Source organism: Anas platyrhynchos, chromosome 1 (genome assembly GCF_047663525.1).
Source record: "Anas platyrhynchos isolate ZD024472 breed Pekin duck chromosome 1, IASCAAS_PekinDuck_T2T, whole genome shotgun sequence".
Taxonomy (NCBI): domain Eukaryota; kingdom Metazoa; phylum Chordata; class Aves; order Anseriformes; family Anatidae; genus Anas; species Anas platyrhynchos.
In genome coordinates, this window is record NC_092587.1 from 191,829,966 (window position 1) to 192,118,323 (window position 288,358).

A 288,358-nucleotide genomic window follows, 5' to 3' on the forward strand; every position below is an offset into this window, starting at 1 on the left:
AAAAATACTTTATAGTTCTACTTTTCTATCATTCTAAAAGTACCACTCTCTTCCCATTTCCATTACTGTAATGTTCCAGGAAAAAAAAAAAAATCCATTATGTTATCCTATAGTATTTTGTATTGACCATGATTACCACTTCTGTGTGATGAGCAAAAATTATCTTATTTTATCTGTACCAAGGTTGTTAACAGCACAGTTATTAACAGGATCAGTTTAACAGGATCAGTTGCAAGACCAAGTACTCCCTGTCATCCAGAGACAAATAACTATGAGTAGAACTGAAAGAACAATATCCTGATGACTTATGAATTGTATCTGAATGGATATATTTATTTTCCATTTATAACCTAGGTCAGTGCCAACGAGCATGCCAATAGAAGTTGTTTGGGTAAGAATCAATGCCAAATAAAGATACAGGAACTGAGGTAGTGTGAACTAAAAATGTCATCTCACATTATAATCGACAGGGATGTATGGCACAACCCAGACACCACTTCTGGATATTACAGAGGAAGAAACCATACAAGAATAAGGGTGATACAAGAAATGCAAAATGCTTCTGATTTTTAGTGTTCTCCTCATTATAAAATCACAGAAACACAGAATGGCTTGGGATGGAAGTGACCTTATAGATCATCTAATTCCAATCCCTGCCATGAGCACGGACACCTCCCACTAGATCAGGTTGCTCAAAATCCCATCTAACCAGGTCTTGTATCATCATCCCTTCTCAGTGTTTTCCTCCTCTCCATCCTTTCTTTTGTCTAGATATTGATTAGACTATTTTTTCACATGCTGTAGAAAAGTTTTATGATATTAGCTAAATCCCATTAAATCATCTCTTAGGATGGGTTATCAATAATAGCATCAGCTTCTGCAAAGTTAATAAAATGCCCATTTTCCTTCAGAGACGTTATTACAGCTTTGCAGTTAGCTATCCTATTTTTGAGCACTGGTGAGCTATTTGCCATTAAATCTTTAGGATATGATAGGTTTTTATTTGATAGGTGGTGATTTATTCTTTCAGCATCTCAGTGTTATTCATTTAAGTGTAATAATGCTACAGATGTGAATTAAAACATCAATGTCTTACACTGTTGCATGGATGAACTAATACTTTCTAGCAAAGCACATTTTGATGTAAATAATACATATATATATATTAATATTAATTTCTGTTCTCCTAATCATCTAAAGAATATATTCTCTTTTGTGGTTTATAGGGTGTAATTCTTACAAGTTTTCGGAATCTTATAACCACTTAAAAGCAGAAAATAAACTGCTAAATGCAGTTCATATTGTGTGATAGAAATGCCAAGATGGAAAAATCCCTGTATTAAACAACAGCTTTAAAACCAGGTCTCCCATTTGTGCAAAAGTTTGTGATCCGGAATAATTACAGGTGCAGTTTTGCTCCTTGTACAGATCACTCCTTTCAATATCAGCTTTCTATTCAATTGGTACAATCACACATCAATGAAGAAAGGCAATGATGCCATCAGCTAATTATGCCTATAAACACATGGCTGTAATGGCTTTATAAAGGGCTTAATAATTGTTCTCTCAGGCAAACTGCAGAGTATGTAGCTCAGAACATGGAATGCAGGCATGAGCAGCATTTAGATATCTTATTTCAAGAAAAAGTACCCAAAAACCCTACACGTTGGTGGTTGCATCACTCATCACACACATTGAATTCCTTTCTGAAGGATCTCTTGGAGTGGAAAGACCATGCATATGCGGCATTACTTTTTGCTCTTTAGTCCCTGGAAGGGGGTTGCCACAGTCAAGCTGTTTATTGCAAGTGGTGTTTGCCAGACCTCCAAGAACATTTCTGGACTCTGGAAGATTTCTAGTAGGCCCTAGCTGAGATTGTAACAGGGTCCATGTGAAGTTGCACTGATTGACAGCCTTGGGATAGTGCTTGCACAAAGGCCTTGCCACTGGCATGGCCACCACCTGTCTATTGCAGACTTTACATGGTCTCCTGTGGCACTAGTGAGGACCAGACTTGGCTTCTGATTCCTTATCTTTGGATTGCATCTAGTATAAACTAGACATTCACTGAAAAACAGAAAATGGACAGGGATGCCTTAGGTATAGCCATATGCTCTCACATGCACCCCAGAACACTGAAGGAGTCTACACACTACTGTACTGCCATAATTTCCTTTCACTTATCTGAAGAAAACCCCCAGTTCAGCATGGGGCTCCTATGGAAGCCCAAACATCCACCAGTGATTGCAAAGGAAGGTTAAGGTCCTGTTTCTGATGCTCTGTATCATCTTGCTATGCAGTGCCTGAGTTGGTGGTGCTTATGAAAGTACTCCAGGTCTTGCCTTAGATAAATTGCAGGAAAATAGTTATTTAACAGTTCTGAAGCAGCAGGGGAGAATTTGCTAGCAGGATTACTCTCTGGAGTCACGAAGCCACGACAATGTTGTTTACTGCAGCTAAAACATTATAGTGAAACATTACCAAACTGTTACTTACAAGCCAAATCATGTAGTCCTTCCTCACTGTTTTCTGAAGCCTCAGTTCAATAAGCACACGCTTAATTGTTTGGTAGATAAAGATAAGCTTAAACACTTCTTAAACAGGGATATTGTCTTAAATAGAGATCAAACTTCAGAGCTCTGATGTTAAACGTAGTTTCCTAATGCACATGTACACCTACACAGAAGCATGTAACTTTCAGATGGTTATAGGGAACCATCTAATTAATGTATTAATTGATTAATGTAACCCATTAAATTATTAATGTAATCTATCTGTATAAAAGTCAGGCACATCAACAAAGGTACTGATCAACAGGCTGTTGGCAATCAAGATGGATGTAGGCTGCACCCAGTCTGAATTACTGAGCGGTCCAGTAGCCCACTGCCTGCTCCCAGCATCCTGATAAACTCGATCAAAGGCTTGAGATGACAGATTCTGCCCAGGTGGCGTGATTGGCTCTTTCCTCATGGATCTGGGACAGGGAGCAAAACCTGAGTATGATTCTCACCTCATATGGTGCCAGTGCACAGACAGAGCAAGGACTGGGCCAGAGAAACTGGGGAGACTCTGAGTATGTAGCCACAGGCACAGGAACACACCCATTTGGGCAGAAGACAGATACTGAAAAAAATGTCCACTGGGTCTTCTTCTCTGTCTATAACAGCTACAGAAGAAGACTAGAAAACTTTAGACCACACTGCTTTTAAATGTGGGGTGAAATCTATCCAGTTATAATGAAAAATAATAATAATAAAAATAAAGTTTTATCACTACACTAAGGCCATGTTCTCCCTATTGTCTTGGTACAAGCCCTGTCTGACATCCCTGGCAGATTTGTTATGGACTAAAAGGAATATGAAGAACAGTGAGATAACCTGTTCTTCTCAATCAGTGTGAAAAATTAATGCCATGGCTCCAATTTTCCTCTGGGAAAGCTCTGATTTTGCTCAGTTGATTAGAGCAAAGTTATGCCTGACTTATGCCTGATTTACTTCAGCACTTAAGAGATGAAGCCCAGCCCCTTTTCTGAGCACTTCATAATACAGGTTCAGGATTGCAATCCCCACATTTTCCAATCCAGGCTTATTTCACATACTGCTGAATATCAGTTTTTATCACCCAACTACTAACAATGCACAAAGAATCTCCATCTATCATTTTGTTTTAAAAACAGAAAATAACTGCTTTTAAATCTGGCCTTTCTTTGTATGCTTCTCCTTTAGTCAAAGCTCATATACAGTTGATATTAAGGCTTTCCAATGCTATCCTTCTAGACTACACCACCTGTGAGTAAGTACAAAGTAAAAAGACTTCAGTATGAAAAATGAATTTAATATACAGCAGGAATAATCTCAGAAACTCAATTAACTTGGCTTCACAAGGATTACATAGCAAAAATCAATTTTTATTTACCTATTTATTGCCTAAAGTTACCATGTGCTATTCCAAGATGTCCTGGAATTTCTGTCAATAAGAAATAAAAAATATATTTTTATTTCCATGAGGCTTACTTAGGCAAAAGTGTGCATGTTGGAGCAGATTTTTTTTTTTTTTTTGTCAATAAATGTTCTCACTGGAAAATTAATCTTTTAACTTTCCAAATCATCTGATATATCAGTCAACACATAAAATATTTAGGAGACACCAATAACCTGATTATATCCATTTACATTCACTCCCTCCCTGACACTGCTTTCAGCCCAGTTGCCACTTCAGACACACCATTAATCAGAGTGACTCATGATCATATTTGTAAAAATCACACAATTACTTAGGTGTAGATTTATTCAAGGATTGAACCCCTCATTAAAAATGCATAAGGCTCTAAAAATACAACAGACATTGCTAACAATTTTATGCACAATGTCAATTTGATATGGCATGGAACAGCCGTGTAAAGAAGATTCACTGCTGATTGGTTTTAGACACCTTTTTACCACCAGGTTTGCACATAGGCCTGGATACAGTACCAGCACACATGACACTGTGCCAGCAGCTTTTCATTTTCATTCTTTGCTTGATCAAGTTTAAAGATGACAGCAATAACTCAAAAATTCAAAGTGCTAACAGCTACATGGAAACAATCTAAATTGCATGTACAATGTGCTAAACAAATCTGAACTTACTTGAATACCAAAGTTTAGAAATACTGCTGCAAGTGAGAACAACACATGATAAACAGTGCATGTTCTGCTGTTGCCTGGTTAATCTATTCCAGTTCTCACTATTAAGTCTTTCAGTTCTTCAGCTGTCTTTCTCAATCCCTGTATGACTTTGTATGAAGTTAAATGTAGGAATTTTTTAGGCTCAATTTATCATGCAGAGGAATGTGAGGCATCAGATCTTTCCTACAAATTTATAGCTGGATGATTAATAGTTTTTTGTGTTTCTATGACTAGCTAAAACTCAGGCAAGATAGGAACACCAGTAAGTTACGACCACTTGAAACCTGGATACAAGCTTCAAAAATGAGTTGATGGGTTCAGCCCAGTTCTCTGTAGACCACTGTTCTCAGCAAACTCTATCAAAATAGACACTAGTAACTCAAAGATTAGACTGGACTAGCAAAAATATTTCATGCATCAAACAAACCAAAGTAGTTCTACAGGTTTGACAAAATAAATGGTTCAGGTTTCATGGAAGTCCTATGAAGATGTGGCCTTTCATCATCTTATAAACACTGGGGCTTTTCAGAATCAGTGTTCTTCAAAGTGAAGAATCTAAAGTAAATGTTTTCTTAATTTTTTATTATTATGTTTTTTAATACTGATGTTCTTTTAACTTTATCTTTGAAAACAGAATTATGAATAGAAATCCATGGGTATGCCAATATTGTACTACGATTCTGTAGTAGTCAGATATTTCCTTGACCAACAAAGTATATGATGCTCTGAATGTATATATTGTGCCTGTGCCTAATATCTTTAGTATTGCATACATCCCTCAGGGTGGCTTGACGTTTGTTGTAAAATATTCAGTGCTTGTACAGTGCTTTACAGAATTCTGCCAAAAACACCTTATGTTAACTATGTTATATTTAAAACTGCAAACTATGTTGTAATTAAACATATAATAACACTGCTGGGGCTTTTTTTAATTATATGTATCATTCTGAATTTTGGCTTACACATCATTTAGTAAATAACGTTAGATCTAGGAGACCTGGCTTGTACTTCTGACTCTGCTCTCAAATCTGTGATTTTGGGCAATATTTCTGAACATTAATTTTTCATGATTACAGATAACTAACTGCATATGTAGGCCTTAACTTTAAGGGGACAGTGAGCTCAGCTGGCTGTAAGTAAGTGCCTCTAATTGTAGATGCTTAGCAAACCAAAAAATAAGGTCTAAGTAGTCCTGCACTGAAAATGTGCATGTATTCATCCTACTGCCTTGTTTTGTTCCATTTATACATACCAGCATTTAAGTTACACAGTGACGTCCATTCTATGTTAAATATATGGCGACATAGATGTTATTATGAGCTAGAAATAAGAAACCTAAATTACCACATAGTAAACTGCAGAAAAACATTTTCAGATGGCTTAAGTCAAGACAAGTTTGGTCACTATATTCAATGGGTGCAATAGCAAGCTTCACTTGTCTCCTGCCTTGTGGACTATTCTACTCATCACTAGAGAAAATTGCATATACTTTCATGTAGAGCATCTTGTAAAGGCATCTTCATACAGTCTGTGCCTATTCATATTACTGTAATATTCTGAAATGCTTTACATGAGAAACCTGGCATATATTAAGTGGAACACAAAGCATATACCATAACAGAAAATGAATTTGTTTCCTTCTTCAACCTGAGTTAGTTCATAAACCAACCCAAAAGTTGGTTTAAAGAAGCCTAATCTCACCGTGCATAGATGGAGCATGGTGGATGGAGGAAACAATGGATAAATAACTCATTAATAAGAGAACTCTTAACTGAAACATGGATTTAAAAAAAAAAAAAAAAAAAAAGTGAACTTTACAGAAATAAATAAGGAAAATAGTTCCAAACCTAACTTCAAGAAAGATTACCTTTAGGACTTATGAAGCAGCTTCTCTCTTCCTTCTCCTCATCTTTAAAGACAAGTTGTCAAACTTGGCTTACAACTAAGGGTGTAAAGTGTTTTCACCTTTCTCTGACCAGAAATATGTTGCTGATCTTGCCTCTGTGGACTTCCTGAGATACGTTCCCAGAACCTTCTGGCTGAGTTTCTAACTCCTGACTGCTCTGAGAGAAGGCTGGCTGAGACATTACAGATTTCAAAATCTCTTCCTTTCTCCCCAAGTGATGTGGCTGGGCTCACTTTCTTTGCTTTTTTGGACAGAGAATATTCTGTCCTGTCAGTACAACTTCCATTCATGCAGACTGTGCTGTCTGTGCAGTTCTTGTCCAGAACTAGCTCTGATTAGATGCTTAAGATCCTGGGAGGCATTTTGGGTAATAAGCAGTTTCCTCACATCTCCTGCTTCCAAAATAAGGAGAGGGTATGGACAGGGACATTCCTTTATTCTTTTTTTTTTTTTTTTTTTTTTTTTTTTTTTGAGAGAGAGAGAGAAAGACTAATAGGGATGGAAAATGCCATAGAGCATAGAGGGAACAAGCCAATGGTGAATGAGCAGCAAACTTCAGTAATGAGTTGGAGCTTGATACATCTTCATATACCAAAACGGACAGAAAACTACTAATGTTACATTACTGCTTCTTTTCACTGGAACTATGTTGCCCCAGAAACTCTTCTGCTATATCCCACTAGAGCTAAAATAGTCAGCATGAAAAATAAAATGGCCTGGGACATTGTGGAGGAATGGTTAAGTGAAGTAGGACATGTGGATGTTGAGCAGTTAGGAGGCAATGGGCTAGTGAAACACCGTACTCAACTCATATGAGCCTGGGCACGTACGCAGCTGGCTGAGAGCCAATCAGGCTCAAGGACACGATGCCCTTGGGCGATCGGGAAAGTCCCTAAGGTGGGACAGGTAGCTAAAAGAAGGAGGAACTGACTGAAAAGCCCGGGAAGTGTTAGCCAATCCTGAGCTTAGTTTCTGCAATATGTATGAGTTGATTATGTTCGAACTAGATAAAAGGCGACTGAGCTATCCATTAAAGTTGAAGTTCACTGTTCACTCATATTGAGCGTCTTTGTCTTCCTTCCGTCGACAACAGGACATTTCTCTTCCAAGACCATATGCATGCAGGGGCTTTTGAAGTGATGCCTATTTGCTCCTACACAGTAACACAAAGAGGTTCATTTTGTCTCTGCATAAATCAGGTTAACCCATAAAGTTATGGATAGTTTTGAGAAGCTGTTCAACATCCAGTTACTTCTGATGAGTGCTTGGAATGAGTTGCACTCAGGCAGTCGGGGAACTGATGCAGAAGGTGTACTCACCATCTGGTCAAAACTGCTCCTGTCTTGAATACTCTTAATTTGCTCTTCAGAATGGACTGCCAGGTGTGATTCAACACAGAACTTTGAATAATGAATGGGCCACTGCAAAAAATATGATCTGCTCAGTGATAATGTGTTAGATGAAAGTTTGTCAGACAAAATTGTATATAATGTCTTAATATCCATAACTTCCACGGTCGATTTTCCTATTCATTGTGTGGTTTGTTACTTTCCTGCAGTGGTACAGCCAAACTAGGTCAGCAGTAGCAGAAACAAAACAAGCTGCTTCTGTACTGTGTAGGTTTCCAGAGCACACCAAATCGTATGTCAGCTACAGGCAGCAGATGATTACTACAGTATTTCTCAGTGTTTTTCCTGTTGCTCTTGCTTACTGCAGAGGAGCAGTGCTGACACATTACTGTAGAGAGCAGGGAGTAGCTGGTAAATTCATTTGGGTTTCAGTTTTCCTGAATAAGCTACTACACGGCTTTTGTATACTGTGAGTAATTCCGGTGACTGTCACAAATGGCCTGAAATTTACATCCAGATCGAAGGACAAAATGTAGACTAAGCAGCAATGATTGCATATGAGAAAGCTTTCAGTGCATATAACTTGATGTGGGACCTGGAGGCTGGCTTGTCACAGGCTGTTAATAAATATGCCTGCAGAGGTCATCAAGGGCACAAACAGGTATTCAAGGAGAGGGCAGGAGACCAAAACCCCTTTTCCTCTGCTGAAAACAAGGGCACATTACACCTTTATCTCTGAAGAGGATTCAATTTTCTCACTGTACTCTGCTGTAATTGCTGAACACGTGTGTGTTCCCCTTGATACTGCTTGTTCCCCCACGAATTGCATAGCCTCTCTGAGCAGTGTGTTGCTCTGCACTACTGAGATTTTTCTCCCTGGTAGCTGAGACTCACTTCATAGAGTCTGAGCACCAGCTTAACCGCCCAAGTCTTCCAGGCATCACTCGATGACCTTGTCTTTCCTGATTCTGCCTACGTGGGTCATCCCCTGTCTATGCCCATTGCCTGGCAGATACACAGCAGATACCTCTAACAGAGTGCTGTTATGTTGGGTCACAGGCATTAACATTTGCTTCTGTGCCCCATCTTTGACCTTACGATGTTGTGCATTTTTTAGACTGCAATCATGTCAAAAGACTGATGTCATTTCAGAGCAAAACAGTGGAAAAAATGGGGTCAGAGTGAAAGCTTTTATTCCAGTATAAATAGCTGAAATAACAACACAGGCACTCCCAAGCCTTGACAAAGCACTTCTCTTTGTATGCATGTTTACTTTTCTTTTTAATAAAATGTGCTCTGTTCCCAAATTCCCTCTTCTGTCAAGGAAGTGTTAGAATTGGATGAGATACGTATTAACCTCTTGAAAGATTAGTGATCCTCTAACACAGATTTTAGTAGCTCATTAGTGTAAAAGGAAGTATTGCTGTACTGATGGGACATAAACATGATTCATATTCAAAAATAATATAGTGCTTTGAGTTCTATTGCTAACTCCCTCTGGCTACAAGGGCAAAGTGCAGCCATTAAAAAGCAGAAACCAAGAAAATACAGACAAGTGAATCTGACCTGAGCAATACGCAGGCAAACTCATCGCTGGAGGAGGTCAGATTGTTTTACAGGTGTAAATGGCTGCACTTCTGTGGGCTTAACTACAGCAATTCTTGTTTACAGCAGCCAAGAATCTAAACCCAAATGTTTGAATAGTTTGGTACACAGTGGGAAGAAGAGAAATCTGCTGTCCACTATTTAGTTGTACTGAGCACTTGAACTATTCATATTTTTGATGTCTCCAGCTCACATTTTGGCCCCAAAGAAGAAAATGGGAAAGTAACCAAAACAATGAAATCTAGTCTACAAATGAAACACTGGGAGTAAATTTTAATTTAATTTAAGCTCTGGCTGTTTCCTCTGTGGCCAGATCATTCCCTGAGTATATCTGACTCCAAAGTCCCTTTGGCAGACTTATGGAGGTAGCTGCTTTGAAGACTACATCGCCTGTAAGCACTGATGAGCTAATCACCACTATCCAGCAAGAGTTGGTGTAAAACAGTTTGTTTGGCATTGCCCTTTGCTAAGTAACCTACCTTGTCTAATGCATTTGTCTTTTTGATATATTCTGTAATGGACTCCAGTACCTGCCTAGTAGCATTTGCTCTGGCACTTTGGAGAAGGTGTTCATACATTCAACACTTCCCTTGGTGTTTTAAAGTAACTTGGGAGAAAAAAGGATGCTCTGCACAGCTCACCTCCATCCATATATGTTCCAGCAAAGTATCCTGTTCTTGGAAGAACTTAACAATCTGATTCCTTTCCTTCTCTCCTTTTTACTATACTCCCCTTTACTGTACTCCCCTTCTTCCCTGCGCTTGCTATTTATTTATTTATTTATTTATTTATTTATTTATTTTTGAATGTATATGTTTTAAAGTCTACTGATTGGTGTTGGGAGACATAACAGCGATTGTTTCCAAATGGAATTTCCAAGTGTGGTTTCATAACGATAGTGTTGTGACTACATTTATTTCTCAAATAAAAAAAGTTGTGTTCCCTTCAAAAAGCAAATTGTGTAGATAAATAGAGCTTATAGTAAATAGCTGAAATTATTTTTTTCTCTAAGAAGTTTAGACTCAGCTAAAAAAATGTAGTTCTAAACAGAATGTTGGAGACACTTGCAATTGATTGGTATGCTGTTAACCTGGGAGATCAAGCTGACTGTCATGTGTAATTAATATATTGCAATGAATGCACTGGATGGTGTCACTTGCTAGGAAGAACTTGTGCTATTGATACTGTGTGTTTTTTCAATTGCAGCTTGTGGTTAACTGATTCGACATTAAATTCCCCTTTACTTTTGCTCTGTATTGCAGAGATGAATTTTTTTGTGGGCAGAGAGCAAGAGTATTGATCTACAAGCCAAATCTTTCTACCCACCTTTTACATGCCTTTTTGCTTACTATATGGCAGAGTAAATTAAACCTATCTACTACTGTAAGCTTCTATTTCAATATAAATCTCTCCTTTTATCTTAAGCTCTTTATCAAGATTTTAACAGTGAATTCTGCTCATTCAGTTATTCCTGTCTGTTCAGATTCACCAGTTCTAGGATTCTTCATGTCAGACAGTATCTGCTTCAGTAGGATCAGAATTATTTAGCAGCTTTGAAAATGCTACTGTCATTTATTTTAGGAGTCAGCTGTCTTAGAAGGACCAGGAAAGGCCAAAGTAGTTTGCATTTATTGGCAAACTATCGCTTGTGTTAGTACTGACTTTTAATTTCACTGCAAAGATGAGAAAGTAAACATTATTTTGGAAAGTTTAGTCAATAGATGTGGTTGACAGATTTTTTTTTTCTTCTGTATTTAGAAAAGAATAAGCCAAATGTTAAAAGTGAAATCCATATTCCACCATCCTCCTCCCCCCTCCAAAAAAAAAAAAAAAAAAAAAAAAAAAAAAGACAATACAACAATACTTTCAATACTTTTAAAGACTTAAATACACAAGCTGAAACAATGAAACAATGGAAGGTTGTAAATAATATCCTCAAAAATGCCAAGGTAACAAGGTTGGTCACCATGTGCAGATATTTACGTAATTAAAGTCCTTGAAATATACTGTTTCACTAACATTAGAGCTAGGTGATGGCTTAAAACACTGTCCAACAGTAACTATCTCAGGAAAACAAACAAAGTGTTTCTGTAAGTCAGAGAAGTGAAAGACCTAGGTATGAATTCAGTAAGATTCAGTGTGCATGGGTTGTGCTTGGCAATGGAAGTTTGGAAAAATAGACCTGCCTCTGCTCACACAAGGAGAACATGTAATTGCCAATGATGAACACCAGGTTGAATCAATATGACTTTCAGGTCTGTGCACCCATCTTCCTTTGCTGTTACTGCAAGGACTAGGAAAACAAAAGCAAATGCTATTGAGAAGTCTAAAGCTTTTCAACAGAAATGATTCGAAATTCCACATTTGGTGGTTAAATAAACACACCCTTCATCTAGAAAGAGAAAAGGAATCAAAATGAAAACAGCTTCTTCTGTATTTTGTAGATTATATATAGTGTAGAGTGGAAGGGAATGAAACACCGATACCTGCTGATTTTAATGGACTTGCATCTGATTTGCACTTCCATAAATACAGATCATAGAATCATAGAATCATAGAATGGTTTAGGTTGGAAGATAAAGATCATCTAACTCCAACCCCCTTGCCGTAGGCAGGGACATCACCCACCAGATCAGGTTGGCCAAGGTCCTATCCAACTTAGCCTTGATTTTCAGACCTACTTGTTCATAAAACATAAACTGAATGTTAAAAGGAGGGCTTTTCTGTTTAAGAGGTATGTCTGTTAATGCTCTCAGAAACGTAAAACTTTTCTAAACATTAGTTTAAAAGCTCATGCTTCAGAGTTTAACTAATCCTGGTATATTTAATTGAGCAGTGGTATGATGTAGATAATTCACACTATTGCTACAAATTTTTGCTCAACATTCCCTTAGACTCTACACTGCTGCATGGCAATTTTTATACAAAAGTGTAATAGACTATATTATTTTTGCTTATTAACACTCAAGATGGGTATAAATCACCTCAAGTCTTTGAAGTATGGTACAGAATAGATTTACTGTCGTTTTTGACCGCAAAACTGATTATTAGATTTTAAATATTTTAGCTATAAAGATTACAGGTGAAAACTTTCAGAAGTCATTTGTGTTGTCTACATGATTTCGGAGATGTTGGACAAAATGATCAAAAATTCCATTGGTGCTGAAGTACTCTGAAGCTAATAAAGAAGACAACAGAAAAAAAAAAAAGATTTGACTGTGGTTTGAAAACAGTACCATGTTGGTTAAAGGTTAAATCTTGGCCAATGATGATTTTCATTTCCTTTCTAGGAGTGATTTTTTTTTCCTTTACAAGAAGGGACATTGAAGAATTGCTCTGCCTCATTTAAATTTCTCAAGCAATGGTAGCTGTCTTTCCCCTCACCGAGGTTGTCTTGTATGTGGAAGAGAAGTTTTCCTCTTTGCTAAAAGAAGGAAAGCTTTCAAGCTTTTCAGCGTACTCCTCTACTGGACAACAGTTTTAAAAATTGCAATATTTTCTTATGATTTATTTGTTTATTTATTGCATCACAAGTTTTATTACTCTCTTTGAAGCCTGATCTCTGGGTGTAAGGAACTTATATGAAAATCCAGCTTTTACAGGGGGAGGTTTTGGGGGACTGTTCCTTGGAGTGTAATCACTAACAGCTTCATGGAGTTCAGAAAGCAAACTGAAGTAACTTCTAGTAACTGTTATTTCCTGATGTTCTCTCATGAGAGAGGAGGAATGGAAATCAAAGTCCAGAGTTATTATTTAAGAATAAAATCTGACTTTCAACATACTCATTTGGAAAATAAGTAACTTCTGTCCACTCTCTCAGCCTTCTCTGTGAGATTTGACTGGTAGACAGCAAAAATATCTACTCAAAGGAAGCAAAAATAACCCTTTAGTAAAGTTCGGTCTTGAGGTCTGAGATTCCCACATACACCAGGGAAGGACACGCATGAAGGAAACAGGTAATGAGACTCTCCAGCACCAGATAGTCCATATCCCACTTTCTGGAGGATGAGGAAAGAGGACACTTCCCAGAACAAATTAATTTATGCTGACTAAAACTAGTAGCACTTCAGTATAGTGTCTTTTGTAAAATGTCAATTTATGCATATAAAATGGTTTCAGTAATATTGCACTTCACCAGGATGAACAAGTGCTACTTTCAGTAACTTTGTTTTTCTGCAAAACTGTAGGCAGCAGAAAGGGGCACTATGTCATCTCAGTGACATTTTTATAATCATTAACGTTTCAACTTGAAATTCTCAATAGCTGCAGAGAGGCTCAGTCTCTGAAATAAATGTGTCCACAATACTGATTAGAAACTGAAGGGATTAAGTTGATGTCTCTGATGTTATTGCTTGCTGAAATGAAAAGGAAAAAATGTTTAAAGTCCCAGACATAATTTACCTCACTTCCCCAGACCTATCAAAGGGTTAGCATCAATAACTAAGTAATGGCTGCTTTATAGTTTGGATTTTCTGACCTGATGTTTTCAAAAGGCTAATAAAAAGCTACACTGCTGAGAGGAAATTTTAGGTTGAAATGACTGTAAAAATAAAATAGTAATGATAAAGCAATTTGTGTCAGTCTGAGAGTGGAAGTTAAACCTGTAACTATTCCATTCTTGAACAGCAAGTGAGAGGATAAGAAACACCTACATGTTTGCATGTGCATAACTAACTGTGCTTTAAGGTGAGGTTTGTGTATGAATGGAATTTTAAGAATGTTTTGTTAAACATCTAATCTTCATGGAAAATATTCCCTCTCACTCTACAAGAGGGCTCTGTCCAAGTCTAGGTTGTTAGAAATAGGCATTTTACAGATGCTGACCCACAATGTTATGTTGGGTGCAAACTAGAGCTTGCATATCAACATTATGTTAAAATTTTTGTAGGCTACATCTTAGGCATTACTCCTACAATTAATAATTAGCTGGTTCAACTATTTATTTTTAATGTATACTTCAGCCTCTATGGAATTGGAGCTAGAATTTTTTGAATATCCTTTTTACAAAAAGGAGTGTTTAGGCTGATAAGAATGTGATCTCTCACTCGCTAGAGTGACTGAAATTAGTCATACCCTTTTTCCCTGTATCTGGGATAACTACATCCAGAAGACTGATTTTCCCTTCATAAATGTGGTGTATGGGATGTCTAAGTGCACTTATTCAGCTAATAGCACTACAGGACAAATATTATGGAGAAGAGTAATGGAAAGAGAAATGCTTTAACCCTTCCTTTTTCAAAGTGGATTTTTTCCTCTCCTGTTGAATAATTTCCTCATATATATATATATATGTGACAAGAATTGTATTGTGTGTGCTTGTGCCTATTAAGTGGAACAGAGAAGTGAAGTGCGTCTCTGCAGTGCCAGCAGTGGTAGTGCAGCCAACTGTCTTCTGCTAGCCCAAGTCTGCAGAATCTTTGGAGATGTTTTCTCTCAAATACTGCCAAGTTACACTCTATTTTCCTTGTAGGCCTAAGTTTTACTTTTCCATTATGTTAGTTGTCTGCTTTTTTTTTTTTTTTTTTTTTTTTTTTTCCCCTGGCTTGTAATCCCACTGCTTCAGGGAAACTTCATTTAGATTTATACAGATTTATACACTTCAAAGAGACAGAGGCTTTATATGCCAGCTTTCCTGACCCCATAGAAGAAATAAAACCCCTCAGTCATAATGAAAGATTACAATCACCAAGTGTTTGTTCTTCTAGTTGTGTCATGTGTAGTTTAGTCACAGTTAATGTATATTATACATATTACAGTGCCTTTTGTCAGCTATATTAAGTAGACAAGGTCCCCTGTTATCTGGTAGCCAAGGTCATACTGTATCGAGTGACAAATGCAGGCATCAAATCTGCCAAAAACAATGAATAGTTCACCATGAGAATAACAAGATCAGTTACGATGTGTTAAATTTCTGGCTTGATTTTCACTGAATTCATCTAATCATAGTGGCACAGCACATAAACAAACCAAACCAAACAAACAAACCAACAAAACTGTAAGGTGGTCATTGTATTAATAAATACTTTCTCCCTGGCATTTATTGTTCAGCTTAAAACTCTATCTGCAGCCATCTTATTTGGAAATATGTGCCACACACACACAAAGATGAAAAGAAATCATCATTCAGTAGGGAATCATAATTCAGTTGGAAAGCTACCTCTTTGCTCTCTAATCAAGGACTGTGTCAGCTTGGTTACTGTCAGCTGTTGTTGGTCTTCAGCAGTTGAAGCATCTTCAAAAAGCTGAGTTTCCTGATAAGCCATATACAAATAAGTGGTATATGTAGGAGACATGGGAAAAGTTGTCAAGCTCTTTTGAACACAGGCACTCTATGCCTGCTCTTTGCACAATTCTTCTCTTTGTTAGATTTCATGCTAGTTTTCTGCAAAACATTTTATCTGGAGAAAAATGTGACTATTCTTAGTCTCTTTGGTAAAAAAAAAAAAAAAAAAAAAAAAAAAAAGCATCAAGAGGAAGCTCTCGTGTCAGAAAAGGAAATAGCCTAATTCATCTGCAAAACAGCAGATTCAAAAAGAAACATTGGCAACAGATTTTATATTTTTCACTTTACTAAAATGATAAAAAAATTAGCTGAAATTGATCATCTTTTAAAGGTACAAATGCTGATAAATATCTAAACTTTGTAAGTTACAGGCTGCTTCTATGAGAAAAAAAAAAAAAAAAGCAACAGTTAATGGTTCAAATGCTTCAGAAACTCATAAAGAAGAAAGGAAAGGATGAGAAGTCTTCTCTCAGAAAGAGAGAAACTAGCTGGGGTTGCCATAGAGTCTAGGAAATCAAAGTGAAATAAAAGAGGGTGAATAGCGTCATCAAATCTATGGAGAGCACATCTTACCCACCATGCAGCTAGCACATTTCAGAGAATAGACTGGGGCTTCAGAGGCCCCTTTCAGTGAAGGTCCAGCAAATGGCAACAGTACACTGTTCTTTGCCCCCACATCCAAGTCAAACCACAAGTCGTTATTATGGAAATATCCTTACAGAGAGACAGTAAGTGAATATATGTGAATATTGGGAACCAGTCCTCTGCAGTATTTGCCCAGTTGCTGTGGCTACATTATGTTGCTGCTAAACAGCTCAAGTGAGTCTTTGCCAGGTGCTCAAAATAATGAAATTAATTTAAAAAAAATAAAAATAAATATAAAAATAAACCCTCAACACTTAGCAACTGCCAAAGCATTTTTTTTCCTCTTTTATAAGACGCAAACAAGACTATTTTACAAGCAGAACCACCTTCTGTTTCTTGGATTTTGCAGAAATGTTCTCCAAAAAGCACAAAGGAATTTCAGCCATTTCTTATCAGTAATGGAGCTGACTAAATCATTCAAACATCTGTTTTAAAAACATCCTATACCATACTGTGTATTTCAATGAAAGTATTAAGAAATCAGTTACAGCTGAATATCTAAGACACTGTAAAGCTAAGGAGAAGCTTACGAGGAGACAGAACTGGCTGCAGCTTAATGCCATAGCTAACTTTGCCAAACCAGCTGGACATTTTTTTTGTCACGCTTTCTACTAGATACAGAGGTACAGCATTCCCAGTATTTAGAAACTGAATATAGGTCTGATAAGTATCAAAGGATTCTTAAGTGTATTTCACTCTAATAGGCATTACTGTTGAAAGACTTTACATTCTACGTGACTGCAGCTACAATAAAATACTTGACTGTTTTCTCTTCACTATGCAAGGGTTCAAATATTATTCTCATGCCTAGACATTACCAACAGTTTTCACTGAATGTTTCAAGTTGGAAGGGACTTCTGGAGTTCACCTGGTCAAACTCCCCAGCTCAAGAAGGGCCACCTAGAGCCCTTGAAAAAAACTTCAAAAATGCGATATAGAGAGTGAAAGCATAAAAACCCTAGGTGTAATGTACATAGAACAAAGGCAAAGGCAACTAGCTAGTAACAGCTTACAGTGCAACTCCATAAACAGATGACATAAAGACAGATGGAGTCATTTGCTTTCATGGAATAGTTCAGTTGGAAGGGAACTTCAAAGGTCAAGTCCAAATGGCTGACCACTTCAGGGCTAAACAGAAGTTAAAGCATATTATTGAAGGTATTGTCCAAATTGTCTTGAACACTGACAGGCACACGACATCAGCCACCTCAATATGAAGCCTGATGCAATGTCTGACCACCCTCATGGTACAGAACTTTTTCTTTATGTCCAGTCTGAACCTCCCCTGATGCAGATCTGTGCCATTAATACCCCTCCTACGATTGGTTCTCTTGGAGTAGGAATTGGTGCCTCTTTCTATGCACCCCCTGCTCAGGAGGTTGTAGGGAGCAATGACAGTGCCTCTCAGCCTTATTTCTATTTAAAAAAATTAAGATTAACTACTAAAAATATAATGGCAAGAGTGGCTTTTACTGAAATATAAGCAGAAAAAAAAAATCTTCTTTCCCCCTCCATGAATTAGGCAATCCCAATCCTCATATTATATTTGAGACGGTTTTAAATACCTAAAACACGATTTTGTAATTCCAGCAAATAGAGTAGAGAGGAGACTTGTGGCTGCTTAAAGCCCAGACAATTCCACTCACTCACTTCACCTATTGGGACAGTTAGAGTAGAGACTGGATCTTTTTTTGATATATGGGCTCAATACAGAAAATACTCCAATTTACAATAAGAAATGAAAAATAAAAAATAAAAAATCATTAGATGTTTGTCAGAAGCATATGACAAGCAGAGTTGAGGAGTGTATGATAAACAAGGAGTAACTACAGAAGTTAAAGCCAGAACAAACTATACTATCACCGAATCCAGCCTCTTCTCTAATGCTCGGTATAGTATTTCTCCCATTTATTTACATGAAACAACACATCTACCAAGAAAGCATCCAACCCACCACTCCTCACAGCATGTTGTCCCATCCACTCACCACGTTTCTGATCAAAAACAAAAACTTTTGAACAAAGCTGGCTTTCACTGACATTCTCTGATTCTTGTCTTCTCCCTGCAGCACTGACACTGTTCCTCCTCTGGAGGTGTCTCCTAGTCATAGTTTGTTTTTAAACCATGATTATCATCTTGATTTAACTGCTTAACTCCTGCTATATGTTTGAAATTGGATTATAACAGTGAGCATAGATGTTCAGTTTTACTCAAAAGCGGGCCACAGAGAAGCGGATATACAGACCTCTGGCCATGTGGACTACTGGAGCTCCTTAGGTGAAGGAGCTCCAAAACCCTCATGCTGTGATCACCAGTGCAATGAGCAGTTCCCTCAGCAACCAACAGTTTTCACCCTCGGGTTTCCATCCTGCAGGCACCCCTGGAATTTGTTGAAGTACCGGCACTCAAGTTTCAAAAAAGTATCACTCAGTTGCTGTTATCACTCAGGATGTATGAGACAAATGTGAATTTGGGCATGACTGCTAACTGGAAGTTTGTAATTTTGTCAATTTTTACTGCTTTTTGTAGAAAATATACTGACAAGGAACCTAAAGAGATAATAAAAAATGTACTGGACTGCAGACAAGTATTACAAATAAAAGACAGATTCTGAAACAATCATTGTGTTTATGACTTCTTTAATTATAATTCTCCAAAACCCTTGCCAAAACACTGTTGGGTAACAGTTGTGTTATGTCTAGATTCCATCCTGACATTATTCCTACTTCTTACACTTTTTCTGGTAATGCAGATAGAGCAGTTGTTTCTAGTTTTTAAAATTCAGTGAGTGACTGCATTTTCTGGGGAAAAAAATAATACTTAAAAAAAAAAAAAAAAAAAAGAGGGGAGAAATAAGAGAAAGACCCACAATACCAAGGAGGTAGGGAAAGAAGGCAATCGATATTCATTTGTTTAGCAATCTTAAAATATATATTTATATATAAAAATAAACCACTTAGGTCTTTGCAAACTCCTCATCCTGACATCTTATGGTTTCAGTGTAACAGGTATTAATAGGTTTTCAATGCTTTTCTGTGGTTAATAGTATTTTGATAACATAGCTTGTCTTTTCATAAGATGTATCATTATCTCTTAACAGGCATAAACATAATCAGCCTATTGCAGTTGTGATGATGAACAGATCTGACTCAACAGAAATATAACAGCTTTTCTAAATAAAATCCAAGAAAATGGTGTTGGACAGAGAATGATCACAGATGTTATATACATACATATATATATATATATATATATATATATATGTATATATATATATATAAAAATATCAAGTCCAACCTTTCCTGAAACATCCCCAGGGATGGTGAGTCCATCACTGATCATTGAGACCAGCTCCTGAGTCTGCACAGGACCACCCAAAAATCAGACCATGTGTCTGACATTATTGTCCAAATATTTCTTCTACTCCAGCAAGCTCAGTGACATGACCACTTCCCTGGAGAACCTGTTCCAGTGCCTGATCACCCTCTCAGTGAGGAACTGTTTTCCTAACATCCAATGGGAACCTTCCCAGATGCAGCTCCATGCCCTTCCTTCAGGTTCTGCAGCTGTCCCCAGAGAGCAAAGCTCAGTGCCTGCCCCTCCACTCCCCTCCTGAGGGAGCTGCAGTCCGCCATGAGGCCTCCCCTCAGCCTGCTCTGCTCTGGACTCAGCAAACCAAACACCCTCAGCCACTCCTCATATGTCTTCCTCTCTAGACCCTTTGCCATCCTTGTAGAAATCCTTTGGACACTCTCTAGTAGTTTTATATCTTTATTCTGTGGCACCCAAAACTGCACACAGTCCACAAGGTGAGGCCACACTAGCACAGAGCAGAGCAGGACAATCCCTTCCCTCACCCAGCTGGCAGTGCCATGCCTGATGCACCCAGGGTACGGTTGGCCCTCCTGGCTGCCAGGGCTCACTGCTGGCACATATTCAACTTGCTGTCAACCAGAACTCCCAGACCGCTCGCTGTGGGGCTGCTCTCCAGCCTCTCATCCCCCAGACTGTACATATATCCAGGATTACCCCTTCCCAGGTACAGAATTTGGCACTTGCTGTTGTTAAACTTCATATTGTTAGTGATTGCCCAGCTCTCTACTTTGTCAAGATCTCTCGGCAAAGCCTCTCTGCAAACCCCTTGACAGAGTCAACAGCTCTTCCCAATTTAATACCATCTGCAAACTTACTCAGTACACCTTCATGTCCTACATCCAAGTTATTTATGGAAACCTTAAAGAGAACTGGCCATAAAATGAAGCCCCATGGAACCCCACTAATCACTGGCCACCAGCCTGATGTAGCCCCATTCACTATAACCCTTTGAGCTAGGAATTTACCTAGCTGAGTCCTGGGAACCATCATTCCTCATACATTTGATTCCAGGACTCCTGCAAGGCCCTCAATAGGAGGCATATAATGGGACAACTCCCAAACAGAAGTCATGTAGTCCATCCTCCTGTCCCTGGGTAAAATCAATTCTGCCTAAATCATTCCTGACAAAAGTTTATCAATCCTATTTTTAAAAACTTCAATGACAGAGATTTCATAGCTTCCCCAAGCAATCTGTTTCAGTGTTCAACCTTCCTTACCGTTAGAAACATTTTTTGTTTCCTATACTAAACCTCTCACATTGCTGTTTCTGCCCATTTATTTTCTTCCATCCAAGTCCACTCTGAACCATTTATTTCCAACCTTTTTGCTGCAATATTTTCCATCATTAAGAGTATCACATCTCCTTTTTTTTTTCCCTCTCTAGACTAAAAGGGTAAAACTAATGGTTATTTCTTGGTGTTTTGGGGTTTTATTATGGTTATTGTTTGTTTGTTTGTTTGTTTGTTTTTTAATGTCCAATTAACATGTGATTCATGCTAATGTGTGTCCTTTTAACAATTTTACCTAGGATCCAAAAATATTTTAAGAGAATCATTTACATGTTTGAATGGGTATTAATATATGTATATATATATTTAAAGATTCATTTGATCTTCTAATGCTAACATAAAACGGTCCCAATGACTTGTATCACAAAAGCTGCCAGCATTATAGAAATGAAAACATAGTTTATTGATGCTAATGGCATCAAACGTCCTATTTTGAATTCTTCATTTTTCCTGAAGAAGAATTATGAGTCATTGTTTCATAGTAGGAGACAGACCGGGATGCAATATCACCAAAGACACATAACCAATTTGTCACTAAAACAGCTAAGCATTGAATGAAGCTATAATAAATTGGTGTTTATATATATATATATAGAGAGAGAGAGACACATATGGGGGTTCTAAAGCATGAAATAGGTCACAGAGAAAATCTGATCCTATAATTCAGTTCAGTTGTAGCATAAAGCTCAAGCAATGAGATCTTAATAAACACCTTAAATGTCCATTAGACAACCTGAACTTAACTATCTGCAGCCTAGAGGATCCAGACCACTATGTTGTAGACATACCTGATCTACCAAGTAAGATCTACCAAGTAGAATCACTGAGTTATGGTGTCTCAATTATCTTGAAGGTTTATAATTCTTTTAGTGAAAACTGCATTATATTCCTACTTCAAATTGCTTTCAGTTTCATTATCAAAAATCCCCAGGTATAACAGCACTGTATCTTATTTAAAATATGTCTTTCTATGGTGTTGCATCTTTGAATGTCTATTAAATGTCCTATTCCACCTGAAAGAAGAAAGCTGGTAAATAAACCTAGCCTGAATGTACATGAATGCTATATTCGTGTGCATGCAGATGTGTATGTGCCATGCTTGCATATGAGCTGTGTTAAATCTACATGGATAAGAACAGATCATCTGTAAGTCAAGTAAACACAAATTTTGGAGCTTACTTCCCGACTCAAAGTTGTTTCGCTCTACTTTATCAAACCCAAGTGGAAAGAATGCTCTCTCATTACAGAATTATATTTAAAGAAGGAAAAATCAGCCTGGATGTTGCTGCCCTACAATACCCTTCACCTTGAAAGCCTGGAGGTTTGTGTGGCCCCCTAAGACTGGGCAACTGCTATGCTACAAGTTGGTTGACTGAACTAGGGATGTTTTGTGGGACTCATCATCTGACAAGTACTTGAGATTGTGTGTGTCTACTGAAATCAAATGTCAGAAGGCTTCAGACATGCACCATACTGAAAACTAAAAAGTTTTCTTCTTTGCCAATATCACCTCAAAGCTACTTGACAGCATCTAGATTCAGTTTGATTCTCCCCAAAGACAAAAGATTAGAGCTAAGCAAGGGCCAGACTAGCGAGAGAAGGATGAGAAGGAAGGGATGAAGCTGGTTTATTTTCTCTTGAGGAGCAGATGGATTCATTAATGCAAAAACCTTCTCCTTTCACTAGGAGAACACTATAACTTCAATGCCTTTCCAACAGTGGGAAAAGGATGGTTATTAACCTGATTTTCAAATCTCTGGCACAAATTAAGTAAACAGCTGTGCCATGGCTGTTATCTTACTCAGAATGGCAAGTGTTGTAAGCTATTACCTACTTTACCTGTGGTCAGAGCTACTCTTGGCAGTTGAAGTGCATATGGTGTTGCTGTTCATTTCAGTGAATAACTAACTGATACAGGGCTCTTAGCTATGTTCCACTTCAAATAAAAGAAAATTACCTGCCCTACGACAGCTTCAAAGTCTAAGAACAAAAACAGATGAGTTACTTACCGAGGTCATAAGGTTTCAAGCCTGAAAAGAAACTCAGAAGTCATCAGATACATCCTTTCCTATTACAAGTATTATAAAACCTTGTTCATATTTGAACCATTAGAACACCATTAGTACACCATTAGAACAAAAGCTGTTTGATTCCATCTCCCCTAGTCCACTTATATACAGCACTCCTAAGCCCTCTTAGGTCTTGTACTGGGTTAGAAGACACGTTGGTATAGTCTTTTAAGTATTTTGCTGTCTTTGCTGAAGTACTTCCCTCTGTGAATCCTATTTGTCATATGTACAGCTTCTGCTGTGATCACTTTATGTATGCTTGTCTACCTCCTTCTCCATTGCCGGAACTTGTGTTTCTTTGTAAAGAAAACACCCATAATATATTATTCCCTACAGTTAAAAAAACAAGGACAGACTGCCCTTGAGCACCATTCAAGGACATAATACAAGCAAATGGGAAGCTACCTTCTCCAATATATAAATATACGTATGTCTTTATCATAGAATCATAGAATCATTAGAATTGGAAAAGGCCTCCAAGATCATCTGATCCAACCATCCCCCTATCACCAATAGCACTCACTAAACCATGTCCCTAAGTACCACATTCAACCTTTTCTTAAACACACCCAGGAACGCTGACTCCACCACCTCCCTGGGCAACACATTCCAATGCCTAAACACTCTTTCTGAGAAGAAATTTCTCCTAATTTCCAAACTGAAATAAATAAATAAAATAAACCTGTAATGAAGTTTCATTTATATCAACACTAGCATACCCACCCTTTCCAGTTTTGACTTTGTAATCTAAACTTCATAGTGACTCTTTATATGCTGGTGTACTACAAAGACTAAAGCCACACTCATTTAATAGGTGTGCACACAGATAAGACACATGGAGGCACTGTAGCCATGGTGAGAAATATTAATAGCAGTATGCATTCATAACAAGAACAAAAAGCATTGCAGGTCTCTAGCTTAATTTCTAAAGGCTTCACCTGGTAGCAAAAACATCTAGAGCAGAAAATATTCCAGTAGCTCTCCCAGAAATGACATCCTTCTGTCTCTTCTGGAAAGAGGGGAATTGAAAGCAGTCCACGTCAGCAAAGATTTTGAAGAGGCCAAAAGTTGCCTAGACAAATTTTCCTAAAGAAACTGAGATACTTAAATCTTACAGAATTTGAATTCAAACTACCTTTCTATTATCTTTTGGAAAATCATACCTATTATCAGTCTACCCAAAGCTGTAGAGCAAGGAAATCCCTGAACTTACTTCTTAAGTTATGCCTCAATTGTAAACTATTTTTAGTATGGCAAAAAGAGGTACTGCTGTTAAATTCACCTACTATCTTTCCAGTGAATTCTCTCACTTTTGTAAGGGAACAGGTCTGAGTCCCACTGACACAGTAAAGATGTGCCACTTTAAGATGTCCCACAAGTCACATCTTTCCCACTCCCTTTAGATGCCGTTGTCTCCAGTCTCACATGGTCTATACACTATTTCAGGAACCAGTATTTGTAAGCATGCAGATATTTTTAAGATTATGCAAGACAAATGGCTGCAAGACAGCAGTGAAAACTCACTGGTTCTCTGTTTCAATGACTCATGGTTCTGTCTAATCTACCACCAAAAGACAAGGTCCTTAGACTAAAGCCCAAGGGACCGCCTAGAAGCTGCTGACAGTCTACACTAACTGCAGACTGAACATGTGCTTCAGCCACCCTTTAAAGTTAAGTAGTCAAAGGACAGGGTTTCCTGGAAACAACACACCTTCTCAGCACTGCTCAAGCTCCTTTCTCTTGCTAGACATAAACAGAGGCTCCCTAAAGAGCTGTAGCACACTGTGACTAAGGAAAATTTATTCACTTCAAATGGAAGAAATGATTTCCTGGGGTGGACGCCAAGTGCTCTCATTTGTGCCATGCCCTGGACCAAAACACTAACTGTGCCTAGATTTGAACAGTTTTATAGGAGTAACAGACTTTCAAAATAGCTCCTTTATTAAGATAAACTAAACCCTGAGAAGGAGTTATTTTAAACTCTTCGTCCAGAGAGGCAAAATCATTTGACAGTAGATCATGCTTTTGAGAAGATGCCTGCTAAAGTTGATTAAGCCTCATTCATTTATTCAGCAAGATCTAGTTTAGGGTAGAGGGGGAAATTTCACCTTTGTGCCACAAGTGAGGAGAGGAAGGAAACCATGACCTCATCCTTGGCTGAAGCCATCTTGCTCTCTCAACCTGGGAGAAAGCTAGCTGGAAACCTGGTCTCTCCTGGCTGCAGACCACTTACTGCATACCAAGCATCACACAGAGAGGATCCTTCAGAGTGCAGGAACTTTGGTTGTGTCACATTAACGTAAGGGACATTTGACACCAGTGCTTGTCTAGCACAGCAGATCGTAAAATCAATCATATACTTCCAGACACACAGAGTGACTGATATCTAATTTCCATTGAGATGCTGACTCTTTGCTTTCTCTTCAAAAGCTAAATTAGTTCAGGAGAGACACTTCAAACATACCAAAGAGCTCCCTAATTTTCCTCCAGGCTTTTCTTAGATCAGCAGCTTAAGATTTGCAAGAATAAACAGTCATTCATCTTCCAGACCCACAGAGAATGTCTTTTCTTCTGTCCCTTCTTAAGTCTGGCCGTCTTAACACCTGGCCCCTCTTCATGCTCTTAGCCACCACTACATCACAGAAAGAATGACAACTCCTTACCAGGGCTCCCCCAGATCACACTGGCCAAACAAGACCTTCTGATCATGTTCAATCACTCCAAGGGAAGAACCTCTGACACTTGGGACCTTTCCTGATTCAGAGATCAGCAGCCAATACCGTGTAGAGTTGATTTCCTCTCTTTCCCTGGCTACATCCTGAAACAAAGTGGAAAATAAAATAAAATAAAATAAAATAAAATAAAATAAAATAAAATAAAATAAAATAAAATAAAATAAAATAAAATAAAATAAAATAAAATAAAATAAAATAAAATAAAATAAAATAAAATAAAATAAAATAAGAAGGAGATTGGGTTTACATGCCAAGGCACTGGCAGTGAAGGGCTGCTCTCTGCAAAGAGAGACTGGACCTGCCCTTGCTGGACACAGCTGGTTTCAGTTAGCTCCAAGAGACACAGATGAGCCCAGCAGTGATGCTGGTGGCACCTCTACGAAAATATATTTATGAAAGAGAAAAATATGAGAGACAAAAAAAAAAAAAAAAGACATGAGAGACATCCCTGCAGACACCAGAGAAGAAGCAGGAGGACAGGATGATGCACTACAGGCTCTGGAGCAGAGATTTCCCTGCAGCTTGTGGAGAGCCCACATTGGAGCAGGTATTCTGCATCATGTTTCAGACTGTATATGCATATGATATATGTATATATCATAGCAAATTCTGAGCAGCCACTTCTTTTAATAGAGTTCAGTGTTTTGCATTGGCCAATGGCATTCATTAAGATCAGCTGTAGTTCAACATAAAGCAGTCAAAGTGTCAATCTGAATAAAAACAAACATGGATAATCTAAAAATGGCTTAAGCCTGTGTGACATAGAGCCCCCTGAACAGCTCATAGTCTGCAAGGATGGAATTAATTTAACTGAACTTCACCCTTCTGTGTTTATATCCATTACTTGAAAGATTATATCATCAGTGACAAAAATAAATAATTATTAAAAGTAATCATTATAAGATATGATTTATTTTGTCTTAAATGAATGTCTGAAGCAGGTCAAGTGAATGATCCCTAAAAGTTCCTGCTCCTCTCCACTTACTTAAAATAAAGTCTGTTTCAGATGGTGTGAAATTTGCATCATACATATCTAAATGAGATGAGGTCAGTCTTATCTCTAATGACTATTTGGTCTGTTCTGTGTTGGTTTATCAATACATTTAATGCATACATAATTCAATACATTCAGGATCGCTAGCATAACCCACAAAAATAAGCATTTGTAGTACTCCGGGTCCACTAAAAAGTTTTGCACAATGATAGCATATATTCTTTTAACACACAAACAAGCAGTGGCCTGTGATGAAGCCCTGCACATCTATTAAGGCACTTAGTATAAGTAGGATAGTAAAATACGAAAGTTTTCATCAACAATAAGGGAAAACACATTCATAACTTGTAAAAGGATTGCAAAACCCCAGAAATATAAGACATCAGCTTCACAGACCATACCAGAATTGAAATTAAGTAATTAGGCAGTCAGCAAGGTAATTAAAGGACTTGACTTCACAGTTCTTGAAAAATGATTGAGCTGAGTCAAAATATGATGTTAGTGGTTTTGGTATGTTATGTATCATAGCTCAGTAAATACTCACTCAGTGAATACTCACATGCACTGCCTGTGGCCAACAAGCACAGGGAGCAGCCACCCTCAGTCACCATGGGCAGCCCCTGCCCCTGTGTGGGGCTCTCCTCACCTCAGGCCAGGGCTGTCAGTCCCACGTCTCCCTGGTGGCTGTCAGACACCCATCCTGGGGTGGCCATGTCACACACCCACAATGACGTGGTCTGGTCATGTGCCTGTGTGAGCCTCCAGCTCTAGAAGATGAAGAAGGAACAGCCACCACCTGTCCCACCAGGGACAACTCCTGCGTCCCTGCCTGGGCTCAGCCCTCCCCATCCCTGCCCCACTCCGCACCTCAGCCCTTGATCACCTGCTCCTCACCTCCTTCCTGGGTGACTGTGTCATCTGTGACATGGGTCACAGCCAAAATTCTGCCACTGTGACACAGCCACCACATCACCAGGGCAGGTGGCAGGAGTACTAAACACGTTTTAATCCCAATTTAAGTGCCAAAAAGTTCACAATACTAAAATGAGACTCTGAAAAATATGCTGGTTTTCTTTTGTACTTCAATACTAGAGATGAACCTTTATACTGCTCAAAACACTGTTTGGTCTCATGTTAAAATTATATGAATGGATGTTGAATAGCTCATAACAGAATTCCTTTCTTTTAGTAAACCCTGAAAACATGACTGCCATACTTGCAGTCACTGCACAGAATGAATACCATTCAGTTAAATGTCAAAATTTTGTTGTTCAGTATGCAGCCTGACCAGTTGGTTTTTGGATGGCACTATTGTCTTGATCCAAAAGTAGTGTACATATTTACCTCTCTAGCATTCCTGTGATGATTGTCAAAATAATAGAACTTCATAGACAGACTTTTTAACACCCTTCCAATGAAGACAGTACTGTTTTTAGTCCCAGGGACAGATGGAGAATGGTGTCTCATGAGACCCCACCTGGAGTACTGCAGTCAGCTCTGGGGCACCCAGCACAAGAAGGACACAGAAGTACAAGAATGAATCCAGAGGAGGGCCACAAGGATGATCAAGGGCCGGAGCACCTGTACAATAAAGAAAGGCTGAAGGAGTTGGGGTTGTTCAGCCTAGAGAAGGCCCCAGGGAGACCATATAACAATCTTCCAATACCAAAAGAGGGCCTACAGGAAAGCTGGGGAGGGACTCTGTCAGGGAGCATAGTGATAGAAAAAGAAGTAATGGCTTTAAACTAAAAAAGGGTAGAATTAGATTAGAGGAGGGATGAAATTCTTTACTATGAGGGTGGTGAGGCCCTGGCACAGGTTGCCCAGAGAAGCTGTGGATGCCCCATCCCCAGAAGTGTTCAAGCCCAGGCTGGATGAGGCTTTGAGCAACCTGGTCTGGTAGGAGATGTCCCTGCCCATGGCAGGGGAGTTGGAACTACATGGTCTTGAAGATCCCTACCAGCCAAAACCATTCTGTGATTCTATGGTTCTACAGCATCTTTAGTCACAGAAATTTAGAAGTGTCTTCAAATTTGCGGTGTCCCACCTGAGAATCGGAAGTTTTGATTTTGCAGATCTAGCATTATACAGTATTTATCATTTGTACTGACTGTTTTTTTTAATATTGTATATCAACAAAATCCTTAAGGGTGATATTTGTTTTCTTTTGTCATGGGCAATTACATTACTGATACATTTATAGAGATGCTTGTCTCTATAGATACATAGACAAGTAAGTGGAGAGTGATCAGTACTTCTACAGTGGATGACCTCTTCGGTTAAGATGTATAGCACCATTCAATGTTCCTGTTTCTCTCCATTGCCTGTAAAAAGAATGTAACGTAATCTGTGCCAAAAGAGAAGGGATACCTCTTTAGCATCACAGCATCACAGCCTGCTGGCTGGGGCAGATTCTCAGGAAGCTGATGAAGTTCTGTTCCCTCACTGCATGAACTTTTCCACTTTCCAAAGACTTAATCCTGCACATTAATGTTTTACACAGTTGCACAAGAGGAGGAAGTTGTGGGGGTCGCCAGGGCTATTTATGAAGTCTGCATGAGACATTTATTGGGTAATGCATACAAACAGTAGACTCATTTTTTATTTTTATTTTTATTTAGTTTATTATTTTGTATCCTACTCCAACATGACTCTGACTCCTAAACAGTAAAAATACATCATTACCATCTTTATAGTTCCCCTGGGTTCTTGTATCATGATGTAACACCCTTTTTTAGGATAAAATCTGAGCAGGAAGGGAACATGTCAGGACTTTAATATTAACAGATTTCCTCTATGCTTTATTCTGAAATTCTGTGCTTTCTCTGCTTTAATCTGTGCTTTCACACAGCAGCAAGGTGAATGCAAAGGTCAACAAAAATAAGCAATAAATTACTTTTCAGGCTTTCCAAACCTACTGTTTTCCCCTTATCAAGCCCTTGCCTTAAGAGAACTTTCCAGGAACCTGTTCCAGGTTTTTGAAGCCAGATTCTACACACACATTTAACAGTAAATCTGAGATGCATGTCAGTGTTTGCTAACTAGTGTCTTCAGTTGAAGAAAATTTCAAACTATTTCACTATTATGACTTTTCTAACCATATACAAACCATTTTCAAACACCATTTAGATTATCCGAATCCAAGTTTCTTAGATTCTCTTATATACCAAGCAAGCATTCCCCTCCACGCCCCCTACAGTATTTATAATATGTTATTGCCCAGACACCAATTAATTTCATGAGTCCTTCTTCCCTTTACATGGCATAAAGCATGCCATTGTGCATGGTATAGGTCTTATCTGTTGCCACCTTTCCCATGTATGTTGGCAGAGAGGTTCCTGCAGAGCTTGCTTCCCTGCTGCCTGGCATCTGTTTCTTTGCACAGCAACATTGGGTTAATAGTTGTTGTGTGTAGCCTCTACAGTATATAGTCTTATCCCAAACAGCTTTTAAGCTAAATACAAAAGACATTACAAGATGGTGTATGGCAATTAATACCGCTCCCACTTTATAGATGTTCACTTTTTTATGGCAGACTAATTGGGTGCATTTTGGCATCGGTCACAAAAATTTCTTGCACTTCCCCATCCTTTTCTCCCCTTTTCTAACAGCACACACACCTCCCACACCCACCCCACCCCAAACTTTCTGCAGATACCAGGCTGAAACAAGTACCAAACCCCTCAGGAAAAACACCACGTGGTAGGAAGTTGAAAAGATGTGTGAAACCCACGTGGTGCTAAAGCCTTCTATCTGGGGTAAGCCATTTCCTAACATTTCCAATTAAGATCTTACAGTTTAATTAATATACAATATTAGGAGCACAAAATAGCTCTTCTCTTCACCACCACTACAAACACCTTGTGATCACTTACTTGCAATTCATCTCAGGCAAGGCACCAAAAATGCTGAGAAAGAACAGAGGTAAAGGGAATAGATAGATGAGCATCAAGTGAGTAAAAAAAGGAATGTAGTTAATGTGTAAACCAAAGGAGATATAAGGGCCATTCCTTTTTCATATTTTTGCTCCCTTTAGATGCATTTCCTTCTTTGTAGGACAATAAAACATTCCATTAAAAGCTTCTAGCAATGGATATAATTAATAATTTGTATTTCCCCACTATCTTGCTACCTATTATTCACTATTCCACACTATTCTCTAGTGTGTTGGTACATCACTGCAGGCCAGATGTATACAGGCAATCAAAAAGACTGCATTCTCCTTCTATTCATTAAATTCTTCTGGGATACTTACATTTTCTTTCATTCAATTTCTTATTTTTTCCTGCCAGCTTCTGATTTATTAAGGGGAATAACAAGACAGCACAATGCTAATTCATTGCATTAGTAAGTGTCATCCAAATATCATTTCTTTTTGTCTAGCAATTAATCTGTGCTACTGAATTACTTCTCCTGCAAGTTTTTCTCCTGTCTTTAATCTAATTAGTGTCCAGAAAGGGAAATACTAAATACCAAAATAAATATCTGATTGACACCAAGTGGTACATTCCAGTGTCCAAGTTTCCAGCAGAGAATAAATCCTGATGTTGTTGCTTCTTCTGTGTTACCTGACACTGTGGATAGCTGTGCTTCTGTAAAGTGATCGTAAAGTTCTATCAGAATTCTCCAGTCCATTTTTTTTTTTTTGGTTATATAAGTGTCTCTATAGTTGTCATTAAATCTTTTTCATGTTTACTAATTTCAACTATATTTCCATATACATATGTTGTGTAGAAATCAGCTTAATGGTTACAAAGATTGGAAGAGGAAGGAAGACTTTTCTGTGATGTTTATTTCCAGTTATCTATAGCAAACTCCTTGCTCAGTAGCACTGTGAAGAATGTAAGTGAGGAGGATTAGGTGGGAAAGAGAGCCAAGAAGTCCGCTGAATAGTTCTGGCATCATATCTTACAATGGAAAACTTTAAAAAAAAAAAAAAAAAGTAATCAGTTCTGTTTTGCTGTGGAGATAAAATGGTTTTGCTTTTTGATCTGTATTATTGCCCAAGCATGCATAACTGACCACAGAGCCGTACTTATTCTGTTTTACTCTAATATTTCATATGAAAGCAATCTCTTAGTTTTTCCATGTTATGAAAAATCTCCCCAGAAAGTTTGAAATGGATGTTAGTTTTATTTAGTTAGTTTGTTGTTTAGAATTTGACTATTTCATTAGTCATACATCATGATAAACATTATCACTGATTTTTCATGTAAGCAGTTCCACCTGACACAATACCAAAGCTAAGAAAATCATGCCACTCCAGAAATCATTTACTAAAATCAAAGTGATTTCAGTTTGGGAGATACATTCCTTCTAATTAAGTAATAACATCTCTGTACAGATGCTCTGAAAGGCAACTTCCCAGAAAACAAAGCAAAACAGAAGTCAGGTTTCTTAGCAATACAAAAAGCTAAGCTTACAGTGGGTGTTGTGGTTTAACCTGGCAGGCTGCTAAGCACCACACTCACTCCCCAGTGGGACTGGGGAGAGAATTAAAAATGTTAGAAGTCTGAGAATATGTGGGTTGAGATAAAGACACTTCAACAAGAAAGAAAAAGAAAAAAAAAAGAAACTAAACTAAACTGCACAAATAAACAACAACAAAAAAGTTATGCACAACGCAACTGCTGGCCGACAGCCAGTGAATGCCCAATGAAAGTCTCCAAGGAATGGTAGCCCACCCCATCCAACCCCTCCTGGTTTTATTGCTGAGCAGGGGGGAAGGAGGGGGGATGTGAGAGGGTGGAATCAGATATCTTTAAGGTCTTCCCAACCCAAACCTTTCTATGATTTGATGGTAGGAAATATCTCTTTGTTCAGCTTTCCTGGCTGTGTCCTGTCTCAGCCCCCTGTGCACCCCCAGGTACCTCACTGTCAGAGTAGCACCAGGAGCTGAGCAGTCCTTGGCTCTATGTGAATGCTGCTCTGCAACAACTAAAATATTAGTGTTTAATCAATATTATTTTCATCAAAACTCCACAACACAGTACCATACCAACTACTAGGAAGACAAATAACTATCCCAGTGAAAACAAGGACACTGGGACTCAAATCAGCTGATGAAAACAACCGCCATACACAAACCTTACTCAGCAGTAATATCGCTCTGCCATCTCACAGTTGGATCTGGTGCCCATCACAGCACTAATTGGTTTTATGTTTTCGTTGTACTTACTACAAGCACTCTTTCATTCATTAGCAGTTCTAACCGTCACATAGTTTTTGGTCATATATACAAGAGGAAAGTATCATATATTTTACAAATCTTGCCACTATTTCAGGACATGAAATCTAAAGCTCAACTGCATTTTTTCTGGATTCAGTTGTGCAATGCAAAGTATGGTGAGTCAGTGCTAACTCTGCCTGTCTATCTGGAGACCCATTTAGAAATTTTAGTACATAATTGCACATAATGTATTCTAGTTTCCTCTCAAAAGATATAAATGTCACCACTGCCGTGTCTGGAAAGGATTTAGTCTTGACAGTCCTAAAGTTTCTAGAGGAAGCCTATGCTTTCTCAACTTACTTAAGCTAGGAGTCTCTCTGTTCATCTCAGCTCGAATGTTGACCTGGCAGATGTGGGAGGTTTTGAGGGCATACAATCAATGGCAAAACAATGGCTGAGGTCCACACTTCGGACATGTTTTGTGAGAGAATTTGAGTGAGGCATTCAAGAGGAGACGTTTCAAGATTCTAAGCCCCTTCCTTCAATGTGGAGAAGGTTTCCTAAATCTGTGGGGAAAAGTATAGTTTAAAGAGTGTTCCGTGTTCCTCTTCAGGTACTACCACATTCTGATCAAGTTCCTGATTAGACATGAGCTTTTGTGGATCCCTTTCATTTCTACTAATCATATTTGAGTATTGATCTTCAATGGAGATCAAAAAAAATACATGGACATATGAACCTGGGAACTAAAATTCATAACTACTGGAGCAACAGTAGTTATGACTGAATAGACATTGGTTCATAGTTACCAACCTTTTCTTTCATACAGTCTATTTTTCTCACCAGTATATAAATTACACCCATATCAATGGTTTCCACCTGGAGTTTAGCTTGATACTTACTGTACTTCTTCTAGAGAAGGGCTTTATCCTCAGAAAGGTTGTCTATTCTTATATATATATTACATATTGACATACATATATCTATATATATATTGACTTACATATATCTTTACATGTTGAGTTTTAACACTGACATAAAATTGTTTTCTGTTTTTCTCTTGAATCATTTCCTAGTAAGCCCCAGGATTTGATCTGTTGGTTAACTTTTGTTTGTTTGTTTGTTTGTTTGTTTTGCCAACTGTGAAGTATTAAGCACATTTTTTTCATGGGTCTATCTATCATAACTTTATGTCTCACTCCTTTATCATTAACGGTCACCTCAGAGTCCGTCATTCTATACAGAAAGCTGAGAGTCTTTCTCCTTACACAAATCACTTGACTTTTATCTACCCTGAATTTCATCTTTCATTTTATTGTCCAGTCACTCAATCACGTAATATCTCTACGTAGTTCTTCATACTCAGCTCCTGTCTTTTTTTAGTTTGAATAACTTCATATCATCAGCAGACTTTATCACCTCAGAGCTCACTCTCTTTTCCAGCTCATTTATGAATATGCTATCCAGAGAACAGATGTGCACTATTTAGAGAAAAGCTGTTAGTGAAAGGCACTGTGAGCCCTTCGTTACTTGAGTTAAGAAAGCATCCTGAGGCATTTGTGGTAGAAGTGTCAGTCAAATGCTAGTGGATGGAAGACTTTACAAGTGGATTTGCATTTGAATGTTCCCTATATAGACAAATTCAGTGGGCTACAAAGACCCAGGCAAGAGGAAGGTTCTCCATCCAACACAGACACTTCACAGAAGGTAAGGAAGCAGTAATTTTCAGATAATGTGGAAAGGGTTGCTCAATATTATGTCTACATACAGATTTCTTTAAATTCTTAGCCCATAATTTGTTACGGTTAGGAGGAAACACTGGCCACTAGTCTAGAGGACAAAGTAATATGCATTGCCACCTTGTTCCAAGTGCTTGAAAAGAAATTTCTCCATTTTTTGAACTGTTTTCATTGTTGGTTAGCTGGAGGTTGTTTATCCTGCTATCTATCACTTGAAATCAAATAATACAAATTAAAAGGCAAAGAGCACGTATCATACTAAAATTGAGTTATTACTGGATGGAATTATTAAAAAAGGGCATCTTGCTTTTCATTATGGAGATGAAATTTTTCTGGAAAAAAAAAAAAAAGAAAGAAAGAAAAAAAATCAGTCATGAAGGTGATAAAACAACCAAATGTGTAATCCCAAAGCAGTGCTGCAGCAGCAGACTGCATAAAGGTAAATTTTGTGTAAGTAGGGCAGTAGCAAATAAAATGGGTATGGGAGTAACTGTGTCAAAGCAAATGTCTAAGGGAAACAATTCCATTAGTCATAAAATGTATTGCTAGAAATTAATGTTAACAGAAAAAAAGATAATTATACTGTACTTACAGACTCTCAGAAGTGGCAAGGTGTTTATGTCTCTGTGTTTCAACTGCAAAGTAGTCTTCTCACAGTAGCACAAAACTCTTTACCTCTTTCAATCACCTATTTGAGAAATGGTTTCACATTAGTATGAGCCTTCATGCCATAATTTTAATATCTAAGAAAAACTTCCTCTGCAGTGCTCACTGTCAGGCATACTCCAACTCAGAAATATCTTGGGCATAACTGGGAAACAATAATTTTCATCATCTGATCAGATGGTGAGATACAGTCATTTCTGAAGAACTAGATTTGAAGGACTGTAATTAGTCTTAATTGACTTATCCAAACAGCAAATGAGAGATTCATCTTCCACCTTCTTTTCTTTTTTTTTCTTTTTCTTTTTCTTTTTTTTTCTTTTTCTTTTTCTTTTCCTTTTCCTTTTTCTTTTTCTTTTTCTTTTTCTTTTTCTTTTTCTTTTTCTTTTTCTTTTTCTTTTTCTTTTTCTTTTTCTTTTTCTTTTTCTTTTTCTTTCTTTTTTTCTTTTTCTTTTTCTTTTTCTTTTTCTTTTTCTTTTTCTTTTTCTTTTTCTTTTTCTTTTTCTTTTTCTTTTTCTTTTTCTTTTTCTCTTTCTCTTTCTCTTTCTCTTTTTCTTTTTCTTTCTCTTTCTCTTTTTCTTTTTCTTTTTCTTTTTCTTTTTCAATATTTCATAGACAAAATAATCTTTTTGCTGGCAGTTTGAAACCAACAACTGGACCTGACCTTAGAGGTCTTTTCCAACGTCTATGATTCTAATATCTCTCCCATCTAATCTAATTTGAAAGATTTGTTTCACCTAACTACTTAAATCTTGCATTTATAACTATTTGATACAATTTCATAATGTTGATTAGTCCGTATAACTGTAATATTGTGTGAAATTTTTTCTTTGATCTTCAGAATGTCACTGAAAAAGTTCCATTTGGGATTGCATTGATTAGTCTTAATCAAGGAGACATCATTAAATGTCATGCATCTAGCATAAACGATTATTTTACCCTTTGACTATTTTATGCAGGTCATGAATAATGAATAATGTGGCACTAAAAAATAATTATGACACCAAAGGTATTTACCACACAGACCTCTGACTACATCTTTCATTAGTACCTGCAACATCACTTCAGATTTTAATTTTGCTTGTGTGTTTTAAAAATATCTACTGTCCTAGGTCATCACCAAAGCTGTCCTTTTGGTTCCTCAAAGCAATCAAGCACATGATTAAAACTGTGTGCTTAATGTTGCAGGGCATCCAAGGGCTTTTACATGCATTACAGTATTACTTTTCAATGATTTCATTTAGAGGCAAGCTTAAGTGTTGCCACATCACAGTCTTTATTCCCATCTGAAATACTCTCTTCCTAGAGCTAGAACTTCAGCGGAGGTAAACCAGAGTAGCTCCCCATTTTCAGTGCAAAAATTATTATTATTATTATTATTATTATTATTATTATTATTATATATGTATATAGCTGATTTTTATTATCCAATATGACTTTTTTACAGTTAAAGCTTAGTGAGGTCATATAGCAAAATAGGTCCCATTTAGGAATCAATTCTCTAACATTTATCAACAACAGGGGTAAAAAAAAATACATGTAAAAGAACACTGGTAGACTCCAGCTGTTCAGAAAAACATTTTTTAACCATGCAGTTATATATTATTCCTAGGTTTCATTCATGTGCCTAGAGCACTTCCTTTACCATTTGTAATAGGAAGTCCACTCAACCAAATTCCACATGACATTTGAAGAGGATGTTGCTTTCCTGGAACAAAAAGTACCATTACATGATTTTTCTCATATTTTAAGAATTTTTCTAGTGTCCAATTTTTTCATTTTCTAACACTAAAGTGGCATCTGTGAACTTTATACCTTTTGTTCTACCCTGTACATCTTTTCCCTGCTTCTTTTGAACAATGGATCACAAAGCCAATGGTACAAAGACCTCTGCACATTAATTATGCTTTGGGAAAGGCTGTCAACCAATGATCAAATGCTTAGCTTTCAAATACTCTTTTTTTCTACTTGTTCTATGTATTATAGTCTAGCCAGGATATGGTTCAGTAATGGGTGATGTTACAGTCAAACAAAGACTTTTTTCTTTCTTCTTTGGATGTGGATACTTCTCCTCAATTTTTATTCTGTTTTCCAGTGAATCCAACAGTTTAAATAGACATTTTTAAGTACATGTCTTGCTCTTCTTTAGTCGTTTTGATTTTTGATTTAAGGAAGAGAAAGAGAAGGTTTTCTAAGAAATGTATATAAAACTAATCAAAAGAAACAAGTTGTTCAATCAATATAAGAGGATTTATTTATTTATTTGTTTGTTTGTTTGTTTGTTTGTTTGTTTGTTTCAGGACTGTGTACCCAAAGTACCCTAAAACAGTGTATTTTAATGTATGGAAAACTTTATTCCCAACTAGTAACAATAAAAATGAGATCCATACTACATATCATAATGGCCTTCCATAGGAAAATACTGGTATTTAAAGAAAATTCTCAAGCTCAGTATGTATCTATAAAGAAGAATGTACATTGCATGTGATTTGTTAGGAAGTAATTCAAATGGATATTATGGCAACTAAGAATTTTCAGGGTATTTAATTTTTATTATGATGGTAAGCCCAATTAAAGAAAGTAATTTTCATCTTTTACACTGGTTAAGAAATTAATAGCAATGTTTTGCAAAACCTGTGCTGTGGAATGGTGTCTCAGGAAAGCAATGGCCATGGATTCAATTTTCTACAGGTAGTTTACCTGGTACCATTTGAAACACCTTTGTTATACTGCTAGGTCTTCAGATGCTACTGCAGATGTGCACAGATCTTCTGCAAATACTGGGCAATACACACCAGCACCAGTGGATTCTTTAGAGCATATCAAATCTTATATACATGCGATAACTGAACCATGTTCTAATTCCAAAGCTGGTGTGACATCCAGAGCAGCCACTGCTTCTGTGTTGTCAAGCTGTTAAGGGCAAAGAACCTCACACCTCTGCTGTAAATTTATCCAGCCTTAGTAGCCCCATCTACTTCCAGACACACAGAAGAGATGCTTCATTGATTACTCTGTTAGTGGGGTATGTTGCAGTTTTGGGAACTAAACGATTGTACAGAATGCTCCATCACATGTATTGGGCAGTGAGGAAAATGCTGCCACAGTTAGTGATTGAAATTAGCAAGAGAGAAAACTAGATAGATGAATGTAATGATACTGAAGAAATAAGGCAGTTAAACAGATAGTAACACATTAGCAATATTTTAATTTTAAAATATCATAAAACATATCATTGGACTTAGACATTTAAGTGTCTTTGGTGTACATCTTTTTTTTATTATTATTATTTTGTAAGAGATATTGGCTAAGCATAAAGATTACATATCTGCAAAGTACTGTGCATCACTTTATTATTTGTTCCTGAACTTGGAAAAGGATGCTTTTTTCTCCTCACTGAAAGTCTCTAGGATTTGAAGAGAGGATAGTTAAAATTCTGTATGTGCTCTGTCTTCCCTTTCTCTGGGAGAGACAATGAAGAAATTCTTCTATAAAACACTGTCCATTATTTATAAAACTTTTTCGTGCCTCCCTTTTGCACTTTACTGGAAAACTTTTCCTTTCTTATTAAATCTTTGTCCTCTTGCTTATAAATCAGGATAATGCACAGTTATTAAAGTAATTACTAAAATGATGACTTTATTTTCTAAGTCCTGTCTTATTTTTGTATTTTAGAGGGAATGGGTTTCTGATGGATTATGGAGCTTTTGCTCTTAAATTGCTATTGAAATACAGCTAAGCCAATGGATAAAATTAATTATGACCTACATCATGACCCGCATTCAATATATTTCTGGGGGACAGATTAACAGTATCATGTGGGGAGGAACCACTTAGGAGCAGCCACTTGCAAACTCTGCCATAGCTGGAGTGGCTACCTTATTCCTCAGAGCTTTCTGATCAGGTCCTGTTTCTCATTCCTCTAGGAGGGATTAGACAAACCTCTATACTGGTTTGGGCTGGGAAGGAGTAACTTTTCTTCATATGATTAAAACAGTGTTGAAAACACAGTGCTGTTTTAGTTCCCGCTGAACAGTGCTTACAGAACACGACAGCCTTCTCTGTTCCTCACACTGTCCCCACAGCGAGGTACCTGGGGGTGTACAGGGAGCTGGGAGGGGACACAGCCAGGAGCTGACCGAGACTGACCAAAGGGTTACTCCATACCATATCACATTGTGCTCAGCATTGATCACATAGCTTAAGACAGGACAGGCAGAAGGGGTATTGGTGAAGGGAATGGGAAAGAGGTTTTTACCCTGTGACCTCAAATCACTACTGGTCTCTCTCTGTCCCTTGTCTCCTGTACTACACCTGATGGACACAGGAGAGAATTCAAAAATGACCCCCAGTGCCCAGTCTTTACTACTCTGTTGAGTGCCCCAGTGACTTCAACAGTTAATCATGGTTTTACTTATTCCCTTGGGCTATGTGTCTCTTGTTCAAAAGCAGGGTTTTACCAAGCAACAATTAATTGCCTTTCTCTAACCACCTAGATTAAGACACTCTCCCAGTAGTTCAGGGATGTGAGCTTGAGCTGTTAGGAGCCCAAATCTCTCAGGCATGCTCTGAAACTCCTTACTGAACGGGGCCTCCTAGGGACTCATGCTGTATCTACACTGCAATTTGCGATGTGATCTACTGATGTCTTGGCAATTTTCCCAGTTTCAGCTCCAGAAACAACCTAGCTGCAATTATGCTGAACTCTGCATGTGCTTGCTTTTCTGTACTCTTCTGCAATCTTTACTATTCATATGCTCACTAGCCAAGATGTGCAGCCCAGTTTGTGAATTATAAATAAAGATGAAAGACAGTAGGGAGGAGTGTTGAGTTTCTGCTTCTGGAAGAAACAATCCCTAAAGTAAAGGTATGTATCCAGGTCTTAAATTTCCTACTTAGTATCCTTAATGCCCTCTCCCCTACCTTTTTTTTTTTTTTTTTTTTTTTTTTTTTTTTTTTTTTCCAGTTTCCAATTGAAGATAGATATTTCAGGGTTTAAAATAAAGCTCAAGACATTTTTCAGATTCAGTGTCTCATTAGTTTTAACATCCATAGACCAGGTATTCTGTAACAAAGTGCCACAGAAGAGCTTTCATCAATAATGTAATCATAATTGCCTAAGAATATAGGCATGGAAAAGTCTGTAAGCACTGGTAACTCTTTTTATTATATCCAAACTGTATAGCTGGAAAAGTAGGGAAGACGATGAAGGGCCTTTACATATAAACTTCTACAATTATATGGCTTTCCAGCATTACAGAATTTCTGCCTGTATTGAATAGATATGTAATGAGAAAACAAAGGTGACTTGGATAATGAGAGGCAAGTTACTACAGACCAGGAGTTAATGCTAGTTCAGCAATATGTAAGAATACTTTTTACAAACTATATTTGGCTTTTCTTTGTCTACACAGAAAGTTTTAAAATCTTCAGTATAAAATTCTCTTATTCATCTTGTAGAATTTATGCTACTATAAATGCAATTTAGCATTCAATGATAAGACACGTTGCAACTGAGGTAATTTGTCATATCTGTTATAAAGATACAAATAGAAAAAAAATAGTATCTTTCGCATTTCTATTTTTATGCAAATGAAATGAATTTTCCCATCTCTAACTTTTACAGTGTCTTCCTGATGTAATCCATTAAGCAGAGCTAGCAGCTGCAAAGTACACCTCCATATTCTTGAAAAATAAAGATTACCAAATAATCACACAAAAGACTGAAAAATATCCATGGACAACTAACAAGTTGCAATAAACTCTAGTAGCAAGATGAGCTTTGGAAAATCACACTTATGACTTCAGAACTATGTTTGTCACTATACATCATTTGTCTTGACTTCTAGGAAACCACCCATATTCTGAATCTCAGGGACAGCACAAGAAACAATAACATTAAGTTGCATATTTTGGTTGCCTTAAATGATGTACAGGCAACTGTATAAGAAACTTCTGAAGGTAGAGGACTAGGATCTATGTCTGATTTGTATTTAATCCAGCTCTTCTACTGATGAGTTTTATCATCCATTTAATACCTTTGAGCCAGTATGTACCGGTCTTTAAAGTGAAGTATGTCTAACTGAAGTCTGTCTAATTCACAAGACTCTGAGCTTCATAAATAACATTTGTAAAGTAGCTTCCTATTGCAAGTGCTTGAAAGGTGTATGCAACTTGATTAAGAAATGTACTAGAGCACATGGCTGAGAATTGGGTGCCCAAGTAGCTCTAAAAATGTGTCCCTCGTACTATATGTGTATTTGAATTTAGGCACTTGCTTATATACTGCCCAAGACTGGAACAGTGATGGTTGTTTTAAGTATGGCAAACTCATTTCCAAAGAACTACAGTCATGTTAAACTATATAGAAGGAAGGAATAAAACAAAACCAAAAACAAACAAACAAACAAACAAACAAAAAAACTCAACAGCAATCAGGAACAGCAATTAATTTTCAGTTCTTATATTGTTCTTTTTATTATACATCTCCTTTGAAACTCAATCTGAGCTACTTCTAAACAGAAATATTTTCTAAATGACTTGTTCCAACCACTAAATTTTTGATTCTGTTTCAGTGCAGGAGCTTGGGCTAACTGATCTTCTGCAGTCCTTTTACACTATTTTTGACACCTATCCTATTTTCAAAGAATTGCCACTTCAGTTTTGCATGTTAATTGCAGATGAATTGATTTGTGAACAGACGCAACCATCTTTGACTCAAAACAGAGACAAATTCATCAGCCTTTTAAATCCTGAATAGAAAATGAAACATACCATAAATCTCTTCATGGAAAATATTGTAGAAGCTATGCTGGGAGAAAGAAACAACATTTATGCTGTGTCTTACAGAGCTTGCAATGATAGCTGGTGCAAGTGGGAAAAGGTTGAGATGACACTATGCATTCAGCTGAAAACTAAAGGTAGATCACATTGCTGCTCTGTGACTTTTATCAGTGAAGAACACCATAGGTCAAAATTTTGACAAAATCGTAATGATGGGAGAAGTTCCCACTTTGGCGTTTATTAATGGCTTTTATTCTGAATATGGATATATATCTATATATCATATGTATATATCTAACATTCTTTGCTCCAATTCAAGCTCCTTCACTCTTCAGAAACTAGTAAAAGCAGATGTAAATGTGATCCCAAAGTCTCTGAAACCAGGTATCAATTCACTGTAACTAAAACTGGAACACACTGCAGATCTCATAACTTCCAGTCTTATTACTAGACTATTAGGCACCAGCTCTCACTAGGTAATTCATTTCACCTTGCTTCATATGTACCAATCAGTAAAAAGAGATTAAAAATGTCTTTGACTAAGAGTATTTTGCACATACATATACTAAAAATTCCCACAGGAAAGAATCACACTATGATTAGGATTAGTTATTTTTCTAGAGCTCCAGGCATAGCAGATAAAAGGCTTTACCTGTAGTATGTGCAGCTATGTAAGTATGAAAGATTTATTTTACACCACAATAGTCCTTACCTCTCATTTACACAATGAATGCTATCTCCTCATCATACTGCCTCACCCATTTCCCAGAAGTAAATATAAGTAAGAAATAATTTAACGTAGGGATATTTTCTTGTTCCCATCACTCTATGGGAAAATATTGAGTATTTCCAATTCTTTTAGTTTGGATTTCATTTAAATTGTGGCTGTTTTAACACTGGATACTCATTGTTCATAAATCATCCATTGCTTTATGTTTGCTCCTGAATATTTAGCTTCATTAGATTTTGTGGCAATAAGTGGCACAGGCAACCCACTTTCCTATATACTCTTTGCAGTATCATTTTAATTATTTACATGTGTGCAGCTATGCTTGCTCTGCCATCTCTGAAAGTACAGAAAATTTGGAGTCAAACTCTGAAAAGTCTCTGTGGAGCATGAGATTAGGCATCTGCAGACTGGGGACAGATTAAATAATACACAAGAGTGTTATATTCTTCTCCTATACATAATAATGCTGTATACATGAGAGACAAGTAGTTTATTAATGTCATCTGAAGTCTAAAGAGTTTCAAGAGGTAGCTCAACCTGGTTCTATTCCTTTTTTATGCTGAACAGACTGTCTTCTCTGATGCAATGCTGCCAATATGCCCTTTCTGTATTTTTTTCTTACACTCAGGCTAATTTTTATGTATGTCATGCCCTTTGGGTCTAAATGTGTTTAGTAGTACTTAGAAGCCAAGTTTCTAGGTGCCTTTGAAATGCTAGAGAGGAGAAAGCCAGATAGATTGTCCAGGGTTCCATTTACCTTGTATCTATTTTAGAAGAACATTAAATCAAGGATTTAAAACACCCCTGTTAATTACCACTTGCTGTAGTTAATTATAAGACAAGATGGCAAAATAGCCTACTGAGTCATTTGAATAGACCTTGCAAAGATTGGATCTTCTGTGGTGCTATGTCCTGAATTCCAAGTTTAACATTCAATATAGATTCAAATCTATAATCTGCATTGGTTAAACACTGCAGCCTTTGGGTTCGGGACTAAGACATATGTAGTTAGAATAATATATATTTTTTTTTTGTCTTCTGAGAACTTTGTGAACACTAAATAGTTACCATTTATAACACTTTTTGAGTATAAATAGTGCTATGTGACAAGTAAAACTTTTCCATGGGATAGATGGCTCAAGAGCTATAATATTGTTCTTGGCTATGGACATAGAGATTTTGATTCTCTACATTTCAACATAATTCCCATGTGATATGGAACAAGTTACCTAGTCTCAGCAATTATGCCTATTACTAAACCTGAGCTACATGGTCACAGCAATGTCCTGACATGGTTGTACACTCTGGTGACCTGGTTACAAGATCAACCTTGTCCTTATAAGCAACCAAAATGAAGACTGACTAAAAATCGTACCTTCAGTTGCAGATGGTAAATCAGTCCTTTCTAGGAAGAATTGTAAGCTTTCTTGTACGTGCCATACTAGTCCCATGAAGTCACTGCAAAGGCGGGCAAGAAATATGAAAATGGCCAGGCACATGCTGCTAGGGTGGATCTGCTGTCACTGCAGATTAGGGTGCCTTCGGGTGCACCTTACAGTGGAAAAGGTATTAGAGATTTTCTTACTGCGTGAAGCAGCTGGCTTACCCAAAACCTGTCCCTCGCATCACTCCCTGTGGTGAATCACATGGTCAGCTGGCAAATATATGTTCAAATCAGCACTGCTTTCAAAAAATAGTACACAAAGAGCCTATGGTTTCCAGATCTCCTTCTGTAAAATGACGGCAGGTTATAATTAATACGGTCTAACAGAGTTGTTATGGAGATTAACATATTTTGAAACAGTGAGCTGCTCAGATACTATTTTAAATAGAGACCTTAAGTGAATGTTACTGATAGTAATTATGTAAGTTCCACATAGTATATTACATAGAACACAATAAAAGACATTCTTATTTTTAGTATTAATAGAAAAAATAAAAGTAGACAGTTACAATGTGTTATTTTTAAACATATTTGTATAATGATCCAAGAGAAAATATAACAATTCTGAATTACATCTGAATGGTGTCATCTCCAAAGAATTCAAGTAATAGTGCTTATAGTTGATAGTGTCAGATCTTCAACTTCTATCTATATTCTCTCCAGTACTTACAACCCTGAAGACATAGTCACCAAAATCATAATTTTGATTATAAAAGGAACATAATAAACCATCTTTATTTTCCATTCATTTGGACAACTGGGGTCCAGCTGGGTTCATCCATGAGGGTTTCTCAATATGCAAATAGATCATGTCTTAGAGTCACAAAAGATGAATCACAGATGATTTCATGAACTGAAGACAGGAGAGGACAGTTGCAATGTCTTCATTAAGCAGGTGATGGGCATCTGGCTGATCAGATAATAAATCCACAAAAACAAAGTTTTCAAGGCCGTCTTTAGGAAATGTTTCATCTATCAATGTTAACCTTACACAGGGTCCTTTTACTAATCACATTCATTCTACTGACTGAATTGGCTGTATATATTTGGCTAAGGAAGTGGTAATAAATATAATATTAATTATATTTATGAACTTGTCGTGATCCTTAATTGCAACTGAATTTTATATTTCATCTCTAGATCCGTGTTGATATTTCATTGTAAGACACTGAAGAACAACTACTTTTCTTCTATGTCTTTTAGAGCAAAACACATTTTGCAGCAGATGACACATGAAGAAAGAGTTGGACCGTAGAAACGCAATCAGATATATCCACAACACAGGAATTTTCATTTGTCTAGAGACAGCTTTTGTTCTTTAATCTAAAAGAAGCGATATCCATTATGAGCTTTATAGTGAAGATGAAAACAAAAAAATCCCCAATATAAAACCAAGTTGAATTTCAATTACATTAAAACTCATTATAAATGATCTCTTTTTCACGTTTTACAGAAATCAAAAAGCTTCATGAGAAAGATTTATGAGAACATGATGATGGTAGTTTTTGATTCTGAATCACTTTATTTTCTTCAATGAATCAAATATAGAGTGAAAGACACTAAGTAAAATACATAACAAACAAACAAACAAAAAAAAAAAGGCAGTAAAAATAAGTTCACCAGAGTACTAAATACTAGTAAATGTATCAAAACTTTGTATGTAATTTCATTAAGTAGATGAGTACCTGCAACAACTGACTTAACTAAAAATAGTTAAGAGAAAATGCCAGAAAAGCCAAGAACACAGATCTCAGTATTTGGAAAGTTTGTCCTTTGTACCTTTTCCACGGCAAGTGTGACACATGAAGGACCAGTACTCAAAGGCTAAGAATACTGTCTCTCAGCACAAAAAGAGCAAAGGAACGAAGAGGATGAGAAAGATGACAGCACTTGGATAAAAGCCAGTCATATATAGATATGGGCACAGAATAATAGAAGAGACTGGCAGACATCCCAAATCAATTAAAGAAGATTACTATTGCATAGGCCAAAATATTTGCCCTCAGAATACCTAAGATGTGAATAACAAAGTTTAAGAATAGCTGGAAAAAATATATATATATGAATTTGTGAAGGTAGGATGAAAATAAAGGCAACATGAATTATAAACCAAAGAAAGGCGCAAAGGCATTGTGATTTTATTGACTTCATTCTTCATTTGACACATCTCTGTAACCTACCCAGGGTCTCAAATCACTCAAATCACTGATTATAGTCTGTACTTGTGAGTAACTTAGCAGCTGTGAAACACACTGAGTTACCTTATCCTGAAACCAGGGAGACTGTCACTTCAAAGTTAGTACTCACGAAAAGCTACAAATTAGTGTAATTTCACAAGAGCTTAATCTACTTAAACTGTGAGATATTTTTACCAAACCAGACATGTCTAACAATATGGACTTCCACTTTTACATGAATAATGTTCAATGGAGAGTAAACAAAAACTACAAACAAACTCCTGCTCACAAATAAATTCTGGGTGTAAATAAGCATAAGGACATTTCCACCACTCCTTCAGGAAGAGAAAAAATCATCATTCTTCTTAATCAATCAATCTTCTTAATCTTCTTAATCATCAACCTTCATTTTAAAACACAGGATGAAGTTAAAATAATGCATAAAAGCTGTGTATGATAGTTAAACATGCATTAATAATCAGTTACTTGGGCTACAGCTGATAATTACTTACTTGGGCTGCCCATTATGGCTGACTATCACTTTGGGACTGTATCTGAAAATAGGCATCAATTGACAGAAAGTAAAGCTATTAAAACTATTTACTGTTTAACTTTTATGAATAAAAAAATAACATTTATGATTCAGTTCTTTGAACCTTAGCTCCTTCCACTGCAATTATAGACTGAATTCCAAGCTAAGGAGGAATATCTTCCTTGTATTTTATTTTTTCTTCATGGTTCTCAAATATCTAACATAACAGAAATGCTTCTCATTTTTCATCTGAATCTCTGTTTACGCTTTTTAGGTGTAGCATACTTATAAGGGAATTGTCAAACATAGATTGTCCCTTACACTTCATTTGCTTTTTCTTCTATGCTCTCTGCAACAGAATTTAGAAGCATGCATTATTACTCCTTCTGTAGAGAGTTACTATCCTTACTTTGTATATGAAAGCACTAAGAAAATATAATACAAAAATGGTCAAACAGTAAATTATAGATTGGCTACCTGCTTCATAGTCACAGAGCTAGGTTACCTGAACTGATTTTCCTGAATATATCTGACGATGAACGTAAAATAGGGTCTCTTTCTTCTGCAAATACATTAGAAGGCAGAGTGTGTGCATGCAAGTGCATGCAATAAATTATTCTAACAAAGAATAAATAACCTGTACTGTATAGATAGGTAAAAGTATCATCTGTAAGAATGCAGTCAAGGTAAGTGCATAATTTCCGGTACAAAATCTTGCACAAACACCACAGTTTTCAGGTATTTAAATTCCTTCTGTGTTGAAACTGTGAGGTTTGATCAGAAAACAGTTTGAATGCTTTCATAAAATCTTCAGTAAAACTTTTCTATCCCTTTTTATCCAAGAAAGAAACCTGACTATTTTGCCCTCTACAAATTGTTCTTTTCAAATTTCAGTGACTCAGCTGATTTTGTTACAGATTGGTTTACTTTGATGTCTGACTGAAGACCAGTGCAGCTGATTGCATTGTGTTGAAGTTTTAGGCAAGGATATTTCTTTCTTAGGTAAATAATTGTAAGTGTCTTTCTTTATTGGAGTTTTTGCTTGGTGCCTAAGGTTTGCACTAACAACATAACTGTCTGTTTGTAGCAGTCATTCTGTGGAGGACTTTGAAATATTTTCTGCCATGCAGATTTGCATTGGGTAAATTCAGATGATGTTACTAAATACAATTAACTTTCCATCTCCACTGACATTTGATATAGGGCAGCTGACAGCAAAGCCATACAAATATGAGCTCTCTCCAAAACACCTTTCTAACACATTGAGCAATCCCAAAGCACATATTTAAAAGGGGTGGGGTGGGGGGAACAGCAGTGATGCAAATATGTCTAATCATGCACTGAATTGGTCAGTGTTAATGTAAAGACTAAAAAGTTCATGGTCCGCTTCTCTCTCTTCCCAAGTAAAGCTGCAATTACAGTACATATGCATTTGTAATGCCTGGACTGTGGCTGAAGGCAATGTGTTTTTCTGAAAATCGTGTTTCCAAAATAAGTAGACATTTTTTGAAATAAAGGTCTTAATCAGTTTTCTGGCATCCTGCAGTAAACTAAATCAAGTCAGCCTTAGAATTCATGTCTCCAAAGCCCATTTCCAATATGTTAGATGTTAATGTCTTGCCTAGGAAGGTCACCACATTCTCATACACTGTTCAGTGGGTTCATAATGGCTCATAAGGAGCTCACACAATTCCCCCCTGCTTAATGTAAGTTTCCACTGTGATACAGCCAGAGTGAGCCTCTAATGCATGGTCCTGCTGACCTCCACCATCTGGGGCAGCTTTAGAGCAAGTGAAGTGCAGAGGAAAGTAAGTTAGGAAGAAAAGGTAACAATAGCTAATGCTTGGTGAAACTGTAAGACTCCTTGTTGCTCACACAATATCCCCCAAGACATTTACACCAGAAGGGCATATGAAAGGTGTCTTGTAAACTTAAATTGAGCTGTGTCTGAGGAACCATTAATGAAGAGGTACAACCACCTCCTGCTAGAACCCACAGTCCCTCTGTTGTGGCTGAGATTTTTTTAAGTGACAACATTGCACAAGCAATTTTAAGTGCTTAGCAAAGGTCCTTTTCCATGAGTCTGTAACACCTGCACATAAAGTCATTGACCTACATGCAAGGGCATGGTACAGTCTTACCAGGAAGAATCAGAGAAAATTTTGTCAGACATTTTAGCCTAATGAGTTAAACACCGAATTGGGCTGCCTTTTGTTACCTGATAATTTTGTGTCATTTGATATTAGACAAATAATTCAACCACAGTTTTCCCTGTCCCTACAGCATGGATGTTAACAAACATCTAACAAGCTTCCAGAGAAAGGCTCCTATGATTGGGCCATTTTTGTAAAAACTTTTGAAAATGTTATATGCTTATTAACTCTGAAGGAGTTAATGCTGAGCAAAGGACTGGAGTGGAGACATGCACAGGCTTACAGGGCTGCCTTACAAGCTCTGCCACCTTCCACTGAACCTAGAGAGGCTGGAAGTTTCTCAGGAAGAGCTGGTAAAACTATTATTAATTTGCTCTCCTTTCCTGCTATAGGACTCTCTTTTCAAACTTTAACTATTTGAACTGAAATGCAATATTCCAAGTGTCTGCCTCAGGCTGATGTCTTTTCATTCCCAGAGAATAATTATTATACTGCTATTGCTATGCCAAGCTTTCAAAAGGCATTCTGTGCAACCTTAATTTTGTCCCTTGTGTGTACCTATTATGAATTCACCTAATAAATAACATGATCAGAGACTATTTTTTTCTTATAGAATATGCTTCATTCAGTGCCCCAAATGTAAGTCATCAATGAATGCAGGGTTCACCTGGCTTACCTTCAGACATCTGCAGCCCTGAGCTGCCCGCACGTGAGCTCATCACATTGGGTTTCCCTTGCTGTCACTGAAAAACAAAACAGATTCTGACAGGGATCAGCTCAGCTTATTCTTATATAGACATCTCAGACACATGAATCCCATTCAAAACTGTTAAATTTGTCTGTGTAACAGACATATCTGTAGTTAGACACAGAATTTTATTTTGCAGAATAAACACCAGGCATTTAACTTGGGTGCTATAACGTACAGCGAAATTTCTCAAGTGGCATTGGGGTGTTGAAAGAGTAAATAGTTTCCACTAGTTTTAGATACTAAGATTTATAAACCTTAGCATTATATAGTGCTATTCAAGAAACAACTTATGTTACCTTCAAGTATAGCTATGCATGCTCTGCACTTCTTCAAGTCAGACCCTACTGTCTCTAGCTGGGCATCCAGAAAATGAGAAACACAGCAATAGAGACCAGCTGTGAGAAATCTGGTTTACATCATCTGTGTAGCAATACAACCAGACAGGTGTAGAAACCCTTTCAGGGAACTCAGTTGTCTTTAGTTTTCTCTTTCATCCCCTTCCTACACCACTCACTTCATAAGTTTCAACTCTGCAATAGATGAAGTAAATGTTCTACATATTATCTCCATTTTACTGTAAAATCATAACTCAGCTCCCTCCCTTATGTGTACTAAATCCTCTGAAAAAGGTAGTTTTCACATCAAAAAATAAAGAATATAACCCACATATGCAAAAGGAGGCTGAATTAAGATTCACAAAACATTTTATTTCTGAAATTTCCTGATTGCTTTGATTGTTCAGGCTGGAATTCGTCTTCCCTAACTTATGTTTTCTTAAGTTAGACATTTAAGTCTGCGTTAATCATGCATAGTCATCTTACAATTGGGGGGAAAAAGGAAAGTTATTCATTGAGGTGGCCTGGGGCAAAAGGAACTCAACACATCTGAAGATAAATATGAAAATCTTACGTTAGACGAAGCACCCTCTGGTGGCACCTGTTTCTCTCACAGGCTACCAAGGGAGACTATCTCAGATTTAACCTACCATGTTTTGTTCATCCTTCTAAGCTTTTTCTAAGTCTATGTTTAGAGATGATTCTACGCTTGTTAAAATACCACACCAGTACGTTAAAACGCCCACAGTGACTGCAAGTGTGCACAAATCTTTCTCTTGTTTGTCTCCCTTGAATGCATATTTTTATTTGGTTGCTCCATCTTATAGGCCTCTGGAGAGGCCTCGGTATTTAACTTAGAAAGTACTTCAGAATGAAAATAGAGCTAGATAAATGACAAAATATATTTTACTGTACTTGCTACTGCCTAGGAATACACTGAATTAGTATGCTCTGTTGGGCTTTCTCCCAGGAGACTGATTTAGTCTAATGATAGTGCAAGGTCATTAGCACAGTATCAGCATAAATTCTGCTTAACCAATGCCAGGTGGTTAACTAGTTTATGTTAATGTGTTGTGTGCATAAAGCTGTGAACTCACCTCCTTCTTATGACAATGTGCTTTGAAGAAAGATTTGGCCAGCCTGAATGTACCTACACTAATCGGGAACCAGAGGTAAATAATTCTCACTTATGCACCTAAGATGATGAGATGCATATTCTTGTGCACTGTTATCTAAAGTTGATTGAAAGTATTTTTTTCTTAACAAGATGATTTATAAATTGCACATATTTAAAAGCAAGAAATTATGATATGCTTAGTGTGCTTTTTCCAGTACTTAGAAATCAAGTCCATTTGAAACTCTGTTTTCTTATCTATTGTACTTTGTTGTATATGTGTTCTATTTTCAGTGTGATACAAAATTATTTTCCCTGAAAAAAAAAATGAACTGTAAGCATAGAGTACATTTTAAGATGTAAGCACCGGGAGGCAAAGTTCTGAACTTCAGTTTTGCATTTCTGACCCTTAGGTCTGGCTTTATCCATTTAGAAGTGTCTACTTATTGATTGTGAAATGACTAAAAAGACCTCATCTTGCTGTATCTGAAATATGAGCACCACAAAAGGAAATATGACAAGTTTACTTTCCAAGCACAAAACCACACACAGGACTAAGATGGTCAGCAATGGAAAAGTGATCTTCCATCAAGCATTATACATTTTTTAGTGCAAGCCAGAAATTTCCCTATTTGTGAAATGATGTGGAAAATTCTTGAGTTGGAAAGAACAGAAGAAACTAAGGTTCAGGTTTTTGGACAATCAGATTTAGTAAGCATCTCCATTGCACATGGACAACCAAACCTCAAAGAGGAATGAAATTACCCATCAAGGAAAGAAAAAAAAAAAAAAAAAAAAGAAAAAAGTGCAGAATCATAGCTCAGTGGTTTTGAAACTCTGCCGACAAGATGAGTATGTAAAACTGAAAACAAAGAATGAAAGACAATCTGTAACAACTCAGGAGGACATAACTCAGGAGAACGAGGAAGAGTTTTACATAACTACAAGGTTCAATCCTTAAAAAATTCTGAAATTCATATGATCTAGATGGCTTGTATAGGACTCACATATTATGATGATTCCTCAGAACTTCAACTCTCAGGAAATTGAGAGGGAATCTTTAATCAACAAAGGAAAACATTTGATCTCTGACATGTCTTTACAATTGAGCACATACTGCAAAGAAGTTTGTTCCATCTTTGTGTAGCAAAGACACAAATTACTGCTCTGAGGGTTTAGCACTGAGGTGCATTTTAGTCTCTATAATATTGTTCAGCTGGTGCGTCCTAATTATTCATAAAATAACAATTTACAGGATTTGAGAGTTCCCAGCTATGCTGAAACTGTGGTGGAGAAGGAAAATGCTCAAGTCAAGTTCACTTATCTCTTTCCTGTCCCAGAGGTTAGAACACAGAAAAGACCAGAGTTAATACATGTAGTCTGAGCAAAATAACAGTCTGAGGTACCTACAGCATATTTTTATCTGTTTCACTATAACTGGACACTTTATTTTGTAACTAATTGATACAATGTTCAGACAGAAAACATGAATCAACACAAGAAATTTTAGTCTGAAACCTCTGATCCCTGAGGTCTTAGTCTGCCAGTAATAAAACATTCCTAGAATTTCTATGAAATTCTAGGTGACAATTTTCTAACTCAAATCATATCCAGGACAAACAAAATCTGTTTGACCTCATTTTGACAGATGCAAAAAAATTGGTCACAGAAGTAACAAGGGTGGTTAGGTAGAATTGACTGTGGCTTGAGGACAGCTGTTTTACTAAGTCCAAAGCAGTAGGCTCATATTACTTGTATCCAAATATTTTAAGAGGCCAAGATGAGGATACTTATAGATCCTTATTGCTCATACACCGTACAGGATCCAGAGGAAAATAAAATAAAATAAAATAAAATAAAACAAAATTAAATTAAAAAAAAAATGGAATAAAATAGTTATTAAACACTTGAATTACTTAATGCTGGTGAGGAACTCTCTGTCTCAATGTACTGTAAACTGAGTTTCTTTCTATTTTAAAATTAAGGTTTGATTTTATTTTATTTTTTCCTAAAAGATATCAAACTGGCTTTTGAGAAATTGTTGCAGGTTAGAAAAAAATGCTTTGTTTCATTTATGCAAGAAGTCAGGCTACATCATCACAGAAGGGTCTCTTCTATCCTTAAAATCTATGAAGCTGAGAACTGGGATACAGAAGAAATATAGTCTTTTTGATAGTATCATTTTCTTGTTAAGAAATACTTAAAGTGTAGCCCATTGTTTTTAATCATGAATTTAAATTTAAATGGTTGCTCCACTGCTATCAATTGGAAAAAAAATAAAAAATCTATTTAACCTCAGGAGGGCAACATTTCATCTTTCATTGTGATTCATATGCATTTTTTTGGAAGTATGACCATGAATGTTGCACGTTGCATGTCCTGTCACTGTGTACCACTGGGAGAGTCTGAGTGATATGGCAGTTTCTTTAAATGTAATGAATGAACACATTCAATTTCTGACATCCCTTCCTCCTCCCTCCCTACCTGTGTGTATCTGCCAGTGGTGCAATTTTGTCTCTAACACTTGCAATGGGGATCTAGCCAAAAGTTGCATTTGGCAGCAAAAATCATTTAAGAGTTGGGAAGGGAAGCAGGCTAACAGAGAAAGAAAGGAGGGTACAGAACCCTGCAGCAGTGCAGGCACAAGAGGGAAAAGTGAAATAAAGCTTAAATTAAAGCTGCAAGCAGCTGTCATGAAAAATGAGAGAGACAAGTGAGCCACAGCTGGCTGCTGGAGGAGGACAAACAGCAGCACCAGTTGCAGGTCTGTGGCCCAGCGCTAATGTCCGGAGTGTTTTAATGAGCTGCCATTAATCAATGCTAAATTCCTAGTGTGTAGCTGGTGGTACTAGGCAGCTCTGCTTGGGCTGGCGTTTGATAATCTCCACACCTAAGGTGTTCAGTTTCATAGCAGGTTTTCTCTGTATGCTGCTGAACTGCTGCCTATAGCTCAGATAGGAAACCTGGGCCACTCTTCGCTGTGCTGCCCTCCTCTGGGTGTCCTGCTCCACCAGGTGGGCTATTGTGATTGTCTTATCAACACATCACTTTGAACTATTTGCTATTTCTACCCATATAGTGGGTTAGTCCACTTTTCTCTTGCACACTTTTGGTCTGCCGGCATATTTACATTCATTTGCTCAGACTTGCTTTCGGCAATTGTGTTTTGTTGTTGTTGTTGTTGTTTTTTTGTTTGTTTTTCTCCATCCTACTCTACACACCTCTGCTCTTTCTCAAGTCATTCACAAATTATAAACAAGGGGATGGGATCACTGCCATCACTTGTTGCCCTCCTCTAACAGACGTCACAGCGCTGCCCTGTATTCATCCTTGGAGGTAAATAGTTTTAGTTGTCATTTTCCAATAACAGCAGAACCAACTACAAATATCATCCCTGGTTTGCAATATGGTACATATTAACATGCTTTTCCCTGTTATTTTTACAGACTTTTTAGAATTGATCGATAGACCCTGTGAGTTCCTAACTACATCTTGAAACTGCATGTCTAGGTTTAGGAAAACATTAAATCTTGATTTTCAAATTTTCAGTGAAGAAGAATATAAAACAACTTTGAAACTTCCATGGCTTGCCACACTGAAAAGTATGCCTTTTATTTCTAATCTTAATTTAAAAGTCTAGCTCCAACTTTTGTCATGATAAGTCATTTTTCACTAGACACAATAGCCTCCTGGAATCAATAGCCTACCTCCATGGAGGCACCTTCAGGCTGTGAGCCCTCTGATTTTCTCATTGACCAGCTAAATGGTTCATGATCTTTACACTTTTCCCTGAATGGTATGTTTTTCACCCCCTAACTGACCATGTGACTTTCTTTTCCCTTTTTTTTTTTTTTTTTTTTTTTTTCCTACTGTTTGTCATGGTCCTTTTTCAGGCTGTATTCACAGGAACTTGATGCAGCAGTCTAATAGAAATGGAAGAAAGCATAATGCCCTTACTCTAACTGGTATTTCCTAGTTAAATAAATATCCAAAGATCCTAGTGCTATTGCACAAAGATCTTGGATTTTGCTACTTATTCACCATAATGCCAATGCTTTAAGATGTGCATACAACACATCTGTGCTCCATGAACAAACTGTGTGATACAGGAGCATCTGCCAGCCAGCAAGTAATAACAGTGAGGGCTTCAGCCCATTGACTTCCTTGATAATCCATCCCCATAATCATTCCTGCATCAGTGGTTTCCAGGGTTAAATACTTTATCCAGTAGCTATAAATGTATTTATTCCCTATGCTGTCTCTGTAGTCAGTGGAGAGAAACCGTAACTACCAGAAAACAATTCATCCCAGCACAGCACAGCTGCCTAAAACTGATGGGCTAAACTGCTCTCTGATGGCACCTGCTTCTCCCTATGGATCTTATGTGACTGGCCTACACCAGGCACTTGTAGAAGACTTAAATGAGGTCAGATAGATGCCATGGGAACTGGATAGCCCTACTATTGGCTATTTTAAAACATAAGTTATGCCAGTGCTTGCTCGGCTTTGCAGTTCTACCCTGTATCTACACATCTATTTCCATATAACACCATTGGTATAAATCAAATTTTTTCTCCCTCAAGAATTTTGTCATTTGCAAATGTCATGAGTAATGATTGCATTTTTCCCAGGTCATTGTTGAAAATGCAAATCAATTCAGAACCACAAATTATACTAAGTGGGACCCTCTTGCAAATAATCCATTTAATAGTGTTTCCTTTTTTATTAACATTTTTTAATCTGTCATTTAATGAATTTTCAAAACATTTAGTAAGCATGACTTTCATTTCATATGATTTATATTGTGTGGTACTATGTCAAATGCCTTATAAAGGCTGTAATTTGATGTTATTCTGTTTGTCAACCAGATTTCCAAGTTAGCTTGATAAGATATAAGTTGATTACCATTAATTATCTTATTTCCCTATTAATTTGTATTAATTAAACCTCATATCGACTGTTACACTATTTTGCCAGGATCTCAGTTAGGATGACAGATTTGTAATTATCTAGGTCAACACACTTACACATCCATATGTTCTTTTTTGCAGTGACCATTAGTTACTGCTGGTCTTCATATAGAAATCTTTATAGAATGCTTTAAATTATCCCAACCCCCTAGAGTTTAGCTAATGCATTAGAATATTCCCCAGAAAGTGAAGATCCAGTGATCTGCTCTTAAAACTGTCCAAGTACAATCCAAACTTCTCATCCTTTGACATGGAGTTCTCTGATGCTTCTTTATAAAGTTTTTTTTTTTTTTTTTTTTTTTTTTTTTTTGTAGTGCTTTTGTGCTCTTTAAGGTGAATTGAGAAGCTCTAGAAACAGTCATTGTAGTACAGGCTTTTTTACAAAGGTCTACCAGTGCATGTCAGCCTTGCTACTCTGTCCCACAATCTTGCTTTACACCTGTATATTGAATGAAGAAAAAAAAAAAAAATGCCTCTGTTTGGAACCCCACAGTAATATTCCTTGGCTGTTTTCTGACCTGAGAAAAAACTCAATGCTTCTGCAAAATTACTTTCAGATTTAGAGCAAAGACAGAAGCATACCATGCTTTGCAAAGGGAGGAACAGAAGTGTACCATGAATGTACGATAGGAGTCATACACAGTTCCTCTTGAGATATGTCAAAGCCACTGGTGCTGGAATCCACTTGCCTGTTTTCATCGCTGTCTAATTTATGAGGCCCCACACTGTTTTGCTTGAGAGTTCTCTAAGCAACAAGTACACTTAGCAGTACCTCTGCTGCAGAAACAGGAATTTCATCTTAGGCACCACAGAAGTATCTAATATTAAAAAAATATATATAATAAATAAATAAATAATAGACGTAGCTTAAAATAAAAAATAGACATAGCTGTAGGAAGCTTCAGATCTGAGCCCTGGTCAGCTGGAGGAAATTTAAACTTATAGTCTGCATCAAGCCAGGGAGCACATCAGCCAAACAGCTGCAGAGTATTTTTTAGGTGAAAGCTTGTTTCACTCTTGTGTTGAAGCTGGACCTGCACAGCCAGGAGGACATGGGGCCAGAAAGAGAGCAGATGACTCCAGCTCCAGAGACAGTTCTTGGGAAGACATATGAGTTTTATAAAATGCAAATTTTATAAATGTGGATAAAGAGGGGTACAGAAAGAGGAATAGCCTTGGAAACAGCATCCTTTATTGACTGAGCTTTATAACTGCTCAGATACTGTCAGAACACCTTTTTTGCCTTCTGGGTGCAACGTGATCTATCCTTCTTCCTCTTCCTCCTCCACCATCTCTTAAGGGCCGCTGCACACCCCCAGGGGGAAGCAACCACAGGCTGTAACAACCTAAGCAAGAAGGAGGGCCTCAGGGCACTGAGAAAGACTTCACTGAGGTGTTTTGACCAGGGCATTGGTCACTCCCTTTTATCTGAAAAGGCAGCCACAGTTTTCCTCTGGGGTGCCCGCCCTCAGGAGATAGTTTGGTTGCTGAAATCTTTCTGAGGTTTTCTGCTAGTTCCTTATATCGTAATTGGAAAGAGACAGACGTGGACTGGATGAACAGAAGACATCTTCAGAGCTCCCCCTATCTTCATTTTCTGTATCTCCTTTACTTAACTTTATGCTTCTGTTAGGATGATTGGATTCGCCACCTTGCCTCTCTGCCTGTCCGGTTCCCCCTTGAAGTGGGCACCTACAGTATAGGCGCATCTGCTCATAGATGAAGAACTACTGGGGCCTTTCCTTTATCTTCCACACAGGAGCTGGATTAGGTTCACTGTCAGCTTTGGGGAACACAAAAAGGATAAAGAAGCCTGAGTTATGCATTAACAGAACTGCACCCTACTGGCTCCTTAAGACACACAAGATGTTTCAGTTCCATTGTCATTTTAGCATGCTTTTGGAGAAAATGTTTCATACAGCCAGAGGCAGTCCTCTGTGTGTAGCAGGACTCATCCCATAGTCCTGACACAGCACTCTATCGACACACTTTGCCTATTACTAAGGTGGTGTTTGATGTTTTAAGGTCTGGCACCGTGCTACAAGTTGCTAGCTGCCTGGGACTGTATGTAATGCCTTAAGAAACAAAGTGAGTAGGTAAGGATTTATTAGAGAACAGTTAAAACCTGACTGTTTTTTCTCTGCCTTCACTTCGCTTGATTATTTTCATTGTAGCTAATGGAAAGGAAAAGAGTATTAAAAAAGCAATCTGATCACAATCTGCTCACATACCTTTTGCTCAGACCTTAACTCTTCCAGGCGCTAATGCAAGCTTTTAATAGCAGACCCAATTTAACGAGGGGAATTAATTAGCAGGAATTAACCATTTATGAAATGCTTTGGACATTTACGGTGGTGGTGCTTGGCATGGGAGGAGAGCCCATGCATTTCTCTCCCAGGGCCACGTGCGGTTTCTCTTCGTGTCCTCGCTGGCTGCGCCCCCGAGCTTCCTGCAGCAGCTGGGGTACTTCGAGCCACCCTTGCCCAACCCGAGGAGGGGAACGGGGGGCGCCCCGGAGGGGGCCGGCCCCCTCTCACCATCCCTCCCCTCACCCCTTCTCCCCGGGCCGGGAGCGCGGGGAGGGCCCGGGCACGGCTCCCGCCCGCCTCCCTTCCCTCCCAACCCCCGGGCCGCCTTCCCCACACCCCCGGGCCGCCCCCGACCCCAGCGGCGGCTGCAGCCGGGCCGGGCCGAGCCGAGCCGAGCGGAGCCGAGCCGAGCAGGGGCGCTGCGAGGCTCCGGCCGCAGGGGAGCGCGGCTGCGGCAGCCCCCGCCTGCGGCCCGGGAGGGGGCGGCGGGTCCCCGCCGAGGGATCTCTACCTCACCTTGCTGCCTCGGGACGGCCCCAGAAAAGCAGCAGAAAAAAAAGTTGAGAGCGCAGGAAGTTTTAGGAGCAGCTGGGAGAGTAACTCGGGAGCTCCGGCTGCGATTTCGGGCTCCGTTTTAATTTTTTATTTCATTTTATTTTATTTTATTTTATTTTTGCACCTCCAGCAACCCGCGACAGCAACAACCAAAAAGTGCAGGGGGTGGGGGACGGATAAATTGCGAGAGGCAAGCGCCAGGTTTCTTTGCAGAGCCGCGGTCCCGTGCCCAGCGGATCCCAATGCAACTGCTCATCCTCCTCCTCCTCTACGCCGTCGTCTGTGCGAACTTTTGCAGCCGTCAGGGCACCACCGCCCCTGCCCAGAGCGGATCTATAAAAGCCTTGCGGTCCTCCAACATCAGGCGAGATGGTAAGCGTCCTTCTGCCTTCTTTATTCCCCGAAGGGCTCGGTTCGCAGGCGGCGTCCCGAGGGCTGCCGCTCCCTTCCCCCGGGGGTCGGTCGTGGGTCGGGGTGTCCCGTCCCCGGGGTTCTTGCGGGGCTCGTCCCGGGAGCGTGCGGCCAGGGGGCGGGAGGGAGGCTGCGGCTCTGCCCAATAACGGCTCCTCCGGGCTCTCCCAAACTTCTCGGGGAACTCCGAGGAGATTTGCAGGGAGCCGGCGGCGACCACCGCGTCCCCTCTACACGGCGCAGGGTGCACGGGTCTACGAGGGTCCCAGCTCGTCAGGGCAGAGGGGGAGTCTCCTGTGTTCCCCACACTCTGAGGAGCCCCGTGTCCCTCTGAGGAACGTTGTGTTCCCCATGTGCCCCAACGAGCCCCAGGGTGGGACACTGCCATTGCCTGAGGGGAGCTCAGCAGGAGCTTGGCCACTACTTTGGGCTCCTCTCATGGGGCCCGGCCAAAGAGCTGTCTGCTGGTGGCCTGCTTTGAGCTTGGCCGAAGGCAGCTGAGGCTGCAGGGTCTTGGACCATGGCTGGCTGCTTTCTGGGGTCTGTCAGGCAGTGCCCAGTGAGGATGGGTTCCCTTCCTTGTGCCAGCCACGCAGCTGGCAGAGGTGGGATGTCCACTGGTGGTGAACACCAAGAAGGGTGAAAGGGGACTTGGAGACACTGCCTGTGTGGTAGGAGCAGTGGTCTCAGTCTTCAAACAATGGCACGTTGCCTGCTGCAGGCTGCTGGTGGAGGATGGCCTCAGCCTGGACAGCGAAGGTGCTGCCAAGCCGTGGCCTCGTGGTGGATGACTGTAGAGGCTGCACAGAAGTAACACAACTGGAGTTTACCTTTTGAAAACACTTGCTCATGATGAAGGCTAAAGAAAACCAAGGCTTTGGATTGGGGACGGGGGGTGAGCCTCTGGTCTGGTGACCCTTTTGTGTACCAGCTTCATGTGAGAGGACCTGATCTTGCCTGTTGCCCCATACCTTGCAGAGGGAAATGCAAGATGTTCTCCTGAAGAGTAACAGAGTTACATTCGGTCTTCAAGTTAATGTTTTACAGTTGCCAGAATTTATATCTTTTATAAACCCTTTTTAAAAACCCACTCACTTGAGACATTTCCAAGATTGTACTCTGCATTTGCCAGTGTTTATTTTTCAGTGTGTATACAGTTCCTGTAATGGGTATACAGTTGATCTAGTGAGATGTTTTTGATTCAGCTTTAGAGTCATATTGAACTTAGTAATCTTTTGTATACCTTCCCTTGTCAGTGCATGGAGGCATAGGAAAGGTGAAGAGACTTTTTCTCTGGAATTGAGATAGCAAATCTGGAAACAAGACAAAATTGCAGTTACTTTGGTTTGGAAATCAAATTTAATCTAATACAAAATGTATGTGTTTGCAATAAAAGCCTACATCCATTATTTCTGTTTCATCATTTAAAACTGTTGTGTATTTTATCAAGATTCATGACTTGTTAGCCTGCCATCTTAAATGTCTCAGAAGAGCTGAAACTGTCTCTGAACTAAATGAAGCAATCTTCCTTCTAAGTCAAACTCCAAACAAGCTTTCTGATGGAAAACTGCAGCGATTTACTTAAAACTTAAAATGTGGCTTACTCTGATCTTCTCTGTAGAGTCAATGGAGAAATCTGTAACCCACAATATGAATAAAGTTTTCAGGTTATTGGCAGTGTGATGGGTGTTCTACTCCAAAGAGGAAAACTTCTTGTAGTGAAGTAACTTCTTGGGGCTATCATGAGAATTGCTCTTTTCCTAGATGTAATATTTAACTTTGTGATTAAACTTTGTACCTTTAAATCAGACTTTGACACCTTGTAATGACAACTTGCTGAGTTTCAGGTGGGCTGGCAGTGGGCCATTCGAAAATGGGAGATACCTATATGAAACTGTACATTATTTTTGATGGACCTTCAGTGTGCTGTATGATAGTCAGGCCTGCCATGTATGGATGTAGTAAAATGAACCCATGCAGAGGTCAGACATCTCTGTAGCCCTTTAGTGGATGTGATCCATGTAATGAGAAGGTAACACAATTTTAGGAAGACCACATGCAGACCTCCAACCCACTGAAATACTGCCTTGCTCTCTCCTGGCACTTGGGAATCTTGATTTTTCTCTGCAAAGAACAGCATGTTCTCATGTGGCCAGTGGAGCTGGGCATCTTCTTACAACATCTAAATCAGGTCAGTTGCCGATACGCCTGATTTTACTCAAGTGAATCAAACTGTTGCTTGAGTTTGTTGACTGAAGTTCTATATTTGTGCAGCCAAAGGTTATGAGCTGTATTCCAAATATTGCATGCATGTGACGAGCTCACAAGCAAAGTGTTTAGACCGTACTTGGCTGTATGCCACTAAAAGTATTTCTGTCTTTTATAATTTTTAGAGTCTTGTTTTGATCTGAAGTGCTGATATGGAATTGCGTTAAAGACATGTGGGTTGCATTGCTGAGTGAGACAGACAATATTTTTTGCATTGTAAATATTTGAAGATCTGACATGGAATAGGATCTAAGAGCACACAATACACTGGGGGTAATATGTTCCAACAGTCTCAAAATGCACAGCAGGGATAAAAACTAATTTAATATTATGTCCTGGGTTGATGATCATGATTATTATGTTGTGGAATTAAGAGAGATACTGAAGAGGAAGCCAGATCTGTTCATCTCTTTAAAAAAATATTATATCTTGGCAAGTCCAAGACCACCTGCACATTTTATTAAAAAAGAAAACAATCCTTTGGATTCCAGTTTTCTGGTACCTCCAAGCAGGATAAACTAGGGATAACTGAATACACAGAGCTTTAATATGGATCCTTGGTCTTCTTTCTGGCCAAAATAAATCTTTTTTAGTGTGCAAGATTCCAGATTGTCTTTCTTCTTTTAGGCTGAAAAAGGTTGGCCTATTTGTAATTGCACTCACTTAAGACTGAGATTGCTCTAGGAAGAAGTCTATAGATGAAGGGCAATGCATATAAAATCACTCCTATTTAATGATTGCAAAACCTAACCAGACTGTACTTCCTGCTGAAGATATTAAGAGTATAAATAAATTGCTTACAAGACATCCTCTTGTCATCGTGCAAGGACAGGCGTTGATGATTCAGCTCTGTCCGGTGTAGCACTAATCAATAATTTAAAGTGTCCTACAGATGCCAGAAACATTTATAGCACACGTAATGGTATTTATTTAAAGTCTTTATTAATGCCATTATCTGTTAAGCATTTTGAGAATCATCAGAATTCCACACAAAAGGCTTCGAGATGATTCCATTTGCCTCAGTTTCCCTATTTGCATTATTCAGGTAGTGCTGCCTAATGACAAGAAATTGGGCATTTTTGTTGTTTATGTGTTCTTGTAGATGAAAAGTGGAGATGAAAAGTGCTAAATAATATTTACTGTATGCTGTCTAACTGAAACATCAGTTGTTTGTTGTTATCTGTTATGAACAAACATCTGTATGAATGCTCAATCTATCCCTAATCTGTGTACTCAGACTAAGCATCACTATGCATATTTTAAACTTTAAAATCCAAAGTTTAAATAAAATGCATAGACATAGCAAAGAACATAGCATAGTGGCAGATTGTTTCAGTATGTAACACCCAGAAGAGGTGTCTCCTGAGGTGGCTTTGAGAATGTGACATCAGACAACTTGAGATATGTTTCTGGGGTCATGTGTTTCTCATTTTGAATCCAAAAAATTAGGAACTCCCAAGCCTTAGCTTGCTTGTGCACCAAAGAAATACAAAGAAGAATTGTACTTCAACATTCAACAGAAATAGCAACAGCTTTTGGCTGTCCAAGGTGATGTGTGCCATTAATTCTACCCTCCACTTTCCTGTGTTGGTCTATGCGTAAGCACACAGAAAAGTATTTGGTAATTTGGTCTGTTTTCTCATGAGATGAGCATTATCCATCTGCTCTTGGGAGAAGACAGGACTGAATCTTTTTTCATACCACGTAAGAATGGCTGTTGTATCACTGCTGGTATAGGAACCTTGGAATGCATTTATGGAGTTCTTCTATAGTATAGAATATATAAAATATTGTATATGTTTGTTTTGTTTTGTTTTGTGATTCTTTTTTAAATGACTGTGGTAACATAAAATTGTGTCAACTGCAAAATAATTAAAATAAACTTTAGGCTTCATCAGATAAAAAAAAATAATTTAGTAATTTACCTTTAGTAATGTGATTTAGTCTGTGATTGTTTGACTTTGATGATATTTCTTATCTGCATAATTAACTGTTTGGACTGAAGTAACAAAGGATATTACATGAGAATTGCAACCCTGACTCAGTGGCAAGCATTAAGGAGGTCTCTAAAGGTGCTTTGAAACACGTTCTATTGAGCAGATGTATATCTATCACACAGTGGAAGTTTCTTTACTTATAAACACTCCAGCCAGTCTCCCAGCAGTTCTTGTTTCTTTTTGATACATTTATTTGTATGGGACTTAATTAGGACAGCTAATTATTAAAGGACTTGCAGAGAAAACTTGGTAATTGTAGTACTTTGGTTATTAGAAAGGGAACATTGCTGTAAATTGCAAAATAATGTTGTTTTTTTTAACTGTGATCCCACAGAGATATGTTTTATAAAGCACCTAGGAATAGGCATAAGTAGGAAACTCATGGGGAATCATTAGTGCAGTAACATTTGTCATGTGCTTAAACAGAAGATCCATATAATTCCATTAAAGACACTGGGCTACATCCTGCGGGATTCTGTGGTAACAAGGCTTGGATAGTTTATATGAAAGTGTGACTGTGTCCAGTTTAACTAACTGTGTCTTATGATGAAGAAGGAGTACAAGCATTTACTCTTGTATTTGCGGTATCTGTCAAATATTCTTTTAAAATAACAATATATATAAATATAATGCTTATGTATTATAGGTGTGTTATGCATATGCATACACATAATATATGTTGTGTCTTTTGAATATTGTACAGTATAGCATATATGCATGTATATAATACATAATTCAGAGGACACAGGAACAGGGAAATCAGAATAAGCATGCAATATTAAATTAAATGTTACTAAATTAACATTAGAAACTTAAGGATATTATACCCGGAAAAATGCTTTATGTGCTGTCATTAGCCATATAATTCATGGAATATGAGTTGAAACTTAAAGGTGTTTGACAGCTGTCCAGGCTGCAAGTAGAAGTTCTGAAGTTCTTTACATGCTGTTAAACTTTTTATTAAGTAAAAAGGAATTTATAGGGGAAGGGATGATTGAAGACAGAAATTCTTTCAACAAAATAATATACATATTCACTTCATTACATTTCTGGCACTCCTTCCTTAGACAAGATATAAATATTACATAAAAAGAACAGATCTACAAAATATGTATTATTTTTACAACAAGAAGCCCCTTTACGAATGCAAAATTGGAAGGACATGGAATGGCTTTCATTTTATAACTCTAATAATAGTACGTTTACAAAAGGTGTGGTACAAATCTGAATGTTTTATGCTCCAATGTTTTCATACTGATAGTCTTCCTTATATTAAAATATATCTGCAGCAAATTATAGGATGATCCCTTTAACATCAAATAAAATATATTACAGGACTGTCTTTGAACACAAGCAAAGTAGCTGCCTGAGATACCAGAGTCCAAAAGGCCTCAAAATGTACAGGTCCTTATTGTAGGACCTGTACTATATATGTAGGGACCTCAACAGGTCCCTACAGCCTCAGCAGTTCTGTGGGTCTGTAATGGCACCTCGTGCTGGTGACAGAGAAATGGGGATTGGTGGAATACATCCTCACCCAGAACCAGCAGCTGCTTTCCCCATCTCTTCCATCCCCCTCTCACTTTTCTGCACTCTCACCTGTTCTCCCATGCACAGCAGCAGCAGGAGCATGAAATCTGGTTCTTCCACAGCTCTGGGCCCAGCTGCATCCCTTCCTCTTGCCCTTGTCCTCTGTTACTTGTATAGCAATACCCGATTTTGCCTTCCCAGATAAGAAACCTTGAGTTAACTTTCAATGTTCATAGCATGTTCTCAGCCCTTGAGTAGTTTGCTTCTGCCCGTGCTGGCTTTGTGGACCTGCAGAGATTTGCCACTTAAAATAAACTAAATGGGTCCTAAGAGATACTGTGAACATTCTCTGTTGGCATTCTCTGTAGTAAGATTTTTTCTGCAGTAAGAATTTGTCTGCTAATGCAGGAAAATTTAGCAGTACTCCTAGTTTGTTGATTCAAGTTGTATCCAAGGATTGCCTCCCCAAAGCTGCTGATTATATTATATTTAAGAGGTTGATTACATTATACCACATTTTGGATACAGGAGTCCACTTATATCATTGCTTCTGGTGAGGATCTCTTGGCTAAAAGACTGGAGTGGGTTAGGTTACTTGGCAGCTTATTTCAAATCAATCTCCTGTTTACAAAGCTAAGGAAGCGTCCTGTTTGCAGTGTCAAACTGGATAGATTCTCTTTTGGGAACATGGGTTTGGCTCTAATATTTTTGGTAGTGAATAAATCCTACATGATCTCAAGCTTCCTATTGTACTTGAGTAATCTTCAGTTTCATGCTTCCTTTTTGATCTGTGTCCCATGCTGTGAAGGCCAACATCCCTTATTTCTGCTTTGGCAGTCAGAGCTCTGTGTATTTGGGGATGGTGCAGGAGGACACACTTTTACCTTCTGTGCAAACTTCCTGCCAATGTATTTTAGCCCTGCTGTGCATTGGGAGTTGGTGTTGTTAAACTCTATAAAAATATTTATTAAAACACCAGGTCCATGAAGAAGTTGAAAAATAGCAGACTTGACCTTCATTGCACTGAAATCAATGACAGAACTTCCATCAGCTCTTACTGCAGCAGGGTCTGGCTCACACTTTACATGAGTTAAAGCAGGATAAAGGAAGAGGCTCAGGAATTCAACAAAGAGCCTCTCATTGTTGTGTAGGTAAATTTTACAATACTGACAGTTAAGATATTTAATTAGAGTCCACACACTGGAAAAAAATTAAATGAAATTTTCACTCATAGAGATGAAGAAGCAACTGATGTAATTACAGATTGCGTAGCAAACGTGTCCTGGTGGTTTGCTGTTTTTCCTCCTGTACTGACAATCTTATGTGTCATGCACAGGATATCCTACAAGAGACTTGATCTGCAGTACATTTCTAAATAAGACTTTAAGGAAACCTGTCAGTATTTCATAGTCTCTTGCATTGTTTTTTTTTTTTGTTTTTTTGTTTTTTTTTTTGTTTTTAAATTTAAAAAAGTCCAAAGTGTAATATGCATGGGTTTTTGTTATTGTTTTTTCTTGGATCAGTTGCAGAAGATTTTTCTCATAGTTGAACGTGTTTCTAATCTGATGTGACTCACAATAAAAGTGGATTGAGAATGAAGCAGCAAGCCAGACTAGTTAGAGAGAAGGAATAAAAATAGGTACACAGAATGTTGATTACCAGATGTACTGTGGAATTTGGAAACTGTTCATGTACCCTTGTGGCCTTAATTTTTCAACCAGGAATTTGCTTGAAAGATAAATACTTTGCTTCAGCAAATGAGTGACAGCAGTGTTGCATGAAAATGGCAAGTAGATGGTAATAATGCCGTTATATTCTTTGTGGAAATGGACAAACACAGCTTCTTAATCATGATGCCTCAGCAGGGGATAAGCACTGATAGGAATGATTTCACTAACACATCAAGATGTCAGTAAAAGGGTTTAAAACCTCATCACAGAAGCCTATGGAGAATTTGCTTCTTTGAAATCAACAGAAAGTCCCAGCGTTACTGTACTCTGGTTTCTCTCCTAGATCAGACTGTATGCATGTTCCCTTGCTGCTCTAAGTCATGTTCACATTTCTGTCTTGGGTTGCTCATAAGGAACACTGAGTCATCTTTATGCTGAGGTCAGCACAGGAGATGTGGGTTTGCCTTGTTCCTGCCTGTAAGCTGTGACCTGGGATCCCTAGATCCCTGTGCCTGCATGTGTCACAGTTGATCTGGTAGTGCACAGTATGGTAATAAGGTTGATGGTGTGTTCCTTCCATCCTTGGAATGGCAGAGAACAGTTCTTGCCTGCATTGGGTTGCTTTTGGTTTTGTTTGTAATTAGCACTTGTCACCCTGTAGAGCTTTATGACATGATATGCATTTCTCACCAGTTCCCATCATTCATTAGATCCTGGAAAGTGGGAGCCAAAGTTTCCTTCTCCTAAGCAAGAGGTAAAATTCACACATCATGTAGTAGCTATCTGCTTGCTCCTATTGTATGTGTGATCTCCTTTACATAAGTAGCACTTGGAAACCTATGAACCTCCAAAAACAATTCTTTGGCATTTTCTGTTCATTGCATTCAAAATGTCTTGCATGGCACCTCTGAGAACTGGGTGCTGCAGGGAAGCCTTGTGGCAACCCCACCTTGCAGAACCCTCGAGTGGTGTCCACATGTCTTGTGTCTATCCTGTCTCCTGTCCACTTTTATCCTCAGAGTTGCAACCAGGCTCAGAGCTGAGTGATGTACTGAGTGAGAATCCATGGGTAGCCATTTTGGAGAATGGTGAACCATGCAAAACAACCATGTTATGGCATGCATAAAACCAAAATATCTTGGTTTCACTTGCATGCCTGAAAGTAACTGGCATGGAGCAGGAAAAAAAAAAAAAAAAATGGCACTCTGCCCTCCAAACAAAACCCAAAACAGAACAGGGAAAGCTGCAATCCTGCTTTTTTGTTTCTTTGCACGTTCCTTGGGTTTGGTTTTATCTAGTACACAAGGAAACAGAGGAGGGCCATCAAAAAGAAATAACAATGATTTGATATGTTGGTTTAATTAATTAATTTTGAAAATTGATTTTAAAAGCTTTTCTTATCAGTACATGCAGGGTATTTTTAAGGCTTGCAGGTGCTGCCTTTTATTTTTTGTGCAAGGATCCTGTCTAAGGATTTGTCTCCACAGCCTACAGCAGTGCTGTTCCTGATGCTACTGTTATTTTCTGTGCTATCACCAACTCTTGCAGGACTTAAAGTCAAGTCTTGTCAGGTAGATTGCTTTTCAACTTACCTTAGGCAAGCCATTAGTAAAAATATTGACTGAGTAAAAAAGTGTCTCCTATTTCTCTTATCAGAAGAGAGGCAGAATATTTTTCCATATATGCTTTTGCAATGAAGTAATTACAAATTTAAGTACATGTCACTGGAGTTTTGACAGTGTATTTCTGGCACTTCATTTTCAAAGAGGCCTTCAACATGATTGCTCAAACATGAACAGAAATACCAGAGCTGCCTTGTTTCTCTCTAAAGATGACAGCCAGCATGGTAACCTAATGGGTCTTCTGTTTCTCTTCTGTTCACATGGGCAGGAGAGAACCATTTCCTGTGCTAATTTGTTCTAAATCAATATCCTTTCCAGAATAACAGAATCAGAGAATGGTTAAAGGGACCTCTGGGGCCATCTGGTCCAACCCCTGCTTAAGCAGGGACACCCAAAACAGGCTGCCTAGGACCATGTCTGGGAATCACAGAATCACAGAATCACAGAATTTCTAGGTTGGAAGAGACCTCAAGATCATTGAGTCCAACCTCTAAAAGTTTTTGAAGATCCCCAAGGAGAAGACCCCACAGCCTCTCTGGACAGCCTGTGCCAGGGCTCCCCCAACCACACACCACAGAAGTGCCTGGTGCTCAGAGGGAGCCTCCTGTGTGCCTGTTCATGCCCACTGCCTCCTATCCTGGCTCTGGGCACTACCAAGCAGAACCTGGCTCCATTCTCTTAGTACCCTGCATTCAAATCCCCCCTGATAATATTCTTTATTGGATTACCATGGCAAAGTTTTGATAGTGAGGGGTTGCAGGGGTGAACTCTGTGAGCACAGCCCAGCAGTTGCCCCATGTCAGATCAAAGCCAGCTTCAGCAGGCTCCAAAAGGGACCTGCTGCTGGCCAGAGCCAAGCCATGAGCGATGCTGGGTGGGCCTCTGGGAGAGCAGATTGAAGGAAGGGGAAATCTGCTGTGCTACAGCAGCTGGGAGAGAGGGGTGAGAGCTGAGAGAGCAGCAGTCCTGCAGACCCCAAGGGGAGTGCAGCAGGAGGCCAGGAGGTGCTCCAGGCACAAGGCAGCACAAGTTCCCCTGCGGCCCGTGGAGAGGCCCCTGGTGGAGCAGGCTGTCCCCCTGCAGCCCATGGGTCCCACATGGAGCAGATCTCCACGCTGCAGCCCCCCCATGGGTGGAGGAGCCCCCGGTGGAGCAGGTGGATGTGGCCTGGAGGAGGCTGCGGCCCATGGAGAGCCCCCGCAGGAGCAGGCCCCAGGCCGGAGCTGCAGCCCGTGGAGAGGAGCCCACGCAGGAGCAGGGGGTCTGGGGGGAGCTGCCGCCCACCCGTGGGGGACCCGTGCTGGAGCAGTTTGCTCCTGGGGGATGGACCCCGTGGGACGGAGCCATGTGGGAGCAGTTCCTGAAGAGCTGCAGCCTGTGGGCAGCCCCTGCAGGCTCAGTTCGGGAAGGATGGCATCCCATGGGAGGGACCCCACGGGGAGCAGGGGCAGAGAGGGACCATGAGGGAACAGTGGAGATGAAGCACCAGGTACTGATCACAGCCCCCATTCCCCTTTCTCCTGTGCTACTTGGGGGGAGGAGGTAGAAAAGGATGGATGGGGGGAAGGTGTTTTTGATTCACTTTTAGTTCTCACTTCTCTAGTCTGTTAGCAGTAGGCAATAAATTACATTAATCTTCTTGTGATGAGTCAGTTTCTCCCGTGACAGTAAATTTGTGAGCCATCTCCCTGACTTTATCTTGACTCTTGAGATCTTTTTCATCATATTTTCTCCCACTATTGATTTGATGATGGGGAGTGAGAGAATAGTTGTGGTGGAGTTTAGCTGCCCATCAGGGAGAAACCACCACAGATCGCCCCTGCGCCTTCTTTTTTCCAGGATGAACAGTTTTTATTTTACTTTTATTTTGGCTAAAATGCAACCTTGTACTTAAGAGAAGAACCAGCATTATCACTCTTTTCTTTCGATTTCTTTTGTGTTTGATGGTCTTGCCAGTTTAAAACTTGTTAAAACTTCAAGGTAAAATAGAAGACCTGAGCATGCGAATCCCAGCTGTTCTGTACAATGACTTGGGCTGAACATCTTACCGATGAATCAGCATCTTGCATGGGTTTCCAGAAGGTGTGAGTGGGCCTGCTGAAAAAGCTGTGTAGAAGAAAACTGAGGAGCTCTCACTAGAGACTGAACTCATCTGTTATAAGAAAGCTGCAGAGCTTTCTTATAAAGCCACAGCTGAGGTATGCTGGGCTTGCTTCTCATGGTTACTAGTAAGGGGCTCTCAGCAGCAATGATTGCTCAATGATATCACATGGAGTGCCCATTTTTTTTCCTGTACATGTACCATTTCTGTTAAGAAGTTGGTAATTTTTTATTTTTCAGAGCTGACATCTGAAGCCCAGAAAAAGAGAATTTCCTCAATTCTGGAAGCTGAAGTTTTCTATTACCTGTCCAATCACCAGATTTACCATATTGAAAACAAAGCATAGCCCTCGCAAATCTTTGGTTGAATATTTGCCCTTATAATAATGCAAAGGAAAGCAACCAGAATAAAAGGGGAAAAAAAATAAAAAATAAAACCACAAAACAAAACACAACAAAACCCTTAGCAACAGAGACATTTTCATTTCAGTTCTTGCCAAGACTAAAAACAGTGCTTAGAATGACAAGTACCGTTAATCTCAAACATTTTGAAAATGAAATTAAAAGTCACGTTAGGTGAGAAGTACAATTGATTGCAACCTTGTTAAAGAAGAAATGGGGTAGTATGTTAAGGGTACTCTCTACCCATTATTGTACTACCTCATCCATGTCTTGCTGACAGACATGGAAGGGCATCCACTTGTTCCAGCCTGTGCTGGATGGCATTCCTCCTGCCTCCTCCTCCCCTCTGCCTGAAGAACTGAGCCACAGCTTAGCCATGTGTCAGCAAACAGTCTAATACATCAACACATTTGACTTTCTGCAGCTCCTCCAAGGAGTACTGCAACTTTTGTTAGAAGAAACAGATGTACGTTTGGTCTCTGTATTCCTCACTAGTAGTGTGGGAGAGTCAGCCCATATGAGCCTCATGTGAGGCACATCATTTGTGTCATTTCATGTCCATGTGTATCATTTGCACCTCCCACGGACGATTGACACTGGGTGTAGATCATCACCTGTCATCACCTTACTTCCAAGACCTAGAATAATGCAATTCTAAATATTGTGTGATTGTGCTCAATTTGTACAAAAGTATTTTATTGTAATTATGACCTTATTAACATAGTATGATTTCAGCTGCTGTTCATCTTCCACTAATGACTAGTAAATAAAATGCTAATCTGTTTTATAGTTTTTCTGTTGCAAAAGTTCAGGTATTCAGATAGCTTAATTAGCATCTGATTTGAGCATTACACTGAATCATTGCTGTAATCTGACAATTTTTAGAGATCTTTGCTGAGAGGAATCTAACTGTAATGAAACTGTTAATGGCATTGTAGTTTGAGGGAGGTCCATGCTTCCAATATTAACAGGTATTTCTAAATTCATCTGCTAATGATTCCTATTTGACATATAGTAATGAAGAGAAGGAACAGAACTGGTTAAACCATGTATAAAACAATTATGGCTTTTTTCCCATGTGGTTGGCAGAAGAGAAAGGAATATTAGAGAAAACATGAGAAGCGGTGTCTTTATGTTTGCTTTTCTCTACGTCTGGTAGCTGGAGACCTTTCTGTATGCAAAGAAACATATGGTTGAGGAATCTTGAGAGAAAACAGTTTCTAGTATTGTGGCTCAAAAATCCATCAGGCTCATTCAATCACCACTGAGGCAGCTGCTGATACCATCTAATTTTAAGCATGTAAATTATGAGTTATTCTTCTATGAGATATATTACCCTCTGGTGGTGACTGCCTCTCCCTGGGATTATTCTGGCAGCCTCCAAACTAAAACATAATGAATACACCTCGGACAGCCTCAGTTGTCCTCTCTTGGAGAAATTCTCTGCCACAAGCATGGTTTGGCCTACCATCCATGTTGCCTGTGATAGGGGTGTTAAGTGGAGGACATAGGGCTTCTTCAAAGAGATTTCTGGCGTCCCAGACTTTCAAGGATTTAGTTTTGGGATCTTACTGTATTTTGTCACCTACTCCCCCATCCCGTTTTTCTGAGAGAATGAATGGTGTTTCCTCGCCTGTATGTGTGTGTAGTAGTTTATCTACGGAAAGGCACTAAAATACCTTGCAGAATTACTTGGTTCTAGTGCAAATACTTTGTTTCCACAGAACATTCTAAATATAATATACAACTTGTACGCTGTAAGATTTGTCTCTTATTCCTTGAGCTCTTCCTGGAAGAATAACTTCAGATATTTTTTTTTTTTCTATTGACTTCTGTTTTGAAAAGAAAAAATAAAGCTGTTATGGACTAAATGACATCTTCAGCTAGTGAAAATGTTCCTAAGTCACTATAGTTAGAATTTCTCTTAAAGTGCAAAGCATCACATATTTTAGTTCCACTATCCACTCCTAATATTCATGGGAAATAAGCAGATACTCATCTCTGGATACCTAACTCCAAATTCCAGTGCCCAAGTGCTACTTTTTTGTTTGTTTGTTTACAGGCCCTACATCCTTCTGTACAAACTCTGTGCAAGACTTTTTATAGTTCTAATAGACAGAGAAAGGCAGGTCACACCTCTCTGCTTCTAGAGTTTTGGAGCTGTCTAGATATAAAACTTTTATACTGCTGTAATAAATGTGTTGTTCTCAGCCATAATCATGTTTTATGTTTCAATGAAAAGCTTTTTAAACCTGCATTGTTTTGAAGAATTGATGTCATATGATCTTGATAAAATTAATAGCATTGTGAAGGTCTATTTGCTTTTTGTATTGTTTACATCTATTACACTGAAAAAATGAATGCTGGTGGGCCTGCTATGCTCTGGAGACTATTCTGTACAAATTTTATAACATCTGCAAATTTCTCTTTATGATTAGTTTTTGAGGGAGTTTTTCCTTAAATGTAGAGTTCAATCATGTGATAAAAACATTGTTAATCAAAAATGCATGCTTTCTAGTTTGGGAAAGAAATACATTTAAAATCATGACAGCTTATTTGAAGAAGTGAGCAAACTGTAATACACTGAAAGTTATAATATGTGGTATTGGATTACTAAAAATTCTACTACTTGAGATACTGCTGTTTCCTTAATTATGTACGGGGTTGAAAAACTATGTTTATCTTTTTGGGCTAGCTTAAGTTTTGCAGCCATATCACAGTAGGATATACTTCATTAACTACCTGTATTTCCTATATTTACAGTGGATTGAATTCTGGTGTTAGTATTTTTTAAAAATCTGAGGCTTAAATTGCTGCTAAACAGAAATTTTGCTTTTGTTATTCTTGGTTTCAATTTCCCTGGAAAGTATAGAATTATTATTATTATTATTATTATTATTTTATTTTTATTATTATTTTTTGTCTTTGTAAGTTTGAGGTTAAAAAAAAAACAAAAAAACAAACAGCAACAGAAAAGCTCATTTTCTCATCCAGTTCATAAATGAAGACCAAGAATTACTGACTGTAAGATTTTTAAGTGTTCAAAGTCAGCATTGCAGAGAAAAACACTCAAAATACAAATAGGGACATTACCTGTACAGATGCTTTCAAAAAGATGTTAATTTTCAATTCATTTTATATTGGAGCCCATAAATCATTTTGGAAATATGGCCACTGTTATGTGAATAGTAGGGGGAGTTCATTAATAGGCTGTATTTCCTTTATTTACTAAATCAGACTTGAATGCAAAACATGTTACAGTACTTTTTCTGACACTTTCAGCACAATCAAGGTAATTTTATATAACTAAGAGCTATTTAAAATTCTGGGATTTACACATTTTAATTGAATCCTGATTTCTATCCAAATACAGTTTGATGCAAATTACAGTCAAAACAATCACTTTCATTATTAAAAGTATGTTCTCTGACATCTTAAAAATCATGAAATTCAGAATGCACAACAAATATATGGTGAGACAAAGTAGCTATAAATATTATTAGATGAGACATAGTTCATCTTTTTAGGGAGCTGAAATAATTACCATATCTTGTGCTAAGTTAAATTTAATTGCAGACATATTTCCTTAATGTCTGTATCTTTAAACATTCTTTTAAAACAAGCAAGCCTAAAAAGTAAAAAGGAAAACTCAGATTAAAATTAAAGATACAAAGCTAGGTCTCCTACTAGTAGCTTCAAATCCCAGCTGAAACATGAGATGTGAATCAGTCCATTTTTCCAACCCCACAGTAGACCAGAAAACATGTAGTGCAGTCGGTCAGTCAGCTTATCTGAAGTTCTGGCTGCAGGACTTTAAAAAAATGTGTGTGTGTATGTGTGTGTTGGCCTTGTGTTTAAGGGATTTTTACACATTTACATTTAGATTCATGCTGCCTTACTGTGTGCTTCAATGAAGCAGAAATATAACTGACAGAGAAGAAAGTTAATCTTACCAAACTTAGGTTGTCTGAAAAACCGGGTGTCTTGTTAAGCTTCCCTTGTAATTGAGGGGGTGAGAAAAGCTCCTGCAGAGAGCCATTCATCCCGTTTGGTTTAGATGTCCATCTTCAGGCTGGATGAATTACCTTCTGCATGCACATTCTTTTATCACACAGTGCAGAGCAAGTCTAGGCAACTAGGTCACAGCAAGCTCAGAGAAGTACCCGAAAATACGCCTGTCTTTATCACACTCTAAGAAATGTGAGGTATTCTTGATCTCTTCAAAAAGTTGCATCTTTATGATAAGATTAAAGATTTCTTTAGTGATGAACAATGGCATTATACTGGTTATTTCTGATGAGCAATTTATATCAATACATCACTCTGGGAGTGTGAGCTTCAAGGAGTACCTTCACTACCACTGCTTTTGTGATAAAATGTTGAGGGCTGGCACTGCTGTTGGAATAAGGGCAGGTTTAAGATTAGATTTTCCTTCCTTTTTTTCAAGATCACAAGCATTTATTAAATAGACTTAGAAAATACATATTTGCACAAGATCTCATGTTAGCAATTTTTTATGTGTACAGAGGCCAACTGAGATTAGTATTTATCGCCACTGCCAGCTGGGTTAGACCTCGTAATGGCATTAGGCTCTGACTCATGGAGGATGAATTTGTCAGAGGTTTCTGGCAGGAGGTGAAATCACTGCTTGCAAGGAAACATCTCTCAGTGATGCTTGGTTGAAGATACAGCTGTGAAAGTCAAGCCAGAGATTGCTGCAGAGTTGTAAGTACTAGGGGAAAAATGTGTGTGTGGAGAGGGGGGGGGAGGGGCGGAAGGGAATGCTGACTCCCAAAATGTCAAGAACTTCATTAGTCTTCTAGCAGAATCCCTATGAACATAACTCTTACTATGGGCTAGTTGTATGAACACACAAATGCAAACATGAATCTACACTTTTCTGAGCCCTTTACTTCCTAAATCTTTACAGTTGTGTTTGTTTCATGCTGCTTGACTGAAGCTTCTTCCTCATTTCCCTCTCTTGCCTCCTTCCCTCATCCTGACCAAACCACCAAACCCAGTGGAAACAAAACACTGACGCAGAGACCTGTGCCTGCTGATTTCTTCCCTGGACCTGCAACAACTCATCTGGTAACAGCTCAGGGTTTCTTCACAGAATGAGGTACTAAAAGCATGCAGAGGAGGAGGTGGGCAGAACCAGGCCCTCTCGTTGTTTTTTTTTGTTTTGTATTGTTTTGTTTTTTCAGATGCTAAAAAACTTTCAAAAACACAATCTCTGGGCAGCAGTTATTCTTGGCTTAATGCAAAAAAGAAGAGAGACTTGTTAAGCACCAAGATAAAAACCCTGTTCATTATAGTCTTTGTTCATCGTTTCCCAGGGGACATAGAAAACAAGAGGTTAGATAGCAGCTTAGGTAAAGACATGGAAAGAAGTCATAACACAGGTAAAGCCCTCATGGAGGAGGTGTATGATATAAGTTCAAAAGGACAAAAGACACTTCTGAGGATGTGCAGCTGACCACGTGTGGTCATTGACTTCCATGTGTGTTCCAGCACCTTGAACTGTGGAATGTGAGGTATTTGAGAGCTTTTTACCACTCACGTGCTATAAGATGACATTTCCCCTTCTTGACTGACAGCTCTAAAAGCAAGGAAAAAATGAGTAATCCCACACATATTTAATATTTGTTTTAAAATGTGTTTCCTTGTTTAAAATAAACCTAAGTGCATATATAAAATGGCTAAATCTTATTGTGTTAAGGCTTAAACTTTATTTAATATATTGAGTTCAAATAAAATGTAATTCTTTGAACGGCAGAAGTAATGCAACCTGATCTCTTTGGGCTTTGTACCTCATTGGTAAGCTGTGCTGTGAAATGTGAGCTGTATTTGAAACTTTTCACAGTCTTAAAGCATACAGTAACCTTCCCCCTCTGGTTTGCCTACTGACCAGTAAGAATAAAGCTCATGCAGCTTCCCTTTTCCTGGAGAGGCATTAATAGAGTCTCTTTTCTCTTTTTTCCTGCCTGTCCTCAGAAAAGTAAAAGAAATGTAATACCTTTGAGGCTTTTATCCTCAGTTTAGCCAACAAGTTCAGTAGTTATGAGGAAACCTCACAAATGGGAATATAGGCATAGAGCAAATTCACAGCAGTGATGTTATTGAGTGCTTAAGTATTAAATAAAATAGATTTTGTGTACACCTAGACATACATTTATGGAAGCACTACAACATGAAATCTGGTCTCAGCACTCATCCCACTAGAGTGCATGGTAAAGCTATCAGCAGCTTCAATGGGAATAGAGAATTGAGAGCTTTCAGAAATCCCCATCCAGTAATGTTTTTATTTCTCAGAGAGTTATAAGTATTTCAGATAGCAGAATTTAAACCCACAAAGGAAGAAAGGAAGAGTCATAAGAAGAAGTGTATTCTTGAAAATACACTTTTCACGTCAAGATATATACACGTCAATAAATACACGTCAAGAGAAATTAAGGAGAGGAGGAGTCCAGAGAGATTACGTGCCACTAAGAATGGAGATATGGTGTGTATATCTAAACTTTGCCAGTAAAGGCAGTTAATGTGCAATCCCCATCTTAAGGTAGAATACACATTAACACCTATCATAGGCTACAGGCAGCATGGGAGAAGGAGAGAGATAAATCGCATTTTGGAAATCAGACTAAGATTTATATCTCTGTAGGGACACCATGAGACTCGAAGGTTTGTTCAGTATTGTGCAACAGCTCTGAATCCAGAACACTTGCGACCAGAAAGTTTTTATTTTTCTGGACATCCAGATGCTGTGTCTGGTTCATGTGTAGCATATTTACAACAAAATAGAACATTGTGGGTTGTCATGCTCCATTTCATCCTTTTCCAAGGAAAGATGCCAACCAATTCTTATTTAGCCCTTGACGTTTTTTCCTTCCAACTGTTGGGGTTAATAACATATTTATGAGGTTGTATTTTTGTCCACACAGATACATCATAATTTAAATGGTAAAATTATAAATCAGTTGTCTCATCAAAGTTAGCTTGGAAAGCTTTAGGATCAGATACACCAAAAATCCAAATGTAAGGAAATACAGATGTGTCCAATAGAAGCTTTGTCTTGTTGCTTTGTCTTACACCTGTGAGATATCTTTTATTTGAATATACAAGCTGTACAAAAAAAAAAAAACACATGAAAAAACTAGCAAATAGATATGCAGAAGTGAGATGATGTATAAATAACATTTCAACATTGCACAGAAAAGCTGAGATGGATTTTTTTTTTTTTTGGCCCTCTTTGGGAATAGATTATTGAACACAATTTATCTGAAAAACAGTGTTTCTGTGGAGGTCTTTTAAGGATTTATTTGCACAATAAATTCACTTGTGCAAATTCCAATGATAGAAGGTCTGATGCAGAATATTTCTGAAGGATATTTGATTGCATCTAATGTGAGACAAATGGTTTAATAAGTTTTGAGCAATACTAAGACACACACTCCTGGATTTGACCATATGCCCTGGAAGATAATGAATGACCTTGCTACTGTTGTGCAGAACTTGTCCCTGAATGAAATTGAATAGAAACTATCATTAAATCAGCTGCATTTTTCTAAGGCTATGAATCCAAGTAGAATTAATAAAATAATAATAATAATTTTTATTTTGTTATCTGGTATTAGAAAAATCTCATACATTTTGCTGTTTTAAGCCATCCCCTGTGCCTTGGCACAAGTACTATCATGAAAAAGAATAGTAGACTGATCAGAATGACTGATTTGGTCTGTTCCAGCAGTTCTTACCAGGACATATAAACCAACAGGCAGAAGAATTTCTTCTTGGCCCTTACTGAGTTTATATTAAACAGCAAAGCAAAGGCAGATGTGTAGAGTATGTTGGAGATAATGATTTGGACAAGTAGTGACCATTTGTCCTCTGCTCTGATTATCATCTATTGATCCACTGAAAAGTAGCACTTCAATATAATCTAAGCTAAAGGTCTCAGCCTCAATCTTCTGGTTTGAATACCATTCCACTGTGGGTAAGGCTTCTTCAGAATAAAGGAACTGAAGATAATAATAGCACTTTGTTTCTTAATTTTAGTCTGCACCTTGAAAGCATGTAATAATAACAATAATAATTAAAAATAAATAAAATATATTAAAAAAAAGCTGAAGTCTTCATTTCTCTTCTTGCATCTATGTATCTTTTCCCTCGATGTCTTCATTAAGTTCACAAATGTTAGATGGCTTTCTTGTTCTCCTTACTTAACTTGATCTTGAAAAGTGCTGAGAACTGTGGCTTAGGAACAGCAGCAAATGTAAATGGGTGTTTAATGCTGTGAGAAGATCACTGTAGTCAGTGTTCTTAACATTTCTCAACTGTATGTTCTCTCTAAGCTGTCATCCACTTCCAAGGGTTTTGTTGCCTACTTGACTGGAGTCTTGTCAGCTTGATTGTCTTTCCTTCTCCTCATTCATTCTTCAGCTAAATAGTTGTCCTTATTCATAAACCCATCAATTTCTGACTTTCATTTCCCCATGTGGCTCCTTTCTAGACTTCAGTAGGGGTAGGTAGTGCCTCATGCTACCCACATTTGGTCTTTCACTTATCACACCTTTTTGTTGTATGCTGTGTTCTCATAAAGCAACATTTTTCCTGAGGCCAGAATCTTTCTCTGTTAACATAGCTGTAGCCATCTTTCTGATAGGCGGTATTCCTAGCATAATTCACAGTTCTTAACTTTTAATACAAAATCCTTTGCTAAAATTCACAGATTTTATTTGCTGTAGAATATGTGCTGGTACCTCACCTCTGTTCTTTTCTTAGCTTGCACATTGCACTTGGAAGGGCTGCCTCCGTCCAAGTCCCCATACATAGGTCAAGTGAGCTGCATCTTAAAAATAATATATTCTGTACTGCTTCTGGTCCTACTGGCTGTACTAAAGCTGCTTAGCAACCTTGTTATAATTCCGACCATGGTCTGCCTGTGCCAAGTTTATGTCTGTTTGTTCCCAGATAAACTCTGTCCTCTAGCCTGGGTGATTTTCTCCCCGTGGAATTGACTTCTTGGTATATTTATAGAACATGATCATCTTACATATTGACAAACTGACCCCTTCTAATAGGAAGATGTTCCTAGTCATTTTCTTTGTTTTCCAGTCCCTTCTGCAATGCAGAACTAGCACTCTTGTCTACAGTTTAGCATTATACTGCTGTGCCAGCAACATTAGTGGTTGAAAGCTAATAGGACAAATAAATTAGGTTTTTGATTTCTAAGCCATTAAAATGCTTTTCTGAGTGACACTAAGTTGTTTTGTGAGCAGTGGACCAACAAGGCTTGGTTTCGTAATGCCTTTAATCTTTACGGTGAAAGCTCATATGGATTCCCTGATGCCTGATGAGGGTGCTCCAGTTCTGCATCCTTTCTTTGAATGGTGTCATTAGCAGAGTCACTTCTTCTAGATGCCTTCCTGTTTTTTCTGACCATGTAGAAATACAGCATCTTAAAACTCCTTCTGTCTCAGATTGGTTAAAAATCCAGTAGTAGGAATTGACAAGCAAACATGTAGCCTTGGCACATCCACACAGGAACCAGCTTTAAAATTCCATTTGCCTGTAAATGTGCTGACTCAATCAATATAAGATCCTTTTGTATATTTAATGTTAGTGTGGATCCTTCAAGCATATTGTAATTATTAAGTAATAGTTCACCAAGCAAAAGTCTAATTTGCTTTGAAACATTAAGAAAGTTTTACTAAAAATGAGGAAATATGTACAAACAGTTTAAAAGACAGTTTCATGCTTACATAAAGGAATAGATCTCTCTGTTCCTTGTGGCCTTTTGCAGAAAGTGGAGATGTTAATATTCCTAAATATCAGGCATATACAACCCATTGGGGTGGTTAAATGTCAGAGCTAGAAAAGATGAGCTCTACTGCTTTGAACATCTTGGATTTTATGTTAGCTTAAGTGGAAGAAAGTGGGCAAGAATATTTACACTAGTAGAATTCTCCATCAGATTGTGTCCTTCCAGCACCTTTCAGTGTGAACATAGAAAGTTCAGTGTGAACTAAATCTTATTTTAGGCCCTGAATCAAGGCAACACTTAGGTACATACTTCCATCCCATCAGCTTCAATAATATTAAGCTCATGTTTACTTACTGACCTAGAAAGAGATTTTTTTGTTTGTTTTCTTTTTGCAAACACTTACACAATATGAGTATGACAAATGGCAATGTTAAATAAACTGCTTGGTTTGACTTGTTGATTTGTTACCTAAGAAAAGAATTGAGCTACATTCAGTTTAGTGTAATACATGGATTTTTATTTTTTGTGTCCATGCAGGTAGATTGTAAATTAGGAGCCGATCCCAAAAGTTATATGCACCAGTTTCCTGTAGGTGTAAACCCGTTTCCAAGATAGATTGTCAAATCTTCATAGTTGCGAGATCACAGAGTGTACTGCTGTGTGCTAGCAACTACAGTTCAGAAGGCTTTTAGCAAAACTTTCATGTCACTGCACAGTGAAATGTGACCAATATTTGCATTTCTTCAGAATAACTTAATCTGTTTGTTATTAATAAACTTTGTTCTTGTTTTCTATTGCGAAGTGTATTATGATCTAAGAATGAGTGTGGCTGCAATTAAAAATAAAAAACATGACTACTTTTTTATGTTGGAAAGACTTTAAGGATTCTTTCTTTTATACTAAAGCCTATTTACATTCCATCTACATCATTATCATTATTTCCATTGTGGCTGCTGGTGACTGTGTGCATGTTGAGTTGCAAGACTTGCTTCACCATCACTCTTAACTCTAAACAAAGGGTTCATTTTTGAGTCTACAGGACCTTGCTCTTGCTTCGAGCCACTGTAACTTGAGTGATTTCAGTAGAACTAGGATGCTATAAGGACTGGCCTGATGGATTAGGCTGGTAATGTTTACACTGGCAGTTCAAATAATGATATTGTGACAGACTTACCGTATTGTTATAAACACAGGTTTATTTATCCCAGGGTAGTTATTCTGCAAGAGGAGTTCCTACAGAACACAAAGGCAAGTTTTAGAACAGAAGAAACTACTAGTTTAGCATCCTCCATTAAACAGACTATAGAATTTCACCAAATGAGTACTTCATTGCAGCGAGATATTTCAAAGTTTATTTTTTTTTCATTACTTAAGAACCCTATTTTAAGACTTTAAATTGCTAGAATCCAGTGTTAAGTTAGTCCACTGGTTCAGAGTTTAATTTGATTTAATATTTTCAGTCTGAATTTGTCTAGACTTGCCTTTGAACTGTAACAGCTTGTTGTGCCATAAATATAAATATTTGTGGTAATGGCAGTGGGAACAGAAGATGAGTATTGGCTAAGAAATATGTGAATTTGCTCTTTTGTTAAAGACAACTCCCAGCTTTTTAAGGCAATAAGACAAACTTCTTTATGTTGGTATTATACAGTTTTGTCACCTATGTGACTGACCAGAACTCATGTTTTTCAAGATAACTTTGCACTAAATTAGTAAACTTTAAAACATGAAGTAACATGAAATCAAATGCAGAATGTGCAGTATATCCTGGGATGATTTCCAGGCTCAGAGCAGTTTATGATCTACGAGTGAGAATCATGATCATAACACAGCTGCTTTGCCAGAAGTGCATACTTTGCTTTATATCTTGGACCCTCCAGTGAATGTTGTTACATGCAAAGTTTCTCCCCTCTCACTCTGCTGGGTCTGATAATACTGAATTAGCTCTTCTCCAGCTAGTAAAAAGGGACCTATTTCTCCCACCTTCCACCTGGTGAGGTCTGTTGTGTTCCCTCCAACTTCTGTTTCCCTCTGCCTGTCTTACTGCTGAAGACAGTCTTGCATAAAACTTGAGAAGTGTGGACCCTTAGAACTCATGCCTGTCAGTCTCCAGAAACCCCTAAACAATTGTAGGACAGCAGCAGATATATTTACGCCATGGGCTCTGGAAGATGTGATTTTGTGTGGAAAGCCTGGTGTTTTTTTTTGGTTGGTTGGTTGGCTGTTTTTGTTTTTGGTTGTTTGATTATTTATTTATTTTTATTTATTTATTTGTCTTAGCATGCAGAGAGCTCTGCAAGTTTGGTTTGGGGTGTATCTGCATACAACATCTTTCTCTCCAGTGTGGTCATCCTTCAGATTTGGTGTGGCTTCCCAAGTCATGTTCAGCTCCATGTTGAACCACTTTGTGAGCTGTTAACTCTTACTTAGCAGAAGCTTGGGGTTGTAATAGAGTATTGGATGTTGTTCTGGGAAAATAAAAAGAAAAAGAAGAAGAAGAAGGAGGAAGAGGAGAAGAAGAAGAAGAAGAAGAAGAAGAAGAAGAAGAAGAAGAAGAAGAAGAGGAAGAAGAAGAAAAAGAAGAAGAAGAAGAAGGAAGAGGAAAAGGAAAAGGAAAAGGAAAAAAGAAAAAGAGAAAAAAAAAAGGAAAAGGAAAAGAAAAAGAAAAAAGAAAAAGAAAAAGAAAAAGAAAAAGAAAAAGAAAAAGAAAAAGAAAAAGAAAAAGAAAAAGAAAAAGAAAAAGGAAAAGGAAAAGGAAAAGGAAAAGGAAAAGAAAAAGAAAAAGAAAAAGAAAAAGAAAAAGAAAAAAAAAGAAAAAGAAAAATCTCATTGTGAACCTAACTGGAGATTGTATTAGAGTATTAATGTCTTGGGTGTTTTAAAGAAATCAAAGATCAAAACATTACTACAGAAAGCTTAAGTACTCCTGTAGATTCTGGAAAAAAAATGAATTCTAATATTTTATTTATTTATTATAAGAAAGAAAGAAAGAAAGAAAGAAAGAAAGAAAGAAAGAAAGAAAGAAAGAAAGAAAGAGAAAGAAAGAAAGAAAGAAAGAAAGAAAGAAAGAAAGAAAGAAAGAAAGAAAGAAAGAAAGAAAGAAAGAAAGAAAGAAAGAAAGAAAGAAAGAAAGAAAGAAAGAAAGAAAGAAAGAAAGAAAGAAAGAAAGAAAAGGAGTAGGTTGTGGAGGTGGCAAGCTTTCTGCTGGAAGAATATTTCCAGCATTGCCTAACATGTCTGTGACATAAGGAAACTTCAGCAGAGAAGTCTCTGTGTACAATGTTAAGTATTATGCTGGAAAATGCTAACATATGTTGTCAATTAGTAATTACAGGGAAAATGCTGATGAAACCATGAGACAGAAAGGAAGAAAAATAGAAAGTGATATCATCTTGTTTACAGGGAGTTTCAGAGGAATGCAGACTTGCAGAGGGTTCAAAGGCGCATGCTCAGATATTCCCTGAAACCACCTTACAACTACTTCTTTGCCCTCATTGCAGAACATCCCACTGAGGTGGAACAGAGTTGGTGGCATCTTCAGATTCATCCTATTTTGTGATTGTAAAGCTGGTCATCCCTCCACAGGCAATGAGCAATGACTGGCTCATCCTGAAATGGCTTTCTCCACCTAAAAATGATCTTAAGGAAAGGTGATATTAATCCCCTCTGATCTCCTCGGTTTTCAGATGGTCCAACCTTTCTGTGTGTACCTTGATGATAAATACTTGTCCTGATTTACCATCACTGTGACATTTTCTTCAGAAAAAGAGTTAGCATCACAGTAAAATGGTAAACAAAGAGTGTCCTACTACCACACGCCCCTGTAATATTTAGTCACTCAGTGGCTGTCTGCTGTAGAATGGTATGGGAAAGCAGCATATTTGACAATAGATCTGACCCTAAAAATCAGACTGTATGGCATAACAGGGTAATTTTTGGTTAGGGGATTTCCTCAATCTTCAAGCCTGTCTTCTTTCTTTTTTTCTATATTTTATTTCCCCTGCTCCCAGGGGAAGAGATGTTTGTTTACATTACTTTTTCTGCTTTGTTTCTGTCTCTTTGTAAATTGGTATGCTAGATCATACATTCCTCTGAAGAGCTTGTAGCACGTGGTTAAAAGTTGCACAACTGTGTGCAAAAATGACTGAGATGGAGGAGATCATGGAAAAGCTGAAAGCCAATTTTGTGATTGGAAGCCAAAGCTGAGATGCCAATTTCTTTTTTTGTGTGTGTGTGTCTTGTTGCTAGAGAGAAGTTTATATATCTAATAAATGTCAGAAAAGTCTGTGAAAGGACAGAGTAGAGGATGCATGAGAAATGAAAAATAAATGGGAATCTGAAACATTTACTGAGAACACATCTCTTCCCAAAAAACAAATTTGCCTTTCCTTGTAATTTAGCAGAAGTGAGTCCAGTGCCTTACTAGTGCACAGCACAGGTTAGAGAAAACAATGTGTAAAAGTAAAAAGTAAAAGTGAGTTAATGTGGTGGTATCACAGATTGGAAAGGAAGTGAAGGGACTCATGTAGGTGTGATCATGAGTGACTTCACTGTTTTTTCTTTTCCTTTAAAAGTTTTACCTCATGGTTGAACAATCTGGCAACTTCCTCAAATAGATGACAAATTTTGCATGGCAGTCGACAACAATATGAGAAGGGAATTGCAAATTTATTTTTTTTTTCTCAACAAATTTGTTGCACTTCTTACCCAAGGTTAGAGGACTAGAACACCTGTCATATGAGGATGGGCTTAAAGAGCTGGGTGTGTTTAGCTTGGAAAAGAGAAGACTGAGGGAAGACCTTATCACTGTATATAAATATCTGAGGGGAGGGTGCTGAGGGGATGGAGCCAGTCTTTTCAGCTGTTCCAAGCAACAGGAAGGGAGGCAACAGGCACAAGCTGAAGCACAGGAGGTTCTGGCTCAATATGAGGGGACACTTTATGTGAGGGTGACAGAGCACTTGGACAGGGTGCCCAGAGAGGTTGTGGAGTCTCCTTCTCTGGAGATATTCAAAACCCTCCTGGATGCCATTATGCACAATGTGCCCTAGGGGAGTTGGCAGGGGGTTGGGCTAGATGAAATTCAGAGGTCCCCATCCAACACTGCCCGTTCTGTGATTCTGTGATTCTAAGTTAAAGCAAAAATGAATCTGTCTCAAACAACTACTATTATTCCTTCTTTGTGTTATACCCTAATATTAAGCATTCTGTATATGTCATACATAATACAGAAAAGATTTTAGAACTATTTTGAGAGAGTCTGTAGCAGTATGGTATAATTTTTATGCCTTCCTACTTATAAAAACAAAAGCAGTAAGCTGAATGAGTAATGGGAGGGGGGTGGGGGGGGACACAAAATGCCGTAACCACTTTTCAATAATCCATTAATGTCATTTCATTAATCAGATGCATCGGCTGATATATGTTTTCTGGCTCGTTCTCTTGCATTTTAATGTTGTCATGTAGGTACTGAAATACAAGATAGGAGTGAAGCAATGGACAAATCAAATATCAGCTTGACTAATTGGAGGGCTGTATGGTCACCAACCACATGAGATCAACAAGAGCAAGAACTAGATTCTGCACCTGGGAAGGGGTAACCCTGGATATATGTACAAACTGGGGGATGAAAGGTTAGAAAGCAGCCCATAGAAAGGGATCTAAGGGATCTTTTTTTTTTTTTTTTTTTTTTTTTTGTGTGTGTGTGTGTGTGTGTTTTCTTTGTTCACAGCAAACTGAACATGAGTCAGCAGTGTGCCCTGGCAGCCAAAAGGGACAACCTGGAGAGCATCAGGCACAGCACTGCTAGCTGGACAATGAAAGGGATTGTCCTGCTCTGCTCTGTGCTGGTGGGGCCTCACCTCAAGTACTGTGTGCAGTTTTGGGCACTACAATAAAAGGACGTAAAACTGTGAGAGTGTCCAGTGGAGGGCTACAAAGACGATTAAGAGTCTAGAAGGGAATATGTATGAGGAGTGGCTGAGGTCCCTTGTTTTTTTCAGCCCAGAGCAGAGCAGGCTGAGGGGAGGCCTCATGGTGGCCTGCAGCTCCCTCACGAGGGGAGCGGAGGGGCAGGAGCTGAGCTCTGCTCTCTGGGGACAGTGACAGGACCCGAGGGAACGGCATGGAGCTGGGACAGGGGAGGGTCAGGCTGGGGGTTAGGGAAAGGTTCTGCACTGAGAAGGTGGTCGGGTACTGGGACAGGCTCGCCAGCAAAATGGTCAGGGCACTGAGCCTGCTGGAGTTCAACAAGCATTTGGAAAACGCTCTCAGATACACAGTCTGATTTTTGTGTGGTCCTGTGTGGAGATAGGAGTTGAACTCAACAGCCTTGTGGGTTCCTTCCAACTCAGCATATTCTATAACTCAATGATTTTACATCTTTTCTTTTTTTTTTTTTTTTTTTTTTTTTTTTTTGTTGTTGTTACAAATTTATACAAAAGCAGATCTTATAAATTCTATGGATGTCTTCGGAAAAAAAAAAAAAAGAGCAAGTTCTATTTTCTGTATTCTTATGTAGTATAAATAGATTGGACTAAATTATGACTCATAGTAAATACATTCATGACCCTTTTCATTGATAAACCAGAAAACAATGTAGTAATAACTAAGTAAATAAACTGAAATGCTTCTTGAGAGCCTGTGATGAGAAATAAGAATAACTTCAGCTCTGCATCTTCAGCAGCTGGAACCTTTTCTCACATAATATCATCATGATGTTATGTTTTTGTCCTTGTTCCATGTGGCCTTCCATTTAGAGGTGTCTGTTTTAGCCGCTGGACTACTACCACTTTCCAGATAGTGATGACAATAGCAAGTGGCAACATTCAGCAGAAGGTCCCCGAGGTTGGGAGGCAATGAGATGGGGAGGAAGAAACAGCCCCTGCTACAGCTTGGGTCCCATTCCACACTATAGCAAGGCAGTACTGGGTGTGCATAGTGTAGCTCCTTTGCATGTGGTTGCATGGCAGGTGTACGATACACCTATTTGTTGGCAGCTTGAGATGCCAGCTACAGTCAGCATCATGGCTGAGAGGTTTCCTGCTAAATGGAGAATATGCCCCTACACTGCACTTCCCTGAAGTCCAATATTTTAGTATTAGGAAATTCACTGAAGGTGGATTTGGTTTAAAAGATTCAGGTTCACTAAATGGCTTCTGCAACATCCCTTGTTCTGTGAGTAATGTACCTGCCTTTTGACATCATTCAGTGACACTGCAGCCGTTCAATTCTCTTTTTTTTTTCCTTTTGCATAAAAGAGGGGAGAGTTTCAGGGCCTCGGGGATGAATGTGAACATTTCTCTGTCTTATCCTTATTGATTTCCTGTTATAACTTGTAGCATAATAGTGATAATAGCCCGAGCACACTGTTTTTCTCAGCAATAAAGCATGTGATAAACTACTGGTCCTTTTGTGTCTTAATTTGCCCTGTTGGCAGCCACATTAGGGCTTTTTACATAGCTTAGTGATAGTTTTATTACTTGATTCAATTAAAACAGCAGACTAGCTGAATGAAGGATAGAGGTGCAAACGTAGTTCACATCTGATGCATGGAAAATCCAGTGTCCTGAGCTGTACATTGATTCTTACAGACACAGCATCAGTTTTGGGTCAGTGTGGAATAGTGCTTGGTCATTCCAGCCCTTGTGACTGTAAAGGAAACCCCAATTTAGACATCCATAGCTTCAGGTGACCCAACTAGAGAGTCCAATTTTCCTTGATGCAAGGACTTTATTCACATATACCTAATGTAATTTTGGACTAACTTGATCATCATGCCACTTGCATGAGCATAAAGCTTGGGACAGGCAGGGAAGCTTGCCCAAGCAATTTTGGTAGCTAGTGCTTCCTAAGCTTTATGCTGCTGCACCTGTACTATTACAGCAGAGTAGCAGTTTTCAAAAAAATGTAATGGTTTCCATGAGCTGCCATTGCTGCAGACTGTAATATAATCATGTTCATGTCCTTCAGCATCAGAGATGAGATCCATCTGGTAGATACTGCATATATAATATCTAATCTTTGAGAGTTTGTGACACCTGGCTTTTATCCATGTAAACTTAATATGTCTTTGAAGCTTGTACAACGTAAAAGCTGAGTAGAATTGGCTATATCATCTGTTATTCCATTTCGCCCTCAAGGCTGTACTGCTTTAATATGTTATATTAATAGAAATTCTTTTTTTTTTTTTAAAAAAAAAAAAAAAAAAAAAAAAAAAGCTTGCTATGATAGAGGTTGTAACAGCTACATCTTTGTACAGATTCCTAAAGAAATAGTGTTTGGAAGAAAAAATTTTCTTCTGGGTTTGTTAAGGGAGACCAGTTTGTTATACAGTGTATTCCTTGTTTAGAACATGCATAGCAACACATATAACATTAGCTAATTAGTTATCTCACAGTGCTTGCAAAGTGGTGACTGCAGAAAGAGAACTGAGGCCACATGTCTTGTCCAGGATCATAAAGGGAGTCAGTGCTTGATCCAAGTAGTTCCTGGCTTTCATGTTCAGTCTCCTGCATACACACAGGTTATTTTCAGTTGTGCACAGATTGCAGTAACACAAGGGTCAGACCAAAGGATATAAAAATCAGAGCAAATTTAGAGACATTTTCTCTGCTATACTCTTCCAACTTTTAGTAATCAATACTACAGAGACTTGCTGAGCCATAGTTTGCATCCAAAACATATTTTATAGCTTGTGATGAATCCATTCTCTGCAAATATCTACAATTTTTCTGAAGTCATTTGAACTTTTAGCCCATTCCATATCCTATAATAGTGAGCTCTACAAGGTAATTACATGCTGTATAAAAACTTTATTTCATTTTGCCCTCTTTAAGCATGCCTCTTGTATTGCACAGTATCTTATTTTCTGCACTGGAAAAGGACTTCTATTCTTGTCCCTGTGCAGAGGATGGCAGAGAGCAAGGCTTGGGTGTTTGGCTATGCTCACGCATGTGGTTACCATCCTTATGTCTTGTGAGCCAAGCAGCACACAACTGGAGTGACTGGACTCAATACTGGAGACTTCCTGGCTATAGGAAAGTAAAGTAATACAATCCTTCTGATTTTAATGTCAACCCAACTGTTTCTTGGCCTGCTTTCCTTTGGCAGAAAAAGCTCTGAGTGGCACTTTTCTTGACTTTCTGGAAAGAGACTGTACTCAATGAAGTGTCTGACCTTCCCCACTACCTCTGTGTTATAAACACACTGTACCCTTTTCAGCCTAGGAATGGAAAAGCATTTAATCCTAAAAGCATGAGGCAGTTAATTCAGTTAGTTTTAATTAAATGCCTTAAACCTTCTTACTCCTGCTAATTAAAAAGAGAAAATTAAAGTCACATATAAACAATCTTTAATACAAAACCAATTGTACTTTTTATGGTGGTTAGCAATAGTACACAAGGTGAGGATTAATATCCATTGAGATCTGAATGGTTTCTATTGTTTCTTTTTAATACCAGATTACTTTGTCTGTGTATCTGTTATTGTGTTTTAATGCTAGACTGGTTGCTTTCCTTTAGCCTCTGTTAGAAAAAGGCTTGGGGAGGAGGCCGAGTCCTTTGGTTAAGCCCAGCTGTGACTTTGGCACACTCCACAGAACAGTCCTTGTGTGGTGATGGATCCTTGGAGCAGGGAAGGGAACCTGCAAGTGCAGCAGCATTGCCTATGCAGGACAGCTTCTTCCTAATCCTCCCAGCATTGCTCTGAGTTGTTCTGAAGTCTTTTCCTTACTTCTTGTTCACTCTCTAGACAGATTTCCCTTTTGTTCGAGGGTGATACCTTTCCTGATCCCTCTTGATTTTTTGCTGGAGGGCCTTCCACCACACATTCCCACAGTAGCCATACACAATAGAAGGTCTGTGCAGCTCAGCTGATGTTTTTCAATAAAAGAGTTCCCTTTTCCCTTTTCCTTACAGAAATAAGAGGGGAGGTGACCGGTGCTTCATCTCTTTACCATGCCAGGCAGCTAGCCAGCCATTCTGTGTGTCACCTTTAGAAAGGACCTAACAGTGGAGGGAAAAATGTCATCTTGAGACCTTTCAAATCTTTTTGGACTACCACTAGCAGACAAGAATCTCAAATAAATTCTAGCTGGCATAAAAAAGTCATTCCACTTTTACTAGAACATAAGAAAAAAAAAAGAAAAAAAAAAAAAAAACATGCCATACTTGGAACATATTCTACACTAAGAAGCTGCATACCTGTTGTATTTTATATGTGATAGGTCAAAATGCTAATAGAAAGTTTAGGACTGTCTAATAAATCCTATGGCTTTTTAGAGTAATTCCTCTTGAACTCCTAACTTTTCTATAAATCTTGAACATAGGACACCTGTTAGAGAGCTGCTGTTACAGCCTGGCTTGCTTTCTAGTGTTTATATCCTGTTTCACTAACTTTCCACAGTGGTATCTCATTGCATCTCTCCCAGTGACTTTTTCCCCACCCCACAGATTAAATCCTGCCTCAAGATGATGATCCTTACTGAAAATAATACATGATCTTATCCCAGGATGGAGCTTGGCCTCAGGAGATGTGATTTTGTCAAGCTCCCAGTCAGGAGGAGCCGCCGAGGCGTTCAGCAGGGATGACTCCACACCCACAAACACCAGCGGTACAGGCCCTGGAATGTTGTTTGTGTCTGCAAAACTCTTTGTGCTTAAGATACACAGGGCCACCCTGGAAGAAGCAGACAAGATAAGTGGGACAGCTGATTTCTGCCTTGCTTGGGGAAGCCAAGATGCTTCAGCAGCTCCTGTTTCCCCAATGAGGAGATCATGAGAGTGGTGAGCAATGCCTTGCCCCTGCACCACTGGACACTGGGCACCCTGAGGTGCCTGATTTTGGGGTTGTGACTGTCTGTCTGTGCAGGGAGACAGGGAGAAGTGGTCATGGAGGCTGGGTGTGACGGATACCTGTTGCCTCTCCACCTTAGAAGCTGTGGTGGATGGGTGCTCAGGGAGCAGTGGTATGCATTGCCTCCTCCACTCTGCCATCAGTCAGGAACAAGCAGACTCTCACTGTAGTCTTATGCTGAGGAGTAAAGACTTTTGCTTTACTCTTTTTTGGCATGAAATGGTGAAGCACAGACGTTTTTCAAGCAGATAAGGCCCTGAGTAATTTCCATTTTAAAACAAACAAGCTTTACTTGAGCATTTTTGTCTCACCACCGGTGGCTGTATCTCTTGCTGCTGTTGCTTTCCCTGCAGTACTGAAGGGGAGGGAATTTTCTTGAGACCAGTCAAGTAGGGTATACCTGCTGCCTGTCACAACTGTATTCTTTTTTTCTTGTGACTGAAGAGTTTTCAACATGACCAAACTTAATTTATGTCTTGAAGTTTTTATGAAGTGGCATCTTTGAAGAAAATTGCTTTGATTGTCTCCAGACAAAGTCGCTGCAGATAGTGGCCCTGTACACCAGTGAGGAAGCCTGCCAGTCCTTCCTTTCCAGCACAATGTGCAGAGATGTTGGTGTAGAGAGTGAAATGTGACCCTATTTGAGGATACACACCCCGGAGGCTGCTAGCTACATCGCAGCATTCAAAGCTTCCCCAGTGATGGCACTTTATCTCTCTTGTGCAGTAATACAGCAGAGCTAAAAAATGACTGCATAACTGAGTGTCAGGTGAATTTTTATTTATTTATTTTTTTTCCCTTTCTTCTGGATACAAATTAAGCAGCATGAATTTGTCTTCTCAGACTAATAAAGGACCTGTGATATTTTAAATTTACTGCTTGAAGAGTTTTAACAGAAAGCAAATATAACAGTAGCCTGATCTCTAGAAGAGGAATCCTTCACAGTGACTTTGCTCATTTTCTTTTTTACCTAGGTGGGTTTATTTTTTCTTAGTCATAGCAATCATTTACAGATTTGATTCTGCTTCTAAGAGAGCACTGAAGCAGTCCTGAATGCCTCCTCCTGCTTCTTTTTTTCTGTTGATTTTAATGCTAACTTTTCAGTCGATTTCATTTAAGTACATGACATTTTCTGCAGTCAAAAGTGCTGTCCAAACCTGAACTCATTCACTTTTCCTGAATGGCTGCAAGGGAGGTAGGAAAACATTGTTCCCATCACTTTAGACTGGAAAATCAAGGTTAAAAGTCTCTTGGCTAAAATGCAGGTCGTACAAAGCCTGTGACTTTGTTAAGAGTTTAAGGCAGCAGCAGAACAGGGCTTTGACATCAGAATTACTACATTCGTGTCTTGAGCTCAAGATTTAAACAGATGACTTTTGTCTCACACTTTACAATTATTAAATGTGCTCCTCTTGTGTGTGCAGTGCAGTGTTGTGTCCTCTGACTCTTTCCAACTCCTTAGGTCAAATGCAGCTTGATCTGTGGTCTCTGCAGCACATCTTCCTGCTCGAGGACAGAGAAGTGATGCTTCAGGGTTGCACTGCCGCTGCCCTCTCTTCCTTACAGGGCACCATCCCCAGCAGCAGTTTTGATCTGTGAGCAAAGATCTCTCCTACCACAAGCTGTCCAGTGGCAGCTTACAGTTAGGTGACCCAGAAACTCCAAGTTTGCTCAGATTCTGGATCTATACATTTTCATAAAACAAACAAACAAAGAAACAAGCTAGAATAATGCAACTCTCCCTAGTTAATAATTACTTCCCACTCGTTCAAGTCTCAGCTTGCATGGCGACAAAGCATCAGATTAAAAAATGTTTAAAAGCAACATTCTTAAAATGTTGTTAGAGTCAAAACTCCCTTATAAACGTGAAATATATTTTGCCTTTAGATATTTTTTTCTGCAAGCTTCATCATTTAAAACAAAGTGATTAATTAAACAAAAGAACTTTGTCAGTAATTAATGACTTAATCTGTTTATTTCTGATAACTGTCTTCAAGGTTTTAGAGCTGCAGTGCTCATCCTCTCACCCTGTGTTTTTATTCACAAAACGAAATTAGAAAGCAAGCCGTCTGAAGTTTTTTTTTTTTGTTGTTGTTTTTTTTTTTTTTTTTTTTCTCGACTTGTAGTTGGTTTCAGCTTGGAATGAATTATTCAGTGAACCAAAAATATTTAAATAAACTGTCAAGAAAGATACATTATCTCTGTATTTGCAGAAGACACTAGTGCTGTCAGAATCTGTTTTTGCACTCTTTATTGCAGGTGCTTAACCACTGTCTTCCATTTAGCTTGTTACTAATAAACCACTTTAGTTTTTTGACTTGTTTTAAAACGGTAACAAGCATGTTATGTTTCAATTATTCATTATAAGTAAAATGGTATTAATATTTTATGTTTTAATAGATACCATTGTTTTGCACTAGCCTAATTTAAATAAATAATGTTTGATTTCTATTTGGTCTTTTTTTCCATCAATTCTCACCTACCTGCAGGTGGCCAAGAGGCATCCTGGAGAGTTGAGGTCCATCAGATTATAGTTCTTAAACCACAGAGAGCTGAAGCTTATGAAAAGACATGAGATCCATAAGCACCCATTGAGTTGACTATGATATTTTTCTCAGTCAATCTTTTTTCATTTAGGTCTTGTCTTCATTTTATCTTTCCAAGGAAGAGTCTGAGGGGGCAATAGATAGAAATGAGGTGTTCTGGGCTCTCTGCCCCATGTATGTCCATGATACCACCTCCCACTTAATTTGCAATATCCACAAACAACTTCAACCAACCTTTGAAAGTCTTTTAAACTGTTCTGTTTCAAGAATTCTGTTGCAATCCCAGTTCACTTTTTTTCTGTGGCACATCAAAACTACTTCTCAGAGTCCTCCTATGTGTAATCTACAAAACACTCAGCAGCAAGGTGCCCTTTCAAAGTGGTTTTCTATCCTTTCTCCTTCATTCATGGACACAGAAGAGGGATTTTCTGTCTTGTGTTCTACAGCATGGATTTTCCCAAGTCTTCTGCCATTTCTTCCTCTTTTACTTCCTTTTGTACTGTGTTGCATTCCTTCTTCTGCAATTTGTTGCTGAGGATCCCACATACCAGGAATGGATGTGTTGTCAGAGTCACTGCAAAACATCTGAGCTGGGAAAACAATAGTTGAGTAAGTTTGATGGATTGAGCAAGTGTTTAATGAGGATCGAGGGAGCAGAGGAGAGGGGCTATAAGGAGCTCCTAAAGTACTGCATTTCCCCTCTGGCTCTCATCTCATCACTTTGCTTCATACAAAAGAGCTGAAGCCAGCTGCCTTACAGTATTTGAGCACAGCAAGTTACAGCAGCTGATTCTAATCCCTGACACAGGCTGCGTATGCTCTTCTGTCAGTATAGAAGTGCCATAAACAAGCTCTAGTGGGGCAAGGAGAGCAATTTGCAGGCACAAAACTGACATGGGCCAAGAATTCAGTAGCTTTGTCATATTGCCACAGCAGATCCCACCATAAAACTGAGTGTGCAAGCTTGCATTCACTGTTGGGCTGACAGAGGAATTCATGAGCTCAGCTGAAGCCACAGGTTGCCCTAAACTGATGCAGACCATTTTTAGTTTAGCTTTGTTTCACTAGCTGTTTTGGTCCTTGCAGTTGTTTTGAAGTTGTCTAGGGAAGAAGCTGCATGAAAAATGACACACTTATAAGGGAATTTATGTCATCCAACTTGGTCCATCTATGTATAAATGCATCCATTCTAAGAGGCACAGAGCATGAACTCCTTTCCAGGGGAACCTGTCTTTTCTTGTTACAGAAAAAAAACTTGAGGTGGCATGTGTAGATGATAACTCTGGTTTAGATCATAACATTGGAATGAACACTACCTAGGGTAATCTAACATCTTTTTATTCTTTATTTTTTATTTCCTGCTTCTTTGGTGGGGAGGATAAAGAAAATTCTCTGTGTGGCTTTGAACTGGTACTTACCTTAAACTCAAGCTGAGAGGAGAGGGCAGGAGTGGTCCATTCCCCTCAGATAAAAATTTGGGTCAGTGTAGTTACATGACACAGACTATCCAGTGCAGTCTTTCTGACAAGAAAGCTTCAGCAACCAAAAGTGGTAGCTTCACCTTCTTTTGCTGGATTTTGTTACTTAAAAATCCTGGATCTTTGCAAGAATTTACACTCCTCTCTATCATTATGTTGATTTCCTTGTGGCTTTTCTTGTTGAGAGACCATATTGATCATCATTCTGTTTCCAAGCCTATGAGGAATCTGTGGCCAAAATATGTCTCAAATCTGTTCAGCTGCAAACTTCTGTCTTCCTCCTCCCATTTGCTGTGAAAGCTCTAGCCTTTCCACCTCTGTCAATGTCTGAGACATCATGCCTGTTGCTGAGGTCTGTGCTGGAGCCTGTGCCAGACCCAAACCTCACTGGGGGCTGGCAGCTTCTCCTCTGACACACGGAGCCAAGTTCTGCATCCAGACTGAAGCCCAGTGAGACCAGGAATAAGGAGACCTCAGCTAAAGGGCAGGGGGTGAATTTCCTTTGGCCTGCAGAAGGCTTATTTTGAATTTTTTAAAGGAGCATACCCCTTGCATGTTTCAGTCCCTGGATGATACTAGATCGCTGCAGCGACTGAAGCTACGGAAGTGGCCAGAGTTATGAGCAGCCTGTCAAAAGGAAAAGAGTATCAAATTGTGGTACTTTGCCAAAACACGTTAGGCACAGATTTTAAAAAGCCCTCTTGTCTGCTAAGCCTGTATGCAAGATGAAAGTAGGGGTGACCACAAGGTCAGGCACCAGACTGGAGGTTCACTCCAGCTGAGAGGCAGCAATTACAGCCTGACCGTAGGCAGAAAGGACTGCCAGACCATTTGAAAGCTCTGTGAACAGCCATGGTTTGTTCTCAGAAAAATATATGTTATGACTCTTGTTTATTTTTCATTATGTTCATGAAGTGAGAGAATCTTCACATCTCAGTTAGTAGCTGGAACAAACAGAGTGTCTTTGGTTTTTCTTGTTTAAATATATATAGCTTAATATGTGTATACTCAGATATAAGAAAGGGGTGCAAGGCATTTTCCAGTCCTCTAATAACCTGATCACAGGGCTCTCACAGCCTGAGTTCGCTAGAATAGTTGTCCCTATTAAATAAGCCTCTTCTTTTGCACTTGAGGTCAAGTAAGTGACCTTTATTAATATGAATAACTTGTATTGTAAGTGAGCAGCAACAATGATATCATATGAATTAAGGTTATTTAGGAACAGAGGAAGCTGCAGAATTATATTAATATCATTTAGTTCCATTACCTACAACACAAAAATGATTGAGTGGATTGGGTCAATCAGTTTGTTGTTCACATTTTGTTTTTTTTTCACACATTTTTTCACTTTTAAAGCTGGGAGAAGAAACAGATGGCAGAGAGGAAACACAGTAAAGCTGTTTTGAATAAGCAGGAAGTGACGGAATCTGCTCAAGAGGTAAGGGTTGGTTTTGAGGACTATGCACACCCTTTTTACTGGGTGACTGTTGTACCCACCCTGCTCCATGGCTTTCCTTACACAATTATGGAAATGTTCCTGAGACATCTCTGATTCTAAAAAGTCCAAGATGCAGATGTTCCCATATGGCTGGTCCATTCCCATGGTGGTCATTCCCAGTGACCACCCTGGGACATCCACCCAGCCCTACCTCTCTGTTGTGCTTCAGGGTTCCTTTGTAACAAGTGCTAGATCTCCTGGTCAGACTGGGATACATCCAGCTCTGGGGACTTTATTTAAGCATCTAGCCTAGGGAAAACTTCTGTAAACTTTGACCACTGTCAATGGATAAGAGCTATGCATCTCTGCAAGACAGTTCTTCCAGTCCTTCACGAGGTATCCCTGGTAAGTGGACCATTGGGTGTTTCTGGTTCTCAGGTGACAGTGCAGGAAGCTTCAATTTGATGCTTGATTTTTTATGACTAAGGCAGGGCCATGATTCTTTGTAAAATGGAAAGGATAAAGCTCTGGGTGTGAGATTCTGGCTGTATGTGTGTTTTAGAGCAATGATTTAGATACTTCTTTACACTGTTAGAGAACAAAGTGCTGTCCTATTTCAGACATAGAAAACCTGATTTCCATTGGGTTTCATCAAGTGCTAAGCAAACATGTTAAACATATTCTTTTTTATTATTATTATTTCCTGTTTTTAACCCTGGTAATTTCCAAGTGGTTTTATTTGTAAAATAGTCACTTAATATGGAAAAGGAGAAATGTTATCATTAAGTTTGGGTTGCTTCAAGTTGAAGGTTTTTTGTCCCATTTTTACATATGAAATACATATAAGTGCATTACTATTTTTGTAGTAAAAGTTAATGTTTCTTTAATGGTTAGCTATGCTCAAGAAGAAATTGCACCTACTGTGCTAAATTGTTATTCTGAAATAAAACCCCTGTGTACAGTAGTACCTAATTTGTGGAATTTACACATTTATTTACATGGCATTTTATTCAAATAAATATTTCCCATTTAATTGGGACAAATGCACTCAGTTGCTTTTATCATGAGGAAGAGAAGAGTAACAGACTGAAATTGTATGTTTATCTTCTTTTGAAGGCAAACCTGTATTAGATATAGGGTAGTAAAAATTGACTCTGTTACTAGAGTCTGAAATTGTATAACCACAAGTGTGCACTAGATGATATCTGGCTAATATGGGGGATTTTCAAAGGCATCATGATTGTACAAAAATTCTAAATGTTTGAAATATTTGAAGTATCTGCATTATATTATAGCGGAACTAACTCACATATTATAACTGAGACTCTGCCAATGTCTCCGCTGCAGGAGTGTTCTGTTTTACATTCTCAAACACATGCCAGACTTCAACCACAGTACATTTTTCTTTTATCCTTAACATATAACCATGCTATTCAAATATGTGGATAATTTTTAAAAATGAGCTAGCTTTTGCCATAGCTTTTTACAGTTGAGACAAAGTACCCATCTTAGTCAGCATTCGTGCAGTTGTCTGTAACTAAATAATGTGAGAACTTACTGTTCTTTTGTAGTGTAGATTCAGTAACGATAAAGCTAAAGATGCCAGACATTCACTGGAAATCAAAATATGGCTCCATATTAATTGCCTATGGGATCTTTCTCCTTCTTCACTGAAAATGTCAGGAGACTTGCATTCCTGTTATGAGGAATGTTAATATAATTTTCATGTTAAACTTATAATTGCAGGGCTATCAGGCCTGTACTAGTTCTGTAATAACAGTTTGCTGTAGGTCTTACATAGATGGCAAATGAAGCCCAGAGTAGGTTTGAAGGTGGTAAATAACTAGTATGAATAAGATGAGTGTAAGAGAAAAGGCTGATCACCTCTAGGAAAAGAACATGTTAAAACCCTGTTTTCCCTACAACTTCTATTGCGATTCTTACTGGTCTTACACTCTTTCTGCATTTCAGTTCACCTCTGTATGATGTTAATAATGTAAAGTATTTTTAGACTGTTGGAGGATTTTCTTCTTTCAAGACTATGCAACAATGCCACGTGAATCACTAACATCCCTCTTCTGCACAGACCTGAATCTTTTCTTCCAGCAATACTCCCTTGCCTTACTGGAGTTCTGTGACCATAAATGTGTTAAAGATTTTACAGTACTATAGTTGTTTGGGGCACAGGAATGTCATGGATATGTCTTTAAGCAGACCTACCGTGACTGACATTTCAGGCCAGGATGTTCTTATTCAGTTGTTTTTCTCTTATAGAATATCTTCCCGCACAGAAAACATTATAAAATGCATTAAATACATAATTTGGTATTGTACTTTTCAGTGGATTTGGAGATGGTGGGATTTTATCCTTTGATGAAATTGAGTCCTTCTGGGTTATGCAGAAAATATCTTGGAGGTGGTAATAACACTGGGTTATGATTCTTGTGTTTTTTCTTGCTCTTTATTTAGAAGGATTTTGCATAGATCAACCTACTCTGATTTTTTTTTCCTGAATATCCATAGTCAGTATTAAAAAGGCCTCTCTGATCCATCCACCAACATGTTTTCTTTCTTCTGCAGCAGGATCAAAGCATCATAGAAATGCCTGGGTTGGAAGGAGCCTTAGAGATCATCTCGATGATCTTTGAATTCACTGGTGAGAATATGGGGTGTTGCTGAGACAAAGGCAGGTTGAGCTAGCATTCTCAGGCCAGTCTCCTCTCCATTACCCAGCCATTTAGAAAAATTCATCATGAATAAATTTTGTAGGTTTGACTTAGTACCAAATGTCAACCAGCTTATTTTGTAGGAAGCTTCAGAAGTAATTTCTGACCTGTTCTTGCTTTTTTTTTTTTTTTTTTTTTTTTTTTTCCTGCCAAAATATCTGCTAATACCACCAAAATTCATTTTTTTATTAGGCCTCTATGGTTTGCTTGATACTAGATATTCTAAAGATAATTCTAAAGAGAATTTTGCGACCTTAACGCTCTCTACAGGTACCTTAAAGGAGGCTGTAGCGAGGTGGGGGTTGGTCTGTGGTCGCCATGTGCCTGGTGACAGGAGGAGGGGGAATGGGCTAAAGTTGTGCCAGGGGAGTTTTAGGTTGGATGTTAGGAAGAACTTCTTTACCAAAAGGGTTGTTATGCATTGGGCTGCCCAGGGAAGTGATTGAGTCACCATTCCTGGAGGTCTTTAAAAGACATTTAGATGTAGCGCTTAGTGATATGGTTTAGTGGAGGACTGGTTAGTGTTAGGTCAGAGGTTGGACTCGATGATCTTGAGGTCTCTTCCAACCTAGAAATTCTGTGATTCTGTGATTCTGTGAGAAAATTAAGACTTACTTTCCTGTGGTTTTATGTAATGACCTAACTAAAACTATCCTGTCCAGGAACAAAAAAAAAAATCCAAAAATACTGTTTGGGGTCAAGAGTAAACACACATTTTAAGTTGAAATAATCTCACCACATTACCTGTGGTATATTGTTCCTCTTTAACGAAATCCATTGCAACAGGTCCAGACTAGGTTTATGCCATCAAAGTAACTTGACAGATATATTTTTCTACAAGCCTTTGGTGTAGACTAAGCAAATAGTAGTTGGAGGTCATGAAATTCAGAAGCTCTAAGTCAGGTTTCTGTCTGAAGATTGAGAGCAGATGAAACAGTTCAAGCAAGCAGAAGCATTCCAGTGTTGGAGTTTGTCATGTCATTGATCTTTGTTTAGTTGGTAATTGCTTTTAATGCACTGAAGATTTCCTTATTTTCTTCTTCAGTCTCATATAAAGTTCAATATTACAGTGTTTATCACCCAGAATTTCACTTACATTCTTGTGGGGCATCATAGTTGAGCATCATATTGAACTAGTATATCATTTCCTCATTGAGGATATTTTTTAGAAGGTGAAGTTGTTATATGAAAGAAGATAATTCAGTTTTCTCTGAACACAATCACAAAATATTTAGCAATTTTAAAAGTGTCTTGAAACCAATAGATATTATTGCTTTTATTTCAGAAGAAGCTTTTGCAATCTTAAAGGGACAATGCCAGTCTACTTTTCATTAAGACGATTCTCCTTTAGTGTTGGTTGCAGTACACATTTAAATCCTAAAACAATGTGGTTTGTATTTGGTTTTATTCTGCAAATCTACTGAGATATATCAGACTGAAAGAATCAAAGAAAGGATCAGTCCCCAGTCACAGGTCCATTCTCTGGTTCCTGCTCAGGAAAATAATGCTGCTATGGTCATGTTTCTGATACAACAGAGATAAGGTTAATAGGGTTCAAAATTTCTCTATAAGAAAAAATGAAAGCTATTTTGTTGAAGTGTGTGAAACAAGCTGACATGAAAATATACCCAGGTTTTATTAGACCTCCTCAACTTCAAATACACCTACAAAAAAGACATGCTAGTTTTACTACAGCAAGTGGCTGCTTCTGGCCTCTGATTTGTATACTACATGACATATCTGAGAGAGTTACAAGCTCTTGAAATGTGAATGATTTGGTCTTTGTTATGTGTGTATGTACTGAGGGGTGGAGGTAGTGCAATTGCAGGTTGACCTTTGGATATAGCAGCCATAGCAATTGCTGCTATAATAATCACCCTCCTTTCAATTCCCTGAGAGAATGGAAATTACAGTTCTACAGATTGCTTCTAATTTTATGCATGAACTTGTTTTGAGCTATCTATCACTGAGGTGCATGTTGCCTCTTTAATGTGGCTATTAAACAGCCAGTAGCATGCACACTGTATTTGTTGGTGTACAGTGCTGGTGTATAGTGCTGGCTGACCAGATGAAGCCATTGTCACATGGGCATCCTTCCATCTTCCAAAGGAGTTGCTCTTCTCCTCTAACCATGATGAAAGTTGGTGTTGAATGCTTCTGCTTTTCCCAGCAGGCATGAGTGGAGGCCCTGCCCCAGGCTCTGTCCAGATACAGAGCAGATTTGCCCTCTGTAAGGGCAGATCCCTGACACCTTCTTATAGCCACTGTGGTGACCTGAAATGAATTAGCTCTTGCTGACATGATGTGGTTCTGGGTTGCTCAAAGGCAGGACTGTACATACCTTCATGGGCACTGGTGTCATTCAGAACAATTTCTGACCTGTTGCATTTTTTGGTTTGTTTGTGTTGGGTTTGGTTTTATGTTTGGAGTAGGAAGAGAGCTGGTGCTGGTGACTTATGGTCACTAGAGAAGGCACTGTCTCTCTTTGAAAGTTATTCAAGAGATATCTTACTGTGTAATTAAGCTTAGTGTCTTTGGACCTTGCCTTAGTCAATAAACTTGTCTCCTCCTGAGGTGTATAACCTCTTTGAGCCAAACCTGGAGCTCTTTGCAGAGTTCTTATTCAAGCAATACTTCCATGGCCTTTCTGTGAACATTTTGCCTGAGTGAAATTGTGTTAAAACAGTGTAATGACTCCAGGAAGGATGAAAGTGACAGTAGGCAGGCACAGGGATTCACAAAGCTCAAGAAAGCAAAAGGGCTTAGAGCTGTGCTGTGGCTGTGACTAAGCTGCATGGAAATATGAGGACAGAATCGTTAATGTGGTGGAGCCAGGGAACGGAAAGCTGTGAGCAGATTTTTAGAGGGTCAGAAACGAGGTCAGAGAGTCAGTCATGAGAGAAGACTTCCAGCAGAAGTTAGTGCTGGGATATAAAAAGGTAATAAATATTTTGTAAGATTGAAAAGATTGAAAACAATGGGAGTGATGCTACATCATGCTCAATTATCCTGTGCCTCACCTTAGAAGCTTCAACTTGAATGATGATGGGCGTTGTATTATCCTTGTGCTTCTAGAATTGATCCAAATGGATCTGGGAAATAGCATGCTAGGAGGATATAATGGAGCAAGGTTTCACTGCTTCTTGTGCATGTTGCCAGTTTAAATAAAACACAAGCAGTTAATCAATTTTCACAGATTGTTGTTTTAAATTTCAGGTTGTTATTCTTCTCATGGTGTTCTGCTTTCTCTATATCCACTGTAGGACTCTTGAGTTCAAAAGCATAGAATTGCCCTTTGTTTCGCTGGCATGAAATAACTGTGTTTGCAACACAGATATCAGCGTTGCCAAGAGGAACCCTCAGAAACAGCTCTTGCTGCACCAAAAAAAAAAAAAAAAAAAAAAAAAAAAAAAAAAAAAAAAAAAGTTCTGAAAGGAATATACAAAGAGATGGTGTACAGTGGTCAGAACCAAGTGGTCACAACCTGAGTGAAATTTGGCTGCAGTGACATTTCTGGTAAAACTAGATGGATTACCACAAACCCAAGTCTGAGGCTTTGGATTTCATTTCCATCACTGCCATTGAACATGCTGTTCCCCACATATAAAGTCAATATCATGACACTTTCCCATCATTGTACAATACTGCAGGGTCAGTGGAAGGAAGGTCCAAACTAAACCTGGGTACTTAGTTTATTAAGTATTGTTTTATTAAGTATTGTTTTATTGCTGGCTTATCATAAGATAGAAAGTGTGGGGAGGTTTCCCAGCTGTTTTCAGGCACCTCTTGAGTGGACTTTCCCCTTTCTGACAGCTGAGGCCACATCACCCTTTCTGTCATACCATTTGTCCCATGAAACAAGACAGATAGCCACAAAGTGCTCAACTTCTTTAGTCTGTGGCATTAATTCACCATCTGTCCAGCATCTTGCAGCTGCTATAGATGTGTAATTTCCCTGCAGGGTAGAATATACTCACTGCAGCTGTGGATCCTAGGGGATTAGTGATGCTAATATGGGGCCACTAGCTGGAGAGGATATTCACATCTTAGGCAGGCCTTTTGGTTTGTTATCAGAAATACACATTCTTTGAAGTGACTTTTCTGATATAGCTTGTCTTCATTTATATTGTTCTAAGTTACAGTCCCTTAAAGTTTTTCAAGCAGCTCTTTATCATTGTGGAAATATATCTCCAGTTGAGAAGAGCAGATGGGCAACTCACTTCAGACTCAGTGGGGAATTAGGTTTGTGAGCCTGTCTTATAAATAAGCTGGATTTAGGGTCTGAAGTTTGCCCTTAGTTTTGAAAGAATATTATGCATTTTTCCTGCCTAGGACCAGTGAAGCTAGCACAGTAGTTTCTGTATGTGTGCTGTTATGGTAAGTGAGTGCATCAAATCTGTGCATCAGATACATTTCCCTCTAACTGTGAGTGTCCAACATGTTCTGTCTTGGGTCAGCTGAGTCACAAACCATTTTTTAATATAGATCCTGACACTGTCTCTTCTGTCTCATGTTGCATATATTTATGCACATAGACATATTTGCATATATCTGTGAAAAAATGCATCACAATTTTGCATAGAGAAGCAACACAATAAAGTAAATTTAACCTGTAAAAATTAACTTGAGAGGACAGGAGGCTGCCCATAAAAGTACTAACAGTCTATTGTAGACAACAAGCTAATGAGTCTTCTTCCAGTTTATAGGATTCTTCCTGTTTATAGGATTCACTTAACGTGATGCTTAAACGGTATCATGTGCTGAAGTACTAGAGGAAGGATCATGAAGGTTTGGGGGAGGTTTGCCAGGTTGGTAGCTCTATCTGTGAAGTCTCACTAAATGCATGATGGCACTGCAGGGTGGCTGCAGCTGTGCAGGTGTCAGAGAATCTGTGCATTGTGCCTGGGCAGAGGGGCAGAGTGCTCGTAGCCAGAAGGGGAGGGTGATGAATGTGGTAGTGTAGGACGGTAACATTAGGAACAGGAGGAGTTTGCAGATATGCACTTGTGCAGAGTGATCTTAGCAGCTCGATTCATTCTACAGTATTCCTGAGAGGGATCCCCCCATCTCTCCACCTTAAAGACCACCCACTCGTCTAACAGCACCTGCCTACCTTCACCCTCCGTACACAAGCAGCTGCCTTCCCCACCACCCCAGGGCAGCAGCAGCTTGCTCCCACCTTTTCCTTAGTTAGGTAGGCATCTCACCCCCTCCTTCTCTCCCTCCCTCCTTTCCCCAGAAGCAGCAGCCTCCTCCCATCGGCTTCTCAGAGCCAGCCAGCATGGCCCCCAGGCCTGCGAGCCGGCACTGGAGGAGGCGTTTGGCTGCTCAGACAGCCATTCTTTGTGCTGCCCAGGAAAAAAGCAGCTGGCTGAATGGAGGCACTGGAGTTGACTTGCTGGCTGCCAATTGGGCCATGCTGTTTAGCACATTCCAGCTATGAATAGTGTAAAATGATATACCAGCAGTACAGATGTGGTTTGCTCACTGGCACTTTGCTTTCCAACATTCCTTGTACATGCTGCATGCACATTGCTCTTTTATTCTTTTTCTTTGATTAAAAAATGGTGCAGAAGGGATAGATGCTTTTTTTGTTTGTTGTGTAGACATCATCAATCCTCCGCATTGGCCAAAGAACAGAGGTTATGGTACAACTTCTATGCAGTTTGAAATACACAGTAAGGCATGCCTGTAAAGGCATCCACTACTCTACTGACTGTGTGTATGTGCAAGCACGTATGTATTTTTGCTGTGCTCCTGGAATACCATATACTTTCACACTGTAGGAAGCAAAATATCAGGGTACTAGGAAAAAGAGAATCATGGAGTCACAGACTCACTGTACAGCTGAGCTAGGAAGACAGCTCTGTAGATCATTTCCCCCCCCCCCCCCCTCAAATCATGACCACCTACAGCCAGTTACTGAAGGACACGTACAATCAAGTTTTGAATATCCTTAAGAATGGAGACCCCGCAAGTTCTGGGGGAAACTTTTCCCAGTTTTTGACCATCCTTAAGGGTAATAAATAAATAATAATTTAAATGAATTCCTGTGTATTTCAGCTTTTGCCCATTGGGCAAAAGTATTGGTGGTGAATATAATCCTTCTGGCATAAACTGTTAAATCTGGAATTGGGATAAAGTCTGGTCCAGTCTGGATTCCTCAGAGTTTGGACAGCAAAAGGGACTCCATTCTGAACCTCATGACTCAACATGAGGGTCTCCCTGATGCTTTTAGTCTGACCCTGTTCTCTATGCAGTAAATAATCAAGTGGCTTTGCCATCACAAACCTGGTTAACATCACAGTTACCATTAGAGCTTTGGTAAATCACTGTCTCATTCACTATTAAGCCCTGTTAAATCGCTGTTTTCATCCATAAATATATTGCTGCTTATCTCTTACAGGTGAAGTGCATAATTTTCAACATCAGTTCTTCCTTGTTTATGAACATCAGGTCCAGCAGAGCTGCACATAATTTAAAAACTCTCAATAGCAGGAGTTTTAAAGATTACCTGTTACATAAGATGAACTTTCTTGAGCTATTGGTAGATTTGATGTATCGCATTCACTTTTTTGTGTCTTGAATGAAAGTTCACATCACCATTCCCTGCAAATTATGGTCCAGGATATTTATACAGTGACATGCTCTGCTGTTGTAGATGGCACTGCATGAACACTCTTCTGATCCACTAAGTGTTATCATATAATTCTATGACTTGGCTGTATACATATAATTCTATGTTGTGGCACCTGCAATAGCACAATATAGTTACTCCTTGCCAAAATTATCAACATTGTGTGGAAACAGTGGGACTTTGAATGTATTACATGGAAGCACCGTTCTTTCTGAAAAGAGTTTTTAAAGATATACCAAAATTAAGGATGTTATGAAAATTATATTTTAATTCCCTCATGTTGCAGGGAGGTTAGGCTGAGTCAGTTGACATTTGCATGCGTCTGCCACATTGATCTCATTCTGACCTGTTAGCTGTACAAGTATGGGCATATGTCTTCCTGAAATCTCACTTTGGGAAGAGACATCAGTACAGAAATGTCTGGAATTTCACATCTGATGTTGCTTTTACCAGGTTTAGTTGCATTTTCTTTCCTAGAACTGTGTTCTTTCCCAAGGACAAGTCAGTGTTTGGCTCTTAGCTGTTACAGAAAATGCCAGTGGTGATATAATCAGTTCTTACTGTCAGTGTGTCAATTCTCAGTTGGCTAGCACAGCAATAGATTAAAAACTTAAGTGGGTGGAAAAACAGCTTTAATTAATTAAGATGGTTCATAATTATTTCTAATGTTACTGTTCTCTGGGGACATAGATAGTCACCCATGAATATGCTGCAGTAGTTTAAAAAAAAAAAAAAAAAGAGTAATTTCTCCAAAAGGGAAATATATTTTTTTTATTAAAAGTTAACCAGTAACAGCCTATTTAGATTTTTCCATCTATTTCTTTTATTACAAGTGAGAGTTGTTAGCAAGGTTCATAAATGATGGGTTACACTAAATGATATAATCCTGCCCTTTTCTGTATCTTCTTCAACCCTTGGACATCAGTTGAGTGCCCTTGGGGTAGCTGGGGACAATATTTGCCCCAGGATATGTGCAGGTAAGGTTTTGTTGTTTTTTTTTTTTAATTTTATTTTTTTATTGATAAGTAGCTGTGTGGGCTTTAATGTACAACACTAAATGTTTGTGTTATTCAATATCATCACTTTCCCCAAGAGCATTTTTATGACTACCAAGCTTTTGATGACAATCTTTTTACATGATCGAATTCACTTTCTGTCTCTAGAGGCTACAAATACTAAAAAATCTGATATCTCTTAGAAAATTAAGCTTCAGCATTCATTTTTAGTATCTCTTTTCTAGATCTCTGACACTCCCTCTGGTGAGGACTTGCCAGGAATGCGTTTTGTGGGTATTTATAGCACTATTTCTTTTGTAAACTAAATCTTTTTTGATAGACTTTGACTTTTGGTCTCATTTTTATTCCATATCTCTTTGCGGGTAGTATAAGACCTCTGACATGCAGTAATCCGCTGGAATGAGAGAAGGTTGTTTACTGTAGGTTTATACAAGTTTGAGGGCTTTATGTGAGTTTGGGATATAATTCAAAGTCCTTTTTTGAGTGTCATTATTGTTTGGTTCTTCCAGATCTTTTGAATGTATTCTGGTGACTCTTGGCTTCAGACTATATTGATCATATATATCTATCCTGACTAAGCAAAAAATATGGGTGAAAATGAAGATTAAGTGCATGAAATATTGACAAAATGTCAGAGGGGATGTTTCTTTAAGCTTTGTATATACATCATAAATCTCAAAACAGGAGGTAAAAGAACTGACTGACTGCTCATCTATCTATATATAACCCCTTGCATCAAGATCTCTGATCCAGAAGATTGGGTTTCTTGGTGAAAGTCAACCAAGGCTGACCACTAAGAGAGTTCAAAGTTGGTTTTGTAAGTTGTGTTGTCCTTTTGTTGATCTTACTTGTGTTGTGTACGCCATGCCTGATGTAACTTTGCAAATGTGGGCAATTTCCCAGTACTAATTACTTTGAAATGACCTTGTGTCCTTATCTTGAAGAAAAAAGGAGGACAGCTACATGCAGCTCATGCATCCTAAGGACCACTGTCCATTCATCCTACTGACCAGGACTGTATCCCCCCTCTCACCCAAAAGTATGCTTTTTTTTCTTTGTTACAAGAACATTTCAGCAAACATGTAAGAGTCTGTTACACAACTGAAAATTTAGCTTCTTTCAGTGTCCTAAACTTTAGTCAAAGTAGTGACTTCCCAAAGTTCATAGTGTTTGTCCTCACAGTTATATGCAACTTTAATCTCTGGGAATTCTCTGCGTCTGAAAGCCTCCTCCCATTCATCTTGATTTTACTTTATTTATTTATTTATTTTTTGTTGTTATTGTTTGTTTTGCCTTGACATCACCATGAGGATATCTAGGCCAAAAAATATTGTTTTATATGATAATTGCTAAATAACACTACTCAATAACCTTAATAACCTAAGAGCTGAAGGAAGTGAGGTAGTTTTTTCATTTGTTCAGTTGATTCATGCTGTTTTTCAACCCTCTTTCTCTATTACATTATCCTCCCTTCTTCATTTCTGAACTTGTGATAGTTAAAATAAATATGCAAAGAAGCCCTCATTGAAAATGCTGCTGACATTGCAGCTCACCTAGAAATACCTGTGGTACCTTTCAAGCAACTGCGATATTCAGCACACTGTGCTGTGCAGTGTGTTATGATAGCTACCCTGCTATCAATAGCGAGATAGCTAATTTAAAGATAGCTCAAATATGTTCCCTTGAGCTCTAGCAACTGGAGTGTTGACTGTGAATAAGTACTCTGATTACACGGTGAATAAGTATTCTATATAATATATGGGATATACCCAACAAGATAATGGAAAAATAGAAAAGGAAGACTGGTTTTCTCTGTTTGTAGGTATTCAGTTTGACTGCAGGAAATGAAAAAGGTGAGGAAAATTATGGGAGGGGAGAGGCAGGACATCATCATGATAAGGATCACTGTGTTTGTTTCTTCTTGTGATAACGTAGCATTAAAATTCTGAGCACCACGGCAGTGTGCTCATGGTTGATGCATTCCAGGAGCAAGCAAACGCAATTCAACAGTGCTTACATTTGTTAGCAGATCTTGCAGTTGGGAAGGAAGGGGAGAGTCCACATTAAAGCTGCTAGCATTTGAACACTGACTTCAGATTCCAGAATAGCATATTGTCTTGCAATTATTTCTTTTAGAGTTGATCCAGTGAACTTTCCTCCACTTTTGCAGTCCCACATCTGCTTTGTTAGACAGCTGTAACTGGTTTAGAGTCATTGTCATAAAAAAGAAACCTTTTTTCTTTCAAAGCAATCCGTAGCTTGGCAGGGAATAAAATGGCCACTTCAACACTAGTGACAGAAAAATCTGCCTTTAATTGACAGAAATAGCTTTCTCTGGACTCTTGTTTAGTCACAATATCTGGGAATACATATGCCCTGAAATACCCTGGGGGCTAGCATGTAGCATATAAATACAGTTTACTTTTATACTTGCTGTGTACTTGCTGTATACTTTTTTTTTTTTCCTTGCTGTGTTTCTCTCTGAATTCTCCTTCCTCTTCTGCTGTAACACTTCATTCAGATTCATGCATTGCTGTACTGCAGTGCTGTGTTGCAATATCTCTCTCTCTCCTTTATCTTTTGCAATAAAGCACCTACATTTTATGCTTTTGTTGTTGTTGTTGTTTGTTTGTTGGTTGGTTGGTTGGTTGTTTTTTTAGTTCCTATGCTGGTATTTTTTCCAGGAACCTTGGCTGCTATCCCGAACCAAAGAAATTTCAGAGGCTCAGATCTGACCTGAAAAATTTCATGTCTACTGAAATAACTTTGGGGAGAAAAATGTAATTTGATGAGCTAGAACATAAAAACACAGCACAAACTCTGTATGCCCTCTTCTTGCTCACAAAGCAATGCGGAAAACAGGCAAAACACATTTCGCCATTTTTTTTTTTTTTTTGTGTAACGCATAGTGAAATATTTTCCAAATCCCTAGGTCATTCTGCAGACTCAGCCTTTAATAAGGGGCAGCATGGAGTTGTCTCTGTGCAGTGAGGATTGTAGGTTACTGCATCTTCCTCTGCAACCATTCTGTCTCATTTTCTGCAAGTTCACATCAAACCATTGAGCAGAGAATTTACAAGCCATAAAAATACATTATTCAGTTATGAAGTAACAGCCTCATCACCATGACTTCAGCAAGTGCTCATAAAAGCCAGAGTCAGATTTATAAGCAGAGGAATTGCCAGCTATGTCTAACATGTGGCTTGTAGTGGCAGACTTGCCATTTTACATCAACCAATAAAGTGAAGTTCTGGTTAGGTATATTACAAATGACCTTTCCTTACAAAGATTAGATGGGTTAAAAACAGTCAAGCATTTCAAGTGAACAACTTGGCTTATGGAGAAAGTATTGTCTGCTTGGATGTGGTTTTCATCATTGCAAGTGAACTTTCATATTCTTTGTTGTTTTCCCAAAAGCCGTTGTGACATAGAAAGCTGTTATTCTTTCGTGTCCCTGCAAAACTGAGTTTGGTCACTATCCCATGGGTATCTTATCATTAAAAATAAACAAAATTTCCTGCAATAAAATTGCATGTTTCTTGAGTCAGGTGATTATAAATATTGGACTCAACTTTTAGTCAAGGATTCTAAGGAGAAGCAATAACTTTTATCATTGCAACTAATGTTCTTGAGAAAAAAAAATAAAAATAAAAATAATAAAAAAAATAAAAACGCCAAGAAAAGAAAAGGAAAAAAAAAAAAAAGAAGCTTTGGGGCACATTAACCCTTTTTCAAGTGAAAAAGGCAAGTCAGTTCAAAAAAAAAAAAATCATGTGGGAAATTAGGCCATCTCAGAGAATTGGTTACTCTTTTTGAGTGGGACTATTGCTAAGAGAATATGCTGATGAGGGGCTGAACACATACAGAGTGGAGTGCCATTACCAGGCTACCTGTGGTGGCAAAGCCAGTTTTCATTTTCCCACCCTTGCTGTTCATTTCTGCTCCTTTTCATCACCCTGCAGTTTTTCCCATGCAACTGGTGGCACAGTGCTGCGAGGAGAACCAATGACATGACCAAGTTAGGGGGAAAAAGAAAAAAAGGAATTCCAAAAAGGAGGGGCCTTAGGCACTATTTCAGTTGTAGCTTGAGATACTAATTTGTAAATCTCATCAAACATGTTCTTTTCTTTGGATACTGCTTCAGCTCAACACCTAAGCAGTATGTTCGCACCCAGGGTAAGATGGAAGACAAAGTATTTACATTGGTCAGCCTAGGGAAGAGCTTGTGGCACGTTGCTTTGCTTTTCTCTTAATTGCTCTCCTTAGTTTTTGGAATATGGAATCCATGTTTTCCTTTTTCTGTTCCTTCAGAAGCTCACCAGTTCTACATGACCTTTCAAAACTTATTGCCAGTGGCTCAGAAAGTTCATTTATTCCCTTTACACTTGATGCTGCATTTCATAGCACGTATTAGTGGCCTGCAAAATATTAACAAAGAAACTAAGCCATTCTTTTCCTTACAGGAATATGAAAAAGGGTGAAAGTCACTGATATTTCATGTATCATACACAGATATACATAGCTGGAGAATAATCACTCTGATTATTCTGAATATTTTAAGAATTGCTGTGATGCAAAAAACGGTTAGTGGAGTCTGGTGCCTGTTATTATGAATGAACTATAACAAAGATGTTGCGAGGTCCTTCACATTACATCAGAATAGCTGTTGCTTATTAACCATGCAATGACCCTCTAGTATTGCAGAAGCTTTTCAAAGACATTTAAAGATCATTAAAATATTAGTCATTTAAAGATCATTTAGAAGGCATTTAAAGTCATCTGTGTGACCCTGGAGATCTTGTGAGGCCCATGACTGTCAATGTGGACACTTCAGTGTTTTACAGGTTAGTCCTGTATTGTTTCAATAGTCATGAAAATACTGTGCCTGTAATGTAAAACATTGACACTCCATGTTAATATTAGTGTAATTCCAGTCATTGCGTCCAGTTACATAAAATTCTGTAACTCATAGAACAGTAGGACATTGTCTTGTTTCTTGCTCAAGTGGTGATCTGGTGACAAGAGCCAGCAGCATTTTAAGCAGACAACATATCTACTTCTGTTTGCTGTGATTGCCCATCTTTTCCTTCTCTGCTACTTGCAATTATTTGTCAAAAAATTAAGAAAACATAAATACATCTGTTTTCATTTTCTAAGAATGTTGCTCAAAGTCTGATTCCAGGCCATTATGAAAATCATATAATCTGGAGTATATTATACCCGATAAGGTTACAAATGAGAGTATTTCCAAGAAAAACACTCAGTACCTAATGAACTCAGCAAAGTTAATAGTTCCTGACATTAGTGTTTGGCTGAAGGTCACAGTGAAATAATTCTGGTTTGAGAGATGCTTTCTGCTTTGTCGAATGCCTGTTGTGGTGCAGGCATGTTGATGCTGCCAGCACATTTGTGTGTTTCTAAGAATTTATTTCCATGGAGCATTGCACTATGGAAATGATGCTGAATTATGTTTCAAAACTGAGATATGGAACATAAAAAGGGGAATGGAAGTAATTCAGCATCAGAAGCGTAAGCCATGAGACAGGGCAGTGCTCTGTACTTCTTGGAAGCATATGGAAGTGGTCTGAATATTTGTTTTGAACTTCTCTTCATGGATGCAGAGAAAACCTAGCACAAACAGTCTCTTCTCCTAACTACTTCTACCCTTCATTTCCACAAATGAGTTTTGAATGGTGATCCCATAAAGATGCTTAAAGACATAAAATAATGATATAAAAAAGAAAGAAAAAAACAGCTGTGTGAAAACATTTTAAGGCAGAAGTCAGTGACCTGCATAGAAAAAAATAAAAAATAATAAAAAAAAATCATGCTGAGTCATAAACATTCTTACCAATCTTTGTTTAAGAAAGGATGACAAAATTGTTTGTAACCCTATTATTTTTTTGTATTATCATTTGGTGGTTGCAAATTAGTAGTCTTGGTTTTATGATTATTAGTCATCGATTAGGATTCATTAGGATTGTACCCTTCCATAGATACCATAGCACTCTGGTGAAGGGCAGAATAATACATAAAGATGTCATTGCAGAGTGGGCCTGTGGCAGGCACACGGTCTGCATTTGCTATGGTGGAAGCAAAAGTTTTCTGCATTTTGTACAAATTGCAGGTTGGCATGGGCCCTGCTTGTTTTGGGTACAATGAAGGATTATGACACATTATTAAAAATTGAAATTGTTAATTGCTGACAGACTTTCATGTTTGCTGGAGCAGACTGTTGTGGGCATGGATGCATCCGGTCCTTTGAGGTGCTTGTGAGCTTACTGCAGAGAAAGCTGCAGGGACCACCAGCAGACCTCTGTAACCCTCTTCCCAAGAAAATTAGCTCAGTCATTGCAACTGAGAGCTCAAATTCCTGTTTCCCCCACCCAAAATTCCAGTTTAAACACATATTTAATTAAATTCAAGCAAGTGGTTATTTCATTATTTTTTTCAAACGCTTGCTGTATTTATTTTTGTTAGCCTCTCAAAATATTTATCAAATCCAAAAGATGGTATAAGTTTTCTATCGATTTTATCATAGCTTCCATTTCAAATAAGACAATTCTTACTTACTTCTTTCTGTTAAAATTGCTTGGAAGTCAGTTTTATGCTGGCACATCAGAAAATGAGACCAGTTATACTTCAGAACAACACTTCAAAGATTTTATTGATTTTTTTTTTTTTCCAGAGGAATGCTTCATCAAGGGCTTGCAGTGAAGTTCTTTGTTCAACACTTGTGGTGATATATATTGCTTTAAAAAGGCAAAATGTTGTCTTCTAAAACGATTGACCTTCTAAGGAAAAGGCATCAGTGACTGAAGAGTTTTGAATATATAGAATAAGTTGAAATTTAAGTAGGTTAGTTAGTAATGCAGATTTTTCCCCTTATGGTATATAGATCTATATACTTGCAAGAAGCAAGATGTGCAGGTAGTTTTCAGTTAAAGATATCTTCTTTGAAACTATTGTGTGGCTACCTTCTCTTTGCGTGTGCATGTGTGTGAATGCATGAACATTTTAATCAGAAATTTTAATGTCATAATATGGTAAGCATTTCATTCTGGTCTTTTTAAAAACAGCACATCAAGTAATATATTTTGAGATATTATTTTTTCAGGTGTAATGTGTATTTTTACACAAGATTTAACTCAGGAATACCTGGAAAGTCTTATGTGTTTATGGGTAGAGAGCAGGATGAGAGGGACCAAGGACATTTGAGGGGTAAGCAGAGTGTTGGATGAGATAAGGGTTTTATTGCTAGTCTTTCAGGATCTGGCTGTATTATGAGAGACACAGTGGTATGACACAGTTATGCACATTCCCAGAGGAGTGCTGATAAACCTCGTAACACGCCAACGCAGAGAGGGTACTTGGTAGAGGTGGTTCAACAAAGCTATCTCAGAAATATTTATAATGCTTTTAAATAATTTTGTAGGATTATTAATCATATCCATACGTCTCTAAAGCTAGACTCAATTCTTCACTGTGTCCTGGAGCTTATCCTTGTAATTCTGTGTATGGGCTGAGAAATCCCATGCTGACCACTGTGCCCCTGGGGAGGAGCAGGAGGCAGCCACCTCCCAGTACATGCCTGCCCCTGCAAGTGTTCTGCCCTCTTCCAGGGCCCGCCGGCACAAGAGCCCTGTGCTGGGACAGTTCTGGGGAGAAAGGGTTGCCTCAGCTCAGCTCCACTCAGTCCTGTTGAGCATAACATTTCCTATGAAGACTTCATTCATTTCCTTCTGTCTGTCTGTCTGTCTGTCTCTCTCTCTCTCTCTTTCTCTTATTTATGACCCTACTACACTTTGACAGCTTGGGATCAATTTTTGAGAGTTGGATATCTACCTTAAGCTATATTGTTTTAATTATTTTGTTTGGAGAAATGGTGAGGAAAATTTGGTGTATTTCTGAGAATAAAACTGTTGAAGAATATGTTTTTTTTTTTTTTTTTTTTTTTTTTTTGTTTTTGTTTTGTTTTTGTTTTTTCTTTTTTAATCATGATAACTGTGATGACTTTGCTTGACTAGATGTAACTCCTCTGTATTTTGCTGAAGACCTGTAATTTGTCAGGGGATGGTTGGTCATGGGGATGTGATGCTGTACACTTGTCTGAGTGAAAAGCTGTGTTTGTAGCAGTGTAGATCATGTCCTAGTTAAGGTTGAAGAACATTTTCTCTGTGGTTGCACCAGACCAGGTATGTTCCCTGGACCAAACCAGGGAGCCTCAGATAGCATGTAGTTCCCTTGACACCCTTGCAGACTCAGTGGAGTAGAGGATCACTGATCAATATAAGGGAGGCATCACGGCCACCAGTGTGCACCAGCAGGACAGAGCTGCTCCAGAGAGGGCCTTGCCCTCTGCTTCTCTATCTCAAAGCAGTAGGTGATGTGCAGCCACATGCTGGGTATCTCATCTCCAGCAAGATGTAGGGGCTGGGACATGCACCCAGCCATTGCTGCCCACTGCAGTGTGTAGGCTCTAAGGTTCACTCCTCACAGATTCCTGACTCTTGAACTGTGCTACTGGAGCAGAAATGTGGTCTTCAAAACTCAGAATACCCAAACTGGCAGTGTGAAGTTGGAAATCAAACTCCTGCCATTAAACCCAGCAGCAGTGGTCACTCGCGGCGGGTTTCCTCTTTTTGCGTGTGCCCAGTTTGAGTCTGCCTCTGATCTGTGTAAGTGCTTGCTGACTTTATCTGCAGCTGCTAGCTGTGCTTTGAGTGCAGAAAATACTGCTACTACAGAAACAAAATGCTGGATTGCTGCTTTGTGCCTGGACCCTGTCCATTCTGCATGCTGAACTGTGTGGGGAGATACAGCATGTGGCCACATAATTTTTGGCACTTGGAAAGAAAGGGAGCAGGAGTGAGGTTTGATGGGCATCTCCACTCTGATGTTTTGTAGCTCTTCAGTGCTCAACTTAGCAGTTCATGCTGTTCTTTCCAGAGAGCGTGTGTGTGTATCTGTAAGGTAGATATATACATACCTATTTATGTCCTCGGGTTTCTGTGCATCAGGCGAGATATGCTGTGATCTGTGTGGGGATGGGGGTGCCGTGGCTGTGTGTGCTTCATGTCTCCTGGAGCCGACATTGTGCCGGTGCTTACGGGAGCCCTTCTTTCCCCGCCTCACCCCATAGCTGCCACCCACCAGCACCTGCTCCAAGCAGAGTAAAAGCATTGCACTCACAGGTCTGGTAGTCACCTCCCAAGATATATCTTGACATGTCCTACACTGCCCAGAACATAAATGGACATTTGAGGACAAGGTAACTGATACACACCCCTGGAGAGATGTTAGATGAAGTAGGCACTTTGTCTCATGAAATTGAAATGTATGCAGATGGCGTTTCTTCTTACATAAAGGGTGGTCACATGGAGCAGGGACTGGCAGTCACATTTATCCTTATTAAAAAGCATACAAAGAGCCAAGGCTTGTTGTGGTCCCACAGCAGCACCAAATGGTGGCAGGGGAAAAGAAAATCAAGTCTTATTCTTTTTAACCTTTTTATTCCTCTTAAGCTGTGCTTGGCTGAGGACAGCTAGGGTAAGGAACAAAGGATACAGAAATACCTGCAAAATCCAAGCTTGTGCTAAGAGCTCAGAACAAGCAGTCAAACCTTCTGGTTTTTGAAAAAGAGGTAGAAACAACACATTCCTAGCAAATCTGCTAAAGTTGTCAGTTCTGTCAGGTCCTGCAGTCTGTAACAGCTAGTGTCAAGTGTATTGGAGGCACAGGAGTACTGTGTCTTTGATTCTGAGTTAACCTAGGGCAAAAAATGTGGTCTTGTCCAGAAGAAAAAGAATAGTGAATTTTTTTCTTTTTTCATTTTTTTTTTCCCTTGCACAATTAGGAGGGACCAAAGTATTCTCAGGCTAATTTAGCTCTCTGCCTCTCACTAAAACTTAATACAAACCATTCATTTCAAGTCATGTATGAGAAACCGTCCTTATGTCCTTATTCCAGAGTGGTTAGCATGTTGGCCACAGGAAGCTGATCTATTTCTCCTTAAATCTGACTTGCTCTTGTTATAGCTAAATTACAGAAGCTGGTTAAAACATTTGGTAGCAATCCACAAGATCCTTAGAGCCCTCTCAATGATAGCAGGTGCTGTCCATATCTTGACTGAGGTACCTGGTTGTGGTGAGGGGCACTTCAGGTAGGAAGGTGCTTCAGCTCTTTGGGCCTTCCCAAGATTTCAGTGGAACAGAGCAGATGGTGTCTGGAGTGCCATGAGAGGAGCTGGAGCAACCAGCATCACTGTTCCCTCATCAGCTTCCTCCTGCTCAAACATTACTGCATTACTGTACCAAACAATGGGCATCCGAAAGAGACAATTCAGGTGGTCCAGCCAGGAGACAAGCATCTTCATTAATCATGAATCCACTTAATGTAAATAGAGCCTATGTAACAGGTTTTTGCAAGAAGCCTTACGTTCAAACAGTTAAAATGAAAGACATGACCCCATTCAGCATGTTCATATCCCAGACCTGAATTTGTTTAGGTTACATTCCCCAGAGAAGACCCAGTCTTGTCCTCCACCACAAGTATGGTCAGGGATCATCTTTGTCTTGAGTGTTGTATGAAAAAGAAGATGTAGTTACCCCAAGCAGCTGGAATCCAACACAAGCAATGGCAGTCTCAAACAAGTTAGCGTAATGAGCAGATGGACTGACCTGGCCGTTGTAAAGGTTTCATAGGTGTTATGTGCAGCACTATAACAAATTATAAACAAGCTGAAAATATAGACAGGCAGTATTTTGTTTTCTTCAGTCTAAAGCTGCACAGTGAGTGCAGTGAGCCTCACATTTGTTTGGCAGGTCAAAGTGAGCTGCAGCAGAGACTGTGATTGGACCCATGTTGTGCTTTGTGTTAGTGTGTTTTGGCTGGGTGCCTCACGTTCTCTGCTGAAGGTAATGCTCCTTCTTCTCCTATGCTTGCACAGAGGCTCACGTGCATAATTATCAGGACAATACCTGCTTGCTGGAGTAGTAACAGATGCTGAAATACTTTTGCTTGGTCTCTTGCACAAATTACTGGTGTTACCACTGACATAAGTGACAGGCATATCGAGGGAGCCAGATGGATCTGGGATGTTTGCCTCTCCCATCCACTTCTAGAGAAAGGTGGAATCCTGACTGTGATAGCCCTGTGAGATCCTTAAGTAGGCCAAATGTGCCTATATTCAGGGTTTATGTCAAATCTGCAACTCAGTCTTGAATAAGGGAAAGCATGCAAACAGGGAATTTCAGACCCTTGCCCCTGAAAGCCACAAACATGGCCTTTTAAAATAAATCTTTGCCATATGTTTGGTTTTAAGGCACCTCAAAAGGACTTACATGAGTGATAAAATGTAAAGACCTTTTTATTAGAGTTCTACCTTTGGAACAAAACAAGGCTTCTGCAAGGGTGATATCTCCCCTTAAAGTCAGAAAAAGGATTCTCCTTCCTTGGGGAATTTCTTGTCTTGGGATAAAAAACAACAACAACAACAACAACAACAACAACAACAACAAAAAAAAAAAAAAAAAAAAACACCTTGTGTTTCCCCTCTGAATAATTTTTTTAAAGGTGCTATTGTTTGCTGACTATAGTATAGCAGATCTCCAGGACTTGAAGCCAACACACTCTTCAGTTTCACTATTGAGTCTTGTTTGTTTTCTGTGTTTGTGTGGACATAGACGTGCAGGACCTCATACTTTCATCAAGACAGCTTTGTCAGATTAGCATCCTGACCTGGGCTCTGGATTTCAGGGCCCAGAGCAAACCAAGTAATTTGTGACTGAAGTAGTGCCATCATCCCTTTGTCCATCACAGGCAGATCTACAAGCATTCCTTAACACAGGATACGTACTGCAATTACAATACAGCCCATTACTTTATTTTTTGACAACTGAATGTGCACAACCTTATCTCTGCTAAGACAGATAATTCTGGAAGGCAAAGGAGCAAATTTTGCATATATTATTCAAGCTTGTTAGAAAACAAAGAGAATGTAGTGAAACTTGTGTTCTTTCAGGCACTTAGGTGTATAAGTAACTTCAGAGATGTCAGTGGAGGCACCAAGAGCAGTTGAGAGCCTTCAAATCTCTTTTGGAAATGACAGGAAGTCTCTTCACCTCAGTCTCAATCTGAGGATAGATGAAATCCTATGAATAGCTGCCTCCCAAGATCAAAAATATTGTTTATTGATTATGAACTTACAAAGACTTCTACTTAAAATAAAAGTCTTCTTAATTCTTTATTCCTGACTAAGTTTGATCTGAACGTCTTCAGAATCTTAAGGACCAAGTACTGTGTCCCAGAGCAGTTTTCTGTGTCTTACATAATGAAGTCAAGGTACTGCTGCAAATGAAAAATTCTGCATGTGTTTTGGAAATCTTCTTTTATAGGATTAGAGAAAACTATCTCCCTTATAATTGAACTGTATGTTCCTGTAAAACAATTTAAAATGTATTTTTCTGAGAAAAAATACAAAACAGAACAAAATAATTTTCTCCTATAATAGTCACAGACATCTTTATTGCATCTCTGCTGCTACAACTACTGTTTTAAAACTTTCTCTGGGTTGCACAAACCTTTGCAATTCTGCCACCAAACTGGGAATTAGACTATTATTTCTAATCTTAATTTCTTAACCTAATATTGGAATTGCTTTGTTATGTTATGTTGAGCCTTCAATTTCTCTAAGTGTAGATACCCTTTGAAGGGTACATTAAAACTATTGATGAAAGCAAGATTAGATAATATTATGGTAGTGACTGTTTCTTCTACACGTATCAACCTTTCCATCAATTGAATGAACACTGACAAATGTGTGTTTTCCACTGCTTAGGATTCCGAGTAGAATAAACAGATATAATTGCTCATCTGTTTTTCTGCTTTTTGGTTATGCATGTACTTTCAAAGTAGAGTGTGGGAAACATGATTGGGACCCATAATAAATGGTGGCAGGTAATGGTTATGGTATCCGTCAAACATGTATGCTGTCACCCTGGATAAAGTTGGAGGAAAGATGTTGACCGTTTTGCTAAGTAATTTCTGGGAAAAAGATTGGGTTAGAAATTAATGCAGCTGTGGACTCATTTCTCTGCACTCATTTTCCATTCAGTATTTTGTTGATATAAAGAGATTTCCAGTTTAAATATCATGTATGGTCCCTGAGATCTGGTTACGTCCTATTCGGCCAACAAGAGCTACTATTGAATGCCTCCCCTGCCAATCCTTCTCAAAGTGCTGCACACAGCATTTGGAGAATTAAATTAATGCCTGAATCTAGTGGAGAAATCATGCCATCACTTTTTGATAGCATTTTAATTAGTTTTGCTCATTATCCCTGAAGGCATCTAGAAGAAGTCTGATTCATGAACATATACTCCATATTGCTGCTAAAGTCAAGCTGGGAGAAATTCCTGTGTTTACTTATTATTATTTCCCTATAAGAAACCAAACTGCCATATCTCTTTCTCATATATTGATACCCACTAACACAAATACATTCACACACACACACATACATGTGTATACACATTTTATCTGTTATGTCTTGATCTCCGATCTTAATGTTTAAGGTCTAAAAAAGCTGATTTGGGCATTATCTATTTCCCACATGTCTCTCTGAACCCTCTTATTAAGACACTCAGCCTGAAACCATTAAAAACAAATGTGGGGCTGACCTTGGAAAATGGTTGCCATGAGCTCTTGCCCTGGCAGAAAGTCAGGTGCTTGCTGTTCTTACTAGGTTATTCTCCCTGTTCTGACACTGTGTTATTGCATCTTAGAAAATGCCACTTAGACACTGCAGTAATAAAACTCTGGGTTCTGTTTGCTGGTCTGTGTGCCACTGCCAAATACTGTGGGGTACAGTTTATAGAATTCTAGAATCCTGTAATCATTTAGGTTGGAAGGACATCCAAGATCATGAAATCCAACTGTTAACCTAGCACTGTCAAGTCTACCACTAAACTATGTCCCTGAGCACCACATCTACATGTCTTTTGAATCCCTCTAGGGATGGTGACTCAACCACTTCCCTGGGCAGCCTCCTCCAATGCTGCACAACCTTTCAGTGAAGAAATTTTTCCCAGTATCCAAACTAAACCACACCTGGCACAACTTTTCTCTTGTTCTGTTGCTTGTTGACTTGGAGAAGAGAACAACACCCAACCTTGCTACAACCTCCTTTGAGGTACTTGTATAGAGTGATAAGGTCTCCTCTGAGCCTCCTTTTCTCTAGGCTAAACAACCCCAGCTCCCTCAGCTGCTCCTCATAAGATTTGTTCTCCAGACCCTTCATCAGCTTTGTTACCTTTCTTTGGACATGCTCCAGCACCTCAATGCTCTTCTTGTAGCAAGGGGCGCAAAACTGAACACAGTACTCAAGGTGCAGCCTCACCAGAGCTGAGTACAGAGGGACAATCACTTCCCTTGTTCAGCTGACCACTCTATTTCTGATACAAGTCAGGAAGCTCTTGGCCCCCTTGGCCACCTGAGCATGTTGTTGGCTCACATTTGGCCTGGCTGTTGACTGATACCCTCAGATCCCTTTCCTCTGGAAAGCTTTCCAGCTACTCTTCCTCCAGCCTGTAGCACTGCATTGGGTTGTTGTTCCCCAGCAGTTGCAGGACCTGGTACTTACCCTTGCTGAACCTCATACAATTGGCCTTGGCTCATTGGTCGAGCCTATGCAGAAAAAGGCTGTAAGGAAAAAGGCAGAGATAACAGTATATTTCAGTATATAGAAGCTAAGATGTTGATCAAGCAAGACAGAGACAGTTAGAAACCAATCTTCATTCCTTCTGCTGTTCACAGAACTGCTGTTTCTAACCTAACATGTTTTGGCTTCGGCATATAGCTGGTTTCCTGCTGCAAATTGTAGTGGATGTTCATGATGCTCCCTTCTGGTTTGACCATCTATGAACTGTTTGACCAACAATAACATATTTGTTGATTCTTGGATACATATCAAGATCTCTTACTTTTCTTCATTTTTTTTTCTTTTTTTTCTTTTTTTTTTTTTTTTGATGACATTGTGAGTATGACGAGTGGATGATCATGGACTTAAACAGGGATTTGGATTTGCTTTGACTAAGTTATCAATTAGGTAGTTAAATGTTGTCCATTATCTCAAAAATGCTCTGAAATTTCTTCACTAATGGTTTGAAAAGAGGGGATCCCAACTTTTACTTCTTTTTTTCAAGCCATTTTATACTTCTTCAGCCATAGTCTTTTCAAATGAGGATAGTCCTGCATCCTCCCAAGACCCTTCTGAGTATTACTGTAGTGTGCATTCACACCTTTAAGAAAAAACAAGAGACATGAACAGTAGAATAGAACAGTTCAGTTGAAAGGAACCTGCAAAGGACATCATCAAGTCCAACTGGCTGACCACTTCAGGGATAACCAAAAGTTAAAGCATAATAATGAGGGCATTGTCCAAATGCCTCTTGAACAGTGACTACATGGGGCATCAAACACCTCTCTATGAACCCTGTTCCAGTGTCTGACCAACCTCATGGTAAAGAAATTTTTCCTCACGCTCAGTCTTCCCTGGAGCAGTTCCATGCTGTTCCCTTGTGTTCTAACATTGGTTCCAGGGAGAAGAGAATGGCACCTTCCTTGGCTCTTCCCTCCTAAGGAAGCTGCAGGAAGCAGTGAGGCTGCTTCGCAGACTCCTCTTCTCCATACTGATCAACCCAATGGTCATCAGCCTCTCAGCAAAAGAACTCTTTTCACAGTGTTATTCACCAGCTATTGCATCAGTGATGCATATAAAACATGGGTAAGCAACTTAGTTACAAGTTGTAAGTTATAAGGCCTGCTATGGCCTAAGTTTCTTTTTGCACCTAGATGGTTTGCTACAGAAATTCTTTATCTTTGGGAAATTATTTATTGTAGTACTCCATACAGCTGGTTGATTGTTACAAAAAAAAAAAAAAAAAAATCAATTTCAAGCACATTTTTTACCTTTTCATTCCGGAAATGTAGTAGTATGCAAAGGCTGTGAAGAAGCAAACCCTGTAGGAAAAAGTGCATTCAGTTTTTTGATCTTGAGATCTTGGTCCTCAAATCAATTATGAGTCTCTTTTTATAACACAGTTACAATGTCCAGATATGAAAGGTTGTTCATGATATTGCGGTAGAACATGTTGGTTGTCAGACAAATGCTTTAAGTAATTTGAATGCAATCACAGATACAAATACATATCAACTTAAAATATTTTCATGTTTTGGTGCATGGAGTTGGACAAAAATAATATTGCCCATGGTTTCTCCCGAGCAGAAGCATACAAGTTCTGCATAAAACATAACATCCTGAAGAGTAGTAAGTGCTTCCTCTTTGATTCTATGTAATGCTGACAATACATCAATATTTTTTTTGTTATTTTTTGTCTGTATTTTAGGAAACAAAACAAAACAAAACAAAACAAACAAAAAAAAAAAACAGCTAAGGCTTTGGACTTTTTTTTTTAAGGAAAAGCGATTTCAGAGATTAATACGTATTTTTAGCAACTACTTTCTAGTAATAAACCCTCCAGAATGATGAAAAATAAGGTAAAGTATAAATGATTGATTGATGATTAATGCTGGAGGGGGGGGCGGGGGGATTGTTCCTTTATGGGTTTGATGAAAAGGTCTATTAAAACCACATACGACTTTAAAAATAACAATTGAGTCTTTATAGTCAAGTTAAGATAGCACTTTGGAAAAAAAAAAAGAAAAGCTTTAGCATTTTCCACCTCTCTTTCTCCAGCTACTTTTGTGCTCATTTTGACATAAGTACAGCCACATTCTTCAACCAATTTCTTTCAAAGGAATCAAAGTCAAAAGTTGATTCTATACATAGTGACGCCACTTCTGGAATATTCATTTTTTCAACAGTTAAGCTGCTACCTCTGAATGGACACAGATTATTGAACAATAGTAAGGTAATACAGAGAAATCTTCAATCTCTCAGGGTATTTAAAATAACAGCTTTCTCCTGCCTTTAAAGATAAATAGTTTTGGTGAGAAGCGTTCAACTCCTTTGATGTTTAAATATTAGATGTTATAGCTCTTCCAGACAACATTAAACAGAAATGATATCTCAGTTCAAATCATAATGGTTGGAAAACTTTTCTCACTAATGTGTTTGCCAGCTGAAGGACCTTGTGCACATCTGCCTGATTGTCACACTAAAACACTTAGTGCAGAGAATATGAGGTATAAGTTGCTTGCAGCTTAAATATGTTTTGTAGTCAAGGACTTGGTTTTCTATTTTGTATTTTTTGTCATCATCTTTGGATCTTACAAAAAAGATCCAAAGAGAGTCTTTGTGTTGACTTCAGTAGCATTTGAACTGGGAATGTAGGAGTCTGAAAAACACAGTTATTTTGCTAAGGAGTTGTTTTCCTTGATTTCTTTGGCCAAATATTGATTTTGTTCCCCTGTGTGCTCTGAATGTTACTTGGAATTAGTGTCTACTTTTATTAGAAGACAGGTTAAGATGGGGAACAGTGTCATGTTTTTCCTAAGCATCTTTTAGAAAGCAGTATCACAGCTGTAAGAATAGCTTTGCAATCTGTGTTTGTTAATTACTGCTACAAAATGCTCAGAATAAAGTATTTATGAGTGTTGTTTATGGGTTTTCTTAAAAAAAAAAAAATGGGGTCCAGCCCTGACATCTTATTTACATCCAGACAGAAAGCCAGTTAAGTCAGGAGTGTTTTAGCCCTTTTCCATTTTCCCCAAGGTGTTCACTTCCAGGAGACCAGCAGTCTAAATTGTAGTAGTCTTGCCAGTGTCTTTCATCTGTCCTTCTTGCATTCATGGATCCCTCATAAGAAGTATTGAGGCCACTAAAAATCCATTTGTGAAAATCACTGAGGTGACTCAGACATGAAGAGGAGAGACCTGATGAAAATACTTTGTGCACAAAAGCATTTTGATGTTTTTAAGCCATTTCACCTACTCTAAGTAAAATAATTTACCTTTCCTTGCAAACGTTCTCTGCTATCCTTAGACTGTTGGAGCTGTATTATTTTTCTACTGGCAAATACTAGATAAAATTAGTAATGAATGTTCAGTGACTGTTGCTTTTTATATATTCCTGTTACTTATAGTGTCAGTGAACTGTTTTTCATGCTCCTTCTCCACTTCTTTTCCTATCCTACATCTTGTCATAATGGCAACTTCTGCAGAAGGGCTCTACATAATCATATGGTGCCCAGTTCAGAAAACGCCTTGAATCTTGAGAAATGCAGTTTCCTGCCAACATACATTTTAAGGGTAGTAGTCAATGTTAGAGATATCTTTTCACCAGAGGTGTCCCCAGGCCATTTTGACATGCTCCTTTACCAACCCCAGTAGAAGACCAAAGAAGCTATGGGCATGGATGTCCTAGGTCTTGCAGAAAAGGATACCTTTTTTCTTTTCCTTTTCCTTTTCCTTTTCCTTTTCCTTTTCCTTTTCCTTTTCCTTTTTCTTTTCCTTTTCCTTTTCCTTTTCCTTTTCCTTTTCCTTTTCCTTTTCCTTTTCCTTTTCCTTTTCCTTTTCCTTTTCCCTTTCCTTTTCCTTTTTTCTTTTTTTTTGGGGGGGGGGAGGGATGGGGATGGGAAGGAGGAGGGAGGTAGGGGCAGGTATTGTGTATCTATGGTTAAGTTAGGTGCAGATATGTTGTCTGGACCATGATATGTTCAAAGAGGTGTAAATGAGAAATGTGTTGTCTATCATCATGACCAGTGATTCAAACAATTTAGTAGTTTTCTTTGTTTGTAGAAGGAGGGGAAGGAAAGAAAGGAAGACTCACACATCAGATGATGTGGTTGATCAACATATTAATGAATATAGCAAATTCCCATCTGTTTATATGGTTTTCCCAACCATGCCTTTCCCAACCATGAAAATGAGATGGGGCAGAAGAGAAGCACAGAAACAAAATCCAGCATGAATGAAAAACTGAAGCTCAATCACGTTACTGCTGAAACTAACGCAACTTCAAAGATAAGATCATGTCCTAAGAGAGAGATGACATGAACATCCACAAATACCATCTTCCCCTAATTCTGTTTGGCAAGAACACTGGGGGCTTTTCTATCCAGATTTCTGTTTTTCATTCGGAATGTGCTTAAGCCCCTGTGTGTCTTCTGTAATAATCAATTTCTTTTTTAATGACAAGCAGGATCTAGAATAAAGGTTATTATAACAAGAGAGCTTTTCATAATTACTAATTGCAACTTGATGGTGGTTTGAGTTGTTTTTTTTTCAGTTTCTGTCTGCTTCGTTTCTTTTATTCATTCTGGCAATGGCAGTGAGGGGGGAAATAAAACATTTTGAGATCCAGCCTATTCTGATAATTGTATTACTTCCTGTGATAACACAAACACTTGAAAAAATACTTGTGATGTCTGCAGATTCTTTGCAATAATAATGTTCTGTCTCAGTTCTTTCTGAGGTTTCTATGAAAGAAGTAGCTGAAGTGGCTTTACTGCTGATAGAAGCACTGTTTATGGTTACTTTAATCAATATTTACTTTCAGCAAGAGAGCTTTTTCAAGTAATGGGAGTAAAAATAGTCTTCTATTAATCAGTGTAAATGCATAAGCCTGTACAAAAATATTATAATTTAATCATAGACTTGCTTATTCATATATATGTATACTCCTGGTGTATATATGTATATCTATATATATACACCAGGAGTATACATGCTCAAATGTATTAGCTGTGTACCCAGATCCTCAAAAATAGTTGTGAATATTTAGTACCTGCATGCATGAAAATTAGAAAGATCAATATTTTGACATCTATCATTGTACCTGCTGCTCCACTTTATGCTTCATGAAAAGCTGTTATAAACTGCTAGAAAATACCTATTGCCTCTTCTAAACATGGGATCAGGTATAATTTGTGTTCAGTCAGTCAGTGTTTGGTAACTCTTGGATGTGGACTGTGACAAATTTTGAGGGTAAAGCCATGCAGAAAATGAGGTGCTTCCAGGCTCTTCGGAACCTAAGAAGCAAGGCAAAATGTTAGTAAGAATAAGATGCCCAAGTGGCATTATTGGATCTAGCCACAATTTGTGTGACAAAGAGTACAAGTAATAATAAGTGTATTGATTCTCTTGATAAAATGATCCAGTGTCCAATTTCTCTGAATTGTAAATTTTGTCTGAATTCGTCTGATAACTTAAAATTCCCTCTGTAATATCTGTTCAATACGTAGTCTCTTAGGACAACAGTTTGTTTCCCATTATATTTGTCAACAGCTGGCATAATGGAGCCTTAGTCTTACTCTGCTTTAAGTGTTTATTAATACTACCACTACTACTATGATGATGATAGCAACTTATAGGTCTGACATGTCTCTTGTCTCTTCCAGAACCCAAGAAATCTCCCTTCACTTATCTGCCACTGTTGAATTTGGAGAGTAATACTACCTTTAGTGTCTTTCCACTAACCTTAAATATTTATGGTAATGTCAAATGCTTTGACAGCCTTTGCCTCTTGCTCCTTTATTATCAGAGAGAAAAAACAATCTGCAGGCTTCTTGGTAATCAGCTGTGCATTATGTTCTCTAGAAAGTCATTCTTAACAAATTTTATTCCTCTCTAATGGTTGGTCCAGCTTTTGAGTTCTTGTTTTTTTGAGGGGAGAGAGCAATTAATCCCTACATCCATGCTGTACAGTCTCACTGTTTTTCTACTAAGAAAAAAATCACTTTTTTAATTTTTATTTTTGTTTATTTCTCTCTTCATTATATCTTGTTTCAAGCCTGCAGTGGACTTTACTTTTTGTCCTTCTTTAATATATCTTTTAACAATGTGCTATTGTCATTGTGCTTTTTCAGAATCAGCTCATCCAAACTCAGTTTATTTGAGCTGACTCTTTTGCCCTTGGATTTCTTGACAAATTGTTATAGTACATGAAGATTGATAATTCTGCATCTTGACACAAACAACAACCTGTACTTAGAAAATGTGAAGAACTTAATACATATCAAATTGATTCATAGGCTTTTAATGACTAGTTAGTATTTTTTTCAGGAGTTGCTTCTTATGCTTCTTAAAAGCAGTGTGTTTATGGCTACATGGAAATATTTCAGATTATTCAAGGAGGAAAAAAGAAAACAAACTCAAATATTATACCCAGGAATCTGCTATTGATAATATTTTAGGTGAATTTTGAATTAAGGGCCTGAAACTATCTCTGTGATGATGTCAGTAATGAATCATAGAATGGTTTGGGACGGAAGGGACCTTAAAGACTATCTAATTCCAATCCCTTGGCCATGGACAGGGACACCTCCCACTAGACCAGGTTGCTCAACGCCCCATCCAGCCTGGTCTTGAACACTTCCAGGGATGGGGCGCCTCAGCCTTTCTTCATGGGAGAGGTGCTCCAGCCCATTGATCATCCTTGTGATCATCCTTGATCATCCTTGTGGCCCTCCTCTGGACTTGTTTTAATATGTGATATTAAAGGAATAACATCAGTTCAAAAAATTCACAAGTGTTCTAGCATCTCAGTAGTTCCGTGGGATAGACTATGCATTTTAATGTGAAACTCCTAGTTCAACATCTGTGTTCTAGTTTGGTATATAGTAGTGGAAACTTTGGTCAAAAGATGTGAGCAAGAAAAGAAAAAAAATATGACAGGGATTACATCGCCCATGTTGACATGGGCACTAATCATTCTGGTAAAGATGTTTATGCTGCTCTACAGTAAGGCAGGGAGTTCAAGGTCCTGTTACTGCCTGAAGAAGAACAGTTGACCTCACTACGAGCTCAATCCCAGGCCTATAAACAAGGCCAGTTCCAATTTAGTCATCCAAACAATACTGATTCACACCAGTTGATGGTCTGATATTTCGTTTGAGTCATACAAGTGTCCCCAGCACAGGTATATGAGACTTTTGAGAGTGCCCTACTGCCCGTTTTGTTTTCTTTTCTGAAAATTATAATCCCATTAAAACATGAAAAGTATTGGGTGAAATACATATATTTGGCTGAATTCAGTTCTAATTTCTAGGCCAGAGAGGCACGTTTTAGATTTTTCTGATATCAGCATAGCCGATTTAGTTCAATTTATCATAACTTCAGTGTATCACTGTGCTAGTCATTTATTGCTCCTGCTGTTTCTCTGATTCTGCATCCTGCTCTTACAGCTTTCTCTTTCCTCTTTCATCTCTTACTGTGGTTAGATCCTCAGCTGGTGTAAGTAGCTGTGACTGCTGTAAGGATGCTGCTGATTTACACAAGCAAATGTTCTGGTTCCAGATTGTCTTGCTGCTTTATGAAAATGGATTTGGTGAATGAGCTTCATCTGTAAATGTCTGATCTAAGTTTATTAACATCCTAATATGTCTCAGACAAGTATTTTTAAGTGTGTTTTCATTTTATTTTGTAGGAGAATTTTATGTTTATTCTTGCTTTATTACTTAAATGCTGTGTTGAAGAAACAAATTGTCCATTGAGATGGGTTTAGTGGAGCATTTGTTTCTTTCTTGACAGAATATTTCTCTGCATCCATTAAAAAGTGTGAGCAAAAAAATAGAAAAGGATTTTATTTAAAGCTTTATGTATGAAATAGCCAAGTAAATGTGCATATGGGTAGAGTTGAATTGGCAGGTTGGGGATTATCAGTCCCGTAATTAAAGGGAATGAATCAGAAAGACAACTTTCTGCCTTTGCTTTGCAACAATATATCAGAAAAACTGTACCCCAGTGTTGGCCACCCTGGTCAGGCTGTGACGTGAGGGCTCTCTGGAATTTCAGGTTACTTTTGGGGAATGCCATTGCCTTCTACCAGTGAGTGCTAGCACTGACCCTGATGCACCCAGAAGGGAGGGAGAGAGAGAGGGAGGGAGAGCTGCCTTCTCCTTGCCAAATATTTGCTGCACAAATCTTGATAATGTTTGCTCATGTCACTGTGGATTTGAGAAACACTTAAAGACCTGTAATTCTGAGGGAGCATGGATATTGACAGCCCATGCAACAGCATGCTCCATCACATCACTAGCCCATGAGGTTCTCAGGAAGAAAAGCAAGGGATGATGGCTCCAAAATGTTGCCCAATGTCTTCTACACTGAAAGAACAAGAACTGAGTTGGAAAATCTAGTGTATGGAAAGCAAGTGGGGTGAAACATCTTGTTTAAATTCTCCCAGTACTGCTGCAGTTTCCCTGAGCTAATGTCCCCTATGGGTGTAGCCAAGTTCAACATCTCACCAGTCTTTGCAGCTTCAGCTGCAAGCAGTTAGGAGAGAAAAGGCTGGAAGGAATCAGTCTTCATAAAAGCTGGGGAGGTTTGCAATGTTTCAAGAATGTTTTAGTAAAAAAATCACAGGTGAGGTTTTGGAAACTGTTGTGACATCAGGAGTATCCTGTGAGAATACAAAACAACACAAAACAAACAAACAAAACAACCACCACAACAAAAAACAGCCAACCAACCACTTTAAATGAATCAAACCGATATGCAGGCCAGCAGCTGTAGGACAGTTGTGCAGAGCTAAGTAAAACACTATTTACACTGCTCACAACTGATTTTAGTAACACACAATACAGCTTTTATTTACCAAAGGTGTCAGTTATTTAATTGTAGTTTGTACTAGAAGGTTCTCAGAGTCATCACTGTGGTAATTCCTTAATTACAGCCTAAACTTCAACAACAACAACAAACAACAGAACATTTCACCCTAGGGAACCCAAAAATGGCTGTTGCCATTTCATCTTATTACATACTCTTAAATGTCTGCTGCAGAGTTGGACTTCTGAAGTCTAAATCAAGAAAGGTTTAAAATTTTGTCTTTTGATGAACAGTTCTCCCATGGAAAAGACTGATAAACTCAGCAGGAATGACTGCAGCACAATGAAAGTGCAAATAAAACAAAACAAATGAAAAGAATACAAAATAAAAGAAAACAAAACAGAACAAAAAGTTTTCTAGAATTTTTGCAAGCAAATAGAAACTGGACAAATACACTTTTGACACCAAATTTCTAGTAAATCATGTTTTCATATTTGTTCTGCCAAGCTGATTTTTTTTTAATTATTTTTTCTCTTTCATGGGTCAAACATACGAACATTTTTCCTCCTTTGGGCAGAGGTTCAACCTGGCAAGAGTAAAGTGGTTTGTAACTCTTATTTTCCTATCTTTAAATGCAATAAAAAAGCTTTTACTATTCTCCCCCCTCCTCCCCCCCCCCTTTTTTTTTCTCTAGAAACTGACTAAACCTTATGCAGTAGTATGGTGAATTTATTTTTCCTTTCTTGGTGCAGTAATTTGGGGATGTCTGGCTCAAGGTTGCTGAGGCTATTTTAAAAAATGGCATCACAATGTATTCATTTCTAGTTACAAGGAGAGATGGACTGATGTTATTTATTTATTTTTTTTTGTCTTACTGGACTGTAAACCTAGATGCCATCAAAACATGAAAAACAAACAAAGTCACTTGTTTGTGTAGTCCAAAGGATGCAAAGGTAAGCTTCATTGTTTAAAGCATTAGTGTGGAAAAAAATGGCTAGGCAATGGTGCGGTATGGCCCTGTCTCCATTCAATAGCTCTGATACAGAATGTTCACAAAATGAAATGTTATAAGAATATTGTGTTTATTGGACTTTCTCACCCTTTTTATCACAGTCACATAAGCCTCTTATCATGCTGCTCTCTGGCCAAACAGCTGCTCGAAGCTGTGCTAAATAGTGAACACACAGTTGTGCCTTTCTACTGAGCAGAACCCAAGTGACTTAGGAACCTGAGTTCATCTAGATGTGCAGCATCAATATTTGCACAGAGCTGGGGTGAAACAGCAGTGAAATAGCACCCCTTGACTTCCCACGATAGGGCTGCCAGTAAACAGCCCACAGGCTGCAAGCCCTGGTGGTCTGGCATCACTCTCCACATGCAGGGTCCCACTGCTCCTGGGGACCTGCCCTGGTCATGCCACAGCCAGCTACCAGGCTCCTGTCTAGTGGCCAGAAGTGTACATCCCAACATTGTTTACTTCTCTGCTTTTTTAGTCTGCAGTTTAGGTCAACAGCAGTAAGGGATAGCCTGAGATTTCTCTCTTAAATCCTCTGCCCAAACATCAACTGGCATTTCTTGACTGAACTAGTCTTTCAGCTAGGTAGGGGCAAATCAAGCCTGTTTGGTTCACTTTTTGTCTGGAAGCTTTAGAGTGAGGGAATGCTAAGGGTGTCTGCTGGTTAAAGTTATGTTGTCTCTCGTGTGTTCTGAAAGCCAGAGGAGTGAAATGTGCTGCTTTGGGTTCCTGCTTGCGAGATCTGGAGACAAAGATGGTTGAATTTGTCATTGTAACTGCTCAATTCTTTTTCTGTCAAATGTTTCACTGAACCTGCAGTCAAAGGACAACTTTGAAGCTTGGTATTACCTCCAGCATGATTACACTGTGGACTCCTTTTTTCTGTTTAAAAGAGAGAGTTCATTGAAGGCCCATGAAAGTGAAGGATTATTTAATTACTTCTTGATTTGCCAACACTATACTCAACTCTGTTGAGAACATAAAGATATATATTGTCTATTCCCACAGAGTCTTAGGGGAGTCTTGAATATGGTTTTCTCCACACAGGTTTCAATGTGTTTTCATCTGCTCATGCAGTATCTTTTGTTGCTCTTAACTTCTTGGCAGCAAACCTAAGCACAGGGAAACGTATTACAGTAGGTTTGAGAACACACGGCAGCAGAAGTTCAAGTTCTGCTCTGATCTTTGTTGGTTTTTGGTTTTTTTTCAGATGAAAATGCATGAGGTGAAATTTATTTAATAGGACAGAAAATCTTTCTCTCAGGAAGAAAACCTCCATGCATATGTTCATTTTATTGTGCTCTAATTTGCTGGAAAAGAGGAAAGTACTGTTCTGTTATTGTTGTTGTTGTTGTTTTAATTATTATTAAAAATTGTATTTTTCCATCCTGTTTGAGGAGCTTCTGGGTAAAGAACAAAACCTGGTTTTCTAAGGGCATTGCCCGATTAGGGTTTTGCAGTAGAAATCTGGAAAGACATATGCAATTCTTTGTCCCATCGCTGTTTTGCTGAATGTTAATCATTTATCTTTAGAATTCTTAGTTCTTCTAGACTTTATCTTGTAAATTGTAAAATTTTCAGAGGAGAAGTTCTCCCTCACATTGTTTCTGTGGTGTACAAATACAAAACATTGATTAGAATCACCAGCTGCCACAAAATTGACAGTGAAATTGTCAGGTTCACATAGACAGAGAGCAAAATCAATGAGACAACCACTGTCAGAGAACTGCAGAACTCCCAGCAGGTGACCTCAGAACTACCTTTACTCTTGTGTGCCTTTTTACTGCTTCCATTGTCCCTCCATTGTTGTGCACTACAGTAAGGAAAGAGCAAGACAACTAAGTTGTAAGAAAACCAAGGCTTGATTCATGCAGTCAGTATCACTAAGTGAATGTAAATTCCACAGTGGGACATAAAAATGATGTGATTCTCATTGCTTACCATCCTTAAACTCATTTTGGAGCTGGGACTGACCAGCTTGACATATAAAAAGCCCAGTACCACTGGAGCTGAATGCAGGTGGTATGGATGTAGCAGGGACTGCATGGGGCAGCAGTATGAGTTGAGCTTGAGTGGTGGCTTAGCTCCACAACTTCTCAGCAATTCTTTCCTTGTTGTTGTTCAAACTATCCCTTTCTAGCCTAGAAGTAACATTTCAAATCTCTTCCTTCTGGTGACCAGCTGTTTTTTTTCAGAAAGTAGTTGGGAATCTGGGATATGGACATGGAACTTCGAGAGCCAACTCCATTTCTAATTTTGTGATCATAATGTGGCAGTGCTGGTGTAAGATATTGTTGCCACATGTGGCACAGCAGCACCTGAGCTTGTGGGTTGTGCTGATGCACACCAGCATCATTTTCACAGCCACTGATCCCTATACACTGGCAAAGAATGAGCTCTCCCACCAGGTATTTGTGCCACATCTAGTTTAATTCTTTGGTGCAGGACTAAGGAAATCTCTAGATGATCTTCTGATGCAAGATCATAACAGTAAAGCAAAGCCACAGCCAAGAATTTTATGAATGTGCCTGAAAACTTTGTTAAATTGCAGTATCTATCCACCCGACAGCTCTGCAGTGTTCTGATGCCAAACCTTCGGAGAAAATCCTAAGCACTTACAGGAAAGATCCTCTGCACTTAAAGTATACGGTGCTTTCAGTATGTACAACTTAAATTGCTTTCCAGACTGGGGAAATGTTTCTCAGCACATGGGTTTTATCTGAATGATAGAAAACCTTCCCCAGGGTCTTACTTGTGTTCTGCCTCCATGCTGGGAAAAGACCTCAATGTACGCTGTCCTCTTTGCCCCAGTGCTGTGGTTTCCTTCACAAGAAAACTCAGGCATGAGGGCTAAAAGGGAGCCATGGTGTACTCTGGTCTAAACTGTCAGAGACCCAGGACAGGATGCCTTGGAGCCAGAAAGTAGAAAGTTGCTGGCTCCTTCCTTTGTGGCTAAGTTTTGAGTCCTGGCTTCTGCTCCACGAACTGCTTGTGCATTTTACCTCTAACTGTTTCTTGGCAAATGGACAGCCCATCTTGGAAGCATCATCCAGAACCCATCTATCCCTGGGGAGGAGACAGATGCGGTCTGAATTCTCTCAAACAAATACAAGAAGAGCAACACAAGCTCCCATTTCCTTGCAAAGGTTTGCTGCTAGGCTACTATAGAAAAAGGAAAGGACTACCTACAGTGAGATCTGCCTACATTGTTCTTCATTGTTCTTTTTTTTTTTTTTTTCTTTGAAAAGGTCTAGATACCTGTCTTAATGAGGGCATACATGGCTATCAATCCTAAGAGAGCACACGTATGTAGAGGTTTTACTAAAAGATGGCTTGCTGCCAAATATGCAACTTCTGGTAGTTAACACTCCATAGACTGATCCTGATCATTTTTTCTCCCTGGATGTGTAACAGGTAGTCTGGCACTGGACCTAGTGCTCTGGGTCTCATTTCAGCTACCAGGTCCAACATGGGATGCCTAGCTTGGGGGGACTTCAATATTTTTATCTTTGTGCAATTAGTCATATACTGACCCTAACAGACTAAAAACATGCCTTTGATAAAATCATGCCACAGAAAAGATGTCTGCCAGACTTTGCATTTTAAGAAGAAACACTTCAATCCGTTCCAGAGATTCTGGATCTAGAGTTTCAGTGCTGACATAGAGGGTAAAGAAACTCAAATTGCAAGAGAAAATTGCTTTGATTTGTCTTTTGAATCAGTCTTTTCATTTACTGCCTAATGTTTTAACATATGACCTTCCACTCAGTAATCTGCTACAATATATTTAGCATGAGAAACCTTTCCCCTTTTGACTGATTTTGTCTTTTCCTTTTATCAATATTTTTCTTTCTTTAAGGTAGTTCCACATCTTGTTGAATCTTAGGAGTGTTTGACTGAATTAGTTTCTATAACAATATCTTAAATCCTTTTTTTACAACAAATGACACCAGATTTCTGATAAAAATAGCCTTTGGTCATAAACATCTAAAGATCAATGAAAGGAAAATGAAAATTAGTATCTTTTCATTACACCAGAAGAACATAAAGGAAACTTCCTGAACAGGCCTGCTTACCTGAAACTACTGCCTAAACAAGAAAAATTCTCTAGTTTACATTCTCCAGTTCTTCACTTAGCAAACCCATATGTGCCAAAGTCCAGTGTTGATATTCATGCTTAAAAGCTGTGTCTATCATGGTCTTGTTCGAGGCACTACACATCTGCTGATCAGCCTTAGAACAAGTTTGCTATGTACCAGCCTGTTCATGGAGGTGTCAGAACTCATTGCAAACTTCCACTTCAGTTATTGGGTTTCCTTTGTGTTCTCTGCAGAACCAGGGAAGTAATTTCCTTTATTTTTCTGAAATAATTTCTCAAGGTTTTCTGTATTTTTGTTCTCATGATCATGTGGTTATTTGCATTGGTCCTATTCCACATCATTACAACTACATGTTCTTGATTATATGCATTTTCCTTTTTCATACTTAATTATGGAATCTCAAGAGAAAAATACATTCAGCTGTTGGTGTAAGAGTCCAGCAGGAAGTCCAATCCATTGCAACACAACCACCCATGAAAGAACTGGCAGTTAACAACATATTTTATATGTTGGCGTAGCATATGTTGTTTTTCTATAGACACTTTTGCTTTAATTATGGCATTCGGCATGTCCTTTTGTGTGGAATGAAATCTCTATCAAGAGGTCAAATAAAGGCAAGTAATAAAATTCACTACAGAAAGCAAATGTCGCAGTTTGTTATCTCCATAAAAACAAGTAAGGATTTGTTTTGTCAGTGTTCATCTGTGGATCACAGTTCAAGTCTGAGCAAGGTGCTTACCAAGGGTGACACAGAAGAGTCCTTCTTCATCTCACCAAAATCCAGGCAGGTCTGTCCTTCATGTCAAGACTATTTCTTTAGTATTGCATTCATAAAGCAGTTATGGTGGTGACCATTCAACAGTACAAATATTATTAAATTAGAATTAAAAAATGCTTATTATAGTGAGAAGCACTGTAACAGACTGTCTCTGTGAGTTATGTGCCTGGACTTCCTTATCAATTGCCCACTTAATATTCTTGTTAGTGGTCTTTGCTGAGGTCCTGTTAAACAGCAGATTGAATATGTAATTCCAAGACTCGTGGGGTTTTCTGCACAGAGACTCACACTGACTACTAACTGTTCTATTATAAAATGGATGATGGCTCTGAATTGAATTCTGTGTGTGAATTCTGTGTGTGAATTTTAGACAGCGTTGTTATGGTTTTTTTTTGTTTTTTTTTTTTTTTTTTTCCATTCTCCACCTTCGGTGCTGGTATTCTGCACTGGATAATATTGCTTCTTTTAAATACAGCTCAGTTTTTCATGCTTTGATATACCCTATATACATGATAAAATATATTATTCTAGCCACATGACTCAGGAATTTGGAGGGAGCTGGATGAGTGCATGTCAGATCTGAATCTGGCTGAACATGCACACAGCATCTTTTGATATTACTTCAGTGACAGCATTGGTCATGCTTTGGATTTGAACTCTGATGTCTGGAATATCTTACATGTTCCTCATCAAAAGTAAGTACCTGTTGATAAGAGAAGGAGCAAGTATCTTGAGCTGCTTGTTTGAAGTTCAGAGGCCAGCCTACCTGACCGAGTCTTTCATCATTCCCAGTGGGTTTGGGGCCCACTTATTAATTGCTTGATAACTGGCTGGCAAGGAATACAAGATGGTGTTAAAATCCTGCTCTCTTAAAATCCCGCTTTCTTATTAGGTTTTGATCTTTGAGCTGAACACAATCTAAGGTAATGCTTTGGACTGGATCCCCTGGCCTGATAATGCCCTTACATATGCATTCTTATTCCAAAATGATTGCTTTCCCAGTTTAGTCCCACTTAGTGAGCCTAAATTTACAACTTTAAGTCTGAACAGGCTTAAAGTGCTATTTCACTCTCATTTATGGCAATCCCAACCCATTCCCCCCCCTTGCTCTGCAGACACCCATGCAGGCCCATTCTGAGTTTTTGCAGATCTTTTATCGATGACTGTCTATAGGAGCAGAAATGAGCTAGATGTTTGAAGCTCTGCCCCTGAAATGACAGAGATGTCTAAGACAGGTACTACCGTGTAGTACTATTTTCTTCATTAGAGAGAAGAAACATAATATTGTGTTGACTATCCAAGGTTCATTTTATTGTTTATATTCACTAAAAATATATGCATAATATTTTTAACTAGGTAAATGACCTTACAGTTTTATATCTTCCCAACAAGCTGTGATCAGTTATGAAATACACTATTTCAACCATGAAGTCTGTCATCTTTTTCTCTGATTTATGCAGAACATTATGGATAACAAATAAAGTTTCTCCTTATTGCAGGAGGGTGAAGGAATTAAAAAAAAAAAAAAAAAAAAAAAAAGCCAATGAATATCTGAACAGGCTGCCATAAATACAGCTTGTTTGGCATGCTTGTCCCCAGGATTAAATGATTTGTGGCCTGGATTCAAAAATGTTTTACTGTTCTTTGCTTCTCACTCAGAGGATTCAGCTATTTAGATCAGGCTAATTTTCAACTGAAGGAACTGAAGAGCTATTATTCTCCCCGAAGGTTATCTCCTTTGTTTAAAAACTGGTGGCAAACCATTGACCACTGTATTTGTTTCAAAGACGGCAGCAGTGGGGGAGGAGAGTTATATCTGGAAAACTCCCACATGCAAACTCCCAAGGTTATTTCCTGAAATAAAACAAATAGTTTCACAAGTGATGAAATGAACTTCACATGGTTTCCAGCAACTTTCTCCCGAACTGTAACAGAGGATGAGCTCATCAGGTTATGCTCCATGGGATTTAAGAGGGTATACTTCTTGTCATAAAGCATGTCAGAATGTCGTATCTTTTCAGTTTCTACCACTGTGTCAAAGTTTATTGATGTTGGCCAACTTCTACAAGTACATGTACAAGGAGAAGAAAGACAGAAGCAAACTTATGCACAGAAAAACGCCTTTACAAGTGAGGCTAAAACTTCAGAAACCTTAGAAAAGTGGGACTAAATGTTCCATATTATTGGTTAGGCCTTTAGACAAGGTCATTGTCTGAATTCTCCTTTCTGAAGCAATTGGCACTTACAGACTCTCTTTGCTCAATGGATATCCAAGAACAGATGGCAGATCAGCTATTAGCAAGCAGTAATTGCATTTTGGTTTTATTTTGATTTTAAGTGAAGGAATTCATTGTCTGTTGAGAGATGATAATAAAAGCAGACTTCTTTCTGTATCACGTATGTCAGGACTGGGAGCAGGTTCAACAATAGCATGTAGATACATAGTGAAAGCTTACTAGGAAATGCAGAAATCCAGAGCAACCACAGAGCATGACATTAGGAGAGCATGCCCTAGCTGGGAAGGATAATCACTGGATGTGCTGGGAACTTGTGCTGGGGACAGTTTTCAGACAAGCCCTGTTTTCAGAGTATTGGGCTGGACTTCCCCCTGTGTATCACACTCAGCTATCTCCATGCAGGTGGAGGGAGGCAAACACATCTGAAAATGCATCTTCTATAAGCTATGAGAGTTCCTCTAACCTGGAAGGCTGTAGTATAGACCAGTAAGTTTAAAATTATTAGCTGGGCAAGAATTAAGGGAATAAAAGATAGGTTCATCCAGAAAACTAAAATACAGACAAAGTTGCTTTGCAGTCAGTTCAGCCTCTGCAGGGAATTGCTTTACTGCAAAGAATGTCTCCCAGCTTCCATTTCACTCATCTTATGAAATAGGCTCCCTCCCCCATGTGTAAGGATGTCTTTCTAGCTCCTGCCATCCAGAATATCCTCCTTGTGTGTATTGCTTAAACGGCCTCTGTTTTTTGCCTTATGACTTAACACTTTCCTTTATTCATTGTGAAATTATTTTATATGCTTTTTAGTAAATGTGACAGGTAGTGTATTAACCACTGTCATCTTTTATTTAGTACCATAAAGCATTAAGGAATACAGTTACTACATGGCATTCAGGACACTATAATACTGCATTGTATTGCGTTACAGCTTGGGACAGTTCTGTGCCTTGAAAGAAAGAGGTACTCTCTTTTCCTTTGCCTATATCTTTTTCCATTTTTTTTTTTTTTCTTTTTCCTGACATTCCCCATGTCCAGTACCTGATTTCCATGAGTTGCCCCAGTGTATCTGATGAAGACAATGTTTGTGATGCTTGTCTGCTTGGAATGGTCTTGTTATTTTAGTCTCATGTCTTAGCTCCTACAAGAAATACAGGAGTTGTTTACATCTCCTCAAGCTGTTTCCCAGATTCTTGACAATTTGTGAGGGGCCAACTTCCAGAGACAAAATTTGGGTTGACCATGTTTCCATGTCTATTTAAACCAGTTAATTCTACAAAACTGCACTGAAAATCCTATTAGAAAACTGTAGATTCATTCCTGGCTGTACTACTTCAGACAGTAAATTAGCACATGCTGACAGAGGTAAGAGGGAATCAAACTGTTTGAAAGCTCTTGAAGAATCTACTCCCGTGTCAAGTGAAGGCTTTGCATTTCATCCCTTGTGAAGGATTATAGAAACAGCATTTGTGTCCGTTATTGTCAAACAGATTTTCTTTCTGTGTGGAAAAGCCATACCTTCATCCTGTTATATTTTTATTGAGAATTCTCCTCCCATTCTTCCCTCTAGCCTTTCCTTATAATGAGTTACTCTATAATTACTGTATTTGTTATGATAGAGATAAGTCACTGTGCTTTGATTTTATAAGCTTTTCAATGTGCTGGTTTATTTCTCAATTTACCTATTTAACTTTGATAATGCAGAGCTGTGCCAGACATTGCTCTGATCTAGTCAGCAGGGGCAGAGCACCCCAATCTGTTGGATTCAGAGTTTTAGTTAAATTAAAACCTGACAGAGCATGTCTCCTTGAGGAACAAGAACATTGGTAACATGCTTTCATTACTGGTGTGCTGAGTAACATGAACAGATTTTTTTTGGGGGGGTACATAGGCAAGCCCATATCTGTGCTCATATCTGGCTGGGAAGGGGAACTTTTCTGTGAGAAAGATGAACCACATTGAATCCCTCAATTAAATGTGTGGTTATAGTGGGAAAATTGCAAGAATTTGCTGCCCAGGGAATAAATAAATAAATAAATAAATAAATTACTCTCAGGTATAGGAGGAATTTGCCATGTTTTAATACAGCAACCTTTGTTCTGACTTAGGGAATGGTTGCTTCATTCAAAAGTGCAGGATTTGCTTTCATCAAAACTGTTTTATTTTTGTCCATTTTTCTGGACATTTTGGACTCTGTGAATATCCTCTGTCCTCTTGGGTGGGTGTACCGGGTGTTCTCAGAGTCCAAAGTTGCTCAGCATTTCTGAAGGAACTCAGTAGGGTTGGCTGGACATTTTGTTTCATTCCAGATTAGAGGAGAAAAAAAAGAAAAGATTAGGAAAAAAAAAAAAAATAGTTTGTTGTTTGTTGGTTGGTTTCTTTTTTTGGTGTTGTTGTTGTTACAGAAAAAAAATATATATAGAAAACAGCCTTGTTTATAGATGCTCCTGATGGAAATTACAACAAAACTGACTTGTGGGTGGTCTTTATTTTCACTGAATTTTCGGTCAGTTTCCCAGTGCAAAATCACTTGGTCAAAACAGAACAAAACAAACAAAACTTTGTGAACTATCTAGTCAAGTCTGTATTTGCTTAGAAAGGATGGCTCAGGGTGTGAAAACATTTCATCTTGAATGAAAGCATCTTAAAAAGATGTCACAAATAGATCTTTGGAGATTTTTACAAGAAACACAGACTTTTAAGTTTCAGGTTGTTTGGATGCAAGAATTATTACCTTGTCAGAAGGGTACAATGAACCGTTGACACACATCCACACTGCTTACAGCTTTTTGGAAGGTGGTATTTACAGCCAGAAACCAGTGAAAAGCCACCTGAAAAGTAAATTCACTTACCATGAAGTTTGCAACATTTCTCTGTGTTTCTATTTTCCATAAGTATTTAGCTAACAAACAAAATTTATTTGCTTAGTTTTTTGTTTGTTTGTTTGTTTGTTTTTTTGTTGGGGGGAAAGGAGGCATATTCGGTGTATTATTGAGTCTTGGTCCTGAAATTAAGTAGAGTGGTTTGGGAGGGAGAATTCCTCAATAGCCAAAGCCAGGAGAAGGCACTGGTTTTACATTTAGGCTGCCTGCAGTGGAGGTTGACCAAACTTTCAGAAGAGAACTGGGGCTGATGTTCAATTTAAGATCTGGACACCAAAGCTCAGATGTTTACATGAAAGCTAGTGCCCATGTTCCCATTAGTTAACATTTGTTCAATGCAGTTGGGTAACTGAGTGAAGACCTGTCAGAGTATAGGTCCCTCTGGCTATGCTGAGGAGGAGTTCAGCTTGCTGACACACAGGTGGCTCTGTGAGACAGCACAGCTTCCACAGGACTCTGTCTGAGGCTGATAGATGTGTTGCTGGACCTCTCCATCCTCATGGAGACCACAAAGGAAATCATATGGTATTGTAAACGGTGTTAGAAATCTGTAAGTAATTGAGCTGGGCTCAGTTACTCAAGATCTCCATGCATCATATGGGGAGTGTAGATAGCCATTTCACATGTGGAGGCTCAGATTCAAATATCTTGACTGGAAACTGCATGTTGCGCTGAAGCCACCTGATCTTTGAAATTTCACCACACTAAAATTTTCAATGCACAAAAATCTAGTTGTTTGCCATTTGTCGGTGCTGGGAGTCAAATCCCACTATTGGTAACAGCTGGACAATGCAAGTACATGGCGCAATTGAGAGGATCCTTTGACTTTTAGAGATCTGGGTCTTGACACGGTTTCCGTTATCCTTGGAGTAAGGGATTTACAGCAGCTGAAGTTTTACCTCAGTATAAGCAAACTTTAGGAACAATTGAGTATTTGCTCAGGCAAAGTTGTGAAATTTTAATTAAGTAAGAGCGTGGTTGTTTGTCTTGAAGTTACTCAATATGGTGGTGGACGAGCCAGCTTCTGATTTCTGTTTTGTCATTGTAAGTGTGGAGTACCTACTTGTGTTAATGATCCTTTGACACCAGAAGAATCACGCCATAAGAAGACTGTCAGGATGTGACCTAACACATGCTTCTGAGAGGAAATACTTAAGCACAATAAACAAGCTTTCAGTCACTCTTTCCTTGTTATTGCTGCTTTGCTTAGAGGGCATCTCTCCCCAGAACACCAAATTTGGGGAACAAGGATGTTTGCCTTTTCACTTTGCTCTGTCTTACTTGATTGTTCTCATGTTTACAACTTTTATTAAAGTTCAAATTCTGTTTTAAAACTGAAATGGTGAGAAGGGAGTTATATAATCAATATTGATGTAAAAGTAATGATATATTTATCATAAAATAAAGACTGTATACAATTGAGTATTGTTGTTCTTATTGTTTAATGGGGGTTGAATTAAGAGAATGTACATTGTGCTTCCTATTTAATAATGAATGCTCCTAGTTCCAACTTTAAAAAGTCTTAAGAAGTCACAGACTTTAAATGCAAATAATTTGTTCTGTTTTATAAATTGTTGTATTTTTTTGCCTTCCTGTAACTGGAACAACATACTAATTTCTACAAGTTGTGACTACTAACAGAGAGCAATCACCTCACAGACTTGTACCGAAAAGAAGAGACCATCAGCGTGGCAGGGAACGGCTGCATTCACAGTCCTCGCTTCCCGAGCAGTTACCCCAGGAACCTCCTGCTGACATGGCGGCTCCACTCCCCAGAGAGCACCAGGATCCAGCTCACCTTCGATAATCAGTTTGGACTGGAAGAGCCTGAAAATGAAATCTGCAGGTGAGTGGCAAACCGTGCTGTGTGGAAGTTTGCAAAGAGTTCCTTAGTATGACATAGCATAATGGTGTGGACATTGGCATGACACCACAAACCGAAACCTGAGTAACCCTGGCCCTGCTTCAAGCCCCAAGCCTCCAGGAGTTCCTTCCAATCTGCCTTGGTCTTTGAGTTTATCACAAACTGAGCTGCCCTAGACTTGAAGCAGTTTTGGCAGGCTTTAGTCCTTCTGTAACATTCCAGGTACAATGCACTTGTACACTCAAATCCAGCTACCTAACAGCTCAGAAAGTACTTTAATAGGATTTTGTCCTCTATCAGCTCTGTCATGTTTCAGCCAGACAAACACATCTTTTTCAGTAGGTGTAAGGCACTGGGAGGAATTCATGAGTAGGTATGCGTATGTATTGGGATGTGAGGGACAGATAAAAATGCCTTGAAATGTATAATGAAGTTCTTCAAATTATTTGTTTATCTTTAATGCTATTCTTCACTGGCACAGTTTCTTTTAAATCCTTTACATGTAGGCCCACAAACATCAGTATACTCTGCACAGTAATATATCTAATAGAGTATACTCTACTGTATTGCAGTTCCTTTGTTTCTTTCTTTTAAGCCAAAATGGCCATAAGCCCAGTTGATCTGGCTGATTAACCCAGGTGGATAAACTGCTTTGCAATAGCAGAGCACAAAGCTGAATCTCTCCAGCATTCACTAAAATGCTATAAATAACAATTTTTTGGTTTGTTTATATTTCCTTTGTTCAACTATGTGGTCTGTGAGGGATAGCAGGCTCAAGTTTTCTGTGTGCTCGGAAAGCCAGATTGCTGTGATGCTGTCTACTTCAAAAGCTCAAGTCTCAGCTTCCAGCTCTTTGCCTGATCATGCCGTTACTTGTGCCGTATCTATGTAGAGAACTCAGCTGTAAGGATTTCTGCACACCCAGCCCCTGCTTATCTTATCTTCTTTGTCAATTAATTTGCATTTATAGGACTTGGTAGCTCTGCAGGGTTTTACAGGGTGGATCTTTTTTGTGTTTTTGCTTTGTCGATTTTCTGCGTTACCAATAGAGAGAACCATTTCTGCAGGTTTGTTTTCCATTTAGCAATAAGGGAATACAGACTGAAGCTGGCTTTCCTCCCCTGCGTATTTATTGTCTTGGCAGCTTCTGCTCTGCTCGGGTGCTGTTGGTCTAAGATCAGCAGCACAGTAATAAGTTACCTCCTAGCACCTCGAACACTTTTGCAGATTGAAAGCCTAATGCATACAGAAGCGGCCTGTTAATATTTACATAGCGGATAAACTGTGGCTGACCTTAAATCATTGCAACTTTGAAACAGGGAGCTAATTTGCCATGGAAAAAGATGAAATATTTTCTTTTAAGAGTCATAAAAGGTGGTGGCATGATGAGGGGAAGTCAAGGCATTATTGGAACTCTGGACTTTGACCATCTTGGAAGACATGCGGCCTGCTTTTCCCAGAGAAGCTAATTTAGGATTCAGAGAGAAGCAAAGACCTTCCATAATCCATATGTCTATAGAAGCTGGAAAAATATCACATTCTTTTCAGAAATAGAGCTTTCCCTGGAGTTACTGCAGTTTTATTTGCCTAGTATACTTCCAGAGCGAGGAATTTCTCAGAGAGACAGCTTGTAATGGCTTTAAGCCTGTTCGTTTCTGTATGCATAGCTAGATTTTTTGTTAATGCCTGATATATTTTTCAAAACTAGTTTTTTTCTTCAACTTTAGTCCCTTACAATCCCTCCAGTGCTGCTTTAGACAGACAGCTAGGCACGTTTTTAATTGAAATGAATGCTGTGAGTAGAGCATGTGTTTGAATGCTGTGTGTATTGAACAAGTTATTCAGGGTCTCTGCACCTTAGATTCCTTTTGTACTTGCTTTTGACTTTATGATTTTTTCCAGAAAGTTCCTAGTGTTTTCTTTCAATTTTTCATTAATGCTAATTATTGTAATTTGCATACTATTAAGGCTGAACTGATTGAAATTCATTCAGGCTGAGGAATGAAAAGGTACATTTTAGCAGAGCTGTTTCAGAGGGGGAAATATTTCAGGTTTTGCAGATCTTTCTAGAAGTGTTGTTAGCATTTCCACAGGTAATTGATAAAGGGTGATTCTGACAAGCAATTAAGTTATGCAGCCTCTGAGGCTCTGTGGATGCACATATAGAACAGAAATTGCAGCTACTTCCATGTTTTTTGCAGCTAAATCTTTGGTGTTGAAAGCAGAGAAACGTACTTAGAAGGGCTTTGCCCCATTTTTGCTAGCAGTTGCTCTGGCTCCTGGTCTTAGGAAGTGGAAGCCAGTCAGGGCAATTTTCACAAAAGCCTACAAGGTTTTGTTCAATCTCCTACTGAAAACGACACAACATCTTGTGTTAGGAAATGTATTTACTGGATTCTGCTGGAGGAGCCAATCTGTTTGGCACAGGGCCTCAGGGAAGGTGGCAGGGCAAGAGGCTGGGCCTGCAGGGCACTGGGGCAGGAGCTTTGGGCAACCTAAGTGTCCTTGAGCTGACACCACTTCAAAGCATGGCCCCATCTGTACCTGCCAGCTCAGCAAAGGGGATGATGCACTGCCCAGGGCAGTGGAGGACATTTGCATGGGCAGTGGGGGAGTTCTGCGGTACCACATCCATCCCCACCAGAAAACAGGCCTTGCCGGAGGATGGTGGAGAGTGCCCAAGACAAATTTACCTCAGTCCTGAACTAAACTTTCTAGTGTCACAAAAAAATGTTTGCTTCAGCAGGGTTTGGGCAGATGTAGTGATTCAGTTATGGTGAATCTGTTATTTTCTGTCCTGTGTAATTTGGGGGTTGTGAATGTAAAAGCAGCAGGGCTGATATTCTCAAGCTGCATCATGCTTGGATTTATTATTTTTTTTTTTTTACACGGGCTCTCAGCAGAAAAAGGAAAGCAGGTCTGTTATTTACAGACCTATTCAACTCCCACAAGTGGGGAGAGAGGCAGGCACTTGGTCCACAGACCCGGGGGATGGGGAGCTCTTTGATACCACATTTTTACTAAAAGTCATTTAACGATATTAAACTCCCTCTTTGGAAGGATCACGTGCTTTGGCAATAAAAGCCTTTCCTGAGTGAAGACCTCCAAGGTTTTCAGGCTTAGCTGTGCTGTGGGGATGGCAGCTTTCCCTGTCTCCCCTTGCCTGCACTCAGACTGCCCACCTTGTCATCACCTCTCCCTTGCTGACTGCAATGTGTGGGGCCTAATTCTGGCTCCATGGATATCGAGGGACTGTTTTCCTCAAAGATGCAGTGAAATCAGGACTCTGGTCTCTTTCTTCTTTTTCTCCAGCTCAATAAATGAGCTCAATAAATGACCCAAGCACATGAACAAGGAGGCCATGGTAGCAAACACCATCACCTTATCCTCCCATCCCTGGGGTTTGGTGTTTCCTGCTCCTGGCAGAGCCATGTTTGGACTGAGGAGCACCAGGGCTGTACATGGCCAGGGTGTAATGTAGCAGGAGCATATTCCACCTACAAGGAAGGTCCTAAAAATCACCTTTCAGCAGCATGTACTACCCCATGTGCCCCCAGCATCTTCCTTTTCTCCTGGCTCCTGCCCCAGCACAGCAGACAGGAGCCAGTGGCCGCTGCTGCAGGGAGTTCAGGGACCACCACCAAGCTCACAAATGCTTGCAGCTGCTCAGCTCAGGCAGCCTGCCTTAAATAATATTTTATCAGATCTCTAAATTATTTATCCACCACGTGAAGCACAATGCGTGTGTTTACTGTGTACCAAGCAGGTCTAAATGCCTGACATTGCTATTTCGACATTGTATAGAATACTGTCTGCCATGTTCCAGGAGTACCAGAAATAGCCATTTGAGCAGCCAGGCAGTAGCTTGCAGCTTGCAGCTTAGTATGTTTCGTGTTATGCAGGCATGTACACCATTTGTAATATTTAGCCCAATGTTTTGCAGTAGAGAATGGGGGCCAGTTGTCTGTGCTTCTCCAGCTCCAGCTCCTGTCTATTTACAGCCACTTTCTGTAACCAGAGCCAGCAAAAATTAATCCTTCAAACTGGTTCCTAGGTATGACTTTGTGGAAGTGGAAGATTTGTCGGAGACCAGCACTGTTATACGAGGACGGTGGTGTGGGCACAAGGAAGTACCTCCAAGAATAACATCAAGAACAAATCAGATAAAGATAACCTTCAAATCCGATGACTACTTTGTGGCTAAACCTGGATTCAAGATTTGTTACTCCCTTGTGGTAAGTCATCTCACTATATAATGGATGGAAGACAGATTGTAGTGTAAAAGAGCATCAGTACTTGAAGACCGGGTAGTGCAGCTAACTGTATTAGATCAAAAGACTAATTGACTAGAAGAATTTTCATTCCAGCAACTACATTAATACATCTCAAAGTAGTTTTGACATTCTGTCATTAAATATAAAATAAAGTCAAGTCCAGGCCAAGATTTACACTAATAACATGTTTCAGAAGCACTAACACTTTCTGCACTGAGGCTGCACTGCCAGTGCCTTGACAGATGCTGCAGAAATAGCAAAGAAATGGCTGCTCCTTTTTTAATGTTCATTTGAGGGCAAATAAAAATACCTTCAGGGGTTATTGCTGCGATTCTGAGTTAGATGCAGATCAGTTTATTCTACATGCAATAAAATTCCACATGCAAGACACAGTGTGTTAATGCTCAGGCTGTATTTTTAACCATGTATAAACATATGAACACATCAGTTTGTATATGCAGTAGCATTACCAGTGTATCATGTACAGTTTCAATGAGATGAAAACATTTAAAAATAAATAAATTTGTATTTAGAGAACAGGAATGCTTATTATTTAAGTAGGTTTTGATACAAATATGTATTCCTTGTATTATCCTGATTAATATTATAATGCTTTTGGTGCAGTGTAGCTCGAAAGAGGCAGATTTTGCAAACACTCAGGAAATGGTAAGCAGTAATTTATTATACTGTCATCATTATATTTTCATATCCATCGCAATTCTTATTCCCTTTTGTTAGTCCACTGTTACTTAACAAGAGTGAGAAAGCTTGAAATAGCAGTAACGTTAATGCTGTAACAGGACTCACTGTTTTAAGTCATTTCACTTCAACCTCTTGGCTTTGCATGCATGTATGCCTATGTATGCTAAAAAGAATCCATAAACAGCGCATTGTCAAGACAAGTATAAAACCATAAAGATTGTGCTTCTTTGCATTTAAATTGGTAGGCTTCAAGTGGAGTAAAGCATTGCACTGTGAGTAAATCCTGAGCTCTAATTTACTCTAATTTGAAGATAATCTTCAAAGACTAAAATGTAGGCGGAACATTGTATAAAAGACCACTGGGCATAAAAAAGACATTGAAGCAGCCTCTCTTTAGCCTGCTTGTATTTCAGTGCAGCTACAAAAAACTGATGCTTTAGCAACCTTGATTCCAGACCACGTACTGATAGCATTAGACTTTCCAACAATGAATGTTATCACTCAAAACACACGACTCTCTGCACTAGAAAGCTCAGAAAAGCTACTCTATTTATCTAATTTCAACACTATAAGTAAACAGTGAATTTTATACTCTAGCAAATCGATTCACAAGAATACTCTCTAATACACCCTCTGAACGAAATACTTTTTAATTTTATTTTTTTTTTTCTCAGAGAGAGCTGTGCTGGTGATTAGCAGCGTTCTTACATCTCAGTGAGATAGGGGATGATACATACCTAGATAGTTTTCAGATTACAAATGGTCCAACCTAAAACTGTGTGATTAATATTCAGCATATTCAGCCCTTATCCAACAGTCCCCGCAGCCTTTCTGAGCTTGGTTCACAGAGATATGCTGAGCACTGCTGACCCCTGAAGGTTGAACTCATTGTGCTTTTGTAGGTGGCAAAGCAGGGAGCATTAACGAAGCATGCAAAACCATATGGTATTTTGTATCAGACAAAATGAAAGACCTTTACACTGTTTTTTTTTCTTTCCCTTGTAACCTTCTGCATGATAAGGCTACTTCTGGGGGCTTACCTGGAAAACTGTATGCAAGATATGTGCAAGCGTTTAACTCCCTTGTTTTTTTCTTATGTGTGGAGTTGGTATCTGCATGGCAGTTATTTATTTGTACACCTGAATGAGGTTGTTAATTTAAAAAAAAAAAAAAAAATGAAGCAAGCAATTTGGAGTGTTCGCTTGAGTTTATTGATCAGCTGCATCTTCAGAGCTTGATGCCAGAATGACTGGACGAATTTCTCCCTGCTATCCATGCAGCCAAACAACATTGCAACATTGCTCTCTGGTCTTCTTGATTATGAATCTTCAAGGAAGTCAGTTAAGTTCACTTCATTTGATGCAGATCAAGTTTTTACTTAGTTCAGCACTCCGCATGAGGCACAAATGATGCACCACTGAGCTTAGCAGAGACATACTTCATTATCTTTGTGTACTTGTGTTTTTGCATTAACTTCACATTTCAGTGCAATTTAGAGAAACAAAAAGGGATTTTTTATTATTTTTTTCTTATAATTCATAAATTACACTTGTATCCATAAAAATCACATTTGCCTTTGTAAAACTAGGCATGCAACGTAAGCAACCTACATAAGATGAAGAGGCTCAGGGTAGTGGGATTAGAATTCAAAGTGGCTCTGGAAGAAAAGACTGAAGAATTGCAAGGGTGATCTTAAACAGGACAGTTTTGAAAGCCATATGGATATATGAGAGTAATTAACTGCCTAAATATAAAATAAGGGACAATGGGCAAGGGAGCAGTAATGTGATGGAAAAACAAAACAAAAACAACGACAAAAAATCTGAGCATCTAAACACAGCATTTAGCAGTTTTTGCTTGTCAAGGCTGGATCCCTTCACATTTTCCACTTACTCTACCTCCCTCCACATCCTCTGCCCATCTCTGACTCTGCTGTCCCCTCTCTGGGTCTGAGGGACTAGGAAGGCTGAAGGGGGAACAGCAAGGGTGGTTTTGGAGGGAAGTGGTGAGATCCATGTCGCCACTCGATCCATGCACATTCGATCCATGTGCTGTTGGTGTTACTAGTCCTTGATACACTTTTTCCCAAGTCATACAACTCCCTGGAGGTGGGAGCTCCAGGGTGGCGCTGACTCCAGGAGCTTATTTTGTGAGCTCCACCCACCCCAAGTTGAGTCAGAAGTGTACTGTCACAGCTAGAAGAAGACAGTCATACTCTGTGGTGGTCTGTGATGGTGCAGAAGAAGGTAAGTATGCACAGCTGGCAGCTCGTGTCTTGGCATATTTCACAACCAAAGCCTCTAGTTGTAGCTGTGCACTTTGTTGATATAACCTGAGTATTCACATGGAGAAATGTCTCCCTTGAACATCTTTAAAAATTTTCTTTTCCTTCAGGCTTCACAGACCTAAAGCAAAAGAGGTTTGGACCAAGCCCAGGATGGCTATTAGGCAGGAACCTCACTTAGTTGAAAATTTGTTTGAAATTATTCCCTGACACTATCACTTAAAGTGCTTTTTTCTCAAACAATTTTTTTTCATTTTTCTTCGTTGTGTTGCCTTAGAAATATTAGTTTACAGCATACAAGGCACTGTGGTATTCCAATCTTTTTTTTTTTTTTTTTTTTTTCCTCAAACTTGATGTAATTTCTTACTCCAAGGGTATAGTATTTCACAACAGATGCTCTTTGTGAAATAGAGGAAGACAAGTTACCTTTGGTTACTTACACAGCTTCTAACAGGTAGGTAGGCAATGTCAGGAGACAGGGCCCTGGGTTGCACACCTTAAATGAGGTGATGAGAATTTTTCATATCTTCACAAATGTAAAATTTCATTCCACCATTGGTTTCAGAGCAGTTACCTCAACTGGGGAATCTTGCTTCTAGCAAGTCGGTATTCAGTAATTACTAAGAATACAACATCAATTATTTTGAGATGTAGGAATGTAAAATAAATTATGTTATTACACATGGAAATAATCTTTGCTTGTTTGAAATCATTTTATACAATCCCCCTTTTCCTTCTGAAGTGAAATTCTTCTGATGTCCTCTTTCTGAAAGGGAATGTTAACAAGATCAGACCCTGCGTTTTACAAGTACATTAGCAGGGACATTTACTAGAATAATCTAGGAACTCATTCAGCAACACGTTTGAAGAGTAAAGGTGAATGTTTTGAATTAAAATTCCCAACTCTGCATCTAATTTCATTTTAATTAGACAACTGGAAAATGTTGGATTCCATTTGCTAATTAGAACCATTATTTTAAGTTTATTGTAAGAGGCATATATTTGTTCAACATTTATAACAGTAAATTGCTGTTGCCTTACTAATCCTTTCATTAATCTTAAATGAAGTCCATGTTTGGGAACTTTGACTTAAACCATTGTTGGAAACAAGGGCCCTAGGAAAACTTGTAACATACATGTGTACAAACATACATATATAAAAAGTTGTAAGATTAAAAAATATATATTTACATACACATATTTTTGCACATATATACATCCATAAGTAAACATGCATATCTGTTTTTATCTTTCTTTTTGATGTAATTCATTAGTAGGAAACATCACATGGCATTAATACCAATCCTTGCTTATTTGGGAATTATAAATCAAAACTGATATACATGTGCTGTTAAACAGAAGAACAGAAGCACAGTTGTCCTGGGATAAATTTAACATTAAAATGTATATCAATGTGTTAGATTCTAAGTAATTTTTGCTTGTTTGTAACAACATTTCTTGAATGAAGAAGCCTTAAAGAAATGAATGGAAAAGAGAGGACTTTGGGTTTTGATCCATTGTGGAATTTTACAAAGAACTGTCTTTCCACTAAACATCCAGCCTATACTTCATCATTTATGATCAAAGAGCACTGGTCACAGAGTGGGGTAAGACACAACAGGCAGACTAACAAAATGTAATTGTTTTCTCATGCAAAAAGTGTTGACCGATGCAAACACTACATTTAAACTGTTGGATATTTGCCTGTTAAGCATTTTCATGACAAAAATTTAAAGCACAATCAGAGAATTAAAATGTACAATATTAAAACTGATTGTGATGTTCATGCAAAGACAGTCATTCTGTGTTAAGTGACTGGATCCTCCTATTTAGCAGATTTGTTTGCATAAATAATGCAGCATCAGGCAGAATTTTTTAAAATGTAAATAAGTAAACTTCTTTGCAAGAGTTAATACAATAGTGAAGAGATTCAGTCACCAGATTCATGAGAACCGTAAAAGATGAATCCTTTATCACCGTCCACAGGACTGAATCCAGCCCAGAAGCTGCAGGAGCCTTTGCTGCTGTGATTCTGTTTTAGCTCATCACTTCTCTCACAGAATAGATATTTCATTTCTGTCTCCAAGACAAAATATTCTGCCTGAAAACCAATATAATATATCCAATGTGACAACAGGCATGATAATGATGCATGAGCATCTTCCCTGCTTTTAGATAATCCACAGAAGGAATCTTGGTAAATTGCTGGGGGTACAAAGGAAAGGAATGGGTATGGAGGGGGAATGTCTTGGTTAATAAATTGATTGAAAGTGAAATAGATCTCACAGTGAAGAAGCCAGAATTTACACATGTGGAAGCTTTATCTGTTGTTCTGCTACTCTTTCTCTGATTTAAATTTTAATTTCCTGTCCAAACTAGACAGCAAAAACAAAAATTTATAAATTCCATCAATGTGCATAACTCGTAATAGTTTATATGAGAAAACTTCTGTTTTCTTAAGTTCATTCCGAAAACTGTTTTCTATGCCTTGCTTAAGGCATATCATCCTCATAAAATTAACAGAGTTTCATATTTCAGGACAGAAGTAATTAATTCCTTTCTAATTAGATAAAACTTGCCCCAAATCTTTAACATTCCTTTCACAATTTTACATCAGTAGAAGATCTATGTACTTCTTCTTTAATTTGGAAGGTGTTACAGTGTTCTAAAAACCAGCATAAAATGGGAAATATTATAAGGAGAGGTTGTGCCTCAGTGCATCTTGAGACATGAACATCTCAAAATAATTTCTTACGAGAAGAAGCAATACTTTCTATTTAATGAAGTTTCCTGAGTACCTAGCAAACCTCAATCTGTTGCTTAATTCATCTCACAGACCTAACCTGTCCTTCAGCAGGGTTTGATGAAGAAAGGAAGCAGTGTGCAGGAGTGTTCCAGTTCTCCTAGTACTCAGAGCAGAACGAAAGGTAGCTCAACAGAAACAGTGCTGACATACCTGGGTTGATAAGGCACGACTGGACAGACACTTTCACAGCAGCATTGTCTGCTCCAGGGGCAGCCAAAGTTCCTAATTAAAAGATTCATTCCAACATTTGCATCTAGGAAACACATACAGACAAAGAGGTAAGTCCACAGACAGAGAGAAGGCAGCAGAAATGTCAAAAAGCAGCAGTCAGAGAGGCAGAGGACCCAAACAAGCAGATTCTTGAAAGTTTAAGAACAAATAAAAAATCCAAATGACAGAGTGTGACTGACAATATCAAACTAAGCAGTTACATCATGAAAGATAAGCAAAATTCCATCTTTACCAAGAAGATATCCAAGTGTCACTTGCTCATTACAGCAAGATTAAAGCAGTTTCAGTTGGACTGAAGAAGGGAGAATGGAAATTAAGGAAACACAACAAGGGAATCAGGGGGATTTGTGAAACCAGAATATTTGTGGCATGGTTAGGAGAGGAAGACTTAAAACATAAACCCAATATAGCGCGAAATAGGAAAGACTGGTTCTAGAAAGCAAAGCAAAAGTAGGGCAATTCCAGTTTCTTTTAGCAAAACCTCTGACTGTAAAGTTTAGAAGCAGCAGGCTTGGATTTGGGGATGTATCAAAGGTGAAAAGAGTCAGCCAGAAGCATGGGTGAGAAATTCAATTACATCCAGGGAAATACAAACCTTCTGGCAAGGAAGATACCAAACTGAGAAATGAGGCCCAGCAAGTACACAGAAGTTAGTGGAATGTTTTAGACTTCAACTGATAAGACAATTGTTTTAATCAGAAAACAAAATAGACCTTAGCGTCTATGTTTTCCCAGCTGCAAGCATGTATGCCTGGCAGTTTTGTTGTTTGAACTGCATGGTGGAGAACTGGCCATTTGTTCTCCTCCGTCTCTGAATTGTTGACAGCTCAGTTAAAATGTGGCTCCCTTGCAGGATGTTGTCATCGATCTGTCTTAACATAACAGCAATCCTGTTGATGTCCAATTCCTGCTGAAAATACTACGTCTTTAATCAAATAATGTGTTATACACTGTTTGAAAATTCACCAAACTTGTGGCCGTGGTCAAGGACAAGAAAATGCAGCACTTTACAACTTCAAAGGATTACACAAATGCAAGCATGTTATTTTCAAACCCAGTATCCTGTCCCAAATAATTGACTTTAACAAGACTTTAAAGGCATTGCTTATTTAGAACAGCTTTAGGTTTTGAAGAACTGCATTTCCTGCCAGCAGAACTGTTTTAAGAATTCCTGAGGAAGTTAGTGACCCAAAGAGGAAGTTCCTACTTTTCTAAGGTAAGTTAGAGAACAAAGATGAGGACAGAAAAGGCTAATGTGCAGTATAAGATGTTACTATGTTATGTAAGAAAAAAAAAAAAAAAAAAAAAAAAAATTATTTGTGTGGTAGTTATCAAAAGCCTTATTCAGCATCAACTTGATTTCTTGGAAAATATAGCAGAAACAAATTGAAAGATGCAAATTTCAAGAAGCACACAGCCATGTTAGTAGTGAGATTAAACAACGACATAGAGTGTAAGAATAGAGAATAAGGGCAGCAGGTTTGTTGCAGTTGTTGACAGTTGTCTGACACCAACAGAATGGTGGCTTTGTTTTTTTATTAAATGAATGAAGTGAACCTGTTACATAGCTGTGGGCCATGATCTTGCTAGCATCCTTTGCCAAGTGCAGGAACACTTGAAGATTCATGATGGGTTTTCTGTCCCTTCAGCTTGCACGTCCATGCTGAAGCCCAGTTCATAATCAGTTTATAGTCCCAACATAGCTGTGGAAGTTAAAACAAAAACGAACAATATGAAAGATAATCTTTTCCTTGCTTTTCAAATGTCAGTTGGGGTCAAGCAATCCCTGTTAAATAAATCTATGAAGGAACACAAATACAAATTGACTTCCAGTGAGAGAGATTTCATGATTTACTAGTCAGTGGCAAAACTGTGCTATTGGACAAGTAGGAAATGAAACTCATCCCAAAACTTATTGGAAAGATCCTAAATTAATACTGACAATGAGAGAAATAAATCAATGATTCCTAGCTATCTGGAATACTTGTGAATGAGTGGCAGCTAAAATAATATGGAGGATATTCAAAACATTTATGTACTAAAACTGTTCCGGGCAAATCAATTAGTTTTCAAAGGGATTTATGGTTCCTGGCTTGCCAGACTTAAAATCAGTCACATTATCTACACCATATGTTGGAAAGGATTTTCCATAAAGAAATCCATAGGTATCCATAAAGAAATACTCCTAATCAACAATAAGCATGTATAGCTAGCAGAAAGCTAGAAATGCTCCAGCATTGAAAACTGTAATACGTAAAATGAAAGAGTAAATTTACTGTGCCATGGGAGAAGATAAAAATCATCCTGTTCCCTGTCCTGGTTTCCTGTGTCTGTGTAACCAAACAGAAAATATCAATAGCTTGGACTTGATGTTTCAACACTGTAATAGGAACAGATCCATTCCAGTCTCAGTGCAGCTGCAACTGGAAGACATTGAGTCTTCTAGGAAAGACATTGCAGCTATAGTCCATTGTAGAGTTGACCATTAGGAGGGCATACAAGGACAGATGGGAACTATATTAGCAAATTGACATGCCATGGATATCCTCTCAGTGGACCTCTCTGTGTCTACGCTAAGGAGGAGGGTTAAATCCAGTCATTATCTCACATTTACTCCAAACTACATCTCAGTGTGTATGAACATGAGGTGAGTTTACACTGTCAAATTTTTTTAATAGCACTCATTAAGCTGTCCGTCACATTAGTTGTTTGGTTGAAAAATAGCACTTGTTGAGGACTTGAGAACATAATTCTGGCTCTGCAAATTCATATTCTGCCCTTTAACTCTGCTTTAGCAACAGCTGAAGAATGTTAGCATGTGGAATTACAATAATATATTAAGAGCTTACCTTTCATTTTCTTTGGTGTCACTGTATGAAGGTGTTTTTATAGAAATCTAATTCTAGATGACAAATTTGTAGGGAGAACAGAGATGTCATGTTTGATTCTGTAAAGAGGTTGATTAGGCACTAAGCTTGTGTAGTAATGCTGCAAATAGGTATTAAGTAACTCCTGGTGCCTTGGTGTGGCAAGGCTTGTCCATCCTTCCACTGTGGGTGCAAGGGAAGAGGAAATGGCCTTTTCTTCCAGACCTTGTTTCCTAGTGAGTAGTCTCTACTCTGCTTTTGCACAAAAGGTAAAGGTGCAGTTTAACTTCAGTGTGGGCTGAAGAATGGGAAGTTAGTCTGCTTTTACATTTTTCTTCTGACTGAGTTCCAGAGAAAGTGACTGGTGAATTGAAATGTGCTAGACCTCCAACCTACACTGAAGAACCTGTGAAAACCCTTCACAGCAAGTGTTGGTTGCAGTTGTCTTTTAAATCAAAACAAGAACTGCGTGTCTTCACAGTCTCATAGAGGTGGGTTCCTAGGCTCAACTTCATGTTTTGTATTACACCAGTTTTGTTTATTCAACCATGTGTCAATGTTATCTTACAAAGCCTGGCATCCCAATCCTGCTCTTGTACTGTTCTAGCCCAAGTTTGCATTGAAGGGTCTGTTTCAAGCTTAGAACAGTTCACATGTTTTTGTCATTCTTGGCAAGCCAGGGGAAACAATGCATTGTGTATAATGCGTGTTTAATTGCTTACAGAATAAATCTTTGCCTTGTTTGTTGCAACAGCTGTAACCACTGGAAAATACTTACAACGCTGGATCAAATGATAATTCATTTGTTTTAAGGTTTCTGAGCCTACATTTACTAGGGGCTGGAGGCTTTTTTTATTATTATTATTCAGTATGTGTAATGCAGCAAAACATACAGTCTGAGAATTTAAAGATATGAAGTCATTCAGCCTATTTTTCTCTAAGGACAAGAATTTTTTGCTTTGTAAGTGTACTGGTTGTTCATCTGGTACCATTTTTAAATATAACAAGCATAGGAGCATACCTCTTGGGAGATTAAACCATAGACTAATAAATCACTGTCAGAAAGACATTTTTTCTTTCATAATCAGTTTTAATTTCCCCTTTTTTAGTTCAGTACCATTGAATGCAATTACATTCCTTCCTAATTTTTGATAAAGAAGTCTGTTCTCTTTGTCGTGGGTGTCTATCTGCTTCAGATCTTTGTAGAGTTCTTTCACACTTCCTTGTTTATTGCTTAGTCAAGCAATAAAGTCCAAACTTAGCTTTTAATCTTTCCCCAAAAATTCAGGCTATGCATTTCCCACAGAGGTTTTTTGATGTTCTTTTCAAAACTCCCCCACAGTTTCTCAGCTTTTCATAATGTCTCTGTGATAGTGAAGGGAACTGAATTTGGAGGACTGTGTTACCAGATCTGTGTAGGAGGATAATGTCACCTGCCATGGTACCGTGCTTAAGCAGGGCTATATGACAGTGGCTTAGTTGCCCGAACACTGGGAACGTGTCTTTTAATGCATTTTCCTCTGTCAGCACAATCGGTCTCTGAGCTCGCAAGTTCCCTAGGTGCCTCCTTCCATTCAGCATGTAGTTTAGGAAGACATTAGGGTGCATTTTTCCAGGGTGAACTTTCCCCTTGCTGGGTTGGGATAGTATTTATGACTTTTCCATGCCCTCATAAAGATGGCCATGCCCATTTCTGCCTTACTGGCAAGCTTGGATGCAGCCTCCTGCCTTCAGGGAGGGCATGAACCTCACAGCTGTGGCTCTGGGCCAGGCTCCACAGAAGTTGCCTGCCCCAGTGCTTTAGGCTGCCTTTTCACAGCCTTAGGTTTTCCCATCCGGAGCACAGATACAGTGATCCGTTGTGAAATGCCATGAGATTAACTTCTGCAAGATGCTACTGAGGCACCTTGTGTTGTTCCTATTTGCAGTCTGGGATTCTGTACCAGCTGGGTGGGCTGTATTGCCAAATGGAGATTGCTAAACAAAGGGGTTTGTCAGCTACACTGTTTTATCTGGGTGTTCATGTTTGTGTGTGTGCCAGACTTACCTGAGATCCCCTCTAGTTTAAGAAATTGTATGACTACAAAATGGAGAACAGTGGTTCCAGCTTCCAAACCAGGAAGATGAAAGACCAAGCCTCAGCTTCAGAGCATGACAAGCCGTTGAGCTTTTTACTTCTTGCAGCTGTTTTTGCATCTGGGAAAAAGATGGTCTGGTAGTTATTCTCATCCCTCTCCTCCCTGGGATGCATCATAACCAGAGCTCTTGTGATGCCTACACTTGTTTTTAACATTTTTTTTTTTGGTCTTAGTCTGACTCTGCAATTCCAGGCACAGGTCACTGGAAAAGGTCCTTCCCCCATGCTGGAGAAGACTGTGTGCTTGCAAACCTGCACTGTTCTTTGCTCAGCACATTGCTTCTAGCTTAAATGACCTTCACGCTATGCATCGTATTTCCAAAGACAGTCGTGGCACTGTATAAATCTGATTTGGATTTTTTATGCTTACATCTTTATTAAATGTATAGCCTTTTGTTTTGCTCTGAGGACTTTATAAAGTCCATGTATGTATCCAGAGTAATACAGATGACAGATATGTCACAGAGTATTTCTGTTTTTCCCTTACACATGCATATTCACATTCATTTTTTTATTGGTTGCAGGGTTCTTGTCACTTTAAACTTGATAGGATAAATCTTACAAGAAAATTTGGGGCTAAATGACACTGCCACATAAAATAAATCCCTGCCTGGTGCTGAGCTCTATGCTACTAAATGAAACACCTCCTCAAACCAAGTGCCTAGGTTGTTATCATAGTTCTTTGCCTACAAGCCCCTGTCTGTCTTTCAACCCAAGCATTTCTATCCAAGCTAAACTGACTTTGGACATACATGCCATGCCAAAGGTCTATCTTATTTCTTGTCTTTTGTAATGCCATGAAAAATGCTGTTTTGGATTGATTACTTGTTTTGTTTTGTTTCTGCTTTACTAGTTTGATGCCTAATCAAATCAATGCCTAATCAAATCAATGCCTAATTAAAGATCTGACCAGTAACTGCACAGGGCTAGATTTTGCAACTTGTGTGCACCACTGGAAACAAAAAATATTTTTTAGATCTGTGGAATTTTTGTATCTTGTTATCAGATCATTTCAGTAGAATCAAATCACATCCAGCTTTTATATGAACCTTGACAACAATTTTGTTTTGTTTTGTTTTGTTTTGTTTTTATTTTAATTGTTTTTATTTGAGATTTTTTTTTAATTACACAGTTTGATGTTTTGTGGAAGGCGAAACTTCTTTTTCAGGTCCCCTTCTGTTCTTAAGTTGCAAAAGCCTTTTTTTTTTTTTTTTTTTTTTCATACTTCCAATCTTGGCAGCTATATAAATTCTTATTTTCAACCAATATTTATACCCTGATGTATCTCTTAGGTGATGTATAGTAAAAAAAAAAAAACAAAAACATTCTGTAATGTTATTTTCCTTCAACTATAGAAATCAGGCCACATATTTTCTCATTGCATGTTCTTGATACTGTGCACCATTGAAGTCTACCCATCAGTCATATAATGAAACATAAATACAAGCTCTTGCTGGGTCCGACTCTTTATATGTAGGATCAGACTCTAATAAAGAAGTCTGTGTATCCCACATTGTCAGCAAAGTGATGTACTAGTAATTTAAAAATGCTAGGTGTGAGCCAAAGCATAGACACAAGGTTGTATGCAGTCTCCCATTTTCAGCATGTTCAGTTTGAGAACTAGCATGGACCCTGGGCCATTTCCAATATGCAGTTTGCAGTTGCCACTCTGTTTTGCAGGGTCATCGTTATGTCCTTGGACATGAATCATACCACACCTTACTGAGCTCTTTTTCATTTCATGTACTAATGTAGATGTTGTCTAAAGGTTCTTACATGGAGATTGGTCTTATCTTTCATTTTGCCTTCACTGTGAGTGATAGTTCATGGTATCTGTGAGCCATGGGGGTCCAGTGTTTAAAGATCCATGGGTAATTTTAAAAGATAATCTTATCTTTGAAAAAAAAACAAACAAACATACATAAAGAACAAACCCTTAAATGTGGGAACATGGCCTGAACAGAATTAGGCTGCAAAGCAGGGTAAAACAACAAGCTTTGGATCACAAATATTTTTTCTCACTCTGAGGTCTGGCTGAGAATCTTGAGATTAAAAAGTGTTCTGAAGAACCCAGTTACAGTGAGGAGAGGTAGTCTGACCGCTCCAAGAGGATTGAGTTACATGCTAAAGAGGCTGCTAATTATGGAAATGCACTGCTGAAAGCTTTGCTTTCTCTAGAAGTGTTGGAAATTGGAAAATTGGAAAAAAATGGAAATTGGAAATGCTCTGCAGGTATTGGTATCTACACCAAGCAGATATCAATTGCTGTTTTTACAGATGAGGTAAATTTTTTCACCACTCTGGAAATGACATTCTTATTTCAAAATGTGCCTCATAGTATATGTCTGAGGTCCTGCCCATTAGGCACACATGATGAAAACAAGGTTTTCCGTGCTTTTTTTAGGATCATGATTAGCAGAGAATGTGGATATATTAGTCACATTCAGGCCTCCCACAACCACCACCTTTTCTGCATAGACATTATTTTATGCAGAAGATGTAGCATCATTAAGTTCTGATGGGAAAAAAAAAAAATAAATAAATAAAAAATAAAAACAAAGAGCAGTCAGGACAAATAATATAAGTAAGCAGAAAATAGGACACTCCACTTCCTTTATATATAATTTATCTCCTTCACAGATATGTGAAAGTAAACACCCTGCTTTGCCACCTTAGCAGCAACCTTGTCCACTGGCATTGATAGCTTAGTGCTGCTTGGGGCACGTTTTCCGGGTACATTAAGAAACAGATTAAAAGCAGAGAAAAAGCTTGTGTTGCCAGCAGGTGACATCTGGAGGTTTGCAAAGATGTTTATCTTCTGGTGGAACAGTGGCTGTTCAGGAGGGTTTGTCATCCTTAGGAATAGAAAGGATGGATGGGAGAGCTGTACTAAAACCAGCAGTGAAAGCTCAACAGATGATAGTTTTGTTGTTCAAGAAAGACTCATACTTTCTGATCAAAGTCAGAAAGTGCTGGAGGGTGCGAGAGCCCTTTTCCAGTGTTTTCTCCCTTCAAGCCTGTGTTGCTGAAGGAGGTGGAGAGCCCAAAACCCTGGCCTGTTCAGACCAACACTGCAAGACCATGATGGCATGGGCTTGGTGCCACCGTAGTGTCTTCAGAGAAGCTATCTCCTGCAATTTTCATTGATAGTGATATCACAGTATGGTTAAAACAAATGGGTTTTGCCTGTTATGTGTAGAATACGTGTCTTCAGTTTCTAGCAAAGCCACCTGCACCCACAGACCTTACGCTCTTCAGAGCACAACCCTGCCTTCCCCCACGGAAGGTGGTGAAGTGGTGCAGGTGTTCACACACAGCCCCAGCAGTGAGGAAAAGATCTACCTCTGCCCCAGGACCCCTGGGAGGCTGTGATTTGTGTCTCCTATGGTTTTGGGAAACCCTCCTCCCCATGCCCTCAGCAATATCCCTGTGCATGTGCACAGGCAGAAGATGTCTTGCATGCCATGCCACCACATTGCTTGCAGATTAGTTTCATATTTTTCCCCTTTTCTAAGCACAGTCTCTTGGCACTAGTTCCTTTCTGAGTCTGTCTGTGCCATCAAACAGAGTTTCTGGTTTGGACCTTTTTTTCCATTTACATTCTTCTAAATGAAAGCTTATTTTTCTTTCCTGCCTCTGCTTCTGACCTCTTGTAGTCCCGGCATATTTCTTTGTATTAAATGGTGTTTAAAACTCCTAATTTATTTTTTTTTCCAAATTCTAATGTTTTTTTCAGCTTCAATTTCTGTGACATTTTATAGGTCATTAGTGTTAAACTGAAATAAACCATTCCCCTTGATTTTTAGTGCTTTAAAAATATTTAGCCTATTTTAATTCTACAGCCATCTTTGGTCTATTTGGTTATGCTTATATTCAGTCTGAACTTTAATAAATATATGTCAAGCACTAATTCTGAGCTAGTACACACCTTCCTGCTCTGGAGACCATTATCTCAGTTCGGTGTTTGTGAGCATTTCCCAGACCGGATTTTGGTAAAGCAATCCCAAAACTGATAACACCAGTCAGTTCAGTCAGATCATTTACAATGAGGCAAATGTAAAATGTCTTCTTTCTTTGTAGTCTTCATTTTTAGTCTTACCTGTAATTGAAGTTCAGAAAAATAGTACATAAAAGAAATGAGGGACATGACTCTTCCTAAAGTAGTTGTATTTAGCTTGAACAGCAGTGCAATTTTGTAGGAATAGATTTGGGACTGGAAGCCCAGTCTGCATAGTTTTATTTTTCTTAAATTAAAAGAAATTCTACATAAGCAGTATCCCTTGCTCTTTGAAATAAATCAACTGCTTTTGATCCCATCAAAAAAAAAAAAAAGAAAAAAAGAAAAAAAAAAAAGGAGAAGCTAAGAGAAACTGTTCTTGTATTCTTCAGAGATTATTTGTTCTTGCTTGATTATTGTTATCATGTTAGAAACTTTATATAGCAGTCCTTTCTTGTTGTTCTAAAAAATGCAATGCCTTCCAGTTAAAGCAGAAGGGTGAACAAATTGTTTTGCTTTGTATTATCTGTGAAGCACAACACATGTTCCTGCTGCATGCTTACTGCAGAATTAAATGGCATCCTCTGGGAGAGAGCTCAAAAACAAATGGATCCTTCACAAAAAAAATCAATAGTCCGGGATTGCTGCTAGGACAGCTTATGTCCCTTACTGGTACCTTTTCACATTGCATCCTCAGCTTTGGAATTAAATTTGCTTAGCTCCATTAGAGTTTTTCATTATTATTACTGTTCCTTCTGTTTTTCTCCCAAACCTCATTTGAAAATGTGAGTGTGCATGTCAGGGCACTTTGAAGATCCACCTAATAGAACAACAGAAAATTTGGAATATTAAAAGAAATTAGGCTGCCTTTGTCAATTATTATTTTCCACTGATGATAGAATGTACTATATATGTACTATGTACCAGAATGTATCTATAAATACAGGTACAAACCCTAGTGGGAAGAAGACATAAAATGAATAGCTGTCCCTTAGGAGGTCTTCTGTCAATATTTTTCCTTCTAACCCTAGTACCAGGGCCTCTCAGTACCTACCTTTTGTTGTGAGTCACGCCAACATTGAGGGCCCGTAATAACCAGCTGTCACCGCCTTCTGTTAAGTCTGAAGGACTTTTTTGCTCACCAGGACACTGCAGGGCAAGTGAAGTGTCAGCTTTCTCAGTTTTGCTTGGGGAAGATTCACCTATTACCAGAAAGGCTGCTTCCAGAAAACCTGCCAGTCAGCATGATGGAAGTTCCCCAAGGTCCTCTCAAGGACACTGAACTCCCAAGTTGGACATTTCTGTCTCCTGGGGTCGCTGCTCCCAGGTTCTTGTCCATCTTGCTGCACGGGGCATTGGAGAGGGACCAGCAAGCTCTTAAAACTGTGCCAGTGTTGTGGCTCTGGGGCCCTTAGACACCAACCTGAGGTGAGCAAGGAGACAGATCACCTTCAGCACCCTCAGTTGTCACTGCCAAGAGCTGGGCATCACAGACCACCTGCACAAGGCACAAAGAGTCACTGCTGGAAAAAAGTCTCTCTTTCTATGTCATAGAAATAAATATATAGGAAGCAGAGAGCAGTGGTACTGTTAGCTTCATGCACCTGGGTGTTATCCCTACAGGCAATAAGGTGAAGCAGGCCTCACAGGGAAATAGTGAGTGCAGTAAAAGTATATAACATCAATAGGAAAAGAGTGGCTGGGCCACTGCACGCTCGTTAGTCTGACCTAGAAAGCTTACAGGGCACTTGTCACCAGAACAGGTAGGTAAAGGTACAGGAAAATAGGAGAAAAAAATTGTATCTGTTTATCAAAGGAGCTCATGTGAGGCTTGAAGAATACTGTGGGAGAACGGAAGTTCTGTATGGCAAATGTAACCAGACTGCAGAGGAGCACCTCACCTGTGCCACACAGGAAGCAGTCACTTAGCTGGAGGAGATGGCAATTAAAAAAGTGCCACAAGGCAAAGGGGAAGCAGTGTGCTGTAATGCAAGAGGGGGGAATGCACCAGGGAGAGCTTGCTAAAGGGACATTCTAAAGGGTTGGCCTTATGATTGGTTTTATTTATTTTTTTCTTAAGGACAAGAGCCTAGCCTGTCACGGTAGCATTTTAAAGAGTTTTGCATCACACACAGAGCTGAAGTGCATTGCCCAAGAATGGGAAAGTCAGAATATCAGGGAGGAAAACTGGTTGACCTTGAACACCAGAGAACTGGTTCTCCGTGAAATGCAGCCATACAAAAATAAATAAATAAATAAATAAATAAAACCATGGGTCACTCAGATAGAGATTAATACTAAAAACATTTGCTGCTAAATGATGTCTCACTGGTTATCACAGAGCAAATAAGAGTTTCTGTGTGTAATAGGCATAGAAATACCAAGGAGGCAGTAATTTCACTTCCTGTGTAACTTTTCTGTGTACAGAAAAGTTCTGAGTACTGCCATGTACACTTTTCTGGGATACTTTGTACAATTTCATCCTCGTGGTACAGAATGAACACATCTTTCTTGAGCTGAGCTCAGGGAACAGCTACAGGACAGCTGAGGGTAGAGAGGACATTTCTCATGGAGAGCCAAAACAACTTGGCTTGCTTAGCATAATAAAATGGATGCTGAGAGGAGATGTAACATCTCTTCAGAAGCACTGCAGGAAGAACACTCAGGAGAGGAAGAAAAGGACAAAGCTGGTGCTTACATAAGTGCAATAAAGATAAATTTAGCTTGGAAACTGCCATCCAATCTGAGAACTTGAAGGAGGAAAGAAAACCTAACTAGGTTCAAAATGGACAGTGAGCTGCTTATGATGATGGAATTGCCTGAAATAATTAACACTTGGAAGTGATGACTTGACAGATTATTTCAAGCTCTGTGTCCTGGTGTTTAAATTTACAGGTAGAATTTGCTATTCTAGTAAAAATGAGACTACGGAGTATTTGTAATGAATGGTGGTTGATTTATATCTTGTTTGCAATTGCTTAGCTACAGTATGCATCAGAGTAGCTATTAGCTGGCAGAATCCCATGTATATAGTATATATAATCCCAGATTTAAAGACAGGCCTACATGATAAAAGGAAAAATTTGAAGCTAATGCATGCTTTGCACAGCTTGGTGATGAAGTCCTGTGCCCTTGTGGGTGTATGCATCAGAAGGGGTGCTCATGGGCAATTTGATGCTAAATGACATCTGATTTTTCAAAGACACAGCTATTGTCTCATTTCAACAAGTATTGTGTGACCTTTTAGAGAGATTATTTAAATGTCAGTGTCTTGGGCACTCTCACACTAGGCACCCAGCAATGCCTGATTCCAAAACAAGGTGAAGGATGAAGACAAGTATTGACCGAACACAACTTTTATTAAATGTATTTTCCTGCTTCAGTTTTACTTTGACTTTAAATGTATCAAACTGCAGTTAACCTAAATCATTATTACAGCCTTACATTTTTGAAATTTTAAGTATCTTGTTCTTCCTGTTCAGTAACTAGTAAATGTGTCAGAACAAATCAAGAGTGATTTTATCTGTCATTTTGCACTAGTGTTAACTTAGTCATAACTAATAAGGTTGTAGTTACAGATATGTAGTGGCAATTGGGCTGCAGAAACTCAATTTATGTCTTCTGTGAAAGGGCAAGAATCATACTGTCACATTTGGAATCAGACATTTTGGTGGCTGTTTGACCTTTTGTTACTGACTTTAAAGCAGTGGGGCTTTGGATGGTCTGCCTTATACAACTACATCAAGAAACAGAAAGAAAAAAGTCAGTCTGGTTAAAGTTATTTGTTCATATCTTATTTGTTCCAGTAATAGCTTCCTCGGTGATGACATGATCATACTTCCAGTTTGACTATTACTGCCTTTGGATTACAGATACCCAGTTTTGTTAAATGCTTGCATTGGTAGAGAAAAGAGCATGTTAACATCAGTAACAGCCTCTTGAGCTAACTACAGGTTGTTATCCGGAGAGACCACATTATGCTAGCTCTGACCGTGAAAGACACCAATCTCCATGTAGTGTTCTATTGCACAGCATGATTTCCACATTACAAATAATCAGTATTGCATGTTTTCCAAATTCAGCATCTTTTATTTTAAAGCCTGGTCACTAGAACTGTACAGAGTGGTTGTTTGGCCGTCATGGCAGATAAGAAAAATGCAGCCTCTCAGTTCCTAGTGAGTAGCCTGCTGTAGTTATCTTTCAACATCCTTAGGACAAGTGGTAATAAATATCATTCTGGTAGGAAAGTGAAATTTAGCAATGTGATGGATTGAAATTATGGTAAAAGGAACAGGTATTTCAAAGTGTTCATCTCTATTGTTTTATTTGTCTTTAAGAACAGAAATTGGAGTGTACACTGTACACTGCATAGGAAATTGTAGTGAATCAGTGGAAGTGTACAAACTTGAGTATTTGTCACAGCATTATTTTAATGCAACCATGACTTTTATTTTGCCTCTTGCCACTGATACACAGTGTGTTCTGAGCTTGTGTCTTTATTTGCTTGAGATATCTGTTGCTTTCTATATAAAATGTAATATTTGAAATGTAGTATCTGTAATTTCAGTGTTCAGAGGAAACGTTGGTACTAATGCTTGTTACAGGGAAAAAAAAACAACAACAACAACAAAAAAAAAAAGCCTCATGCCCTTATTATAATTTCTTAGGGTAATTTGATCTACAAACTACAAGTGCAAGCTTATCTGCTTATCAGCTAACTGTCTGTTCTCAGCTCTGAATGAAATAGATGCATGTTGACCATGGTTCAAAAACAGCCACCATTGATTTTCCTTTTATTAATTTTAATGTTAGGGTAATTTCATCACTTTTTCTTCAATTTGTAATTTACCCTAGGTTTTTCTTAAAGATCTTCCACTGTCCCAGCCCTTTAGTTTTAAGTTTTAGATCAAGGTTTCCTTTTGTTTCTGCACTGGAACTCTTTGAGCATGACCCATTTCACCTCTGATCTAGTTTTGCAGAACCTGCTTGGTGGCTCAGTACATCTCTTAGCCCTACTTCTCTGTAAACCTCTAGAAGCAACTTCTGTTGTGTAGTTTAAAGATCTGCCATCTAAGTACCGCAGTTGAACTGCACATAGGCAGAGCTCAACTTTCAACATTTTAATGCTCGCTTTTCCTTTATTATGCTCATTTTTCCTTAGTTTCCTTAGTTCCTTAATTTCCTTAAGTAAACAATCTTTTAGCAAGCTTAATCCATTTACCCCTGGGGCCTGCAGATTATGAAAAGCACTTCAGAGAGGAGCTTATAGAGATCTGGGGTTGCTTCTTTTCATGGGAGGGATTGCTGCCAGTGTGTTGTGCCTTTCCTGTGGCAGTTATTGCCTATCCCAGGCCTTGTGCCTCATAAGATCTCAAGCACCAAGGTAACAAAAAGCTGGACTACAGTGATAAAGTGTATAAAAAAACAAGAATCACAGAAATGTTATAAAGTGCTTATTGTCTGTCCATAAATCAAGGACCAGGTATAATTCAGCATGGCTGTGGGGACTCAGGTATTGCTGGATTTGTGGTGCAGCAAAGTGAGTCATGGACACCATGCTTCGCAAACTGGCAAGCTTCCCAGACCCAGCCTCATCCCTGGCATCTTCCCCATGTCTCCCTGTTCCCATTGACCCTGCCAAACCCCATGGCTCGAGCCTTGCAGATCCTGTGCTGCTGCAGGTCACAGAGCCCTGGTCATGCAAACCATCTCCCTCAGCAGCCAGTGTTGTCTCCACAGGCTCATGTATCCTTAGCAGTGGCCATTATGCATCACTTCTGAAAGCTTCTGGTTAAACAAAGACTGTGACTCCTTCTCACTTCATGAAGATAATGGTCAGAGACAGGGTGCAAACAAAGTCAGTCTGTGAAGGAGAGAGGGTAGCTTATCTTTGTCTGAAACAGAGCCACGAACAATATGTCAATGTCCATACATATTCAGCTCTGAAGACTAGCTTGCTGTGGTGTAATTTTGGAAGTTGAGGTATGGAAGTCATTTTTCTCCAATAAAAGTAGCTTCTATCAGAAGATGATTGGAAGCCCTGGGGCTTTGCCTGTAGTTTTGGTGCTTGTAGAGTAAATACGTTGCTTTGCTGAAGTCTCGTGTAATGATGTAAAATTACCATGACACATGTACGAATGAAAGCACTGTTGTCAGGGTAGACAGGGTAGCCAAATTATTGCCACCCTGTTTTTCCAGTATTCAGTTTAAAAAGATGTGGTTGTGTTTGTTGTTGCTGCTGTTGTTGATGTTGCCTTTTATATGTTTTAACTAAAAGTTTTAATGTCATTTTAAGTAAAGAAGAAAAAGAAAAGCCAAGTGATCATGTGCTGATTCCATATACAAGGTAGTATGAATTGAATTGAACTGAATAGATAGCACTGAAAATAGATTTGTCCTTCAGGATCTGTTAGGTGAGGAAGGAGGAGAGAGTTTTGCAATGATGACAATCACTTTGATATCATTACTTGAAATAGCTGCAAGCAGAAGCCATAGATAATAATAATCTTCAAACTGTAGAGGTTGATAGCTCCAAGAAGCCAAGAATGACTGCAGCTGCCTTAAGTAATGGTGGAACAAAGCCATCTAGTTGTGAATACTTTATGCAGATGAAATATAATCACAGAGTCAAAATATGCAGTCATCAGGTTTGAGATCCAAGAAGCAGGTGGTACACATGTCTATCTCAGGGTTTTGGAGGGCTTCCCTGGCATCAAGCCTCTCAAAGAATCATAGACTAAAGAAATTGTTTTGATGCCTACAATTAGAGAACACAAGGGGACCGTCACTTCAAACAGAAAATTATTCCTTGTCTGTGGTCTCCTCCAGGCATTCAATGAGGCAGATTGTTCCTGCTATAAAATAATGCTTCAGAACTCAATGCCACTTTTTTTCTGGAAGGGGTAAATGGAACCTAATGACAGAGAGGAAAAGATTTCCAAATTTTGCAACTGGCAACTACTACCAGATGATCCATGAGCTTTTAAAATCCATGTCCATGTACATCAAAGCATGGCTTCTCAATAACTGAGCAATCAAATTTGTAGAGAATGTGGCTAAGGTAGCCCACTACTCCTGAATTATTTATGACCTGGTCACAGCATTTGTAGATGTGTTTACTCTTTATAAAATGCCTGCAGGAAAAATTTCAAAGATAATTTTTTGCTTCTGTATTCCTAGAAAAAAAGACCACTGTAATTAATAACATTTTAATAACCCTGCAGTTTCAGTGTTCACTTAGTCACAGAATCACAGAATTTCTAGGTTGGAAGAGACCTCAAGATCATCGAGTCCAACCTCTGACCTAACACTAACCAGTCCTCCAGTAAACCATATCACTAAGCTCTACATCTAAATGTCTTTTAAATACCTCCAGGAATGGTGACTTGACCACTTCCCCGGACAGCCCATTCCAATGCCTAACAACCCTTTTGGTAAAGAAGTTTTTCCTAATATCCAACCTAAAACTCCCCTGGCGCAACTTTAGCTCATTCCCCCTCGACCTGTCACGAGGCATGTGGGAGAATAGACCAATCCCCACCTTGCTACAGCCTCCTTTAAGGTACCTGTAGAGAACAATAAGGTTGCCCCTGAGCCTCCTCTTCTCCAGGCTGAACAGTAACAGTATAGTTTGATGTTGATACTTAATTTCTATTAATCTTAAGTACTAAAGCAATTACTACAGTTTTGGAGCCACAAGCTTAAGAGAAAAGAACATTTTAAGGAAGAAAAAAAAAAAAGAAACAGTATCAATAGTGAATAAACAGTCTTGTGACTTTTAGGATATTTTAATATTTTTCTATAGCAGATGAAAAACAGTAAAGTACCATGCATATGAAGTTCATATCTGAAAGCAGCTCTGTTCTTTCTTGACAAATGGAGAAATTTATTGATAATCTATCAGAATATGTGATCAATTTTTTCTTTTGCATTCATAAGAAATAATGAACATGCACATATGTGTATGGTCCAATGTGGTGTTGAGAGCACCAGCTGAGTAGTTAGTCTTCCATTTTCCCTTTTAAGTTGTTAACTTAAAAAGTGCATACAGAGACTGAGTCAGTGTAAAGTGAGACCAGGCATTGATCCTTCTTCCTTGAACACTTTCATCATGAATTCTGTTATTAGAAACTAATATCTTGGAATGCTGTCACTTCAGTCTGCTTTCTTTATGTGCCCTTTCATGTTGATCATTAGCATTTCTCTGCATGTGTATGTTAAATAAACATTCTCTAATGCTGCCTTTTTCCTTCATTTTTCTTAGTTTAATTATTCTAGTTGGAAATAAGTAAATCTGCCAAAAGATTAAAGAAATGGCTTATTCATTATTTAAGTAATGATTGCCCGTCACTGGTCAGACAAGTGAGTTGGTATTCAACTGACCACAGGTCAATATCTACAATGTTGAAATCTATATCTATGCTAATCACCCCAGGGCTGTCTTTATAGAAAATGGAAAAGAAAAAAAGCATTTTCAGGATCTGATTGTTGTCATCCCAAATTAGGCAACTAAAATAGATCAGGGGATTTACAGCCTAAAAATGCTACTCTTACTTGACTATAATTGAAAGAATGACTAGCTTAGGTGTTTGCTTTGTAGATGTCCAAAGGTACATGTAGATTAGATATATCCTATTGCCATGCTCAAATTAATCATAAAAGCTCAGGGTTTTTGTGATATGACACTTCTAATGTGAATGTACTGTGGCTGTGTTTGTTGACATAAAGGGCATAGTGCCATTCAGTGCCCTGCACAGATGAGCAAGTCCTGCTCAGCACAAGCACCAAAAGCAGTACAGTCATGTTAGGAATACGTTTCAAATGGATTATGTTACCATGCTTTTCACCATGACATACCAGGGTAGGTCCACATTCTTTCCAGAATGGGTCATTTTGGGAAACAGCATTACACTCTGATTGTATACATGCAGAGGTGGTTAATACTTGTTAGAAGTTAGGTCCTGTTACAAAGAAAAACGTATTACATATTACAAACAATAATAATACCTAGCCTTGCCTCAGCAAGCTTACAAGGAGCTAATTTATAAAGAACAAGGGAGGAACCTGAATACAAGTAACATTATCCTGTGGAAAGGTTTAGGAATGATACATGGCAATTCCTCTTTCATGGAATAGGGTTCAAAAAGGTGACAGACATTGAATGCTGAGAATTTTTAGGTTCAGTAGTTAATTCAGGACATTGCCTTAACGGTGATTTTTCCTGTGGGTTTTTCCCCTTAGGATGATTTCCAGCATGCAGCCTCAGAAACCAACTGGGAGTCAGTCACAAGCTCTGTCTCAGTAAGTAGCTTGTTACTATTTTGCCCATGAATAGATTGATAGAATGGCATGAATCCAAATCACTGTTATGGTACCTACACAGAGAAGCCATGTATTCACCTTTGGCAGAGGATAAAATAAGTGAGTAACAAACTTACGCTTTTTAACCACTGTGTTTTTAAAGGGAAAAGATTCAAAATATGCCATCGGGTGTTGTAACCACATGAGATAGCCATTTGGAAACATTTCTTGCTTCCAAATTCGTCTTGCCAAGATGAAAATACAAGATATAAACACCTTAGGATTTTCAGTGGTAAAATGTCTTGACCTAAATAGAAGATTTTACTTATAGCAGGCTGGTAGAAAAAGGGATTTAGCATTTTATTGTCAATATGAGATTTTTTAAGTGTTTGTAATATAATACTGTATCTAAAAGTCTCCATATTCATCAATGAAATGTGACTCAGGGAAAAAAAAAAAAAAAAAAAAAAAAAGAAGGAAGCCAGTGTCCAGTGTACAAATATTTTTCTTTTCATCACACTCAGTTTGTGTCATTGATATATTCTGGGTCCACATTGTGGGGAATAGAAAGGTATCATCAGACTTCATATTATGGGCAGTCCTTTTCTGTGCACCATTCTGGCTGGTGAAGACCATGTCACAGGTCTTACAAACTCCTCCTTAAACACGTAAGTGCTCAAAGCAGACTTGAGACCAATGAGAACAATGTTTGGAGCATTTTTGGATGAGAGTTTACTGATGGCACCTATCAGTAGTTATGAGGAGTTGCCAGTGGAGGAACAGTAAATAAAATATTGGTAAATTCTACTGATTAGTATCCAAGCCAGACAGTGAGTAGAGAGAAAATTCTGTAGTGACAAAAAAGAGTCTATTCCAATCTCACCTGCATTTACTCTTGATTTTGCAGCTGACATTTGTCCTTCATGATAAAATGCTATGATAGACTTGAATTAATTGTGCTGCAAGTGCTCAGTAGCAATGTTAGCAGGACTGAGATATACTGGGTATGCTAAGAAGAAGATACTAGAGACAATTTTGCTAAAAGACACAAATTAATTTTTCATTCTAACATAGAATTGGGAAAAAAAAATATGCCTGATAGAATATTTTGTTTTAAAATTTGGTAGGCTAATGTTTGAAAATGTAAGCTCAGGGCTCCCTCATCAGGTAGCTATGAAAATGAGATCATGTATATGGTAAACACCATGATAATTATCCTTAACATCATAATGTCACAATATGTCAAAAAATAAGCCAGTATTTTTTCATGTTGAAAAAAAAAAATGTTTTATCTTCTACATTTCATTTCTAAAAAGCTGTTTTTAATGTGTTAGAGGCAGAGAAGTTCAGTACCAATATTACAGGCAGAACGCTGATGGCCACTGTCACGAAGAAGCCTACAGCTAAATCAGTAGCAGAACTCCAGTCTCTTTGATTGCCATGCCATCAGCAATCCAATTAAAAATACCATCCTCCTGTACAATGCTAGTGTGCACTGCACCCACTAGCCCTTTTTTATCCTCAGGGAAAATAAGGTGGAGAGGTTGAGTAACTTTTCTCAAAAATATCAAGGCAAAAAGTCTGAGAGCATGCAAATTCTTCAAGTGAGAAAGGTTTAACGATTCTGATGTGCTTCTGAGGGGGCAGAAGGACAAACTTGGACCTGTCAGTTGCTGGCAAGATGACATACTGTTCTGCTGATAGTAACGTAGCATGACAGATATATTTTGTTACTGAAACCCACAGGTAACATTAAGACCCATTTTAAGATCTGGATTACTTGCAATGCTTAGAATGAAAATTTAAGGTGAGCAAAGGCTTTCTTCCTTGTTTGAGGTCATATCAGAGACAAAACCATATTTCTTGTTTTCTCTCAGAAATCTAAAACAAATAGTTCTGTCCTAATCCCAGCATGGCCAACCCAGAAAATTAATTAATTAATTAATTAATTAATCCTTATTGGGTTAGCTTCTATTATTTGTGAAGTGATATTGTGACCAACAAATAACTGTGATGCACATTGAAAAGCCTGCCAGCTTCACAATACAGATAGAAAATATATAAAAAAATGGGGGAAAAGCAATAGAAATTATGGATAAGAGTACTAACAGGAAAGGTAGCTTTAAATCTTATGAAATTAAAAATGTGCTCAGTGCTTTTAAGAAATGTAGAAGAGGTATATTATATGGAAAATCTTCGCTATTCACAGCTTCTTGCCCTCTCTTTGGATGTGATCTCAGAAGCCAGATTGCAATGAGCCAAGCTCTTCTGCAGCTAGTGTTTCATTCTTGGCAGGACAAAAGAGAGGCAGTTGGGTTGGCAGCTTTGAAGTTACTTTTGGGCTTGTCACATGATGTCGCTGCCAGTAGGTTCTCTGAGCTGTTGCAATAATTTCTCTTGATTTGGCTGTCACTGAGAAAAAAAGTTAAGCTTTCTTCTGTGTGCGAACTAGGTTGTGCAAATCTCTCAAGTAGGGCCTTTTATACTGAAAGAAAATGGGGAATCCCTGCTGTCTGTGTTAGTTTGACATGCCCTACAAATTCACAGCCTGACCTGCAGTTCTGTTATGAAAAGCACATTTGAACACCTGAAAAAAACTCGTGTTGTCTGCCATCCTATGTCTGTTAACCCCTCCTTCTTGTTTCAGAAACATAGACTTTAGTTAAACTGCTGAGAAGGGGGATGTATCCATGTCGTGGGGTGATCCCTGGACAGCAGCATGCTCATATACACTCAGATTTCCTTTCTGATTGTCACTGGGTTGTCGGAGGAGATCATTGTTTTGTGCTGCTATTTCTTCAGCACCATTGCACCTTTTCCCTCCCTCTCTCACTTTAGAAAGGGAGCCAGGGGCTGGCGTTTCCCAGTTGGGCTGCAGTCACAGGTCAGCCATGAGCTCCCCTTACCTCTCCTCAATAAACAAGTAGCATTTCAAAGTATTTTTCTTTTGTAACCTCAAAGACTGCATTAGTACACTGCATGATGCCCAGCAACAGCACTGTCTATCCTGCAGCACTTTACTGGTGTGAGCTTTTCATCTCCTGGGGTTTCCACCTCTTTGTCAGTCTGTACTCTGAGCCACTTAGAAGTCAGGAGAGATGCTTTGAGGTATGCCTTCCCTTTTAGTGGATCATGAATTTTTAGAGCCATCTGCACTGTGTCTCAGAACTGCACTATAGAGGCATTACAGGCACAAGTGGCCCTCAGAATCTTCTTGTGCTGTTGGCAATAAGCAGTAAAGTGCAGCTATGCTTTCTTGACCACGCCACTGTAATGTTTTCAACTTCTTCTCTTTCTTGTGTATAATGATTTAGATTGAGCATACTTTCAGCAAATGTATGCAGTAAAAAATCAAGGATTGTAAATTTTGTGATATATCTAAGAGGAAAAGACAAAAAGATTATTACTTCTAAACTATTTTAGCCACCGTTGAAGGACACAATCCTGCAAAGATGCAAGTAACTTCACTTAGTTGAGTTGAGCCTTTCATTGCTACTCAACTGAGTGAAGTTAACCACAAAGATTAATGGTTTAACATATGTATTTACTTGGGAGATCAGGCAAAAAACTATTTTGGCGGGGCCATTAATTTTAAATGGCATGTTTCTGCTACATTACTTCAGAGCTAGATTTTCAGGATAGAAAAGGGCTCTTTCATTTTCCAGGGCTTTGCCCCAGTGTCTTAACTTAAAATAAATAAATGAATAAAATAATAATAATAATCCAAACAAAACTCTCGTGTTACATTATGCTTTTTATTGGACAAAAGCAACTATTTTGATTGTGGTTCTTCAGAATGTAACAGATCTGCATTAATAGTTTTTCTTGTGCATCTTTTACACAGTTATTATGAGGCTTTGTGCTTGGACAAGGAAAAATGTGGTATCAGGATCCTGAATACTGTGATTCTAACCAAGGATTATGAAAAATGTTTAAAGTTAATTCCAGTAAAAGTGAAATCACTGCAGTCTTTCTTCAAACTCAAGTTGTGTGACAAATTCAGAGGGAACAAAGTGTGCTCAGAAAGTGGTACTCGGCTCTTCCTGCTTAGAAATAATATTCCATGTGGTATTGTGATATTGTTGTGAGGATATGACTTTGTTGGTAATCCCAATATTCATTGCTACATTGTGGAGATCCAGATACCATGTTTTCATTTTTTTTAAGTAACTTTTGGTTTTGGTAAGAGGGTGGTAAAATTTACATTCATCAATATTTCATAACAGGTTTCATTCTTGGGAATAAAGAGCCATCTTTTCAAGTCTTTAACCTAGCCAAATTTGTAGTCCAAACTGACCAAGGAGGGAAAGAAAATCTAGAGAAGTTGCTGCCTTTGTCTTTCTCTGCTGTGGTTTCTGATCAGCCTCTTTCAGATTTACCTACAGACCTGGCAGAGATGAGAAGGCACCACTCCAGCACTACAAGGCACCTCCATTCTGTGGTCTCAAAAGGCATTTCCACAATATCTTTGCACATGTGCAAACCATCATGTCCTTGGAGGACAGAAAAAGTGGACAATCTAGCAGTAGTGGTACTGCCTCTCCCCAGATCTCCTCCTGGATTTCACCAGGAGTTTGTTTGCTTCTTGCAAAATAAAACACAGGCATAACACAGCCTGATCGAGCGAAGGACTTCAAAAGATGGCCCAAAGTACCTGTTTCAGTCAGAAATAAGACAATAATATTGTCATTTGTTTTGAGTGGTGTTGCAACTTATTCCAAGTACACTGAGATGTATGTCACTCTTAGGGGGTCTCCTATCCCTCTCCATCAGTGACTGACCCTACGCTCACAGCAGAAGCACTGGATCAGACCATTGCTGCATTTGACACGGTGGAGGATCTGCTCAAACACTTTAATCCAGACTCCTGGCAAGAAGATCTGGAGAATTTGTACACAGACAGTGGCCACCATTATCGAGGCAGAAGTTACCATGACAGGAAGTCCAAAGGTAGGAAAGATATAATATATAAATTTTGCAGGAAAAATAGGCTTTTCCTTCACTCCTCACAGAAATGTCTTAAGTATGAGATTCTGATGCCTATTTTCTTTTTGGGGCCATAGGACAAACTATCACCTGTTACAACTAGGAATAAGTCATTTAATCCTTAATCATTTTCTGACTGAGTAGGATCTCACCTGAGAAATCAGTATGAAAACTGCCTATCATTATGATAAATCCACAAACACAACCACAGGCCTTTGAGTAAAGTGCAGATGGTTCTCAGCTTCACCTTCTTAAACATTACTTTATGTTTAAGGCATGGGGCTCCTAATTACCTGCATTATCATCCTCTGTTAAATACCCTGCTTTGGGATTATTCTCTGTTGAGTGAGAAATAATCACTTTTATCACATCGTGTTTAGGGAAGCATCTGCTGCAGACACCTGTATGTGCAGCTGGTTTTTTAGGATGTGAGCATCTCACAGTTTTTCATTATGTTGGCGGCAAGCATTACTATGGTTTAACATCTTAGAAATTGAGCAAAGTATGCATTTCTGGGTTATGTTTCTTGTTTTCTTCTGTTAGTTCAAATAATCCACCAAATGGTAGAGCAAAGAGATGGTAAGCTAGGAAAACCATACCGATAAAGAAACACTATATAAAAAGTCATTCTCCTAGGTCATTGGTGGGCATGAGTTGGCAGATGTAGAATGACATTAGCAGTGGTCGGTATGCATGTGGTCATCCTGTCTTGGTGTGTAAGAGGCTAGTGGCAGAGAAGTGGGCTCTCCCATGCCTTTTGAACTTGGTGCAGGAGAATGACCGCAGGAACATGCAGTATATTAGTAGTTACACAGCCAGCTTAGGCTGTAGTTTCCAAAATGTGTTGACTATCTCTGCCTTTTGGTTCAGAACTTAAAGAAATCTGTAAAAAGCCCTGAGAACCCATCTAAAGAAAGTTGGCCCTCTTTACTTCACTCCATTTTAGCACATCAAAATTTTCAGGCAACCACAACACTCCATCTTTTGTGAAAAGATCACCTGACTGCAACAGCATCAGAGATCAGTTTGATCTCTTTTAGGGGTCTGTGAAACATGAAAAGTATGTATCCTATCCAGGCTGTATTCAGCACTGATAGACATGCATACCGAAGAAATAAAATTACTGTTTTGATTTTACTAAAGGTGATTAGAAACCTGGATCTTGTACTCTTTCTGCTCTCCAAATGTCATTTGATCCTCAGAGCATATTTGGCCTTGTACCCCATATGTATACATGACAACACATACATAGAAAATAGCATTTGATGCTTATGTAGGCTGATGACATAGGCTATAGGCATCAATTTGATTTTCTGTTACTGCTCAGAAAATTCAGATGTATAAGGGTTTCTTCATTATTGTTTTAATGCTTTTGGTTTATTTAGTTAAGATTTCATTCTACTTATTTATTTATTCATTTTTTTTTTTTTAACTACAGGAATTAACACAGGGGAGGGAGGGGGAATTAACACTGGGACGGGGAGGAGGGGAGAGAAAAAAGTTTCACAACAGTTTTTCTTTTGTCTTCAAAAAAAGGTCAAATTCCCTAAATATTAGCAGCCCTCTGGACAAAAGTACCTCAACACATTCAAATCTTTAAAAAAAAATCAGTTAATAATTTGTCTTTAGTCATAAACTTCTGACAAAGATTAAAGACTGTTTCTTGGATGATGTCAGGAGTAGCGAATAACTTTAACAAGTCTTTAAATTAGAAATGCCTGGTGGCTTTTAAACACAGACACTGTGGATCTCTGAGGAATGTTTATAGGCACTCAGATAAACTTGCAGTAAAGAGAGCAGTAGATTATATCATTATTTATTTCAGATATCTATTTCTACTTCCAGCTTGGGTTTTATTCTTTATCCTTTGTTAGAACAGCTGTGAGGTAGATTAGAACAATTTGATGTAATCTCTGCCTACCTTTCACAATATTTTCAGAACAGGTCATATAAATGATATAAATAAATTGGTAATGATCTCACTCCTATCAAATTCTCTGCCCATACCAAATTGTGCCAGAAAATTGCGTTTAAGAGGCAGTGTTGCTGAATATCAGTTCTGATAACAGAGATATATATGACATATATAATGACATTTAAATGGTATTTTTTTCCTTAATTTGGCAATCAATAATTCACGAAGATAAGGATCATAGTTAAGGAAACAAGCACAGTGTTTTAGCAAAGCTTAAATCTACTGAGTCATGGGTTAGATGAAGTGGGAAAGTACATCAAGAGATTGCCTAATCTAACCTCCCTGCTCAAGGTAGGACCATCTGCAGCAAGTTGCTGGGGATCATGTCCAGTAGAGTTTTGAGTATCTCCAAGGATAGAGACTCCACAACCTGTGGCAGTGTCTGACCACCCTCAGAACAACAACAACAACAAAGTAGTGTTTGTTTGTTTGTTTGTTTTAAAATATTTAAGTAGATTTTCATATGTTGCAATTTGTCCGATACCTCTTGTCCTTTCAAAGAAGACTCTGGCTCCATCTTCTTTACTTCATTCATGCATTTATAGACATTGATAAGACCAGTCCTTCCCTGGATTCCTCCTGCAACATCCTTAAAGGTGAAGGCTTTGTTGATTAAATGTATCGTTATATATATGATAACCCTATTCCATCTACAATAACTGATCTCATACCTCTACAACACTGATGCAACTCTATTTAGTTAAATGTGTTGCATTCTAATTACACCACTCAGGTGGGATACTGTTATCAGATGTGCCTTGTTAATAACCACATGAAGTTTGAAATTTAATTCTACTTATGTTCAATGAGGTTTTCTGTTAGTCACCAGAGTGACTAACACACTAGTATAGAATGTAAATATAGAATCACAGTGATACCTAGACAAAATAAAAAGACAGAAAAAGAAAGGGGAAGATACACACTTGCATTTTCAAAATCCTTACATGAGAGGTCTTGTATAAGCTATAAACTATGGTGTACACCTTCTACAAGAAAATATGACAGAGTAGAGGTTTCAAAAAGCTTTGCAGTAGTTTTAACTGTACTCAAAAAGGTTTGCTCATCACTGATGCATTTTAGAAACTCTGAAAGTGTGAATATGCAGCCTTAGGCTCATCCTAGATTCTCAGGAAAAAGCAGGTCATACCAAATAAAGTATATCTTCTAAAGTAATTCCTCTTGATTTGCTGTAATATGTTTTAGCTGACCTCAGTGTCATAGTAATTTGGCTGTTACAAATACAAAACTTCTCTAAAAGGCTATCACTAGCTATTGGGTTATTTTATACTGTTCTTAGCAAGAACACCAACACATATAAAAAAGAAAATGGCCATATTCTGCAATTGTGTTGAACTTCTAGACAAATAGGTCTCTGTTCTTTTAGGGAATCATAAGGAACATTTAGAAGTGTTTGAAGGGAATTTGTTCATCCAACAGTTGTGTTTTTTTTGTTTTGTTTATTTTGTTTGTTTGTTTTTGAAAGCATCAGTGTATCTGCTTAATACTAGAAGAGCTCCTCAGACATACTGCTGTAAACAGTTCCAACTATCAGTTAAACATCATTTAACTTTTGCCACATGCTTGTTTGCATTTATCTTTTGTTATTCACTCTGAAGTTTTATATCTCATTAAAAATTCTTTAGAAGGTTTTTTTTTTTTTTTTTTAAGAGAGGAAAAGTGGAAGGAAGGAAGGAAGGAAGGAAGGAAGGAAGGAAGGAAGGAAGGAAGGAAGGAAGGAAGGAAGGAAGGAAGGAAGGAAGGAAGGAAGGAAGGAAAAGAAACAAAGAAGGAAAGATAACTCTGCCTGTTAAATGACCTGTGTTTAAACATCTAGGAAGAAGGAAAAGAGAAAGAAAAAGATCGGTGTCTTATTAGATCCAAATGTCTAGGGGATGTTACATAAAGAAAAGGGTCATCTTTAGAATTTTTTTTTTTTTTTTTCATAAATAGACCTAGGAAACAGGAACATCTGTGGATACATTCTGGTAATGAGCAAGACTACACATGCCTCTGAGATCATTTTCTTTTTGAGAAACAGTATGCAGGAAGGCTTTGGCTATCAGAAGGAATTAATCAGGTGGGACATTCTTGTAATAACATCTGTCTGCAATGACAGCTTTACAAGTTAAATAAATAAACACTTTCTAGCATAGCCAAACTGCTCCCTAGAAGGGGAATAGCAAGGTGAGACCACAAGTCTTAACAGAATGTTGCTGCCATCCACTGCCATACAGTTTCCCAATATCAAGCAAGTAGCACCATGTCCTTAACAATACCTTTTAATTATTACTGTTTACAATGCTCTAGGAAGAAGTTAAACAAAATTTGAACCCAGGAATGTCATTTCTCGGGGGTTTGCAAACAGTGGCCAATAAATTACTGCAGACATCCATGTACTCTTCCTTGAAAGCTTCTGGGATGGCTGCCAGCAAGTTTCAGTGCACCAGACAGGGAGTGCAGGCATCACAAATGCTGAATGCATGCTCATTCATAGCACATGTGAATATTCTGACTAGATGGAATGCCTTCTCAAGTAGCTGCTAATATAAAGTATTCCCTATGCTTAAAAAAAAACAAAACACACAAAAAAACAGTATACTTCTTCCTCTCTTCCTCAGTTAGGAAATGCTTTATCTGTTGCATGCAAATAGCACACACTCATTCATTTCATAGTCTTAATTCAGATCTACATCCATATTCTTCCTCCTCTGTAATAAATGAGATATTCCCTCATGCTTTACATGGCATTATTTTTTGCCACTGCAGTGAAAGCTTTTCTTATTAAACCCTTTTTTTAAAAAAAGCTAGTGAAACTTGCATCATATTATTTATCACTGGAATAAGCTGTTCAGTTCCATTGATTTCAATGAAGCTATGTCCATTTACGGCATTGATGGTTTGGCCTGATTTTGCTACTTGACCCATACCACAGCCGATAATTGGTTTGCTAGTCTATAATAAGCCTATATATTGTGAACATTGTTTCATGCAGACAGTTATAATCCCACTGAAATTCTGATCTCTCATTCTTCTAAAATAATAGTTGCCATATCAAGTAGATTCATCTTGGCATTGTGGTTCTGTAGTAAATCCAAATCACAGCATCTTTTCCCTAGTTCGCGCAAGAAAAAACTGGGCAGCTCCCAAAGTTTTCAGGTATATTTAACATAGTGATTATTGTGATATTATTAAGCATGTGCAGGGGAGCACTGATTACCTTTAACCATGTGTGCTGAAGACTAAAAGCCACAGGGTTTGATCAACATTTTCTATGGAGAATAATTTCATCGGCGTTGATGTATTTGGGTAATTTAATCAGTGGAAGATTTAACTGTTTACTGCATGTATGGGACTGAATTTTCCAACTCAAGCTCAACCGCACCATGTCTGCAGTCAGCTGCAGCACTGCTCTGAATTTCTTTGACCATTTGTATAATATTTCTGCACTACCTGACACAGCTCTGACACACACAGGAGTACAAATGCTGGGGATAAGGGGTGCAATAATACATTCATAGGTCTCCGAGAAAGTCCATGATGTATAGGAGAAATTTTTAAATGTCTAGGCAGAATAAAAACAGCAGCACAACCTTTGTTACAAACTGTAAATCACACATGAAAGGGGATGAGAGTCAAACTAGAACTGAGCTTTGGACCCATGTATGACACATAATGCTCGTACCACGCTGCAGTTCCATCACTTGCTGGTGCAAAAAACATGAGCAGGGGCAAGTAATGAGTGCACGTCTCTTGCATGTGTACATCTCTTTAGCTGCCAAAAAGAGTACAAGTGTTAGAAATTTCAGCAGGATTGGCAGTGGCTTGCTTGCCTTTGGCAAGAAGCCCAAGGTGATGTAGATTTTTGAAGGGGAGAATAGTCAGGGAGCCGTGCAGTCTCTGCACCAGTTTCCTATATAATGTGGGTAAATCCCCTCAATGAGAGTTAGGCATTTATCGTCTTTGAAGTTCTAAGCCTTATACTCTCCCTGCATACTGATGATGTTTAATGTTGGTCTATTGTCAACATAGTCTGGTAATGAATGTCATCCCAAAATCCAGTTCCACACATCCATATTGCCTTCACAGCAGACCATAATCAGACTTTTTAAACCATATCTGTTCATATAGTTGATGATGTCGATACCTTTTCAGGAAAAACAGCAAACATGTAGACATCTTGGCATTTAATAGAACAATTTTGGATACAAGGGTACTCTGTGGATAAGCTCATCCAAAACTCTACCCAGAGCAGGACCAACTTCAAATTTAGAACAGGTTACTTAGGGCCTTCTCTAGTTATGAATATTTACAACTAGTGCACAACATTTTGGATAATTTGTCCCAGTGTTCAATCACCCTTATGGTGATTAGTATTTCTTTAGAGGTCCCTTGCTACGACTTGTGATTTTTGCTGTGCATGTCCAAGAAGAGTCTGCCTCCATCCTCTCTATAGCTCCTTTTAGACAGCTGGAGACAATTGTTAGAACCTCCCATAGTCTACTCTCCAGACTAAACAAATCCAGTTTCCTCAGCCTCACTGTGGCTGCTGTGGACCAGCTCCTTAACCATCCCGGTCATCCTTCACTGTACTCCTAGTTTGTTGATCCTTCCCTTTTGCTGAATGAGGCTCAAAACTGGACACAGTACTCTAGATAGAGCCTCACAAGAGCTGAATGAAGGGGGACATTCACCTTATGCCTAAGTTTCTCCTAATGCAGCTCAGCATGCAGCCTCTATCACTGCAAGAGCAAACAGCTGATTCATGTTCAGCCTGCTGCCTACCAGGATGCCAAGTCGTCTTCTGCAGTGCTGCTATTTATCCAGTGTGACCCTAGTCTGGACTGATGTTTGGGATTGTTCCAAGTCAGGTCCAGGAATTTCCATTTGTCGTCACTGAACCTGATATGGTTCTTGCCAGTGCATTTCTCTAGCCTGCCAAGGACTTTCTGAAAGGCAGCCTTGCTGCATACAGACAATTTTCCACAATTTGATTTCACTGACAAACTTGCTGAGAATGGTGTGAATACACCATTCTGTTCCTCAGGTCATTAGTGAAAATCTTCAGCAGTACTGGTTTTGTCATTAACCCCTGGGAACGCCACTAGCAACCAGCCACCATTTGTACCTGGAATTGCTGGCCACTTTGTGTAAGCTCCCTTATCTTTCCAATTATCTACCCAATTTGTAGTCCACCTATTCCACTGTATCTCAGCAGTTCGGCTGCAAGGATGCTTTGGACTCCTGTGTCAAAAATAATGATAAGGCCAGGGTAGGCAGCATCCACTGCTTCCCCCTCCTCCAGCAAGTCATCTCATCACTACAGGTTCTCAGATTGGACGCTCACAATTTGCACATGGTAAATCTGTGATGGCAATTTCCAGTCAACCTCTTGTCTTTCATGTGCCTGAACATTGTCTCCAAAAGGATTTACTTGTTTATTTTACAACGGTTATCCTGACTAGTCTGCAGTTGCTCAAATCCTCCTTGCCTTGTAGATGGCCTTGACATAGTGTATAGGACTGTGAGTGAGGTAGATACCATCTCTTATACCTCAGCTCCAATCTGTAGCTGATGCATGAAAAAAAAAAAAAAAAAAAAAAAAAAAAAAAAAAAAAAAACATGTAAAAGGTTCAGATATGAAAATGTTACAGCCATGTACATGTATGAATTTGGAACACATACAGTATTAAAATAAATCCTAGCAGACTGTCTTTTTAAGCAAAATCAGTGACCATCAGCATGGGGTTTCTCTCCTGTCCAGTCTTGAAAGCTGTGCTTCTAAACAAGACATAGTATCAGCTGCAGTCCCTCATTTCAGTGCTCACCTCTGATTAAGATCAGTGTTTAAAGGTAAGCACATGCCTTAGTGCTATTGAAAAATGAGGATGGATTTAAGTGTAGGATTTAAGAGGGAAGAAGGAGCAAACATTGTACCCCAAGTATCCACCTTGCTGCTCCAGTACATCTTTTTATGTCTGCCTTGCCTTTAAATTGAATCTCTGATGCAGGCATTCTGTAATAATACTTCGAAGTTATTTGCATCCAGTCTACAGAACCTTTTAGTTCTAGTTTTAAATTAAGGACTCCAGTGGTTTCAGTCCTTGATAAGTAAAGCAGCAGGATTTCACACCAATCACACCAAGGCTCGCTTACGTTTTAGTCACAGCAGTGAAGAGATGCATGAAACTGACTGTACTGTAAAATCTCATTGTTATATGGGTGAGGAAATAGACTGGCTCCAGACAGTAAAACAATCCCAAGATAGGGAAAAAAAATGCATATTGAAGCTTTCAGGAGAGTTATTCAGAGAAAAATGTGTTCTTTTGTTATAGGGGTTGCAAACCATGCTCTAAAGCTAATTAGGCAATAGGAACTGTTCTTGAGTGTCAGCAGGATACTACTAGAGTACTGTACACGTACTTTAGAGATGTTGCACACTCACCTTGTCCCACCGAGCATTGGATTTCAGTAGAGCAGAGTCAGAAAGAATGTGTTTACCTCCAGACATTTTTTTTTTTTGAGAGGATGATTTGTGTAGCTCTTAAACCTGTTACCTGATACCTGAGGTGTGATATGGCAAAGTGCAGAATTCACATCTTAAATGAAAGCTCTGGATTTGGGGGTCCTGAGAACTATTGATAAGTCATTATCAGAATTCTATGAATATGAAACTAAGGAGAATTCATGCAGTTGTATTGGAAAATTTCCCATACTTTCTTTTTCAAAATTAGTTCACCACGGAAAAATACACTAAAAATGTGTTTGTTTTTTTCCACTGATTGATTTCAGAATTCCTGAAAAATGCATCTGTTGAAAGCCTTGAGCCCTCGTCAAAAACAGCTGAGCTTTTCATATTGCATAAAGCAAGTTATCCTAATTATCTGGTTATTCCCTCCTATGCTTTGAGCAAGTCAACAGCTCTCCACAGTACTGACTCAGCTACAGTCTAAGAGATCCTGCAAAGACTTCTGAAAGTCATCAAAACTAAGCTTTTGAGGGCCAGTGAGTAAAGCCTTTCCTCCAGAGAAAGCCCTCTGCCAGGTCACCCTTGCCATTTAAATCGAGCAGCTTAAGCACTGGAACTAATATGTGTGACACTGTCTCTGCAGGAAGGACCCCACCCTGGTCCTTGAAATGTTGGTGCTGTCTTTCTCTGCCAGTCCCTTTGCAGAGACTCATTCCTGTGCTGATAACACAGCAGTGATAATAGGTATCAGCTCAATGCAGGAATGAGAACTGTTGAGCCTCAGGGGAAATTTAGTCTCTGATAGAGCACATTTTGTTCTGTCCCCTGGACATCTTCGCCTGGACAGAGACGCTGGTTCACGTCGCCTGGGTCTGGGCCCTCTTTAATGACCAGACTGTTGCCAGAAGCCTTGTTTGCTGTGTTACCTCAGTGGGAGGCATTGTAATCAAGGGCTGAATTAAACCTTTGAGCATTTTCTTCTAACTCAGTCTAGAGATGCACCATCGACATAATGCCATCCCTGTCCACTGCCAGCCTGTCCTGCTAGGAACCTACTGGTATCGATATCCATTCCCTTGGATTGCTGCAGGACAGAGTGTGGATGGCCTGGGCATTCCCCTCAAGAAATCTAATCACTCATCAAGGCAGAATATTTTCTGCTTTCTTTTTTCTTTGATTATTTTTCCCTTCATGCCAATCATTTGAAATTAATATTGGCCAGGTAGTGCTTTGCTTTATCTGCCTTGATGGCAGAGGTCCTGGTGAGAATGTTCAGAGGAGTGCGAAACACTTCCCTGTGAGAAGAATTAGCCTGAGAGGCTGCAGTGAGAAGGGGTAGCTTTGAAGAATGACAGTGGAGAACAAAATATCATCTGTTAAAACAAAAAAATCAATATTCCCTGGTCTTCTAAGTCCTGACTGTGGACATTTGGGATGTATTTTTCTCCCAGTGCATGAGTATACCAACAGCCCCATTGATTTTGTGCTTATATCAGGAGGATGATCTATACCTCTTCTGGAGAGATGCTAGCTCTCTGGACAGAACCACTGAGATTTCATGGTGAGATGTATCACAACTGCTATAAAATCACAATTTATCTGTTAAATTCCCTTTGACTGAGATAACACCTTGCCAGAAAACTGAAGTTGCTATGATTTTGTGTAACAGTACTCATGACATTTATGTACCCTTGCCTCTTGCATATCTGCCATGAACCAATGAGTATCTCAAGGCCAGAATGTAAAGGTGGATGATATTTACAAATCACAGCTTTTTCCATAATTTACTTTGTGACAAGCGCTGAGTCACGGACAAAATGAAATGCAATAGTGCTCCTTACTTTTCTGGAGATTTTCACATGTTTATAGCACAGCACAAGCATAGGTGAGCTCAGTTCCAGAGATGGTGGTGAGCTATTAAAGATGCCTGTGAAAATCCGATATGTTCACAAACACTATACTGTTGTCTCAGTCCTCATTTAAACCATTCCTGTTTTGCTGTTTATATACCTGTTAGCAACTACTATCTGGAGTGGGAGGGGATTATTTTTTGTTTTCTGTACCTCCAGTCATTTTGTTATTTTTATTTGTTCACATTAATTTATCTTCTGATTGTAATTTAAGTAGTGATTTATCACTGATAAAAAAAAAAAATGAGTGATCTGTCAGTGAGAAACTGTTTCTGATTTTCATTTTTCTATTTTTTCCTAAAATCCTGAAATGGATTTATAGAATTTTTTTGAGTTTTATTTTAGCTTTGCAAGATAAAGCTAGAAACAGCACTTAAACTTACAGTTGATCATCTATAAGTCATTTTTATGGTTGGCTTTAATACTTGTTTCCATGATACATCTCACAGAGACACCAGGCATTTTAAACATCAACCAACTATTGGCATTCAATGAAGCTCATTAGTTTTAATTGTATCTCTTTGTATGTCTATTATAACAGCACTTAAAGGCTGAAATTAATATTGTTCAGATTGATTTAGGCATCTAAAAGTGAGGTATGTAGACTCTATCCACAAACAATACAGACAGGCAATTCAGGAAAGCAAGGGGTGTCACCTGTCTTAACGGCCCTTTTGAGGAAGGGATGAATCCCTCTACAAAGGCATTTCTCTACTGGCCAAAGGAAGAGCCTTGTTTAAAGTGTTTGCGCTTTATATGCCTACAGTTGGGCAAAAAATTGTGCCCAAAATAAAAAATTACATCATCTCAATAAGTATAATCAGGGAAGGAAGAGAGTGGTGGAGGTGGAATCTCTCACACAAGGTTTCAGCAGATAGGAAACAGAGCAAATAAAATAACCAGTCTTGAGCTTTCAAGCCAATATTTTGTTACAAGCTTTGCCATCACCTTTAGAGTCTGTGTGAGCTCTGCCGCGGGAGTTGGTGTAGGAAGTATGAGAGACGAGATGACCACCTGTAATGACTTAAAATTGGTGTGTTTATGTTTATCTAGTCAGAAATCACTGCTGTACTTCATGTGTTTTCCAACCAGTGCCACATCATTTGGTGTTGTTGGCTGCCCAGGGAATAGTATGAACTGGAGGGGGGGAATGTCTCATTCAGTCCCTACTAATGAACTCTCTTTTGCATTGCAGTTGACCTGGACAGGCTGAATGATGATGTGAAACGTTACAGCTGCACTCCAAGAAACTATTCTGTCAATTTAAGGGAGGAACTGAAGCTGACAAATGTAGTATTCTTCCCTCGCTGCCTCCTCGTCCAGCGCTGTGGAGGAAATTGTGGTTGTGGGACTTCGAATTGGAAATCCTGCACATGTGTGTCAGGGAAAACAGTGAAAAAATATCATGAGGTATTTTTACTCTTTTTCTTTTCTTTGGTACCTCTTTTGTTTATTTATTGCTTATGTGAATTCCAAAAGCTTTTCTCAGACCTATGTGTGCAGCCATGTTATTTATCATGTTGCATCTGCAGTGTGAAGATGAGCAAAAATTGCTAATCGTAGTGAATATTTAAGAGAATGCTCACTGTGATCAGTGTTATTCCTAAAGTGAAGGTTCTGCCTGGGCTTCCAGACAGGCTCAGGTAGCCTGAGGGTGGAGCATCCCTTAGTCAGTGGCATTGCTATTGCTGTCCATGCTAGATACCAGCTTGGTGCCTCGTGGAGCAACTTTCACACCTTATGCTGCAGTAAGCAGCTGTACACAAATGAGCAGTGGTTACAAACAACTATATATTTTTTTTCATTTTTTTTTCAATATTATTTTTTAGTAACACAGAGATATGTTCCTTGAGGCATTTAACTGTGCTTCCTCTTGGTTTACACTGTATCTTTTAAACTTATGATCACGCTAGGAAATGACAATTAAGTAGCTTGTAAACTCTCTTCCCTTCCAGATTTATTACCCATAGGAAGCAGCTGAATATTTCAGCCTTAGTTTTTTTCCCACTCAGCATTTTTTTTCATGCAAAACTCTGCATGAGAACGAAGTCCATTATATTTATTTGTAATCCATTCAGAACAACAAGTTTCCCTTGTTGGAGTGAACAAGGAAAGAGAATTAGAGATAATTTTTTTATTCTCTCCTCTGAATCAGCATTTTCAAAACCAGACAGGAACAATATTCACCAAGTGAACATAGGAAAACTTGAAAGGAAACTTGGTATGATCCTTTCAGTGTCTGAAGGTATGTAGCTGTGTGCCATGTTGACTTAAGTTTCTGACACATATCTCTTTTAAGAGCTTTGATTTGCCACTTGGCTTAAGTCTTCAGTGAAAGTGAACTTCATGGACTTTTAATCTGGAGGTAATGTGTGCTCATAATGGCTTTAACTTGGGAGAGCCTAAGGCTGAAATAGCAGAAGTCTGCTGAAGGTCAGACAGTTTTCCTCACTGTGAATGGTGAGGTTACCCTTTTCCAAGGTAAGAGAGTTTTCTCACAATTAGCTGCAGCATATGGCATACTCCACATCATCTAGGACTAGAGAATAGTTAATATTTTATTTAATTTTAAGCAAGATGCAGGGGATGACCCTGGTAATTACAGAGCGGAAAGTCTTATCTCAGTGGTAGAAAAGTTAATTGGAAAAAAATTAATAGGTATAAAACACCTAGATGACTGTGAGCTGATAAAATGAAGCTAGAATGTCTTACATATGAATAAATATTTATACAGCACCATACCATTGTACAAGAATGCTAAAAGGCCTGGCACCTCCTTCAGAGAGCTGATGGTCTACCAGACAAGATCAGTCATGGATTTGATAAATAGCAAAGCAGTGGAAGAGATGAACAATTTGCTACATAGGAGTGACTATCAGTGGGTGTCCCCGGTGTGGGGATTAAGTGTTATTTCATGTATGATCAGTCCAGAAGGAGGTGAACAGTGAGTGGCAAAAATGACAGATAACACAAGAGATAAAGTACTCTAACAGCATAGAAGGCTGCATGGGTTTTTCAGAAGACCTGTGAAACTACATATAAATACAGTTTAGAAAAGCAGCAAGCATTGGGACAAGCAATCTCAACTATTTATTCATATAGCACTGTGCGTGAGAGGGGAGGAGGGAGAAATGAGGGATGGAAACTGGACCAAAGGTCGAGTAGTGAGTCACTGTGAAGAGCTTCAGGAAAACATTTGTTTAGCACAGAGGTAGTGGGAAAAAAAGCAAGTGACAGTATTCTGCAGAAGCAGAGGTGAATAGAGAATAGCACACCAAGTATTTGTGTGCTATTATATTAGCACACAAATTTATCTTATTAACTATATTAGCACACAAAATTATATCTTACTATGGCCACAGATAAATAGGTGGGGTACTTGTATGGATTTTGACTGTTGGTGCTTAGAAGGATACAGGCAGAAGCATAAGAGATACATAGAAGCAGAAAATATACAGCAGTGGAGATACAGCAGAAGACACTTATCAAAGGCATTTTTAAGAAAAGTGGTTCAAAAGTTTGGAACAATTGCATTTAGAAAAAAAAAAATATCAATAATAAAGGACACAGTAAAAGATACAAAAAAAAAGAAAAAAAAGAAAGAAAAAAAAAAAAGAATACTACCTACAGGAAATTCAGGTCTTCCCAAATAATCTCCTTTAAAAAAGACCAAGTGCAGTCAAAGATATTGAAATAGAACTAATTTGAAATGATAAAAAGGATTTTATTTTTTTTTTTGCACAGTAAATCTATATGAAATTTCAAAACTTAAATATAAGAGTTGGGCATAATTCAAATTCAGAAGGATTCTGAGAGAATTAGAAGCAAAATATAAGCTAAAGAATCTTGTGTCACATCTGTGTCAGAGCTTAAGCCAACTATTGACAGCAGCTAGAAAAAATGTTGGTTGCAAACATGTTGTCAAGTAGTTATTTTTTATCAGCTGTTTGAGAGCATCTGGTACTGGAACACTGGAATATCACACCAAGTGGGTACTGGTCAGAACCAAGATGTCACAGCATACCAAATTAGTCACTAAAGTCAAGAAATTCAATATTAACATTAATACACCACTGCTTATTTATTTCACTGGTCCTTTGTTCTCTGAAAACTGTGAATTCAAAGCAGTGTTTCAGCTTTAGCATTGAATGGCTTTTGTAAGTTTAAATTTCAACTTAATCCCTGAGGGATGAATTAACAGCTCACTGAACAGAAATTTAGCCAAGTGGCTGCCATTAAAATGAGTGAAAGTCATGCAGATAAATTCATATATGACATACTAAGGTATATCCATTACTTTTAGTCCACAATATTTTCCACTTTATTATTATTATTATTATTATTGGTAGGGGCAGGTAATCAGTTTTATTCTTTATTCATTTTCAACTCTTTAATTTTATTTAAATGTCTGGCAGTAAAAGTGCAGAGGAGGGGCTTCTCGACATGCCGATTTTAGAACCATGTATCTGCTTTACCCTTTTCGAAGCCAATTTGAAACCCACTAGCTTTAATCAAAAAGCCTTTAGTTGCATGACAAAGGACAGAGTTTCACACTTTAAGAAGTTCCCCGGAGGTGTTAATTTTGTTAGAAATATCTGCCTTCCGCTCCAGGAGAAGGTCAACCAGATTCAAATGCAAGTCTCAATTACTTTGATGCAATTGCAAAAGACACCAAAAGTACAAGATAGTGGAGCAAAGGAATCGTTTATAGCAGCTGAAACTGAGTTGCGCAGATACCATTTTTTTTTTTTTCTTGCCAGATGAAATTCGCCTAAACACTGTCCTAGAGTTTCATCTACCAAATTTCTGGACCCACCAAAGCAGCTCACCCTACACATAGATATGTTTGTTCTGAACAGTAAAAAAATGACTAGAAAACACATAACAGTTGTCTGTCATTTCTGAGCTACCCCGCATTCTGCATGAGGAAGACAAACAGGCAAATTTTCCAGCAGCAATGGGCTGCTTTTCATCTTTGCAGCCAGTGTCTCACAGTAACAGAGCTGCAGCATGCAGGCAGCTCTGGGGACACAAACGCCCGGCAAGCGTGTTGAGAGGCTTAGAGTCCAGAGAGATTTCAAGGTTATCGTCTTATGCTCATGATGTTTCTTAGTTCCTACTCAAAGCCTTACGCTGTACTCATCACCAAGGTCTCTGAGCACTCCCTCCTAGTATCTCAGGACTAATAGCAATCACATTTCCCCAAGCTGCTACTGCTGCTACAGTTCCTTGAACAGACTATAGCTCTTTCCTATCATGTCCAATTGTAAGAAATAATGCAACAGCGGGGAAAAAGAGAAAATGAGAATGCCTCAGTAAGGGGTATATTTTTATTTACTGCCCTGGGAAATGCTAATAATAAGACCTTGGGGCTTTTTTTTTTCTTTTTTTTTTTTTTTTTTTTTTTTATAACTTGGAAGTCTGCCATAACTTTACCAAACTACTCAGCAATTTCCAGAAATAAAAGGGTTCGTAACTTGAGTAAACAGCTAGTTTTATGGGTGTTTTTTTTGTTTTGTTTTGTTTTGTTTTTCTTTTTTTTAACAGAGTCTTGTGATGCTCTTTGGTTTTCCACAGCTTCTGGGCTTGCTTGAAACGAGAACTCATGGACAAATACTCATGATTTACCACATAGTTAGTGTCACGAACCCTGCAAACCAAAAAGGACAAGGGCTGGCAACTTCTCAAAATGCCCTTGACAGCCTACCAGAAGAGATCCTGAGTTACGGTGCAGGGCTCCATGCAAAGACAAAGCAAATCATGGAAATGAATGCAGTACTCCTTAATCAAATACTCACATCTGACTTGCTAAAGGGAAACTGAAATGAAAGGATGTTTTCTATTGCAGTGCATTTCTTCAGAAGTGCCTGCAGCTGCCCTTTAAGGAGAGAGGGACTCTGAAGCTGGAGACGACCCAGCCCAGAGAGGCCAGGACTTGGTGCAGCTAGATCTCCAGGAGTGCTTGTACCTCACAGAAACATGAAATCAGTATCCCCATCTTATTGCTGTAACTGATGAGATGTTAAATGAGTTTCCGTGAGGAATAAACACTTTTAAGGTAGCAACCAGAATTTGTCACTGTGTATAAACCTCCACTAACACTGTACTCTGGAACACAGCTAAAAGACACGTAAGGAAAAATAAAGTGGTGAAGCTGATTGCATCTCTCTTACCTACTTACTTTCTCAATGGGAAAGATTGATGCACTTTTCACTGTATGTGTTGCTTTGTTCTTCTGTTTTGTTTGGGTTTTTTTTGCAGCATTATAATATATTTGAGTTTCATGCTGACTGGAGTTTGCTTTCACAGGACATACATGCAAATAATTCTCAACCACAAGGTTTATATTAGTGTTAGTGTTGCAAACTCCTAACCACTCACTGCCCTGGAAGAGGCACCAGGCACCTTGAAGTACCTGCACAGCACTGAGCCTTTACACAACTTGCTGGGGCACAGAAACAGCTTTAGCCAGACCCAGCACAGTAAAGGGGGAAACGAGACAGTACAGAATGTTACTGGGGAGGAATGAACACAGGAGAAAGTAAAGAGATGATACGAGACTTCAGTAAGACAGAAGAATTCTTGCAATGGATTTGCATTTAACTAATGCAATTTGGTGTTGTCTGGGCTTTTTTTTTCTACTTTCTTTCTTCTCTTTTTCCACAGGGAAGTGAGAAGCAAACCTTAAGGAGGCGCTTGAGAGACCAGACAATAATTCTCATGCTGTCTTAACACAGGGAAACATAAGATAACTTGACAAAGATAATGCAACAAAGGAAATTGATTGAGGGATTAAAAAGAGCTAGCATCATCAAACCAATGTGCAAGGATTGTTGATTGGTGTGATTGTTGTATGTCCTGGAGGTGATAGTACATGTACGAATGAGACAAAAAGATTGTTATGGTAATAAAGGCACAGAATTAACCTAACAAGAGTTAATACATAGAAATATTGTACAAGAAGCTGCAATGGGATTTATTTGGAATGCAAATGCAAGGAAACAGAATGAGTCAGAAATGACTGCTAGATTGCAGGAGGAGCAGTGAGAGCAAAGTAGTGCAGGGAGAGAATAAATGTTGATTTTTGACTAGATTAAAATGAAGGTTCTTGGGATGACATCTGGAAGTTAAGCTAATTAGACAGCTGCAATACAGGTCTGGGCAGACTGAGGCAATTTGGGAACAGGGAACACCTGTATCTGTCAGTGAAAAGCAATAGCTGGAGCCATAATGTTTGACAAGATGATCAAAAGTGAGGGTCTTGTTGATGTCAAGTACATAAAAAACATTGTAGCTTTGGTGACTCTTTCAGATGCTTGAGTTTTAAGCCAAGTATTTTTTCCCCGTGTTTGCTGTGCTACAAACAGTTGTTTCTGATTCATACAGATCAAAAAATAATAATTAAAAAAAAAATAAATAGAAGCAATAATCCTGAACACATTTAATAATCCCTTAGTTGTAGTGCTACCACCGATCAACAAAAGAACCCTTTTTTATTTTTTCTTGTTCCTGATATCCTATAATTATCCTGAGTAAGAAAGAATACAGCTTTAGGTCTGTTGTTATTTTAGGCTACATTCCTACTAGAATAAAGGTTCTTATGCTAAATTATGAACCACATTCCCATGATGCTGGCTTTCTTATGCTAAGGGTATAGCTAAACTATGTGTGACCTTGGATTAGATAACTTTTAGAAATTGCTGAGTAAGATTTTTCATCTGTATCAGAACTTGGATCTCTGTTGATGTTTTGGACTTTTGATGTGTCCTCTTTCATGAGCCTCAGACAAATGTAATTTGGTTTGCATGCCAGAATGATGGTATTTTTAGATGAGCAAAAGGAGATTAGATAATGCTGCATAGCTGCAAGTTAAAATAAATTCTGCAAAGTACAAATTTCACTATCTAAAATAGCATCCAGAGTTGCTCTCCATCCTCTGTCACTGGAATATGAAGATATGAAGCTAATCAATATTTGGTAAACTGTAGTCATGTTGATTATTTGTAGTCTCTTTAGCCTAATCAGAAAAAAAAAAAAAAAACAAAAACAAAAACAAAAAAAAAACTATTTTAAATGAGGCCTTAGATCTTCATTGTTATTTAAACTACTGATCAAGAATTTAACAAATAACATTAGTGAAGTCAGTATAAATAAATACTAATACATAAAGTAAATGATAATAAATTAAAAATGGATATGAGCAATTAGATACATTTTTCTTGCTGCTGTTATAAGTGTTGGCTGGGTTCCCTATTGCTCCTTGCTTTTTGTTAGAACACAAATCACCTATAATGGACTTCTATGGCTAAATGTTGCTTGACTTCAAAGGCAAATAATACTTGGTTAGGAAGGAGTGGTTTTCCCCATCTAGCTCTACTCATTTAAAGCTAAGAGTCCAGCCATTGGGCTCCTCTATTGGTCAATGGAGTTAGCCCCACCACACAATTCCAGAGACAGGTGTTTCAGGTGAATTGTTCTCCAAAATTACCTCTGTTGCTGCTTCTACTGAAGAAGTGCTGGTCATGGGTCACGGTGAAGACACCATCTCCAGATGGGTCCTTTCCGCAGCCGACATTATCTCTCTGCTCTCTTTAGTCCTCGAACAGGCCTTGCTGATTCTGACATCAGGTTACAAAGTATTTTTATAGATCTGAGGTTAAAGGGGCCATTGGCCTTGACCTCCCATGCTCCACAGTCCACTGGAGAGCACCTTACTGCCCCAAAGCAAGCCCCAAGCTTGTACTATAGACTTCCAAGGAAGGCTGCTGTTTCTTGATGTCCTCGGACTGAGATCAGAAACCACTTAGCTCCTTGGAGGGCTGTCCAAGTGTTTAGTTGCCCTGACTTAAACAGCTGTTGACTAATTCCACACTGAGTTTATCTGGCTTCAGATTCCAGGTGCTGTTTTTGGTGATGGCTTTAGTCTTTAGTTAAGAGAATCCTTCTCAATCTGGAATCCAAATTTAATGCACAATCAGTTAGTAAGACTCCTGGCAGAGAGCATTTTCTTTCTATTTCCTTCACCACCACCACCACATAAAATTATGCAGTTGTCACAGTCATTTGACCCTGAAACTTCTCAGATGTTCAGTCACACCTACAAAAAGTGCTGTCTGGCATAGTGGCATGTTCATGTGGTTATCCACATGTAAAATGTAACAAAGCACTGATTCTCTTTCTCATATTACCTATAAACACTGAGTCTAGCTCAGATGTTAAGTCCCATGTATTGCTTTTATATATATATATATATATATATATATATATATATATATATATATACACACACTGTTTTAATAGCTTTATGACCATAATTAACTCAGTGTTTGATGAGGGTGATATGGCTGTAGTTACATATTCTTTTTGAGGCAATGATCTGAACAGCTGAGGCACTGCATTTTGATTAGTAGTGACAGACATTGCTCCTCTAATTTGAAAGCTGCAAACATTTTTTTCTACCACACAAAATAAAGCTTTTGAACATTCCATGTCCTTCCTTATATCCATATTTTTATGGCAGAAATGCTTCTGATCTCATCAAAAAGGGAGCAATAAAGGGTCCTAAACAAAATTTCTTTGAACTATTTTCATTAATTCAGTAGTTGTTCACCTTTAAGGAGCTGACCATGAAATGAATAAACAGCAGCTATTTTCAAAATAAAAGGTTTTCTTTCAACTACTGTGGTCACCAGAAATGGCCTTATTTCCTGATTCTTTTCAATTCTCTGTATTTAGTTGAAACTAAAACTATTAGATGGAAGCTAGACTGAAAGCTTTGAACATCAGTTCTGTGATCAGCTATTAAAGCAGTCCAATTTCAGCTGTGTTCAAACACTTCTTTCCTGTCTTGTCTGAGGAAATGTCTGCCAATTCATTTTTCTACTCTTATCAGCAAAGCCCATATACTGTGCTCGTTTCTTAATATAAAACACAGGGAAAATCCCCAATCTGTCAGGAGGTCTGTTAGCTTAAATACAGCCCACATCTTTGCTCTCATCCGATTGCATACTTTCATTTGCTCTCAATTGAAAAAAGCAGATCTACCTACCTACAATCTTGCAAAGAACCAGTCGTCTGAATTTGTCAGGTTTTGATGAAAGTCTTCCTTAACTAAAGAATTCTATCATGGGTTTGGCTTCAGTAGCTGTACTTCGTTTTAAAAGTCTGTTTTCCCTAAAAAAAAAAAAAAGGAAAGAAAGAAAAAAAAAGGCATGTTTGAAGATGCAGTCTGTTTTGAGCTCTGTAATAATCTCAGTAGCCAGATTACATTCATTTCCTTTCTGTTTTGGATGACAATGTGGTACAGTGAGTTGTCTGGGATCAGGATTTAGGGCCTATATTGAGGCAGTCAGTGTTCAAAATTCAAATCCATTATATTTTTTTCTTTGTTTCTAATGGCATGTCTCTACATTTCTAAAGGTTTCACAACAGGTGAAAACACCATATCTGTACTTTGCTTAGGCACAGTCCTTCCTCTTAGTAGTACATAGGTTAAACATGAATTATATCACAAAACGGAGGATGTTCAGTGTTCCTCTCTTTTGTTACATCCCACAGCCTTCCTACCCTCCAGGCATTACCAGTGGACAACAAACTGTCTCATCTTGAAGTCTGCTCACCCTTCCTTTCCCCACCAGCTCTCCCAAACATTCATGGTTAACCTTTGGCAAGTCATTCAGACTACTTTCTGGGGCTTCCTAATTCTATTGAAGCTGCCAATATTTTGTCAATCTGCTGTCCAACCCTTTTTCCTTCTCCTTCCCCAAATCATTTCAATTCTTGTATGATGTTTTGAGGTCAATGTACAGAAAGTACTTGGTACAAAAATTAGGTTATTCCTTGAGTGACAGCATGATCTGTTAATTAGGGGGTCTGTTATTCAGTCTTGAAGATGTAGGTGCTTCTGTGGTTTAGACACTAATGGGGCTTCAGTGGTCCACTCCCCAGCTGATCAGTGATTTTGGCAGTTCACAGACAAGATGGATTTCTGTCCACCTTTTGAACAAGCAAGACAAATCTAGATGGTGTAGAAGTGCCTTGGCCAAGCCAATATGGCTCACAACAGCCATAGGGATGAGATGATTGGCTCTAGCATCTTACCAGCGCATGGTTTCTGTTTTCTGGAATGGCTTGATTGAATTGCTTTGGCAACTCAAATGCCACTGGTAGTCTTCTACTGATCTGTAGAGAGCCTTGAAGAAATAGTTTCATATTCTCCATCCAAGTTTGATAATGATGCATAGCTTTCTGTGGAGTGTGCTTTGAGATTTAGGGAAAAAATGCTATAGGAGAGTTAAGATGTTCTTGTTTTTTTACTCAACTTCTGTACTTGATCAAAACTAATACTTGAGTTTTAGGGCAGTAATTTGAAATTATTACCTTTTCTGTTAAACTACTATAAGCATTTCAACAACTAGTGGTGATATGAGCTTTTAGACAGATACTCAACCTCCAATGGTGGGCTCACTAAGCATGCCCAAGCAAAATGCCATCCTCCTCAACCTTTGCCAGTCCCTTTTTCACATACATATGCTATCACAGAAGATGAGATAGGACTCAATATTATGGCTGTTTTCCACATCTTCGCACCATTTTCTATGAAATCATATATTCATATAATAATTTGGGTTGGAAGACATTTCTGGGGGTCATCTAGTCCAATCTCCAATTCAAATCAGGGAGAATTTCAAAGTTATAAATGTTATGAAAGGTCAGATTCTAGAGAAACTCAGTGATATCTGGGTGAATATTTTGCACAAGCTCCATTCATATCCTTTTGCCTCCAACAGGCATTTCATTTTTGGACCAATTCTAATGATGTATACTTCAGAACTTTAAAAATGTTTTTAAAAATGTTCCTTGTTCTTTAGAGCAGAAATATTACACAAGTGAGAGAAGGGACAGAACAATTCAAATATGTATGGGACTGTAAAGACAAGCCAAAGGAAACATGCTTGATAATCAGCATGCAAAGGGGTAGCTCTGGACATGGTTAAGGAACTGCACAATACAAAGATAACTGATGTAGAAAATAATCCAATCTGTCAAAGCTCCAGGACAAACAATACAGCAGGGTGTCACAGAGTGGGGAGAAAAAAAAAAAAAAAAAAAAAAAAAGCTGGAATTATAATAAAAATATGTCCCAATTAACAGAAAATAAAATCTGAGCTCCAAGGCTCCAAGGTAGAATTCAAGAACCATTCCAGCCCAAAAGGGGGAAACAAATAAACACCAAAGTACAAATATATTGCCAAGACAGACTACCTGAACATTATCTTGTGCGTATGCAGGTGTATGTGTCCACGGGAAGGGGTGTTGGTGCAAGCTGCAGATGAAGCTGGTCAGGGTGGTATCTGTAGGGCCCCAACACTCTCATCCTTTTATTTCTAGCAGCATTTTCTAATTGATGCTTTTCTCTTAATCCTGCCAGGTGCTGAAATTTGTCCCTGAGGCTGGGCATCCTCGAAGGAAAGGTAGAACCAGGAACAACATGGCTTTAGTAGATATACAGTTGGATCACCATGAGCGTTGTGATTGTGTCTGCAGTTCAAGACCACCACGATAAAACAAAAACAAAACAAAACAACAACAACAACAACAACAAAAGATAGAAAGAAAAGGGAGAAACAGAAAGAGAGAAAGAAAGAGAGAAATAAAAAACCCAAGACCCACTAATTGCAGCTTACCAGACATTTACTTTTAAGCGGGATTGCTCTGAGGACCTTTATTCACTAATCACTTGAACTTTGCTATTAACCTGCCTTTTCAATTAGCAAAAATGATTAAATGATTGTTGTGTTTCAGTATAGCCATGTTGATTAGTGCCACGGCAGCTAAACAGGTATATCATAGATTTATATATCAACATCCAAGAATATAGGGTTATGGTTTTCTATAGCTAGATTCTGAGGGTTGGGATTTCAAAAGCTCACTTACAGTCCTTAGGCACACAATAATGCCCACTGATATTGTGGTAATGAAAGAGCATTTGTTGTGTTTATGCACATCTCTCATTCAGTATTTCCTATACTCAAATTCTGCTGCCATTTCTACTTGCTGAACTCTCCTGACTGGCAGTAGGGTTTTGTGGGTATAAATGAAGAGAGAATTTGAGCCTGTATGATTGGAAAATGGTTAATTCAGCTCTAAAAAACGAACTTCCCAGTGTTCCTTCCCAGCACAGTGAGATGCAATGAGGAAAATCCATGACTACATGAAATACAACACTAGTAGAGTCAAATCTCACTGTCTGTACTTGAGCAAACCTTGTGCTGAAATTACTAAATGCTTTGTGTAATCTGGGACACTAGTGGTGGTAGGGGGTACAGAGGTGGGTACTTTTGCCACGATGACTCCACAGGAGCCATCGTCCATGTGCTTCTGCAAGCACACTGAGATGGGGCTCCCTTCACATCCCCAAGTAAATCCCTATGGCCTAGGCCTGATTCTGATCTCTACCCACCTGAACTGGACTCCTGCCACTTGCCCTGAGCAAGTTGCCCAGGAAGGGCCCTCTCTATATGAAAAGCAAGATAGAGCTTCCCCAAGTCCCCCCCTCACTGTATTTGGGGGCGTGTTGTGTCTCCTCAAGCAGGTGATTAAATAGGGCACTTGTTTGTTGAAAATATGATTTGTTTTGCAGTTGTGTTACTGGGAAACTAAACTGTGTTTGAGATTTAATTATCGTTATTTGGTTTGGGGTTTGTTTGTTTGTTTGTTTGTTTTAAATATGGATTATTATAACTTTGTCATATATCCATTAATCTTAGTTATCTGAGGCTAGTTGTCTCACTTCAGCTATGTGTATTGCCACGGTTAAACTGTTGACAGTGAATTTCTTTTTGATTGCATTTTGCTGAGGCATATTAGCTCATTAAGCAATGTCTGTCTGTCATGGAAAATGTGCATCATTTATTAACTTCCACAAGAATATTATTAAACACCACCTTGTAATAAAATAAGCACTTTACAAGCTACAGCATAGCTTCCTATGCCTTTTAAAATATTATGAAAGTGCTCTAGATGAAAATAAAATAAAATAAAATAAAATAAAATCTTTCCAAAATAGCTTTAAAGGCTTTAAAACGCTGCTCCAAAAGTTGTTCAGTGTAAAACACAGACAGCTTTAGGTCTGTGAAAGAACTGGAGTTCTTTCATGAATGTAACAGAGGGAATGGGGTGGCACATTTAATGGCTGAGGTTTTATATTTAATAGCAGACATAGACTGCATTGGTCCATCTTGTTTATGTTGCCTCTTGTGTTTCTGCCTCTCTGAAAGAGCAAAGTAGTTTGACAATAGTGTGTCATAATTAGTGAAAACTGTTATATGCTATAGTATAATATTGAAAGCCATTAAGGTATGTTTTAGCAATACACAATTTTATGTTTCATAATGTGCAGTATTGTTCAGACTTAGCCTATCAGCTCAAGTATTTTATAAGTGCTTTTTTTTTTATAATTTTAACAAAACTTTACTGAAACATCCCTTAGAAATGTTGTGTTGCTTTTCCTCCTGTACGTTAACATTTAAGATTCAAAATGTGTGGGGTTTTTATTATTATTATTTATATTAATTTTTCCTCTCTGGCTCCCAGATGTCTATTTAAAAATGCTCCCAAATGCTGTGTTGGGAGGTGATTCATCATTTTTCACAGCAATTCATTTTAAAAGAACAACAATGTAACCAAAGACTGCTGGCTTCACTTCTTTTCAGGGCTGTTTAAAGAAGACTTCATTCTTTTTCTGTCTCTAGCTTTATAATAAGATTGACCCAGACCTTCCATAATTTTCAGCTAATTTGGAAATAAATTTGCATGTCAGACCTTGACAGTACTGATTGTTTATGAGATACTCTTTCTAATGCATATTCCTGACTGAATTGTGCTTGAACTATGCTTAAGCACTCTAGCCTAATAGTACCAGTGGTAGGAATCATCTGTCTCACATAATTTTGTGCCTTGAGGGGTCCTTTGATTCCCACACATCAAGGGAAGATGTGCACCGTGTCTGGCATCTCCCATGCTCCTCTGCTTGCTCACCTGGTCTCCATCCCCACCAACTCTGTCTTGGGAGGTGTTTACGCCATCTAATTTTGGAGATCCACCCTCATCGGAGAGCCAGAGTCACTTCTCCAGGGAGCAAGGAGAGAGATGTTCTTACAAAGTATGCCATAGACCCCAGAGATCACCCAGTATGGGAATTTTCTCTCTCTTTTGACTGTGTAGAGAGATTTAAAATCTGATTTGAGCATCTAAAGGAGATACACCAAGGCAGATGGTATGATTACTCACTTTAAAGACTAAACAGCCAATAGTTTTGCTAACTGATTTAGATTCAGGCAGCAGTGGATGTCAGGATCCAGGAGGAAAATTCAGCTGTAAAAGAGTTTGGTATAACAAGGATTATCCTCTTGCTTAATGTTGGATTTACTTACTTAAAAAGAGGCTAAACTTGTCACAAAACATAAAATGTTTCTCCTGTGACACTTAGCAATGAATCGAACCACTGACCAGGACTCACTGCTTCATGCTGCCATCTGCCATAAAGACAGCATGCTCCAGGCCAATGCAGAAGAGTTAAGGATAGGTTTTATGTTGCAGTGAGGGGGAGATAAAAAACATCAACCGAGTAAAACTTTCAAATTCCCTGACCCCAACCTGTAGTGAATCTGGCAAAATCAAATACCAGCAATTTTTTTATTTATAGCAGAAATTGCAGAGATGTTTTTCCACACCTATTTTTTTCTTTCATTTATGTAATAAATTCCATGTTGTTTACATATTGTTTTAATGTAAAAAGCAATGCTATTAAAAAAAAAAAAAATCTCATTCATTTTTATTGGTGGAATTGGGCACCCTAAAATATATACATTTTCAAAGCAAACTCAAATAGATTCTTAATTTCAAAGCCACTTGCTAACTTTTTATTTAGTGTATTCTTCTGGGATAAAGCCTACTTTCTCAAGTGCAATTTATATATATTTTTTTTGTTATTTCAGTTAAATGCAGCTTTTGTAGCAGTATTTTTTACTTTATGCAGTATGTAATGTGTCTTATCTTGATGAAAAATAAATACTGCTTTTGAAAGAAAAGTGATCTTTTTGGGTGATCATTCAGAATTCAGATAAATTAAAAATGAAATTTACTGGAGGACATTTCCACAACAGGACGTCATCCATGCTGTCTCTGAGATTTTTAGTAGTCATTCCCAAGAAGAACATAATGGAAAAAACAAGGTGTGATTTTGGGATAATCAGATTTAAAACTTACTGCAAAGCAGCAGCAGTTTGACTGAGGTACAGCATTTCTGATAAACATTAGGGTGATCCCCTGGGCTTGTCACTACTCTCAACCCCTGTGGGCTTGGCCATAGCAGAGCTATCCTTGCTTGTCCTACTGAAACTCAGCTGCTTAATAGCAAAGTAGGCTCCTGCTGGAGTTCTGCATCCCACCCAAACCATGGCTGCGTTGAGCAGCCAATTCCCGTGTGCAGGGCAGCTGTAGGAAGCTGAAGTACTGGGGAGATGGGGAGATGGGAAGACTGGAGCAGATGGTGAAATTTAACCAACCCTGGTGAATTTGGACATTTTCCCCAACTTTGGCAGAAGCAAATTATGTTATGTTTCTCTGTCTTGAACATAACTTTCATAACATTGATAACCAGCTTTCAATTTAAGGTTCTCATAACAAGATAAAGTGTTCATTAAGCCTTCTCTGGATCTTGGACAGAATAAGAACATGAAACTGTTGCCATCCTTATTCTTCACCAGCTATCCTTCCTGTCTGACAACAGGAAATTGGAGATAGCATACAGTCTGGGGACACAGTTTTGCAACCTGTCCTCATGCATGTGCACCTTGTTCCGTATGGCAATGCCACCAACCTGTATAGTGATGACTTTTTTTTTTTTTTAATTATTAAAAAAAAAAAAAAAAAGACACACGGAACACACAGAAGAGACTTTTCCTAACAAAAGAAGCAGTTCTCTTGTGTTCAGTGGGCAAGGACATATTTAATGGGTGGGGGAGAATATGTTTGCCCAACAGAAATGTTCTGAATATCCTGTAGCTCAACAATAGCAAAGTGTGCAAGAATGGCATAAAGCTCCTTCAATCTGGCATTGCTATATAAGTAATGGTTTGCTAACATTATCAGAATGCCCTTGTGCTCACATGAGTAACAACTTTTATAAATCTGCAACAAAAAAGCAGCTCTCCATCTTTTCAGCTGAAAAAGCATATGATTCTTGAAGTCATCAGAAACTTGCTATAACTTATGTTTTTTAAATAATATATATTTAAAAATAGTTCTCATTTTGGAAGAACCTTCTTTCAGTTAATTTTAAGATCTGCAACTGCTGTAGAAATACTTTCCTGCAAATTCATTTATGATTTCCCTTGCTCTTTACTGGAGTGCACTGCCCTGTCACTCTGCTGAAATGTGAATTCAACAGATGTCCAATTTGTTCTTATTCTCCCAGGGACTTCAGTGCAGAAGCTAATGAAAATGCAGAAATTAGTATTCTGGTCTCTCATTCTAGAAACTATAACTTTGTTTATTGACTGTCTTGGTCAAATCTGCTGAAATATATAATATTCATAATTTATTTGGTCATTCATTGACAGGCCTTGAAAATCTGCCTTAAGTGTTTAAAGAGCAAAGTAGATCTTGCAGGTTTTTTTCAAAAACTTCTTCAGTAAATGGAATTTCCAAACCAGCAAATACCCTGCCATGTATAGTAGGAAGGAAATATTCTAAGTTTTAAACTATATTCTAAAACTGATTTGATTTCAGACTTGGGCTGAAATTCATTTATAGATAGGTATAGTTTCAAAACTGAATTTATAAAGCCTTATTTTTGAAATTCATTTTCAAAACCTCATTTATGTATTGCTTATAGAAATCTGCTGTAGAACAGACAAGCTTTAATAAAAATGGAAGTAGCTACAAAATAACAGTGACTGTATTTGATGCTCCAATTTCAAGCTGACAAAGGATTTCTGCTTCAGTTGAAAGAATTTCAGTTTCAAAACCGGTATGAAGAGAAGAGGATAAAGAGAGCTGGCTACCTTTCAAATATTTTGATGTAAAGGGTGGTGACATGACAAAAAGCCCTTAACTTTAATTCATTGTGTTTCTATTAGATAAGTAATAGCAGCAGACAGCTTAATCTTTCTGGTCTGTGTTTGAGTTTGTAGAGTACCATCTTAAGTAGCAGGTGCACTAAGATGAGCTCTCTGCCTCAGCCTGAAATCAGTTTACTCTCACTGAGATGAAGGTGGTCTGGGGAACCATTCTACATATCACTACATTTCTGCCAAATAGTCATAGTCACAGCTTTTTACCTCTTCACTTCAGCACAGGAAAATAGAAAAAGCAAGCAAAGAAAATACATATCAATTCAGTTCTTTATTTCCACTCACAATTCATATATGAAGAAGAGTTCCTCCCCCAAAATGAAGAACCGTTATGTGTCGAAGAATCACAGACTGAATGAGGTGAGGAATGGCCATCTGGAGATGGACTTGTCCAACCATCTGCTCAAGAAGAGTCACCTAGAGCATGTTGCTCAGGACTGTATCCACTCAGGTTTTGACCATTTCCAAGGATGAAGACTCCACTCTTATTACTAGGCTGTATGTAGAGCAAGAAGGAGGGAGCAGTTTGCTTCATGAAGTGGGTCCTAAAACCAAGAGAGAGAGAAAATCCTGACAAAGCTTTGGACTTTCACTGAGGGCTGTGGCTCATGGAAGAACTCCATAGTCCATGGCAGCAAGGTCTTTCTGGCTGCCAAGGATGTCAGGATTTCAAGCTTCTAGCACCAGTGGAGACACCAAAACCTATCTGGGCAACCTGTACCAGTGCTCCATCACCGTGGTGGTTTTACACAGCTGGGCAGATGACTTCCATCACAACCACTCTCTCACTCCCCATTCAGAAAGAGAAAAAGTGGAGAAAATAGCCAGCATGGGTTTGTGAAGGGTAGGTCCTGCCTAACTAATCTGATTTCCTTTTATGATAAGATCACCCATATGGTGGACCAAGGGAAACCAGCTGATGTGATTTTTTTGGACTTCAGCAAGGCTTTTGACACGGTTTCCCATAGGATCCTACTGGACAAAATGTCCACCATACAGCTAAATAAAAACATCATACGATGGGTGAGCAATTGGCTAACGGGCAGGGCCCAAAGGGTTATGGTGAATGGGGCTGCGTCAGGCTGGCGGGCGGTCACCAGTGGGGTCCCTCAAGGCTCCATTTTAGGGCCGGTACTTTTCAATATTTTTATAAACGATCTGGATGTAGGAATAGAAGGTATTTTGAGCAAGTTTGCTGATGACACCAAACTTGGAGGAGTTGTGGACTCGAATGAGGGTGGAAAGGCCTTGCAGAGGGATCTGGATAGGTTGGAGAGCTGGGCGATCGCCAACCGCATGAAGTTCAATAAGAGCAAGTGCCGGGTCCTGCACCTGGGATGGGGAAACCCTGGCTGCACATACAGACTGGGCGATGAGACGCTGGAGAGCAGCCTAGAAGAGAGGGATCTGGGGGTCGTGGTAGACAGCAAGTTGAATATGAGCCGGCAGTGTGCCCTGGCAGCCAGGAGGGCCAAGCGTGTCCTGGGGTGCATCAAGCACGGCATCGCTAGTAGGTCAAGGGAGGTGATTGTCCCGCTCTACTCTGCGCTGGTGCGGCCTCACCTCGAGTACTGTGTGCGGTTCTGGGCACCACAGTATAAAAAGGACATGAAACTGTTGGAGAGTGTCCAGAGGAGGGCTACGAAGATGGTGAAAGGCCTGGTGGGGAAGACGTACAAGGAACGGCTGAGGGCACTGGGCCTGTTTAGCCTGGAGAAGAGGAGGCTGAGGGGAGACCTCATCGCAGTCTACAACTTCCTCGTAAGGGGGTGTCCAGAGGCAGGAGACCTTTTCTCCATTAACACCAGCGACAGGACCCGCGGGAACGGGGTTTAGCTGAGGCAGGGGAAGTTTAGGCTTGACATCAGGAGGGGGTTCTTCACAGAGAGAGTGGTTGCACACTGGAACAGGCTCCCCAGGGAAGTGGTCACTGCACCGAGCCTGACTGAATTTAAGAAGAGATTGGACTGTGCACTTAGTCACATGGTCTGAACTTTTGGGTAGACCTGTGCGGTGTCAAGAGTTGGACTTGATGATCCTTAAGGGTCCCTTCCAACTCAGGATATTTTATGATTCTATGATTCTATGATAATACAATGAAAAAGGCTCAAAGGTTGACATAAGGACAGGGAGAGCACTCAACAATTATTGTCACAGGCAAACAGATTCAGCACAGGGAGATTAATATCATTATTGCCTGTCACCAGTTCACTTGAACAGTGAGAAACTGAAAGAAAACTAAAAACGCCTTCCCCCATCCACCTTTTTCCACCTCCTCCCCCTGAGCAGCGCAAGGGAATGGGCACTGGGGCCTGCAGTCAGTCCCTGGTGCTTCATCTCCACTGCTCCCTCACGGTCCCTCTCTACCCCTGCTCCACATGGGGTCTCTCCCATGGGATGCCATCCTTCCCGAACTGAGCTCTTCAGGAACTGCTCCCACACGGCTCCGTGCCATGGGGAGCACAGGTCCCTTAAGGGGGGGCAGCAGCTACCCCCAGACCCCCTGCTCCTGCATGGGCTCCTCTCCACGGGCTGCAGCTCCAGCCCGGGGCCTACTCTTGTGGGTGCTCTCCATGGGCCACAGCCTTCTCCAGGCCACATCCACCTGCTCCACCAGGGGCTCCTCCATGGACTGCAGCATGGAGATCTGCTCCATGTGGGACCCATGGGCTGCAGGGAGACAGCCTGCTCCACCAGGGGCCTCTCCACGGGCCGCAGGGGAATTTGTGCTGCGTGCCTGGAGCACCTCCTGCCCTCCTGCTGCACTCACCTTGGGGGCTACAAGGCTGCTTCTCTCTCATTGTTCTCCCAGGTGCTACAGCATGGCAGATGTTTTTTGTTGTTGTTGTTTGATTTTGTTTTGTTTTGTTTTGTTTTTTCCCTTTTCTTAAATATATTCTCCCAGAGGTGCAAACAATATCACTTTTTGGCTCAACTCTGGCCAGCAGGGGGTCCCTTTTTAACCAGCTGAATATAGCCCTTATCTAACATTGGGCACCTTCTGGACTCTTCTCAAGGAAGGCCACGCTGTAGCCCCTGCTACCAAAACCTTGCCCTGTAAATCGAGTTCAGTCACCTGTACAGAAGAAAAGTGCTTCCTTATGTCCAGAGGAACTCTCGTGTTCCAGTTTGTGCACATTGCCTCTTGTCCTGGCATTGGTTATCACAGAAAACAGCCTGGCTAAATCCTCTTTGCACCCTCCCTTCGGGTGTTTATAGACACTGATGAGATCCCCCCTGAGCCTCCTTTTCTCACTAAACAAACCCAACTCCCTCAGACTCTCCTCACAGAAGAGGTGCCCTTTGATCATCTTTGGACTCTTTCTAGTATGTCCATGACTCTCTTGTACTGGAAGGCTTAAAACTGCACACAGTACTGAAGGTGTGGCCTCACCAGTGCTGAGCAGAAGGAAAGAATCACCTCCCTTGACCTGCTGGTGATACTATGTCCATGTCTCTGTTGTACTGGAGGATACAGAAGGGGCAAGAGGATGAGGCCACCGATGCTGTTTGTGACTGTATGAGTGCCATTTTCTATTCATTTTTTTCTATCTGTTTTGTATGGCCAATTCAGCAGCTGTTAACAGACCGCAGCAAGTCATCACAGGGGAAGCTTTCATAAATTGTGAAAGGATTGGAGATTGCAATATCTCACAGCTTCTAGATAGATTTTCTGCTTAAGCCATGGGAAGGCAAAAAAAAGTCTGCCTTTACAGTGGAATATGCAGGCTGGGCTGCAGCGTAGCCCCCAGAGTACCTACCCAAACTCAGAGAGCACCTGATGTAAAGCAGGGCTTCATTAAACTGCACCAATCCCCGACAGATGGCATTCATTACAACCTTTACATCAAAATACCAACCCTTGGATTCTGTTGCTAATTTATTTCAAAAGGTCAAGCAAGGATTTGTGTGCCCTCAAGGAATCGATTGTTATATATATGGTAAGGAAAATGCAGTTTCAGTATTCAAATAACCCCACACAGGCAAAATGCTGCAATTTTCCTCATTAAACTATATTTGAACACCAATTACACAACCGATTATTAAATGAATATAAGCCATATAGACTTCCATGAAAGACTAATTGTTTTTTGCAATTAAAATGAAAACACTTGGGTCCAAATTAAGATCCTGACAAGAAAATATAAGCAAATTAGCTTTGCTGAGAAATCCAGCTAGTGCATACCTGAAATCTTCACTATTGAACAATGCATGCTAAGTCAGCAATTTTAATAATTGAAATGGAAGTATCCCTTAAAACATCCTTCTACAGCAAGCTATTAATTCATGGAACAAATGAAAACTAGTCCTTGCATTTTAGTATCACCACTCATCTGTGGCCAACATCAAGTACTTTTTACTTTATCTGAGTGTATAAGTACTTTTTTCTGACAATAATTTTGACAAGCTATTAGTATATTAAGACTTCTAGGTTTCCCTTCACAGCTGTGCCTATTGAAAAACAGAGACTGAAGAGTACTCCATGCATACAGCAGAGCTCACTTGGAAGTGCAATTATCTGCATTAAAAAATACCATGTTTTAAAAAGTTTGCATATATGACACAGGAATTTTCTCGACTCTGTCATGCATTTTAAGACAGCAAATTGCCTTTGATTTTCAAATACAATTTTGTATACTCATGTAGGACCCTAACGGGTAGTCAAAAATAGCTACATGTTAGCAAAGTGACAACTTACTTATAAACTGTGTGATGCATCTGCTAAGTGAACTACCATTCCCATTGACACCTCCTGCCTTTTCCACTGAAGGATTACCCTCTAAACTACACAATGTTTTATACCATGTGACAGTGGCCTACAGGGGCATATACAAAGGCACTCTACAATCAGCTTGCACAAAAAAACCTACCTGGCATGCTACCCTGTATCAAAGTAAAGGCTGACACTCAATATGGAGATTTGGTCTCTATAAAACCTAAAGCTAAAATGACTATGTGGACACAGAATAAAATAGGCAAAAAGATGGCTATAAAAATACATGTTGGAAATTAAAAAATAAAAATAAAAAAATGTTAAGACCAGTAACATGGATAAAACTTGCTGCCTGCTCCAAGAAAATCAAATATTAAGGGTACTTGTCAAGTGCCAAGGACCTTATGAACTTCCTTGTGAGTACAGAGCATCTGACATGATACTGAATAACTGAGAAATTTGTCATACAAAAGCATAGAATATTACATTGTAGACGTGTTTTTATCCAGTCTTGGAAGAAAATCTGAGTAAATTCTTAATCTGTATTTGGTTCCAAACAGTTGCTCCTTTTCCATTTTATCCAACATGGAGCAGTGCTCTGATCAAATGCATCTGATTAATATATCTCTGTATGTATGAAAATACTAGTGTATGCTTATATGCTGCTCCGCCCTGAGCTCCTCCACCACGGGCCGCAGCGTGGAGATCTGCTCCATGTTGTGGGACACATGGGCTGAAGGGAGGCAGCCTGCTCCACCAGGGGCCACAGGGGAACTTGTGCTGCATCCCAGCTGTTGCAGCGCAGCAGGGGTTTTTTTTTGTTGTTGTTGTTGTTTTTTGTTTGTTTGTTTTTCCTTTTCTTAAATATACTCTCCCAGAGGTGCAAACAACATCGCTTTTTGCCTCAACTCTGGCCAGCAGTGGGTCCCTTTGGAACCAGATGAATCTGGCCCTTATCTAACATTGGGCACCTTCTGGACTCTTCTCAAGGAGGCCACCCTGCAGCCCCCTGCTACCAAAACCTTGCCCTGTAAACATAATACAAGTTACAATTAAAATTATAGATTTGAACTTAAATATTATGTTAAATACATGTATGGTTATAGACGTTAAACAAGGTGTTTTTATACCATGTATAAGACTATAATGCAGAGATATTGGCATGCTTTTTGGATTGGAAGGTACATTTCAGCACAAGCATGCTATTCCATTACAAATAAATATTTTTTTTTTCATTGAAGAAAATGAGCAACACAGTGTTATTTATTCACATTGACTATTCCAAAGCAGTATTTGCCAACTATACTGACTGTGATGATTACAGCATCCATTATTTCCTGCTAGAACTTGGAGAAACTAAAAATAAATGATAGATCACTGAAAAATCCTCCCCTCTGTCTCTTGGCAAACAATGATCTCTATTCTCTTCCCAGTGACCACTGAATGGCAGGATGCAATTTAAGGAAAAAAAAAATGTGAAAACCATGGAAAACATGTGCTTCCCGTACATTAATTCTGAAGTGTTCAGACAGGCCCAAGCAACGGGCAGTTATGATATACATTCCAACTAATACAGGAAGGACGAGTTCAATAAAAAAATTATTAAAAGTCAATGTAAATGTGGCTGGAAAACTGAACTTTGTTTGGACTTAGGAGAAATGGATACAGTAATGCAGAAGAAACTGTAAGGATTTATTCTTCCTTTGGGATGGGTGGTAAAATGATTTATCATACTTGTAGAGTACTAATTTTCTTCAAGTATGAAGTGTCATATATCATGTTATTTGTGGAATGGATCGTTACATTGTTTCTAGATGTTATCCTGTTGCAAAACCCCAGCTCCCAAGCTTGGATGGTAAGTCCTAAAAGGGTTTTACATTTTATATGCTGGCCAAACGACAGGGCAAACCTCTCTGTGCAATTCAGAACAACCATGCTTCAGCTAAGCCAAAGTTTTCAGATTGTGCAGAGTATTAATTTCCAGGCATTAATGTGATATCACCATAAACTAGAAAAACATTCTAAGACCCTGCATCCAAAAAAAAAAATACAAACCAGGGTTTCATTTTCCCACATTTTCTTGATATGTTGTATTAGTTGGAAAAAATAGTGAAACTTGGAAAATTCTGTGATACCCTTTCCTCAAATATTCATATTCTGTAGAGGTTTTCCTGAAAGAATGGAGATAAAATCTCACCCCAAACCCATTTGTCTGAGAAAAGCAGCTGAATTTCAGTCAAGGTCGTTCCCAACCTGTGGATAGCAGTTAATTTTCAAGCCCTGATTACACTGACTGTCCCTGTAATGACCTTGCTTGGTCATACCTCATTGGCATTGGCCAGTGCTCATTTGTGCAACAAGTGCCAATAAAAACTACTGGAAAAGAGTGAACTGAGTAGCACTTAGCAAAACTGCAGATATTGCAGATGGAATGACTGACAATAGGCACTTGCAAGATTTGGAGGTTTAAATTTATTTATTTTTTAAGTGACATAGGTGGTCTGATTCTGGGTTCTGAAATATGTATATTATATATATATATATATATATATATACATAAACAAACTGAGGTGGAATATTTATTTATTTGTAAACTGTCTAGTCTAGATGATTCCGAATTGTCAGTCACATAAATGAGGCCCAGGGACAAAATGGATATTCAAAATCACCTTTGAAAATCTGCATTTTTGTTGACTCCTACCATGTTAATTTACTCAATGTTGGGCCCACTGCAGTGTGTGATGCCGCTTTTCAATGCCTAAGGAAATAATTGAGCGGTACTACAGGGAGAGGATGGGTGATATAAATTTGAGAAAAGATTTTAGTTTGAGGGAACCTGTTGTGCAGTAAGCTTGATGGAACTCTGTAAAGACCAGAAGCTGTGATGATTAACTCCCCATGACATTTAGGTATCACAGAGGGTAGAACTGATCTTATTAGTTGAGGAATGGGTCAAGTAGCATGCTATAAATTATCCTTTGCCCTCTCCAAAATCTATCTGCTTCTTACTGTGCTAAAGAAATCGTAGATTACAGAGAAACAAATGCTAGAATTAAATTGCAAGAGTGTTACTGTGGCATCTTATTTCCAGTGCTGTATTTCTTAGTAGCACTGGCAGCATGATAGAGAAGATAGCATTTAATTTAGTGCTGCTTTCAAACTGTAAAGAAACTCTGGATTAATTTTGTTTTTGTCTAGTAAACAAAGATAGTTTCTAGAGCCTAAAAACAGTTTATGCTACAGTTTATTTCTCAAAGCTTTTTTTTTTTTTTTTTAATTATATACGTTAAGTATCTTAAGTGAGCTTAAAAATGTTATATATACATTATTTTTAAGACAGAAACCAACATAAGCCAGAACAACCACTTGCAAGAACTGTTCCACAATGAGTAATAAGTAGTATTATACTATTTATATACAGAGTATAAAAAGCCTCAAGGATCTAAGTTAAGGTATAGACTGAAAGAAACAAAGTGCTGGAGAGGTAGAAGGCTGCAAAAAGTGGAAGCTGAGAAGAAAATCATGTAGGCATGACACTTACATTCAGAAGTAACTTCTTTACCACAAATTTGTTAATTTTAACAATTTGATATTTTAGCTAACAAGTCAAGGTTATTTTTTCCTGGTGGAAGGAAGGAAGGAAGGAAGGAAGGAAGGAAGGAAGGAAGGAAGGAAGGAAGGAAGGAAGGAAGGAAGGAAGGAAGGAAGGAAGGTTGCTTACAAGGAGAGGAACATACGCATCACAAAAAAAAAAAAAAGTCCAAAGCCTAAGAAAAGAGATGCGTCTGCATGAAACTGTAAGATTACATGGAACTGCAATGGCACAAAGTGTGACAATTTTGAACAAGTGTAATAATCCAGGAAGTGCTAAAAAAAGAAGTGTTCAGAAAATTATCAGTCTGGCCTTAATACCCTTTTCATAACAGCTTTGCATTCCTGGCAATACTACCTCAATCAGGAACAAACGCCAGACAAAGCATTAGCGTTATTAATAAAATGTGATCTTATTTCTTGTTTGAGTGTTCATAGCAAACCATGCAGGCATTTAAATATGTCATTAAGTATTACCTGCCACCCCTGCTGTCTGAACTGTAAAGAGTGCCAATTTCTCAACAAATTTTCTTTGAACAATGTTGTGCTGCAGTCAGCAAAATAGTCTTAAAGCTTTCCAGTCAGGAGAAATATGCTGTGATTTTTACACTGTCTTTAAAAGAGGTAGAAACCTCAACCACCTTCCTAATTGCCAAAAGTATACATTACCATTTTGGATTCTGAGTCAGGGCTCTGCAAAATGTACCAGAGAAGAAATACAACCTGAGCAACCCACACCAGAGCTCTCTGTAGAACCTACACAACTTTACTACATGCAGGAGGGGTGTTTTTTATTGTCAATAAAAACATGATTTCATTAAGGAGCTTTATCATACATAAACTATTCTATTTAAAATGCACAAATTCCCACTGAGATCAATTGGGCAAGGGTCCAATTCCCAGACTAGGGATTCTCTATAATAAACATAGTATGTAACAGCAGAGAAGAGTAGTATTTCAGATTATGATTTCTAGTTAGTGTCTGACATCGTCTCATGAAAGATCCTCTTTCCTTTACGAAGTCTGAAGTCATGGTTCCATAGCCCAAAATGGTCTGTGAATGTTCTCATGACTGTCTGAAGGCTCTTCCATCCCAGAATGATGCTGAGGATTGTAAAGGCAACTCTATGCTGAAGAGAAGGGCATTTTCCTATATTCCCTGAGGGGGGAAAAAAATAATAATATATATATATATATACACACAATAATATACAATAATATATATATACATATATATATTAGTTATGTAATGCTGCTAGTGGTATTGTGCTTTATTATTTTTATATGCTGGCAACTCCATTATTCTTCTCAAATGGTACATTGATGCATTGCCATTTTATATCGACATAAATCCTACGTAAAATTCAGTTTGGTAGAATTATGAGAAATAAAAATATTATGCAGTTGTTCTAAGACTAAAATGACATCTATGTAAATTCTACAACTTTCAATACTGGTACTGTGATGAAGTCAGCCTTGTCCAGTTGAATAGAAGCTAAATTCATCTAAATTTTTTAATGCATGCTATATTTTTATTGAGGTCTTTCATCTGTATATAGGTACTTCTAGACTTCTGATTCTGTTGATCAAAGTTGTTGCTGTTTGCAGTGTTTTTGTTGTTGTTTGGTTTTGTTGTTGTTGTTTTATTATTGTTCATATCCCCTCACCCCCCATTATTTGCAGTTTCATCAGAGTTTCAATTATTTTTGCCTCTCTCTTTTTTTATAATTTGGATAACGTCACTGTAGGTCCTTCTAGTCTGCATTTTGGTAATCTCCTGAGGTTTCCTCTCATCATGTCTCTACAGGAGCAGGGTTAGTTGTGATGTCTATACACACTGCCTTTTCCCCTCTCTTCTTCACCAAAATGAAGAACAAGGATGACTGTTGCACAGGTGGATCATCTAAACATCAGCAGAGTGTTAACATTAGAAGTTCTTCAACAACAGATGAAGTTTACTTGAACTGGGGTCAAGAAAATTGGTAGAAGATAGTTTTCATTCAATGCAGAGCACAAAGAAAGAACAGATATTTTCATATTGTATTTAGACATAAAAGTTTGGAAGTTGTATAAACCACAGGATCCATTTATAGTCAATAAGGGTGAGACTCAGTTGACCAGTTGTAGATGTCTGAAACATAAACATCCATTATTAAACAGATGACAGAAACCTCCCATAAATAACTGTGGGATAGAAACATGTGGCCTGAAGTGGATTTCTACATTTAGTCAAATGAATTATGCCCTCAAAAAATCTTATTTTCCTGCATTGATTTAATCAGGAAACTTACTATTTGCATTGTAGACCTCTAAAAAAAAAAAGTGAAATTAATTACATTGTGTCAAAGGTGCTTGAGAGGTGGGATGGAATACCCTCTGGAGAAAGGTGTGTGTGGCTGTAGATATGTTTCTCTGTTCCTATCTTCTTTTATGGATTTCAGTGATAAGATATGGCTTCTGCCTTAGGTATCTATGTTAAGTGACTAGAAACTAGTCTAGAATCTATCTTTAGACAGTGCAAACCATTTCTTTCATAAATAGTGACAACATTTTATCACAACAATTTAGTTCTTAAGTCCATATTTAAATTATAATTTCATCTGTTCTTTCAAAGTTATAGAGTTCACCAAGCTGCTTCTGTTTTCTGTGGAAAGCATATGTTCCCAAAACTTATGCCCAAACTGTCTTTATCGTGGATTCAAAATTAAGACCTGGCAGTGCTAGATTAATTGTTGAACTTGGTGTTTTTAGAGGTCTTTTCCAACCTAAATGATTCTATGATTCTATGATTAAGACAAACAATACACAGCCCCGATGTAATCTGACACAGGTGAACAAGCAACAAGCTATTGAAAAGAAAATAATGTAAACTAGATACAGTGGTGTATTCTCTGCAGAAATGCAAACATGGTACCTCACCCAGAGGTAAGTACTAAGGCATTCTTATTTAATGTCTTCATTGACTTGCAGGCAAAGGAAAAGTTATTCCTTAGCAAATCTGTGAATGACACTAAATTGGAGGTTGAAGGAAGGAAGGGACTGTATGAGGCATAGTAGTGTTTCAATTCAGAAGGATCCTGAGAGGTTTGAGGCTTGGACCACTAGAAAGCACACGGAGTTCAATGATGAGAAGTGTAAAGTTCTGTCACCAATGGAATAATCCCAATCAAAGTTGGGAAGTGACTCTAAGTAGAAGCCATGCCTAAAAAGACAGTAAGTTACAGTTAACACCAGGCTGAACATTGGTCAGCAATGTGTTCTCAGTGGAAATACAGCAAACTGCATCCTAAGATAACCTAGGGTGAGCATCATCAGCAAAAGAGAAATGTTTTACACCACATTTACCACTGATGAAGCAACACCAGGAATCATGTGTTTGGTTTTGTCCCCTCCTAGTTCAAGGAAAATTAAAAAAAATAATAATTAAAAAAAAAAAAAAAAGCCAGAAATGATCCAACAGAGGACTGTTAAGATTGTGAGGAACCTAAAGAGTATTGCCCATGGGGAAAGGGACCCCTCAGAAGGGGTAAACCCAGTTATACATACAAACTGAGGGACAAGAGGCTGGAAAGCAGCCTCACAGAAAGTTTTCTGGAGATTTTGGTTGACAGCAAGCTGAACATGAGCCAGCAGTGTGCTCCAGCAGCCAGGAGGGCCAACTATATCCTAGGATTCATAGGGCACAGCATTGCTAGTTGGTGAGGGAAAGGATTGTCCTGCTCTGCTCGGTGCTGGTGTGGCCTCACCTCGAGTACTGTGTGCAGTTTGGGTGCCCCAGTATAAGGACATAAAGCTATCAGAGAATGTCCAAAGGAGGACTACAAAGATGGTGAAGGATCTGGAGAGGAAGATGTATGAGGAGCAGCTGAGGTCCCTTGTTTTTTTTCAGCCCAGAGCAGAGCAGGCTGAGGGGAGGCCTCATGGCGGCCTTCAGCTCCCTCACGAGGGAGCTCTGCTCTCTGGGGACAGCGACAGGACCTGAGGAAATGACATGGAGCTGGGACAGGGGAGAGTCAGGCTGGGTGTTAGGGGAAGATTCTGCACTGACAGGGTGGTCAGGCACTGGGACAGGCTCCCCAGGGAAGTGGTCACAGCACCAAGCATTTGGACAATGCTGTCAGACATATGGTCTGATTTTGGGTGGTCCTGTATGGAGCTGGGTGTTGGACTCAATGATACTTGTGGGTCCCTTCCAACTCAGGATATTCTATGATTCTATATAAGGCTGAGGAAGATAGGCTTATTTCGTTTGGTGAAGAAGACACTGATGTATAATCTGATAGCTGTCAGCAACTACTTGAAGGGGTCTGACAGAATCAGAAGAGACAATGGTTACAGTTTGTATCTTAAGACATTCTTAAGACGTGAGGAAAATCTGTTCCACTACTACAGCAATGAGGCACTTGCATGGGCCTCACAGAGAAGCTGTGAAATTTCCATCCTTGGCAGCTTTCAAGAGTTGACTCAATAAAGCCATGCAGCCATGATCTAGTGTGAGCAACAGCCTTATTTGAGCAAGAGATTACACAAGAAACCTCCATTTAAGTGACTCCCGAAGACCTCCACTTAGTACTGATGCATAGGAAATGCACCAATGACTGAGGAGTTCTTAGTTAAGTCATTTCAAAACCTTTTAATAAAAAATTTAAATTACAAAATTTTAGTTATAAAAATGGCAACTGTTTTGTATCTTCTTCCCCTTTTTCTTCCTTTATTCTCCCTAGGACAGCTCAATTAATAGATGACACATCAACTATCATCTTTGATGAGACATCACCAGGTAGAGACTGTTTGGCTGAAGACTTGTCTTTGAACCACATTTCTAAGATGTTCGGCAGTATGCTGGATACTTAGTTGAGCCTCATAGATATGAAATAATGCCTAAAGGAACTTTCACCCTAATGGGGAGAACTGTCCCTCTCCAGAGTCAGCTTGAAGCCTATATTTATGAGAATGTATGTCACACTGTTAGTCAAATAAGTTATTGCGAGTGTGAGAAAGCACAGTGCCAGCATCACTAAAATAACATTTTGTACAAGCTTTTTTCTTCAAATATTCAGCTGTGACAAACATAATGCCAGCAATAATTTGCTTTTGCCAATTGAAACTTAAAACTATAATATCTCAGGTAAAACCATTTGCAGGGTCTTAGGACACTTCCTTCAAGTAGTTATCTTAAAAAACAGTTTGGAAAGGATTTTTGAATGTCCTGGCATGAACTACTACATTTTAGCCAAAATTTTTCTTTAACCCTGTAATTTAAGTATTCAAGACTAACAGCAGTGATTTTAAATAACAGTCATTCAAATAAATAATTGGGCAGTGCCACAAATTTGGGGAGAAGCAAAATATGTTATATTATCTGGGCAGGATTAGAATTTTCTGGTGTGCAACCCACTGAATTTGAGGGGGAAATAAAACAGACACAGAAGAAAAACAGAATATAAATATATATTTTGTTTTCCAGATGTTGTGTTGACCGTATATTTCAGCAGTTTTCAGTTCTGAAAAGCCTGGAGTTGCAACAGTTAAGACATAAGGAAAATATTTATTAAGAAAGACTCAAATTCTCTATGAATTAGATAAATAGCTGTTATTATGCCCACACTCCAGAGGGAAAGGGGATTTGAGATTTGCCCAAGGCACTGAGGAAATGTAGCAATTTAACTAAGACATGAGGACTGCTGAAATTTTTTCATTATTAATTCTGTGTTTAAACACCTGTACTGTTTATTCTCATTCTGGTTTTGTTTGTTTGTTTTTCTAAAATTTGAAACATCCAGAGACCCTCAAAGACATAAAGATTTAATTTGATCTCTGTTTATTATATCCAGAAGGAAGCACAAATGCAGATACAGATACACATATGCATTACTTAGATATCATTTGTGCTTATTTATCCTTGCTTATTTCCCAGGCTGCTCTGATCAGATTTGGTTCATTTAAACAAAAGAAGATATTCTCACTGACTTCAGGGCTTTGTTTCAACCAGGTCTTCAGAGAACCATTTTTTGGATCAAAGTAATGTAAGCTTCAGTCCTTCAGTCAGCTTCATTGCCTGGACTTTGGAATGAGAATCCACATATTGCACAACCCTATGGATGACTCCCGAAGACCTTACAAAGTTTGGGAGATATAAACAAGACAGTGTACAGAGAGAAGAGAGCTCCTCAGATGGGGATACCAGAAATAAAACATTACACTTGAAACAGCAACACAAGCACTTGAACCTGCGTACCATCATCAAAACACTGTTTGCTTTTTAAAACTTTTTCTTCAAAATCCCAGAAGTGAAAAGCAGCTGCTAACTTTCAGTGACTTCAGTGCCCAAATAGCGACAGCACTCCTATCTTTTGGGAATTGAGATTGATTTTCCACAGCTAGCAGTGTGAGGACCTTTAGCCCGAGAGCATACAATGATACCAAGGTCAGAGGATTTGAAGGCAACAACTTTTACAGGGTTAGACTTCTACTGTGCAGTGTTTACAGCTACCAATTAATGGCAACCATTTTACGCCCTGAAGTCACCTGGAGTTTAAAAACAGATTAAGCAAAGTGGTCCCCTCAAGCTCATGGGGGCAATTCTCTAAAGTGAAGTCTCAGACTCTAAGGAGTCTGGCAGAAGGCAATACATAAATCAAAGCTAGTAATGAATTACTAGTGCATTTACTGTTGGATCTGAAGTCTTTGCAGGGTACAGCCAAAGGATATGCTGTTCTCTTTGTTCTGAATACTGATGCTTCTTTGAGGAAAGAGGACTTTTGCAAAAGAGGGATAGAGCTGAATTTGCTGACAGATGGGCTTTCTGGAGGAAGCGCAGATGCATTTTCTTGCTTAAGAATAATTTAGGATACCATTTCTCTCTCTCTCTCTTTCTTTCTAAAGGTCCCACACTGTCTGAAGCAATTATTGCTCATAGGTAGACAGCTTTAAACTTACTATGTATCTCCTCTCTGCCAACATTTTACCCTCATATTTTCAAATTCCAAGCCTGTTCTGCTGTGAAACTAAGCTGTCATTTCAGACAGACAGGAAGAAGATAAGAGAAGTCTTACATTGCACTGTACAAACCAATGCAGAGGAAATGCTGGTTATACACAATATAATGAAACACCCAAGAACTCACAGAAGCAGTTTACTCCAGAAACACTCCTGTCTTGAACCATAACCCTTTGGATTTGATATAGAGCAGAGAACATGATTACTGTAATACACCTTGGAAATTTAGCCCCATCTTTCTTCCACCTGCTTTCCACACTTTGCTTCATACCAAGCTATCTGAAGAGGAGCATTGCCTCACAGCTGATAACAAATGTCAAGACCTTTATAAATAATTCTAGGTGCTGAAGTCAATATAGGAGTAAATACGTTCAGGCTCTTTCTATCATCAGTGTAAAGACATTCTTTTGAAAGAAAATTGAAAAGTAACGTATTGTATGTATGTCACCATAGAATGAAAACCACTGTAGATGCAGTGATTATGTGACTGAATATAAATGAATAAATGAATTTACATATGAAACATGGCTTCTGTAATTTTGTGAATACACTCTAACTATAACTATATAACTCTAACTATAATACCTATAATAATCTCCTGAAGACATTGCACAGTGTGGGACATTTGTCCAGAGTGATCAAATGCCCAGTAGAAGCCTTTGAATTCAGAAGTGTTAAAGTGGCGCACAAATCCATGTAGATATATTTTAAAAATGAGTCTGCCAGCTGGAAAAAGATGTAAATGGAGAGGCTGAGAACTGCTAATTATTCGAACCACTTAAATAGTGGGAAGTGCTGGGCTGTGTATTTAACAGTTTTGCATTGCACTAATCTCTGCTGGTAGCAGAGTCAATAAAAGCTCTACAGGGAGTCTGAACACAATGTGATTTTCCTAGCCAGATAAATCTTCCCCATCCCCACTATCCTTATTATCCTCCTGACAATGCATCTAACAATTGGAATAAATGTGTAATTGAGATCAATGCTACAGAGTTTTTGCTCTGAAAACATTATTCAGGAAACAGCCACAAGTGAAGGCTCAAGTTTTGTATGAGTTGCATGCAGTTCTCATTGCTCTGGGGGAAGGGAGTATCATCTAGAAAACAGGAACGTGCACCAGTTTGACTTCCAAATGTATTTCTGATTCCAATTCAAAAGCTGTAAGAGCTTTCCTGAAGAAAAATGAAATCCAATTGCTAACAGCTGTGGGATTATCTCAGGTGTTTATTGCCTGTGTTCATCCTGATTGAAAACACAGACAACAAAACCTGATCATAGGTATCACTTTGGATGAGAAGTAGAAATGAAATGGCTGAAGAAAGAGGTAAGATAGACTGGATGAAAAATAGCAATTTCCTTGTAATCTTTCCATGTAGGCTGCCAAATCTTGCCCCAAAGGCACTACCAGAAATAATGACTATAAGAATATAAACCAAGAAACACCTTTCTGAATCATTCATCCCAGTCCCTTGATATTACACTCAACCAACTTCTAAGATTCTTCTCATATCTATAACAAACTCTACTTCACAAACAGGTTTCTCTCCCCAGTTGGAAGAGCTTTGGAAAGTTCTACCAAAGCTTCAATCATTAAATGTCTTTAAAATATATATATATATATGTATATATATATATATATTTTAATTCTGGACTATTTTTATTTATAGCTAATTTATACCAATTTCTTTTCCTGCCAACAAAGTCTTAGAGTTCAAATGATTCTTACTTATCTTGGAGAGATATCACACTATGAATCTAAAATGGGCCAACATCAGTCGTGTTTTCTTGCAACCTACCTTTAAACCATTATTTAATCGTATTAAAGTTTATCACAAACTGTAAACTTTTCTATGAATTGTACACGCTAGTGTATATCCTGTTTCAAAGTCCCAGCAGAGGAGTCTCTTCTGGACCTGTTGCTTTCAGCTGCTATCAAACTAATTTATAAGCAAGCCAACTGTCTTTTTCTCTTACTGAGTCTAATACTTTAGGTATGACAATCTATATTCAGGAAGAAAAGGAATATGAAAAAAACTTCTGTCACTCTACCAACCATCAGTGGAAGAGATGTTCATTATTCTCTTCATCTACCCCTCCACAGTACTCAGCATGGCTGAAATAGGATACAGTGAGAGAAAATGCTCTGCATTTAAGGTAAGCCTGGTTCTTATGGATATCCAAAGTCATCTGAGCTTGTCCTTTTCTGTTACTACAAGTAAACATTCAGTGATTTAGTGATGAGATAGTATGTTAGCCTGATCAAACATCTTAGATGCTGGAAATGTGCAGATTACTCACAGCCCTGCCCATCCTTCACCACATACAGTCAACCCTGTGCTTGGAAAAGACTAACTCATAAATGAAGACATCTGCACCAAAAAGCCCACAGTGCCAGTGGAGAAGAGATGAAACTTCCAATTGCTCAAGCTGAGAACTGCTCTTAGACTTCTCATTACTCATTAATTCCTGCATCATTGCATTTACAGTGTTATCCATCTTCAGTACATTAGCAGGTTTTGACCCACCCAGATGAGCTGTGATTTTATTTTTATTAATTATTCTCATTTTATTTCCTTGCTAGACAATAGCAAAAGTTTCAGCATGAACTTTCCACACACAGAAAATTATAGCTAGTAAAGATGCAGGTACTGTGTCCAGCTACATTTGATAACCACATCTGCACCAGTCTGTTGCTGACGTCTTCATTCTGGCTTCCTACTATATTTCAAATCACATTCAAGGTCTCTGCTTATTTCAAAGGCATTTCATGGGCTGAAATAAAGAAAACAAATAAAGAATCAACAACAACAACAACAAAAAGTATAAGACTTGTGACAAAAATCAGAATAAAACATTTGTAATAACTGTGTTTTTCTGATACTATGAGACTATATAACCAGGTTAAAGCTCAGACATGCCTGAGCCTGAACTGTTTCGAAATCTTTCACGAAACTTAAAATTCTTTTAACTTTCTCCTAAGATAGTGTGGCAGTGTACTCCTCCTGCCTCCCTCACCCCCCTTCCTCCTTCCAGCTTGACCCTTCACCCATAACCCTGCTTTGCCAATAGACGTCAGTGGTGACTGTGATGGATGTATTTGGTCATGACAGCCAAAATGGGCTCCAGGTGGATTTGGGGGAAAATGATTCAAGGGCTAACTGTTCATGCACCAACCAAACTGGGCTGGTATGCACCTATAGTATAGTAATCAGTCATCTCACCCCATAAACAGGGGAGAGCCCAGAGCCTGATGAGCTCTGATGTACTGCAGTGGGCTGCATGCCAGGATCGTCCCCTTGAGCAGGGACACCTCTCAAGGTTACTTCTAAAGGTCAATTGCTTACCTGTGACAGACACTTGATAAATGACTAATAGCTAGCTTGTTGAATCTTTGCAAGTAATTTGCTAAGGGTGTTGAAATTTGTAATCTTAACTAAGTGATATAAAGGATTGGTTGTGCATATAATCCTTCAGGCATAAACCAATAAATCCAGGATTGACATAAAGTCCAGCTGTATCTAGACTCCTCAGAGTTTGGACAGCAAAAGGGACTCCATTCTGAACCTCATGACTCAGTATGAGGGTCTCCCTGATGCTTTCAGTCTGACCCTGTCTTCTATGCAGTAAATAATCAAGTGACTTTGCCATCATGAATCTGGTTAATGTCACAGTTACCATTAGAGCTTTGTTAAATTGCTGTCTCATTCACAATTAAGCCCTGTTAAATCACTATTTTCATCATTTAATATATTGACGCTTCTCTCTTACAAGCTAGATGCATAATTCCTTTTGTGGCATATATACAAATAAGAACAAATCTGCATACTAAAAATGTGGACAAAAAGTAAGTGTTAAGAATGACTCGGAAAGTGACGAGTATCCCCAGAACAGATACTGCAGAAATATCAAAGGTTCAGAGGATAATCTGGATGATGAGTGATGTGGTACTCTAGGGGACAAATTGCAACTCTTGCCTGCTGGCTGTAGAGTTGCCTGTCCAGAAGACTTGTGTCCAAGTGGGTAAATTATCCTGGGTAGCACATCAGCACCACTGACCATTCAAAATCCCCTGAGAAGAGATATTTCGTCAGACTAGTGATAAACTAGAGGTTTTTGCCCAGAAAAAGAAAAAAAAAACAAAAACAAAAAAAGAGAGAGAGAGAGAGAACTTTTTTTTCCTACTTCTCACTTCTCAGCCTTGAAAATTTGAAGCATTGGCTCTTTATTAATTATTTATTTATTTATTTTTCCAGGAGCATGCCCTTAGGGTCACAAAATTGTCTGGGCCATAGCCACAGAACTAGTAGACCTTGGGGTATCCCACAGAAAGGAAAGTCAGATTCCTACAGTAAGAGCAGAAAATGTCTGAGGGTTGGGGTGAATCTGACTGCTCCTTCTGCTTGTATTCAATGACTTGAACACCAGCTTTTCTCTTCCCCATTGCTAGAGGAGACTTCTGCACAGTCAGGACAACTGCCTGTGGTTAACAGTAGCTGTGAAAAATTATTTCTCCTCTGCCCTCTTTCCCTTCTCTGTGAAGTCCAGTGCAGTGCTGTGACTGACAACTCATGTGTTGGGGAGATACGAGACCATTTCAGTAGAAGTTTGGGAGTAACAGTGTGCAGGAGACCATGTGAGACTCAAAATACTTTTGCAGTTCTCCGCAGTTGATGAGAACATCGTTAATGTTCTGGCTTTCTGGGATGCCAGCCCAGCCAGTTATTTTCTCAGTACTACCTAGGGAATTTCTACTTCTCTCTCTCTCCTCTCTCTCTCTCTCTCTCTCTCTCTCTTTCTCCTTTTTTTTTTTTTGTTTTTGTTTTTGTTTGTTTGTGAAATGAGGGGATATATACTTCTGCCTCTGCTTTTTGGAAATACTACAAGGGGTGAGAAAAAAGATGCAAGTAGAGATAAATGAGTGCAAAGGAATAAATCATGCTGGTCAGCAGAGGTAGAAGTCCTTCTTGTGGGAAAGGAATTCTGTTGTAAAACATTTTATAAACTAGGTTTCTTCACTATATGTATTGACCAGCACCACTCTATTTATTTGGTTTTGATTCCTTCAGCTGCATTAATTACCATGTAGGCAACATGAGTTAAAGATCATATTTGATCTGCACATACCTCCTTCCCAGTCTCCTGGCCCCCACATTTATTCCAATATTTATGTAGGAGGATCCTGTCAATAGCACAGGTCTGCATCAAAGGTTACAGCATTTCAGAGCAGAAGCTGTAATGCTGCACTGCAAGCTATCTCATTTGGTGAAATCACAGTACAATTAATTGCTACATTAAAATAGAATTTGCATAGGGCTACTTATGACATTCCCATTAAAATCACATTAGTTCATCATGATTAACACTCTTTCACTGAACACTGAACAAATTAATCTGTGGATGCTTTGCTATACCTGTGCCCAGAACACAACTTGCAGAAGACAGAGGACATGCATTCTTTCCATTGTACGATGACTGCTCAGAGTCTGTTTCATACTAGAGCAGGCTGAAAGTGAAGCATGTCAAGATTGTATAAATGAGAATGCAAGAAATTAGTAACTCAAAAGAATGGCCAAGTGACTCAAAACCACACTTACTTTTTCTATGACCAAAATATCCTTTCCAAAATAGTTCAGTGAGATTAATTTATTAACAGTAATTATTTTAGATTTGTTGAAAATCTTACTATTTGGACCAATGACAGCAATCAATGCTGAACATGCAAATCCTTCAATTCTTCATCCAATGTTTAGATGTGATCTGTTATGATAATTTTGGCTAAGCTCTGCATAGCGCAGCTCTTGACTGTGAGGGGAAATGCAAAAAAAAATAATGTTCTGTGCTGATTTTGATTCCCACAGATGACAAGTGGCCTTAGCAGAGGGAAGGGAAGGGAAGGGAAGGGAAGGGAAGGGAAGGGAAGGGAAGGGAAGGGAAGGGAAGGGAAGGGAAGGGAAGGGAAGGGAAGGGAAGGGAAGGGAAGGGAAGGGAAGGGAAGGGAAGGGAAGGGAAGGGAAGGACATATTGTGGTGAGTCCACCTAAGGGCCATAAATTTTATTAACAGCTTGGAGAATCCATCATACAAGAGACTGAGGGATCTGGGACAGTTCCGCCTGGATAAAACAAACCAGAAGAGCTTGTTACTGTCTACAGTTACTTCATAGTAGCATAGTCAAGGAATGGTTTGAGTTGGATGGGATCTCAAGGATCATGTAGTTCTAACTCCCCTGTCATGGCAGCCTTCTTTTCTCCAGGCTAAACAATACCAGCTGCCTCAGCATTTCTTCATTGGAGAGGTGCTCCAGCCCTCTGGTCATCTTTGTGGCCCTCCTCTGGAATCATTCTAATAGGTCCATATCTCTCATGTACTGAGGTCACAGAGCTGAACATAGTACTCCATGGGGAGCAATCCTAACAGAAAATAGAGGGGGAGAATCAGCTCCCCCGACTTACTAGCCACATTTCTTTTGATGCAGCCCAGGATGCAGTTGGCTTTCTGGACTGCAAGTACATGTTGCTGGCTCAAGTTGAACTTCTTGTCCACCACTACTCCCAAGTCCTTATCCACAGGACTGCTCTCAATCCACTCATCACCCCACCTGTATTCACATTTTGGATCGCTCCAGCCCAGATGCAACATCTTGCACTTGGCCTTGTTGAACTCATCATTCACATGGACTCCCTTCTCCAGCCTGTCAAGGTCCCTCTGGATGGCATCCCTTCTTTCCAACATGTCAACCTCAAATTTGCTGAGGGTGCACTAAATCCCACTGTCCATGTCACCAACAAAGATATACTAAATAATATCAATCTTGATACCAGCCCCTAAGAAACATCAGATTTCTACCTGGACATCGATCCATTGACCACAACTCTTTGAGTAAAACCATCCAGCCAATTCACCATCCACCGACTGGTCCATCCAACAAATCCACGTCTCCTCATTTTAGAAACAAGGACGTAGTGTAGGACATTATCAAATATATTGCACAAGTCGAGGCGGATGACACCAGTTCTTCCTTTATCTACAAACTCTATAACCCTTTCGTGGAAGGTCACTAAGTTAGGTATGATTTGCCCTTAGTGAAGCTATGCTGGTTGTCACCAATGACATAGATTCCAGAGGATTTAGCATAGATTCCAGAGGATTTCTTTCATGATCCTGCTAGGAATAGAGGTGAGACCGGCTGGCCCATAGTTCCTCAGGTCTTCCTTTCTTCACTTTTTAAAAATGGGAGTGATATTTCCCCTCTTCCATTCAGGCAAAACTTCACCAAACTGCTGTGACTTTTCAAATATGATAGATAGTGGCTTACCAGCTTCATCCACCTGGTCATTCAGGATCCTCAGATACATCTCATAAGATCCCATGAACTCTTCTCAGATCAGCATATATCTACCTCTAGTAAAACAGATGGTCAAACCCGAACAAAAACTAATCCAACAGCACAAAATCCTCTGCTAGCAACTAGACAGCCCCAAAACCCATTTCCTCAGCAGAAAATATTTCTTTGATGTCATTCCTTTGTCCAAATGGTTTTGAAGAAAGCTAACATTGTTTCAGTATTTTTCATTTTATCTCAGTATTTTTCATTCTTTCATAACCTACTTATTAAAAAAAAAAAAAAAATCAAGGCTGCTGGTGGGAAAGTGGTGTTTCCCAACTAAACTGCAGTGTTTTCTCTCCAAAGCAAAATCCTAAAGATTAGTTAAAATAAAAAAATACTTACTATCCAGTCAAAATAAGAAGTAGTACAGATCTGTACAGCTTAACACTGCAGGAAATCAATAGAGTTAAATACAGGGTAGTTTGCCTCTGTATTTTTTGAGTTACCTTAGTACTTCATCACATGTACACTTTGCAGCGGATTTTTGACCTGGTAAGCAGCTGAGATCCAGAAGATTAACCTCCTGAATATGGACCAAAAATTTAATTACTGTGGTGACATGCTAATGAAATTAAGAAGTTTGAGACAAGGAATTCATGGATGCTATGGAAGCCTATTTAAAATAAATAACTAAATAAATGCCAATAATAACTGTAAAATGAAAAGCAATTTGAAACTTCTACCTGATGATACTTTGAGATACACTGCTGGGAAAATTGTGCCCAATTTATTTATGGCAGGTAAAAGTAACTTTCACTGTTCCTTTGTATAGAATGAATTTCACCTTCTGTCTTCTTCACTGGGGAAACAAGCACAATATTGGCTTATAAATATCATACAGTTGAAGACACAGTGAAGAGAACAGCTTGCCACAAACTGTAACCTAAAATTTGCTTGGAAAAAAAAATAAAAAATTTAGAAAACACCTTAATAAAAACAGCGTTATGTTCATAGAAGTTATAAATGCAAAGTCAAATCTGAATTCCCCAAACAAAACATCACTTGAAAAACAAACAAACAAAAAAAGTAAGCTTCGTTATTAGCCCAGCTAAGTGATTATTATGTACTTCTCATTTTCCTGTGAAAGATACCTTGGAACCTACAGTTTCCTGTATTCATCTACAAGAGGAGAATTTGAGATAAATCCCTTCAAGGTGGCTAAAGAGTAAATAAAACCTTTGTGGTTTGCTGTTGTTTTGATGTTGTTGTTAAATATTAACATTTTCCTTTCACACAGACCACTGTTAGAGAGACTGCATTTTCTATGCATGATGCTTCATGATGAAGTTTAAAAGCCATAGACAAGTTAAATTCCTCCCTGTGATGACAACCTCTCTCTTCTACATTTCTACTGAAATCAGGTATCATAGAATCATAGAATCATTGAATGATTTGGGTTGGAAGTGACCTTACAGATGATTTAGTTCCACCCCCCTGCCATGGGCAGGGACACCTCCCACCACACCAGGTTGCCCAAAGCCCCATCCAGCCTGGCCTTGAGCACCTCCAGGGATGGGGCATCCACAGCTTCTCTGGGCAGCCTGTGCCAGGGCCTCACCACCTTATGAGTGAAGATTTTCTCCTGATACCTACTCCAAATCTCCCCTCTTTTATTTTGAAACTATTACTTGTCCTATTACTACAGTTCCTCTTAGAGTCCTCCAATTTTCCTGTAGGCCCCCTTTAGGTACTGAGAAGCCACAGTGAGATCGCCCTGGAGCCTTCTCTTCTCTAGGCTGAACAGCCTCAACTCCCTCAGCCTGTCTTCATAGGAGAGGTTCTCTAGCCTCTTGGTATATATAATGCAGAAGAATGCTTCTCTTTCTTTATATTCTTGGCTTATTATTCTTATGTAAGTAAATGAGGGTGGTTTCAATATCTATGTCCTTGTGAATTTGCTGAACCTTGGCTGCATTGCTGATTCTCTCTGATCAGAGTGTAGTTTATGCAAGCTGTTTAATAGCAGTTTTCAGAATTTTAGAGCTGTTTTATTTATTTACCATAACAAAAAGAAAATCTACAAAAATCTAAAACCTCATTCACTTCCCATTTATAAATGGCATCTCTAATAATATTTCTGAAGGCATTTTGAGCATTTTTCTCCACTTAAATCTGTTAGATTTCTCCCCCACGTTATACCAAGCATGTGTTACTGTATGGATAGATAGACAAGTAGCATTCAGACTTTATTTAATCTTACTGAGCAGTACAGTTCTGAATGATGTGGATGGTCCACAAGTGCTTCTTTATAGAAGGTGGGCAGTTGTTCAGAACAGATTTTTAAGGTTAGTCTAAGGGTATTTTTGGTTGAGAGTAATTTATTGGCTAATCATTTTGTACTCTTAGGTGCTAACAGGCAGCAGTGTCATGACCTAGAGAGGAAAGGCCTCCACTTCTTGGGCTGGCACATTTTGCTGGGTACAAAAACGGCGCAAGGCAAAAGCTGCAGGAGCAGCTCAGCTCATTACCTGGAGAGAGTTGCAAACCATGATTAGTGTGCATGGATCTACATGGGCACTTGAGCATCGATCAGGCTTAACTGACTTTTCTTCCTCCTCTTATCCACTGACCAGTGGATTTTCTAGTAGGAAAGTCCAGGATAGCTCAAGAAGTGAAGGCAAATTGACAGGGAGATCCTAAATCGCCTGCAGACAGACAGGGAAGCGTGGTGTGGTCTCTTGTTTTCTTACTAGAGCAGTAGGTCTAGCTCTGGTGTTTTCTACAGTGCTTGAACATTCGTTTATGAAGCAAAACAGTGACAACCATTACAATGACAATTATTCAGTGAAATTACCATCTATTTCAAAGGCACAGGCCTGACATTTAAGTGCCAAACTTTTACTGAAACTTGCTGGGAAAAAAAAAAAAAAGTCCACTTGCTATTTGTGTGACTGAAAATATCCTCACAGAAAAGGTATTATCATCCTGAAGTATTGTTGCTATATAAGTATTGCTGCTGGTTTTTGTTTTAATGCTGCAACAGGCTTGTCACATTATTTCCTGTCCCCATGGGATGTGCCATTAGACAAACAGTGCACCAGACAGAGAATATTCTCACCAACAGCTACAAATAGTAGAGTGATATTTTGCAAATAAACAGAGTGAAAGAAATCCATTTGGTTGCTTAATATATTGGCATCCCTGTTAGAAATATGCTTTAGCTCTTAAAAAATCCCCCAATGTATGCGTGATTACAAAATATGACACGGTATCAGTCTATTCTCCACAGCACAGTGTATTGCCTGACAACTAATGTGCTTTGCTGCACTGTTATTAGCTGTCTTGCTGCAATGCAGTACGTTACACAGAGTTACTCTGGTGTGCACAACTCTGCCTTGCTCAGCTTCTGAATTTGCAGGGTAAATGTTGATTACCTTGAAACGGTGTTAATACGATAAGCCACTAAAAGCCACAACAGCACTCATATAGTTAACAAAAGCTGTGACTGTCAGCCAAATTGCATAAGGAGCACATTTATTCGTGCCATTAATTGGAGTATAACATTTTCTCTTGAGATAGCAAAGATTAAAATTTATGCTGATAGATAACTTTAGGGCAGGATTGAAAACAGTGATTTTAAATGCACATGCAAGTCACACCTTCCAGGAGAACTTGCTGATAAGCCTGACAGTTTATCACTGCCGTAATAAGGAGGAACAAAAGTAGCATCCATGTAAAACAGCAACATCCTGTGGACTGAAACCCATCCCTGCATTTTCTAGCCAGCTCCTGAGTTATGCTGCTGTCTACCTGCAGATGGTCTGAGAACCTTTTATGTAAAATCAGCAGGGATAATGAGGCATTATTAGACACTCAGCAGGAGCCTCCATCCTTGTTTTTCAGGGGAAAATCTCCACTTGGTGAGCTGATGAGGCATTAGAGTACATTGGCCCAGATCATCAGAGGTGCTCTGATCGCTAACAGGTATTGATTTCAATGAGCACAGTGCATCTGGGCACCAAGACACTAAATCACTGTCACTATATAGTCTCTCTGTCTGTAAGGGTCATATACCATAATCTAATGCTGCATCTGATCTTGCCCATCACAGTAGTGTCAGTAGTATGAGCCAGGATTTTGTGACTACATAAGCTTTGGCCCTGCCAGCTGCCACTGCAAAGCAGCCCCTGACTCTCTGCAAAAGATGAGTAAAACCCAAGAATGCTACAATTTACATTTGCTCAGCTTGCCTTGTTCTTCACCAGCCATGAGTTTGGTGCAAGCTCAGTTGCTGCAATGCAATCTGACATACTTTGATCATAATGGAAACACTACAATTGAACAAAGCTGACAAATTAACAAATATCCATGCTGTTCCCAAGCTTCATGTGCATGCATATAGAGATGCAAGCATGCACATGGACACACAAGCTGCAGCAGTCAGCAGTGCTTAGCAGAGTTAGTTCCCATTATTCTGCTGCAGGGTGAGGATGGGGAGATTAACCTTGTGTCACTTTTTCTGCCTCATTTTACAATTCTAAAATCCCAAACGTCCAGCAGACAAAAGCAGAAAATGTGCAGAAAGAAATTACTGAATTTCAGCTCGTGTTCCCCTTTGAAAGAGAAAAACAAACAAACAAACAAGAACAACCAAAACCACACAAGGACTCTGAGGCTGAAGTATTCTACCATATTTTTGAGAGTGACATTTTGGACCCAAATCCTTGTACTGTAACACAGTAGGACAGGCCACTACTTTAGGTTCTGTAATCTGTATATTGCTCTTGGGCTCAAGTAGCAGATGCCAGGAGGGAAGACAGGCACTGTCCTGCCAGAGCAGAGGAAACATCAGTGACCCACAGCCATGGGACGGGGAGATGCTGGAAAAAACAGGGAAAGTACTGCCAGCAGAGCACTGTTCTGCAGCAGAATGCTCCTTCCGAAGGATGTAGTGTCAAAAACATGCAGGCTGGTAAAAAATTACCCTAACTTGTAAACTTTAGAGTCCATTTTATATAGTCATGGCTGTAAGTGGATGCTGGACACCTAAGCACTCCCATATCCATGCAATGGTCAGAGCACTGCAGTATTATAAAACCATATGGTAAGGTCACAAAGTGCATAAAAGATGCATTCCCCACAATTTTATATTTCTTTGCATATCCAAGTCACAAGTAGCACCTTCCTGAGTCTGGAAAGACAGTGTCATTTTTTTTTCTGTGCTGCACTTAAAGCTGGAGCGCCTCTCCAGAAGCCATGTTCTACTCACCAGTAAGCTGAATGTATTACTTACTGCCCTCTCACTACGTTTGTCTTCAGGAGGATCTATCAATCTGCACCTTCAGCTTCCTTTAGTTCAAGGTTTAGACTGAAGAACTAAAGTTTCAAGACATGGGTCTGGATTTCTACAGGTTCTAATTAAATAGGGCAAACCATGACAGAATAATCAAAGAACAAATCTAAAGGTATTGTTTCAAGCTTGAAAAACAGTGCCTGGTAAAGATAGGGAACAATAATGGTGAATTTGGGATGTCAAAGCGGTGCCTTAAGGTTAGGAGTTTCTTGTTTTGGGGACCAAAATTAGCATTACTATTTGCATTCTTTCTGTGGGAAACCTGAGGAATGCAAAGTTAAGCTAACATACCCGTGCCATTGTGAGACCCAGAGAAACAGGAAACCACCTGACCTTTATTTTTAACATTTATTTTCACATGACTGAATGCCCATTGCTCATTAGACAACAACTGTTAAACCAGAATCTACAGGCCAAATCCCACAGGTAACTGTCCTCACTAAAAAGGAAACGTGCTGAATTTTTGAATAAGCCCCAAACAACAAACAAAATATGTGTACAAAACGACTCTCATGAGTTTCTGTTTGGTGCTTGACAAAGGTTTGTTGCAGATATGCATCCCAGCTGCCCGCTGGTTCCTACTCTGTTTCTTCTCTCTGTGCAGCTTGTTCATATTCTCCTTGCACAGACTCTGCTGCTGAAGTAATCCATCACAGCTATCCATCTTGCATGTTATTAATGGCATTGCCATTCGGGCAGCAAGACACAAGCAGAAATCTGAAATATAAAATGACCCTCTTCTCTCGAGGAAAAAAGAAACTGAAAATTAGTCATTGTGTATATCTAGTGTTTTCAGTCCCAAGAATCTTTTCCAATTGTTCAGTGAAGAGGAAGTTGTCGTGTCTGTACAGCTAGGGTACAGGACAGAAAAAAACCTTTGAGAAATGTCAAAGCTGCATAAAGGGCATGACCCAGGAATCACCATCTAGGATTACAGCTTTGTTTCCCATAATTACTGACAATTATTTGCACTGACTCATGTAACAAAAGCAGAACACAGATAAGGAAATTGCCATGATCTAGGGTTTTAATTTGTATACAAAAGACTGGAGTTAAATAGCAATAGCTTTCTCATGATTCAGTGCTAGCCCAGCCCCCTGCAGATGCAGCTCCTCAAATCCCAGAGATTTCACTGATAACAGCTCTGTGTTCCTGCTCCTGAAATCCAAGCAATCTCCTTATTCATCTGAACTCCCTGCCTGAGATCACACATCAGAGTCCTCTGAATATCAGGTTTCTGCACTCAGTAAAAAATAGTTTAAAAACTTCTTTAATTTATGTCTTCTTTTATGAATGAATCTGCATCCTGCTTTATTACTGGCATTCATGGGCAGATGAAGGACCTGATGGTATGGTTTGGCAAATCCTGAAGCCCAGTGGAGGTGGGCCACATCTTCATACTCCTAGGTTCAGCCAGCAGCAAGGCTGAATATGTGTCCCCAGCAGGCACAATCACACAGAGCAGATGTGTACACCACATATACAGGCATAGATATGGCCAGCACACAGATCTACATAGACAGGACACACAGCACTCAGTGAACAGAAACAGTACAGACGGCTGCATCCTGCCCCTCAAGAGAGAAATAAAATGTATCTTAGCTTTGCAAAGAAGAATGGCTACAGTGTGTGAATCGGTCATATAAAAAGTGATAGGCTCCTTAAGGTTTGAGGGTCTTAAATTGCTTTGATAAATGGCTAGGCTACTTTTAGGAACTGTAATACATTATTCATAATGTAGCAAATAATTCTGAAAAGTTACTGATCCAAGATATGTCTAAGTCACAGATGAGAAATCACAACTTGATAAGCAATAGAACTAAAAAACGGTTGGTATTAGAAGTCTGTTTAGGTAATGGAAAGTTGATAGTTCAGGTCTAAAAAAATAATATTACTTTCCCATACTTCCTCTCTCTCCACTCCCCCCCCAGAAGCACTTTTATCTTTTGATTCTGGCAGTTTATATAATTAAGCAAATTTGCATCATCATAATATTTAGGTGGAGAACTGCTACAGGCTTGAAGAAGACTCTCTGTTTTTAAACACACCTTCTCCTCCTGAACTGTTTCTTGACAGTATTATATTTTCCTTTCAGCTTGCTTACCATTTATAAAATTAGTTCATGCAGCTTATGGAAAGATCAGCCTTTTACCTTCTGTTATATTCAGACTGTTGCTGTGGGCAAAAAGAGAACACTTTACAAGTGAAGTCAAGAATTTCGTTTTTAGAAATGCTTATGTTTTAACAGGCTAGTAGACCCATTTATTTGCTTATCAAATATTAGCAACTGATGCTAACAATTTAAAGTAATACAGATAAATGTCAATAAAATTACTATTTTTATACAGAAAAACTTTCTTAGAATAGCCTTTTCTTTTAAGTTATGCTTTTTAGAATACCTTTCTGCAGTTGAAAATAAATGAATAATTAAATAAAAAAGCTTGAATGTTGTCTGTACACTTCCTGTCCTGCCCCAAATCATCACTGGAGTTACATTTACATTCATATCTCACCTTCTCTGCCCTTTTCCCTTTTCTTCTCCCACCTCACTTTTTTTTTTAATTTAATTAAGGAATAAACTTAATCATAATGTCATAAAACTACTGGATGAATTAGCATCAAAGTAAATTATTAACATGTTGCTTGACACTCTGAATAAAACACTTGGGCAAGGCAATGTTCCAGTGCTAGGAGCTTGCACTGCATTGTACAATCTGTAATTGGCAACCATACTTCATGCAAGCAAGATACTGGGCTTGGGCAGGGAGGATAGTAGTCATTGGTTTTATGTCTACTTAAATTTTAATATTTTAAAAATTATATTTAAATTTAAAATTGTAGTTGATCTTAAACCAAAAAGAACTATTTTTCCTTGTCTCTGTAGTTGCAGGCTATCATAATAAAGTCCTACAGCACAGTGCTTTCATTGTTTGCAACAGAAGTAGAAGTTTTCACACAGATTTTTCATTTGAATTTTAAAATGAATTTATACTTCTCTCCCTCCACACTAGACCATTTAAACAGACCTACGTGAGAATAAAATTAGTAACTCAAAAATCCATTATATATGGCCACCAAGCTGTACAGAATTGCCTAAACTGGAAAGTGTCTGGGGCAAGGATTGTTCTGTATAGCATCTGTACAGTGGAAAATTTATTCCTGGCTAAGTTAGGTTAAATGGCTGTGATGTACATACCATGAATTCTCAACATGCCAAGGAAGTGGCAGAAATTTATCCTATAAAAGTTTAAGGTCATTTAAAAATGACTGGGACTTGCCTTCATGTCCTTTTGGTATTAAAGTCATGTGTCCTCATCACAAGTTCAATGAAGCAGAACTCAGAGGAAGCCATAAAACTTTTCGTAAATGATATGAAATACCGTTCATTTCTCCAGCAAGTCATCTCTCTGTGCCCTTATACTTAGTCTAGAAATGAAGAACATGTATATTTCATAGAAAAGTGGGAATCATTCCTACAATTTCATGAAGCTTCTGGTTTGAACTCAGTAAAAATGGGAACTATAGGACCTTTACATTACAACTTTTTATATACTGGTAAAATATTGTTACTCTAGGACTGAATTTCATCCATCTTGCATCTCAGGCAGGAATATGATTGAGGAGATAACAACACCATGGAAGAGGCAAACTCCTGCCATCTTTTGTATTAATTGTTATTTTTCTCTGAGTTGAAGATTTGTCACCCTGGTTATGGACAACAACATTTTTATATAAGGGAAGCCGCAGACCCAGATTAGAGCAGCCATCTCTACTGATTACCTACCTGATGTATCTATTCTAGTAAAATAAACAGGTGCAGACCTAAACTTGGTTTTATTACCAGCCAGGGCTTGGTCACAACCATGTTCCCTGGAACAGTGTTGGTTTAGACCCACTAGTCCTCTCCCTGACCATGTTCAGGCACAGTTTGGGACAGCAAGTACCATGAAGAGCTTCCTGATGGATGTATGGATAGATGGGTGGATAAATGGATAGATGGGTGGGTGGATGGGTGGGTGGAAAGGTGACTGGATGATGCCACCCTGTTCTGGAACTTAGCCATGTGGAGGTGAATCACACCATGTGCCCCACCCTCTGGACAAAGAACTGTCACTGACCCACTTCATTCAATAGCATAGATGCAGCCAAAGAGTTTGTGCCATCTTATTTAACTAAATAGCAGCTCCTCATCACTTGACATAGTTGAAGAGCTTGTTTTGTGACTGTGATGCCCAAAAGTATAAATGAGCTCCTCGTAGATACAGTCAGGTCAGACTCAGGCATGCACCTGCTTTTTCATGCTCCTCTGTACATTTTCTGTCTCTCACATATGTCCAGTATGGTAATGTTACCTCTATTTTCCTACACCATCCTTCATGCACAACATGACTGGTCATGGGCAGCCAGAGTGGGAGAGTGACAGGAGCAGCCCGCCACCAGTGCTGAGACAGCTGCACTGGCCAGCAGCATGGCCTGGCTTCACCTTCCCAGAAAGCTGACAAGCTGGGGAATTACTGCACTTGGTCACTTTTTGCCAATGACTAATGACTGAGATCACACAGGCAGAATATCCTGAATTACTTTCCCTTGTTTATGTTAAAAATGACTATATTCAGTGATTCCCATAAAGGATGTACACAACACATGCATCTGTGTGTTGGGGTGATGTGTGCAATACCAGATTTGTTACAGGGTACCTCAATAGTAAACCACTCTCTGTACTCAGATATTGCCCTTTCATTTTTATCAGGACCATTTCCAATCCTGAGTCTCTCACCAGGCTACATTTATCCATGTATGTGAATTCAACCAAAATCACACTTGTGGTGTCTCATAATCATTAAAATGAATTGTCTGAAACTGAGAGGCACGGCTATCCATATTTGATAAATGAGGAAATGAGGTGTAGGGACTGACACAGGCTACTTGGGATGACCACTAGGAAGATGCAAAGTGACCCAGGTCCTCAGAGTGCCAGTCCATGTCCCTGGCCCTGGGAACACTCACTCCATCATTGCTGCGTCCACCCATTTGACGGTACAAGTAACAGGGCAGAGTGTAAAACACTGCTGTCAACATTTTAATTTATATTAAAGCAATGAGCAAAAGTGAGGGAAATTCTTGAACAGTGCTCTTTTGGCAAAATCTGTATGTGGTAAAAGTTTTTGAAGCTTTACATACAGTCACAAATTTATTTTGAGAAATTTCTGTTGATTTGTTCTTGTTAAAGGACAAAGATCTTGTTTTGTCTGTTGTATGCCTGTGTTTTGAGGTGTCATTGTTCCATTGCTCTGTTGCCACAGTGGCTTTGAAGCATATTCTCTGTGCATCCAGTCTGGATTCAGCAACCTGAAGTCAGTGTTGTAGCTTGAGGTGCAAAGCTGGGTATGGTGACCACGAGACTTCAGAGCCACAGCTCAGCATCTTCTGAAATCAGCAGGACTCTGTTCACTGAATGCAGTGGGATTTGGTTCAAGTTCAGTTTCACTTTAGCCTGCAAAAGACATGAAATATAAGCAGTTATAAAGAAGGGAAATAACCCTTTTTTTGCTCAAGCTGGTCAGCTCAGAGGCCTCTTGTATGCACCCATTAGTACATGATGCCACTTCTGCACTGATGGGAGGCCTGTGATTTCTGAGACATGGAACAAACTGATGGGTGAGAAACAAAGCCTAGAGGCAAATTTATGGCTTTCTGGGTATCTTGTGGGATTCGGCCAGCTGTAGGGGCAGTGGATGCACTGTAGGCCGCAGAGCTCTCTGGCACAGATCTGTGCCCTGAGTTTGACTGTGAGGAGGCTTAACAGGACTGAGATGATGAAATGAGTTATTGTTTAATAAGATGTGTCAGGCCCAGACTAACAAAATATAAGACAAAGTGGAAGACAGAAAGTGCTTATCTGGTTCAAAGGACTATGAACAATCAAATGACAACTGCCGCTTTGTGTCACTCAGTCTGGTACTCATCCATCAGAAACAACTTCAGGTAACGTAATTAACAAGATCTCTTCCTCACACAGGCATCTTGCTTTGCTCATGGAAGTGTGAGAGGAAAAAAAAAAAAAAAAGTGAGATTTAAGAAATCTTTAATTTACTCAATTAAAAATCAAAGTCTGTTGCTTGCATGCCAGGAGGAGGTCACCTTTCAGCTGTTAACACACTGCCTGCCACCCTGCTATGTAAGACACAGCACACAGTGTTGTAGTGTGGAGTCACTACGTCTCTGGCGGGGCTAGGAGGGGAAGCTGTGGAGACGAGGGAAATGGTGCAGACGGGTTTTGTCACCCTGGGAGGCGGATGGGGGAATCACAGTGGGAAAAGCAAACGGAACAGGATCGGAAACAAACAAGCAAACAAAGCTGTGCCCAGAACAAAAGACCAGCTATGAAACAATTCACTGCACCATAAACAAGAAAGGAAAAAAAAATGCACATGAAATGAGGAAAACATCTGCATCCATCATTGTATCCTCCCACCCTCACAGCCAGAGACAGCCCCTCAGTGGTGTTTCACAGGCATGCACCAAGTTCCGCTTGGAGGCAGGCAGTAGCAAAGATTGAGGCGGTAGGACCTGTGCAAAACTTGGCATAGGTTGACATGCATTGGTGCTGACTTGGGGCTCCACAGCCATTGTATTTCCCATTCCAATTCACATTTCTAAATGCTACGCAGAAAGAAGCAAACTTCATAATACTCCGGACATCTTGTGGAATTCAGTGATGAGTCACTGGGTTTTGGAAGGAAAAAGATGTTTAACTGAGAAGGTAAATGAAAATAATCTAGTCTGGACCATGAAAAAATATATTCATCTTTAGAGAGGGCATGAAGTGTGACTTGAATTCCAGAGAAAAGGAGTCTGAAATGTGAAATCACAGTTGCAGATGTAGGTATTCTATGTCTGAAGAATCCATGTAATATCTCAGATGAGATAAACATATATAAAGAATCTAAAACCCTGGTTAAAGACAAAAGGCAATTACTTAATATCTTGGCTACAAGATATTACCTTAGGAATTGATTATTTTATGCTTAACACATTCTTCCAAGGTACCTGTATCTTAGCACCAGCAGATATTCAGAAACAGACAGAACAGCCAGCAGACCTGATCTCACTCACCAACTCCCACAGTCAAGATTGTTCAACCTCTGGGGTCATCTGGCTTTTTCTCTCTTGTTTCATGGCAGCCAGATATCACTGCAGAACCCAGACAGATCTGCTTTGCTGTGAAATCCACCTCAGGTCCAAAAATGGACCTGTAACATGTGGAGTCATGCACACCACCAAATATGTTTTTTCAAGATCTACCTGCCTATTGTGTTTCAGTGTTTTTTGTTTGTTTGTTTGTTTGTTTGTTTTTAAAAAAATAAATTCTTTTCTCTGCTTCTTGAATCATTGTAAATTCCCCTTCCCCCTCAAATGACATATTTTTCTCCCTGTATCAGTCCTAGGAAACCAGACACCTGTCCAAGGCCAAATATAGATTTCAGGCCTCTTTGGAGTGAAGTTAGGTTGTCTAAGCACCAGTGCAGTCCTTGAGCAATCTGCCCAGCCTAACTTTACAGGATTAAGGGTTCTAAACTGACAGCAACATCCATTAGGGACATCCATCAGGTTCATGCCTGTGAAGTTGTTCAAACCTTCCAGAAGTGTGGTTCTGCTGAGCTGTTCAAATCACACACCCAGTGCTTCCCCTCACATCTCCATTTGGAACTGAACATTGTCAATGCATTTCTTGTCCTAGAAAAACACAGCCAAGACAAAGGTCTTGGAGCAGGCTAAGCACATCTTTTTCAACCTAAGAACTCAGTGGCTTGGGATAATGGTTAGTGGGGCTGTACATCCTGCTTTCCTTGTCTCTGGAAGGAAACATGAGTGCATGAACAGAGGAAAAGCCATGGATTATTCAAATATGCCCCAGCAGGGATGATGAGTATGGAGGGAGGGCAAAGACTACATATATGTGCCATGCTGACAACAGCCTTTGAGATTCTTCATGGTAAAGGGCTGACTCCAGCAGCTGAAGAGGTTGTATTGACTGGGAATGCCAACTGCAGCTACCTATGCACTACCTTTAGGTGGCAGAGATTGGTGAGGGATCCTCTTCTATTAGCCATATCACAGTTAACTTCGTATTTTCTCTAAAAATTCTACCCTCACATTTCTATGTTTCCTTGCATTCCACATGCTGTACTGAAGGCAGAGGCATTTATATATGGTCACTGTAGCAGCAAAGGTCCTGATTGATTCATTCAAAGAAAATGCACTAAAAATGATTATGATTTAAACCAAAAGTTTCAAAATCAGGAAAAGGGCAACTATGTGTCAGAAGTGCAGGAACCTATGCTTCTGTGTACTCAGAATATTTTACATTATTTTGGGAGGGGCAGGGGTGCAGGAGAGAAGGAAAAAAAAAAAAAAAAAAAAGTAGACAACCTCATACAGACATTTTAGGCTGATTTTCCCTGTAGCAAAGTCTACTAGACTGTAAAAAAGGTTCCCAAGGGAAACGACGGCAGCTCCATCAGTTGGGTAATATAATTGCTGCATTTTATGCCTTTGGTAAAGCCTGAGAACTTGTCTCTGAACAGAGACCATGCCAGGATATGCCTTTCTAGTGAAAACAGAATGCTTAATAAAGCTACCAGAATATTTACTTACTTTTTCGCAGATTTAATACCTCAAAGTTAAACAAGCATGCCATATGCTTGTAAGTCAAAGCATCCCTTTTATGCTTTGAACTAGAGCAATTCCCTGGAGTATGGGCAAACTTGTAAAACACTTTATTTTCACTCCCTTTTCTGTTTTGTCATTCCTCCCTCTGGACCCTCATTAAACTAGGTGTTGGAGTCCTAAGTAAGTCTTTGCTATACTTGCACTTCCCACACCGGGGATCATGGCAGGCAGTGCTCAATACTCAACTTTTGATTTATATGTTCAAGGGGGTACTGAACAAATAATGCTCAGTGGTTGGTCATTTTGATCATACAAGGACCGAACAAATAATGCTCAGTGGTTACTCATTTTGATCATACTAGTATTGCTGTCAACATTTGGCACCTGACTACTTACATGTGCACACAGAAAAATGAATTCAAAAACATTCAGAAGTAATCTACAGAGTCATTTCAGCAAATCCCTTGTGGGATTCAATAAGAACAGTAAGGTTGATCATACTCGGATCTTATGTATTGTATTTCATCGATAGAGCTTAAAGTATTTTACAAGCTAGGTATCAGAAGCTCACATTTAAAATGGAGAAACTGGGGAAGGGGGGTGTTCATATGGCTGTTCTGTGGGATCTTGTGGAAAGTGATGCTGATGCAGAACCAGAATTTATATTCAGGATCTATTCAGCAACATAATCATCAGTCTGTAAGAGTCTAGGCTGATTAGCTTCCAGGTGTCTGTAGAAAGCTGCTTCTGAATGAATAGGCCTGTCTCACTGCGTGTTATCATAGAGAACTAGCTTGTCCCACCACCACGCTCACACAGAAAATTTGGGGGCACTACTCATAGTTCTAAGACTGGTGTGGTACCACTGTTCTGCTCACCCTCTGGTGAGCACAGGGGAATGCACAACTGTAATAGCATCAGTCAGGCAGCTCATACATAAAGATGACACAGAATCATGGAATCATACAATAGTTTGGGTTGGAAGGGACCTTAAAGACCATCCCATTCCAATCCCTCTGCCAGGGAAAGGGACACCTTCCACTAGACCAGGTTGCTCAAATCTCCACGGACTTAAACATTCCCAAGGATGGGGATGTTTAAGCTTCTCTGAGCAGCCTGTACCAGTGCCTCACTACTCTCAGAGTAAATTTCTGCCTTATATCTAATCTAAATCTCCCCTCTTGTAGTTTAAAACCATTACTCCTTGTCCTGTCACTATACTCCCTGACAAAGAGTCCCTCCCCAGATGTATATGCTAAGAAATGATGTACTAGGGAAGTCTATACAGTAAAAGAAGCTTCTGAACCAAGGTTTATGTATTACGAGAATACAATTGGCTTTCTGGGCTACAAGAGCATGTCACTGGCTCATAGCCAGTTTTTTGTCCACCAATATCCCCAGCTTCTTCTGTGCAAGGTGGCTCTCAGTTCACTCATCACCTAATCTGTATTCATGTTTGAGATTGCCCTGGCCCAGGTACAGGGCCTTGCACTTGGCCTTGTTGAACCTCATGAGGTTCACATGGGCCCACTTCTCAAACCTGTTGAGGTCCTTCTGGATGTCATCCCTTCCCTCCTATGTATCATTTGTACCACATAGCTCAGTGTCATCGGCAAATTTGATGAGGGTGCAATCAATCTCTCTCTCAATGTCACCAAAAGATGTAAATAGTGCTGGTCCCAATACTGACCCTTGAGCAACACCACTTGTTATCGGTCTCCACTTGGACATTGACTGCAACTCTTTCAGTATTCCCTTCTCTGCATTATACATCTTGAATTTAACTTCTGCTACTGATACATAGTTTTTCTTGAAGCCAATACCTGGATGTTGGTTGTGATGGTAACTGTGGTGAAAAAATCATTTGGCTGTGTCTTTTTAGTAGTTAGAGAACACTCTTGCTTAGCTCTTCTAAAAGCTTTTATGAATCAAAGCAGGTCAGTTCACTGAAGGGCACGCTGAGTGCAGTGCTAAGGACTCTGCAGCATGTCTCCAGCCCAGAAGTCCTGGCAAATTGTGTTGTAAGAGGAGTGATGCATGAAGGCTTTGAGCAGTGAGCGGCTTGCAAACATGAAAATGTTACTGTCTGGACACTTTATAAACTACAGTTTCTAAGCTGAATAAGTATGAATATTACCAGCAATTGCATGATCATGGAAAACAGATGGTGTTCCTTTTGTTATCCTTCAATATTTAGGAGAATCTACCACCTCTTTTTCTAATTAATGCTGTAGCTTCAAGCCAAAATTTTGCTCCATCAAAGCTTCTTTGCTCACTGCTCCACTGAATTTCTTTGTCTTTACCTAAAGACACACAGAAATGATAAATTCTTTTATCTGAGAACTGCAGCTCAGGACAAACAGTTTAATCACAGCTCCTGGTTCTGACTGTGTTACTCTGGCTCTACACAGGCACTCTTGTGCCAATGTCTTAGACACAAGCTTTCTAGGTCCCCAATTTGCTTTGATTTTGAGTTAATTTGCACAGTTATGTCAAAGACAAATATATCACTGTGCTTGTCGTCGGCTGGATCTGTGCTATGTTATTAATTTGAAGCAATGTAATTTGTGTGCTCAAAACTATTCTGTTTACTTGTTTTTGTTTACTGTCATGATAACCCTTAACCAAACACAAAATGTCTTTCTCCATGTTTTACAACACTCATGTTTCTAGCCATTCTACACATTTGTTCTTTTCCTAAATATATAGAATTCTGAGCACTAGATGTGCCCATTTTGCAGTGCAAGCAGAATTATTCCTAATGCAATTGTTTTGGCCACCCAGCCTTAGCTCCATAAAACATACCTAGGTAACTGCATGTATCATAAATTTTCTCAGCACTGATTATCTTGAAAAAAGGTCTTGATAAATGTCAATGTTTTATAATGTAAGAGGCAACTACATGATATTTTAAAAAGATCTCTTTTTGCCAACAGGCCTTTGGGCACCCTGATTGGAAAGTGACCCTGCCCATAGAAGAGGGGTTGGAACCAGGTTATCTTTAAGATCCCTTCCAACCCAAACCATTCTTTGATTCTATGATTTTCAGATGCTGGAGAAACTGTTTCAATAGAGAGAATTAAACTAATCTGGGAGGAGAAGGGCACATTAAAATCACAAGCAAACAAAATGTAAGAAAGTCTAGATGTCAGAAAAGGCTAGATCCAGCCACAGCATGCAGAAATAGCCTTTACAGTTAATTGACAGCCATGTAAGCTGGAAGAGCAGTTGAAAAATATAAATGATAAAATTCAGATTCAGCTAATACTCATATTGCTGAAGAGATTGGCCTGTCTTGAGTACACTCACATTTTACATTTCAGATCAGAATGGATCAGCAAATTTTAGCACAAGGAATACTTTGTACTGCTTTTGAATAGTACTATTAATAGTACTATTACTATTAAAGGGGATGACCCTTTGGCCTGTGTTAGTACAGAGCCTGGCACTATTGGGTGTTAATGTGTGGCACATATTCTTTGAAGTTATGGCAGTAACAGCAATTAAAATAAAATAGACTTTAGAATAGGCTTTATGGGCTTCTTGTGACCACCTCTGGCAGTGGTGGCAGACTACAATCAGTCATTTCTGCATAGACTATACAAACTAATTTTTTTACAACACCCTTTCTCCTGTCTGTGTTGCAGGATAGAAGGGAACAACTGTTGTCTGTTTTTCCTCCTACCTACAACAAAACCAGCAAGAAATTGTGTAACTTTATGTGCCTGTCATTAGAAAGAGGTCCTCTGTTTTTTGTATGTGTGGAGTCATATCACTTATTTGTACACGTCTAAATTTATAATCTAATATAATATAATCACATAGAACCCCTGTAAGAGATAACAAGAACTTAATCCTCAAAATGAACTATCATCAGGCTTGATCTTGATTCAATTAATGAGTTATGCCATGACTCCAGGGTCTCCAGAACATCCCCAGAACTATGGGAGTCTGAATGCACAGACTCCTTTCCTGGAAACCAGGTAATTAGAGATGAAGAGGACTGGTGCATGCCTGATCTTCATTTATCATGGAGCTGAAAGCTGGCTGCAGTGCTCACCTGGGCTCATCATCAGGAAAATGTCTCCAGGTTAAGTGATATAAAAATTGCATTAGACAACTATCTAAGAACATGACGAGTGTAATTTTTTTCTTTCTGTGCTGCCTACAGAAGGAGCCTAAAGGTTTAACTTAGACAAGTTAAGTTTAGGTTAACTTAGACAAGTTAAGCCTTAGACAAGTTAAAGCCTTAGATTAAAGAGGAAAAGAAAAAGAGAACAAAGAAAAAAGAAAAGTAAGAAAAGAGAAAAAAAGAGAAAAAAAAAAAGAAAAAGAGGAAGAAGAAATGAGTAACTGGTTATAGTCATGGTGGTCTTTAAGGTCTCTTACCTTGTAAATAATCCAAAAATTCATTTGAGATTTATAACATTTGCAGAATTACAAGTCTATGTTTATTAATGTACAGATCCCTTATTGCTATGCTGTAGTAGTATTCTAGGGTGCCTGCTGTTGAAGTGCAGTGGAACACCATGTTTGGATATTCTTGTAAAACACAGTTTTTAATTAGCATTATTTAGTGTGCATAGAATATTCTGTGTTCAATAGACTCAGTTTCACAGCATTATCCTTAGAGGTTTATTTGCCAAACATTACATAGACAGAACTGAAACTTTAAAACACATATAGAAAAATGACTTGCTGGACAGGGATTATAAGCAGGCATTTATTTGTGATATTTTATTAAGTTAATAAGTCATATTATGGAGGGACCTGACCTATTAACGTACCAAGTGAGAACAGAAGGTGCACATGTATACACATGAATTAAACATGCCCAAGGTCTTTTCATGACCCTGAGACCAACAGACCTGGATGTGTTCCCAGAGCAACCTCTCAGATCTTCCAAAATCATGTACCTATGTCCAGGCAGCCTCTTGGAAATAGCCACTAGAACACATCCAGGAATATTGTGGGAGACAGTAAACTGGCACAAGCTTTTTGCAGGGTCATTTAAGCTCTTGTGCACACAAATATTTTTTCATCACTGTTTAATTCACAGTCAGCTAGAATGGAAAAGGGGAAGGGGAGAGGAGTCTCCAATATTTTTTTTTGCCTTTCCTGTTGTACTAAAGCTACTGGAAGTAGCAAGCCTCATGGTGTCTTTGCAATAGGCATTTCCCTGTGGTAGCTGTTAGGAAGAAGGGATCAGAGCCATGGCTCCACACACTCCATTTGTGGACTCCTACATGTAGCTTACCTACACTGAAAAATGCCAAAGACCATTTTAATTGCTACCTGCCTCCTCTCACAGTGTTCTGAGTTAAATCACACCCCATGTGTTAGTCAGTGTTGTATTACCCCTGAATTTGTGGAGGACTGTGCAAACCCATGCAGAAGACATGGGACATTCTCAGTTACAGTAAGCTCTGGTGATGCAAATCTGAACCTAGCAACAGGTCAGGTAAAACTGACTTTTTGAGGCAGCTACCTACCTTTGGCTCATAAGAAAACATGTGTATGTGCCTAAAAGTCCTCTAAAGTGTCGAATGGAAGAGTTATATATAGTCTTTATTAAGTAGCAATCCCTATCTTTCTAATTCCAGTGGGTAGGGAACAAGGTTTTCTTTATAAACCAGTGACAGTCCCACCTTGTTGCCTTCTGTTTCAGACTGGAAGGGTGTAGTATTGGCCTGTACTCCCTGAAGGAAATGTACGTAGGAAATATTTAGCATTTTGAAATCACAATAGAGTTCCCCTTTATTGTTCAGCTTCTGTGAACGAATTTGGTAGAACTTTAAGATCTAAGCCCCCAAAACATTTGCTACACAATAGAGGTGATTCACAGTTTCCAGGCTTCAGGAGCTAATGTCTGTGCAGACTAATTCATTGATTTTGTGTGTTGCTCACAAAAATAAAAAATAAATCTTTTTACCCTTCTCTTCTTATCTCCTTTTAGGGATTTTAAATCAGGCTCCTACATATGGAAGCTTTTCTTATGCCTGTAATTTCAGTGGGATTCAGTGGGATTGTTTTTTCCTGTCTTTAATTACTTCCCCAGCAATGGTGGTTTATGCTCATAAACCACACCAATAGTATACTTCAATATTTTATATTTTTCCCCTGTGAAAAGAAAAAAAATCTGATCTTATTCTAACCATGCCTGAAAAAGATGGTGGTTTATTTTACCACTGCAGGATGACAACATCTGAATATAGAGATTTATCAAATAACATTCACACATGGACAAGCAACTGCTGCAAGTATTGGCACTGTTAAAGGAAAGCTGCTAGAGAAAGATCAAATCATAAACCAGGAGAAGCTAAAAATCAAATTAGATGCTGAGCATATTGAACACAAAACCAAGAACTAAAGGGACCTTCCTTTTTAAGAAACCTGAAATCTCTATTTTTCATATGCTTAAAAAGACATGTCATTTAAATATTACAATAATAAATTATTTAAAATGATTAATAGATGTTAGCTGCTACAGATCTAAGCTGTACATGTACTAGATGGTTATAAATACATCAGGAGCAGGTAATAAACTATGATAATTGGCAACTTATTGACCTGATGAAGTCTATAAGAATTCATTATTTATTGAAATATCTATTAATCATACATTAAACCCTCATACATTAATTTATACATGAAGATTTAATAAAAAGCTTATAATAATGCCTGCTTTCTCACCCATGCAGTAAAGACTCAGAACATAGCTTGCAATGCTATGGTTTAATGACTTTTAAAAAGGAGCAGTGCAGTACATGTTATGAGGTGATCTCAAGAGAATATAACATTAAGGTTTTGCAGAGAAAGCACAATATGGTAGTAGTCATGTTGATTTTCATTACAGTAAGATCAAAGGAGAAGGGGGAAGAGGGGAGGTGGAAGTGGGAATGCAGAAGGGGGAATGGGAAGGGAAAAGGGGGAAGGGAGAAGAGGGAAGGGGGAAAGGGGCAGGGCAGGGCAGGGCAGGGCAGGGCAGGGCAGGGCAGGGCAGGGCAGGGCAGGGCAGGGCAGGGCAGGGCAGGGCAGGGAAGGGAAGGGAAGGGAAGGGAAGGGAAGGGAAGGGAAGGGAAGGGAAGGGAAGGGAAGGGAAGGGAAGGGAAGGGAAGGGAAGGGAAGGGAAGGGAAGGGAAGGGAAGGGAAGGGAAGGGAAGGGAAGGAGATTTTCTCCTTTACTGATAAATTTATCAGTAGATTTAACTATTGTTTCTCAACTCTGTACAAGGAACTTTAAAACAACAAAAATTCCCCTGGAAAACACAAATAAAATTGTACATTTGGAAGCACTACACAGTCTCCAGAAAGCTACTTCCCTTTATGTATTTTGATATAAATGCAACTTTAGAGCCATCATATTGTTTTGTGTTTACTTTATTTTACTCCAGAAGCTCAAAGCCCATTACAAGCAAAACAACCCTTTCCCAGAATGCTGGATAATATCAGCATCACTGTTTCACAGGCAGCGGAAGGAAACCAGCACCCAGCTCAGAGCCACTCAGATAGTCAATACAGGAGGGCCACCCTGGATATTTATTTTGAGTGGTGATTCGATGCAGTGCTTCAGTTGGTGCTTCAGTGCCCAGGGAGATCAGCAAGAGGCACAATCACTCACTGAGCCTGCCAAGCAGGCTACCGTCCAGCCTTAGGACTGCAGGGCCTCCTCCTTTGCTCAGATGTGATGCAGGTGTCAAAAGGAAACAGTTTCATCTCTAGGCTGCTGTTCCTGCTGCATACTAGTCCCCTTAATGATATATCAGCCACAGTTACATCCTGAGGTCCCCAGACAACACCAGGCATGCCACTCACAGCCACATGAGAGGGAACAATGTTATATGTCTGCAGATAAACAGATGGTTAACTAGTGTAATTTACATTTCATCCCTACACCCAATAGAGTACAAATAAGACAATGCAATTTAAAAATTTATTTGCATGGCTTAAGCAAAAGCAAATATACAAGAGCTGTCTAATTAGGCAAGAAGCTAAGGCTGTGCAGATGTTTTCATCCATTCTCATGCCATCAGAAGATTCTGAACAACCCCATCAAGGAAACAGGGAGGTCATTTTTTAGTGTTCTTTATAATTACATAACAGATAGCTCTTTGGAAAAGAGCCCTTATTAATGAACCACAAATAGACACCTCCCTCAGGGCATGTTAAACCACATTGTACTCACTGTGAATAGGACTCTCGTCAGATGGGATTAAAAAAATTTCATATAGACTCATAAAAAAAGCTCATAAAATACATGTTTATGATTCAGTCATTAGTCTACTGATGCTTATGAAGGATATATTGAGATACCTATAAAGTATTAAGAAAGCCTGTATTCTAGACCTGCTTTGTGCAAAGCAATAAGAGAGCAATATGCAGTTGAAAGACAAATGTAATTAATCTGATTTTTTTTTTTTTTAATTTTGCATTTTTTTTTGAGGAAAGCTATTAATTTTTTATAAAAAAAAAAATCAGATTAATGCTATTATCTATTAGATTTTAAAATGAAAATATGGTACAGTATGATACTACAGGCACAGTTTCCTTTGTAGTCCTATAGTAACAGCTCTTACAGGTTATTACTTCTGCTCTTGGACACATACATGGTAAAATAGCTGAATAATAGCTTCTATTGTGGAAAGACCAGTCAGGTATCCAAGTCACATGAAAACCCTGAATTTCTTCACCAATTCTGATTATAATCACCTAGCATCTCCTTTCCTGTGTAACTATACAAGTTTAAAAATGCCACAGATTCTTAGGGCCCAAACATTGCCTCCAGTGCCCAAAATCAATTGCTAAATCTCCCATTTGGATAGTTATTAGAAACCAGGTAATAAATCCCATTGAATTGTAAAGGACATAAAGGTTCCTGTCATATATTAAGAGGTCAGGCTGCTTTTACCTAAATATTAACCAGATATTTCAGACCAGGCAATTGAAATTCACAGCATTCTAAAAAATACTTATCCTTATTTTGGGATACTGAAAAATACCCAAAGCCAAGATAAAGTATGAATAGCTGTCAGCTTTCTCATACACACAGGTGATAATGACATTTGCATCTTTTCCTTAACCACTCTTCCAAACTAAATCCTTCTCACAGCCCTCTTTGTCAATCAAACCTGATCCATCTATCACTCTGAAACACCAGCACTAGACGCTGTGCAGCAGGCTTCCCTGTCTCCTGGAGACATTCCTGCTGAGTACTGCTTTGCTTTATCCTAAGCAGTAGGACAGATTTTCCACTGACAATATAAACTGAAGGACCAATAAATCATCTAAGTAAAAGCCATTTCTTTTAAAGCAGTTATACAGTAGCCTTAGACTTTACTCATACTGAGGGAAGGAAAAAGCTGAGAAAGTGTGGGATAGATGAGTGTACAGTAAGGTGGGTTGAGAACTGGCTGACTGGCTAAGCTCAGAGGATGGTGATCGGTGGTGCAGTGTCTGGCTGGAGACCTGTGACTAGCAATATTCCCCAGGGGTCAGTGCTGGGTCTGATCTTGTTCAACATCTTCATTGACAACCTTGATGAGGGAATAGTGTCCACCCTCAGCAAGTACGCCGATGACACAAAACTGGGAGGAGTGGCTGACATGACAGAAGGTTGTGCTGCCATTCAGTGAGACCTGGACCAGCTGGAGAGATGGGCAGGAAGAAACCAAATGAGGTTTAATAAGAGCAACTGTAGAGTCCTGCACCTGGGAAGGAACAACCACATGTATCAGTATGGGCTGGGGGATGACCTGCTGGAGAGAAGCTCTGTGGAGAAGGACATGGGGATCCTGGTGGACGACAGGTTGACCATGAGCCAGCACTGTGCCCTTGTGGCCAAGAGGGCCAATGGGATCCTGGCGTGCATTAAAAGGAACGTGATCCTCCCCCTCTATTCTGCCCTGGTCAGGCCTCACCTGGAGTACTGTGTCCAGTTCTGGGCTCCCTGGTACAAGAAAGACAGGGATCTCCTGGAAAGAGTCCAGCAGAGAGCCACAAAGATGATATGGGGCCTGGAGCATCTTCCCTGTGAGGAAAGGATGAGAGACCTGGGTCTGTTCAGCCTGGACAACAGAAGACTAAGAGGGGATCTCCTTAGTGTATATAAATATCTTAGGGGTGGGGAACAGAAGGATGTTCAAACCTCTTCTCAGTGGTTTGTGGGGATAGGACAAGGGACAATGGCTTCAAGTTAGAACACAGGAAGTTCTGCACTGACATTGAAAGAACTTCTTCATGGTGAGGGTGACGGAGCACTGGAACAGGCTGCCTAGGGAGGTTGTGGAGTCTCCTTCTCTGGAGATATTCAAGGCCTGTCTGGACACCTACCCGGGCAGCCTGCTCCGAGGAACCTGCTTTGGCAGGGGGTTGTTGGACCCAATGATCTTTCGAGGTCCCTTCCAACCCCTACAGTTCTGTGATTCTGTGTGATTCTGTGTTAGTAGTAGTGATATCTATACCTAGGTGAGATGAATTCTCTCTCATGCTTCAGTTGGATGATGTAGAAAAGTCCATGCAGCTCTCCTACAATGAACTGAAGCCTTGCAAAACGAAAATCTGTTGTATAAGGAAATTCCAGACACCCAGGAGACACTTCCAGTTATGTTCAATGTATGAGTCAGATCCTTTGATCTTCTACCTTTGAACAGATAGCAACGAATCTTAAGTCAAAAGAAGGTGAAGTATCACAACACATTTTGGGTAGTGTTGAAAATGTGTAGGAAAATTTTTGTGATCATCACAGACAGACTTGGTTAAGAAACCTTTTTCTTCCACAGTACTATCACCCTTGATCACAAAATACTTAGAAAGAGGACAAAAATGGGTTAACACAGGCGCTCCCACATTAAGTGGTCTGGGAAATGCAAGTGAGGCTAAATGTTTCACATGATCCTGTCTTAACTGTTCCGAATGCTCTGGCATTTCAAAAGCATGATTTAAGCCTACATGTTCTAAGGGATCTCTGAGAAGAAACAAATATGTCTCTGGAGTGTTTGAGACTACATTTGGCTCTTGGGTTTATATGTTTGTAATAATAAAAGCTAAAATTTAATTCATATGCCATCACTTGATTCCATCAGCTGATTCATTTTGCAACAATGTAGATTTCAAACCCTTAGGTATAAACAGCTGAACCACTTTTTTATCTTGGAATAGGAAAGATCATGAACTGAGGCATTTTGGAAAGCATCTAATATGCTTTTAGGTGCTATAAGATCATAAATGTAATGCATAAAACACTGTGAGAGCAGCCAAGTCAGGAAGTATTAAATATATCTTTGGAACAAACCTCTTTACTTTATTCATGTAAACATTATTTTTTGGTGGCCACAACCTCTGTGCAATGTGAGAACCTGTTTCATTTATTTTGAAGCTGATGGGAAATCTAGTTAATGAGGTAACAGCCAACGGCAGTTTAAGAACTTTCCACAGACCTTGAGGATACCTCAAAAACTAGCCTTTACCTTGTTAACACTATAGAAGAATCTTAACACAATTAGCAATACTACACAAATAACCAAAATTCAAATATGTGCTTACAAATTAAACTTTGCTCATATAATAACTTGGTTATGTCTTGCCCATATTTATGCTGGAAGGAATGTTTGAGAGTATGATACCCAATTAACATGTATGAAGCTCACACAATTGGTTCCCAAAAATATCATCTAGATATATTCTAAATAGGTTTTCCTTGAAAAACTTCCTGGGATATACAGACTTTACTTATTGATAGTGACTGAAAGAAAAGCAATTAAAAAAAAAAAAATATTGCTGAGTGTGGTTTACCAGTCATCTTAAAATGCCTGATGTGGTTTGCTGGTGTAAGTAAAGATATCTCAGATATCTCCTGAACCAGAGTTTCAAAAAATATTGTCAGTGTTGTGTAAGAACCAGTGTGGACACAAAACAGTTTTACTGAAAGACAATAAAATATAGAATGGATTTTGAACCTTCTCAAACTGGAATTTAATACTAGGAAGCAATGTACCATAATTTCCCTATATTTATATCGTGAATAGTTTTCGTTGGTGGTGGTGGTGTTGTTTTAATTACTGTTGGCTCATTATTATACTGGAAAGTCTGTTCCATATATACCACCACAGATCACTCTGTCTCAAGACTGATCAAAGCTTTCTTGGCTAGAAGAGTCTTACCATAATGCTCGAAAGTCCAGGTTGGCTCACTGCCTCAAACATTTTCATCAAACCTACCAGAAAACATTTAAATCTTTAGATAAGGGCTTGGGTACACCTCCAGGAGTTTTCAAGAAGTAACATTAATGCTAGTTTTTCTGTCCTTTACCCTGTGTCACATCATCATTTCAGAAGTTTCCTTTCTACAAGACACAGCAACACCACTCAGCCCAGAACATCTTAGAGAAGACCAAGACAGATTATTGTCAGGCTCTCCTTGCCTTGAAGTCTTTGACATGAATTTCAGCTTATAAAGTCCAGAGATACAATATCCATCAACATCAGTCAGATAGAGGTTTGTGCAGCCATGTAGTTGGGAATTTGTCTGGATCAAATATCTAGCCATATTTCCAGGTTGTCACAAAAAAAGTTGAACCCCATTTGTGCAAGCTCATCTTAAATGACAATAAATTCCTTGAGCCATGCACCTGTTTGAAGACATATGTCAATGCTTAGATCTAAATGCCCCGTATCTTTGTGTTGGTGTGATTGTCACAGTCTTTGAAGTGTGTTCTTAACTACTTCCCTTTAACCAGTGCTTTACCAGAACCTTTCCTCCACCTGTGCTTGTATGGTGATTGTCAGGATATACATTCAATTCATCACCCTTGACACAGAACTGGGGGTTTTTCATACAAAGTAATCCATTTTGGGCTACAGAACAAAACTCTCTAAGAGCTCACCTTGCCAGTGATTAAGTCTACGATACCTAACAAATCTGTGTTTTTTTATTTAAGCAACTGTTTCACCAAGGCAACCTTTGTACCACTTGCACAGAAAATTTGATCAGGGCAAGAGCAGAATATCATATCAAGCTTGTTGTTCTTCCTAATCTTATCATTCCTAGAAAGAGTTTCAGAAGCAGATGCAGCAGCAGTCAGCTTCAGCCCAGCTCTTTATCATATCCTGCCATTTAATATTTTTTCCAAGACTAGCCTCAACATTTGCTTTGCAGCTGTTAGGCAATATTTGGTATGGCTTTCTTAATGCAGTTTTGTATTAAGTCCTGCAGTCGCCTACACAACAGTAATAATCGCACATGTCAGAGGTTTTTCCAGCATAACTCATATTGCTAAGGTGACTTTAAAAAAGTCTTATTTACATTTAAGATCCATTTCTGGTGTTCAGCTGCTGGAAAACACAATCAAGCCCACAAAGAATGATATAGTGTTTCTGTTGGTACTGTCCATCTCATGAGGTCAGGCAGCTGTATCTTGACTTATATGTGCATCCAAATCTTAAAGTCTAATAAGCTTTCAGGATACAGCTAATAAGGTCACAGAGCTCAGGATAGTAGCTTTCTGTTTCCTCTGCAGAGTTCATCAAAAATGACACCTAAATGCTTATGATGGTTGCACAACGGTCTTGTAAAAAGAAGATGTATTCATCAGGCAATGATTCCTGCTCACAGTAGGTCTCCCAGTTCATCAGGAATTTCAGCATGTATCAAAGCTGACACCAACAGGATGATATTTCTCAGCAAAATGGATTCTTTATGAGATGGTTATAAACCATACTCTAGTACACCGCACTATATTATACTCTATTTTTTTATCCTTTTGAGTATCTACAGTCATTCAAAAGTTCTTTTATATTTTTGCTTTCAATTCTGTTCTATCTTTATGGTTTATTTTAAATTAATATCCCTCATTCTCCTAAGCATTAGGTCTAAGGTATGCTTTTTGTTGTTTGTTTTGTTTTGTTTTGTTTTATTAAAGGTCTAAAAACAAGGAATATTTTCCAGAAAATCAGGACTTACATAGATCGATGATAACTGCAAAAACTTTCTGAATAAATATGGCTTCCTGCAGTCTTCAACCTAGAGAGATTTCATACACATGGTCATGTGAATTTTTTTGCAAGTAATAGTCCATGAAATAAATGTAGTGAAAGAAAAGAAAGGAAAATAGGAAATGTGTATCAACGAAACTTAAGACTATAAAAATCACAGAAGAAAAATAGAAAATAGGAGCGTGAAATAACCAGCTGGAGATTCAGAGCATCATCAGCTAATATAGGCAAACTAATAGAGAACAAGAACAATAAAGACCAGTACTTCAGTTTTAATCAAGAAAAGTTCCTAGTAAAGATTGACCAAGAGCTCTAAGACCAATTTAAAAACAGTAATGGAATGGGAAAAGGATTGGTAGGGGTAAAGGGTCAGTAGCTGAGTTTCAGTGATATTTTAGGTTGTTTTATTTTACAAATAAGGTCCAATACTATGCTCAAATGTTAAGGATTTCAAGCATGATGCTGACATTGTATATGGAAGTTTGTTGATGAAGAAGTTTTTAAAACAGCACCTTGCAGTGCAAACAGAAAAAAATTTGCAGATATGCAGGAAAGCTGAATTACTACAGGTTGCACAACAGACCACTGAGATATTTATACACCAAAATCCTTATGACTTTAAGTGTTATTTGACACTTCCAGTGTCTCAGGAATAATGTGGTGAGAGATGCAGAAAATTATATTCTTACACGAGAAAGAATGGATGAGAGAGTTTACAGTATTGTGAGCTATACTCACAATAGGTTTATATCCCAGCAAACCCAATGACTTATCTTGGGTTGGAAAGGATCCTTGTCAACACTGAATGTGGTTCCTAGTTTCCACAGGCACACTAGACTTTGGGCAAAAGGAGGATGAAGGGGTCTGTGCTAATGAAACACAAGTTTTACTGCTGATGTTTAAAACTTTCTAGCCACAGCCTCCTTTAAAACCATCACTGCAAGTATTAGTCAGTCAACAGTTTTCATTTGCATTGATCAGTTGACAGAGTCTGTTCTCAAGAGAATTAATCATTAAATTACATCCTAAGAGATACAGGAAGAGCAAGCTCTGTGCTAATTTTATGCCATTCTTAATTTTTCATATCTCCTAGGTGCTGCAGACTGTGCACATGAGAGTATCCATGCATCACCTAGTAATGAGACCTATTTGAGTTGCAGGAACTTTTTTCTCATTTTCTGTATTCAGAGAGTGTGAGAGCTGCAAAATGCCAGATGATTGCTGAACAATGAATTCTGCCTATGAATATACAAGTATGTACTGTTAAAATCAAAGAAAATACCTTTGCTTCATAAGAACTTTGGTCTCACTCTGATCTCCTCTTTCACCAGTTTAAATTGTGAGTAATGACAGTGAAATCCACATGTCAAGAAATCAGAATTCATAACCCAAAACACCATGCCAAGCTATATAAAAAATAATTCACTGGCAGATTAAACTGACCTATGTAATGAAAGAGATTAAAATAGTGCAGAAAATAATGGGCATTGGCTAGCCATTCATGCTCTTTGATAATAACCAACATTTCTGAAGTGTTATCATCAAAGAAACTCTGATCATTTCATAAAAGCCAATACATCTGAGTCCTCTTTCCATGAAGGTTCAAAAGAAACTTTCCAAGGAAAGATCAACCCCTCATGTCTGTTTTAAGTAACTACATTGGACTCTACAGGCATCTCTCAGACTCCCTAATGTTCCTAAGAGTTTTATGAATGAAAACACTTTTGAGCTACTGGGTTACACTTTTTTTTTTCAGTGTGTATATTAATATAGTATCATTTTTTAGAAAAAACAGAAGGTGTTTATCCCTGATGAAGTTACAAAACAGTTAAAGGTGATAGACAAGCTGTATGGATGAGGAAAAGAGGATATACAGAGTGTGTAGAAAAGACTTCTTGATCCTATATCGTGCTGCTGACTTGCTGTATGGCCATTGTGAAACTCAGGGAGCGTTTCACAAGTAGAGTGGTTAGTCATCCACTGAGTTTCTTTTAATAGGAGTATAGCTCTCATGAATCTCTCTTGCAAATTGATTGCTTTAGCTGAGTAACTGTACAAATGGAGCACATTTACTTGTGACAAAAGTTATTCAGAAGAGTTGAACTTTACTGCTTAAAAATGAACAGCATGTGGTTGTGTAATTCTGTGTTATTGGTGCCCAAACTTGTCATTGCCGTTAACAACAGAAGGTCTCTGTACATCAAGCTGACTAAGCTCTTTATATATCAAACTGATTGGATACTTTAACACCAACCCATCACATAACAGGTTAAATTTTCATCACATGGCTAAAACATGAGAGCCCACACTCTGCCTGTGTCTGAGGGAAGAAAAAAAGCTATGAGGGACCAGTAGATTAAATTTCTGGAAGCCTCAATCAAGTATCCTGAACACAGGTTGGCAGCTGCTGAACATGGTAAATATTTAAATGATGACTTCTATAATTTTGTGAGTGCTTACTATGAAAATGTTTGAAATTATTGGAGATAACTGGATATATGGATGAAATACATAAGAGATCCATAAATCTCAAAAAGTAGCACTGGTACTCTTGACTTTTTGTGATCAGTCCAGTGATAATTTATTATGGTTTCCTTTGTAAACAGCAAGCACAAGAATCAGAGGGAGAGGGATTACAATGATGCAAGGCTTTGAAGCAATGTCCTTTCCTGCAAAAACCCCATGGCTACAAATGCATTTTTAAATAAGAAACTGAAAATGAGGAAGGTATTCTGAAAGTACGCATCTGAAGCTAAGCCCAACCTGATCACCTTCCCTACTTTGCCAGATCCACTTTTGCAAATGAATGGCTTGCAGCAGTTCTCTTTTCCAAAGCTGTGCTGGTACCTTCAAGTTCTGAGCTGTCAGAGCACAACAGATTAGCCTGGGCAAAGGAATAACCTTGGCATTTCTTAATAGACTTTGTTTCTCTTTGATAAGTTCCCATGAAGCATATGGCTGCAACTTTTGCCCTTCTTAGCTTTCCTTTCTGCGAATAACTTCGTAATCTTAGCATGCTCAAGCAGAGTCTGAAGTGGGTTAGTGGTGGTATGTAAATCATTAAGGTATATATGACAGTTAAAGAATATTCAGTTGTAGATAGATTGGCTATTTCTTTTATAAATTAAGCATTTCCACAGTATCCAAATGAAACAATAATTATGTTCTGAAGCAGGAGGGGAAAGCCACAATAATTGTTTCTGCCAATAGGTCTTTTTCACATTTCAGCAAAATGACAGTACATAATTAGCAGAGAAAAAAAATAATAATGTCCTGAATAATTTGCAAGACATATGCAAGTTTAGGCCAGGATAGAGGACTATAATAAACTGGAGGAAGGAGCTCTGGATAAATATCCAAGGGGAATGGATAAGAAAAAATTCTTAAAATATTTCCTGTCTTGGCTACTTGGAAAAAGGCACATTGACTTCTTGAGCATTTCCCAGCATGCAGTATGGAGAAAAATGAAGGTGGTGCAGCTCCAGTTAGTTAAGAGGTATTTTTCTAGTCTTAGGTTTAATTTTATCATCACATTTTCTAACAACAACAAAAAAATGTTAAAAAATCTCATTTTCCACATATCAAACCTTTGTTCAGCCACCCTGAAAAACCCACTGAAAGAGTAAGCCAGACAGCAATTCCAGTGGCAGCTCCTAAGCTGTCAGCCTAAGTAAAGCCATAATAAGAATGGAAGAAAAAGCAACATACTGCCTCTGGGGCAAGCATTTAATTACCCTAACTAATATTTTTAATTGTTCAGGTCCTCAGAGGAAATACTGATTCTACCCATCACTATTTCTCTTCCACTGAAGAGGTAGAGAAATTCATACTATCAGCTCACTTGATTTGGGAAGAGAAATAGACTTCAGAGAGAGCCTCAGCATGGATTTATTTGTCTTTAAGTTAGACAATTTAATGCTAGTGTTTGAGTTGACTGGCCTTAGTGGGAAAAGCAAAGGTCAGTGTTATTACAGAGAGAATATTTCATAAAAATAATCTTCAAAACATTGATACTCAGATAAAAGGCACACACTAAACAGTAGGAATTGCTTTGCAGAGGAACCTATCTGAGTTTTCTTGATTCTTTAGGGCTACAAGAGAGATAGCTCTTCATGTACCCAAAACTCACTCCTACATTAAGTTTAGTGGGAAAAAAATAAAAAACAAGAATCAACCACTTATGAAGACCACAAATTTATCTGAATATTTAGTGAGGCACATGGATTTACAAATTTCAGAAGCTAGAATGAAACCTTATATTTTTTACAAGTTGTCTTGTATTCATCTGCTAAATAATTTTTAAACATCTCTGTTAGAATAATAGAGGAGGTTGAATTGAAAGAGACCTTGGGTTGGAAGATCACCTAGTTCCAACCCCCCTGCCATGGACAGAGACACCTCTCACTAGACCAGGTTGCTCTAAGCCCCATCCAACCTGGCCTGGAACACTTACAGGCATGGAGCATCCACAGCTTCTTTGGGCAACCTGTTCCAGACCCTTATCACCCTCATAGTACAGAATTTCTTCCTTATATCTAGTCTAAGGCTACCTTCTTTTAGTTTAAAAACATTACTCCTTGTCCTATCAACACACCCCCTGACAGAGTCCCGCACCAGCTTTCCTGTAGGTCCCCTTCAGGTACTGGAAGGCCACTATAATGTTTCCTCGACGCCTTCTCTTCTCCAGGCTGAAAAACCCCAACTTCCTAGCCCATTAACCTGCTATTTCCAGTCTGTTGCAAGAACAGAACTGAACATGCAAGTGTGGGCTTGGAAATGTGGGTTTGCCACTTTATTGCAGTTCCTTGGGTTATAGGCATCAAACGAAAAGATCCTCTTTGTCTAACTCCCTCTCCTGTGTTGGCTGCATTTTCTTCTTTCAGATTCAACCTGTCCATTCCTGTTTCTGATATATAGATAATAAAGAATTAATTTTATAGACAGTTTGAACTGAAGTAAAACAAGACACATACTAATCTGAAGTTATAGTCAAAACTCAAGATTAAAGTAAAGACAAAGGGCCTCTATTCTCAACATCAAGCGCTAATTAGAGCATGTACTATATTTCTGTGACTACATTTCTCTTTATTTTTCTTTCTGTGGAAACAAAAAGATTAGAAGAACAAAATCAACATACGGTCTGGAAAGGGAACAAGTTGTCAATTAATGTTTATTCACAGACACGGATACCTCTTGGTATAAAAACATTGCCTCTTGGTATAAAAACATTGCATTATAGTTTGCTAAATGTATTCTGTAAGCACTCTGTTAACCCCATGGTTTTAGAGTTGCTTCTCTTTAAATGAATAAAAGGACTGCCAATCCTCCTCTGGCTTATGTAGGGGCAAATGAGGTATTCAGAGTGAATCTTATTCAAGAAAAATCTCTTGGTGAAGTCAAGTTTTGCCTCTGTAAGCAGTTCAGAACACAAACCTCGATTATGCTCCAGAGGGACCTTTGGAAGCACCTTGGTATAACAAAATCTGTCTACAAGTAATTATGCAGAACAACAGCCCAGAGCAAACAAGCTGGAATAGCAGAGGATCCACAAACTATAGCCAAATAGATTGAAGATGAAATTTTGCAGTCTTTGGCTCATTTACATATTGCTCAGTTTATACTGACAAAGAAGTGCCTGACTGCTACGCAAGGCCATTCATGAGACAGAAGAACTTTGTGCAAATTTGTAATTCATAGAAAAATATGCTACTGAACATAAGAATTACATGGATCAGAATGCTCCATTTAAAACTGAAAAATTTATACAGAAATCTCTCACCAAGCCAGACAATAATCGTTTATTTGTGTGGCATGCTTTTCATTTTCCTTTTTAAGCTTACTTATCTGCACATGAGAAATTAAAATTAACTCTGCCAAAGTTAATTTCAGAGTCACTTAGTAAACTGAACCATTATGATGCCAAGCACTGATGTCTGTTAGTTTTGTGTTAACGTGAAATGTTTTGTGCATAAGGCCTAGGGAACATTTAGGTTAAACAGGCTCAGATCTTTAAAGAGCAGATGACTGAAGTCTTAAGTCTTTTCCAGTCAGACTCTGTGGACTAGGACTCAAGAAAACAGAGGAAATGTATGGGAGAGGAGAGAAGTTTCTTTTATTTAATCCTTTCTTAGGCGTATGAAAGATAGAAGCAGAGGATTTGAGATTGATTGACATATTTATCCAGGCACACGAAGCTAGGAAACAAACCAAAGAAGTGATTTTACAGTTTCAGGTCTTTTTTTAAGATTCAACTTTTAAAAGGAGGAAACACTGATAAAACAAAGTTAGCCTGTGTCTACTTTCCATATTCTAAAACAAGAAACATTTTGTGACAATTTTGTCTTTGCAAACATACTTCTTTACATACATACAGTTTGAACTAGGGAGTGCAAGAACCAAGATCAGAAAGGGTCTGCACAGAAAGAATCCCTCCTTTTCTGAAGGTGGGGCAGCTCCTGTGACACTTTTTTCTAGAATTATTAGCCAGACTTACAGACATACACAGAAAAGTATCAACTGCAGAAGTTTTATAAGTTAATAATGGTTTTGTGACACAAAAATTATTCTGGGGAACCTCCACATCAAATAATAATAATAATAATCATCATCATCATCTTCTTTGGTGATTAGTAACAGTTAAGATTATCAAGAGTTCAGTAAGATTTTTTTATAGCAGGTAGAACGAATAAAAAGAAAATCCCTGAGTTGCACTAGTATAGCGTAAAAGTTATGACGGAACATAAACTTCCATGCTTCAAATATAAAATACAAACTATCTGGGGTTAGAAAAAGCATTCCTCTGTGCAAAGACTGTTCTATTACTCTTTATTATGGGCTTGTGGCTTCTTGTGAAGTAGCTGGGTCTGGCTACTGGCAATGGAAGAGACAAATTACTTTGCTTCATGTCTTTCAGCCCAAATAGATGTAAGTATTTGTGAACCTCTTCCCCAAACATTGTTAGCATTCACTGACCTCCTGTGGCACACCCCATAACTTCTCCTTTGTGAGTTTCCTGACCTCGGTTGTTTCCTTGAGCAACTCACACGGGAGGGTGTGAGATAAACCCTATAAATCAGGAAATGCTGCAGTAGGGAGTGTTACTTTACAATACTTGCACATGCCTGGAGCAGACGCAGTAACAGAAATAAAGATCTTATCAATTTTAGCAGAAACACTGTGAGGTATTTCAACATTTAATGATGTAGGCATCACCATTGCCATAGGCTGCCCTCCCCTCCTGGCTGTATTGCAGGCAGGTGTGTCTTGAGAATAAGAACATGCAAGTACAAAAAGGTCTGTAAACTAGTTTGTTTAAGTTCAGAGTGTGGCCTTTTATGAAAGCAAATTTGAGTCATTTTGATCTTCCTTCTCTTAGTTTCATCACATTGCATTGTAGAAACCCTCAGCCACAGCAAGGATAACACTCAGAAGTTTTCCCTACAGACCTCTGATTCCGAACAGCCTACTGACACGGCTGCTGGCAGCACCTTGAGGTGAATTTTCTGCAGCCAATATGAACTAAGAGAGAGCTTTCAAGCTCCTATACCCAGTCTGAACACACTGTCTGAGTCCCTAATGTAAACTTGCCATGAACTGGTCCAGACATGGACTGGTTTCCCATCCTCATGCCTTTGCATGCTGGTCTCCACAGAAAGGAAATTCAGGCACTCAGCAAACACAGCATGCTTTCACCTAACTGAGTAATAGAGAAGCAGGTCCTCAGAATGCTGCAGACTACACATGCATAACTTAATTTAAGCCCAACCAATACCAAAAATTGTAAGAGAGGGAAGAAAAACTTGATTGTCAGTGGATTTTACAAACCTCTGTTGAAAGTAGAGGATTGGTAAATTCACCAGCAACTTTCTCCATTTCTCAGAGGTGTTTCCCATGAAGTTTAACCCTTCTATTTTTATTTCTTCAATATCCCCATTCCAACCTCCTCCCTTGACAAGCCTGTACAAGGTTTCACTTCTCATGCTGCCCATCCTCAGTTTGGCTCTTTGCGTAGGCAATGCCAGCTACTGCTAACTCCTTTTACAGCTTCTCCAATCCTTTGGAGGCTCAACAAGCTTCATATGTTCCAGGCCTTACTTCCCTATACTTTTTTTCAAGCAGAGTATTCATCTTTTACAAGGTGAAAATGATACCATTGTTTTTTCCTTTGGTCCCAGGTCCCTGTGTCACTACTGTCTTGCTCTCCAACAAAAACTTAGTGTAGTGGGGCTTCTTTGACCATGAGGCAGTATTCCAGTGATGCCAAGTCTGGTGAACTTATATCAAGCCCACTGAGTAAATGGAAAGCAATTCCAATTATATGAACCACATATACATAAGGTTTCCACTCTTTGGAGAAGTCTGAACTTTCTTGCACCAAGGAATTGCTTTTCTTGTCTCCCAGTCTGGTTTGTGTCCTTGCTCCTTTTGAAACTGATGATGTCTTCTTTCACACCACCCAAACACAAGTTGGAAGTCATTAACCATACATTTATATGACTAGGTAAAAGATGGATAGGAAATAATACCTTGATATGGAGCTAGAAAGAGAAAATATTAAGTTTGGAGGGATCTGTGGAAACCATCTGGTCCAAACTTCTGTTCAGGGCAGGGGCCAATTTCAAAGTCAGATTAGGCTGCTAGGAGTCTTCTCCAGTTCTGTTGTGAATATCTCCAGGAGTGGAGATCTCACAGTCTCTGTAGACATATTGTCATGTTCAGTCTAAATATTTTTTTCCTTATGCCCATTGGGAATTTCCTTTATTATGGCTTAAAACCATTGGTTCTTTCTTTTCAGCTTGCACCACCAAGAAGTGGTCCTTCTTGTCTATAATTCTCTTCAGGTGGACAAAGACAATAATTAGATCCCCTCCCTAGTCTTTTCTCTGGGCTGAACACTGTCAGCTCCCTCAGTCTCTTGTCACACATTTTGTGGTCCAGTTCCTTGAACATGTACTGAGGTCCCTAACCTGGACACAGTATTCCAGCTGAGGGCTCACACATATAAAATAAAGGGCAAAAGGATATCTAACAGTTATTTCACACAATCTTTTATATTGCTAAAGCAATCCAATACATGTCTGGCTTTCATCACCTCAAGAATGACTGCAGGCTCTTCTCCCTTGGTTTCCTGTCCTCACTTTGACCTCCAGTCCAAGCTGAGATTTTTACATTTGAACTCCAACTGGAATTCCTTGTACAGTCAAGGTGACCTCCTGCAATACGCGCCCTGCTGACCAGAACACCCTGCTCCTGAGCTTTAATGACAGTGTCTATCTTTAGACTTTTCCCCTGGTGGCACAAAATTGTCACGTCCACGTTATACCATGCTTGGTTTTGAGTCTCCTCTGGATCTCCTGTGGCTCTGTACAAAAGAATTTTTATTTTCTGTTTAAGTCGGTGATTTTTTTCCTTCCGTAGTTCAAATTACCTGAAATGACATGAGGTCTATAATAGAATGATTTTGCTTAAATGGTACATTTAAGCATTCACTGGTACATACAGCATTCACTGGTTAAAGGTGTTCCTCATGGGATTTGAGAGTGCAGTCTTTTGAGACACTCTTAGAAGACAGGAGGATCTGGTAGAGACCTATTCGTATCATCTTATAAGAACTGTCTCTGAAATGAACTGCCTAGTGAACCTGCCAGGCTACACCTTGGAATAAGCTAACCAGAGCAGTCCAAACCAGAACCAGCAGAATTTACAATAAAGTAACATGGATGAGCAAGGCTGTAGGGCTCAAATTCACTTTCTGAGACTTTTATTTAGCAGTCTAGAGAGAGTGCCTCAGGTTGTTCCTGTATATAACAACACCCTGTCAGAGAGCAAAAGAAAACAGCAATATTGAGAAGGTCCAGCTTTGCTCCTGATGTCATAGGCTGAAGTATACTTAGGGATGATAACAGCTGTGTTGTCTAGAGACACAAAGCAAATTAAAGATTTTCAAAGCCCTCTGGAACACACTGAGAACACAGCTGTTAAAAGGCACCAATTCACTGAGGAATATGTGGGTACCGAACTTTTCATAAGAATATATAATTCTGCACCACTGAAGGAATTTCCACAGGAGTAAAATAGTCATCTCTAGCATAAATGCTGCTCCTGACAAATATGCAGCCTTTTCTCCATGTGTCCAATTTCTCAAGAAACGAGTGAAGTTCTAAACATGAGAAGACTGATCCACTTTTTCCTAAGTGTCGTGGCCTTGGCTGGAACAGAGTTAATTTTCTTTGTAGAGCCTCACGCGATGTTGTGTTTCAGATTTTTGATTAAAATAGTGGTAATAAAACACTGTTGGTTTTAGTTGTTGCAGAGCAGCGTTTACATAGAACCAAAGACTTTTCTGCTTCTTGTGCTGCCCTGCCAGCATTATGAGCCCTGTCTTCTGAGAGTGGCTGAACACTTGTCTGCTGATGGGAAGTAGCAAATTAATTCCTTGGTTTGTTTTGCTCGAGCATGGCTTTTGCTTTACCTAGTGAACTGTCTGCATCTCAACCCCTGAGTTCTCACATTTTTACCTTTCTGACTCTCTATCACATCCCACCTGGGGAGAGCGTGAGAGCAGCTGAGTGGGACTGAGTTGCCTGTGGAGGATAAACCATAGAAGAGCAGGAAAGAAGGGCTCATCAGGTGTAACAGTTCCTTGAGAAAACAAATGCCACCACTCTGAATGTCCACCCTTTCCTCATTCTTTACCCGAGCTGTTATAGCTGAGCATGATACCATGTGGTATGGGACATCCCTTTGGCCTGTCTGGGTCAGCTCTTTGCTGTGTCCTCTCCCAAAACCTTGTGGAGCCCCATGTATCTCATTGGCAGGGCAGTACATGGAGCTGGCCTTTACAAATCCAAAACAGCATTTTGTGTTTTTTCTATGAAGAAAATTAACTCTGTCCCAGCCAAAACCATGACAACAAGTCATAGTGACTGCTTGGATAAATCAGGAAATTTTGGACAGAATAGTTAGAATTTAGCTTTCTTCTAATTTTGTTTTAGTTTTGCTGAATTCTTTTTTTGTAGTATGATTCCAATAATGTTTATCTTGCTAAGTACATTTTCCCATGAATTGTGTTTCCCATTATTATACTTAATTTAAGATTATTGTATCTTTTCCTCTAAGTAAATTCCTGGTAAGTAAGGATATCTAGAAATTAATAAAGAAAATAAATCCCAAATTAATGGTAAACTCCACACACAAACTATTGTGAAATATTGAACATTATTGCACACATGAAGCAGGATAATACTTCCTGACTAGCTGAACCTATTTGAGTTCTTCTGAGTTATGGTGAATATGAGGTCCTGGAACTACACTTATGACACATCATTCAATCCTGATTCACAATGGTGAGCTTTATCAAGTTTATTGATGATTTTACTGGAGAGGAGCACCATTTTCTCTTTTTGTATATTTTTTTCATCTCTTTTTTTAGAACGATATTCACAAAATTAAATAAAGTGATGTATTAATTAAGTTAGGACATCCAAATTAGGTTAATCAACACAGAAATATGAATATGGTGCTCAACATATGTAACAATGTATGATTTTTCATGTTATTCCCTTAGATACACAGGTATAATAAATTTCACTGACAGCTGTACATACACCAAAGAAAAAAATATTTCATTTATTATGCTGGATAGCAAAATGTGTTGCCCCTTAATGCTCTCGTTGATTTCAAACTCATCAATATTTAGTTTATTTGTTAATATATATAGATTAGAAACAACAAAAAACAACCTCTACTTCTTATTTGAAATCCAGATTCAAACAACGGTTCTCAAAAAAGGGAAGGTCGAGTTAAAACACAGGTATGAAATCATTATGCTATAAAATTTAATAGAAAAACTATTCAAAGTAGACCCCTGGAGAAAGAGAAGCTTGTGTAAGTCTTATGAAAAGAGACAGAGAATCCACAAAGGTCCTGTACGACACCTTAAAGAAGAAAGCAGAAAACATCACACCATATCTGTAAATGTACAATTTTTTGGAACCTGTAATATTGACTTTCTGGAAGAGTTACTAAATAAAATTATGACATTAATGACAACTCAGCCTGACCAGCAAGGATTTGGTTACATTTTGTATCCTGTACCTATGCATCCATGTTAGACACTTAAGGGATGAAGCAATGTTTTAAGATGCCCATTTTCCCCTCAATTAATGATGGAAGGGTGATAGTTTAAAATAAGTTGCCTGCAGTTCTCTGGGATTAATTGCAATCTATGGTTATTCATACAGAAAATTAAATGAACCAGTTTGTATAAGAGAAAAATGGAACCTAAGGTTTCTTGCCCAGTGGTTTTGATCATATTAAGGACATGACTGCATTATGTGTGTATATACATGTATGCACATATACTCAACATTTGTCTCAAACTGTCTTGAACTGCAAGTAGTAGAAACAAAGAATTATCATGACAGCCTAGTTACCTCATCTACAAATGAACCCATGTCTGAAATGACAGAGCATATATATACTAAATGCTGGCTTCATCCTTTTGCTCTTTATAGCCAAGACTATAGGTTGTAAATGCCAGTCAAGTGATTGATTGCCATCGGACCCTAAAAAAACCTGCAAGCAATATGAAACTTTCTGCGGGCAGTGACCGGCAAAAATACAGACAAAAGGATCCCATACTGATATTTGTTGTCCAGATGCAGTCAAAGTGGTAGCATTATATACAATTCTGCTCTCTTCTGAATATCTAGGAGAAGAAATAATCACTCTCTCATTTGTGAGCGATGGCTGTGAGTAGTAGTGACTCTTGAATATTGATCACTGCATAGAAGACTTGGAGCTTCACACAGTGCCAAGAAACAGAGTTTTAATTCCCATAACTGTGTTCTACTTTTTTTTTTTCTACTTTTTTTTTTTTTTTTTTTTTAATATGGAGTCCAGAACAGGTTTTTTTGGAAACGCTGATTTGCAGAGTGCAGGCAGCATTACAAGGACTGCGAGCTGAGTTTTCTGGTTTGAATTTACAGCTATGCCATTGAGTCTCTCTCATGAGTCTCTCATTTCCTGACTTGTCCTCTCCAGCTGTAGATAAATAAAAAGGTAAAGCCCAACATAAAATTCTCAGCAGAAAAAAAAAAATGGTAAGAAGATACTGAATCCAAGGTAAACCCAAATGAATAAGGGCAATATTAATCACCAAAGTCAACCTGGCTCTTCACAGGTGGTTGCTGGTTGAAACAGTGGAATCATCATCACTGACAATGTGTTGCAATTTTCTGCCAGATTACCCATAATAGCTACCTACAATGGGAAGGTTTCATACAACCACCATCAGGTATCAACATCATGAGACCACCTATTCCAATATATCTCTCAATGTGGTTCTGTTGCCAACATGAAAGCAAGTCATTTCTAGCCTTCTCCTGAAAACTTTCAAGGATGGAAAATATACAGAATCTCTGGGTAATTTGTTGCAGTTTTGTGCTCTCTTCCCAATTAAAATGTTTTCCTATGATTTCCTAAAAGTGAAAGATTTGACTTGTTCTACTTATTTAGTCTTAATGAGGTAGATCGAGAAAAGACTAGCAAAACTTTAACTGGCTGTGGGTGAAATTTAGCTGCAACAAAATTGTACTTACTCTTGTAAGAGAACTAACATTGAAAAGAAGAGCAGCATTAAGTGCTTCCAATTAAAAGTATATTTCAAATGAAGGTGCAGTGCTACTTTCAAGGACAAGTTTAGAACTATCAATCCCCTGTGGATGGAATACATTCAGCACCTTTAAACAAGGGGATTAAGAAACAAGATTTCAAGACTCAATCTTTCCCTCAGTATTTCCTGGAATTAATTTAGGTTGTTCCATATTCAGTATGTATTTACTGACTCCTAACACAGAGTTTGGGATTCTGTACCAAGGGCAACTACACCTAAAAAAGTTTATCAGTGTTTACTGGTTGTCAATTAGTCACTTCACTGAGGTACAACTGAGGAAAAAAAAAAGCTTTATACCAAATAAAACTCAGGATTTTCCATGGGACAGGAATGGTGAAAGTAGATGCCAAGATTTAAATGAATATAATAACATTTTAAATGATAACATTAGGCATGTATTCCACAGGGACAAGTCATGAAACATAATTAACAATCATATGCTTTGAAATCCTTTCATAACAAGCACAATGTAACCGTAAATCAGAATGATTTTTTTATAAAATGCAATAAAAGTAATTCATCCCTGACCCAACTGCAGTAGGTTTATTCAGGGACTAAAATATGTTGAATGGAAACACGAATAATTATTTCATTGACATGAGAAGATAAATAAACTATCACTTGTATCTGCAAGTTTCAAACAATAATTCAGTCTAACTACCTTTGACAAAGACTGTACAAGTACTATAACCCATTATTCTAAGTATCTGTAGAGATGCAAATCTTACATTTGCACTTTTGATGCATATGCAAGAACACATTCTTATTTTTGGCAAATGCAACTTCACAACTCCATGTGTCAATAATTTAATAAAGTAACTGTGGAAAAATTAATCCTTAAAATAAAGTTAAACATTGTTTTGTATTGAAGCAAAGACTTTACCAGGAGCATGAGCTAAGTGTGCAACCTTGAGAATCCTTCTCCTTATCATGGTTTTGGCTCGGACAGAATTATTTTCCTTTGTATGGGTTCTTACAATGCTGCATTTTGTATTTTTAATGAAAATAATATTGATGACACAGGAATGTTTTGGTTGTTGCAGAGCAGCACTCACACAGAGCCAAGGACTCTGAACAGTCGTTCAGCTCCTGGTGCTGCCCTGCCAGCGAGGTACCTGAGGGTTCACAAGAACCTGGGATGGGACACAGCCAGGACCTGACCCAAACTGGCCAAAGGCATGTCCCACACCATGTGGTGTCATGCTCAGCTATAACAGCAGAGGCAAAGAAGAAGGAAGGGGTGGACATTTGGAGGGTTGGAGGAGGTGTCATTTTTCTTCCCAAGTAACCACTACACATGATGTGCCCTGCTTTCCTGGAGGTGGCTGAACACCTACCTGCTGATGGGAAGCAGTGAATGAATTCCTTGGTTTGCTTTGCTCACATGGCTTTTGCTTTACCTAGTGAACTGTCTGCATCTCAACCCATGACTTCTTTCACTTTTCCCTTTCTGATTCTATCCCCCATCCCACCAGGGGAAAGCAAGTGAGTGGCTGTGTGGGGCTGAGCTGCCTGCAAGGGATAAACCACAACAATCCTACACAGGAGAGAGTAAGAGAAGCAGATTACATTTTTTCAATTTTATTTTTATTTCTGCAATTAGTCATTTCTAAGAATCGCTTATATGAAATAGATTTACAATAAGTGAATCTTAACTGTTGCCCAGTACTGCTGAATAATTTTTGACTGAATATTGTGCTATTGTGAATTCATCGATTCATTGATTTAACTTCAGTTATCTCAGTCTGGAGGACTGCATTATTCAAATTTACCTAGTTCAATTACAGTTAGTGCTAGTGTGTTAGAATTTTAATTTCATTTTGATAGATTTTGATTTTGCATTATTTTGCTATACAGCCTATAAGAAGGACAAAAGTTCTGTGGTTTTGTTGTTGCTGTTATTTTGTTTTCATTACAAATTGTAATAAGGATGACCAAACTGAGAAAACAAAACATAAACTTGGGCAATAATTTGTCACTCTCCTCTATTTTGCCTCAAAACCTCCGTAAGTACATGCCATCAACAGAAAGTTACAACTTCAGAGAAAGAAATTATATTTGACTAATCAGGAAGTAATATTCAATCACCTTGTTTCCTACGTGAGTTAAATAAGCAAACAAACAAACAAACAAACAAATAGAATGAGCAATTCAGAGAACTGCAAACATCCATGATTATATTCATCAAAATTAATTCCTCTTAGTTGAAAGTTAAACCTAAATGGCAGTTGTCATCCAGCCTATATCAGTAGAGAGAAATAAGAACCTTCATATAGTATTTTAGTCTATACTATGAAAGCTGTCTAAATAGGCATAGGTATTTGTTCTAACATGAGGGTGACCCTGTCTCCATTAGCTGTCAGGCCAAATAATGAGATGAGATTAGATATTTAACTTGTTTTTACAGAAGCTGGACAAGGTGGAGTCCATGCCTAATATGCATAATTCCATAGAATTTCTAAGTTTTATGTATTCATAGAAGTTGGTCAGAAATGTTAAAAAAGCATAATTTTTCACTGTGTCTAATTTCAACCACAAATTAAAACATACTTACGTAATGAAATTAGAAACCTATTTCCACTCGTATATCACAAGAAAAATACAGGACATTTTAAAAGCAGTCACGAAGCAGCACGATAAATTTTAAGGTATAAGTTCAGTGGGAACTGAGACCTGACTAAAAACAGCAATACCTGATCTTTGGGCTGAACTTCTGATGAACACAACTGTTATACGCATACAGTGCAAACACTTTCCACTGGACTTTACCACATTGCACAAAAACCTAGGACTATCAATAAATGGAACAAAGAACTTTTTGTCATGGCTGATCTGGGTCATAATAAACAGAAGGACTCCCCAGGGTTTCAGTGGGAGCAGAATGTACTGAAATTCCTGTGATCCCTGACTGGACTGGAGACATTTCATGGATTCCACTCAAAGGGTTTTGTGATGAGCCACAAAATTATAGCCTCACTGCCCATCTGGAACTATCAGAAACTGCAAAATAGAATAAAAAAATTACCTGGACTTTTCCTTTAAACTTTGAATTAGGATGAAGATCCATGCAGTTTCTTCTGGACTGCTTTATCTGCATTAAAATTAAGACTGATTACTAGACAAACTGTTTTTGCTATCCTATAAATATCTCTCTTTCAGCGGCAGCTTCTGTGAAGGAATTTATGTTTTTTCCTTGAAGAAACTTATTTTAATTCTTTCCTACTAAGAAAATGCCTTCATAATCAAAAATCCTTAGCAGAGCTTTTGTCATAAGCAAATATTAACTTTATTTTACATTCATTTTTGAAGGATTAAGGTCGCCTATTGAAGTTATGGGGGAGAAAGCTCAAACACAAATTGGTTTAAATCACTGAAACTTCTATAATACATAAAGAACAAACAAAGCTGTAGTTTATGCTAGTTACAAGTAATATTCACTTTGGCTGGCAGAAATATAACTAACATGTTAACTTATGAGTTAGAATACAAATTCATGGCAACTACGATTACAGTCAGTAGCAACAGCAGAGCAGTATTTCACTATCTGACAGCTTATGCTAATATTTACTTTGGATTTAAATGCTGTTGCTGCTTCTCTGCCTGTTCTTCCCTCCCTGTCAGGATGCAGGTAACTTTTCCTGTAAAGTAACAATGATCATAAAGCCTAGGGACCAGAGCATGCCATCTTAAGATAGCTCTTCCAGCCACTGAGCTGAGATGCTCTGACCAGCATAGACCACAGTCTCCCCTTGTTTGCCAATTCCAACCCATTTATTTCCTGCAAGCACATAGTATATAGCAGCTGCTGCCTTTATCTTTGTTTGAAGACCATGAATACTTTCTTCTGGAATCATCTCAGTTTGTCACTGATCCATCCATATAGGTAGCAGAAGACCTGCTTACATCCCACGCCATCTTTGCACTGGCAGATTATACTAGCAGGCACCACAGAGCTACACTGCTTTAACCTTTTCATAATTCATGAAAGGATTCAGACGGCTGAACTTGCAGAATCAATTTTATGTGCTTGTGAGATAATGCAAACCTTTTGCACAAGTTCCATGCAGCCCGTGGAGAGGCCCCTGGTGGAGCAGGCTGTCCCCCTGTAGCCCATGGGCCCCACATGGAGCAGATCTCCACGCTGCAGCCCCCCCATGGGTGGAGGAGTCCCCGGTGGAGCAGGTGGATGTGGCCTGGAGGAGGCTGCGGCCCATGGAGAGCCCCCGCAGGAGCAGGCCCCGGGCCAGAGCTGCAGTCCGTGGAGAGGAGCCCACGCAGGAGCAGGGGGTCTGGGGGGAGCTGCCCCCACCCGTGGGGGACCCATGCTGGAGCAGTTTGCTCCTGGGGGATGGACCCTGTGGGACGGAGCCGTGTGGGAGCAGTTCTTGAAGAGCTGCAGCCTATGGGCATCCCCCACAGGCTCAGTTCGGGAAGGACGACATCCTGTGGGAGGGACCCCATGTGGAGCAGGGGCAGAGACCAAGTGCTATAGACTGACTGCAGCCTCCATTTCCCATTCCCCTCTGCTGTTTGGATGAGGAGGTGGAGGAGGGTGGGTAAAGGGGAAGGTGTCTTTTTTTGGTTTTACTTCTCACTGCTCAAGTCCACTAGTGATAGGCAATAAATTATAATGATCTCCCTACACTAAGTCTGTTTTACCTGTGACAATAATTGCTGAGCGATCACTCTGTCTTTATCTCAACCCTTGAGTCCTTCCATCATATTTTCTCCCCTTTTTACTTTGAGGAGGGTGAGTGAGAGAACATTTGCGGTGGAGTTCAGCTCTGAAGCAGCATAAAACCACCACACAAGCCAGCCCTGCCTTTTCTTCTCCACCCCTCTTGCTCTAGGGAAGCTCTCCAGTGCCTCCTGTCCACCTTTCTTCAGACTGCAAATGTTCCAAGCCCTGTTCCCCACCTATAATTGATCCCTGACTTTCTCCTCCCTACCCCCTGCCCCAATATACATCCTCCTTCTTTTTTGAAGTGCCAGCTAACCACAGTACATGCAAGAGTTGAGGGCTGAGGGTAATCCAACAAGCACATTGGATGTCATCTCTTCATCTTAGTCCACATGGGCTACCAAACTTATTCTGAGCCTCTGTAAGAGGTGGTGTATAATTTTGTAGCAGAGGTCCAGCAGCCTATGATCATACTGAAAAGATTATCAAGGCTTAACATTTAATGAACCCAGCTATTCTGAGATTAATGTGTCACAACAGAGAAGCTTGTGTACATGCAAGTATGTTCAATGTAATGTACTTAGTGTTTTCTCTCAGGGTGACTTGTAGGCTGATGCACAGTTATAAAGGAAAGTGTTTAAAAGAAAACAGCATCATCAGAGTCCAAAATAAACTATAAACCCAATTCACAAGATTTACAAGAATTGTAAATGTATATATATTCATGTATGCAAAATAAATAGATATTAAAAATAGTAATCAATAGTAATCAATATGTTACCTGTGAAACTAAGTGCAGTATATGTTTTTTCCTAGGTGGATGGACTGTCAAGTCTTCGGTGAAGGGATGAGAGTGCACAATGCAAGACATAATTTGTCCCCGAGGGTAATAACTGCTATATGAAGATAGAATCAGGCAGTGCTCTGAGTAGACACATATCAAGTTGGACTTCTGTGCCCATTAACAGCTGGAAGGAGAAGAGAGTCCTAATTAGCAAGAGTGTTGGAGGTTTTTAAAAATAAAGGTCAAAAAACTTAGTGGCTGACTGAATAAATTGGAAGTTAAAATCATATTGTGTTCTACTGCTGTCTTCTTGTGAATAACCCATGTCATAGGAAAGACACTGAAAGAACCAGGTAGAAGGGATGGTGTTTGGAGTGTGAATAAGTATAAACTAGAGCAGATTTTTAACCCCCTGTTCCCTTTACTGCTTCCCATGAGATTTAATCCTATATACTGGGCCTATCACAGTAGATACAACTTTCATATTAAAATTTTTTGAGTGTCAGTAACCTTCAAGGTCTTAAACATTAAAAATTGCCTCTCCCAGGAGCTGGAACAACATGAAAATTTGGTTCTTGTGAAACTTTAGCAGTGGTGGTACTTCATCCTGCTTGTGATTCAGCTCAGAAAACATAGAGTGGCCATGGGATTGGATCAGTAGATAAAAAAATGCAACCTCCTTTTTCCCCCAGGATTCAGGTCCAAAACTCACTTATCCTGAGACACCAGACACCCAAAACAAACAGGAGTTTAAAAAGACAGGAGATGAACTATGTAAAGATTTATAAAAAATTTTCTTCCTGTTGCTACCCACTTCTCTGATTCATTATCTCCCAATTACATTCTAAAAAAAAAAAAAGGGGGGGTGGGGGGAGGGGTCTCTAGAACTGTGCCTTAAATTTAGAACTGTGCAAAAACTTAGAACATTTCCCCAATACCAGTCAAATTAATTATACCAGTCAAATTAATTACTTGATCACCTGTAAGTATTCTGCCATAGGAGATACTCATCTTCAATTGGTGCTCTAAACAATACACCTTTCTAGCCTCAGGTATTAGTAACTTCAGGGCAGAAGCAAATGGTCTTTTCTTTAGTGTCAGAATGGTCGTTCTATAAAAATATGCCATGCTTCAGGTAGATCAAAGTTTATTTCAATACATGTCATAGCAGATAGGCATTTAGATATTTACTGAGAGCAGAAACAGGAGGCTTAGTCAAACATATAAAACAGATCAAGAGGCCATAGCTATGTGACTCTTCCGGGCTAGCAGGGATCAACGGTGTCTTCAGTGGCAATAAGTTAATTTGGAGCAATACAATAGAAGCTTGCAATCACTCATAATGCGACAGGCTATTTTCCATTAATTTTGCCAGGAACAGGACAGTACAAAAGGTCAGCTTTTCTCAGGATCAAGTGTGATGTATGACAGAGGAGAAAGTCAATTTAGCTTAAACAGGAGTTGCCCTTACTGCCCTTAATGTCTCTACAAAACTGTACTTTTTATGCTTTAAAATTCCACAGTTTTCACAATAAGAGCTTTATTTATTTATTTTTAAATTTATTTTTATTTATTTTTAAATATGCTATGAGGTAGAATAAAAAATGGACATCTCTGTCCTGAAATAGCACTGGAAGGGCTACTTTCCCCATGCAGCTACCACGTCACCAATACCAGAGGATTGCCTAGCTTGTAAGACAATTAATTTTATAAGCTTGCAGTAAAATGTTTAGGTAAAACAATGACACATAGGTTGTCGTTTTGAGCAGCTTTGTATTAAAACTATTCCTCATGAGGGAAGCAGACGGGCAAGCACCGAACTCCTCTCTGGTGATCAGCGATAAGACCTGAAGAAATGTCTCGAAGCTGCAACAAGGATGGTTCAGGCTGGATATCAGGAAAAGATTCTTCAATAGGGTGGTTGGGCACTGGAACATGTTCCCCAGGAAAGTGGTCATGGCATCAAGCCTGACGGCATTCAAAAAGCATTTGGACAATGCTCTCAGATACATGGTCTGATTTTTTGGGTGGTCCTTTGGGGACCCAGGAGCTAGACTCAATGATCCTTGTGGGTCCTTTCCAACTCAGGATATTCTATGATTCTAATTTTGTATCCTATTCTACTCACTTCACTTTAAAGGACATAAAGACAAAATGTAGAGCAGGTATACAGGGGAAAATAAAAAGAAGAGGTTCAGAAACCTATACGGAAAGTTCAAGATCTGCTTTGACTAAGCTGGCAACATTACAAACGTTGTGTATTCCAAAAGAAAAAGTAATACTTCTCCAGGACTGCTAGAAGTAGGACCAGGTGAAGCAAGATTGACCTTTAACAAAGCAGTTTAGAATTAGAAAGTTTCTTTAATACCAATTTAAGGTTGGATAAACAGCAGAGCAGACTAACTAAGAATGATATAATATTATCTTCTTTAGATTTAAAATAATAACAATAAAAACCATCTATTAGAGATTGACTGTGGATGTTTATAATTCTTTAGTGCAGAGAAAGGTCCCAAGGCAATTTTTCTGTCCTGTGATAACAGCAAAGAATCGTCAAAATCTGATTTTTCGCATGGTCACTACTATTAGGTTATGTGATTTGAAGCTCATCCCCACACACATGAAGGAGCAGAGGGGTACACTGGCAGGCAGGGAAGCCCCAGTCACCTCCTTAGGCCACCAAACACCCACCACCATGGAGGGGGTGACCGCCTAAAGGGCTGTTGAACTCATTATGTAATGCATGGGAAAAGCATTTGGGGACTGTAGAAGACATAACAAATGGAATGATTATTTCAGAATTTAGCATCAGACCTAGGACATCTCCATTAAAAATGGCAACTAACACCTTGCATTTATTATTGTATAAATTCAAATTTAAAATTGTGTAAATTTTTGCATAATTTATTATTGTATCATTTATTATTGTGTAATTTATTATTTATTATTAAAAAATTCTCCCTGAAATTTTATAAGCTCCTCACTGTGCTGCTAGCTCTCATAGATTTATCTTGGAGGTCCTGTAGTTTGGTGTTTTTATTAGAACTGAGCTGGAGGGCTTAAGAAATTATAACAGAAGCTCTTTTTTTTTTTTTGTAAAAAAAGACATAAAGCCAGCTTGACCCTTGAAGCCTAAAAATGTTAATGCACGAGTTACAGAAATCAGAAAACCAAGGAAAGAAGTAAGGGTACTTATTATCTTCTGAAAACTTACAACACTGTAGTCATTCATGCACACTTGGAACTGGTGGTACTGTGTACACTTCATTTTAAGCATCAAACGTATTGTGATCATCTGGCCATTTATTTTCCCCTGAATTGCCAGGAGCTTGTCACCACTGTCCTACTGAGAATTGACTCTTCAGTGAAAACCTCCGGTTCTGCATAATGAAATAGGACAAAACACCAGCATCCATGGAAAGAGCTTGCAAGCTTTATAAACCTCTTATTTGGGACTGTTATTCTTTGTGATTGATAGCCTGTCTACTTAATTAAATAGGCCTGCAGTCTTTAGCTCACTTAACCTTACTCTGACAAACTCTAGTGCCAACTTCCATTGCTTCCTCAGAGTAATAACCTTACTGGGTTTGTTATTCAAAAGTCAGTGCTTGGTCTTATAGGGGTTTTATTTGGGATACATCCCTGACTTCATGGCTGTAGAAATGGGCTACTGCAGAGTGCTTATTGGAGCCATTCAAACCATTCCATTCATACCATTCAAACATCTGCATTTAAGGTATTCTAAGGAAAGCAACTCTGGGATAACCAGAATTGTATCCACACTGCAGGTACTATATAGGGCAATGTAAGAAGAAGTTTCAAAGGCACTAAAGACCAGCCATGGGCATAAGACTTTCCCAGAGAAAAGTCATTGACACAGCAGATATTGAAAATCCTCTTTAGTGTTATCGAAAATTGTCATTTGCCATTTTAGAAGTTAAAAACACAGCAAAAACCTTGTGAGTCAAACTTTGGGTTCAACCAAAGCAACTTTTTATTATCATCCAGATGGAAATATTTGTCACTCTGTTTACTTCTAAAAATAGATACACCCAATACAGTCTCTCTGGGAACAAGTACATAGAACAAATACACAGAAGTGGTTAACATAATGAACTGCAGCAGAAAAGGAGATGCACCCTGCTATTGACTGCTCGAACCACAGGTCAAATGTATAAATGGGAGAAACTCTGAAAACTAAAGGCTCAGAGTAAAGTGGGAGTTGAAATGTTAACAAACTTTTCTTTTAGGTACCATAAGGAGGAACAAATGAGCTTTCCTTTTTGTTGTATGACAGGACAAGCACAAACTGAGCTCAAAAAACACTCCCTGACACTGAGAATTAAACCTAAAAATTAAGAAGGCATGTTGTAGTTCAGATTTTAAGGAATATTTCCTTTTCTGTGTCCATGCACCTTTTATAAAACAAAAACGGCCCCCAGCATGAAGCAAGAGTTCTTTTGCAAAGATTTATAGTAAAGACATGATTTTATCATGGACATATATCACAAAGTCTGGTATATACTCCACTCTGGTATGTCCTAAAATCTGAAGAATAATCTAAAATCCATTACATTTTCCAAGCTGAAACACAGAAGCCAAAGGCAAACTGAAGCCAAGTGAATTTCCATTGTAACTCACCTAGGGATGGCAGTCTTGCGTGACAGATCTGCTGCATTCCTGTTATTTTCGGTGCTTAATGCCTCCCTTAGTCCAGTTTTCTTTCCCCAGAGCAGGAACTATATTATTTATAACAACTATTGGTGTCAGAATTATACTACTGTCCAGAGGCACCAGAGCAAGAGAAAGCAAGAAGAAAATATAGCATTTGACAAAAAAAGTAAGAGTTGAATCTTGAGCTGGGTCAAAAGCCTAAACAGAAAGTAAAGGTAGGGTACAGGAGACAGAGCTGAAGCCTTAATGGCAGCTGTTGGGATGTCACATACTTAAAAGAAACAGAAACTGAATTCTGTTAAAAATTGAACCTAAAAAGAGAGCAAGCTTTAGCCTTACTTACTGCCCCACTTGTTTAAATTACACTGGGTAAAGCCTTTTGCAAGAACAACTTTAATGAGCTTCACTCCTAAGCAAGACAGATATGCCATTTCAGCATGTCAGAGCAAGGCATAGCAGAGGCAAGTTCAGCTGTTTTCCCTCCATTTAACATTCAGGAAAGTTGGAAACCATTGTCTTAGTTATGTGATATCTCTGAGCTATCAGCTAACTCATCCTTTCCTTGGTCTTGTCATTCAAAACAAATAAAAAAATAAATAAAATCACTGTGTTACTGCATAACTGTTGCTGACTTAGCACAGAAAGATCCATTTGGCTGTTCTTACCCCCAGTTGCCTTGCAGAGTCCGAGCCTCTACAAATATGTATGCTGTGGCTCCTGCTCCCCCTTATGCATCATTAAGAGAAACCCTACAGGGCCCTATCACTGTAAGGTAATGAACCTGCCACTCACACCTGTAAGACTTACTGAAGGCAGGGGGTATCACAGAAAGCCTGGCCTGAACTGCTGAGTTTTGGTCCCCAAGGAGGCACCACCAGGAAGAGAAAGCCCAGCTGAGTTCTGTGTGTGTGGTTTGCATCCAGGAAGGTACTTCTTTTCCTTAACCTGAACTCATTCAACCTGAAATTGAGAAACAGTAATGCGGAGACTTGATGCAAACTGCAGACACCAGGATTGGGTATCTGTATACAATGTTTGCCCAGCAGAGCCCTGTGTACCATTACGGAATGCAGAGATATAATCAGTACAGCCAAGGAAGCCTCAGACAGCTTCCACACATCATTTCCAGGCCAGTATGAAGGTAGGTGGTGCCACTAGAGATCACGTGTGTGGAGGTACATGAGCCATCTGCACAGGGCAGCTGGACCTGCCAGAGCAGAGCAATGCAATCTCCAGAGCTCCTCAGACATCACTATGTGCCCACACGTAGGCAATGCAATTCAGCCTCAAGTTTTCCCACTGCACAGATCTTAAACACCCAGTCCACATGTAGATACCATCATATAAACATCTACAGGGAAGTTTCTTAACATATCTACATGTAAACACCTAAAGTGCCATTTCAGCTTTGCACTCAAGGAAAAGCCTAGGCTTCAGTTGTTTTTGTTTTTGTTTTTGTTTTTTTTTAATTGAGACAATGAATCCAGGAAGAGGAACATCTTTCTCTGAAAATATTCTAATTATCCTGAGCTCCTACATATCTAGCATTTTAGAGAAGAGCTGTTCAATACACTTCTCTGGGGACAGAATTCCTTTGAAGAAAAGTATCAAGAATAAGCAAAAAGATCAGGTTTGCTGGAGCTTTGCTGGCACGATCTGCTTATACCATGTGGCTCAGTTGTTGCCACGTCGTACAACTATACGAAGCTCTCCACACAGCCAATTTAAAGCGGGAATTACAAACACAGCCTAGTGGAGGAGCTTCATTGAAAAAGGGTGACTGATAGGGAGGCAGACAACTCATTCACCACACTGGCAGCCAACTCAAAATCTCAGTCACACCAGAGTGTATGCAATTAAGGGTCGGTCACTCTCACACTTGCAGCAATCAAGGCAATCATTCCCATGCTAACAAATCACCTCATTAGCACAGCCACTAGTCAGCTTGTTACCCTAGGTGCCCTGAAGAAGATGTAAACCTGAGAGATATTTAAACTATTTGCTTATGTTCAGTTCACAGCTCTAAAGGTGCCAATTAAAAAGACAGCAGGGTATTAAGATGTTGTTTTTGGTTGGTTGCAGTAAGAGTTTGCTATTACTTATTAAAGCTTTCCAAATGGCTGCTGGAAGTGATTCCCCAAGAAAATGCCAGAAGGTTCAGGAAATTACCAAATAAATCATAGAGGACCAGGACTTTAACGTTAGATACAGATGCATTTTTCTAGCTGTCTTTTTAGGGTTCCTTTACATTTAAATATAGATTCCTTTATGATGTTGTAAACATTTTAATGGCTATATAGACTTAACAACAGCTTTCTCAGACTCACAAGCCAGAGGTTAAATACAGTTTTGCTTCAAAAAAATAAAAATAAAAAATATAATAATAATAAAAACAATACTGTGATGGAACATAGAGGTGAAAAAGACCTATTAGTTCGCCTACTCTATTTTCCTGGTGACTACAAAATTGTTCCCTAAAGTGTATTTTGCAATGCTTTTGTCCAGACTACTTTTGTTTGACTGAAGAACAGAACAGCTGACCGTTGCTACTCCTGGGACGTTTTACCACATCTTAATGGACATACTTTTCTAGATATTCAGTCTTGTAAATGTTTTTTTTTTTTTTTTTTTTTTGTACTGTCTGTTTATAGCATACCTCCCATAAATAATTGAGAAATTTACCTAAATACTGTTACCAAATGTGAAAAACATTCCAAACTGGATAAACAACATGTTTCCTTCTACCACAAACTTGCCAAATGTTGTGTTTTCCCATTTAATAACTGGCCTATATAAAGGATAAGAATCTACATTTACTAGAAATTTTTGAGCAATTATTTTGGCTCATGAGAGAGTTCTTCAGATACATCTGATGGTCATAAACTCAAAACAAAGAAAAAATCTCAGGCACCTAAAGTAACATGTAGGGAGAAAGCACTCAGGAAAATCTTAAATGGAAACCCTGAAAGCTTCCAGCTGCCTAAGTCTGAAGCTGTAATCTTTGTAGCTTTTCTGTTTGGGCCTAAAATGTCTGTTTCTGCAAAAGAAAATCTTAAAGTAGATCTGTCAATTTTAGTTTGGGTCTGAATTTTCTCAAAATTGAAGGGTGTTTGAATCTAGAATTTTAGCTCATATTTATCAGTAAAGCTAAAAAAAAATATTATGCCTTGTCTATGTTTTCAGTAAGAAAGTTTGCGTATTTCTTCAATACGCAATATATTTCTTCAATTGCGTATGTCTTCTACAGCTGCTATATCACTTCAGACCTGGCATGCTAGAAATGACAGAATAGAGCAGGATCTCTTGTCACTGAGTAGGGAGAATCCCATCTGCTTTGGCAAAATTCATGGATGATATTTTCCAGCAGAGTATATTTTAAGCTAAGAATACAAGAAAAATATAAATATATAAATATATATACAAAAAAAATATAAATATAAATATAAATATATATTTTAATATATATTAAAATATAAAAAATATAAATATATATACAAATTCATATATATATAATATATTTTAAAAAGCCAAACCAAACAAAAATTAAACTGATGTCCAGGAAGGAGAAATAACAGAAGAAAGAAAAAAAAAATCACAGAAAAAGAAGACCAAGTGCTGGATTGTTACCAGGTGTCTAGACCCCTCATAACTGTAGATAGTGTTGCCCACCCTGATTAAAGGATTCATTTGATCCCAGATTGAGTGCCATGTTCCTCAAGCTTTACTTTCCAAATGTTCTTGGAAAGCCAAGTCCTGTCAGACTGATACTTCAGGATTAAATTCAACTAGTGCTAAAATGTGAATGTTTTAAAAAGGCAGGCATTATGCAGCAGTTCTCTGCAACTCATGATCCCCTTGTTATTTTTAATTTATTCACTTTTCTTCCTGTGTCACTGTGATAATATTCCCTTGATATTTTCTCATCCCTTTCTCCAGTTTAGATCCTCCTTTCCCTCCAGACCATGCTGGTTTGTCTGTAATACATAGCTTAGTGGCACCGTGTACAAAAAAAAAAAAGGCTCCTCAGCTGTGTTTAATCATTGCAGTAATTTGTCTTGGGTAGAGAAGCTAAAGGAAACTCAGTGAGTTTAACTCATTTGTGCTTTTAAAAGAGATCATTTGTATCTGAAGGATTTGTACAGTATTTCTCAGGGATGCTTTTCTACAGCAGAACTATTTCTTTGCAAACAAGTGATATAAGGCACATGACAGGACCATATATCTCTTATGCACTAAGTACCCACATTACCAGTGTTTCAATTTCTTTGTTTTTTTTTTTTGTTTTGTTTTTTTTTTTTTCCTTTTTTTTAGAAAGAGGATTTAAGCATGGGATTATCTCTTCCATGATTTCCACACCTGAGTGTTGAGGAAGAGCCATGACAACAGATGACAGAACTGATGACAATTTAGCTGCAGAAATACCAGCTGTGGGAATGCCTTGAAATGAGACTCCATTGGACTGCACAGTACAGAGCTGTGTGCTGGGCTGTCCCTGTCCACACCACAGCCTTAATGCACAGCATAAAATGCATTTATCTTCAAAATTTTTTTCTCTAGCTTGCTGTCTGTCTGAGCCAAACTATAACGTCCTTAAGAACCATTAGCCTCTGACAGAAAGGTGAAAGGTTACACAGTGAGCCCTCTATTTTTATTTTTATAAGACTTCCTCACAGATTAAGAAAACAAATGTCTGTATTCAGTATTGAGGCTTGCATGTCTGAAAGCTTATCTGTATTTTTAACTGTATCAAGTAGCTCTAATAAAAGCCATAACCACTGTCCCCAGACCTTGCGTTTTTTATATCCTTAGACCTTCACAGATATAGCACCGCCACTACATCCATAACATTATTGTTACCATTGCCAGATCACAGTTGAGGTATGTATCGGCAAAATAAGTTCCACATGGATCTCACAAGTACTGTGAAGACTATCACTGCTCCTAATCATGTTAAACGTGAAACAACTGGAAAGGGCAAGAAATTGTGCTAATCTCATGGCTCCTGTGCCACCTTTGATTACCAAAGGTGCCATTAAAAGAGGATCAGCTCTGCAGTTAGATGAGCACAGAATTCACAGTGCTAAATAGACTGGCTCTTCTTTCTCTCCTTACAGGGACAGACATCTAACAGAAAACACCCAGAGTGCTCAGTGGCCCCACGTGTGGTTTCTGTATGTGCTGAGGACTCGGGGTTTAGGAATGGTGACACAAAGAGGGCTTGGTGGCCGCTCACTCTGCTCCCACTGGCACTGCCCACCCTGCACTGACCCACCTAGTGGAAACCCAGCAGGGTTTTCTCAGGATTCCCATGACCTGCACCCTCCAATGCTTGGTATCAAGGGATGGGTGAAGGGGTTAAGTTCGGATGAGAGCTGTGACCCCTGTGATACCTCCCACACTCCCTCCTGTGTGTCATCCTGAGAGATGGATGCTCACAGACTCTCCTTTGTCAGCAGACACTTGTTTTGAAGACATCTCTCTCACTGTAAAGCATTGCTTAATTCATCCTTTCGAAAGGGAAAAGTATTTAGAGCAAAGTTGAAATACAATAAAAAGCCTGTACACATGGAAACTTCCTCCCTTTTTTTTTTTTTTCAGCTGCCCTCAGTTCAGCTTAACTCTGCCTCTGAGCCTGTTGGCAGCTCGCAGGAAAGTAGTCCTGTGCACTCAGCAGAAGTCCAAGAGGAGATGACTTTTACACGATGCAGGGCATTTCCTTGATAAACAAAGCATGGCCTCCTTAACATGGCCTCAGAGCGAGAGCAGGGAGAGAACACAGGTGAAGGGCCACCTAGCAGCTTGGCATGTGGACCTTAGGCAAGGGTTGGTAAGGTCTGCAAAGGGTGTGCCACCTCCATGTCTCTCTCTTTGGCTCTTTAGGCAATGACTTTGATGGTTTACTTCACACTTCTCATGCATCTATACACCCCACTGCCTTTGAGGAATCAAGCAACACCATCTCTCCGTGTTGCTTTCCCTGCATTTCAGAGAGAGAGTGGAAGTCCCTGCTGTGACACAGCAGCTCTGCAACAGGCAGAGGGAATGTGTTTTCTGCCTCATTTTTGCCTGAGCTATTCACCAATAGCAAATATTTGTATAGGTTAGTAACTTCTACCATTTCTTAAAATATGTGAACAGAGCTGCCCAAAGGAGTATTTTGACACGTGCTAGACCCTGATTTGTCTTTCTTGTCACCAACATTTTGGAAGATGTTTTAACTGAGTACATACCCTTCTACGCAGTCAGTTTGTAGATAATTTCAGGGGTAAGAACATTAAGTAACTTCTTTTCCCTTTTGCCCCTCAGTTCCCATATTAGTGGAACATTGGTATTTCAGCTTGGTGTTGTCTATGGCGAACCTGCAACTTCAACAAATTTCCAAATAACCTCACAGAACAGTTCCAGTTTTCCAGAATAAATCCCATACTACTTCACAATACAGTCAGGAATTGTCAGGGTTTTTCATGGACTTCTAAAGAGACATTTGCAAAAGCCAAAATTCTTCCAAAACCTTTCATTTGAACATGGATTAGAGCATAATGAGGTAGCCTACTTGTGAACCTATATCATCTCCCTTTTCTCATCTTTTTCCAACATAATTTTCATGAGCTCTTACTAAAAATGGGACACTGATGCACATCTCTGTTGTATTCCAGAATTACAGTAACCATGTTCAATTTTACTGATTAAGAAATTCTGACTTAAATAGTTTCCTCAGAAGTACATGAGCCTGAGGTAGGAAAATGAATAAATAAATAAGTACATACAAACATACAGAGATCAGCCTGAAACCCAGTATTGCCCAGCAACTAAGTCTACATTCATCCTTCTTCTAATGCTTAGTCACTAACTGATATCATGTATTTTGCCTGCTTAATACATGTACCTATATCTTCCATTTTAGAGATCAAGCGCAAGGAGCAGTACCTCCATTATTCTCTTTCTATAGTTCAATGAAGTCTCCAGAGGCAAAACAAAACATGAATGGAGCATTATTAAAAAAGATTATCTGGATTTCTTTCTTATCAAGCATCAATAAAAACCCGTCTAACTTCCATCTGCATGGACTTCAATTCATAATACAACTAGTCCTGCACTTTTCAGTAAGGCAGAAGCTCCACTGACCAATTGGACTGGCTCCTTTAAATTACAGGTCTACACAGGGTCATTATCATCATGATGTGGGCTCTCTGGGAAAACAGAGTGGAAAAGAATTTGCTTAACTAAACTGGAACAGCTCCTGTAAACAACTGTTTTGCTTGTTTAAATTAAAGCCACTTGCATTTTTATATACAAGATGGAAAATGAATCCCAAACCCAGCAAATGACCCACTCGCTTGTATTCCTATATAAATTATTTAAAATTAGCCAATCTGGCTGCTTCTAAGGAAAAAAATGCAGATCGAAAATTCATGCACTATGTTACTGCAGCAAGTGAGTCTTTACGACTGGAAACAGAGGTCTGTAATGGAAACTGCAACTCATTCTTAACTATGCCAGTGCACGCATGCTGTTCTAATATGTATGGTAAAAAGTTATAAAATAACAAGACAGCAAAGTTTACTGCAGCAACTGTGCATTAACAGGTGATAAAGCACACATCATTTATAGCAAATTCAGTCAGTTATAAATTTCAACACTTACTGCT

The 288,358-nt window shown here is 38.8% G+C and overlaps 1 protein-coding gene and 2 long non-coding RNA genes across 10 annotated transcripts; 1 reads left to right on the plus strand and 2 right to left on the minus strand.

Moving 5' to 3' along the window:
- Window positions 1–45,146: 45,146 nt before the first annotated feature.
- LOC140001505 (uncharacterized) lies at window positions 45,147–46,511 on the minus strand. The gene is made up of 2 exons (XR_011806751.1): window positions 46,225–46,511; window positions 45,147–45,768 (listed from the first exon to the last, which is right to left on the minus strand). It is a non-coding gene; the product is annotated as an uncharacterized lncRNA (long non-coding RNA).
- A 12,279-nt stretch (window positions 46,512–58,790) lies between these two features.
- PDGFD (platelet derived growth factor D) lies at window positions 58,791–204,206 on the plus strand. 7 transcript variants are annotated; one of them, XM_038175891.2, is made up of 8 exons: window positions 59,086–59,713; window positions 143,976–144,162; window positions 148,235–148,415; window positions 149,079–149,120; window positions 172,719–172,778; window positions 177,527–177,728; window positions 189,311–189,525; window positions 200,546–204,206. In XM_038175891.2, the coding sequence occupies exons 1-8, from the start codon at window positions 59,584–59,586 to the stop codon at window positions 200,678–200,680; spliced, it is 1,152 nt and encodes a 383-aa protein (XP_038031819.1). In that variant the 5' UTR covers window positions 59,086–59,583; the 3' UTR covers window positions 200,681–204,206. The 7 variants fall into 7 exon arrangements, with proteins under 7 accessions (XP_071888841.1, XP_038031819.1, XP_038031834.1 ...); XM_027465069.3 differs by having other exon boundaries at window positions 59,095–59,713; window positions 143,958–144,162; XM_038175906.2 differs by lacking the exon at window positions 149,079–149,120 and having other exon boundaries at window positions 59,090–59,713.
- A 64,072-nt stretch (window positions 204,207–268,278) lies between these two features.
- Window positions 268,279–281,463, minus strand: LOC106019232 (uncharacterized). Of its 2 annotated transcripts, none has more exons than XR_001193888.5 (4): window positions 281,376–281,463; window positions 276,034–276,220; window positions 273,597–273,662; window positions 268,279–269,940 (listed from the first exon to the last, which is right to left on the minus strand). It is a non-coding gene; the product is annotated as an uncharacterized lncRNA (long non-coding RNA). The 2 variants fall into 2 exon arrangements; XR_002405366.4 differs by lacking the exon at window positions 281,376–281,463 and adding an exon at window positions 280,678–281,133.
- Between the last annotated feature and the right edge of the window lie 6,895 nt (window positions 281,464–288,358).

Coding starts and splice junctions, on each gene's coding strand:
- PDGFD (XM_027465069.3), top strand. CDS start 59,584: ATGCAACTGCTCATCCTCCTCCTCCTCTACGCCGTCGTCTGTGCGAAC. Junction 149,121..172,718: donor TTGCAAACACTCAGGAAATG/GTAAGCAGTAAT, acceptor TTTTCCCCTTAG/GATGATTTCCAGCATGCAGC. Junction 172,779..177,526: donor CAGTCACAAGCTCTGTCTCA/GTAAGTAGCTTG, acceptor TGTCACTCTTAG/GGGGTCTCCTATCCCTCTCC.